The 205,746-nt window shown below is 47.1% G+C and overlaps 6 protein-coding genes across 20 annotated transcripts; 5 read left to right on the top strand and 1 right to left on the bottom strand.

The window, feature by feature from the left end:
• The first annotated feature begins 12,067 nt into the window (after positions 1–12,067).
• On the top strand, positions 12,068–86,982 carry Ppp3cc (protein phosphatase 3 catalytic subunit gamma). 5 transcript variants are annotated; one of them, XM_075950008.1, is made up of 15 exons: positions 12,069–12,354; positions 35,955–36,152; positions 36,726–36,850; positions 47,291–47,402; positions 54,316–54,461; positions 62,974–63,113; positions 67,211–67,288; positions 67,372–67,466; positions 71,218–71,343; positions 72,213–72,284; positions 79,953–79,979; positions 80,977–81,058; positions 81,597–81,694; positions 85,498–85,527; positions 86,595–86,982. In XM_075950008.1, exons 1-15 carry the CDS (start codon positions 12,306–12,308, stop codon positions 86,765–86,767), a joined length of 1,551 nt encoding a protein of 516 aa, XP_075806123.1. In that variant the 5' UTR covers positions 12,069–12,305; the 3' UTR covers positions 86,768–86,982. The 5 variants fall into 5 exon arrangements, with proteins under 5 accessions (XP_075806125.1, XP_075806123.1, XP_075806126.1 ...); XM_075950012.1 differs by lacking the exon at positions 12,069–12,354 and adding an exon at positions 12,388–12,515; XM_075950010.1 differs by lacking the exon at positions 85,498–85,527 and having other exon boundaries at positions 12,068–12,354.
• Positions 86,983–95,597: 8,615 nt separating this feature from the next.
• On the top strand, positions 95,598–122,421 carry Sorbs3 (sorbin and SH3 domain containing 3). Of its 6 annotated transcripts, none has more exons than XM_075948924.1 (21): positions 95,598–95,788; positions 99,971–100,121; positions 100,365–100,482; positions 101,992–102,185; positions 103,855–103,918; positions 106,905–106,943; positions 107,410–107,506; positions 109,355–109,445; positions 109,633–109,719; positions 109,821–109,874; positions 110,660–110,746; positions 111,199–111,260; positions 111,765–111,907; positions 112,130–112,182; positions 112,309–112,355; positions 112,524–112,638; positions 116,121–116,246; positions 118,306–118,614; positions 119,948–120,051; positions 120,275–120,381; positions 121,639–122,421. In XM_075948924.1, exons 1-21 carry the CDS (start codon positions 95,682–95,684, stop codon positions 121,698–121,700), a joined length of 2,217 nt encoding a protein of 738 aa, XP_075805039.1. In that variant the 5' UTR covers positions 95,598–95,681; the 3' UTR covers positions 121,701–122,421. The 6 variants fall into 6 exon arrangements, with proteins under 6 accessions (XP_075805039.1, XP_075805040.1, XP_075805041.1 ...); XM_075948925.1 differs by having other exon boundaries at positions 95,599–95,788; positions 99,974–100,121; XM_075948926.1 differs by lacking the exon at positions 95,598–95,788 and adding an exon at positions 97,140–97,610 and having other exon boundaries at positions 99,974–100,121.
• A 2,747-nt stretch (positions 122,422–125,168) lies between these two features.
• On the top strand, positions 125,169–138,180 carry Pdlim2 (PDZ and LIM domain 2). Of its 3 annotated transcripts, none has more exons than XM_075949617.1 (10): positions 125,169–125,285; positions 127,593–127,687; positions 128,406–128,557; positions 130,484–130,553; positions 130,656–130,807; positions 130,977–131,055; positions 134,372–134,454; positions 134,625–134,752; positions 136,256–136,373; positions 137,656–138,180. In XM_075949617.1, the coding sequence occupies exons 2-10, from the start codon at positions 127,595–127,597 to the stop codon at positions 137,831–137,833; spliced, it is 1,053 nt and encodes a 350-aa protein (XP_075805732.1). In that variant the 5' UTR covers positions 125,169–125,285; positions 127,593–127,594; the 3' UTR covers positions 137,834–138,180. The 3 variants fall into 3 exon arrangements, with proteins under 3 accessions (XP_075805732.1, XP_075805731.1, XP_075805733.1); XM_075949616.1 differs by lacking the exon at positions 125,169–125,285 and adding an exon at positions 126,073–126,228; XM_075949618.1 differs by lacking the exon at positions 125,169–125,285 and adding an exon at positions 126,388–126,406.
• A 4,142-nt stretch (positions 138,181–142,322) lies between these two features.
• Positions 142,323–147,241, top strand: C15H8orf58 (chromosome 15 C8orf58 homolog). Of its 2 annotated transcripts, none has more exons than XM_075949864.1 (7): positions 142,323–142,492; positions 143,890–144,338; positions 144,694–144,834; positions 144,966–145,062; positions 145,210–145,322; positions 145,538–145,641; positions 146,350–147,241. In XM_075949864.1, the coding sequence occupies exons 1-7, from the start codon at positions 142,444–142,446 to the stop codon at positions 146,456–146,458; spliced, it is 1,062 nt and encodes a 353-aa protein (XP_075805979.1). In that variant the 5' UTR covers positions 142,323–142,443; the 3' UTR covers positions 146,459–147,241. The 2 variants fall into 2 exon arrangements, with proteins under 2 accessions (XP_075805979.1, XP_075805978.1); XM_075949863.1 differs by having other exon boundaries at positions 142,337–142,492; positions 145,535–145,641.
• Positions 147,242–147,746: 505 nt separating this feature from the next.
• Ccar2 (cell cycle and apoptosis regulator 2) lies at positions 147,747–163,067 on the top strand. 2 transcript variants are annotated; one of them, XM_075949208.1, is made up of 21 exons: positions 147,747–147,978; positions 148,810–148,900; positions 149,092–149,183; positions 149,592–149,683; positions 149,891–150,005; positions 150,151–150,280; positions 150,462–150,558; positions 154,919–155,038; positions 157,446–157,668; positions 157,743–157,856; positions 158,173–158,336; positions 158,721–158,892; positions 159,103–159,330; positions 159,423–159,659; positions 160,266–160,410; positions 160,723–160,805; positions 161,122–161,268; positions 161,378–161,489; positions 161,575–161,763; positions 161,885–162,090; positions 162,302–163,067. In XM_075949208.1, exons 2-21 carry the CDS (start codon positions 148,843–148,845, stop codon positions 162,344–162,346), a joined length of 2,769 nt encoding a protein of 922 aa, XP_075805323.1. In that variant the 5' UTR covers positions 147,747–147,978; positions 148,810–148,842; the 3' UTR covers positions 162,347–163,067. The 2 variants fall into 2 exon arrangements, with proteins under 2 accessions (XP_075805323.1, XP_075805322.1); XM_075949207.1 differs by having other exon boundaries at positions 147,748–147,978; positions 159,103–159,334; positions 159,427–159,659.
• Positions 163,068–163,279: 212 nt separating this feature from the next.
• On the bottom strand, positions 163,280–200,178 carry Bin3 (bridging integrator 3). Of its 2 annotated transcripts, none has more exons than XM_075949212.1 (9): positions 200,079–200,178; positions 181,732–181,780; positions 176,363–176,403; positions 175,947–176,008; positions 172,149–172,285; positions 171,575–171,615; positions 166,613–166,754; positions 166,326–166,460; positions 163,280–164,031 (listed from the first exon to the last, which is right to left on the bottom strand). In XM_075949212.1, the coding sequence occupies exons 1-9, from the start codon at positions 200,084–200,086 to the stop codon at positions 163,885–163,887; spliced, it is 762 nt and encodes a 253-aa protein (XP_075805327.1). In that variant the 5' UTR covers positions 200,087–200,178; the 3' UTR covers positions 163,280–163,884. The 2 variants fall into 2 exon arrangements, with proteins under 2 accessions (XP_075805327.1, XP_075805329.1); XM_075949214.1 differs by lacking the exon at positions 200,079–200,178 and adding an exon at positions 199,863–199,961.
• Between the last annotated feature and the right edge of the window lie 5,568 nt (positions 200,179–205,746).

The following is a 205,746-nucleotide window of genomic DNA, read 5'->3' as shown; positions in this document are numbered from 1 at the left end:
ACCTTTAATCCCAGCACTCAGGAGGCAGAGGCAGGTGGATCTCTGTGTTCAAGGCCAGCCTGATCTACAGAGTGAGTTCCATGATAGCCAGGGCTGTTAGGTAAAGAAACACTGGAAACCCTCCCCTGCCAGTGTGTCCCCGCCCACCCCTCCCCCCAAAAAAAGATTCACTTTGGCCAAGTGTGTAGCTCAGGAACGAAGCACGTAGCTGTGGATGAGTCCTTGGGAAGAGGAAAGACTTTATAGAGTTTTGTCTAGAGCTCCACTTAATGTTGCTTTTTCTCTACCGTCATTGTGTGTATGTGTGTTTGAGTGAGCATGTTCATGCATTCCTGGGCGTGTGTGCTGGTGTTAGTTCTCTCCTACGGTGTGGTTTCTGGGGATTAAACTCTTCAGGCCTGATGACAAACAACCTTACCTACTGAGCCATCTTGACCCTTTTTAAAAAGCGAGGAGCTGTTTTTCTTGATAATTACTCTGTGTAGGTCAGGAGGCGGTGTTTAAATGCCACACTGCTCGGGTTTAGGATGAGACACCTCCGGGGGACTCGTATGCGGATGGTCACACAGATCTCATCATAGTTTGCTGAGGAATAAATCTTACAGTGTAAAGGGGCTGGAAAGATGGCTCAGCGGTTAAGAGCACTAGCTACTCTTCCAGAGGCCCTGGGTTCAGTTACCAGCAACCACATGACAGCTCACAAAGTCTAAATGCAGTTCCAGAGGATCTTACCCTACATCCTCACACAGATATACATGCAGGTATGCATGTATGCATCAATACACTCAAGAGTAAATAAATCGTTTTTTAAAATCTTACTGTGTGAATTGTCATGAGTTCTTAGCAGTATCCAGAGTATCTGAGGTGGCTCTGTAACGAGTGGAACCCTCTTTTTCCTGACACCTTAGGATTTTAGCCACAGCCTGTCCGAGGTTTGTTCTGGCCTGGTTGGGTTGCAGTAGCTGACCTTGCCTGAGGCAAAACCATATTTTTCTGAGCTTAGTATGGCTCTGCAAAACCACCCATCCTGGGACAACATCTACAAATCATATTGGTCTTTAATTTTTTTTCCTGCGTGTTTGGGTGTTTTGTCTACATTTACATGTTTGTCTCTTACATGCCCAGTGCCTGAGGGTCGACAGCATCAGATTCCCTGGGACCCTAGTCCGAAGGAAAGGTTGTGAGCCAGCATCTACCCCTTCTCTGGGACTCTTCCTCCAGATGCTCTTACCACTTTCCCTGGCTGGCTTTTTTTTTTCCTCTTTGCATCGCTCATTTCTAGGACTTGTGTTGTTGGTTGAAGTTAGCACACCAAACTCCTGGGTGGAGGCTTCAGTTGCTTTCTGATACATAAGCACCTACTATGCAGGAAGAATGAACGAGAGGACCAAATGATACATCTGTGAGTTCAGGGTTTTCTTTTTCTTTTCGGCAGCACGGTTGCGTTTCTGAGCGTGGTTTGGCTTTCTCCTCATCTGGCCCACGTTCATTTAGAAACATGCTTGAAAGAGGCAAGATTACAGCCTAGAAGACAATGTGTATGCACAGCAGTAAACAGGCTTTAAGATGATTAAAGCTGTCAGCGGAGACCTCTCTTTGTAATACTCTTAGCCAGCTAAGCCCCTTGGGGGAGGGGAGGAAATGCCCTAAAACTGGAAGTGTCTTCTAAAGTAATTAATTAGGCTTCTTCCTTCATTGCTGCTTTTCTAGTCAGTGATACTTCGATCTGATTTGAGGAAAATCCATTCTGAGAAATAGCAAAGATTCTCTATGAGGACACATTGGAAAAACAAAATACCTGTCTGTTTTAAAGAGCATGTGATCTAGCTTAGGCTACACTGCAGGCTGACCCGTACAATACCCATTGGAAGTCAATTTCTTCATTCTTCTGGAATACACTGAGTTACATGCAACCTGTGTCTTCTAGACACACACACATGTACACACGTATGTATGTATATGTGCCCGTGAGAGGACTCAAGGTAAAGAGCATGCCTCCACACCTGTTGACCTGAGCTAGGACCCTTGCACCCACATGATGGAAGGAGAGAAACAACCCCCCAACGTTATCCCCTGACCTCCACAAAAGTGCTGTGGCATATGTGAGTTGCCCCCACCCAAGTAAATAACAATTTGGGACATCCCGGCGAGGATCCTGGTTTGTTTTCCAGCATCCACGAGGTGGTTCTCAGCCATTTGTGATTCTGTTTTCAAAGACTCTGACCCCTTCTTCTGGATTTTGCAGGCACCAAGCACCAGGCCTATATGCACTGCACATGCATACAAGCAAGCAAGAACACTCCTGCATACAGATAAAATTTTAAGTAGTTTTAGAAGATTTTTATTTTAATTATGTGGAGGGGGTTTTGCACATGTGCATGCAGATGCTCTCGGAGGCCACAAGAGGGCATCATCCCCTGGAGCTGGAGTTGGTGGTGAGCTACTAGAAACTGAGGGTCCTTTTCAAGAGCAGAACACTCTCCGTCCCCTAGCCAATCTCGAAGTGTGTGTGTGTGTGTGTGTGTGAGAGAGAGAGAGAGAGAGAGAGAGAGAGAGAGAGAGAGAGAGAGAGAGAGAGAGAGAGAGAGTCTCCATGCCCTAGCCACCCCCAAAGAAATTGTGTGTTTGTGTGTATGTATGTGTTGTGTGTGTGTGTGTTTGTTTGTAAAAACAGCAGCAGTTGGGAAAGATGCAAAGGCCCTTACCAGAACTACCCGCCCTGTGTTTTCTTTCACATCAGAGCCTCCTCTCACCAATTGCCTTCTCCAGGTTCACTGGGCAGGAAGTGAGTTAACAGATTCTTCTGGTATAACGGCAATCTCTGACCTTGGCAGCAGGTAGGTGGCCAGGATGGTTGTCACATCAGTTACAGTTAAGGGGATAACTAGAAGTCTTCTGACCCTGGTAATCATAAGCCAAGAAGTACCTCTCTCCCTAGACTCTGGGGTTTACTTATGTGCGTGCGGTTTGCTTATAGATACTCCAGACACTGTGGTTTGGAACAAACTGGGTCCACCTGGGTTTTCACAAACGCATCAGGTCGTCTGCAGAAGTCATTGTAAATAAGGTATTTTCTCTTAAAATATGTATTTTTTCTGGTGGCATATGTAGTACAGGTTGTGATTCCAGCATTGCAGCATTTGGGAGGTGGAGGAGGAGGATCAGCAATTATGATAGGGACGTAGTGAGTTTGATTGGGGTGGGTGTCATTAATTATAGATGTTAATAGGGAAGAAAAAAATCTTTTTGATCATGTCTTCCCCCAAATTCTTTCAAGTGCCCTGCCACTGTCATTTTTTTATTAGTCTCTACTCTTTGTACAAAACAGTGGATTTCGTTGAAACACTTTGACACATGCGTGTAATGTGTGCTTTGATCATGTCTGTCCTCTCTGTTGCTCCCTGTACCTTAAGGTTCACAAACCAGATACTGGTGTCCTATACACAAGGCCCAAGGCACAGTGCATAACATAAGGCCGAGTAGCGTATGCTTCGGGGTTGGTTTTGGATGGCTGGATCTGGTCCCTCTTGTCCTGAAAATGAGTGAACAGTGAAGGACTGGGATTTAGATTTTTCTTTCCTAGGAATGATGATGGTTTAATTATTTGTTGTTTTTTTTTGTTTGTTTTGTATGTGTGTGTGTTGGGGGGGGTCATGAATCCCCGCACGAGTACAGAGGCCCAAAGAGAATATCACAGTCAACTTTATTTTCTTAAGATGGCCTCCATTATTGAACCTGGAGCCTGGAGCGGGGCTGGCAGCCCAATCCCAGTGACCCGCTCCTGCCCCCCCACACTCCTGAGTTATAGGCACATCTTGCAACCCTGGCTAGTTACTAGGGTGCTAGGGGTCCAAACTCGGATCCTCACACTGGGTATCAGGGAAGGGTCCAGTGAAGAGGACAGTTGACTTGAGTCGTAGCTCCGTGAAAGCCTAGGAGAAGGATGTCCCAGGCTGAAGGGCTAGTGAAGCAGGAAGTGGGACAGAGAGATGTACAAGAAGCCCACGCTGCCCTGACTGTAACAACCCCCAGAGGGAAGTCGATGTCAGAAGCGGGAGCTGCCATCTGAGACTTTGAAGCCAAAATGGCAAATCTGCTTTATGCTGTTAGAAATATCTGCAGAAGTAAAAATGGACTGCTGTGGGACTAGGCTGGCAGGCTACAGTACAGGAAGGAAAAGGGTCCTCTACGATTGGCTTTGTCAACTTGACATGAAGTCACCTGGGAGCAAAGACCCTCAGGTGAGTAATTGCCTCCATCAGGGTATATGGGCATTTCTGTGGGGCACTTTCTGATTGTTAACTCACTCAGTCCATGGGCAGTGCCATCTCTGGGCTTGTGGACCTGGCCTGTGTAAGGGTAGCTGAGCAAGTGTGGGGAGACAAGCCAGTAAGCAGCATTTCTCCGTGGTCTCTGCTTCAGTTTCTGCTTCCAAGTTCTGGCCTTGAGTTCTTGACTTGGCTAGTCTCAATGATGAGCTGTATCCTGTAAGCTCCTCCATACAGTGGCCGGCCTGGAACTCATTCTGTAGACCAGGCTGGGCTCCACCTCGCCGAAATCTGCCTCTCTCTGCCTCTGGAATGCTGGGATTAAAGATGTGTGCCACCGCACTTGGCTGCCCTAGTTCCTTTTGGTCAGTGTTTTATCTCAGCAACAGAAAGCAAACCTATACCTGGGTTTCTCCCAGGAAGACCAATAGATCACATGCTGCTAAGGATCTCACATAACCCCAGAAACAACAGCCAGGATGTCAACCTGAAAATATATGCTTACCAATTGGAAGAGCTTTCTTCGGTTTTTCATTTCTTAGAACCATCTAAATAGGTTTGGTTTCCTTCCTTCTTTCTCTTTTGTAAAGACAAGATTTCAGTATGTAACCCAGGCTGGCCTCAAGATCACTAATGTATCTGACTTCAGTCTCCCAAGTGCTGGAATTACTGGCATGGGCCATGCTCACTGGGCATTGTTGGCTGCCATCCAAGCTCCAGGTTCAATAATGGACCCCGTCTCAGAAAAATAAAGTAGATTATGATGTCCTCTTCTGGCTTCTGTACTCATGCAGGGGCTCGTGAGCCCTGCCCCCCACATATATACATATATGTGCACCACATATATACACCACATACACATTTTTCTAATTGCACACACATGCATGCGCGTGTGTGCACAATTCTTTGCTTTTCAAGACAGGTTTCTTCTTTGTGTAGCCTTGGCTGCCCTGGAACTCGCTCTATAGATCAGGCTGGCCTTGAACTCACAGAGATCTGCCTGTCTCTGCCTCCAGAGTACTGGGATTAAAGACGTGCACCATCACCATTGCCAAGAATATATATTTTAACATGACCTTGGGGCACGGGCTTATTATAATCCAAGTTACTTTAGGAGGTCGAGGCAGTTAGTGTTGAAAGTTTAAGGCCTGCTTGGGCTATGGCGTAGATTCAAAGCCAGCCCAGGAAATTAAGGAAGATCCTGCCTTAAAATAAAAAGTAAAATGGACGAGGGAGATGGATTAGAACAAAATGTAAAGATCCATGTTTACGAAGATACCTTAAAGAAACATCACTTTGTTTGCTGACTTCAAACAGTAATATTAGGGTTACAGAGACAGCTCAGTGGTTAGAGTGCTTACTGCTCTTTGCAGAGGATGGGAATTTGACTACCAGCTTACATCATTTTATAATTCCAGTTTCAAGGGACCTGACACCATCCTCGGGCCTTCTTGGGTACCAGGCACACACGGGGTTCAAATCCATAGATGTGGGGAAAGCACAAAATTAAACTTAAAAAAGAAACCATATTGTTCCTTGGGAATTTTTTTTAAAGAAAAGTTAAATAACAACACAAAGGACTAGGGAGAGGAGTCAGCCAGAGTACTTGCTGTGCACGCATGAAGGCCTAAATTCAAATCCCGAGATTGCTGGGACTTGCTGGTGGCCAGCATAGCTCCAGGTTCAGTTAGAGACTCCGGCCCAAAGGAATACAGTGCTGTCTTAGGGTTTCTATTGCTGTGAAGAGGCACCATGACCACAGCAACTCTCATAAAGAAAAGCATTTAATTGGAGCTGGCTTACAGTTTCAGAGGTTCAGTCCATTCTCGTCATGGCAGGAAGCATGACGGGAACGTAGGCAGACATGGTGCTGGAGAGGAGCTGAGAATTCTGCATCCAAATCTGCAGCAGCAGGAAGAGACTGACAGTGGCCAGGCTTGAGCATCTCAGATCTCAGAGTCTACCCCAAATCACAGTGCCTCCAACAACAGCTACTCCAACAAGGCCGTGTCTCCTAATAGTGCTGCTTCCTATGTGTCTATGGGGGCCGTTTTTATCCACACTGCCTCACGCGGAGAGGGTTAGGGAACGACACCCAAGGTCCTTTATAGCTTCTGTATATGCACCTGCATATGTGCACCTGCATATGTGCACCGGCACCCACACTTGTGTGCATATGCCACACAGTACAGAGTACTTTTCACACATATGTGTGCGTACGCCACACAGTACAGAGTACTTTTCACACATACGTGTGCCTACACCACACAGTACAGAGGACTTTTCACACAAACCAGAGGCTATGCACAACAAAATAGCTGTGAAGTGTAACACCCGATTTTGTGTTACACCCTCGGTACAGTTCGCGCGCCACTGTACCGAACACGAGTCAAGCAAGGGCCTGGAGATTGAAAAGAACACACAGAGAGACCAGGGTCATTGGAAAGGAGATCAGCCGAATGCCAGTTTATTCAGCATTGGGGAGTCCTTATCTACCTAACTGCAGCGCAAGGATCTCCGCCCAGGCAGCTGGGAAATTACCATATTAACAATGGAGTAAATGCTCTACAGCTAACCACCAGGCGGGGCAGGGAGAGCACAGAAACATACAGGAAGCTTAGTTAGCAGATCATAAACTGTCCCCGCGAATGCACTCCAGGAATAAGGGAGACTAGGGCCCTACAATGAAGCTCTTTTAGAAATGCTCATTTAGGGAATTGGAGAGATGGCTCAGTGGTTAAGAGCACTGACTGCTCTTTGCCTGGACCCAGGTTCAATTCACAGCACCCACCTGGCAGCTCACAACTGTCTGTAACTCTAGTTCCAGGAGATCTGATACCCTCACACAACACACAAATGCACATTTTTAAAAAATCGCCGGAAATGCTTGTTTTATTAGCTTCTACAGTGTTCCTCATTCTTTGGCCTGCACTTAGCTGAGATTCATGGCTCAGTTACGTGGAAACTGAGGCCAGGTTAGTTTTACAGGGCAGTGGGAACAGTGACTCCCTGTGCTTTGGTGAAATTGAAGGAGTTCATAATCATTTATTTCTTAGAGGGAGGTCATTAATTAAGATTCATACAGTGATTAGGGAGTTCCTACGGGAATTCTCCAAGTCTCACAAGCCCTGAGGTGGAAACCTAAACGTAAGGTAATTAATAGAAATCCAGAGAAACCTGAATCCCTTCTGGGTTTTGGAAATGAGGTTTCAATGTGCAGCTTGGTCTGCTCTCAGGCTCTTTGTCCCTCCTTTCTTTTAGTTCCTTCTTTATTTTTTAAGACAGAATTTAGTGTAGCCCAGGCTGGACTTCTCGACATGTACCTGGGGGTGGTCTTGAACTCCTTATCCTCCTGTCTCCTCCAAAGCTGTAGCATGCATACTCACTACACACAGCTCTGGCGTTGACCTCCTGACCTCCCTGCTTCAGCCTGTAGGGCAGTAGTTCCCAGTCTTCCTAATGCTTCACCCCTTAAATACAGCGCCTCATCTTGTGGCATAAAACTGCTCTGTTGCTACTTCTCAACTGTAATTCTGCTACGGTTATGAATCATAATGTAGGATATCTGATGCTCAACCCCTGTGGAAAGGTCATTTGGCTTCTAAGGGCTTCGACCCACAGGTTGAGAACCACTGCTCTAGGTGCTGGGACTGCAGGCAGGCATCACCACGAACAACTGCATGTTAATCTTGGTCATTTCAAATGTATTTGTCAGTTTTGTCCCAGGCGGAAAGTAGTTAAGAAAGAGACCCGGGTGGCTGGGAGCTCAATAAATCATCTACTTATTTGTCTGAGACAGGATCTCACTGTGCGGCTTAGGCTGTGCTAGAACTAGCAGTCTTCCTGTTTCCATGTGCTGGAAATAAAAACTCTTGCCTTGATTTGTTTTTGTTTTGTTGTGTGATTTGAGACAGAACTGTTCTTGAACTCATGGTGTGGCTGACACTGGCCTTAAACTCCTCCCTGTCTCGGTCATCTAGTGCTGGGATTATATTACAGTGTTTACAAGTGCTCTAGCACTGAGCTATGCCCTCAGCCCTCTTTTTACTTTTAGTTTTGAAGCATTGTCCCATTGGGTTGTCCAAGCTATCCTTTAACTACTCCGTAGCCCAAGCCAACTCTGAGCTTTCTAGTTTGCCGGAACTTCCCAAGTAGCTGGGATTTCAGGCCTGTACTACCAGGCTAGTCCCTGTAATGTTTTTGTTTTTGTTTTGTTTTGTTTTTAACTCTTTTGGCTCTTCGCTGGATGTCACCCAGCTTCAAAAAAAAAAAAATCACATGAAGGCGGTGGTGGCGCATGCCTTTAATCCTAGCACTCGGGAGGCAGAGGCAGGTGGATCTCTGTGAGTTCGAGGCCAGCCTGGTCTACAAGAGCTAGTTCCAGGACAGGCTCAAAAACCACAGAGAAACCCTGTCTCGAAAAACTAAAAAAAAAAATAATAATAATAAAAAATGAAGGCTTTCTTATAAATGCCAGGCCTTAGCTTCACCTGTTTCTAGCCAGCTTAATTTAAATTATCCCCGTCTACTTTTTGCCTCTGGGCTTTTACCTTTCTCTATTTCTGTATACCTTTCGTATACCTTTCTTTACTTCTTACTCCATGGCTTGCTGTGTAGCTGGGTGGCTGGCCCCTGGAATCCTCTTCTTTTCTCATTCCATGATTATTCTTTTTTTTTTTGGTTTTTCGAGACAGGGTTTCTCGGTGGTATTTGAGCCTGTCCTGGAACTAGCTCTTGTAGACCAGGCTGGTCTCGAACTCACAGAGATCCGCCTGCCTCTGCCTCCCGAGTGCTGGGATTAAAGGCGCGCGCCACCACCGCCCGGCTCCATGATTATTCTGTCCCCAGATTTCTCCTATTTATTTTCTCTTCTGGCTATGAACAGGTCTTTATTAGACCTCAGATGTTTTGGACAGGCAAAGTAACACAGCTTCACAGAGTTAAATACAGCATAAAAGAATCTTTGCATCATTAAAGAAATAGTCTACAGATTAAACAAATGTAACACATCTTAAGATAATATTCCATAACAGATCCCATTCTTACATTTTAGCACTTTACATATTTTTATTTTTCTTCTTCTTCTTTTGTGTGCATATGGTGTATGTGTGTGTGTGTATGGTGTAACAATGAATGTGTACTTGTGGGTGCCAAAGGAAGATATTTGATGTCTTTCTTTATCACTCCCCACTTTCTTGTCTCCCTCTGAACAGGAACTTGCCTGCCATTAGGGCTAGGCCAGCAGGTTGGTGAAGTCTCAGGATTTCCTGTCTCCACCCCTCAGTGTTGGAGTTATAGGGACATGTAGCATGCTCAGCTTTTGTATGTGGGGGCTAGAAATTTGAACTCAGGTCCTCATTCTTGCATAGCAAATTCTCTGAACCATTGAGGTATCTCCCCAACCCTTTATTTCATTGATTTGATTTTTGTTGTTGTTGTTGAGAGAAGCTCTCACCATGTAGCCTTGGCTGACCTAGAGTTTGCTGTGTAGATGAGCCTCACACTTCTGGCGATTCTTCTCTCCACCTCTCAAGTGCTGGGATTACAGCTGCACACGGTCGCGACTAAAAATATTATGAATCGTTTGGCCTTGGCCCTTTTCCACACTTGTCCTGTGGTGCAGCATTATGTTTTTTTTTAAAACAGGAAATTATTTATCCTGATAGATAATATGCAAATACATTCTTGTTTTATGCGTTCTAATTATGTTTGTCTTTTTCAAGTAGTCAAACATAGTAATCTTTTATTACTTTAATTACTTTTGTGTTTAGGAAATCCTTATCTGAAACCACTGAGTTGTTTGTGTGTGTGTGTGTGTGTGAATCAAATCTAGGATCGCCTGCATGGTAGACAACCACTGAACCACATCCTTAGTTCTATTGTTTGTTTTCAGGGCACTCTGGCTCCAACTCTGGTCTTGTTACACTAGTCAAAGGCTCTTTGCTACTTGAGAGTGGATCTCCCGGAGCCAAGGCTACCTTCAACCTTGCTAAGTATTCAGAATGACCTTGAACTCCTGGTCCTAGCCCGAGTGCTAAGACTACACAGGTGTGCACCACCACATCTGGTGGGACTGAGTTTATTTTGTTTTGTTTCTGTTTTTTGTTTTTTCCAGATAAGGTTTTTCTCTGGGTATCCCTGGCAGTCCTGCAACTCCTTCTGTAGATGAGGCTGGCCTCGAACTCACAGAGGTCCATCTGCTTCTGCCTCCCAAGTGCCAGGACTGCACCACCACTGCACCGCTAAGTTTATTTAGAGCTGGTCAATGCGCACATGTGGTTTTTTTTTTGTTTTGTTTTTTTTCGAGACAGGGTTTCTCTGTGGCTTTGGAGCCTGTCCTGGAACTAGCTCTGTAGACCAGGCTGGCCTCGAACTCACAGAGATCCACCTGCCTCTGCCTCCTGAGTGCTGGGATTAAAGGCGTGTGCCACCATCGCCCGGCTTCAATGCGCACATGGAAGAATGAGGTGTCAGCATCTACTGGCATTCATTAGGGCTAGACTCTACATGCAGGATAATTTCTTAATTTTATATAAATTCTTTTTTCTTTCATATACTTCATGTAATCACACCCTCCCGCCGGGTCTGATTCTAGTTCATATCTCCAGACCGCCTTTCCCTGTGTAAATCTGGGCTAGGGGAGACTTAGTCTTTACCTTCCAATCTCTTAGCAAGAAGCTGTCGGTAGAACTTTCTGCAATGGCTGGGCATGGTGGTAGATACCAGTAATCCTAGCACTTGGGAGGTGGAGGCAGGAGGACCAGTAGTTCAGGATTATTCTTGACTACATATCACGTTCCAGGACAACCTGAGGGACTCGGGACCTGTTTCAAATAACAAACCAAACAAAATCCCCCAAACAAACAAACAAAAACAAAACAACTTTATGCATGATGGGACTGTCCTATCACAGACAATAATGGAGCCAGCGCTTGAAGTGTGGCTAGTACACAGAGGAAACTGAACTACTTTAATTTACATAGCCACATGTGATTACTTATTGACCACTGTAGACCGCCCAACCTCTACTTCTGGCCTCCACCTGCGCTCTTATGGGCAAGCCCACTAGCACACACAAATGCAAACACATCACGCATCCACACACTCACACACATATGCACGCGCACACGATGGGGAGATGCGGTGTTAACTGTACCACGGTGGAATAAATGCGTCCAGACAGGCAGGTGACCAGTAAGGAAAGATCAGTCAATTCCCTTAATCAAGGAGGTTTGGACTAGCGTTCTAGAAGCCAGAGGCTGCTTTCTCTAGGAAATACAAACAGTCCCTCCCGTCCTTCCAAGGGCTGGACTGGAACTAGGATGGGCGTGAAGGTCTTTAGGATACTAAGTACAAGCTGCCTGTAACAAACATGAAGTTGACTTAGGGAATTTCAAGGTTCGGGGTGGTGGTTAATGGAAGAGAGTAATCTGAAGAGCGGCGTAGAATGGATAATTTCTTCTGGAGACAAAGTAGGTGGGGACCCAGTGGTAAGGAGGCAAGCATTCAGAGAAGACAGGACTGTCTCTGATGAGGCGACACAGGCTCGGTGCCTCCGAGAGTCAGGACGCCGGCCTGGTTCCAAGATCGCAGCTGCCCCAGGGGCTGGTTTGAGACGCTACGGGTCGGGGTGAGGATGGCCAGCAGCAGGCAAGGAGTATCTACCCATCGCAAGGCTGACTTAGGGCAGCGAGTTTCCTGCGCGGAAAGCCGAGAGGCGCGCGTGCGCAGGGCGGCGGCGGCGGCACGCGGGGCCGCCGGGAAGTTGTGAGCGCGGAGGCGCGCACGCGGGGGCCCCGGGCGCGCGCAGCCGCGGTCTCCCTAGTTGTGTCCGTCAGAAGCGGTCGCCGTCGCTCTCGACGCGGTCGTCCCCGCCGGGCGCCGCCTCAGAGAGGGAGCGGCGCTGCGGCCGCAGCCGTCCGAGGACGCCCCGTCTTCCGGGGCCCGGCACGGTGGCTGCCGGCCCGCTGAGCGCAGCCCGCTGGGGAGGAAGGCGGCGGCTCGCGTCGTGCGGGCCGCCGGAGCCGGGAGGAGACCATGTCCGGGAAGCGCCCTCAGATCTCCACGACCGAGCGCGTCATCAAAGGTGCCGAGCGCGCCGCGGGGAACGGCCCTCGCCGGGCGACGGCTCGGGGACTCGAGGAGCGGGGATGGAGGCAGCGGCGGGAGGCGCTGCAGGGCGCGGGGAGGACCGGGCGGCTGTCCGCCGGCGTCCTCGGTGACTGCTGGACGGGTACCTAGCGGGAGGTGGGTAGAGCGACCGCGCCCGCCATCCACTCCCAACAGCATCCAGGCGCTCTCTCCCGATTGCCTTTTTCCTCGTCTCCTGTCTAGAGACGGCTGTCTGGGGATGTGTGAGCAGGGAGTTCTCTTGACTCACCTCCAGTCGTGCCTTTTCTTAGGCTCAGCTCTCTCTTTGACAGCTCCTTGCCTAACCCTTACATTTTTTTTTGAGGGGTGTGGTGCGTAGAATGTGCACGTTTGGCCCACTCTCTCTAGATATCACAAGTCACCGCTTTTACTAAAAGAAACATAGTTGTGATAACAACACAAATCTTTTTAATGATGCTTAAAGGAGCTGACAGATTTCTTGACATGTGGGTCTTCTGTTTTCGCGTTGGCTGTAGGGACTTGGTGAATAATAACCTCTGATTGAGATGTCTACCATTATATCTTATTTTCATTGTTACTATGAGAAGAAAATATAAAAGTGTTGGTTTCTCAATCTTGCGGAGTTTTGTGGTGTAGTTTCTGCCCTTTACCCATGAGGACCTGTCAAACGTAACCACTGATATGCTTCTATTGTCCGACTGTAAGACCTCCCTCCTCCTCGCTTTGTATTTATAGTTGGTTCGAAAGCACTGTTTTCTAAGAAGGTAATATGCTTAGACCAGCTGTTTCTGGGCGAGGTGGGTTTCATCACAGTGGGAGAAAAACTATTAAGATACCTTCTTCCCCCGTTTCATTTTGATATTAGGAGAAAGGAAACTAAGATTAGTAACGATAATTTTTAAAGGGGGGGCGCTACTGAGTGCTCACAGAGAGAAGGGCAGTATTAATGTCATAAATGTTGGTTATCTGCCTTGCCGGACAGTACATATGTCACTTTTGAGACTTATGTCCTTAGAATTTGATGTCAGTAGGGAAAGTCAATTGTTCATATAATGGATGTTAGTCCTTTAACAACTAGTCCTGGAGTGCCCTGACCGTTTTAGTGTAAATCTTCATAGCATCTAACCCATGAAGGGGATATATGCCTCTTTTTATACACAGACATCACCTTACACAACCTTGTCTGACGGAATAAGGTCATCGTATGTACATCAACTTCTGAACTGTACTGTTCCTGTGGCCAGTGCAGTCGACTGTGTAAGGGTGTTGGCAGTTTCCTCCTGCATTAGAATGACTTCTCCCCACTCTGCCATTTTAGTGTTTCATCCGGTCTTTTCTTTCTAGCACTGCTCTCTGTCAAAATGTGCCTGCTTCTCAGCTGAAGTTGGCAAGGAAACCAGTTAAACCTGAATCCCATGTCAAGTCAGGATAAATGAGGCCTGAACAAGGCTTAGGGGCACCCTCAGACCTTCAAAGTCTAATCTCTTTTTGAACCAGTTATTTCCACCACAATGTATAAAGGACGCTTTAAAAGGACTCTTAAGCAGAAGTGGAATGAAAGGTAGTTAAAGTGCAGGTGCTGTTTATTGCTAGGTGTATTTACAGCTAAGTGAATGCCATCTTCGTAGTCTAGGATATGATACAAACCTGTTCTTTAGCAGAATTACAAATTACCACATGCTGTATACCTTCAAGACCTGTTTGTTTCCTTCTGTTGTCCAGCCAGGCAAACTCATGGTTACCCTCCTATTGCAGTTTTAAGTGCTGGGATTACAGGTGTAAACTTCATACCTAGTTTAAGCCTTTAAAAAAAAAAGACAGGGTCTCTCTATGTAGTTTTGGGTGTTCTGGATCTGTGGTGGTACACAACTTTAATACCAGCCCTCAGGAGGGAGAAGCAGGCAGATCTCTGTGATTTCTGGGACAGCCTGGTCTACAGAGTTAATTCCAGGACAGCCAGGGCTACACAGAGAAACCCTGTCTCAAAAAACCAAAATCTAATAAATAAAACAACTTTGGCATTAGCACTTGACCTCAGCAATGTTGGATTCTGGGTAACTTTTTTTCTCTTTTTTTCCTTTTCGTTTTCCGAGACACGGTTTCTTTGTGTTGCTTTGGAGCTTGTCCTGGAACTAGCTCTTGTAGACCAGGCTGGCCTCGAACTCACAGAGATCCACCTGCCTCTGCCACCTGAGTGCTGGGATTAAAGGTGTGCGCCACCACCGACCAGCTCTGGGTAACTCTTCTTTGGTTTTTCTGAAGTTTAAAATAGTTGAAGTTGCTTTTAACAAAATTGGGCATGAGGCCAAGCACGGTGATACCTGCCAGTAATCCCAGCACTGGGGAGGTGGAGGCAAGAGTATCAGGAGTTCAAGGTCTTTCTCAGCTACAAAGTGAGAGAGAGGCTAGTGTAGGTAGCTTGAGAGCCCATCTTAAAAAAAAGAAAGAAAGAAAGAGAGGGAGGAAAGAAGGAAAGAAAAGCAAGCCATGTGAACAGGAAAGGCCTACGTTGTTGGGCTCCAGGTCTGACCTGATTGATGCTCTTGTGCCTGGCCAGCTGGGCTGCACTTATTCACAGCTCCAAATCTGTGTCACAGGCGACACCACACCCGTTATTTTTGGTTGTGTTATTTCCTGTTAACTTTAAAGTCTGCTTAATTGTTCTGTGAGAGCAACTCTTGAAGAAGAGTGGGTGGGTGGGCGTGATTGTATTTTAAATGTCCTTTGAATGCGGCTCTCAGAAACCGGAAGAGGTAGAAAAACCTGCTTTGCTCTTGCTTCTGGCCTTATTTGGGGAGTTGCCTTTTGTGTGTGTGTACTAGTGGTTTTCTTGGTTAGTATCAGAAATAATGGTTTTCACTTTAGTATTTTATCCTTTGGTTGTAAGCCTTAGCCTTTAACAGAAGAGCCCTTTCTCCAGCCCAGCCTGTCATCATAACTTTATTTATTTATCTGTCTATTTATTGAGACAGGCTCTCACTGTAGAGCCATGACTGGAACTCACTATGTGGACAAGGCTGGCCTCTGCCTTCCAGGGTTTCAATCAAAGACATTTGATGTCACACCCAACTTTTTGCCTTTTTAGTGACACTTGTTTCTGATTAATAATCTCATTTATAGTCATTTTCTTGTCTAGCCTGCATCATATAAATGACAAAATGATTGTGGAAACTTAAGATAATATTGAGAAGCTTGAGAGCAGTTTCATAATCAATCCACCTGCCCCATGATCTTGCTATGGAGCCCTGCCTGGCCTTCAAATTGTTGAAGTCCCCCCACCTCGCCCTCCTAAGTGCTGTGACTGCAGGTGTGTGCCATTGTACCCCACTTTGTACTAGATCTCCAGCCATGTAACTGGTTAGGAGAGAATTCATTAGCAGTTGAGAAAGGCCAAGGTTAGGAAGCAGATGAAATTATAACAGAATTTATATAACAGAATTTTCTTGTAAAAAACAAATTGAAACAACCTTACCCTAGTCTGGAAACACCTGTTTCAAAATACAGAGCTTATATGAGTGGAATCCTGTCCATAAGGATGAAGAGGAGAACTGTCCAGTGTTTGGTGGCTGAGTTTTTCTGTGCTTTATTTTATATTTAAAAGCTCTTTGGATTTCACTAACTTATTAAGTGTTATTAGGTGCTATCTACAGTGTACCTTGTGTTCAGTTGTTTCTCTTCTTTGAAAGTCATATTTCTCTGAACCTCTGAAGCAGAAGCTGCAAACTGTGGTCTTTCTGCTGATATCTGGGGCAGAGATCTAGGAATTCAAATAACTGAGTTATGAAATTATTTCCATTTGACACTACCACCCCTCCAATTTTCAAGTTTCTTTTCTTATTTGGAGTTTTTTTTTTCTCTTGGTGTCTTCCTCATTTATGTCATGAGGTGTTTTTAAGTATTTTTTTTCTTTTAAATGTAGTCTGAACCGTGCTAATCATGAAATTTGGAAGGTGAAAAGAACAAACACTTCATGCTCAGAACAGCTTCTTTTAATATGCTTCTTCATTTCAATCTCTGGGGAATTTTGAATTAAAAAGAAAACAAATCACACATATTATTGGCTCCTTAAGTTTTCAGTGGGGTAGCACAATACCAATCCTGAAAACCATCATCTATGAATTTTCAAGGTAAATAAGACTTAGTATGCACTTGTACTTGCCAGCAGGGTTTGCTTTGTGCTTGCTTTGCAGCTGTAGTTACTAACTGCAAACTCTAAGACTCTTGAAGTTGTCGCTATTGAGAATCATACCTCTGCATAGAACTCGAAAGGACATTGTAGACATTTAATTCCTTTTTGAGCGGGGACAAGCTGCTCTCTTTAGCCTATGTTATTGGTTGTGACGTTTGATGGTACAGCTTTCTACAAAGCAACATTATTGCTTGTTTGTTTATTTTCAGCTCTGGAGATGGAGCCTTGAGTTTTGTACATGCTGGGCAAGCGCTGTGGCACTGAGCTATGTGCCCACTCTAATAACTTAGGATCACATGAAGTTTCTAAGTTACCAGATGAGTTAAGAGGGAAGTACTAAGGACTCAAAGTGACAGATAATTGAAGTCCTTTCTTAGGCCATATTTGGTAGTAGGAATAGAACACTTCCTTTAGGGTAACATTTTTGGAAAAAGTTTAATATTTAGATGCACAATCTGTAAGAGAATTATTCAGCTAATTGTGCCATTTGTAGTCATTTTGGGGCGTCTTTCTTTGGAACTACTTAATTGCAAATGACTAGTGGAAATGAACACATGGCTCACTGTCTCCTTCCTACCCTCATGGTACAGCCACTTGTAGAATATAATAGTTTCCAAGTTTCAGTGCTTGAAGAAACATCTGCAGTTCACCAAAGAGGAGAGAGAAGGCAGGTAAAGCAGAAGCCAGAGATAGAGGTGAGTGCAAGGGCAGCTGACTGACTCCAATAAGAAGCTGGAGAGGTGACTCAGCAGTTATGAGCACTTGTGGCTCTTATGGGGGATCCAGGCTTGGTTCCCAGCACCCACATGGTGGCTCACGATCATCTGTAACTCCGTTTCAGGGCACCTGCTTCTGATCTCTGTGGGCATCAGTCATGCACGTGGCACACATATATGCACACAGGCAAAACAATCATACACATAAAATAAAATTTTAAAAACTAAAAAACAAATTTAAGAAGGATAGCAAGGATATCTATAATAAAAATCTATAATAATAAAAATATTAAAATATCACATAAATGACATGCAGTGGTAATTTTTTTATTCTATTAGACTGCAGTGAAGGGCAAATGGTTGAGATAGATACTAAAACTGTTCATGAGTAGAGGAGAAAGGATTCTTTAAGCTTATTTCCTGTCCTGTTAGCACTCCACTTACCCAGTTAGTCACTGGCTTAAGTGACAAGCTCACAGTCATTGAAGCCACTCTCCTTTCATGGCAGAGCCAGTCCCAGGGATGAGATGAGCTGGACTTGTGGTTTCTGAGTAGCCTGCTTCCTCCCTCTCACCTCTTCCTACTCATTGAGTAGCCCTTTACACCAGCTGTTTAGACCTGTGACTAATGTAAAGATTCTTCTCAAGCCGGGGCTCTTTCCTGAGTACTTCCTGTCTGGAGGATTGGTTCTAAGTCGGTGAACAGTACCACCCTGCATGCTAAACCTCTACAACCTCTCTCTCCACTTCCTCTTCATTATCTCTCTTCTCCAACCTGTTAACCATTGCTTGTGGGTCCTGGGTGTTGTGCATCCGTGCAGAATTTGTTCTACAACTCGCCTCGCCCATTTATCTTTCAAGATTCAGCTGAGAGGACTTCTGATAAGTTTATCCTCTACTAGATGGATGTAAAGAAAAATGGCTTTAAGCCAGGTGGTGGCGGCGCACGCCTTTAATTACAGCACTCTGAAGACAGAGGCAGGAGGATCTCTCTGAGTTCAAGGCCAGTCTGGTCTATAGATCTAGTTCTAGGACAGCCAGGGCTACACAAGGAAACCCTGTCTCGAGAAACAAAAACAAGCAAGCAAAAATGACTTTAGATCATGACTTCAAAGTCATATTTACCTGTATTCAAATTCTTCCTTTTAGTAGGTGACTGCATGGCCATGGACAAACCGGCTGGGCAGTTTGCTTGTCTGGAAGAGGGATAATGAAGAACTTATAGGGTAATTGGAAAGATTAATAGACTCTCCAAAGTGCCGTGGCAGACGCACAGTTAAATATATATATATTTAGATGTTGCTTTTACCACCCCCATTGCCATCACCATTGCTGGCTGTTATTTGTTATTTCCTATGAATGCCACAAAAGTTTTAAAAAGATTTATTTCTTTTTATGTGTATGAGCATTTGTCTGCATGTATGTATGTGCACACCATGTGTGTCCAAAAGAGGGTGTGGGATCCCTTAGAACTGGAGTCACAAGCCGGGCGGTGGTGGTGCACGCCTTTAATCCCAGCACTCAGGAGGCAGAGGCAGGCGGATCTCTGTGAGTTCGAGGCCAGCCTGGTCTAGAAGAGCTAGTTCCAGGACAGGAACCAAAAAAAGCTACAGAGAAACCCTGTCTCGAAAAATCCAAAAAAAAAAAAAAAAAAAAAACTGGAGTCACAGATCACTGTGAGCCACTCACTGGGTACAGACAACTAAACCCAGGTCCTCATCGATAGCAACAAGTGCTCTTAACCACTGAGCTTTCTCCCTAGCCCCAGTTTACAAACACTGGGAGTGTTTTCATGCTGAATGTAGCACACTGTAGTTCAGTGGTAGACTGCTTGCTTAGTATGTATGTAACCCTGGGTCTGGTGTTCAGTACCACCACCATCACTCCCTCCCCATATTTTCACACTAATTGTATATCCTTAAAGCAGAATATGGTTGGGTCCCTAGGAAATGTTCTAGTGCAACTATAAGAATCTTAGTTCTGGATAACAGTGTAGGAAAGAGAATGTGCTCGGCTCACTACAGCCTGCTGATTTTGTTAGTTATTACTCCTTGCTGTAGATTTAAAATAGGAGCCAGCACTAACCTCAGAATTTAAAGAATGGTGTATTTGAAGAGCTTAATACAGTTCCCATTGTAGGTACCTAGGACCTAGCCAGGCGGTGGTGGCGCACGCCTTTAATCCCAGCACTTGGGAGGCAGAGGCAGGAGAATCTCTGTGAGTTTGAGGTCAGCCTGGTCTACAAGAGCTCCAAAGCTACAGGACAGGCTCCAAAGTTACAGAGAAACCCTGTCTTGAAACAGAAAAAAAAAAAAAAAGAAAAGAAAAAAAAGGAGCTAGAACTGACCTTAGAATTTAAAGAAGGGTGTATGTGAAGAGCTCAAGACAGTTCCCGTTGTGGGCACCTGGTAAATGCTGGCAGTTATTCTTTAAATTCATTTTGCCCTGGGGGTGCAGTTCATTGGTAGAGCTTGCTTAGCATATTTGAGGTCCCAGCACAGAGGTGGGTGATGATCATAAATCTTGATGAACTTTGACAGGAAAACTGTTCTATGGAAACTGGCATGTGAAATAACTTAAAATACTTAAGTACAAAAACGGTGAAATGTCCTTTTTTGTAGTATACATAGAATTTTGGAAATCTGTCTATTCATAAACAAGTATTGATGAACTCTTACTATGTTGAACACATATTTGGTTATATTTAGAAGCTTAAACACTGCTTGGAATGTACTCATGGAGTATAGCACTTATAGCTTCCACACAATGAAACACATTAGAACCGTGGAGCTGCCTATGACTAATGCCTGTGGAAAAGTGGATGACTAAGCTAGACCACATCTGGTGTGAAAGGTTTGCTCCCACACTCTGAAAATTAATAATCTTTTAAACTTGGATGATGATCAGTGGCTCAAAAGATAAGACTTAATTTGTATGTGAATGTGGATGGCTAGGCTTTGTTTAAAAGTAAAGTGGGGTGGGCTGGCATAATAAAGGTGGGGTTAGCCATACAAGGCTATTATAAAATTGTTAGTGACAACTTTGGCTGTCTTGGAACTTGTTCTGTAGACCAGGCTGGCCTCGAGCTCATGCCCTCCTCTGCCTTCTAAGTGCTGGGATTAAAGGCATGCACCACCACCAGGCTTTAGTTATTTATTTATTTGACTCAAGGTTTCTCTGTCTAGCCTGGTTTTCCCGGAACTTGCTCTGTAGACCAGGCTGGCCTCAAACTCTGAGATCTGCCTTCTGCCTCCCAAATACTGAGATTAAAGGTGTGGGCCACCACTGCCTGGTGTAAAGATATTATCATTATTACTACTATGTTGTTCTTGTTGTTGTATGTGGAGACTCATGTGTTTGTAAGGTCTATGTAGATGTGGTTTACATGCATGTGGAGGCCAGAGCATAATCTCTGGAATACTGAGAAAGAAATATCATCCTTCTTTGAAACAGTGTCTCTCTGTGGCCTGCCACTTCCCAGTTAGGCTAGACTGGCTTTGCCAGTGAGCCCTAGAGAGCTTCCCTAGTGCTGGGATTACCAGTCACACACAGGGGTTTACATGAATTCTGGGGATCAAACTGAGATTTTCAAAGCAAAACACTTTATTGACTGAGCTGCCCCCCCTCCCTCGACCCCCGTTGGGTATTTTGACCATCCTACACTGTTCTGGAAAAAATATGGTGTCACTATAGAGCTGTGGAAGCTGTGGACCAGAGGGTACAGAGTTTGAGATAGAGATGGGAGGGGTCTTTTGATGGGTGATTGCAGTAAATTAACAGTGTTACATCTGTGCATTTATTTGCTAGTGGTGGTGGGAGGGGGTGCACACAGGAAGGCCGGGACATGTTTTTGGAGATCAGAGGACACCTTGAAGAGTTTGGTTCTCTCTTACTGTAGGAATCCCTAGGATGGAACTCAGGGCTTCAGGCTTGGCAGCTCGAGCGTTGACTGCGGAGCATCTTGTCGACTCTTATCTTTGCCTTTTTGAAACAAGATCTTACTAGCAGTCTCAGGCTGGCCTTGACCTTGATATCCTCTTGCCTTCTGCCTCCTCTGCCTTTCAAGTGCTAGAGGTATATATAGGCATTCAGTTACAAAGATGGGGGATCACTCCCAGCAAGCCTAGTTCTCAGACGTGCAAACACCCTTGTTTAAATAACTACACCGCCTGTAACACTGTAACACTCAAACATGGCTTTCCTTTTTAAAGATTTATTTTTAAGAGAGAGAGAGAGAGAGGGAGGGAGGGAGGGAGGGAGGGAGGGAGGGAGAGAGAGAGAGAGAGAGAGAGAGAGAGAGAGAGAGAGAGAGCGCACGTGTGAGTGCAGGTGCCAGTGGATCCCTGGAGCTTTAATTTGTTGACGGTTGTAAGCTACTCAGTAGCTGGCCCTAGAACTTGGGTCCTCTGTAAGAGCAATATGCATTCTTAACCACTGAGCCATCTCTCTAGCCTCTCCTCTTATTTTTATTTCTTTTTGAGATACAGTCTCATTAAGTCTCCCAGGCTGGCCTCAAATTCATTATCTTCCTGTCTTAGCCTCCTAAGAAATAAATACTCCTCATGCCTTCTAGAAAAATGTTACTGTTTCTGTGGACTGTCACCGACTGATTAGCTCTCGGAGGGCCACTTCTAAGCTGTTCTTTGACAGTGAGTTCTGTGAGCATCAGAACAGAGGGAGTGGTCTCCAAGAACGCTTGTCAGGTCACTGAAGTCAGTCAATTCCTTGTTCAGTAAGTTATGTAAGAATCTAAAAAGAACATGTGATTTTCAGTATTTAAGCTAGCCCCCTAGTTCATGATTGGAAAGACAGGTGAGTAGATTAGGAGACAAGCATGCAAATGTAGGGCAGGTTTGCCGGCTTAAAATAGAAACGAAGCGGAGTTGTTTGTGGTGAACAGAGATAGCTATTTAGACATATCCTCCTGTCCCGTGAGGTACGAACATACGGTAATCTAAAAATAGCCACCTATAGGCCAGTAGCTTTTTAGATTTATCTTTCATATCTTAGATTACAGTGGTCATCTCCCGTGTGGCCTTTTGTCATTGATGCAGTCTAACTAGATTTTACTTTTATTTGCTTATACTGCTTACACTGTTTCTGTGTTAGGTATATATTATAGCCACTTAAGTTATGTCAAAAAGGTTGCAGAATTTTCTCAGTATACTTTAGTTTAAAAACTTAGTTTTAAATTTAATTTTCACTTTGATAATTATACATAAATGTTACAAGAAAATGTATAGAAGAACCCCTCACACCCCTCTACTAAGTCCGCCTTGGCCATAGTGTTAACTTTACACACCACCCCAGTCCTATATTCGAAACAACAGAGTGGCATTGGCGTAAATCCAGAGGTGGTTATTTTTTTATGATCCCCTGCTATTTGTGTGTGTGTGTGTGTATGTGTACATGTGCATGTGTGTGTGTTGTGTGTGTCTATGTATTCATTATATGCCTTGCTTACTCATGATCTTGCTTACAGATCACCACAATCAAGATGTGTAATGGGCTGGGAGCCTAGCTCAGTGGTAGATGACTTTCCTGGCATTTGCGTATGTAAAACAGTAAAATGCTATTTAACAATACCATCAACATAAAACTTATTATGTTATTTCTCCTTTATAGCGACACCAAAACTTCAGCTTTATAGTTTGAGTCTTTTGTAAGTCTGGTTTGATAAAGATTTTGCTTCTGAGTTGGAAGCACTGAAGTAATGTGACAGAAACTGACAGGTGGTTAAAAGCTGGGTTTCCTGTGGAGTTAGTAAAAACCATGATGAAAAACACAGGCACCTTGGCCCCATTCCAGAGAAGTCTTGAAAGCACTGGTTAGTCTAAAAATATAAGTTGCAAAAGGATGCATAATGTAGTACCATTTAGATAAAAAAGGTATTTGTGTAAAAATTCAAAATACATTAGTAACAACGTTATATACACATGAGAAGAATATACCACTTTAAGGTCCTATTTAACCTGTGGGGAGGAAGAAGGAGTAGAAGACTTATTGAGCTATATATTTATAGCATTGTGGGGTTTCTCTTCATTGAAATGAGGGCTGGAGAGATGGCTTAATGGTTAAGGACCCAGGTTCAATTCCCTGCACTTATATTGGGCAGTTTACAGTTGTCTATAACTCCAGCTCCAGGAAATCTGGTGCCTTTGAGGGGACTGCACTCATTTATACCTCTATATACATATAATTAAAAATAAAATTAAACCAGGACTACATAGAGAAATTACATCAAAATAAATAAATAAATAAAATGAATAATGAAACCAAAACTTTGAAATGGGTATGGAAAAGTTGAATATTTTATATTTTACAGTTGGTATGTGGCCTGGCGGTGGTGGTGCACGCCTTTAATCCCAGCACTTGGGAGGCCGAGGCAGGCGGATCTCTGTGAGTTCGAGACCAGCCTGGTCTACAAGAGCTAGTTCCAGGACAGGCTCCAAAGCTACAGAGAAACCCTGTCTCGAAAAAAACAAAAAAAACAAAACAAAAAAAAATACAGTTGGTATGTGGTATTTATATTTTTTGCTGTGCCACTTTATAACAAATTTTATTTTTAAAAGTAGTTTATTTTAAATACTCATATCGGGACTGGAGAGATGCCTCACTGGTTAAGCGTCCTGGCTGTTCTTACAGAGGACCCAGGTCTGATTCCTGGTACTGGCATGGTAGCTTACAGCCATTCATAGCTCCAGTTGCAGGGGATTGAACTCCCTCTTTGACCTTTGCAGGCACCAGGGACACCCATAGTACATATGCACACCTATAGGCAAAACACTCATATGTGTAAAAGAAAATAAAAAATTTTAAAATCTCCATATGTACAGTGTATTACATATGTGTCCAGAATTTTCTCTTTTCTCCCCTCTAGTGTATCTGTTTTTAACTTTTGTGTCAGAGTTGAAGGACATCTAAACAGATTTCCTTATAGTATAGTAAATGAACATGGTGCTGCCGAAAGTCAACGCTCCTGCAGCCATCAGCTCTCCCCCCTCACCATCCGTCCTAGTCTGCCCAATGGTGGCATTGACTGCTGTGCTGAGACGCACTCGGGTAGTCTTCTTTTCCCAGCTCACAGGCCGTGCTAGACTGCCGAGGGGTGGCATTGCCTCTGTGCTGAGGGGCTCTGTGTGGTCTTCTGCACGTGTGTGCTTCACATTTGTGGTTATGTCTTTTTGTTTTCAGGTAGCCTCTTGGTAGGGAACTTTGAACTTGCTACATAGGCCAGGTTAGCCTCAAACTTGAGATGATCCTTCTGCCTCTGCCTCCCAAGTGCTGAGATTATAGGCATGTTCTATCATACAGGTCATGGGCTTTTCTATTTTGTTTTATGTGAATTGTTTTATCTTAACTAGAATGTAAGGTTCTTCAGGGGAGACTCCTGTGTTAATTTATGTCACATGCTACCATGCAGTGAGATATAGATAAATGTGTATAACTACTGACATTAATGTAATTATTTCCCTAGTGTTTTTCCTTAGGATCTTAGATTTTACTTTAACAACCCTTCTAGCTCATTGTCTACCCGACTCCAGAACTTCACTTTTAACAAACATCATTATTACCCAGCATTCCTGGCTGGGGATAGAAACGTAGCTTTATGAGGTATTGAGTGTTTATGTTAGTAATATATCATCTTTCAGCCTTTAAAAGGATGACACTGGATGGCTGGAATTGAATTGTTAGTTTTTCCACCTGGTGTAAGAGATAGAATGTAATGTTTAAGCTTCATAAAGAAATGGAGTATGGGGACTGGAGGAATAGCTCAGCAGTTAAAAGCACTGGCTGCTCATTCAGAGGACCTGGGTTCAATTCCCAGCACCCACAACTGTCCGAAACTCCAGTTTCAGGGGGTCTGACATTCTCACACAGGTTCCATGTAATCAAAACACCAATGCACATAGTAAATAAACTATATATTAAAAATAAAAGAAACAGAGTGTGATCCCATGCACCATTCCCTTCCTAGCTCTTCTTAGTAAGGAATATGATGTTAGTTGGTGGCCAGTGGACTTATTTCCTCAAAGCTTGCTGCATTTTTTTGGTTTGTTTTGAGACAGTCTCACATAGCCCAGGGTAGCCCCAAACTAGCTTAGTAGCTGAGGCTCTTGAATTGATTCTTACCCCCCCACCTCCCTGGACTTACAAGGGTGTGCCACCATGCCTGATCAGATCTGTTGCTTTTAAATAAAATTGATGAGGTCAATAGTGTGAGTCTGGAAATAAATAGCAGAAGAATAAATGTCCCATTATTATAGCAAAGGGTTCATTGAGTTTGTGGCCTGTTTCACATACTGATGTCGACACCAGAAAGGTAAATGTAATGGTTTAATTATTTTTATCTTGGCTCTCTCTTAAACTAGAGCTTCAAGTTTCTTACAGTTTTTGTGTGTGTGTGTGTGTGTAACTCAGATATGAAGTATATTGGAAATAATTTAGTAATAGTTGAAGTTCTGAACTTTATTTTAGTTTCTGTAAAAATTGGATTGGATTCAGGTTTATGACATATAAGCCCTTCCCTGTTACTTTGCATCTTGCATTGAACTATTTGTCCTGTTTTGTATATATAGTTGTTGCTTACACTAGACCTTACTGATCTCTTAGGTTATTTTCATTCCAGCCCATGCCATAACGTAATGTAATAATTTATGTATTAGGGAGTAGGAAGCTGGAAGATGGCTCAGTGGATAAAGGATTGCTATGTAAACACGAGGACCAGAGATTGTTCCCAGCACTCCTGTAAAAGGCCAAGTGTGCTGGCTAGCACTTGTAATCCACTGGGACACATGCACACACCCAAGGAAGCCAGAAGAGGGCACTGGATCCCTTCAAGCAATTGTGAACCTCCCTGTATGGGTACTGGGAACCAAACTCTGGCCTTCTGAAAGTGTTCCTAACCACTGAGACATCTACATCTATCTCCCCAGCCCTATCCATTTACTTATTTTTTTGAGAAAGGGTCTTGATATTTAGTCCAGACTGGCCAAAAGCTTTCCTAATCATTCTGCCTTCTGCCTCAGCCCTCTCAGTGCTGGGATTACAGGTGTAAACCACGATTCCTTACTAGAAGGAGAGATTTGGGAAGTGATGGGAATGCTTTGTATAAAGATGTATACATGTGCAAAAATTATTATCAGACACATAGGTCCTTAAACAGCAAAAAATTATTTTGAAAAGTGTTTGTGGGGCTATACTATAAAATTAATGCAGATTTCATGCAGATAATTTACTTTGGTTAAAACAAGGCTGTGGGAATGATAGGCTACTGAGAAATTTAGCTGAAAGTCTGAAAGAAAAAGACAGCCCTCCTGTGGAGATAATATGTAGATTGCTTTAGAAAGGTAAGATGTGCTTTGAATATTGCCCAGGTTGAAGTTCTTTCTTTTAGAGGTATGTTTTAGGGAAACACTTATACTACATATAACAGGGTTCCAGCTAGCTTTAATATATGACTATATTTTTTGTCATCCATATTTAAAGACCTGTAAATTAGCCATATGTATGAAAAGTAGGCCAAAGATACCAAAGTCCTTATTGATTATTCAGAAGGGAGCAGGCTACACTGGTCACTTTTAGCTTGTTGACACATTGTTTCTTATTAACAAAGCCAACACTTTAGTATCTCACAGCAGCAAACTAAAGAGATGATGCCAGCTCTGAAAACCACAGGATTATGAATTGTTATTTGCACAAGAAAATTTGAGTAGCTTACTACTAAACTAAAGATGATATGTCTACAGCATAACTGACTATAAAACAATATGTTCAAGTAACAAATATAATAATGCATATACTAGTATATTAACAGTGGTCATTCTAATTGGTGGGATTTGAAGAGGTTTGTGGTATTTTTTGATGCTCCTTAATTAAAAAAATAGTTTTACATTTCTCTCTCTCTCTCTCTCTCTCTCTCTCTCTCTCTCTCTCTCTGTGTGTGTGTGTGTGTGTGTTTTGTGTGATACTAGGATCAGATTCAGGGATTTGTACATGCTAAGCAAGGGTTCTAATACTGAGCTGTATCTCCTGCTCAATATAAAATATCTGTGATTTTAAGAAATCTTTGGGAGCAGGAGAGACGGCTCAGCAGTTAAATCTCATACTGCTCGTGCATGTGTACACACACACACACACACACTATTATTGTTGTTATCATCATCATTATTTTTATTTATTTATTTATTAAGCATACAATGTACTGCTAGCAAGGAAGACACCAGGTCTCATTACAGATGGTTGTAAGCCACCATGTGGTTGCTGGGAATTGAACTCGGGACCAATTGAAGAGCAGTCAGTGCTCTTAACCACTGAACCATCTCTCCAGCCTCCATCATCATCATTATTACTATTTTGAGGTAGCACCTCTCTATATAGCCCTGGATATTCTGGAACTCACTCTGTAGACCAGGCTGACATCAAACTCAGAGACCCACATACCCATTTCCCAGTGCTGGGATTAAAGACTTGCACCACCACATAAAGCTTTGGTTTTACTTTTTGAGACAGACTCTCCCAATAGCCCTGAGCTTACCACATAGACCATGCCTGCTGGGTAGTATGCCCCAGGGATCCACCTGTCTCTGCCCTCCACCTTTTCAGTGTGGCATCTAAGAACTGGACTCGGGACCTTGTGCTTGAAAGGTACTGAGCATCTCACCAGACCTGCAGTTTGCTTCCAGTAAGTTACAGATCTCACGCTCTTTACCACCCGAATTACTTGATAATTGAAGCTTATAGAAACAGTGAATTTCCTGTCTTCTGACATCCAGCAGTGCTCTGATACAGCTAGATTGAATATTAGTAGCATTACTGTTGATTGATTCACTTACAATGGAATGAAATACGAGTCTAAAGTTATTTATTTTTTTGTCTTTTTTAAATTTATTATGTATACAGCATTCCTTCCATGTATGCTTGCATGCCAGAAGAGGGCACCAGATCTCATTACAGATAGTTGTGAACCTACATGTGGTTGCTGGGAATGAACTCGGTACCTCTGGAAGAGCAGTCAGTGCTCTTAACCTCTGAGCCATCTCTTCAGCCCTGTTTTTTGTCTTATTAATAACTATATTCTTATATAATTTTAAGAGGTATTTAGTAAAAATCTCATCAGTTGTGTTCTTAGAAGTGTAAACCCCACCACTGCAGAAAACCCGGAACATGGGGTGGTGAAAAACGAGCTTTATTCGGTTAGCTTATTGTAGAAAGTAATGCCATTCCCTGAAAGGTGGAGTCAGGAAGTCTGTAAAAGGTATAAAAGGAGTTGAAGTAAAGTTAGTAGTCTGGGCGGGGATGGTTAAAATCGGATTGGAGTGGTTTTGCCTTTAGTCTGCAAGAGCTCCCTTGAAGTTGCAGATGAGTTTGTGGACTAGGATCCTGAGTGTCTGGGGTGGTGGTCCTCAACCTGTGGGTCTCAGCCCTTTCACAGGGGTCACATAGCAGGTAACTGAATACCAAATATTTACATTGTGATTCATAACAGCAAAATTACAGTTGTGAAGTAGCAATGGAAGTAATTTTATGGTTGAGGGTTACCACAACATGAGGAACTGTATTAAAGGATAACAACATTAGGAAAGTTGAGAAGTTTGGGGGTCTGATGCTGAAGAACAGTGCTTGAGCTTGGGTGGCTTGCCCTACACAGTGGGATTTGCATTAGTTCAATTTGTCTGTTATGCAAGTCTTAGTATGTCCAGAGGATTTCAAGCAGCTTGTGGCTTCTCTTTTCTTTCTCTGTCTTTACTTCTGCTTTTTTTGTTTGTTTGTTTGTTTTTGTTTTTTTGAAACCGGGTTTCTCTGTAGCTTTGGAGCCTGTCCTGGAACTAGCTCTTGTAGACCAGGCTGGCCTCGAACTCACAGAGATCTGCCTGCCTCTGCCTCCTGAGTGCTGGGATTAAAGGTGTGTGCCACCACCGCCCAGCCCAGTCCATAATTTTTAAATTTTTATAATTTTAATTTGATTTGCATTGTTTACCTTTACAAATATCTGAATAAGTAACTATTCTGTATTTGGTGATGGCCATGGGTAAAGGTCTTGATAGTGCCGACAATAAAGGAAGGCGTGGGTGTCTATGCCGATCTAGAGTCGTGAACCACAGGGAAGAGAGCAAAAGAGACGAGACTGACAGTTTGCTTGCCCTGTTGTTTTTCTCTCAAAATCTTAAAAGGGGGGGGGGAGCAGATTTACTTTACATGTTTCAACAATCAGAAAGATCCAGAAGAAACTGAGTCTCTGTAAAAGGGAGGCACCCACCAGGTGAAAGGAGCAGGCACCCATCATGTGCTGCTGCTAGAACAGTAGCAGGTGTCGGGTTTTAGGTAGAACTAGTGTGCGTGTAAGCTAGGGAGTTGGGAGACATTGCAAGCTCCAGTGTTAGGTTGAATCTGGTTCCTGCAATTCCCTTTGAATTCATTTGTTTTCTCCTGGGACATGAAGGATCCACCCAGGGTCTTGTAATCTGTGATGCACATTTGGTTTGGTGTGCTTACTTTATCTGTTTTATGAGTCATTGTGTAGTACAAGTTGCAGTTTCTCTTTTAATTTAAAAAGGCAGCCAGTGTTAGTTTCTTGTGTATGTGTGGGGTTGGGGGAGCATCTCATGGTTGAGCATACTTAATGCGCAGCTGCAGGAATGTGCATCAGTCTGGCTCCACCTCTTGTAACAGAACACTGTTTGTAAACTGGGCATACTGGTAATCCCTGACTGTGCAGGCAGACAGGAGAGTCAAAGCAAGGTTGAAGCTAGCCTGGTCTGTGTATTGAGTATCAGACCTCCAAACTTATATTGTCATGAGACCGCTACTCAAAAAACAAACAAATACCAACCAACCTAACAAAATCAAACCCAAAAGTAAATATTCACAGTTATTTAAAGGCTATAAAAAGAAAATTTTAACCTCAAGGATTAGCTTTTGGGAGTAGGGCTAGGCAGTACTGGGGACTGAACTGGGGGCCTCATCTTCCTCTGAACCACAGCCACTGGCCTCAGGCTTTCACAGAGTTGGACCACATATCTGGAATCTGCTTTTCTTCCCCTTGAACCCAGGTGGGCTTGAGAATGCTGGGACAGTTTGAGTTGGGAATGGTGTGATGTGGCACATGAGGCTGTGGTGTGAAGCACACAGCTTCCTTCTGTTCCTTCTGGGTTGCTCTTTCTGGATGCTTGTCCTTGGAACGCTGTCACATGAAAGGCCATGCAGGTATTCTCATCAAAAACCCGGACTGAGCCTCAGCTGACAGGCATACTGGATGAGTGAGTGAGCAGCATTCAGAAGATTCTAGCTTTGGGATGACCAGTGTCAACTGAGACAGACAGGCAGTCAGTCCTGCTGTGTCTTCTGAATTCACAGTCCATAGTCTATGAGAGAATACGGGGCTATTGTTTTAAGTCACTGTATTTGGGAACATTTTGTTAGGTTACATTAAATAATTGATATTTGGCTTTTAAATACCCATCAAAGGGTAACAAATCAAAGATTTGGGGACAGAAATATACAAGGAGGTTAGCAGGGTGTGGTGGGCCAGGCCTAGAATCTCAAACTCTTAGGAGACTCAAACAGGATGGTCTAGAATTCAAGGCTGGCCTGGGCTACAGAGAGAGATGCTTTTCAAAAGGAGCAACGAAGCAAGGATGTTCATAGCAATGTAAATTTGTAACAATAAGTAAAAAAATTTTAAAATAGTCTATCCAACAGTAAGAAAATGTTTGGATAAATTATGATACACACTTTTCATAAAGAAAAATTTCTGTTTTCAAAAGAAAACTTTAATTTCTTTATAGTCAGTTTTGTCAAAACTATTTTCAAAATGGGTCAAAGTGGATACACACGTAAATAAAGATGATTAATAACAAAACAAAACTGGGGGTCTAGAGAAAGTAGCTCATCAGTAGAGGAAGGTCTAGCAGGGACAAGGCCTTGAACTGATCACCAGCATGGCCAGAATCCAAAATAAACAAGTAAGAAAGAGGAGGGCTCAAGGTGACCTGACACATACTAGCTGGAAAGTATTAACTAACAAGTTTATCAATACAGTCGTGCTTCAGCTCAGAGCTATCGGCATTAGTGTGTGTGTATGTGTGTGTGTGTGTGTGTGTGTGTGTGTGTGTGTTTAGTGGAAACTAATGAAGGAAATTGCCCTAATTATCTTATTTCAAAACCATGGTTTCATATTTCTTAAAGTCTTCCTCTTTAGACCAGTTTGATTTTTGAACAACTAAAGATCTGTGCAGATTGTCCAGAGCACATAGTATCAGAAGTGCCAGCCCTCTCCACTGTGTTCAGTCTAAGTGCTCTCTAGATCTATTTTCTCCATCCTGACTCTGGTTCTTTCTAACCTTTTAAATGTTGAAACTCAAATCCAGGGCCTCACACATGTTCCACCAAGCCCCGTGGACCAGTGTTGAGCTTCTTGAATCTGAACTACTTTGTATAGGAACTTAAAAGATTGGCTTTGCTAAAAAGCACCAACGCTTCATTGTAGGTGCACAGTTGATAATGAAAGCCAGAAAGTGCTGGCATCTCTGACTTCATTTGGTATGTCTCTTTTTGTTTTCTTAAACTTCAAGTCAGATTCCTGCTCAGCTCCGCACACTTAAAAACTGTTAATATAAAATTCATTATTAGTCTTAAATTTACCTAACCTCTCTGTAAAATACAAGAATGAAGACACGGGTGTCTAAGATACTTTTTTTTTAAATTTTAGAATTTTGTAGACAGATCACACTGATGACACTACCCCAGTAAGTGCTAAATGGGAGCAGTTGCCCCGTGAAGGGAACTGAAGCTGCTCTCTTATGTAAGAATGATCTCCTGATGAGAACTTTATTGCCCTCCTCAAGCAGTAAAGACCTCCTTGTAGCCCACAGAACCTTGCAGGATAGACCAAGATAATGACCAACCAGACCACCCTGATCAAGTTTGCCTGTGTTGTCAGCTGTGCAAACAGCGCCTCCTCATTTCTATAAGACCGCTTCCTAATGTGGCCATGGAACATGGCTCTGGTCTGCCTTTCATCACTGAGCTGTCTTCAGTTGACATCTGGAGACAGGTGGCCAGACCTACTCTGTTGTAAACCTTCAAGTCAGGGCCTTTGTCCTAAACTTCTGCAAAACTTTTGTATTTTATTTTTATTCAATATAGCCCCTTTACATTATTGTTGTTGTTATTATTTTATTTCCTATATTAGCCCACTGTTAACATAAAATCTATCTCTCATGTCAAAGGAAATAAGAGATAGTTGATTCTGAGTCAAATATGGTGGTCATGGTCCAGAAGTAAAGATCCAGATTGCTCCTGTGTGACTTTCCTCATTGCTGTGACTTAAGAAGGAAGGGTTCATTTCGGCTGCCAGTAGAGGATGCAGCGTGCCACGGCAGGAAGACGTGGCGGCAGGAGCTGGGGCAGAAGCGTGGCTGGCAGCTGCTCCCATTTTGTCCAGTTAGGAAGCAGAGGGAAAGCCGCTAGTGATAGAAGCTTTCTGCCCTCTGCTGTAAGCCTCGAGGTCTCCTCACTCTTGAAGTTTGCTTCACTGCAAAACCATCACTGTGTGGATGGCGCTGCTGTGTTCTTCTGGCAGCTCCAGCTGCAGTTTGGTTCCCTCCTGCAGCTGTCATAGATTCTGTGCCCTTTCGTGGCTGAACTGGGAAACACTTCTCTGGTTGTTTTTGAGGGGAGAACCCCTTCAGCTGCATTCTTAGTTCAGCCTCTTCTTTCAAAAGATTTTCTATTTTTCTAAGTCGGGCTATTGAGTATCTTTCCTGTTGTCCCAGTGCAAACTGTAAGGTTTCTCTTTAATGATGCTAATCTCTTACGGTAATTACAACTACTTTGTGTGCACCACCTTATCTGCAACTTTGAACATACTCCTTTGTAGCTAGAAGCTTTTTGTCCCACCTGGTCCCGCAGCCGCTTTTAAAAATAACCACTCTGAGGCTTAATATTAATTACAAACTGTTTATTAGCTCAGGCTTATTAGCTCTTACAACTAAATTAGCCAACTCATTTCTATTAATCTGCATGTCGCTATGTAGCCCATGTCTTACCAGTGGTGCTCTGGCATGTTGTTCCTTGGGCGACTGGATAGTGTCTCTCTGTCTTCACCCTTCTCCCTGTATCTCTGGATTTCCTACCTGACTCTATTCTGCCTGGCTATTGGCCAAATCAGCTTCTTTATTAACCAGTGGTAATAAAACATATTCAGCATACAGAAGGGCATCCCACATCACTCCTTCCTCAGCAGACAGCACATTTTTTTTCATGTTTCTTCTCTCACTGTAGATCTAAGAACAGTAAACAGTAGCCTGGATGTTAATTTGTCTTGGAATTTCCTCCACTAGAAAATTCTTAGCCTATTGCCTTTATTAAAAAAAGGTCTATGTGCACATGCATGCCTGGTGCCCTTGGAAGTCAAATGAAGGCATCAGATCCTCAGGAACTGGAGTTATAGATGGTTGTGAGACACCATGTGGGTGCTGGGAATTGAACTCAGGTTCTCTGCAAGAGCAGTAAGTGTTCTTAACCATTGAGCCATCTCTCCAGCTCTAGTATATTACCTTTTAATTCATCCTTACTCAAAGTTCTCAGGACACAGGAAGAAAGCAACCAGATTTTTTCCCCTCCAGAATGTATTGTGACCAGAAACTGTATCCTTCTCTATCCCAGTGCCGGTTCCTGCTTAAATCCTTGTTTCTCTCTGAGAACTCAAGAGGTGAGATATTAGTGACTACATTTCTATCAACACTCTGGTTTTCCACATTCCACATTAAAGCTCAGCATACAGCACTCTAGATCTCTGTAGCTCACAGCTCCAAACTCTTCTAAATTCCTCTTGCAAACCAGTTCTGAGGTCTAAAAACCCCACGGCCAAGTAATCATAGTTAACAACTCCACTTCTCAGTACCAATTTTCATATAGTCTTGGCTCTATAGAAAACAGAATCAGTAAAATGTGTGTGTGTGTATACACACACACAAAATATATATTATAAAAGGAGATTAGGTTGATTTACGTAATAGGTTCCTATTGGTCCCTATTTATGTAATAGGTCCCTCTTGATGTTGGCCATGTGTATGGTGGAGAGTCTGAGAACTCAGTAGCTGCTCAGTCCATGAAGCTAGATGCCTTAGTAGTACCAATGGAAGAGACAGTGCTGGGAAGCTGAGGAAGCTGGAATCTGATGGTGGCAGTAGCCAGGTGGGCAAGGCAGCTGCAGACTACCTTTTCCTTGGGCCGCTTTATCCTAACTTTCCTGCTGGAGAGTGCCACTGGCTTTGGAGGATGGGCTGTACCCCCTCAGTCTCTTCTGGAAGCACAGATATACTGAGAGGTCTGTCTTCTAAGTGATTTTAAGTCTTGCCAAATTGATAGAATCAACCTTTGTACTCTGAATAATGTGTTCACGTGGAAGAGGTATGTGGACTTTTTGGAGTTGGAAAAGAAAGTTGCAAAATCAAGGCATCGGGTTAGCAGGTTACAAGATTATAGCCAGGTGGTGGTGGCACATGCCTTTAATCCCAGCACTCAGGAGACAGAGGCAGACGGATCTCTGTGAGTTCGAGGCCAGCCTGGTCTACAAGAGCTAGTTCCAAGACAGGCTCCAAAGCTACAGAGAAACCCTGTGTTGAAAAACCAAAAAAAAAAAAAAAAAAAAAAAAAAAGATTATAGATCTGAGATGTTATCTGAATGAAATTCTTAGTTTTAGGGTTGGTGAAAGCTAGCAGACTGTCAAATTAATGCAGCCCAAAGGTTTTACCTGAGAGTTGAAAGTTATGTTAGGACAGACATTGGGAATGGGTACTAAATGGTTTCAGGGCCCTATATTACCCAGTTTGGCTTTGAACTCCCTTTGTATATGAGAATGACCTTGAACTTCTGATATGAGATTTCCCTCTGTATGCTTGAATACCATTAATAAATAAAGAAACTGCCTTGGCCTGTTGATAGGAAAGAACTTAGGTAGGCGGGGAAGAGGAAAATAAATGCTGGGAGGAAAAAGGGCAGAGCCAGGACAAGGCTATGGAGCTGCTGCCGGAGTCAGATGTGCCAAAACTGGGCTGGTAGGCCACGACCTCGTGGTGATATACAGATTAATAGAAATGGGTTAAATTAAGATGTAGGAGTTAGCCAATAAGAAGTTAGAGCTAATGAGCCAAGCAGTAATTTAATTAATACAGTTTCTGTGTGGTTATTTCAGGGCTAAGCTATCTGGGCGGCCGGGACAAACAAGTGGGCCCTACTGCAACAAACTTCTGTCCCAACTGCCTCACATTCCAGGTGATGGGATTACAAAGCCTGTTTTATGTAATATTGGGGGTCTGAACCCAGGGCTTTGTCTGTTCAAGGGAAACAACTCCACCAACTGAGCTACATCTTCAGTCATCTGCTTTATCAAAACCTATATTGTTGCATTCATTCATTTATTCACCCATTCATTTATTCAGTGTGTGTGTGTTGAAATAAATGTACAGACAGGATATGATTTGAACTGTGACTATTTTAAAATTAGAATTATCAATTCTGATATGTAGTATCTTGGAATTTTTTCACATTCTAATACTGTGAAGTAATAATTGCTTATTAGGTTTAGTTTATTTTTAAAAGTAGGTTTTTGATTGTTATCTGTGCCTTTAAATATTTAAAAAAAAATTTTTTTTGTCTTTTTAGCTGTCCCCTTTCCTCCAACCCAACGGCTAACTTTGAAGGAAGTATTTGAGAATGGGAAACCTAAAATGGATGTTTTGAAAAACCATTTGGTCAAAGAGGGCCGGGTAGAAGAGGAGGTGGCCTTAAAGATAATCAACGATGGGGCTGCCATCCTGAGGCAAGAGAAGACTATGATAGAAGTGGATGCTCCAGTCACAGGTATGAAGTGCACCTATATGGGGCCCTTAGATTTGCACTTATTCTGAGAAATGATTACAAAAAGCCAACTAAAATGAGTGTAATAAATATTTCTAGGAATTTTAAAAATAGTCTAGACATTGGTTAGAATGACTTTTGTTCCTTAACAACCAACATTAGAGGCTTAAGCTTGGTGGTTAAGAGAACATACTATTCTTGCAGAGGTCTAGATTTTCATTCCAAGTATCTGTTCTGTGGGTCATAGCCATTGTAACTCCAGCTATAGGGAGAATCCTCCACCTCTGGCCTCTGTGGACACCTGTACTCATGTACATACCCCCACACAGACAGATACATGCGCGCGCGCACACACACACACACACACACACACACACACACACACACACTTAAAAATAAATCTTTTTTTTTAAAAAGTACACTCTTAACTGTGTAATATTTAGCACGACTAACTAATTATACAGAAGTCTAGTCAAAAGCCAAAGTGATTAAATTAAAAGTTACATTTGATCCCTGTTGCTCTAATGTCGTTTTCCTGCTAATTTATTATTTTTACCTGTTGTCTTTCTTATGAAGTGTGTGGTGATATTCATGGACAATTCTTTGACCTGATGAAGTTGTTTGAAGTTGGGGGATCACCTAGTACTACTCGCTACCTCTTTCTGGGTGACTATGTGGACAGAGGCTATTTCAGTATAGAGGTAAGATTACCTTGGCTCTTCTTCCCCTATTGTACCACCTTCTTCTAAGATCTGCTTTCCATCCATCTGGAGAGCAGCTTAAGATGTGAACACTGCTAGAATTTATCCACTTTCTTACATTTGACATTTAACTAATAGAGAATTGTTTTATTTTTTAAAAAAATCTGTTCTTTTTTTTAACTTGCTAATTTTGAAAGTAAGTATTTGCTAAGTTTTCTACTTTGAAGATGCTGTCTGGGCTATATAGAAGGCACATACATAACTCTTCATGTTAAACAGTGTCTGGATTAGCTAACCTTAATTATAAGGCTGTAGTTGACTCTTAGGCTGTCTTCCTCTGAGAACTTGGCATCGGGAGTTCCTTACTGGAGTGATTTCTGGTCCTGTTGCACATGGCAGACAGTATGTTCTTTGGAAGGCAAAACATGAGGTGGAGCTAATAAAAACTGAATTCCTTTATATATTTAAGAAGTAAATGATGGGAACATGAGTAGAATTAAAAACAATTATATGCTTTTGTATGTAAACATAACATTATTTTAGGCCTTAATTCAAACACTTGAGTACCATGCAGTTATAGCACATTCATGTTTGATGTGTATCTGGGGTTTTTTTTTGTCATTGTTGTTGTTTTTGTTTTTTTGGTTTTGAGACAAGGTTTCTCTGTAGCTTTGGAGCCTGTCCTAGAACTAGCTCTTGTAGACCAGGCTGGTCTTGAACTCACAGAGATCCACCTGCCTCTGCCTCCCAAGTGCTGGGATTAAAGGCGTGCACCACTGCCGCCCGGCTTGATGTGTATCTGTGGCTTTACAAGTAAAGGATCCTTTTGAAGAAGTCTTCATAGTCAAGTTTGTAATACAGAAAGAACATGAGACCACAGATTGTATAGTGTTGTGGTGTCTTAGGCTGTGTGCTCTTCACAGTGTGAGAATTTGCTGCACTAGGTTGCTCCTGGTAGAGAAAAGTTCTTTTTCTCCTTCTTCTTCTCATAGCATTGGTCTTTTTTGTTGTTGTTGTTTTTAAATTCTGAGAGGTTTTATTAAGAAAACAAAATGAGGATAAACGAGCACGAAAGAACTTCATTGATAAAAGGATGTTAATGTTACGGAATCTAGAGTAAAGCTATTTCTAGGAAACTCTTTTAAAGTATTTGATTTATGACGTTTTACATTTTGGCAGCGATGTAACCTAGTTGCAGGAAGAACACAGTTACTCTAAATATACTGTACATGGACTCAGAGACCACCTGCACCTCTGCTCACTGTCAGCAGCTGCACAGGTATTGGCTTAAAACAGAGAAGGGTAGATATCAGATACTGAAGGTTTGTGTTATGCCATTATTTCACAAAATATAGGTAACAATCAACAAGTAAAGTCTATTTCTCATAAAATTGCATATGGTATTTGATATCTCAAGATTACAATGTTGCCATTCTAGGAGAGAGAAACAGAAACAATCCAAAGAAACCTTTATACTAAATTCAACACATTTGGTTCCAAAATGTTCATTTTCTTACAAAAGCAACTTTATTATTTAGAAAATAAGATATCATATATATATTCCTTTGTAGCATTGCATCTAATTTTATTTAAATCATTAACCTTATACATTTAAAAAAACAGTAATTTAAGTAAGAACTTGTTTGATTTTTCTTGTAATTTGCAGAGCCAGAATTCCTTTTTGTTTGTTTTTGTTCTTGTTTTGTTTTGTTTTTTTGAGACAGGGTTTTTCTGTATAGACTTGACCATCATAGAACTTGCTCTCTAGACCAAGCTGGCCTCCAACTGACAGAGATCCACCTGCCTCTGAGATCAAAGTTATCCTCAGCTACATAAATGAGTTTGATGCCAGCCTGGGTTGCATGAGCTTCTCTGTAAAGAAAAAAAAAATCCAAAAATTAAATGCAGAATCTCATTTGCTAATAGCATTTAGACTCAACATGTATTATTAGAATTCTGCCTCTGTCCTGGTGATGGTAATGCACACCTTTAATCCCAGCATAGCGTTGTTCTTAAATATAATTTGTCTGTCTTACCCCAGTGTTCGAAGAAGAGCCAGGTCTAAAGTCCCAGGAAGAATGAACAACAAAGTATTTTTATTTTACTCTTCAGTTAAATGGCAGTGTCAGGAGCTAGGGATGCAGTTCGGTGGCACAGTGCTTGCCTAGCGTCTCACTGCTGTGCCTTGTCCTGCTGCTCAGTGGCACTCACACCCGTCCTCTAACTAGGTCCTGGGATGAGTGGAGGTCATGCTTCTAGACTTTGTCCTTGAAAGCCTTCCTATTGCCAGCACATCATCTCAAAAGGGTGGGTGTTCAAAAGGCACACTGGGTTTTTCTTTATGGGTTTGTTAACATGAAATGATTTAAGAGACAGAAGGAAAGACTATAGAATGTTCTCAGTTATTCATTGTTTTACTTAATGAAATGCATTTTTGTTGTTGTTTTTGTTTTTATTTAAGCAGTGTTTCATGTGACTTAGACTCAAACTTGCTGTATAGCTGAGGATGACCTTGAACTTCTGACCCTTCTGTGTCGTGCTTCCTTGATATTTACATAGTGCTGAAGATGGAGCCCTGGACTTTGTGCATGCTAGGGAAATGCTCCACCAACTGAGCTACATCCCTATTCCCTGGAACAACGTATTAGACATAAAATATTGGGGCTGGGAAGATAGCTCAGTCGTTAAGAACACAGACTGCTTTTACAAAGGACCTGATTTCAGTTCCTAGCACCCACATCTGCTTGTGGATCACAACCATCTTTAACTCTTGCTCTAGGAAAGAGGAGATGTTTCTGGCATCTTTCAGCACCTGGTCTCATGCACACAGAACAGATAGATGCATAATTTGAAAAAATAAAATTTTAAATGTGACAAAATATTTTCTAATTATTTATTGTTATCACTTTTTTAAACTATAGTTTAAAAATAGGCTTTTAAAGCTTTAATTTATTTTTAAAATTTAGGTGCTGGGGATTAAACCCAGCATGAATTCTACCACTGAGCAACATCCCAGCCCTTGGGCTTTTGTTTTGTTTTAGAGGCAGGTGTCTTTATGTTACCCAAGTAGGATTTTTCTTTCTTCTGAGATGTGTTTTCTCTTTGTAGCCTTGGCTGTCCTAGAGCTTGCTGTATAAACAGGTTGGTGTTGAATTTCTGCTTCAGCCTCCCAAATAGCTGGAACTACAGGCGTATGCCCTCCTCTGGCTCTAATTCCTGGTTTTTAAATAGTTTCAATTCATTGATACAATTGCTAAATTACATTTTAAAATTCACAGTGAGCTTTGTGCCTATATGAAACATGATTAATAAAAACTCAGGGTCAGAAATTGGGGTTCAACCTGAAGATGCGAAAAGCAAAGCAGCCAGCCAGGCTTTTACCTCGACCTCAGTCTCAAATGGCCATTCTGCCTCCAGGGATCTCAGAATGAGACTGTATGTTGAGAGCTGTTTCCTCCCATTTTATAATCCTCTCTAGGGCTGGGATTAAAGGCATGCACCATCCAGTTTCTATGGCAACTAGTATGGCTACTGGAATTAAAGGTGTGTGTCACTGTGGCTGCTGGGATTAAAGGTTACCATATCCTGGTCTGTAAGGCTGGCCAGTGGGACTGTTTTACTCTGAGATCTTCAGGCAGTCTTTATTTATTAGGATACAATTGAAATACCACTACACCTATATGCCATTTTCAGGAAACTTTGTGTTACATGCTCTTCCTCTCCTTTATCAATAAGTTCCTGAGAACCAACTTCATAGCAGGCTGTAGAGATAAAATCAAGACTAAGATTCGGGTGGAGGATGTCACTCAGCACTAGAACACTAGCCTAGCATCCCCATCTTCACACAGAAAGAATAAGATTCATATTCTCTGGAGGATCTAGCAAAAGGCTCCCTTGTTGAGCGTGTCTTTCTGTAGAGCAGAAGTGTTCCTGTCATTAGAAGTAGTAATCTTCATATTAAGACCTTACCCAGAGGGCTAGTAAGGTGGCTTAGTGGGTAAAAGCATGTAATGTTTTTGTAGAGGACCCAAGTTTGACTCTCAACACACATATCAGGCAGTTCACAACTGCCTATAACTCCAACTCCAGGGGATCCAAATAACTCTTTGGACACCTGCCCTCATGTGCTTATACTTATACACCGGCATACACACATAATTAAAAATAATAGAAATGAATTTTAGGGAGCTCCTGATAGTCTCCTGATATATAATAGGCACCCGGTTGGGTGAATGAATGAATATTAACAAATTGTAGTTTGTGTTTGACATTATTTGATGGGTTTTTATATTGACTTTTTTATAATAACTTGAAAGTTTTAGGTACAGTGGTGACTAATTAAAAGGTGTTTTCCTTTTAAGATTCTATTTACTTGGATTTTACGTGTATAAATGTTGCCTGGCTTTAATTAAGTGCATGCCTGGTGCAAAGGATGTTAGAAGACAGCAGTCAGATCCTTGGAGCTGGAGTTCTAGGAGGATGTGAATCTCCATGTGTGGGTCCTGGAAACTAAACCCAGGTCCTCTAGAGGAGCAATAAATGGTCTTAACTGCTGAACCATCTCTCCAGCTACCACCCCTCCCAGTTTTTTGAGATAGCATCTTATATAGCCAAAGCCCCAAGCTTGTTATGTGTGTGTCTCCACCTCCCAAGTGCTGGGAGTATAAGCATAAACCACTATGTGACTTTTATTTTAGTGGCTAGAAAAATCACTTAGTGGTTCAGAGCTTGTACTGCCCTTGCAGAGGACCAGAGTTCTGTTCCCAGCACCCATGTCAGGTGGCTCACAAAGCCTGTAACCCAGCTCTAAAAATTCTGACCCCTTACATGCACATGTCATACCTCAATGCACATAAACTCGTGATTCAAAATGTTCTAATTTTTTATTTTATTTAAAAAAATTAATTTGTGTGCTTTTGTGCATGAGAGAGAGGGAGGGAGGTGTAGTAATATGGAGCGGTGGCGGGGCTGCGTCCCCAACACCCCAGCCGCCTGCCCGGCTAGCTTATGCCCCGAAATAATTACACAGACACTGTATTCTTTTAATCACTGCTTGGCCCTTAGCTCTAGCCCTTACTGGCTAATTCTGATATCCCAATCAACCCATCTCTAATAATCTGTGAGCACCGGTCTTACCGGGAAAGATTCTAGCCTAAGTCCATCCTGGGTCGGAGCTTCATAGCGTGCATCTTCCCTGGAGCAGGGATCATGGCGTCTCTGCTGAGGCGTCTGCTCCCGAGAGGAGAGCTGTGGAGTCTGACCTCACTTCCTCTTCCTCCCAGCGTTTTGTTCTGTTTACTCCTCCCACCTATCTCCTAACCAATGAGAGCCAAGCAGTTTCTTTTTATTTAACCAATGACCTTCCTCCATCAGGGAGGGAGCTTATGCTACTTGTATACAAGTGCCTATGGGGTGGAAGAGGGTTTCAGATTCCCCTGGAGACAGAGTTACAGGCAGTTTTGAGCTGCAAGATGAACTTGGGTTCTCTGAAGAGCGGTGTCTCTCAAGCCACTGTCTTTTTATTTTTTATTTTTCTTTTTACCTGGAGAGGAAATCCAGACCCTCATACACCACAGCTATCTACTGTACTACTGAGCTATTCCCTTACCCTCAACTTTTTGTGGTTGTTGTTATAATCTTTTATATGTATTTTCTAATATTGCAAGTCCTTTTTTAAGATTTTATTTATTTATGAGTATATGGGTATTTTACCTACATGTATGTGTACTATGTGTGTGTAAATGCCCACAGAAGCCAGAAGAGGGAGTCAGACCCCTGGGACTGGAGTTACAGATGGCTGTAAGCCACCATGGGGAGGCTGGGAACTGAATCTGGGTCCTCTGTAAGAGAATGGAGTGCTCTTAACTGCTGAGCCATCTTTCCAGTCCCTTGTATGCATTTTAAAAAAGAAATTAGACTATCATGAGTATTCCTTTTGTAGTCTTTTCCATTCAATTTCATGCTAAAAGCATTTTGTCATTAATTTTTCTACAAAGGCATATAATTAATGGCACAAATATAATTTATTTTTTAACATTCCTTTAGTATTGGATAAATAGGCTTATAGAAGGTTGCTTAGCACCTTTTCCTACTTCCTCCTTAGTAACAAAACCCCTTTTTTGCTCCAGAAACTAGAATTGGAATTGGAAGGAGAATTTCAGATTCAAGAAAGGAAGGCTTTTATCCCAGGCCGGGGAACAACTTCTGGTTGGTCTGAACTTGTTAAGGCATATCTATTTCCTGCCATCTGTAAGGGACAAGCAAAGGCCTCTTCTACCCACCATCATAGAGATAGCTTTCTGGCACTATTCTTGTTTCTGTTTGCTTGTCTGTTTTATGGACATCTTTCTTATATAAAAAGGCTCTGGAAAAGTTAAAACTTTGAGGTTTGTTTTACTTTGTTTGATGCAGAATTTCAGAAAGTCCAGACTGGCCTCGAATTCACTGTGAAGCCAAGGTGACTTTGAACTCCTGTTTCTTCTGTGTTTGCCTTCCCTGTGCTTTGGGTACAGGGTAAAGCTTTTGGACATCTATTCCACCCTATCATTTCAAATTTGGAGGTGTGTCCTGAGGCAGCCAATTCCTGACTGTGGTGACTGTGAGGTGGGACTAAGGGTGAAAAGCAGACCTCTGTGAGTCATAGACTGATGACAAGCAGGAGAGGGGCTGGTCTCTCTGTGACAGTGCTGAGACCATCACCACACATCTGTCCCTGTAGGCAGAGGTTGTTTGTTTGTTCTTGGCCAATCACACAGAAACTATATTATTTGCAATACTATTTGGCCAATAGCTTAAGCGTATTTCTAGCTAGCTCTTATATTGTAAACTAACCCATCTCCATTAATCTGTGCATCACCATGGGGTCGTGGCCTACTGGCAAAGTTTCAGTGGGCTCTGGCGGAGGCAACTGTCTCCTGTGGTGGCTATGTGGCTTCTCACTGACTCCACCTACTTTCTCTATAGCTTTTCCAGCCTGGCTATATTCTGGTTGAAAGCAGCTTCTTTTTTCATTAGCCAATAAAAGCAACACATATTCAGAAGGACTTCCCACACCATTTCCCCTTTTCTGTTTAAATAAAAAGGAAGGTTTTAACTTTAACAGTCTGTCCTCCCTTCTAGAATGTTAAATGGCTTTGTGGCTGTGTTCGTGTGTGTGTGTATGTGTGTGTGTGTGTGCACGTGTGTTTACATACATGCCTATAGAGGCCAAAGGACAACTTATAGGAATGAGTTCTTTCCACTTTGTGGATCCCAAGAATTGAACTCAGGTTGTTGGGCTAGGCAGCAAATTCCTTAACCCCCAGGTTTATCTCTCAGGCCCAGTTAATTAGATTTTGTATCATTGCACTGAAAGAGGTACAAGCTCATTTTCCATTTTGTTCTGTACATTGCTGAAGCTAGTGTCTTGTTGAATATATCTTTAATTTAAAAAATTACTATATGGGGGTGGGGTGTGTGCATGCTACCGTGCACTTGTAGAGGTCAGAGAACAACTTTGTGGAGTTTGTTATGTCCTTTCACCCTTATGTAAGTTCTCCAGATTGAACTCAGGTCACCAGACTTACACAGCAGGCTCTTTTACCCACTGGTCACCTCACTTTAATACATCTTTAATAGCACATCTGACTTTTCCTTAAATCAAATCCTTAAAAGTTAAGTTCTTGATTTTCTCTTGAGGTGCAGGAACATATTGTTTGTTTACTATCCATGAAGATAAAGTTGAATAAAAGGATAAAGGGAAATAGGAACAACTAATTTTTTGAATCAGTCAGGGCAAGACTTTCAGAAGCAGTAACCTTTGGGTAGAAACTGGAATGATCTTGAGAGCTGGTGTAGAGAAATGGGAAGTGTAACAAGGCTGGGGTGGTGAGAACAGGCATAGGGATGTGGGGATGTAGCGGGGAGGCAGGCAGAGGTTAGGTGCTGGCAGGGCGTTTAGGTTTGTTCTGAATGTGTTATGAAGCCACTGGGTTGTTATTTCAATTGCTCTTATTTTAATGTTTTGGGGGCTTTGTGAGGAGTAGCATAGCCATGTTTGTGTCTTAGAACAATTACTCTGTTATGTAGTGACTGACTGCTAGAGCCTAAGGACAGGCAGAGAGACCCCAGGTAGGAGTCATAATAGAGTTTGAGTCCTTGTGTCTGAAAAGCTTGAGACAGATATGTTTTCTATTGCAGAGGTTTTTGGGCATCAAAGCATTTGCATAGACTTTACCAGTGTAGCATCCTTCATCCAGAAGTAAAATCTGAAATGCTCCGGAGTCAGATCTTTTGGAGTATCATGTTGGCACTCAGAGAGTTTCAGATTTTGGAGTATTTCAGATTTTAGAATTTGATAATGTCTGTGATATGGATAAGAGATAGCAGTAATAGACAAAACAGTTTACACAGTTCTTTCTTGTTCTTTTTTTATAGTGTCATGGTGTTGCTTAGTGTGTGTATGTATATGTTATTGCCAGTATTTTGCTATGACAATGTTGTAGCATGTGTATATATTTTCATATTGGTGAAAGTACATGACTTAAAAATGGGTCAAGAGTTAAGTTAATAATGTAGTTTTGTCAGTTTTTGCTGTATTGTCTTTACTGTGTAATTTTTTTCTTTGTCTTTAGATCTATTTATTTTATGTATGTTAGTGTTGACCAGTATGTATATGTGTGCACCATGTACGTGCCTGGCATCCCAGAGGTCAGAAGAGGGTATCAGATGTTCTGGGACTGCATGGTTGTGAATCGCCACATGGGTGCTGGGAACTGAGCCCAGGGCCTCTGAAGAGCAATGAGTGCCTTTACTGCTGAGCCAGCTCTCCAGCCCCTGTGGACCTTCCTTTTCACATAGTGAAATGTGTTGTGTTTTCTCGCCTGTGGACCTCTCATTACAATCTCTTTCCTACAGCCATGCATCCTTCTAGAGCTTCTTTTCAATACTGATCACTTGTTCTCTTGTCACTTGTTGGGTGCTATGTAACATTAGAGCTGTTTTTATTCTTTTGAAATGGCATCCAACCCCAGAGACGTTTATTTAAAAGTGACCTTATTTTATTTTTCTGTTTTTATGAGACAAGATTGTATACTGTAGCACAGGCTAGCCTCCAATTGACGGCAGTCTTCCTCTTTAGTCTACTCAGTGCTGGGGTTGCCGTCATGGCTGCCATGCACAGCTTTCACCCAATGACTTGAGATGCCACTTTTACTGTAGATGTCTGTCCCATGAGCTTGGATCCGTTTCTGGACTGTGGTAAAATACTGCTGTATTGTGGCATATGGTAGGGCACAGTTTCTTTATTTTTAATGAACTTAGGTTTTATTATGTAACCAGGCTGATCTAGAACTCCTTATGTTGTCTGACCTAGCCTTGAATTCATGATCTTTTTGCCTGAGTACAAGTATGTGAGGTCTGTACTTCATGTCTGACTCAGAACATTGTTGTTTTTGTTTTTTTGAGACAATGTGGCACATAGCTTAAGTTGCTTCAATTTACTGTGTAGACAAGGTTGACCTTAACTACTGGTTCCTCACAGATTCTTCTGCTTCCACCTCTCAAGTTCTAGTATTATGGGTGTGGGGCATTATATTTTGTTTTTTATGGGTTCTGGGATTTGAACTTAGGACCTTGTGCATGCTAAGCAGATATTCTACCCTAGCCTTTTTGTTGCTGTTCTAAATGTAACTTTTAGTTTTATAATTTTTATTTTTTTGTTGTTTTTGTTTTTCGAGACAGGGTTTCTCTGTATTCCTGGCTGCCCTGGAACTTGCTCTATAGATCAGGCTGGCCTGGAACTCACAGAAATCCACCTGCATCTGCCTCCTGAGTGCTGGGATTAAAGGCGAGTGCCAAGGCATGTGCCACCAATGCCCGGCTTTGAATGAAATTTTTATACTATGTTACTCTATTTCATACTTTTATATAAAAGCTTGTTTATTTACATATTCAAATTTATATCCTATTTTGCTGAATTCTATTATTTATGCTGCTTTTATCATTGTTTTTTGTTTTTCTTCAGTTATACAATTATATCATCTGCACATAACGATACTTTACATTTTTCCTTACCCATTCTGAAGCCTTTACTTGATCTCATTTGTCTAATTATATTGCTAACACCTTTATTGTAATGTTGAAGAGTGACAGTTAATAATCTTGCCTTGTTCCTAGTCCTAGTTTTTTTTCCACTGTAAAATAGTGGTGCAGATTTTAGGACTCTGGTATGTATGTGGGTAGCTTTGCCCAGAGAGTTCTCAGTTAAATATTTGGGAGAGATTTTTTATGAAGGCTGCTTATTCTATCAACTTTAAGAGTAACTTTCAAAAGCTAGAAGATTGCATTTTTCAGTTTGGGACTTTCAGTGAGCTATACCATAGAGCACGTCATTTCAATTTAGTTAAATTGTCTTTATGTACTGTTGTGGTCATGAAGAACATTATCCTTTGTGTCTCCTAGTGTGTGCTGTATTTATGGAGTTTAAAGATTAACTATCCTAGAACATTGTTTCTGCTTCGAGGAAATCATGAATGCAGGCATCTCACAGAGTACTTCACCTTCAAACAGGAATGTAAGTATGCATCTTCAGGGACTGTTCAGTTGTTTCATGTGCTGCCATGCTCACTTAAGATCATACCTTCTAAATAAAAATAGTGAGTGAGGCTTGGTGTCTCTCGCCTGTAACTCAACACTCGGGAGGCTGAAGCAGTAGGACTACCCCAAGGTTGAAGCCAACTTGGGCTATAGAGTGAGACCTTGTTTAAAAGAAAACGAAGAAGAAAAATTGGGTGCTCCTACACTGTTATCAGAGAATGAGTTTATTCAACACCCACATGTCACTTTACCGTGTGTTCATACTGAGTTGCCAGTAGTGTCCTGTATTGGACATGGGGTGGTTATAATGGCAGCCTTCCTCCCAGGAGAGCCTGAAAGGAAAGGTCAGAGTTATTAAAGGAAATGGTAAGCCAGGTTTAGTGTTCATGTCTATAATCCCAGCACTCGAGAGGTGAAGGAAAGAGGATAAGGCATTCAGGGCAAGCCTTGGCTATGTGGTGAATTCAAGGTCAGTTTGGGCTCTCTCAACAACAACAGATTTGGTCAGACACTAAATTCTGTTGCAAATGCAGGATCTTCAGATCATTCCAGCCCCAGAAACTTTCTGAAATAAAGATACCATTAGACCATAATAACCAGGAACTTATCAACTTAGATTTACTCTTGGTAGGTATTTGAATTGGTGTCAAGTATTTAGACAGCAATTTCGCAATATTTGTGAAAATCGCAGATATACATTCCCTTTTCTCCGTATTTTGACTTGTCAGAATGTATCATGCAGACTGTATGTTAGTGAGCTCACACATATGTCTTGTCATATTTAGCAGGGCCAGATGTGCTGTTGGCTGAGAGAAGCCATTTGCTAACCGTGCACACTATGTGAAGAAGAAACTGGCACTAGTGTTTACTTCTGAAGTGCTGAGTCAGGTCTTATTTTAATATTTTTCTAGTACTGTTTGAATTATTTTTTGCCATCATTATGTACTATTTTTGTAATTTTTTTTCAAGTTGCTAATCTAAAAATTACTCAGTTGGGGACCTTTATTTGAAGGGCTTTTTAATTTCTTTGCTTTCTTAAAGATGTGATCTTGCTATGTAGTCCTTGATGGCCTCAAACTCCCTGTATAGACAGGCTATCTGTCAGTCTCTCGAGTAGATGTGTGCCTCCACTCCTGGCTCTTGAAGGCAAGGCTTTTATTGTTTTGTTTTGTTTTGTTTTGTTTTGTTTTGTTTTGTTTGTGTGTGTGTGTGTGTGTGTGTGTGTTTTAAGGCTGGGGTATACTTCAGTGGTAGAGTATGTGAAAGGCCCTAAGTTCAGTCCTCAGCACTGTAATTAAATATTTTTTAACATTGATTTTTTTTTTAAATTCTATGTATGTGCATGGGGTGAACTTGCCCTGGCTTATGTGGAGGCCCTTGAGTCGATGCTCTCCTTTCTGTGTGAGTCCCGAAGATTGAATCCAGGTGTGGGCTCAGCAACAGTGCTGTGTCCCCTAAGCCATCTCACTGGCTCATGAATAGGTTTTTGAAGCATTTCTAGTAACTCGGCTGTATGCAGTTGAATAAGAACGACTGTAGGGCCAGTGAGATGGCTGAGCACTTGCTCCTAAGCCTGATGACCGAGTTCAGTCCGCAGGAAACAGAGAATCGATTCCTTGAAAGTTGTCCTCTGACCTCCACATTTTGATATTATGTTTGTAGGTGCATGTGCATAGACAGTGTAAAAGAAATAAAAGAATGCTGTGCCAGTGTCTGAAAACTCTTCACTCTCTGTCCCCTTCATCTAACCTTTAAGATTTTGAAATACTTTGCAGTTTCTCTAAAACATTACTATTTTTGCCTAGAAAATTAAATATGTATAAAACAACCGGCAAAGGCCCTGGAATACACTTGATGGAAGTCAGCTGCTGGTACTTAGAATTAAGTGGGTGGCAAGAAAATTGCCTCTGTGGATGTCCTGTTCTGAGTGCTGTGGTGTTGTGGTTTTGACTTTGACAGAGAGTCCTCTACATTGCCCAGGCTAAGAACAGCAGTTCATTAGACCTAGGCTCAGGCTTTTTGTTTGGTTTGCTTTTTAAGGGACATCTACTGTAATTTCCCCACCTGTTTGCCCCTTTTAAGCTAAAGTTTTTGTTTGTTCTTTTTGTGGACTTTGGTGCTGGAGAGTGAAGTAGATTTCTTTTGTGATCAGCATAATTGGTTCCATAATTGGTTCTATTTTTAGAAGATAGAACAGTAGGTTCAGGAAATGCTTTAAGCATCTTATTTTGCCCGGCGTTTCTTACCTTGTGTCTCTATTTGTTTTCAGTGTGCTTCTAGCTATACTTCAGCCCAGTCACTTATTCTCCTGTATAGTACCTCCCGTTTCATTCTAATGCTGCATGCAAGATGCAAATAAATCTTGGAGCAAGCATACACACTAAAATAAAAATATAAATGTTATTCCTATATAAGGAAAGAGCATGTGTGTGTTTCCTGGGTGTTTACTGATAAGCCGATCTTGCCTATGGGCTACTGAGGCTTTTAGGATCAGAACCGTGTAATTAATGTTAAGTGACATCAGTTGCAGAGCGTGCAGCTGCAGGCTTGTTGCTTTTTTAAGGAATGTGGGCAGAAGCTTTTCTTGTCTCATATCAATATTTGCTTTTTTTTCTTTTTTTTTTGAAACAGTGCTATTTTTACTTTTAACTTTGAGGCAGAGTCTAAGTTCCCCAGATTGCCCTTGTATCTCCTAGCTAGTTGGGGTTACAGGCTGTGTCACTAGGCCTGCATCACACTCTTTCTTAGTTATAATGGGAGATTGAATTTTTGTTTTGTTTTGTTTTTGAGACAGGGTTTCTCTGTGTAGCCCTGACTGTCCTAGAACTCACTATGTAGACCAGGCTGGCCTCGAACTCACAGAAATCCACCTGCCTCTGGGATTAAAGGTGTGCACCACCACTGCTTGGCTGGGAGAGATGCTTTTTTTATTTGTTTTGCTTTGTTTGAGACAGGGTTTCTCTGTGTGGCCTTGGATGTCCTAGAACTAACTGTAGACCAGTTAGTTCAAAGCTGGCCTTGGCTCACAGAGGCCCGCCTGCTTCTGCCTCCTGAGTGTGCACCACCACTGCTCAGCTGGGAGACGTGGTTTTAAGATCGGGGCCTATTAGGCTACCCTGCTGGCCTCAAACTCTCAGTGCGCCTCTGCCTCATCCTCCTGAGAGTACAGGCATGTGTTATCATGCCTGGCTAACAGTTAATTTTGGGGGGGGGGGGATTTTTCGAGACAGGGTTTCTCCGTAGCTTTTTGGTTCCTGTCCTGGAACTAGCTCTTGTAGTCCAGGCTGGCCTCGAACTCACAGAGATCCACCTGGCTCTGACTCCGGAGTGCTGGGATTAAAGGTGTGTGCCACCACCGCCCGGCCCAGCAGTTAATTTTTATATACTGTCCTTTTATTGTTATGTACTTAGAAAGCAAGAAGCCTTGTGTATTGATCCCATCTCGTAGTTCTGGGTCCAGATTTCTCAAGCAGATTAGTCTGTTGTTTCATGAACTGTTTTGTTTTGTTTTGATTGCTTACTGACAAGTCCCAGAAATTCCTGTGCTTTCCTAATGAAAATAGTACTGTTATAACAGACTTTAAAAGAACAAATACTGTTTATTGCAACACTATTTTAGAGTAGCAGTTTGACCTGGTTAGATTATGGCATATCCATAGAGTCAAGTGCTGTGTAGTTTGTTTTCTTTTTAATTACTAAGCTGCTCTTATAGGAATGACAGAAGTTTACCTTACCCTCAGAATTTTTCAGCTAGGCTAGAAAATTCAATTGGCCTGGCATGGTGCAGACCTTTAATCCCAGCACAGGAGGCAGCGGCAAATCTCTAGTGGGGATGGGAGGGGACAGAGAGGAAAGACAGAGACGGGGAGAATCTTTAGTGAATGCAAATAAAAATTAAGGAAATAATGCTCGGTGGATAGACTTATAAGTAATGCTGACTCTCAAAACTCTTTCTAGAATTCTTTTAAGATTTTGTTTTACTACTGGCCATGGGTGATGCAGGCCTGTAATCCCAGCACTTAGGAGGTGAGTTAAGGTCAGTTTGGGCTATGAGAGCTTTTAATTACATATAAAATGTTGTTCTGTCCTGTTGCATTATTGGCAACAATGAAAACTTATTTAAATGTGGCCCTGCGGTTGTGATAGTTCTCCTTTATTTTAGACAAGTCTTAGCCTACAGTATAGACATTAATTTTTCATGAAAATAAAACTCTTGAGTCAGCTAATTTGACCTTCAGGAATAATAAATTTGGGTATTTAGATTCTGTTTAATTTAAACTTAAAAAGAATGGGTGGCAGATATCAGTAATCCCAGCACTCTGGAATCTGCTAGTTCTAGCCAGCCTGAGCTTCATGGCAAGACCTCATGTTGAAAGTTCACAGGCTGAGGAGGTAACCATTTGGTAGAGCACTTGCCTAGCATTCTCAAGGCCCTGGGTTCTAATTCCTGCACTGTGATTAGGAAGAGTTTGTGAGGATGTTTAACATGCTTGCAGTTCTGGGCACTGGGCCCAGTGCCCTCCCCTTTTATTTAATTGTGTTCATATTTATATCTGTATTTGTTTGTATATCTGTGTACCACATACATGCCTGGTGCTCTCAGAGGTCAGAAAAGGGTATCAGATGCCCTGGAACTGGAGTTTTAGATGGTTGTGAACCGCCTCATGGGTGCTGGGAACTGAGCCCAGGGCCTCTGAAGAGCAATGAGTGCCTTTACTGCTGAGCCAGCTCTCCAGCCCCTGTGGACCTTCCTTTTCACATAGTGAAATGTGTTGTGTTTTCTCGCCTGTGGACCTCTCATTACAATCTCTTTCCTACAGCCATGCATCCTTCTAGAGCTTCTTTTCAATACTGATCACTTGTTCTCTTGTCACTTGTTGGGTGCTATGTAACATTAGAGCTGTTTTTATTTATTTTTGAACGGCAGCTGACCCAGAGCTGTTTCATTAACCTGGGGTTACAGACAGCTGTGACAGTTGTGAGCTGACATGTGGGTGTGGAGGACTGAACTCTGGTTTTATGCCAGGTCATCCAGTGCTCTTAACAGCTGAACACCTCTCCAGCTGCCTTCCTCGGCTTTTAAGTGAACATAGAAATGGTATCTACTTCATAGAGATTCTATAAAGGTGGTCAGTTAACACTCACAGTTACAGCCATTGTGTGCCAGGCATGAATACACTTTACACGTGCACTTCAGTCCTTAAGCAGCATTATTGTAAGGATTATCACTTCCATTAGATAGTTGGGAAAACCATAGCACTTGAAATGAAGACATTTGTCCAAGGTTCTAAGCTAAAAGCTAACAGATCTGAGATCCAAACCGAAAGAGTTAGGTTACAGATAATTTATCTGACCACTGTGCTGGGTCAAGGCGTTTAGTTCACTGATGTGTGTGTGTGTGTGTGTGTGTGTGTGTGTGTGTGTGTGTGTATGTGTGTGTGTGTGTGTCACTATGTTTATGTATACACATTATATACCTATAGCTATGTATACATTCGATAAAATTAGGAAAATATGGCAAGATAGGGTTATAGATACTGTCTCTGGTCCAATATCTCAGGAGGAGAAAAAGGTAATGTATTGATTCTTATTTTACTCAGATATTAATGCACCATAAATTTCTGTTCACATAATTTGGATTTGGGGCTCCTGTTTTGATTTAAAAATGGCTTTCCCCAGATCTGGCATCTGTTTGGAAGTAAGCTAAGGACTTTTCCCAAGTCATTGCAAGGGTGAAAAGCAAGTTACCAGAACTAGATGGTGGTGTGCAGCCTGACATCCTGTGCCTTTTCAGTTCTTAACCTATACTCAAAGTTAGGACTTTTTTAATTAAAGGAATTTCTTTTGATGTTGGTAACAAAGGGAATCTGCCTTTGGGCTTTTAGGAGCATTTATTAAAGTTTTTTGTTTGCTTTTATTTTAAACAGATGTTATACTCACATCTGGATCTACTTTTGAAATATCAGTGTAAGGATGTAACTATAAGAAGGTACAAAATTAACCAGACGGTGATGGAACATGCTTTTAATCCCAGCACTCAGGAGGCAGAGGCAGGTGGATCTCTGAGTTAGAAGCCAGCTTGGTTTACAGAGGGAGTTCCATGACAACCGAGACTACACAGACAAACTGTCTCAAAACAGCAACAAAATAATAAATTAAAAAATACAAAATAGTTCAATAATTCAAACATTTTTACATAAACTAAGATAATAATAATTTACTTACACATCTCTAAAGTAATGATCAGAAAAGAAAGAGCTGGGGAAATGACTCAGTGGCTTAAAACTGTTGTTGCAGAGGACCCAGGTTCAGTTCCGAGCACCCACATAGCAGCTCACAATTCTCCTCAACTCCAGTTCCAGGGGATCTAGTGCCCTCTGCTGGTCTCCTGAGGCACCAGCATGTATTCAGTGCATATGTGTGGATACACACAGGAAAACCATTCATGCACATAAAAGTAATAAAGCTTTTAAGAAGAATAGAACAAAATGAGCAGAAAGGTTTCTGATACAGAAATAGTTCTCAGTTCTGTGGGGACAGTTCCACATGAGGAAGGACCTGGAACCACTCTATCCTAGAAGCCCATGGATCATAAAAACTTTACTGGCAGAATCTGAGGTTCCTAGAAGGACCCTCAGAGAAGCCCAAAGCCGTAGCCTCCCATCAGGAAATAAGATGCTGCCTAATAATTGACAGCTGGCAGCCAGCTGCACTTTCAGGTTCCCAGGGCTACAGAGCTAGAAAGTTAATCCAGAGACGCACTTTAGAAATGGAAGGAAGTTCTCATGGATGGAATCTTCAGACTTGCCTGGAACCAGTGGCTTCCCTTTCTGACTCAGGGTCTGTGGGTGTGATAAGGTTCATCCTTTGACTGTGTCCTCTTTCGGTAGGTCGGATTAAGTATTCAGAACTGGTGTACGAAGCGTGTATGAACACATTCGACTGTCTTCCTCTCGCTGCTCTCTTAAACCAGCAGTTTCTCTGTGTGCACGGAGGAATGTCACCTGAAATCACTTGTTTAGACGACATAAGGAAAGTAAGTAATTGTTCATTGTTTTCACAGGGGATGTTGTTACATTTCTGTTCTTTATCCCAGCCAGTTAATATATATATCATATATATCATATAATATAACTGAAATTAAAAGAAAATACAATCAAAAGTAGAAAAACAGAACTTACCCATGATCTTGTCACTGCTGCATAGCTCTTAGTAACACTTGAGATATGTAACACCCGATTTGGTGTTACAACCTCGGTACAGTTCGCGTGCCACTGTACCTAACGCGAGTTGGGCAAAGGCCTGGAGGTTGAAAAGAACACACAGAGAGACTAGGATCATTCGAAAGGAGATCAGCCGAATGCCCTGCAGCTAACCACCAGGCGGGGCAGGCATAGCACAGAAACACACAGGAAGCTTAGTTAGTTGATCATAAACTGTCCCTGTGAATGCACCACAGGAATAAGGGAGACCAGGGCCCTACAGGTCCCCCTTTTGTATAAATTATGACTAAGTCTGTCTTGGGTGGCATTGGACGTTAGGCAATACCCCTTACCTGTCATGGGAAGGCATCCAGGTCAAAACACATTTCCTGTCTTAGGTTGAGGCAGCCCCCCAAAAGCCTTTCCCGTCTTTGGCTCACTAGTCATCCATCACTGAGTTCAGCCAGATTTGTGCTGAAAGATTCTCTGGGGCAATAGCTAAGAGGACTTGCCACGTGGCAACATTGACCTGAGCTTGCCTTTGGCTCTGGCATCATAACCATGAAGATGATGCTCCAGCACATGTAAGCATCCCTTAAAGAGACTGTGCTTGCTCAATCCTTAATAATTCTGCCCAAATTGGAGCCCTTTAAGTAAGGTCTCAGCGCTGGTGAAAATAACCCTGGTATAGCTAACTAGAATAATTTTAAGAGCCAATTTGTAAATAGTACACCTCAGGGTCCGTGAATAACTGCAATAAGCTTATTACTGTAACATCTAGCAGTGGTCTTTAACCACAACTAAGAGCAAAATTAACTGTAATATTTATTTGTAAATTTAGCTCAATATGAATGCTACGGCATTTGCAACCTGCCCTGAGAAGGTATCCTTTGTGCTAGCAGGAAGCAACTGACTGACTAATGAAAAATCCAGCAGCTTTAGCTGCTGTGGCAGCAACAGCTGTGGCTGCCGATATCACGGGATGGGTAGATGGGTAGACGGGTAGAAGGGTAGAGGAACAATCCTTGGCACTCGGACCACCGCAGCCAGCTCCTCAGGAAACCAGCAACTCTTCAGTTGGCAAGCCAGAATCTCTTTCATCTCTCGGCTCTGTCCTGTCTTCAGGCTTCTGGACAGGAAAATCCACAGCACGCACCAGCTGCTCAGGTACCCATATTGGTTTGTCATCATCTTGCGGGAAAACACAAACAGTCCCTCTTCCCCACACCAGTACAGGATCTGGACCATGCCAGGTGCCATCTGATAGATTCTTCCATTTGACATGAGGCATCCCGGAAGAATCTGGCCGCCAATGCCTGTCAGCGGCGGTATGAGATTGAGCATCAACAGTCAAAAAATTTAAAATGTATAAAATAAAAGATAAATGATCTCTGGGGGTGGAACCATATTCCCCCTTTTTTGTTTTATGCAAATAGGCTTTGAGCGTACGATGCGCTCGCTCCACTATAGCTTGTCCTTGAGGATTATAAGGTATTCCAATTTTGTGAGAAATAGAAAACTCAGAGCAAAATTTAGCAAAGCCAGTGCTAGTATAGGCTGGTCCATTATCAGTCTTAACAGTTTTAGGAACTCCCATGTAGGCAAAAGCCTGGAGACAATGACTTTTAACATCTCGTAATCTTTCTCCTGTGTGAGCTTAGACAAAAATGAGATGAGAATATGTATCTACGGTTACGTGAACATATTGCATGCGCCCAAAAGAAGGAACATGGGTGACATCCATTTGCCATAAATGATTAGGCGCAAGCCCATGAGGATTAACTCCCAAATGGGGAACAATTAAAAGTTCTGTACACAGAGAGCACTTTTTAACAATATTAGTGGCTTGCTCTCGAGATATCTTAAAATGAAATCTTAAAGATCCAGCATTGAGATCAAAACGATTATAAGCTTTTTCTGTAGCTTCATAAGATTCCTGACTCATTACATAAATTTGACGAGTAAGCTGATCAGCCAAAGCGTTTCCCTCACTCAAAGGACCAGGGAGGTCAGTATGAGCCCGCAAATGCCCTGCGTAAATGGGTACAGATCGGGCCCAAAGCAAAGTTTAAATAGCCAATAACTGCATCTGGACTCGAGATACAGAGGCAATATAAGCTGCAGTTTCCAACGGTGCAAGAATTTTGCTTATATACTGACTGTCAGTAAAAAGGTTAAATGGAATATCAGCATATTTCTCTAGGGCCATCTGGACAGCAACCAATTCAGCCACCTGAGCAGAGTTAGTATTAACAGACTGAACATCAAAATCAGGAGGGGAGGCTACTACAGCTCTCCCGGTGGAGGATCCATCAGTAAACACATTTCGTGCCCCTGCCAGAGGCTGCAAAGAAATAATTTTAGGGAAACATACCGGATGATTTTTAAAGAAAGTGACTAACTTATCAGAAGGATAATGATTGTCTAACTTGCAGGGATTAGTGCATAAAAATAAAGTCCAATCTTCAGCAAAATTTTGCAACCAAGTTATTTCTGCCTGGGTATATGGTGTAATAACCTTATCAGGTAACATTCCAAAAGTTTGCAAACTAAGCTTATATCCTTTCTGAATAACACGTAGCACAGCTGATGGATATGAGATAACAATTTTTACAGGTGACACATGTTCATGCACCCACAGGATGGGTCCTTGCTGCCAAAAAACTCCAGTAGGACTATGCTTGGAGGGGAAAATTATCAACAGCAGTGGCTGACTATAGTCAATATAATTAATATGAGCAGAGGCAAGCTTTTCTTCAATTAAAGTAATACATTGCCTTGCTTGAGGTGTTAACTCACGAAAGGAGATTGGGTCTGGATTCTCCTGCAGAATGTCAAAAAGTGGTTTTAAGTCTCCAGTAGAGATTCCCAGACTGGGCCGGACCCAATTTAGGTCTCCAAGCAACTTTTGAAAATCAAAGTTTGTAGTTTATCTAGGCGAAGAGTAACTTTCTGCGGTTTTACTCCTGTCTGCAACAGCTGATGCCTCAAGTATTGATATGGAAACTGTTGTTGTACTTTTTCAAAAGCAATAACTAACCCAGCATGTGCTAGGCATTCTTGCAAGTCAGCAAAAGCCTCAAGGACTATTTCTGGGTCCTGTCCAGCTAATAGGATGTCATCCAAATAATGACTTAAATACAGTTGAGAATATTTATACCTTATAGGGGCACTAACCCGTTCCACAAACATTTGGCAAATTACAGAACTATTGGCCATACCCTGGGGCAATGTTACCCATTGGTAGCACTTGTATGGTTCTTTGAAATTTATAGACGGTACACTGAAAGCAAATTTATCAGAGTCTTTTGGATGCAAGGGAATGGTGAAAAAACAATCCTTCAGGTCAATAACTAAAAGATGATATCCTGAAGGAATACCCACAGGCTGAGGCAACCCAGGTTGAGTTGCCCCCATAATTTTCATGCAATCATTTACTGCTCTAAGATCTTGCAATAACCTCAATTTACCAGACTTTTTCTTAATAACAAAGATAGGGTTATTCCAGGGAGAAGTGGATGGCACTATGTGTCCTGCTTCTAGCTGTTCCTGGACTAGAGTACGAGCAGCCTGTAATTTCTCTTTACTCAGGGGCCATTGTTCTATCCAAACAGGTTTTTCAGTTTTCCATTTTATAGGAATGCTTTCTGGCTGCTCTGCAATGGCCCCTAGGAAAAATTTCCTAACCCTGCACTCTGTCCAGGTGACTGTTGTATTATTTTCTTGTCTGCTAAAATCTGCACATCTCCCTGCAGATTTTTGCCCAAACCCTGACCAGGACAAAGCCCTGCTTCGATAGCATACGCTGCACAGGTTCAGTGGTCAGAACTGCTCCCATAGCTTGCAAAACATCTCTTCCCCACAAATTAAGAGGAAGGTGTTCCAGGACAAATGGTTTAAAAATGCCCTTATGGGGCTGGAGAGATGGCTCAGAGGTTAAGAGCATTGCCTGCTCTTCCAAAGGTCCTGAGTTCAATTCCCAGCAACCACATGGTGGCTCACAGCCATCTGTAATGGGGTCTAGTGCCCTCCTCTGGCCTGCAGGTATACACACAGACAGAATATTGTATGCATAATAAATAAGTAAATAAATAAATATTTAAAAAAAATAAAAATGCCCTTATGGCCTTCTTCGTCCTCCCAATCTAAATATTGAGTACTGCACTCTGGAGAACTGGCCGTTCCTACTCCCTGCAAGGTTGTAGAGGCTGGCTGTAGAGGCCAAGCTGCAGGCCAGTGCTTTTTAGCAATCACTGAAGAATCAGCCCCTGTATCAGGAAGGCCTTGGAACCTTTTCCCATTGACTGTTAAAGTGAGTGTGGGGCGGTTCTCTAAACTAGAAACCCAAAAAGCTCCAGGGGATCCTGTGGAGCCAAATCCCTTGTCCCCTCGTTCTTGTTTAAAGAAAGGATTAGTAGAGCGAAACATGGGCAAAAGCACTGGTTGAGCTATTCTCGCTCCTTGAGGGATGACAAGGACTCCCGTACCAGCTTCAATCATAATTTTAATTTCTCCAGTATAATCACAGTCTATAATTCCTGGTAAAATTTTGATTCCCTTGAGCGCAGAACTACTTCTACCCAAAACTATACCTACTGAACCCTCTGGGATAGGTCCAAATACTCCAGTCCCCAAGGCCTGCACACCCATTTGTGGGGTCAATACTACTCGGGCAGAGGTACAGAGATCTAGTCCTGCACTTCCTGAGGTGCCTCCTACAAGGTTGTTGACAGTGAGGCATTTCTCTGAGGAATGAATCTGATGGGAGCAGCTGCTCCGCTCTTGGCCCCATACACTTATGTTTTGGGGGCCCCCGTTTTTTGACCTGGGGATAAGATTTCCTTGACTGCCCATCTTAGAGTGACAGTCGTTGGCCCAGTGAACTCCCTTTTGGCATTTTGGGCAAGTACCTGAATTTCCTCTAGGTTGATTAATTGCTCCTTTACCAGCAAGGCAGTTCCTTTTGAGGTGTCCTGACCTTCCGCATTGAATACAATTCCTAGGCCTAGCTCCACCTTGGCCTTCCTTAAGGGCAGAAACAATGACCTGGCCCATCACGTGGGTGCCATCAATGTCTCTGCATAATTGGATAAAGTCATTCAAATCTCCATCTCTATGGGGGCGTAAAACTTGCTGACAGAACTTGTTTGCATTTTTGAAGGCCAGGTGTTTAACGACTGGCAGAGCTGAATCCACATCCCCAAAAATGCGACTTCCCACCTGTAGAAGGTGGTCAATGAACTCAGAATAAGGTTCTGAAGATCCTTGAAGGATCTTAGAAAGCTGTTCTCATGATCCTTTGTTAGGTAAAGTTTTCCAAGCTTTAACGGCTGCTGCAGCTATCTGAGCATAAATTGCAGGATCTTAAGCAATCTGTGCTTCTAAGCTAGCATATTGTCCTTCACCAGTTAACATGTCAAGGTTATTCTGGGGGAAACCTGCTTCAGCATTTTTGCCTGCAGTCTTTTTGCAATTTTCCTGCATTTCACCTCTCCATAACAAGTAATCTCCCCCTGAAAGACAAGCCCTGCAAAGCTGCATCCAGTCACTGGGTATAAGGTTGAGTTCTGCAAAGGATTCCAATAAAGCTACAGTGAAAGGAGCATGAGCTCCATAGTCCACAACTGCTTTTTTTAACTGTTTAATATCCTTAAAGGCCAGAGGGTTATGTTGCCTGGCCCTCTGTCCCTGCTGATCAATCTTTTCCACAACAGGATAAATCTGCTTCTCTCCACTTAGATTATTTAACCTGTCCCGGATCTCTCGGATTTCTGCCTCTAAGTCCATAGGGGCAGAAGCAGTAGTGCAAGGATTATGCGGAGGGGTCTCATGGAGACATCTCCGTTTGCTTCCTTCCTTTCCTCTTTTTCTAACTTCTTTTTTATCAGTGTGATCTCCTTTTCTAAAATTTCTTCTTCTTCTTCTATATCCTTTCTATTACTTCCTGTTCCTAAAACTTCCTGTTCCTCAAAACTCTTAATAGAACTCACAGATTCTACTTCCTGAATCTCCTCAAGGGTTTTGTTTAAACTCTCTAATTGCTCTTTCACTTTAACATCATCACTGAGAAGAGCATCTCTGACCAAGCGCCATAGTGAAAATATCGCCATGGGGAATTCTTGTGGCCCTCGCTCTTTCAGTGCATTTTGAAGATCAGCCTTTACCTGCTCCCAATCAGTAATGTTAAAGCCCCCTGCATGTAGGAACCAGGGACTAAACTCTAAAACTGTCTTAATAATCTCTTGTGCTGTCTCAACTTTAATACCGGCGCCTTTATTTTCCAAAAGACCTAACAACTGGCCTGTTAACTGGCCCTTTAACACTGGAACAGAATAACTTGCACCCATAACTAATTCACCCTTGCCGCACAATTTCTTACCTGCTGGCCAGCCTTCCCGAGGGCGACCTCTCAGGGATCCCTACTTCCCGATCTCGCACATGGGTCTAGTTGCCGATGATCATCTCGCTGGGGCCTCCAATTGTAACACCCGATTTGGTGTTACAACCTCGGTACAGTTCGCGTGCCACTATACCTAACGCGAGTTGGGCAAAGGCCTGGAGGTTGAAAAGAACACACAGAGAGACCAGGGTCATTCGAAAGGAGATCAGCCGAATGCCCTGTAGCTAACCACCAGGCGGGGCAGGCATAGCACAGAAACACACAGGAAGCTTAGTTAGTTGATCATAAACTGTCCCTGGAATGCACCACAGGAATAAGGGAGACCAGGGCCCTACAGAGATATATGTATTTCTTACTTCTTTCTCTTTTTAAAATTATTTTTTTTTTTGAGACAAGATTTCTCAATGTAGCTGTGGCAGTCCTGGAACTTGCTCTATAGACCAGGCTGGCTTCCAACTCAGAGATCCACCTGCCTATGTCTCTGTGCTGGGATTAAAGGTGTGCGCCACCACCAGCTGCTCTTAAAATAATTGCCGGGCTGTGGTGGCGCACGCCTTTAATCCCAGCACTCGGGAGGCAGAGGCAGGCGGATCTCTGTGAGTTCGAGGCCAGCCTGGTCTACAAGAGCTAGTTCCAGGACAGGCACCAAAGCTACAGAGAAACCCTGTCTCGAAAAACCAAAAAAAAAAAAAAATTAAATCTTAATGACTAAAAATATACTATTTTTATAATTCTGAAACTTTAAAATTATTTGTATGTTTTAAACAGAATCTTTCTGTAAAGTCTTGAACCTAAGACAATTCTCCTGCCTCATCCACTAAAATGTTAGAATTATTCAACATATGCCACCATGCCTAGCTTGAAAACTTTAAATTATATTCCAGTGTTCAAGGAACACAAAAGTGTCCTTGACCATCCCTTAACCTTTAGTATTTAGTACATTGTGTTTGCAAAATGAGGAAATTTGAATAAGTGCTCTAAGCTCTGCCAGTTCTGAAATACATTGACTTTAACGTCTAAATGGTATGGGTTGGTTGCTCCATTTGATTTACACAGTGACTATTTCCAGGATTCTGTGTCTTTGTGACTGGGGGAAAGGAGCAGCCTTGTGTGCTTGCACTGTTGCTTGTGGCGCCTCCTCACACTCATACCCTCTCAGTTCTCACACAGAGACAAAGTCGATTGTGATAAAAAGCTCCCCTCTCACTCAGCAGAAGCCCTCTTCTTGACTCTCAGATGTTCCCGTCTGTTCAAAACCTAAGTACTGGGAGCTGGAGAGATGGCTCAGAGGTTAAGAGCATTGCCTGCTCTTCCAAAGGTCCTGAGTTCAATTCCCAGCAACCACATGGTGGCTCACAACCATCTGTAATGGGGTCTGGTGCCCTCTTCTGACCTGCAGACATACACACAGACGTAATATTGTATACATAATAAATAAATATTTAAAAAAAGCCTAAATACTTATATTCTTTGATTTTTGTGTGTTTGTTTTTAAGTTAAAGCAGCATTGACTAAAAATGGAAGTTAATAACAAATATTAAAATGTTGTCACTGCATAAAGTGGGAAGAATAAAAAGCCTGTGGTAAAGAAAACCTCTCCTTTGAAATAAAGTAAGCAGTGGAAGAATCACTGTCAAGCATTCCTAAACTGAAATTAAATTAGTCTCTAAGAGTTTGTGGCTGCCGATTTCACGTTTGAGTTGAGTGCCTGCTGCACTAGATTAGCACAGAAGGAGGTCTGTTCTACAGGATTCTCAGATGACAGAAACAGGACACTGCAAACCTTTATGACAGAGCACTCATTCTCCCAGGACTGTCCTTTGGGCTCACTGCCCCATCGTTAGTGCATTCCTTAGGTAGAGGGGACTTTTGACCTGTCTGCTTCCAGGAACCCTTTTGCTTTCCTGATGTTTTCCCCCCTCTTTTGGCTCTTGTGTGTCTTCTAGTTAGATAGGTTTACTGAGCCTCCTGCTTTTGGGCCGGTGTGTGACCTGCTCTGGTCTGACCCCTCAGAAGAGTATGGCAGTGAGAAGACCCTGGAGCATTATACCCACAACACTGTCCGCGGCTGCTCCTACTTCTTCAGGTAAGCCGGTCCTCGGAGGGGAGAGCGCTGAGACAATGGGTTCTGGCCGGTATGTGTGTATGTCTGTGGGTATATAGGCAGTTGTGAACCACCAATGTGGGTGCTCCAAACTGAACTTGGGTCTTCTGCAAGAGGAGTATACACAATCTATTTTATGAAATTAATATTTTAAAAAATATTTTTAAAAGTTTTTGTGTATAAGTGTTGTACCTGCATATCCATCTCTGGACCACCTGTGTGTCTGGGGCTCTCTGAGGTCTGATCCCTAGAACTGGAGTTGTGGAGCCAGCAGCCAAGTGGATGCTAAAACTGAATCTGGGTCCACTGAAGGAACAGAGAGTGTTCTCAACCACTGAATCATCTCTCCAGCCCTGATTTTATGAAATTAGCTTTTTTTTTTTTTGAGACAGGGTTTCTCTGTGTAGCCCTGGCTGTCCTGTAGCTTCAGGAGGCTGTGTAGCTTCAGGAGGGCGTGGTCCATCATACCATATTGGGATAGGAAGCAATCCACAAGGTCTCATCCTCTGTGAAAACAAAAGAAGAAACTCCTTTCCAAAGCATCATGTCCTTAGATCCGAATTTTAAAGTCAAAGTATTTTCAAAATATCTATGTTGGATTAGTTCAGCAGCATTAATAAACAAATATCTTTTAGCAGCTGTTGCTCCTTCCTCAGCATTCAAACAATTCAAAGAGAGCATAATAGCATACAGTATCAAGATTCTCTGTGTATTTTCCATCTTTGTGCGGCTTTATTTTAACCTTTAATCCCAGTGCTTGAGAGACAGAGACATACAGATCTCTGTGAGTTAGAGGCTAGACTGATCTACATAGTAAGTGCCACACCTACCAAGGACTACATAGAAAGACTCTGTAGATAACTTTACTTTTTCTACAGAGAGTGTGATTCTGAAGATCTGGGCCAAGGGATCCTATTATGTAGTGAGAAGCGCCCCAGCTTTTAGAATGTCTGGCGTAGATGAAAATAAAAAAATTAATAGGGCTGGGCTGTGGTGGTGCATGCCTTTAACCCCAGCACTTAGAAGGTAGAGGCAGGTGGATCTCTGTGAGTTCAAAGCTAGCCTGATCTACAAGAGCTAGTTCCAGGATAGCCTCCAAAAACTACAGAGAAACCTTGCCTCTCAAAAAAAAAAAAATGAATAGGACACTGTGATCTAAGCTTAGGACATTTCCTGGAAATTGGCTATTGTCCTAAAGCTCACATGGGAGCTTTTGGTGTGGTTTGCCAAGCAAAAAAATAAAAATAAATATAAAAAAAGAAAGGTTGAAATGTAAATTATTTTTAATTCCAGTGTTCTATCATGAAAAATAATGCAATTATTTTGTTCCCTAAAACATTTGCTGATTGGCTAAGATAATGCAATAACTAAATGAAGTAAGCATATACAAAAGAAGCCTTGATTTATTTGCCTTTAAACATTTTTGAAATAATATTTTTGTATTCTTCTCTGCCAACCTTTCTAGTGACTTATTTAGTGAAACAATTTAACTTTTCCTTCTTTTGACATTGCTTAAGAACTTAGCATCAAAAAAAAAAAAAAAAAGAACTTAGCATCATTGGGTAAATGTCATTTGGTACAGTTCCTGTGGTCACTTGCCAGCACCTCTTACAGTACCTAGGCCTTCCACCCCGAACCCTCTTTCTATAATCTGTCTTGGGGATTGCAGTGAATCCCCACTCACCTGAGATAACTGTTGCCCAGTCCGTCCTCACAGAGCTCTCAAGCTCTCATGAACATAAACTGCAGAACAACAGAACACGCTCTGACTTTTTCCCTGATCTTCATTTCTTTTGTTTTATGTGTATAAGTGGTTTTGCTCACATGTATGTTTATGTACCATGTCTGCCTGGTGTCTGTCCATGGAGGCCAGAAAAGGGCATCCGATCTCCTGGAACTGGAATTATGGAGGAAGGTGCTGAGAACCAAATCCAGGTCTTCGGCGAGTGCCGGAGGTGCTCTTGATGACTGAACTCCCCCTCCAGCCCTGTCCTGCATTCTGTTCCTATCTTTGTACTTTTGTCAGCTGTTCATTTCCGTGTTGGCAGTGGTACTCACGCACAGTGCCAAAGTGCTGTCCAGTGTTTGTGAGCACACATGGGGTAATGTAACTTACACAGAAAGTAGGTCTATACTGGATTTGCCAGGTGTGAGCTGTGTTACTGGCCATAAGTTAAATGTTAATGATTCCATAGCATATTTACATAAAATGTCCTTATACAGAAAGAATATCTGAAACACATAAGTGGTTGATGAAAATACTATGGCCAAAGGTTCCTAGAAATCTTTTTAGTTTTTCGAGACAGGGTTTTTCTGTGTAATAGTCCTAGAACTCGCTTTGTAGACCAGGCTGGCCTCAAACTCACTGAGATCCACCTGCCTCTGCCTCCCTAGTGCTGGAATTACAGGTGTGTGCCACCACCACCTGGCTAGCTCCTAGGAATCTTAAAGTACATTTAGCCTACAGGAACAATGCCTCATGGAATGACTCCTAGGTCTTAGGCTTTTCCAAAATTTTACAACCTTCTACCTCATCGCTAGGGCCTCCATAAAACCACTTCACAGTCTATGAATGGCTGACAGGCCATTGTTTCTATGACAGACAGGAGCAGGGACTTCTTGTTCTGCAATGGTGTGTAACGGGCGTAAATGAATGCAGACAGATTGTAAAAAATATATACAGCTTTAATGGGGAAATAGACTTACAGTACCACGGTTCTGCGGAGGGCACACTTGCCTGATTTATAAGTAAACATTCGCCCAAGGCGAACACGCCCTCTAAGGGGCTGGACTTATTCCTACAATGGTGAAAATGTTTATCCAAAAATTAAACTTTTTCCATTGAGGGAAAAGCGAAGTTGCCCCCTTTCTTTTTCAGACCATCCCAAGCTGGTCTCAAACTTACTATGTAGGAAAAGATGACCTTGAACTTGTGATTCTTTTGTCTCACTGGGATCATAAGTGTGTGTAGCATCCCTAGTATATAGTTCGGGGGTTAAATCCAGGACTTTGTGCATGCTAGGCAAGCACTGTCCCAATTCAAGAAACAAACTTTAAAAAAAATAAGTAATTAACATCTACACACTCAGGATAATTTTATATTCTCCAGTTCCTCCTATTTGTTATCCAGAAAAGTAAAAATAATAAGGCTGTTTTAGGATTATATGCAGATAGCATTAGAATATGGTATTCTAGGGCTGAAGAGATAACTCAGCAGTGAAGAGCACTGGCTGCTTTTTCAGAAGTCCTGAGTTCAATTCTCAGCAACCCCATGGAGGCTCATAACCATCTCTAGAGGGACCCCATGCCTTCTGCTGTTGTGCAGGCATACATGAAAGTAGAGCACTCATATACATAAAATACATAAATAAATAAATCTTTAGAAAAGAATATAGTGGTCTATAATATTAATATCTACTCCTAAAATAGACATGCATAGTATTATCTTAGTGTTGATATTACATATAAAGCTATAAGTAGATTCTTTTAAAAAAACTTCTCTAAAGGTTTGATGATTGAAGAAAGTCTGCACTCATTTTGTAGCATTTACTATATACAAACACATGCAGACATGCTGTTGTAGTATGTTTTTATATCAAAATACCAAGAAAAGTTTTGATTGTATCATTAGTGTTAAAATAAAATAGATTAAAGGATGGGTAAACTGTTTCTATTCTAAGGTATCCTCTTCAGGTTTGATAGTAATATGTATTATTGAAATAGAAATTATTGATTTCTGAACTTTTAATTAAAGTTCAGTGGTGGGGCTGGAGAGATGGCTCTGTGATTAAGAGCACTGACTCTTCTTCCAGAAGACCTGGGTTTAGTTCCCAGCACCCACATGTTGGCTCATAGTTGTAACTCTAGCTCCAGGGGATCTTCCCCCTGCCTTTGGCCTCTGCAGTTACCAGGTACACATACATACAATCAGGCAAAACTCTCATACATATAAAATAAATCTTGAAAAATTCAATAGTCTGTAGTATTTGTAATCTTAAAACAACTCTGAGATTGGGTTTTCCCTTTATTTCTATTAAAACCTAACTGCTGGAATTCTGTATTCTCATTTTCTTTTTCAGTTACCCTGCGGTTTGTGAATTTTTACAAAACAACAGTTTATTATCAATAATCAGAGCCCATGAAGCTCAGGATGCTGGGTAAGCTGCGCTAAAATTTTCACATATCCCCGCAGAGATTTTATTTTAGTGTGAAGATGCCTGAGCTCCCATGTCTTTTCCAGGTACCGAATGTACAGGAAGAGCCAAACAACGGGCTTTCCATCACTCATCACGATTTTCTCTGCCCCTAATTACCTCGATGTTTATAACAATAAAGGTAAAGAAGCCCAACAATATTTATATGTGAATTTGTTAGTAACTATGAGCTCTAGTTTAATTTTGTGTTTTATTTTTATTATTGTGTTCATTTACTTACTTTTATTTTTTGGTTCTATGGGTTGAACCCAAGACCTTGTGTTTTTGAAGCGCTCACTCTACCACTGGGTCATATCCTCAACATCTATTCTTAAGTACAAAATTTCAGTCAGATAAAAAGGTCTTGGGTAGAGGTGTGGCTCTGTGGTAAAGCATGTGTTTGGCTTTGGAAAGACCTTAGCATCGATCTCCTCATGCTTCAGTCTCCCAAGTGACAGGTCATAGGCATGCACTACCATATCTAGATGAAGAAGAGCTCTCTTATTTTTTTTTAAACAACCTTTTATACATACCAATCCCAGTTCCCCCCCCTCCCTTCTCCCACTCTCCCCACCTTTTCCACACTCCACCCCCCTCTCATTCACTCCTCAGAGAGGATAAGGCCTCCCATAGGGAGTCAACAAAGTCTGTTGAGGCAGGACCAAGGCCCTCTCCACTGTATCTAGGCTGAGTAAAGGTATCCTTCCATAGGGAATGGGCTCCAAAAAGCCAGTTGATGTAGTAGGGATAAATCCTGATCCCTCTTCCAGTGACTCCACAAAGTGCCCAAGCCAACAACTGTCACCCACATTCAGAGAGCTTAGTTCGGTCCTGTGCAGGTTCCCCAGCTGTCAGTCTAGAGTCAGTGAGCTCCTACTAGCTCGGGTCAGCTGTTTCTGTGGGTTTCCCCATCATGGTCTTGACCCCTTTGCTCACATTATCACTCCTTCCTCTCTTTGACTGAACTCTGGGAGCTCAGCCCAGTGCTTAGCTGTGGATCTCTGCATCTGTTTCCATCAGTTACTGGATGAGGTTCTATGATGACAAATAAGATAGTCATCAATCTGATTACAGGGGAAGGCCAGTTCAGGCACCCTCTCTACTATTGCTTAGATTCTTAGCTGGGATTATCCTTGTGGATTCCTGGGAATTTCCCTAGTGCCAAGTTTCTCGCTAACCCCATAATGACCTCCCTTTTTCAAGATAGCTCTTTCCTTGTTCTTGCTCTCTGTCCTTCCCCCAACTTGACCATCCCATTCCCTCATGTTCTCTTTCCCTCTCCCCTCCTTTCCCATCCCCCCACCATGCTCCCAATTTACTCAGGAGATCTTGTCTATTTCCCTTTCCCAGGGATCCATGTATGTCTCTCTTAGGGTCCTCCTTGTTCCCCAGCTTCTCTGGGATCGTGGACTATAGACTGGTATCCTTTGCTTTATGTCTAATATCTACTTATGAGTGAGTACATACCATGTTTGTCTTTCTGGGTCTGGGTAACTTCACTCAGGATGGTTTTTTTCTATTTTCATCCATTTGCCTGCAAATTTCAAGATGTCATTGTTTTTCTTTACTCCATTGTGTAAATGTACCACATTTGAAGAAGATATCTTATTGGAACAAAGGTCAATAAATTTAGAGTACAAACTACTGCTTGGCCTTCATCTCCTAAGAGATCTTTAGTGTATAAATACTGATTATAGTGGAAAACTGTAACATAACAGAGTCATGTTAGAACAGTTAGTGTAAGTTAATAATACTACCTCAAAATAGTTACCATTTGATGACACTTTATTTTGTTTGGTATTTTAAAATGGGGACTCGCTGTATGGCCCAGGGCAGCCTCAAACTCACCATCCTGCTTTGGCCTCCCCAGTACTGGGATTTAGACATTTATCATTATAACTGGCTCAACTCAACATTTGATGGTTTTTATCATTTATCATTTACCTGGCTCAACATTTGGTGTTTTTTGATTTTGTTGTAGTTGTTGTTGTTTTTTGTTTTGGTTTCTTTTCTTCGAGATAGGGTTTCTCTATGTAGCCCTGGCTGTCCTGGAACTCACTCTGTAGACTAGGCTGACCTCAAACTCAGAGATCTGCCTACCTCTGTCTCCCAAGTTCTGGGATTAAGGGTGTGAGCCACCACAGCCCGGCCTTCATATACCTTTTCCTCATAATTTCACCAATGAAAAGTGCTGTTCTAATTTGCATTTCTAATTAGCAGTAAGTTTAAAAATATTTTACATTTATTTATTACTTTTCATGTGAATATGTGTTCATGTGGAATTAGGAACTTTTAAAACTATAAAGAAGCCTTTCTCATTGCCCAGCTTTTTGGTTGGGTGTTGTCCCTTATCTGAGGCAGGAAGATGGTGGCTGCAAAGACAAAAAAGTCTCTAGCCAGGCGAAGGTGCTGCACATCTTTAATCCCAGCACTCAGGAGGCACAGGCAGGTGGATCTCTGTGAGTTCAAGGCCAACCTGTTCTACAGAATGAGTTCTAGGACAGCCAAGGCTTTATAGAGAAACTCTATATCGGAAAAACAAAACAAAACAACAACAAAAAAACAGACTCTGAAGATAGTCCGACAGGGCAAAATGAAATTGGTTATCCTCACCAACTGCCTAGAAAATCTGAAATAGAATACCATGCTTTGTTGGCTGAAACTGGTGCCCATCGCTACAGTGGCAATAACATTAAATTGGACACAGTATGTGGGAAATACTACAGAGTTTGCACATTGCCTATCATTAACCCAAGTGATTCTGATATTAGAAGCATGCCAGAACAGATTGGTTGAAAAGTAAACCTGGAAAGTTTTTCTTTAATAAAACTTTGCCAGAGCTGATTAAAAACAAAAACAAAACAAATGTACAGAAAATCAGCTTGGTACAGGTAGGCATGCACCTGTGTGACAGGGTACTGTTAAGTGTCCATAGACACCCTCAGAATTCTGAGGATAGAAGAAACTGGTTGTTTTGCTTTGTTGGGTTTTTTTATTGTTGTTTGTTTTGTTTGGTGTTTTTGATTTTTTCAAGACAGTATTTCTCTGTGTAATGGTCCTGACTGCCCTGGAACTCATTTTGTGGACCAGGCTGACCTTGAATTCACAGAAATTTGCCTACCTCTGCCTCCCTAGTGCTGTGATCAAAGGCATGCACTACCACCACCTGGCAGAAACTGCCAGGTTTTTTGTTTGTTTGTATTTGTTTTTTTGTTTTTGTTCTCAAGACAGAGTTTCTCTAACAGTCCTGGCTGTCCTGGCACTTGCTTTGTAAGACCAGGCTGGCCTCAGACTCACTGTGATCCATCTGCCTCTGCCTCCCATGTGTTGGGATTAAAGGCATGTGCCACCACTGCCTGACAAGAAACTGCTATTTTTAAAATTTACTGTGAGGAGAGATTTTACCCTTAAACATTAATTATAAGTTGTTCAAGGTTTATAATTTTATAGCCTCCCACTGTGAATTGATAAATTTCTGGAGGGTTTATAAGAGGGTTTGACAGTGGCTCATGACTAGCTAAACAAGTCTGTCTATTCAATGGGTGATATTTGCGCTTAGAGGTGATTACAGCTGTTTGGCCAGTAAATGGAAATTATGGGAAGTTTTTCTTTGTTGAACCTGAGGTTTATTTAATAGCTAATGTACAGCAAACACATTGTCTTCCATGTTTTGACCGTGTCAACTCCTCAGGTAACTTTATTCCTTGTGATAATCCCCACGAGAATGAACCCTGCACAATTCTTTAAACTTGTCAAGCTCTCCCGACCTTGTCCTGAATTTACAAATGGGAAATAAGTTATTGAAGTCTGTAACTAGCCCACAGCTGGGCAAAGCACAGTAGCTGCAACGGCGTGGTTCTCTGTGCCCAAGGGTCTTGTGTTTTACTTTTTAGCTGCAGTGTTGAAATACGAAAACAATGTCATGAACATCAGGCAGTTTAACTGTTCTCCACACCCCTACTGGCTTCCAAATTTCATGGATGTTTTCACATGGTCTTTGCCTTTCGTTGGAGAAAAAGGTAAGAGAATCCCAGTACGCATCTGAACACCGCCAGCTTTCTCCTGACCAGCCACGAGATATTTTACATTCCTGAAGTTTATCAGAAACGGGCGCTAATTTTGTTGTTTTCTACGAAGATTTTGTGTGGCGGGCAGAGGATAACTTGTGGAGTTGGTTCTCTCCTTTCACCTTTACATGAGTTTTAAGGATTGAACTTGGGTCACCAGGTTTGCGCAGGAACACCTTGATCCGCTGAGCTCTCAGAGAGATTTTTAAATGACATTAGTATTCTATTATGGTTTTCTTATCTGAAACACCAATTTAAAGCAACTGTCCTGTGCGATCAAGTTATTAAAGTAATATGGTCACTATTCTATTTTTTTATGAATTATCAGTGCTAAAGGGAATTAGACAGGATTTGTTGTCTTTGAGTTTTATGTGTATAGCTGTACAAGTGTACGGTACAAACATAACACCTAGTTACACAGTGAGCTGTATAGACATAAAACACAGTTACAGTGAGCTGTACAGACATAAAACAGTTACACAGTGAGCTATACAAACAAAACAAGTCTATTGGATATAGGCCTGTTGTAACTTCTTTGTAAAATGAGAAGAAATTTTTACTTGCATAACTGAGCCAAAGGTTCTGAACAGCCATCTAATAATGAAATCAAGTAATTCTGTGATAGAATTGTCAGATTTTCATCTAACCAAGACAAGTATGGACATAAGTTCTCTCGGAACCTAATGATCTACTTTTAATGCTCCTCACGTAGCTATTTATAATAGGATAAGTTGTTTCTCTCAGCATTTACTTAATGTATTTTTATTTATGTACCTTTGAAAAATATTAACTGTGTACAAATGCACTATCTTGTCATACAGTCACAGAGATGCTGGTCAATATTCTCAACATATGCTCTAACGATGAGCTGATCTCAGATGACGACGTAGAAGGTAAACTTCTTATTCAAACTAGAAACTAATGAGTTTTGATTGATTTATTTTGAAATTTTTTTGGTCTCACTAAAAAGAATCATGTTAATTGTAGAAAAAGTTTGATAACTGTAGGACTCACAGACAGGAAGAAAATAATCACTATTATTCTGCCACCCCAGAGGTCTGCTAATGTCTTTGTGTAAACTCTCTTTGTCTTTGCATAGATTTCTTTTTCCTTTTCATTTTTGTCACTTGCAAAAATGAGGTGACATGATGGTATCATGTCTTTATATCTATTTCTCATTTCCCTTTGGAGTTTAGTTTCTCCTAGTTACATAGTTGTTCATGTTATCATTCATTGTGCTAATCAATCACATGCTACTGGATATTAGTTTTTTTTTCCCCCTTCAACTTGAGCTTTTTAAATTGCTACAATTTTTTTACAGGCAGTGGTAGTGCATTCCTTTAGTCCCATCTCTCAGGAGGCAGAGGCAGGTGGATCTCTGTGAGTTCGAGACCAGCCTGGTCTTCAGATTGAGTTCCAGGATAACCAGGGCTACACAGAGAAATCCTGTCTCGGGGGGGAAGGGGGAAAGAATTCAAATTCTTATAGATAAATCATTACACGTTCTATGGACAGTCAGTCTTTGTTATATGTTTGATATGTGCCAAATACTGTTTATGCCTTGTTCTTAATAAATTAACTGTATTATAAGGAAGACAAACAAGAAATAAATATGATGCAGTTACTGATATTTGCTATGGAAGAAGTAATACAATATTAGTAAACCTGAGAGTAACATTTTCTTCTTTATAGGTTAAATGTCTAGAAACTGCATATGTATATCAGTTAGTATGTAAAGCTTAATCTGATACAGATAGCCTTTTAAAAGGCTATGTAAATTTGTATCTCTGTGATACATAGTTCTCATGCTTCCTCTAGTACTGTTTATTTTTCTTGTTTCAGTTTGTGTGTGCTTACACACGCACACACACACTCGCAGTGCCAACACTAGAACTCAGACATTGTGCAAACTAGGCAAGCATTTACCACTGAGTCGAATCCCTAGCCCTAGTTTTTAATTTGTTCTTTTTTGCCCCAACATATTTTTATTAACATTTATACTTTATGGTAACTAATAAACAATTCTCTTGTGTTTATTCCTCATGTTTTTTTTCTATTTTGTGATTATCAATTCATTTATTACTAGTTCTACTGGATTATATGCACGTTTTACTTCCCATATTGGTGTGTAAGATATCTTTGTCTGTGAATAGTAACATTGGTTATATGTGTAGCTAAGTGCTTTTTCCCCCATGATTTCTATCACTGTGGATTCATTTGTTACCTTTAGAAGAACTGTTTGAACTAATTTGTAGCCAGGTGCTTCTAGTGTGTTGTCAGTGGTTTGATCTGAAAGACAGGCTCTAACTTTTTTCTGAGGGTACAGGAGATATTGGAAATACAGTGTCACATAATCACAAACCTCCAAGTCACATTTTTTACAGACCTGTGCCAAGGCAATTCACTTACCTGTTATATAAAACATCGATGGTATAGAATGCATAGCGCCTGCTAGGAATCTAGAGCAACTGCCCAAACAGATTTTTATTAGATTCTTCATGGGGAATTGTGAACAGATAGGGTGTAGCTTGTGTGAGTTCCTTTTCTACATTGGAGATTGTTGAATGGAGCCAGACCTTTTGAGAAGATTTAAAAAGAAGAGCTTAAGTTAGGGACGATGAAATATGTAAAAAATTACTTGATTAAGTTGATATGCAAATCTAAGTAGAAATGGAAATGATTATAAACTTCTTGGACTGGTGAGGTGGCTTGCTGAGAAAGGCCGTTGCTGAAAGGCCTGATGACCTGAGTGCCATCCCCGGGATCCACATGGCAGAAGAGAACTGGTTCCCACAAGTTGCTTTCTGACCTCCGCACACCACTGCATAGTGTGCAGCTGGTGCTCTCTTCTCCCTAGGTGGGTTCTGGGGCTCTGACTCCGTCCAGCTTTGTGGGAAGAACCCTTACCCCCTGAACCCATCTCACTGTCTGAAAATTTGGATTTTAAATAAGCAATACAATCTAAGGATTTCTACTTCAGTCTTGCCTGTTAAGACAGCTGGAAAAGCTAGTTGTTTTTTGAAACGGCTTTTCTGTGTAGTCCTGGCCGTCCTGGAACTCTGTAGACCAGAGTGGCCTCAGACTCAAAGATCTACCTGCCTCTGCCTCCCAGGCGCTAGGATTAAAGTCATTTGCCACCACCATCTGGCTTGAATAGTCTTTAAATCCATATGAAAGCAGGCAAAAAAGTAAAGAATTACAAAATGAGAATAGAAAATACAGACAGTTGAACCAGTGTTTGAGACCATTTCTTTCTTGAAAACTCATGAATTTCAAAGGAGGAGGTAAAAAGTTTAAGAGCAATTTTTATAGTCTTGTGTAGCTAAGCTTAAAAAACTGGGTTTTATGACTTCCCAAGGAGGATGTACATGATCATAAGTTTCTACTCATTAGTTTGGACCTTGAAGGGTGTATCTGTGAGAGCAAGGATAAACTAGAAGGAAATATATTGTCTTTCTTCATCATTTCAGCTTTTGACATGAAGTCCAACCCCTGACAATATCCCTGGGATAGCAGCATGTCAGATATTAATAAGCAGTCTGTCAATACAGTATATGGCCATAATCGAAATAACCAAGCAAATAAGGAGATACAACAGCAGAATGAGGAAGAGGAAGGATTCCCCGAAACAGCTGGCAGTTTGGCTCAGTGGGCAAAAGGGATTGCTTCGTGAGCCTGTGGCCCTCGATTGGATCCTCAGAACCCACATAAAGAAAGGCAGGAGAGAACCGCTGCACGGAGCTGTCCTCTGCCTGTGTGTTCACACTGTGACACAACCTTCCCCAGCACACAGGCATGGGCAATAATAGTAACAGAAATAGGATCTTTTAAAACAAACTTCCAGGGGCTGGAGATGGTTCAGCAGTTAGAAGCACCCAGTGCCTACATGGTGACTCAACAACTTTCTGTTACCTCCTCATGGGCACAAGGCCTGCGAGTGGTGTACAAACATGAAGGCAAACTACCTATACACATAAATAAAATATTAAAAATACTAATTCTGGCCAAACCTGGAATTAAAGGCATATACCTTTAATTCTTCTACTCAGAGGAGGCAGAAGCAAATGAGTATGTGTGCATTCCAGGCCAGCCTGGGATACACAGTGAGGTCCTATCTCAAACTACACCAAAAGAATTTTCAGGAGCAGCAGAAATTAAAAATAGGCCTTCCAGATTATACAGACATTGGCTTCATCAGGTCAAACTTACAAACAAACAAACAAACAAACAAAAACAAACTTAAGATTGACTTGTCTTAGCCTCCTGAGCCCTGGGATTAAGGTGTGTACTACCATCCTTGGCTTGGTTTAAGTACTTAAAAGACCAGGTTGAAGATGTTGGTAGATAACTGAAAAGTGTAGCAGATTTGATAAAGTGTCAAATATGAAATTTATAAGACTGAAAAATAAGCTAACAAATTTGCAAATTTGATGGCTAAAGGTTTAAAGAATAGCATTGGGGCACTTGCTCTATAGATGTCAAGATTTACTGTAAAGCTACAGTGATTAAAATGATTAATTCAAGGGTAGATAAGCATTAAAACAGATTAGAGAATCCAGAATTAAACCTTGATTTTTATCAGAGGTGGTACTGTAGAATGTCTCTTTCTCTCTCTCTCTCTCTCTCTCTCTCTCTCTCTCTCTCTCTCTCTCTCTCTCTCTTCTGTTCTTTTTTTTTTTTTTTAAGACATGGTCTTACTGTGTAGCTCTGGCTGTCCTAGAACTCACTTTATAGATCAGGCTAGACTTGAACTCTGGATTAAAGGTGTGTACCAGCGATACCTGGCTAATAATGGTATTAAAATTAATACTTAGTGAACACCCACTTTTGAAAAAAAAATCTATGTGGAATTTATTTTGTATATCCAGAATACTTGTTTTTGTGGCTTTCTATTTCATTGAGATATGAAAGGTAGAGCAGGCTGAAGATGTGGCTCCAGGGTGGAGAACTTTCCTAACACCTGTGAGTTCCTGGGCTGCTATCTAGATTTGCTACCATCACAGCAACAAACTGATAAATAAGAACAATTGGTGATGAACGCCTCTCATCCCAGCACTCAGGACTGGGCCAGCCTGGCTTATGTAGTGAATTTCAGGTTAACCTGAGCTTCACAGAAAGACCGTTTTTTTGGTTTGGTTATTTTTTGTGTTTTGTTTTTCAAGACAGGGTTTCTCTGTGTAACAGTCCTGGCTGTCCTGGTACTCTCTTTGTAGACCAGGCTGGCCTTGAACTCACTAACATTTGCCTGCCTCTGCCTCCCAAGTGCTTGGATTAAAGGCATGTGCCACCATTGCTGCCCAGCGTCCCTTTCTTAACAAACAACAAAAGAAATGAAATGCAAAGCAATGAAATTTGTAGTATTTATAATATAGATAACCTTGAAATGAGAAAAATTCTTTAAATGGGATGCAAAAAAACACTAGCCATCCAGAAAACTATTAATAAATTGGATAAATTAAAAGCAAGAACTAGAACTGGAGAGATGGTTCAATGATTAAGAACACTAGCAGCTCTTATACCCACATGGTTGCAGCCACCACCAGATCTAATTCTGGTCCAGAGATCTTACGTGAGGCTCCCTCTGGCCTTTGAGGGCACTGTATACATGTGGTACACCTACATATCTGCAGGTAGCACTCATACACATAAAACAAAATATCTTTTAAAAATAAAATAAAGATAAATGCTTTTGTTTGTTCAAAGACTCTGTCAACATATGAAAAGGCAAGCTGCCCAGAAGGACAGGATATTTGCAGTAAGCCAACAAATGGCCCACTGACAAAAGACTAGATTACCACCAATTAAGATGATGGGGTATGAATAGGCACATCACAAAGAATTTCCAAATGGTTAGCAAAAAATATGAAAAGATACTCAGTCATGTTAGTAATCATAAAAATGCAAATTAAATCATGGCATATATCTTAGGGTTTCTGTAGCTGTGAAGAGACCATGACCATGGCAACTCTTATAAAGGAAAACATTTAATGGCATGGCATACAGTTTCAGAGGTTCAATCTATTGTGGTGGGACATGGTGGTGTACAGGAAGACAATGGTGCTGGAGAAGGAGCTGAGAGCACATCTTGCAGACAACTGGAAGTGATGTGAGATACTGGGCCTGGCTTAAGCATATGAGACCTCAAAGCCCGCCTCCACAGTGACATCCTTCCTCCAACAAGACCTCACCTACTCCACCTAAGCCATATTTCCCAATAGTGCCATTTCTTTTGGGGGCCATTTTCTTTCAAACCACCACAGATAATATTTCATACTTACCATATTGGCCAGAATTAAAGATGAGTCTTGTCTAGTGTTGGCCAGCACGTGTAGTAATTGGAATGTTCACACACAAAAGTATAATTCGGTAGATTCCACTTTAATAGAAGGTCTATTAAATTCCACTTTAATACACATGGTCTAGAACTGAGCATTCTTATATCCTAAGAAGAGACCAGAAATGTGCTTATGTGCAGCAAAGACAGGTGCACTGAAATACATACAAGAGCACCACATGCGGTTATGTTAGAACAACCCAAATGATCATTGCAGTACAGGTGGTAAATTGTGCCATAGTGGATAGGCATGGTGCCACATATCTTTAATCCCAACACTTGGGAGGCAGAGGCAGGCAGATCTCTTTTAGTTGGAGGCCAGCCTGGTCTACTTAGTTCTGGAACAGTCAGGGCTATGTAAAGAGACTGTTTCAAAAACAAAACAACAAAATTGTAGCATAGTGCTGCAGTGGAACCATATGTGATAATAACAATGGGCCACAGTGAATAAGTGAATGAGTCTTTTTATTCGTTTATTTATTTGTTTATTTATTATGTATACAATATTCTGTCTGTGTGTATGCCTGAAGGCCAGAAGAGGGCACCAGACCTCATTACAGATGGTTGTGAGCCACCATGTGGTTGCTGGGAATTGAACTCAGGACCTTTGGAAGAGCAGGCAATGCTCTTAACCTCTGAGCCATCTCTCCAGCCCCTAAGTGAATGAGTCTTACAAACATAATGTTGGATAAAATACGCCAATTGCCCCAATACTTAATTGTCCAGTTATGTGAAATCCCAAACCTGAAAACCACTGCCAGGCCTGAGGACCTTAGTTCAGTGCCTGGGGCCCACATAGTGGAAGAAAAGAAACAACTCCTGCAATTTGTCATCTGATCTCCTCTTGCTGAGTGTGCACACCAAGAGAAGATAAATAGAAGTTTCTAAAAAACAATAAAAACTATAGTGCATATAGATGCATTCCTACACAGTAAAACTTTCACAGAGCAGGAAGAAAAAAATCCCCATGAAAAGTGAAAGAGTGGTGTCATCTAGACAGGAGAGGCTGCAGGCGTCGGAGGTGCTGTGGGTTTTAGCAACATTGGTGACTGCCCTAAGTGATGAGTCTTACAGGCATGTGCTTCTTAACAAATCATATAGTGTAAAGTACAGAGAACTCACTGTGCTTCATAGTAAAAAACTGAAAAATTATATGCCTACAAAAAGGGGAAGATGGAACTTTTGGGAGCTGAGAAAACAAATTCATCGGAAGACAGTGGGGAAGGAGGCAAGTTAGAAAACATGTAACAGCACATGTATAAACATGCCTGGATGAGACCTGCTACTTCATGTGGTGGTAACTTAAAAAGCTAATTAGAAAAAACAAACAAAAACAAACCAAAGATCTTTTCCTGCTGTAAAGAAAGGTGCATCCACTGTTAAGGCTAGGAATGGAGCAAGGTAACAAGTTTTTCTTTAAATGCATTAGTGAATTCACGTAGTTTATTTGGAGGCACTAACGCCCTATTTAGTAATTAGGGGGTGCTGAATGTCAGTACCAGTTGCTAGAACTGAGAATAGAGGAGCAGGCAGGAACACTGAGCTCACCCAAGTGAAATAGGCAAGAACCTTTGAAAGAGCTGTTGATCCCCTTTGCTTCCTGTGACCTCTCCAAGTCTTGAGGCTGATCGCTAAAACTAAAGGAGTTCTGGAGCATAAATGACCCAACAAGAACTCGTTCCGTAACAGAGGCCCAGCATGCAATGCTCGGAGCTATCAGTTGCCTTCTCCCAGCTCTAAAAGCTTTTGATTCCCTCCCTGTCTTAATCGTGAGTGAATATCGAGGATCAGCAGGTCCCTAAGCAAAGTCTTTAGGAGACAGTAGCCATAGAGAGCAAGGTGGAACCCTGAAGGCTTACACCTATAAAAAGGAAAATGTCTCCTGAAAATGAGACGTGCTAGCCCGTCAAACAGCAGTGCAGTGTTCCTGCTAGATCTGCAAACTGTTCTGGCCGTTGTTTTTGTCCTTTGTGTTGTCCTACAAATAGTATCTTTGTGTTATTTTCGTGATGGGGGAGGTTGGATAATACTAGATGGGAACTGGTATGAACGGTTAAATTGTTAAGAAATGGAAGAAAGGACAGAAAAGGAGTCTGCATCAGCGCTCATGGAGCCTGCTCCTCTCCGTGCACTTCACTCCGATTTTCTTCTCTTCCATGTAACTCGCACCCTCCTCTCATGTGTCTGTCTCCATCTCCTTATTTCTTGGTGTCTCTTCTCTCTGAAGATCACTACATTTCAAGCTGTCCGAAAGGTATCCAATGGAAATGTGCCGTGAGCTAAATCCTTGCTGTCTGCTCTGCCGCCATTGATTGGCTAGTCGTTTTGAATTGGTAGTGGAGCAGTTTCACATGGCTTCCCACCCTCCCTCTCAGTAGGAACAGCTGGCTCCTGTGAACCAGTTGTTTGATCCAGCAGCATCGGGAGGTGGGAGAGAGGGAGGAAAGCCTGTGTTTCTCCATCTGACTTTTGGATGCCATCTCCTGGTGTTCGCCTGGATCTTACCTTTCATGTTTGGGCTATTTCCGAAATCTTAAGTAAGAAAAGGCCATACAGTCTTACCTTAACTTTTCAGTGTTGCTTTTTAAAATGCCTTACCCATCCTGGGAATCTGTGTGACACAGTCGTTGGCAGATCCCGAAGAAACAGATAATGACTGGTGTGATCGGTGGAGATGAGAGATGAAAGCGGCCCTCCTGAGTTCAGGACAGCTGCTCCCTTTGGCAGACCAGACCTGCATCCAAAGGTGGCACATAGCTTTCTCAAAAGAGACCGTGGCTTGTAGCGGCTTGTCATTGTGAGCTTTGTGTCTTTGTTTCATCAGTCACTGTGTTCAGCATTTCAGACCTACACAACTTTCTGCTCCCCCCATAGATGACTCGGTGTCTTTTTGTGGCCCCTTTATTCATTCTTCATTTCTTATCTTCTGGTGTGTTCCTCTTGTTCCTTGCAACTTCCTGGGATTTTTTGTTTTTTTTTTTTTCAAGACAGGGTTTCTCTGTGTAGCCCTGGCTGTTCTGGAACTCTCTTTGTCACAGAGATGGCCTGCCTCTGCCTCCCAAGTGCTGGAATTAAAGGCACGCCCCACCACCTCCAGGTTATTGTTTTTTTAAAAAAATTAGGCTTTGATTTTTTTTTTGTCGTTGTGGTTTCTCTTTAATTTAACTACAAAAGACACTCCATCCTGCATTTTAAAGAGCTGTCCTGTTAACCACATCCCTTTAACTCACTTGTTCTTTGTATTTTCTAAGGAAGCACTTCAGTTCGAAAAGAAGTCATCAAGAATAAAATCAGAGCCATTGGGAAAATGGCGCGGGTCTTTTCGGTTCTTCGGTAAGGTTCTGTCATTACACTGTGGGCTGAAGGCATTTGGAAAGTAGGTTAGAAGGTAGCTTTAGAGTGGTGTTTTTAAGGTTGCCGTCTGGTGCTAGAACTGCGAGTCCTCTGGTTGAGTGTAGTACTTCTGGTTGAGTGCAGGTTGAACCAAACTTCCATGGGAAAGTAACAGTGTTTAGAAACCATTCATTTGGTACTGGCATAGATGTAGAGGTTTGATGTGGATTTTAGAGCCAGATTCCCCATGTTCAAATTCTGGCTTTCCTTACCTATGTTGTCTTGGGTTTAATCTCTGGGTCTTAAGTTTCCTTGTCTATAAACTAGAGATTATAATAGGTCCTAGCTCAAGTGTTGTTAGCTGAGTCAAATGGGATAATATGTGGGAAACAGTGCCTGGCTGTTTCCATCTGAAGTGTTTGCAGAAACCCTGGGTCAGATGGAGGTCGGGGCCTGTCTTCATCTCTTCTTCAGATGTCACTGCCTGGCTGTGCTGAGGCTCCCTGGCATTAACCAGGGCTTCCATGTTCCTTCGCAGGGAGGAGAGTGAGAGTGTGCTAACCCTCAAGGGCCTCACTCCCACAGGTACACTCCCCTTGGGGGTCCTCTCTGGAGGAAAGCAGACCATTGACACTGGTGAGTATGAATGTGCCCCTTCCAAAAAGCCTGCCGCATTACCAGCCATCAGTGAACCTATGTAGAACCTGATGCTAGAGCAATGGATATTTATCTAAGGGAGGATGAATCTTGACCCTTATTTTTTTCTGTACACACACACACACACAAAATATTTCAGAGTAGTTGACCTTTAAATGCAAAAGTTAAAACAAACTCAGTTAAAAAAAAGTGTAGAGAATAGGCATTGTAGTAGGCAGAGTCTTTAATAAGAGACAGAAAGTACTGACCTTAAAAGAAAGTAAAGTTTATTAAAATTAAATTACGCTTATGAAAGTACATAAGAGAACAAAAAGGCACGCCATAAGAATATTTCTGCGTTATCTATGTCTGACAAAGGCCTTGTTTTAGGATAGACAAAAAATAATAAGAAAAAATAAATTTAAAATATAGCCCAATGATCTTTTCAGTTTATTTCACCAAAGAGGATTTCAAGATGGCCAGTAAACATCTATGAAGATGCCTAACATAGTTACTCATCTGGAAGATAAATGTAAAGTCTAGTGAAATATGACTATATACCCATAGGAATGACTGAAATTAAAAAATCGACAAGCTCAAGTGTCTCTGAAGAACTGGACTAGATATAGGCTAGTGGGCTTATAACTAGACTCAACCACTTTGACCAGCTGATTGCCAGTAAAGGAAAACATATTTGTACCCACAGTGTGAAACTCCATACCAAGAATATCCAAGAGGAATTAGCATGTGTGTCTATCAGAAAGGATACTACATAAGGATGTTTACTATGGTTTTTATCATGGTAGCTCCAAATCAGAAGCAGCTCCCCTACCTGTTGGTAGTGAGTAAGTTGTACTGTATTGATACGATGGGCTATTGCTCACCCACTAGTCCTGTTGCTTTAACTTCAGAGCAGAAGCTCTGTCCATCAGTAAACGAGTAATGAGCTCTGAAATTCAGAAGTCATCCTAAATTGATTAAAACACCGATTCACACCAGAAATGAAGAGGCACAAAATATATTGGAACCAAGTCCAAAAAGGTGTGAAGAAACATGTACATCACAAGTTAGCATATCTATAAAATTCTCTTACTGCCCTTAGTTTGCTGCCCTTGAAAGATTTGCTCTTCCAAGATCTAGCAAAAACCTAAAAAAAAAAAAAAGTAGATTAAAGCAACTTTGTGGATTAGTAAATTTTCAAAATTTTTCAAGTAAAGAAGCTATATAAACAAGTCTCTCTCTTTTTTACCCATATTACCCCAAAACCCCCTCGTCAGCGCTGTTCACAGAAAATCTCACATGACTAAGTAACAAATCAAAGAGGATAAGTGTCTTTAAAACCAACAAAACCCGGCACGTTTCTTTAGGAGTGGCCTTAGGTTGACCATGCTTCCTTCAGTGGATGACTTCACAGCCATGTTCACAAGCGGCAGCACTAAATAGATTCAGTGAGTTACAAAGGTGAGAGGAGGTGGATATGTACACTGTATGCGTAAAACTCCTGCAACCATTGGGTTGAGGGTGCATATTTTATGGGCCTGTGAGATGACCCAGTGAGTAATAAATGATGCTTACTGCCAAACTTGATAACCTGAGTTCAGTCTCACATGGTGGAAGGAGAGAACTGCCTCCTGCACTCTTTAACCCCCGTATGTGTGCTGTGGCATGCTCGTGAATGCACACTTTCTCTCTCTCTCTCTCTCTCTCTCTCTCTCTCTCTCTCTCTCTCTCTCTCTCTCTCCACACACACACACACACACACACACACACACACACACTAAATAAAAATGTAATTGGAACATTTAAGGGGCTGGAGAGATTGCTCAGCAGTTAAAAGCTGTTATTGCAGAGGACCCAGGTTTGATTCCCAGGAGAAACAATCATACCCATAAATAAAAATAAATCTAAAGCCAGATGGTGGCACATGCCTTTATCACAGCACTCGGAAGAAAGGGCAGGAGGGTCTCTGTGAATTCAAGGCCAGTTTAGTCTACATAGCTAGTTCCAGGACAGCTAGGGCTAGACAGATAAACTCTGTCTCGAAAAACAAACAAAAACCAAAATTTAAATACTGACTTGCACACTCTAAACAATTGAATTTTATTATGATATAGGAATTATATGTTAGGGGGCTGGAGAGATGGCTCAGTGGTTAAGAGCACGGCCTGCTCTTCCAAAGGTCCTGAGTTCAATTCCCAGCAACCACATGGTGGTTCACAACCACCTGTAATGAGATCTGGTGCCCGCTTCTGGCCTGCAGGCCAGGCAGACCACTGTATACTTAATAAATAAATAAATCTTAAAAAAAAAAAAAGGAATTGTATGTTAGTTAACAGTTTCATGATTTTTTTTTCTTACCACGTCCCTTGTTACAGACTGCTGTGCTAATAACCAATACAAAAGAACGGTCCTATGAGAACCCCAAAAATGTGATACTGGAGGCCTGTAGAGATGGCTCAACCACTAAGAGTACTTGTTATCCTTGCAGGGCACCTGGATTCAGTTCCCCGCACCCACACGATGGCTCACAATCATCCTTAACTCCATCCAGTTCTAGGGGATCTGACACCCTCTTCTGACCTCCATATATGCAGACAAAACTTTCATACATATGAAATAAACAAATCTAAAATACTTTTCTTTGAAATTTGATGCTGCTATGTACTACAGAAATTCAAACTCTAAATAGGCCAGCACGATTCATAGAATTTTAGACAAAGGTTTGGCTCCCACGTCCTCACGGCTGCCTGAGCAATGCCCTGCTCTGTGAGAAGCTGCTGTCACTTACTTATGTGGCTTATTGGGCCATCTGAGGTTAGGGAGGATGCATGTGGCAGTGCTTTTAACGGAGCCTTCCAGGGGCATCCCAAGCACTTGGGTTGCCAAGAGATGTAGGAGGGCAGGTAGCTTTGCAGCTCTCCCCCTTCTTGTAGTGACAGGTAAAGCCTCACAGTGGTCTGGCTCCCTCCCTAGGAAAATTGCTATTGGAGAGATAGAATCTTTCTTGCTGCACCCTAGACCTTTTTGTATATTTTACTATCTGATAGAGAATGGCAGGAGGAAGTTTCCTTGTTGGTGGTCATTTTTAAATTGCTTCCATTTCTGTCGCTGAGAGGGGGAAGATGGCTTTCTTAGTAATTGACCTGCTCTCCTACACAAGAACAGAAGCTATATGGAGTGTCAGTGTGAGCCTCTGCATAACTTCCATCTCAGATGGGTGTATGAATTTGAGTTCAAATCAGTGCCTAGTCATTTACCCCTAGACTGGAAGTAACATCTCATCTATAACCTATTTTTCTCCCTTTCCAAATGCCAGAGCTTTCCAAGGGGTACCATATTGCTGTTGTTTATTAAATGGTTAAGGACAGTTGGATTATACATCAGTCATTTGAAAACATTAAGAAGAAGGATTTTTAAATAGGACCCAATAGCAGCTCGCCTGATATGATCTGAGCAGTTATAAACCCAAACACAGTTGTGATGTTAAATTATCTGATTTGACAAGTCATTTTGATGTGTGATCACAAGACATAAACTAGCCAGCTGCTAGTTTCGAATGAAGAGAGCAGCAGTCCTGTGCCACCAGAAATGCTGGAAATGTTAGATCCTCCCCACCTCATGTGCACATCCTCCTTCAGCTCTTTGCAGTAATCCCCTAATTTCTTTTAACTCAGAACTGACTTCAGTTATGGGTGGGTGTGCTGCCCGGGGGACTCTGGGATGTCTGCTGGCAGCATTGCTGTTGGTTCACTCACTCTTTCTCTGTCTTCATTTTTCATGCCACTGCTCCTGCCTTCTTGCAGCCACAGTAGAAGCGGCAGAGGCACAGAAAGGTATGGTCATGTCACTTGTTGGAACGCCCCTGTGTCTATGCGCCAGTCGCAAAGCTTCATCAGCATTTCCAGACTCACTTGTATCTGCAGAACTGTGACAGAAAAGGAGGATGGCCCTCAGTGTGGCCACGTGTCTGCCTGTTTCTCAGATGACCTTCACACAGTTTATGTCCTTTCTAAATCTGTCAGTTTTGTGTAATGACAGAAGTCAAATGATTTAAGTAATTTTTTCTTCATTAAGAGAATTAGATAGGCATGCTTTGTTACCTAATGACTCAAAAGGCTAGCAGGCATGGAGGCAAAAATAGATAGAACTTAGATGCTTCATTTCTGAAGTTGACCGAACTGAAGTTGCATTCAGACTAAAGTATCTTTGTTTCTATGGAGACACATTTTAAGTAATACCATTGGAATTGATAAACCTGTATTATAGATTTAGTGATTTTATTAGATAAGGTGATTTCTTTGACAATTCAAAATTGAGTCAGGCTGGAATTATAGCTCAGTGGTAGAATGTTTGCTTAAGGTGTGTGAGGCCTGGGGTTCAATCCCCAATACCACAAGAAAAAAATTTCAAAGATGAATCAGATTGGCAGTGTCTAGAAGCTGTACTGATCTTATCCTATGTTCTGACTGTAAAGATAAAAAGCTGTTTTGAACAGATAGCTCTCTTGTCGCTTCTGGTGGTCAGGGTGATGCTTGTGCTTAAAGTAACCATTTGTGTGGTGTGCAGGGTTCCCCTGGTGTCGCCCTTTTCTAGAACTGAGCAGGTTTCTCTTAAGAAACTATTTCAAATGTGTGAAGGCTAATTAAGAGCTAATCTTTCTTATCAAGATTATTTTTGCCAGAATTTTTAATCTATGACGGTTTCTTTCTCTCTGTGAGCTATATGGAAGCAATGGTGGTGGACAAGGCTGATTTAATCACGTGTTGCTTGTCACCAGACATGTGCTCTGTGCCACCTTCCTGTGTGTTCCTAGGAGATAGCTGTGTGCTTAGAAACTTGATCTAAGCTGTTAACTTTGCCACCTCCCTGAGCACTTCCTCCCCCCCTTTTTTCTCTGCAGCCACCAGAGGATATCCACAGAAGATCCGGAGTTTTGAAGAAGCCCGAGGTCTAGACCGAATTAATGAGCGCATGCCACCCCGAAGAGAAGGTGGCCATCCTGATGGGCCAGTCAAGATGGTCCACTCACACGCTGCACGAAGGGGCGACCACAGAAAGAAAGCCCCGCAATGACTTGGAGCCCCGTGCAGCCCAGATGAGTTCCAACCCTGCGATCAAATCATATTTATTTATTATTGGAAATGAAACAGAAACAACTCAAACAACTTAAACTTGGAGGTGCATTTGTAATTCAGCCGCATTTATTCTGTAAGAAAGATGACCATTTTATAAATTCTTTTAATTTATGTTCAATATATATAAAAAGTACTTCTGTTTTGTTCCCTGCTCCCCTCGTGGATCTGATTGTCGTCAGTGAGTGTGTGTGTCTGTGTGTGTGTGTGTGTCTGTGTGTGTCTGTGTGTGTGTGTGTTGAAGCTTTGTTCTGTAAAGAAGACTGTCCCCTAATAAAAAGGGACTTGAAAGCCTCAACCCTGGGTTTCTGACTCAGGCTACTACTTATCCCTTCTCTTGTCTGGGGAGGGGATTTCTTTCATTGAAGACTTGTAATTTTACTAACTCCAACATGTCTTCTCATTCCCCTTTCTGTTTGATACCGTTGAAGAAAACCTTAGGTGGCAGTAGCTAAAACTGCTTCTGTTCTGAGGGAAACTTGAACTTCCAAGAGAATAACTTAATCTAATGATTTTTAAGATCCAGGTGGGACTGGCTTCTGTAATAATTTACTTTTGGACTCTTCAGTTCCATGAGTGTGGGGTTTTTGTTTGTTTGTTTGTGATACACAGGATTGAACCCATGCCTCACACATGGCATGAATGTCCTCTGCCGCTCAGCTGTGCCTCCACTCGTAGGCTCATTTTAATGGTTCTAATACAGTTCCTCCTAAACACTGAGGTGGCTAAGGCCGATGACTTGAGTTTGATCCTCAGGATCCACATGGTGGAAGGAGAGAGAGAACCAGCTCACAGAAGTGATCCTCTGACTGCCATACAAACACTGTGGAACACACATAAATAAAAAAATTAATAATACTGAGAGGTTTTCTTAGAATTGCTTAAAGTCCCCTTGGAAGTTTAAGGGAGATTTTCAAGGTTTCAATTGCTGCTAGATTCTTTAGCTTTTATTGTTTAATCCCAGATGAGTCCATCTGCAAAGGAAGTTGAGTATTTTCTGAAGGCCGGCAGGACATGCAACACTGAGACCTGGCCTTGCCCTCCTGTGTCGTCGCATCAGGCACGCGTCTGTTTCCCACTGGCAGTCTTCTAACAGGAACTTATTAGACGGTGCAGTGGGGTCCTTGTAAACCGACCTTGTTAGAGGGTCCAATGAGTGAGGCTTCTGGTCTAAAGTTAGTTAGAAAACTAGCCTCTAGTCACGGGGTCTTCATCCTTCAGGGGTCATTGGGCTGAACTCTGTGGAACCTTGGTTAGCATAATTTGGAATCCAAAATTAGGGACTCAGATATAATTACCCCTTAGGTTTTTATTTTTTTGACACAGAGTCTCACCATGTAGGCCTGGCTGGCCTGGAACCCACAGAACTCCGCCTGCCTCTGCCTTGTGATTGCTAGGATTAAAGGAATGCACCACCGCATTTGACTTTGATTTTAATTTCTGAGACAGGCTCTTATGTAGCTGAGGCTGCCCTTGACCTCCCAAGTGCAGGCATTACAGGTATACTCCACCACTCCTGACTAGCTTGTTGGGCATTTTTTCTTTAAACTTTTTAAAGAATGTCCTAACTTAGAAGATTTGGGACTGCTTGGACTTCACCTTTAGCTCCATCTGATCACAGGTACCATGTCACAGCACTCACTGGTGAGCTTTATGATGACTTGGATTCTGAGCCCCTTGGTCAAAGCTTGTAGAACTCTTTGATGTGATGTGGGAATCTGGCATTAAAGTAAGTATCTCAGACAATAATATAGTACATTGGGAGATTTGGGAAAAGCATAAAAACAACAGTAATTTTTGCTTTTTAAAAAAATTTTATTTTTATGAGGAAAATAAAAGGTTAGCTTGTTTATCTGAGGGATTTTTTGGACTTACTTTATTTTATGTGAATGAATGTTTTGCCTGAATATATGCATGCGTGCCATATGTGTGCCTGGTGCACAAAAAGTCAGAAGAGGATGCCCCAGGTTATCTGAAGCCTTGAACTAGAGTTACAGATGGTTGTGAGCCACCTTACGGGAGCTGGGATTGAACCCAGTACTCTGCCAGAGCAATAGGTGCTCTAAACCACTGAGCCATTGCTCCAGCCCCTATCTGTTTTTGTTTGTTCTTTTTTTTTAATACCTTTGCTAACATTTTGCTGTTTATTCATGACAGAGATCAAAGTGTTTTTGGGAGTTGTAGTGTTCCTGCATGGATTGCTTTGTTCATAAAAGAGAGCCCAGTGTGATGGCACAGGTTCACAGTCCCAGCACTGGGGATGTGGAGGCAGAAACACCAGTAAATTCAAGGTCATCCTTAGCTGCCTAATGCATTCCAAGGCCAAGGGACAGTGGGATGGCTCAGCAGGGAAAGGTCTTGTCTTTGAGTCTATGATGTCACTCAGATAACTGGAGCCCACTGGTGAAGAGACAACCAGCTTCTGCTAGTTGGCCTCTCAGCTCCATATGTGCTATTTCGTGCATATACAAAATAGGTAAATATAAAAATTTTAATAAAAAATGGTGGCTGGACAGCAGCTGGTAGTGGCACATGCATTTAATTCCAGCACTCAGGATCTCTCTGTGTTTTACTACGTCTTTCCCCTGTATTCTAAATATGCCCAAAACACTTCCCTCTTTTTCGGTTTTCACATTAGGTCCACAGGGATCTTCTTTTTCAGAAACTTCTCCCATTCAGAGAAATCACAGTAACCACTTCTTAAAGCAGTTCTCTAGGAATGGCAGAGCCCTCTGCAAACCTCTGAAGCACCGTTTTAAAGTGGATATTCCACACAGAAAGGGCTTTCTAGCTGTGGTTAAATATGCGCGTATGAAACTTCACACTTACCAAAGACTAAGTTTTAAATAGAAATTTAAAAATTTGTCTGACATAAAAGGAACATCCCTTTTCAATCTCTGTGTTCTGATAAAATCTGGATAATACATGTGTGTGCTTAGATGGTTTGTGTGTGCATAGATGGTTTGTGTGTATGTGTGCATAGATGGTGTGTGTGTGTGTGTGTGCATAGATGGTGTGTGTGTGCATAGATGGTCTGTGTGTGCATAGATGGTCTGTGTGTGCATAGATGGTCTGTGTGTGCATAGATGGTCTGTGTGTGCATAGATGGTCTGTGTGTGCATAGATGGTCTGTGTGTGCAGTGCTGGGGTTGCTAACTAGTGTGTTACAGTGTAAACAGCCTCCGTTTTCTTTGCAATCTCAAGGCAACAGATACCTCTTATGTCACTAGATATTAACCATCAAAGTATATATGACTTGTCACATGACGATGGGGTGCTTGATGTGGCTCCTTGCCTAGGAACAGAGATGTCAGACTGTCAGGGAATGCCAGCATTGCTCCCATCTACCACTTCCTCTCTTTCATTGCCTTTTCTCTTCTTTCAGAGTAGCTTGCTGTTCAGTGAAGCGAGTTTCCCTCGCTGGCAAACACTTCTTTTCTTACCCTGACAACTTAGGGATGATTTCCTGACACTTCAGAATGGGAATTAAAAACCCTCTTGTTTTGGTCAGTAGAAGATCAGTTGATGACATTAAGGAGCAGAGGTAGAATTTCTGAAAATGGAGTAGCTCTGAGACTTTTTCAGCCTTCGCATTATTCCTTAGTTACTTTTCTCTATGTGGCTTTCAAACACAAAGTGTGAGGCAGCTGGTGTATGTAAGAAAAATATCCTAAGTCATGTGAGATGCAGCTGGGCTTCCTGCTTATAGCCATTGTGCAAGACTTCTCTCCAGTCTTCAATTGAGGAAGCCCAAATCCCTTCCCTCTGCCTTATGTAAACCTTGCCGCTGATCTCCCAAGTATTGCCTATATCATATCTATAAATGCCTATAAAGTCCACACGCTAGAGAATTAAGTCTATGCTGGTCAATCTGAGTGACCACTCAGTTATCCTAGTTTAAGAAAATCCTGCCCCACACTGTGGTTCATAGTTTCCTTCATATTAGTGATCATCGGATCTTCTGCTCAATGTTTGTTTTGAAGATAATTTCCTAACCAGTAAACACTTGAGGTCGCATTCTAGAACCCCAGGATTTAACCTAGATGTTATGGTAACGGCAGAACCCAGGTTTCTTGCTTTCAGTTTTCCCTACTCAGGCAGAAAACAATTCCAGAGGAAAAGTGGGCGTCAAGCCCAGTGTTGGGTATGAGGCTCCAGTTTGCTAGATTGTTTGTGGATTTAGCCATGGGGTTTGACCTCATCTGACAGCCACCTCATCTTTCCTGTAGTCTGTTAGGCTGGTGTAAAGGGCAGCCAGGATGGGCCAGTGAGACACCAGCGAGGGAGCTGTGGGTCACACACAGGAATCCCTTTCAGTCCCTGCTATGGTCACAAGCTCATAGGACAGCCGTAAGAAAGAACAGACGTGTGTAGAGAAGAAAGCTGGTCAGCCAAAGGACAGGGACAATGCTCTCATCTTGGATGCCAGCAGTGAGCTGTGTTAACAATAGGGCTCTGTGCCATTGAGTCTGAGAGAGGGAACTACATGACATTGGGACTGGGAGCTGTCCTGCCTCTATCTAGCCAGCCAAAGTGAATGGGGTCAGTGTTAGCTGCTTTCATCTATGCAGTCACAAAGGTAAAGATGATACTGCGGGCATATTCCCTCCTGGGAGGCCTTGACCTCGCGCCTCAGCAACCGTGGCAAGACGTGCTAAATAACACCTTTCTTTGAGCCAGGGTTATGCATCGTCAACACTTTTATGCCAAGTCTAGGTGGTTTCAGATCAAGCAGCGAGGACGTGGACATGGACCATCCCTCTGTGCAGCTCTGAAGTAGAGCCAAGCACGCTGCCTACCTGTAAGTCCCTGCCACATTCCCCTCGAGCCTTTTCACCGTTTTCCAGGTCCCCCCTCCGTGTCCTTTTGGTTTGAGGGGGGCATATCAAAGTGAAGTGCACATGATTAGAAGCAGGCAACCAGAGATTGTGATTTGTGGTGGTAAAATGTGATTTGGATTGGGCACAGGATGAAGCAAGAGGATCACTGCAAATCTGAGGCTAGCCTGGTCTCACAGTGAATTCCAGGCTAGCCAGGGCTATATAATGAAAACCTGCATTGAGAACAAGAGAAAAAGAAAATGTGTTTTTGTCTGTCCCCAAACTTTTGTAAAGATGCCATCAGGAGCTCCTCGTTATTCCTTTCTCACAGCATTCTAATCCGTAGCTCTTCTTCCTAATAGGAGTTTCATCGACCTTCTCCTTGGTCGGTTCCTGGTCTTGCTGCCTAGGTGATGAGGTGGTCACACATGCTGATCTAGCTAGTGGCTCTCTGAATGATGGGCTATTTGCTTGTGCTTAGAGGTTACCCGCATTCTCTTGCTTTCTGTTATGTTAAAGACAGTTGTGGAAACGTTACTTATCAACAGGAGACATTAATAAGTCTTTGTGAATAATAAAAGTTTTGTAAGAACTTTCTTACTGTATATTGGAAGTCACTTTTAAGATTAAAAGAAGAAAATGCCCTTAAAATTGAAGAAAAACTTCATTGACTCCCTGTGTCTTTATTTCCTTGATTTCTTAGTAGAAGGATTTACTAAGTTTGGCTCTGACCCAGGTAATAACTCCAGAGGCAAGGGAAAGCCTGGTTTCTGATGTCTGGTCTGGTCTCTAACAACACCAATCAAGTCCTTTCCCAAGAAATGACCTCCCCTCCCCCAGCCACAGTTACTGCTCTGATGGCCTCTTCCGAGTTTCTACTTTTCCCCACATAAATCCCCTTCCCTTGCCTCTTGCCCCATCCTGGAATTATGCCCACAACTAACTTCTGCTCTAGTCCCTGATTCTTCTGTGACCTCTCCAGCAGAGGCCCCTCCTTGAAGTTTGAAAAAGAAAAATGATAACCCAGAAAACAGTCTTTACAAAGCACAAAAAATATGTTTTACAATAGTCATTTAATAAGTGTGCATATGATCTTAACCATAGACATGGGTGGATTCCAGCCTGGGAAAAGTCAGAGGCCAGAAAGAAGTTGATGGAGAGTTGTAATACCAAGCTTAGAAGGACCAGACCAGCCTTGGAATCCTCTGAAGAGAACATAGATCCCAAGGGGCTATGAATGCACAAGAGCGGATAAGCATCGCTGCACAGCTTGGGGCTGGAGATAGGGAAAGCCTGGGGCCCGGGAGAGGGACTTGGACGGATTATGACAACAGAGGTGGAAAGGCTAAATCTAGGTCTATTGGACCCAAATTGCAACATTGACATCAAATACAGCCACAGTGTGCAATTTTCAGACCAGAAAAATGAGCCCAGATTTTTAACTGCACAAGAGCCAAGTGGATATTTTATGTTGTTACCCCAGTGACTTCCTGAGCTAACAGTGGCTTTATCCCTTTGCTAAAGCTCCAGTGAGATGAGGTAATGTTTGCCCTTATTTGCAGAGTCGTGGGAAGCTGCTTAAGAGCCTAGGAAAGAAGGATGACACACTGAGTCACACTGACCCCTGCTAGATCAGAATCTAATCCCCACTTTGTGGTCTGCTATGGGTAGTAAGATGATTTCCTCCTCCTCCTCTTCCTCCTCCTCCTCCTCCTCCTCCTCCTCCTCCTCCTCCTCCTCCTCCTCCTCCTCCTCCTCTTCTTTCCTTCCTTCTTTCTTCCTTCTTCCTTCTCTTTTTAAAGATCACAACTCTTAAGATTGTCTTAAAAATCTGCTTATCAACAGTGGGTTGGTCACTTAGGGGTAAATTAAGTCTTAACGTTGATACAGTGAAGACAGTTCATCATAGAACTCTAGGAGGCAGGAAGACAGGTTAGCCTTTGTTTGGAGACCAGCACTCTACCTCATGGTACTCTCTGGCCAGCCAACCATCCCTCTGTCTCCCTTATCTCAGTTTACCTGAGCTGGAAAGGAAGGCTGAGGCAGACCTAATTTTCCAGCCCCTGGGTCTGTGCCCTTGTCTTTGGTCAAAATGACTTGGCTTGCGTTCCCTCTGACGTCATCATTTATATCCTCCTCTGTAGAGTCTGCTTTCTCGAGAGCTGGCAACTTGTTCTTTTCATCCTTTGTAAGAACTGAAGAAAGTCTGTCTAGCTCGGCCCTTCTCGGAGGCATCCTGCTTGCCCATAGCATTTGTTTGTTCGCCCATGAAAAGGAACACACGGTGGATGTTATGTCAGTCAGTGTCCAGGCCTCCTGCAGGACGGGCTGGATAAACTGGGCAAGGACTGCTTCTTTCCATAGCCTTTGGGGTTTAGATGTTGAGAACCATGCGGTGCCTATTATATGTGTGCTATGAAAATATTTGTGCAAGGCAGGCCTGAAATCCCGAGCCTCTGATTCCCTTGGCTTTTACATACCTGTCCTGACTGCAAGGCCTGACACTCACCATCCTTGACCTGCACTGTGGGTTTTTGTTCATTTGTTTTTTTTTCTTTCCCACTCAGAATTCCTTCACTTTGCCGTGACTGAATAAAAAACAAAACAAAACACAAACTTCCAAATAGGCCAGTGTGTAAGAGGGCCCTTGGAGTCCCAAAGTGGGTCACTTCACTTTCCTGCCTTGTTCGCCCCTGTTCCCATGAGTGGTTGGCATATGTGGGGCCATTGATAGAGTTCATTTGGCAGCACTGCAGGAGCTGGAGTCAGGAGATGGCCCCAGGGGTGAAACAGAGTCCCTGCCTGGGCTAGTATATCCATGGTGACTTGGCTCCTGTTCCTCGCGGTTGGGTTACCTGTGGTCCCCTCTAAAGCGGTCTGCATGTCCTTGGTTACTCCCATCTGGTCTGTAGAAAGAAGACACTCTTCTAGGAGCACAAATCCAAATGGCTGTGAAAGCCTACCTGAAGAATGGACTGCAGGTTGTCCCAGGGAAGGAGCTAGCAGATGCTTTTCTCTCTTACCTGGAGGACAGACAGAAACCTGCAGCAGAGATGTCAGGGTGACTCATCCAAATGGTAGACTCTCCTCAGCACTAATTGGTTGCCACTTGACTAATGGCGCTTTGAGTTGGTGGCAGAGGACCGAGTACTGGTGGGGGAGTTGCCTAGGCCAGAATTGGCTGCCTGGGGCTGGGTGGAGCTCCTGGTGACTGGAATCAGATAGCCAGGATAAACAGACCAGTTATGTAACTGTGTTTACTTGGGCTCAGGTAGCTGTGGAGGCACCAGCAATCCTTGACCCAAAGGCCATGCCAGAGGTGTACAGGCGACTGACTAATAGGGAGGGAGGTCCCTTTTAGAGCAGACGGCATGTAGGAGACTGGATGGCGTACTGACCAGAGCTGCACTCTCTGGGACAATGCTGCCTGGCTCTGTATGCCATGGGAAGCTGCCCGGCTGTGAGTCAGGCAGGCAGCAGCCCTGAGCTGAAGCTCGGGAGGAGGAGTCGGGGAAACCGGACACCTGGCACTTAGTGCAATCTCAGAACCTTGCTACATTTTTCTCTTTAATCTTCTTAAAAGAGAAGGAATTCTCCCTAAATATGGACAGAAAAGGGGATTATTCAAGTTTCCTTGGATTTCTCTAACCCACGGTCCTAGCAATCTTGCATCCTGTGTTTTGTGAGGCCAACCAAATACTTGCGAACACAGCGGGCTCCAGCCTGAGAGGTGCTCAGCCAGTCCGGGCCTGAGCGGCCAGGCAGAGCTGAGGCAGCTAAGCAAAAAGCTCAGCTCTCCAGTGGCCCCCCTCCTCCCCACATGCGTCCTCTGAGACTTGTTTACTAGATCCCCCATTCCCATAGAGATGGGACTGGTAGCCCGTCCTCAGCTCCTTGTCCATAGCTGTACCTTCTCTTGTGAGAAACAGGAAGCTGGAACCTTTGACAGCGCAGCGGCACCCTCTACATTAAATATTTATCTTGGAGCCCAGGTCAGAGCCCTAGAGCCTAAGAAGTTCGCTCCTGCTGAGGGGGATGGCCAAGATTCCTGGACTTGGAAGATCTTCAGCTCCGTTGTCTTTGGAGAACAAGGAAGAGAACGAAAGTGATGTGGCCCTTCTTAATTCCAGGGATCCTGACAGGTGGGAGAACGTGGAAGAGGGAAATGGGTAGGACTTGTAATCCCACAGGAGGAAGAGGCTGCTTCCCGGGGATGGATGGATAATTCTGCATACTGCAGCCTGACCTCAAAGAGGGTCCCAGAACTCCTCCACTCCTGAGGTCCCGCCTGTGGGTCTTGTAACCCACCTCACCCCTCTCCCTTCAGCCTTCTTAAAAAGACAGGCATATATTCTCTAAGGAGACCTCACAGGGCATCTCATTTAACCCCCCTGAACTGTGCTATACCTGCCTTTGTTAAAATACTTCACTACTGAGGACTGGAGCCCTGGTAGGAGGTTTACATCTGTGGGAGCCTGCCAAGCATCTTCCTTAGGGCTTGCACCCATGGGAGCCCTGGCACGTCCATCTCTTGAGCTGTTCCTGGGCCTAAGTTTCCAGGGGATCTTGTCTGAGGACAGCACAAACAGCTCTTTTCCCACAACTGGGGAAATGTGAAGCTAATAAGAGGCGAGGGTGCTAGGGTATTTAGGTGACGTGCTTGAAAAGCATTAAAACTCAGGGTGCTCCAAGCACCCATCAAACTGCAGTGGGTATCACTGACCATACCCAACACCGAGCTGAAGTGGATCAGAAACCATTTTTCCTGGTTGGTTTGTTGGGAACTTGGGTATCCCAGGAGTGAGTCACGGGCTAGAAGTACTCCAGGGTTTCCATTGTCAGCAAACATTTGCCATGGTGCTTGCCAGCCGAGAGACTGGAGGAGGAGGGGAGAAGGGAGGGCCAGAGAAGAAGGGACAGCCAGTGGGTGGTGTCCAGGGGATCCGCGTCAGCACCGCAGGAACAGCGGAAAAGCAGGATCAAAACAAAACGGTGAATGGGAACACCAAGACCCTCCTAACCTCATCCCCGCCCAAGGGACCCCACCCTTGTCCTCTTTAGTGCTGCTGCCCGTCCCGGGAACCGCTGATTCTCTTAGGACAATTTCCTCCTTAAACTTTACACGTGTGTGAGCATCCTCACGTTTGCCAGAACACGCACATTTGTTTGCAAACTCCTGGCCGCGAGCTTAGGCAGGCACAGACTCTCTCCCCCAAAGTGGGCGCTGCCTTCGCTCCAAGGCCACCCTGCTGTGGGACTCCCTTATCTCAGTCCCAGCCTGTCTGCCTCCGGTCCTGTCTCCTGCCTCTCCCAGGCTGAGGGCTGCGTATCTAATGCTGGCTCCACCCGGACTCTGGCACTATCACTCCTGCCCTCTGTCCTAGCTCTGCAGAACAGCTTGCTTCCCACACCCTGGAAATGTCGCTGGAAACTCTGAGTGGCCCCCCACCAGCCCGCCCGCCCTCTTCCGACGCCAGCTTTGCGGTGGGGGCCGGGGAAGGCATCTGGGAAACCCAGCGGGCTCCCCTGGGACCCTCGGTGGCCCCTCCCGGCGCCGCCTCCTGGCGGGCCCGGCCCCTTGGGCAAGGGGCCACAGCGTCCCCGTAGCGCGCGGCCGGACAGAGGGCACCCGCGGGAGCGGAGGGAGGGAGTAGCCAGCCCCTCCACTCCACCCCAGCACAACCCGGGCTCACAGTCCAGATCCGAGCTTCAAACTCCTCCCGCCGTACTCCTCTCAGGGTCCTGCCTCCTAGCTCGCCCCCTCGGCCTCCTTCTTCCTCGTTGAGCGCCCGGCCTGGCCTAGCGTCCTGACGGGTCACGAGGGCTGCGACCGCTGGCAGCTCGCACTTCTCCTTGCCCTCTTTCCCCGAGGGCGATCGCGCGGCTGCGCCAAGCAGGAGCCGGCTGGGATGCTCCTGCCCTCCTGGGCGGCCCCGAGTCCCCCCACCTGCTCGCCGGGGGAAGGTAGGTGCTGGAACGCCAAGGGGCAGGAAAGAGGCAAGACACAGCATGGGTTAGACAGGAGCGAAGGCATAGAGCCCCTCCCCCGGGTTCCCAACCTCTGAGGTTGTATGAAGTTCCATTACCCACAATCCAGAAAAGTGTGCTCGGAAAAAACCCTGACCCTGTCTGTGGGGAGCTGTAGTTTGATCAAACCTGGAAAAGCAGAGGGCAAGTCCCCCCACCATCAGGGCCTCACTCTGAGGTGGGAAGGAGTTTACCAAACTTAGAAGTACTTCATTCTTCCAGCTCTTTGGAGAGAGCTCCTCGGGTGCAGGGGCTGCCTGAATTCTGGGAGCTCACCATAGGTGTATGGACACCTGTTCTATGCTAGATGAACACCAATTCTCCTGGAGGCGTCTGTCTTTCTTAGGTTCTGCCTAATGTCTCCAGGCAGGCCTGCTGGGAGAAAGACCAGGACCACCTTCCGGCCCCGTCCTACCCCTGTGTACTCTTGGGAGTGCTTTTACGTGGAGTTGGGTGGGAACGGAGCAGATTGAGGTATCCCAGGGTCTATAGCTCCTGCAAACAGGTGGTGATGGGGGTTGAACCCTCTTCCCTGGAGAGGATGCTGGGTGGGGACACTAACATTAGGGAAGGAAGGCCTGTCAGCTGATGGGTACAGCTTCTGATGCTTAGTGCAACTTGGCCTCTAGCCAGCAGCCAAGCAGGGAGCGGGGTAGCTCTACACTAGTCTGCCCGGGCCTCTTTGGTCCTCAGTCCCGCCTTGCCTCACTTTCCCTGGGAGGAAGGCCCAGCGGCGGGGACTGGGGTGTGTTTGCATGTTTGGCTTTTGGTAAGTGCTCTAATTGGGTCCAGCTGGTGGGCTGCACCTCCTCCAGACTCAATCTCCCCTCCCCACAAACTCAGGGAGGGGTTGGCCGGGTCCCCAAAAGGCTGCTCAGATGTCAGAAGAAATCCCCACAAATGCAGACCAGAGAGGGTGCTATCCTAGCCTCATTTGAATTCATGCCAATGCCTGAGCTGGAATCGAGTTGAACGGCAAGGAACCACAGGCCTCTGTTGTCCCTCTTACCCCATGGTCCCCCACAACTTCTTATGCTATTCATATGACTGCTTGCCACACACGCTCCTGGGACCTTCTTTTCATCTTAACTCCCATGCTGCTCACATGATCCATCCTGCATTCCCACCCCCACCCCCAAGTCATATTCATAACACCGAATATATTCTGCCACACAAAGGACACCTCCTGAGGTGTCTGGTGTCCTTGCTGGGAGCCGCTACAAACTCCACAGGCACATGCAAGTCTAGTCCAAAAGTGGTTCAAGTTTATTCCACTAGTGCCCTGTCTAGCCGTGAAGAGGAAGAGGCACAGATTCTGCCCCACACCTCTCTGGGCATCAAAACTCTTTTGTGCCCTTGAACCATGACCTCTTTGTCCTCTTGTAGTCACTTTCGGGTCCCCCTTTGTATGCCTCCATCTCCCAGGTGCTCTGCGCTCCCTTATGCTGACCCCTTGAGTGAGGCCTTCTCAGGCATGATACTGTCAGCCAGGGAGGATGGGTATGGGTCCGGGTCCGGGTACTGGAGTGTTTGTCAGTGTGCAAGAGAGCAGCTTCCAGAACTCAGCACCACTCCCAGGGCGGGAGCAGGTTCTCTTGTTGTCGTCTGTGGCTTTGCTTTCCATCCACCTACCTCTGGCCCTGAGTGTTCTGGAGCCGTGATCTGCACAGGAGACCAGTAGATAGCCCACAGTCCCTTGATCCCCTGAGGACTGGCCGCCCTGCCTGGCAATGCTCCCATGCTCTCCTTGGCCCTGGTAGGGATGAGGGCACTGCTGGCTGCTTCCTGTGGTCAGCAGGTAGGAGGCCTCGATGTTGGCTGCCCTTGTGGCTATGAGCAAGCAGATGCTACCCAGGGCATGAGAGTGGCAGAAGAATGGAAACAAAGTCCTGCGTGCCCAGGTCCTCTTTGCTAACTGCCCTACTTCCCCTGGGCTTTCCCTCTAGGGGAGCTGGCTATCTTGACACACAGAGCCCCCAGAGGGGTGGTCAGCAGGCTGCAGGCCTGCTTCTGGCCAGCCTCCCTATCCTCCTCCTCGCCTAGCTTCCCCTCCCCCACTCCCACCCAGTGCTCCTGCCCGGGGCCTAACAAATAGTCCATTGTGCCTCTGCGAGTTCTCCATACTGGCAGCCTGCAGGCGGGTGCCCAAAGCTGCATGTTTCCTGGGACCTTGAGCTCCCACCCAGCCGGTCATAATCCCCTCCCACAACCTACCTTCCTCCCCCACCCGTGGGTTGAGTCAAGAGGGCCCAGGCAGTCCAGCTCAGCAAGGCTTTCTCTTCCTTCCTCCTTCCCAGCAGAGTACACACCACGAAGGAGCAGCTGGTACATCCTGAGTCCTCCAACCTTGACCCAAGCATGCAAGGCCTCCCTGCTGGGCTCAGTCTGGATGATTTCATTCCTGATCACCTGCGAGCCCATAAAGGCCCATCCTCCTGGGGGACGAGGGTGAGTGAACAGCCAAAAAAAAAAAGAAAAAGGGTACACTGGTGGGCCAGCAGTTGATGGGGACATTAGCAGGCCAGGTGAGAGAGCAGGGGACAGAAAGGGTCAGGAGGGAAGACAGTCTAAAGAAAGCTTCGTGGCTTCCCCCCAGGAGGCCAGACTGTTGCTATGCCCTGGCTGCTAACCCTTCCCACTCCAGTGGAACCTCTGGGCCCTGAGCTGGCTGCTCCTGGCCCCTCTCCACAGGTGCCTGTGATTCGGAATGGTGGCTCCAACACCCTTAATTTCCAGTTCCATGACCCTGCGCCCAGGACTGTGTGCAATGACTGTTCCCCACCCCGGAGAGATGGTCCCCAGCATCCAGGTGGGTCCGCTGGGGGAGATCTGCTCTAGGAACCTTATATGCAGGGTTATGGGGCAAATCCCCTATACCAGATGGAAGGGAATAGATCTTTCAAGGCCATGAGAAGTTCTCCCAGGGAACGGCGAATTCAGCTTAGGGTTCTCTATGTGATCACGCTTATCCTGAGACAGGAACCTTGAAAAGAGAACAGACTGACACAGCCCTTCCCTCCCTCTTGACAAGGGAAGGACGTGGCCTTAGGAGTCAAGGGAACTGTAAATGAGCCAGTGATTCAGATGGGAGGGTGAGACGTGCTGGCTCAAGAGTGGAGGATGCAGCTTTAGAGCCTGCCATCTGGGCACTAAGGTCTCTGAGCTCCTGGGGACTCCTCAGGACGATTCAGCCCTGAGAGAGATGGCACCCTTTACTGAGCATTCATTCTCCTGAGTCAGACACTGTGCAAAGGACCTCAGTTGTTTAACAAGTGATTGTTGACCACTTACAGCGGGGCATCACTGGACAGACCTCATGAGCCTCCCCTCATCTAATGCATCCACAGCCAAGCAAGGTCCGAGGTGGTTATGGGCATCTTCCCAGTGGGGATCCCGTCTCAGAGATGCCCGGAGTAGGAGCAGATGAGGTTGCACTGAGGTCCACACCCTTGGCCATCTGGCCCTGGAGCACTTACGCCATTAGACTGCGCTAATTAGAAATGAAACGTTCAGCAAGGGAGGGGCGGAGCTGGGGACACAGCGCAGAATGCATGCCGGGGGAATGGGTTTTGGACCCCTCTGAGGGTCTTTGTGCTGGATACAGTGACACAGACTCGAAGTCACTACATCTTTGCTGAAATTGCTCTTCGTTTATATAAGTGGAAACTGAGGCACCCTGAGGGTGATGGACAAGCCTCAACTTAAACGACCAGTAGGTGGCAGAATGGAGTCAGAATTTAGGTCTGAGTCCGTCCAATCCCATTTCCCCTACCAACCCTAGTGCAGTCCAGATTCCTTGTCTTGCCGCACCCTAGCTGGGATGTCCTCAGCATTTATTGCATGTCATGATTCCCAGCCGTCCTTCTGCAAAACGCTTACGACAGTCGTCCAGGAAAACAGAATGGGGGTGAAGATACATACAGACTGCTCCGAACAGAATCCTTTGAAAATTCATTTTATTATTTATTTATTTATTTATTTATTTATAGTTTTTTTCGAGACAGGGTTTCTCTGTAGCTTTGGAGCCTGTCCTGGCACTAGCTCTTGTAGACCAGGCTGGCCTCGAACTCATAGAGATCCGCCTGCCTCTGCCTCCCGAGTGCTGGGATTAAAGGCGTGTGCCACCACCGCCGGGCTTGAAAATTCATTTTAAAGAAGCAAATAAGCAGAAGCCTTAGGGCGCTGCTGGGCATGGGGAGGTTTGTGGAGTCCACATCACACAGCCAGATGAGGAAGGGTTGAAACGGAACTCACAGGGACAAACAAAGCCAGGCGTGGACCCCTGCCTTTCAGCTATGCCTATGTACACCTCTCACAGACCCAGCATGGTATCAGACCTGGCCAGGCCCTGGGAGCCGGCCCTCTGGAAGCCCCAAGCAACCTGCCTCCCAGCATGCCCAGAACTGGTCAGCCACATGGACCAAGGACAACAAGCGGCGGGACAAGCGCTGGGTGAAGTACGAGGGAATCGGGCCCGTGGATGAGAGCGGCATGCCCATTGCCCCCCGATCTGTGAGTCCAGGGCTGGGGGTCACAGATAGCGAGGGCCCAGAGACCCCCCTAAGTTCTATTTCTATGAGTAGAATAGGATTGAGGCATGAAGGCCGTGCCCACGCCTTATGTATCTGAGTCAGATGTTACATGGTTCAGATCTCAAAACTGGAAAGTTACAGCCCTAAGGGCTGAAACTAGCAGGGATGTTTCTTAGTTTTGTTCCCCAATGGCCTGGCATAGCACCCACAGAATGGCTGCCTATTTACTGGTGGAGTCCTGAGCGAGATTGCCTCATGCCATGGTGGGCAGGGAAGGATCCTGTATTCCACCAGGACTGCTGGGGCCCTGACCTTCTGTTGCCTTCATATCTTGGGGCCAAACAAATTTCCTCATAGTCACGCATTCTTCCTGTTTTGTAAGATCCAGATGCGGCGGGTTAGGAGAAATACCTTCTCCCCCTACAGTGTTACTTTTCTTTCCCCGTGAGGAAACATGATCATTGTCAAAGTGCTAGGAATAGAGACACAAGTCTGAGGAGATAGCTCAGCCAGTACAGGCTTGCCATACAAAAGGACCAGAATTCTAGCCCCTGGAACTAAAAGGAAAATTACATTAAAATTCAATTATTTAAAAGTTTAAATATTTTATTATTTATAATACTATTTATTATTATTAAAATTTTAAATTAAATCATTTTAATTAAAATTTAAAAATTAAAGTAAATTAAAACCAATTTTTTTAAAGGTAGGCATGGTAGCACATGCTTATCATTTCAGCATGATGCGCTGGGAAGGTAGAGACAGGAGGCTGTCTGGACCTCACTGGCCAGCCACTTTAGAGTACTTGATGAGTTCCAGGCCACTGAGAGAGACTATTTCAAAAAACAAAAAACAAAAAAAAAAAACCATAAAAACAAGTGGATATGGATCACCTGGTCATAGTGATGAACACCTTTAATCCTAGCACTCAGGAGGCAGAGGCACAAGGATCTCAGTGATCTGTGAGTTCAAGGCCAACCCAGTCTACATAATGAGTTCCAGGCCAGCCGAAGGCTACCTAGTGAAACATTGTCTCAAAAATAAAATAAAATAAAAGGACTGAAGGACTGAAGAGATGGCTCAGTGGCTAAGAACACTTACTTGTTCTTGCTGAGGACCAGGGTTTGATCCCTAGCACCCACACGGTAGTACACAACTGCCCATAACTCGGTTACAGAGGCTCCAACACTCTCTTTTGACCTCTGAGGATGCAAGTAAAACACACACATAAAAAAAAAAATCTTTAAAAAAATAAATAAATAAAAATAAATTAGGTAGAGAGCTGGTGAAATGGTTCAAGTAGATAAGGGCACTTGCCATCAGGGCCTCATTCCTGACGACCTCAGTCTGATCCCCAGACCCAGGTGACAGCAGGAGAGACCCTGTTCCTGTAAATTGTCCTCTGGCCTCCACATAGGGGTATGGCATGCGCACATCCCACCTCAATAATAAATGAAAGAAATATAAAAAATGTGGTGGCGCTCTCCTCTGGCCCCTCCATGCACGGGGGTATGCAGCTCTGTGAGGTACCCAGAGAAAGGTCTCATTAGTAAAGCTCTCATGACTATTCCTTGGGAAGCATGGGTGAGCAGGGAGGCCTGAAGACCGTGGGTGAGCAGGGAGGCCTGATTTTAATTTTCTGATCTCAGAGTGTTGACAGCCCCAGAGACTGGTATCGGAGAATGTTCCAGCAAATTCACCGGAAAATGCCAGGTTAGACATCCTCCCAGGGCCCAATAGACTCCCAACAGCATGGAGGTTGTGGGAGGGATGGAAAGGGGCTGTTTTGTTTTGTTTTGACTTATGAGATTCTTCTCTCTCCAAGCTCTAAGGTAAGTGGTCTTGAATATCCACCCCTCCCCCCTAAAAAGAAGTTGCTACCTGTAACCCCAGCAAGGAAGAGGCCCTGAGCTAAACCCGGAAAGGGTAGAAAGTGCCAGCAGAGGGCGCTCCAAAGGCCCACAGGGAAAAGCACACCTGGCCCATTCCTGCACTGGAGTGAGAGGGGGTTCACGTAGGAGACGCCATCAGAGTGATAGGGTCAGGTCTTGTGAGGCTTTGGGTTTTACCAGACAAGAAACCTGGAAGCCTGGGCAGTTCTGAGCCTCAGAGTGACAAGCTCTGACAATGGGGACTGGAAGGGTCACCCACACTGACAGACAAGGGGACCAGTCCCCCTGATTAGCAAGACCGGGAGGAAAAAGGTCAACATGGCATCTGCTTTGAGCCAGTCTACACCTAGAAGTGACCCAGACCAGGGCAGGGGCAGTGGGATGGGGTGGGGAATCCAGGGAATTTCAGGCATAGTCCTGGAATTCTGGGCAGGAAAGACCGTCCTCAAGGGTGAATTTAAACCCCGAGCACATGGCTTCCTTTTAATTTTTCAGACAGGGCCTTGTGTATTCCAGGCAGACCCCCAGGCTCACCGCATAGCTGAGGTTCGCCTAGAGCTCTCGGTCTTCCTGCCTCAGCGGTCACAGGAGTGTGCCCACCTTTGGTGCTGCCATTTTGTGTTTTTAGAGAAAGGGGAGTTTGCAGAGGGAGCAGGGTTAAGAGGTTTGGAGCTTGGTGTGATAGCACATGGCATTAGTCCCAGCACTCAGGAGACAGAGGCAGGAGGATCTCTGTGAGTTTGAAGACAGCCTGGTCTACACAGTGAGTTCCAGGACAGTCAGAGCTTACATAATGGGTCCTTGTCTTAGAAAAGAAAAAAAAAAAAACAATAGAGGCTTTTGGTTGTTTTTTTTTTTTTCTCTCACCACTATACAAACGAGGAGAGGCTTTTGGTTTTTAAGGCGTGTCACACTCTAGTGGAGTAGGCAGCGGAATGTCCAAGGCTAGTTCAAGGACAGGGTCTGAGCTGCACAGGAAATACCTGGGACTCTCAAAAGAGATGGTGAGTTCCAGTCCCCGAGGCATTCTTATTTATAGTTTAACTATAAATTAGGATTGTGGGAATAGATATCGCCATCCTTATCTTTTAGTATCCAAAGGAGATTGGTTCCCCTACTCCCCTACCCCTGCAAGAACAAGTCTTTTGTCTAAAGTGCCATATCCAACGCTATGTATGGATCTAGGACTCCATAGCGGTTCACTCAGGGAAGCTGGGCCAGGAAGGTTGTCATGAATTCTGGGCCAGCCTAGGCTATGGTATGAGGTCCCATCTCAAGGAAAAACGAAAAATGGGTTGTCAGTATGTAAAGACTTCCACGCCTGACAATCTTCAAAACCCACACAGTGGGAGGAGAGAACCGACCCTGCCCCTCTGCCCCTCACATACATGCCGTGGCATGCATGTGTGCACACATACACACAGAAATGTTTCTAAGAAAAAAACAAAATAAACAAGCAAAAAACCTGAAGGGACTAGAGAGATAGTTCAGCAGTTAAGTGGCTGCTCCTCTAGACGACCCAGGTTTAATTTCTAGAACCCACATGGCTGCTCACAGCTCTGTAACTCCAGTTTCGGGGGGCCTTGTACCCTCCTTTAGCCCCCATGGGGAACCAAACACACATGTGATTCACAGATATACATACAAATAGAATATAAAATAAAAATTAAAAACCAAGAAAATATAGATATAAGTATTCATATTTGCATCTACTTGCATATATATCCTTTCGTAGACCTCAAATTGCCTCTAGGTTACTTATACTTAATCCCAAGTAAATGCTGCATCAGTAGCTATGGGCACACTGTACTGTGTTGTTTAGGGAATGGTGACAAGAAATAAGGCCATGTGCAGCACAGATGTAATTATATTTTCAAAGAGGCCTGGTTGGATCCATGGAGGTAGAGCCTGTGGAAACAAGGCTGAATGTGTTTGAAAAGCCGTAGGACCAGCTAAGATCCCATAGAGAGATAGTCCTTAGGACTGAGCCTCCTAGGCATGTGGGTTCTGAGGAAAGTAGCCCAGAGCCTTGGAGGTACCTCCAGAGATGGAGAAGGAGAGACAAATAGTCTCCCTGCAGCCAGATGAGAGAGCGGAGTTTCAGAGGGAAAAGCTGTGGCAGATGCTGCCACCGAGTCAAGTTAGATGACTTTGGAGCTGACCCTAAGGCTGAGTGCCGTGGAGGTCTGGAGCCCTTGGTCAGAGTGGTTGATGCAGCAACGGTGAGCAACAGGTCTTCTGGGAAAGAGGAATGTGGACCAGAGATGTAGTATGGTTTCTTGAGGAAAAGCAGACAACCCAGCAGCAGAGGGAGGTCAAGACAGGCTCCTGAACAAAGTATTTGGGTTTTAGAACCTCTAGACGCCTCCCTCACCCCAACCCCTGAAAGCCCTGCACACTGGGAGGTGTGGTTCAGGGCGCAGTGAGAAGTGAGGTATTTGAGAAGGAGGTGCAGGTGGGGAAGGGAAACAAAGAGGAAGCCCAGCTTCCACAGCTGGCTTGGCCTGGACAAGCCTACAGAGGTCAGGAGAGGGTGTGTGGGGGAATAAATCAGGAGGGGCTAGAGGGTGTGGCTGCTGCCCAGTTGGCTCTCCCAGGCCCAAAGTCTGCCAGAGGCAGGCATTTCAAGCCCTCCCAAAGGCTGCCCTCCTAATTCCTTACCTCCCTCGGGACATTCTTCAGGCCCTGACTCAGCCCTCAGCCCCTGCTCTAGGCAGAAGGGAGGCTGGGAGCAGCTAGGCAGGCTGCGGGAGCGCCCTGTCCTCACTCTGAGTCCTATGGCTGACCCAATCCGTTCTGTTCTCCAGATCTACAGTTTGACTGGACCTTGGAAGACCCACCCAAAGGTGAGAGATATGGGTTTACTGGTCTGTGTCTGGTGAAGTGTGGCCTGAGCTTGGGGGCCTCCCAAGTGGTGTGGTTCTACACAAGAAGTTTATTTTTTTTTAATTTTTTAATACACTTTACATAACAACCACACAAGAAGATTTTAAGGGCCACTTCTGGGAACACTAACTCCCCTGGTAGGAGGTGACTAAGACGTCCTTGGCTGCCCAGAAAGCCCTTGTTTGCCATCTGCTGACCAGACTTCACTGGGCATCTTTTCTTACATGATTATCTTATGCGATTCTTCTGAATTATGAGAATCTGGGGATCCCACCTGCCCCAAAGCTCTTGGTCCAAAGCCCATGGACTAGCCAGGAGCCTCTCTCTGTTCCTGTGAGCCATAATCCAGGTGTTAGGATGGAGGTGGGTACCACCGCCTTAAATAATTACCCAATCTTAGTCCTTGTCTGTCTCCTTTCACTCCAGTGGTTTCCTCGCGTGCCTCTTCTGCAGACTCCAGGCATCCAGAACCCCAGCAAAGACCTGCTGCCTCCAGGCCTGGCACATCAGTGACTTCTAGCGGGTGAGCAACAGAGACTAGTGTCCCCTTGTGGCCAAAGCTGGCACAGCCTGGGAGCAGACAGGGAAGGGTCTATTCTTCCATTGGGTTCTACAGGGCCTTAGAAGGTCTCCACCTCTGTAGCTATTCTCACTCACAGGGGCCAAAGACATCCAGGAACAGGGCCACTCCTGTTGTGCACCAGGAACCAGAGACTGTGAGTGATGTGTGTGTCCAGGACACCGGGGCATGGAAGCTGTTAAGGGCAGCTTGGACATGTGACCTTCCACTTTAAAACCAGAGAGAACCGGTAACATGGATGAACCAGGTTCCCACTAGATTGTGACTGAGAGGTGCCCTGGGCTGAGTGCTCAGGTGCTGCAGGAACTCTGTTCCGCTTGGGCCCCTGGAGCTCTGCTCTGCAGTTAAGTGCACTAGCTGTGTGTGCCTTCGCGGGGTACAATTCAGTTCACTAGCATAGCCATCACTGACCTATGGCCTTTGTCATCAGTGAGGCAGTGACAGAAATCCAGATTGGACCCAGAGTTGAGGTCCAAGTCAGGCCACTGCCACTGTACCCATCTTGTGAGTGGGGACGGACGGTAGATTATCAGGACTGAGTGAGCCAGGGTCTGTTGGCAGTGTGGTTGGCATATAGCAAGTCTGCAAGCATTCGAACACACGGGTTCCCAACGATGAGCGCTTCCTTCTACTGCAAACAGCACATTCCATTCTCATGATCACCGTTTTATTATCGAAATGAGAACAGAGTCATAATTATAGGCGATGAATCCTCACCCTGTGCTCAGACATGCCATCATTTGATAAGCTCCATTCAGTTGTTCCAGGCATAGGTAACTTTCAGACTAAAAACATGGGATGTGAAAGCCAGCCAGAAAAGGAAGCCTAGAGGAGAGCCGAGGCAGCAGGACACTTCAATGATGGAGGTGACCACACAGGTTTTATCACTCAGTCCAAGCCACATAACCTGAGGCCCAGAGACCCAAAACAACTTGCCTGCCAGGTCTCCTGGGCAGAGATGCCCATAAGTTCTCCTTGGAGTTGTGTGTGGTCTTATATCCTGGGCTATGGTTTGTAGGCAGACTTTTCTGTCCCACCAGCCAGTTCTCCAATAACCACACAGAGACTTCTTATTAATTATAAATGCTTGGTCGATAGCTCAGGCTTGTTAATAACTAGTCTTACACTTTAGGGTAACCCATATTTCTTATCTACGCTCTGCCATGTGAGGTACCTCTTTTCAACGAGGCAAGTTCATCTTGCTTCTCTCCAAGTCTCCTCTTGACTCCTGAGACTCCTCCCTTCTTCCCAGCATTCTCTCTGCCCAGAAAATCCTGCCTTGCCATAGGGCTCCTCAGCTTTTTATTAACAATAAGAGCAACACACCTTCACGGTGTAGTGAAGGGTCATTCCACAGCAATGGTTTACAAGACCACTTGACTATGGCTGCTTGAAAGCCTGCTGCACTGGGTCACAGCACACCAAACACAAATACGGGATGCTTTTGCCCAAAGCTACAAGAGAGGTCCTGGCCGTGGAGCGATGTTTGCAAAGACCAGCAGCTGGACACCTAACACACATTCCTGCATGCCACTCCCATTTTACCAGTGTTGAGCCCGAGGCGCCATACAGCTTGCCAGAGTTACTAAGTCTCATAGATACTAGGGGACGAGGCTGGATTGAAATCCCTGACACTAATTCCGCAGGAAGGGGACAGGGTGGTCTCCTTTTGTGGGAATGGGGACAGTGGTAGAGGAGAGGGGGGGTGCAGCCCCTTCTCCTTTGGTTGTTTTCTCACCCACGCTTCAGTTTTCTAAGAGGAATCTGAAGTGGGATTTTCTCTTTCTTCAGAAGAAACTGGCACCACTCTGAAGAGCCATCTAGAAACACCTTTAACTATAATTTTGGATCATCCTCTTCGGGACTCCAACCCCCAAATCAGGTAGACTGTCCTGCTCACCAGCACCATTCCCAGCTGCGTGTTCTCCAGCCACACCCACCTGCTGGCAGATGATTCCCTGATTTCGGCGCATATACGTAGGAAGGGACCCTTGGGCAGATTGGGGAAGCCAAGGCCTGCCTTTAGACTGTAGGCCCAGCCCTAGTGATGGCTACTCACATCCATGCAGGTGCCCAGACGCCGAGAGAAAGTAGAGAGTGTCTGGACAGAAGACTCCTGGAACCAGTTTCTGCAAGAACTAGAAACTGGGCATAAGGTGAGAGAATTAGCAGGGTCCTCTAGGTCTGGACACACCCCACCGCTGGAGCCTGTTCCAAGTGAGGCCACCGTCTTAGATGTATCCTTCCCACCCTGCAGCCCAAGAAACCACTGGTGGATGACCCCGTTGAGAAACCTGCACAGCCCATTGAGGTGAGTGCTACCCGGGGGGAATGAAGGACAGACGGATGGATGCCAGTATCAGCAGTAAACAAGGATGACTCTGGGTACTGTGGTCTTAGCCACGGACAAAGGCCAGGGCCCCAAGGCTCTTAACTTGCCCTAGTCCCGTGCATTTTCATCTCTAGCCTTAGCACCAAGGACAGTGTCCGCATGCAGTAGGTGATTAGTAAACACGTATGTAGAGATCAGAGCAGGAAGAGACTAGTCAGTGTGAACTGGGGTTATCAGAGGTACTCGTGAACTGGAGCTGAGTTTGGCCAGGCGGAGAGACAGCTCCTCTAGAAAAGAGGCTGGTGTGTGTGTGTGTGTGTGTGTGTGTGTGTGTGTGGTGGGGTGTATACCCGAGTATGCACGCGCGCACGCATGAGTAAAATTCAGCGCTCACTGGAATGAGCAGTATGATGATGAATGGGTGGGTGTAGTGAAACCAGACCGTGGAAAGTCCATAGAAACCAATAGAAATTTGGCAAACCCTCAGGTTCTTAAACAAAACAAAACCACACACACCCCCACCCGCTTCCTCAAAATTAAAAAGGCCAGGAAAGGCTGAGGCACTCTTGACACCCTGGAGTCCTGGGTTGGGGACTAGTGACAGGAATGACGTGACACCTTTCCACTAGTCCTGAAGCAAGCCTATAGGCATGGAAACCTCTCCTGGTCTCCTCCCTGAGGCCTGACGGGGGACCAGCCTCTCACTTCTGACCTCTGACCAGCCTCCGACACAGTGCACTTCCCAAAAGAATCTTATCCCCCAGGTCCTGCTAGAAAGAGAATTGGCCAAGCTGAGTGCAGAGCTGGACAAGGACCTACGGGCCATCGAGACCCGCTTACCATCCCCCAAGGTACCAGCCTCCAGAGGACTTCAAGAGAAAGGCTTTAGCCATAGCAGCAGGGGACAGAGGGAAGCAGGCAAACCTAAAAACTGGCGACCTTGGGCAGACTTCAGCCTTGTCCGAGCTTCAAAACACTGGGCGTCAACTTTCTAAGTGACCCCTAGGAACCCTTCGCCAACTCAGATTCAGTCCATATTCCACCCCGCCTGGCCCCACCCCTAGCCGCAGCCCCAGGGACCCCAGGACCCGACCCGGCCCTGGCTTCCTGGGCCAGCCTCCTTCCTCCATGCCTCCTCCCAGCGTGAAGGCTCGCGGCCGCCTCTAGGACCCTGCGTCCCGCCCCTCCCCGGCCTCCTTCCCTCCCAAGCCGCGAACTTTTCCGGAGGAGGTGGCGGCACTGGCCTCAGCTGCCCTGGTCCCGGGGTCCCAGGCTCTGATCACGTCCGGTGTCCCCCGTGCAGAACTCGCAGGCGCCACGACGGTCCTTTGAGCAACCCGCCCCAGAGCAGCGGCCCTCGGCCCGGTGAGTGGCAGAGACGCAGGCAGGAGCAGAGGGTCTGTTCCCCACGGAGGGGACGTGGCGCCGGCGGGCGAGGGGGCGATGGCCCTGCCCACGGTGGGGGACGGGCGAAACTCAGAGGAGGGGCCTGAAAATCGGAAAAGTGGCCTAGGGGCATCCCAACCGCAACTCTGTTGGGACTTACCCACTCCTTGAGGGTCACCTGCCCCAAGCCAGGGACACCGGTAGTGGTGGCGGTGGTGGCAGGGAGTAGGACCGAGCCCCGACACTTCCCACGTTCCCTTGGGCGGTCACCTCCTCTCCTAACCCAAGGCCTCACCCTTCCCGGCCCTCTGCTGCACGGGAAGTAGGACATCCTGTTGAGAGTCCCAGACCTGGGAAGACGCCTTAGGAGGCAGAGGACAGGTTGGGGGTAGCGGGAGAGCCTGGGAGGTCAGTAATGTGTGAGGACTAGCCCTGAGGGATATGAAGTTCCAGACAGGTGACTCACTGCCTCTGTCCCTCCAGCACGGCCTCAGCCTGGAGGCCCAGGTCCCCGCATGCACCTTACTTCGGTTCTTCCCGACCCCTGAGCCCCCACAGAATGGCAGATGGAGGAGGAAGCCCCTTCCTGGGACGAAGAGATTTTGTCTACCCTTCCTCAGCCCGAGGTAAGACAAATTCTGTTTTTGTTGGCACTGAATGGAGGCCTACCTGCTCTGGGAGTTCTCTTACAAGCTCTGTGGTGCCCCAGGAAAGGGAGGGTGGGGGCCACGAGGGTCACAGAGTCCTTGCTCCCCTGTGCCTGACCTGGGTGGGGGGGAGCATAATCTATCCCAACCCGATCCCCCCCAGACATGACCTCCTCAAGCTGAGGTGGTGCTTCTCCACAGAGCCTAGTGCCTCTGAAAGGGGTAGCAGCCCTGCGAGGAAGGAGGAGAAGAAGGTAAGAGAGTCTCCCCCCCCCCCCCCCCCCCCCCCCCCCCCCCCGGGTCAGGGGTCAGGGAGTGTCTGGGCAGGACCCTGTCTGGCTGAGGTAACCCACTCTGTCCCATCCTCTCCCCTTTCCCAGAGGAAGGCTGCCCGGCTCAAGTTTGACTTCCAGGCCCAGTCCCCCAAGTAAGTGGCCTTCTCAGCCCTTCCTCTTCCAGCCTGGGCAGTCTGCATTGTGAGGGGGTAAGGAAGGGCTTTAGTGGGCAGAAGGCTGGAGGGGGGAGGGGTATACAGGGCAGAGTCTGAAGAAGAAAGACTCAGGAACTCGGTGCTGTACACGGCTCTCATCTGCAGGGAGCTGACGCTGCAGAAGGGTGACATTGTCTATATCCACAAAGAAGTGGACAAGAACTGGCTGGAGGGAGAGCACCATGGCCGGCTAGGCATCTTCCCAGCCAATTATGTGGAGGTGAGTGGGAGGGGTGGGAGAGGTGGACCGGGCAGGCTGGGAGGATCCATATGTTAGGAGAGGCTTGGACCCCAGACCCCAGGTTTCTTGCAAAACTTTGAGGAGTCCAGGCTGTCTCTCTTGAATGTCTGTGGCCTACACATCACCTGGTCCAGGACTCAGACTGTCTGCCAGCCCAGGAGAAGCTGAAGAGCCCCTTGCCCGCCCAGAAGCCACCGTCCCATAAGTACCTCGTATTTTAACTCTCAGAGCCCTGATCTCTGATTTCTATCCTGATGGCAACTAACCAGAATTGTGACAGTTCGCCTGTGAACGCGTCGCTTCTTTCTGGCATGTTACCTGTTCGTGCCTCATACTGCCCAGGGAGCCATAATCACCTCATTTTATAGACAGAGATTCTGTGTTAAGTAGAGAGTCATATTCTAAATGTAGGCTGGGACCTATAGGTTACTTTTAGTATCTGTGTCTTAAGTCGTATCAAACTAAGCCTCTGGTATAAAGTTGTCCATAATATTCCCATATATTTTAAAAATATTTATTTGGGGCTGGAGAGATGGCTCAGAGGTTAAGAGCATTGCCTGCTCTTCCAAAGGTCCTGAGTTCAATTCCCAGCAACCACATGGTGGCTCACAACCATCTGTAATGGGGTCCGGTGCCCTCTTCTGGCCTGCAGGCATACACACAGACAAAATATTGAATACATAATAAATAAATAAATATTTAAAAATATTTATTCTTGCACTCGGGAAGCAGAGGCAGGTGGATCTCTGTGAGTTCGAGGCCAGCCTGGGCTACAGAGTGAGTTTGAGGCCAGCCTGGGCTACAGAGTGAGTTTCAGCACAGTAGGACTGTTCAGAGAAACCCTACAGAGTGAGTTTCAGGACAGGCTCCAAAGCCACAGGGAAACCCTAGCTCTTGTAGTTCAGAGGCTGGCCTCGAACTCACAGAGATCCGCCTGCCTCTGCCTCCTGAGTGCTGGGATTAAAGGTGTGCACCACCACCGCCCGGCTCTGTGTCTGGCTTTTAGGTGGGTTCTGGGGATATAAACTGAGGTCATCAGGCAGGCTTCGGCTCTCAGTGAGCCACCTCCTTGGCCCCGTTCTTTCTTTGCTGTTAGTAATCTCTATAATGATTGTCCTTTTATTTTTGGTATTGTCATTGGATATTCTTTTATTCTGCCTACAGATTTATTTTCTCAGTCTTTTCAAATAGCTTACCTTTGATTTTTATCAGTTTTTCTCTATTATTTTTGTTTTCAATTTTATCTTTATTCTTTTGTCTTTTTACTTTTCTTGCTCAGTTTGTCAGAGTGAAAGAGTAGCCTTTCTTCTTTTTTCTCTTATCCTTTGACAAGCCTTGCACAGCAGCTCAGGCTGGCCTTGAACTCCCTAGGTAGCCCAGGCTGGCCTCAAATTCATGTTTCTCCTGACTCATGCTAGACTAGGTGATTGTTAATAATAGTATTTGATACCATAAATTTCCATCTAAACACTGTTTTAACTGCATCCCACAAATTCTAACTTTTTTGGTTTGGTTTTGTTTGAGTCAGTGTCTTACTATGTAGCTCTGGATGGTGTGGAACTCACTCTGTAGACCGGGCTGGTCTTGAACTCTCAGAGATCTGTCTGCCTCTGCTTCTCAAATGCTTGGGATCAAAGATGTATGCCACCAGGCCTGAACAAATCGTGATGATGATGATGATTTGTTGTTGTTGTTGTTGTTTAACTTACTGTCTTCTCATTTCCTCTGATACCTGGGTAGGCTATTGTAATTCAGGCCCTTGTTTTAGCAGGCATTACAGGTTCTACCTACCCACACATTAATCTCTCTGTTTTCACTGAAGTTTAACTCAATTTACACAGTCATCTGATAGTCTATCAGTCATCTACAGCTTAGTGAGAAATGGTCGATTAGCTTATTGATTTTTATGAATAGGATCAACCAAGATAGCATGGGGATTCAGAGCTCTGGTGGGGGCCGGAGGAGAAGAGGGACTAAGACTTGAACCAAGGGCCACTTGGTTCTGAGCAGTAAGAGATGGGACAAACTGAGCCAGGCTTATTGGCACATCCCTTTAATCCTAGCACTTGGGAGGCAGAGGCAGGTGGAACTCTGTGAGGCCATCCTGGTCTAGATAGTGAGTTCAAGAACATCTAAGAGCTGGGCAGTGATGGTGGCGTGTGCCTTTAATCACAGCACTTGGGAGGCAGAGGCAGACAGATCTCTGTGAGTTCGAGGTTAGCCTGGTCCACAGAGTTAGTGCCAGAACAGCTAGAGCTATTATACAGAGGAACCTTTTGAAAAAACCAAACCCCATCCCCAAAACAGAAATAGCTAAAGCTATATAGTGAGACTCTTCCTTGAGAAAACAAAACAAATAATAATAGTAATAATAATAAATAAATACATTTTCAGTTTTAGAACAAGGTACTCTGTAGCTCAGAACACTTTGAGAGTCTAGGAGTTAGATTGATGCCCTAGTAGACAGTCAGACTGGAAGAAGGGCCATGACTAGGCAATAATTGTGGTGAATTTCCAAGATGGCCGGCTTCTTCCTCATCCTCCTGGCTTGACACAAAAGCTTGGCAGCTTCAGACAAAGGCCTTATCAGCCCCTGTGTCCTTCCTAGAAGTCCCCCTGCTGATGGACTGGCCCAAAAAGTCCTTGTTTGATTAGGATGCCTGTGTTATGCGATAACTGGGCCAGTCCACCCTCCAGCAGACCAACCCTGAATCAGGGAATTCTGCCTGTGCTTGAGATTTCTCCGCCACTCCTGGTTGCACTTAAGGTTTCTCCTGCCTTTTAATTCTTTTACTGGCAGAGGAAACAGACGTGACCAAGACCCCTAGACAGTGGGTCTTAGTCACTCACTGTTCCAGTGCTGTGAAGAGACACCGTAACCAAGGCAACTTTTATGAAAGAAAGCACCAGGGTCTTGCTTACAGTTTTAGAGTCTTAGTTCATTATCACCATGGCAGGGAATATGGTGGTCTATGTGGTACTGGAGCAATAACAAGAAAGCTACATCCTGAACCACAGGCAGAGAGAGACAGAAAAAGAGAGAATATCCTGGCTTGGACTTTTGAAACCTCAAAGCCCATCCTCAGTGCCACACTTCCTCCTCCTCCAATGCCACACCATCTAGTCCTTCTAATCTTTTCAAATAGTGCCATTCCCTAGTGACAAATCATTCAGCTATATGAGCCCGTGGGGGCCGTTCTTCTTCAAACCTTCTTTGCTTGGGTGGCCCAGCGTAGGGCTGTAGTTGGACTGGCTTCTATCTTTGCATTCACCATCCTGGCCTGCCTGTCTCGCTGCACATCGCTGCACTGAAAAGTCTTCCCCCAGCAAGCCTTCTCGGAAGACAGAGCCTGCCTGTACTCCCACTGCCACCTCCCAGGCTGTCGGGGTCCATCTTCCAGGAGCGCAGGTGTGTGTCTGGTTAATATTGGGCCTAAGCTTTTCTCCCATCCTCCCTGCAGGTGCTGCCTGCAGATGAGATCCCCAAGCCCATCAAGTCACCCACATACCAGGTGCTGGAGTACGGAGACGCCGTGGCCCTGTACACCTTCAAGGGAGAGCTGGAGGTGGAACTGTCCTTCCGAAAGGTGCGCTCAGGCAGGGCGAGGTGGAGTGGGGCGGGGGAAACAAAGATGATGAAAGAGATGAACATTTCTTTTTTTAAATTAATTAATTAATTTTTTGGGTTTTTTTTTTTTTTAAGACAGTGTTTTTCTGTGTAGTCCTGGCTGTCCTGGACCAGGTTGGCTTCAAACTTATAGAGATCTGCCTGCCTCTGCCTCTTGAGTGCTAAGATTCAAAGTGTGCGCCACCATGGCCTGACTAAAATGAAATGGACATTTTTTTAAAATGTCAACTATACCCAGAATTTTGTTTTTTTCCCAATCTCTTGAATAGATTACTCTTAATTTTTTTTTTATTTTTTTTATTTTCGAGACAGGGTTTCTCTGTAGCTTTTGGTGCCTGTCCTGGAACTAGCTCTTATAGACTAGGCTGGCCTTGGACTCACAGAGATCCGCCTGCCTCTGCCTCCTGAGTGCTGGGATTAAAGGAGTATGCCACCACTTTTAATTTTAATTTTTACTTATTTTAAGACAGGTCTTGCTAAGTTGCCCAGGCTGGCCTTGAACTCACTCTATAGCCCAGATTTGCTCTGAACTCATTCTATAGCTCAGGTTATCCTTGAACTCACTTTATAGCCCAGGTTGGCCTTGAACTCACTCTATAGCTCAGGCTATCCTTGAACTCACTTTATAGCCAAGGCTAGTCTTGAACTCACTCTTTAGCCTAGGCAGACCTTGAACTTTTTTCCTATATGTATGTGTGGTTTGCCTGTATATATGTATGCATCATATGTGTGCAGTGCCCCTGCGGGCTAGAAGCAAACACCAAATCCCATGAAACAGTAGTAACAGATGGTTGTGAGCCACTGCGTGGGTGCTGGGAGTGGAATTTCAGTCCTCTGCAAGGACATCAGATATTCTTAACCACTGAGCACGTCTCCAGCCCCAAAACCTTGAACTTTTGATATTCTTGCCGCGGCCTCCCAAGGAGCTGGGATTATAGGCCTGTTTATTCCAGTTTTGAAAGAACATTATGAACAGTGTCTCACTCTGTTATCCAGGCTGACCTACCAGGATAGCCTGGAACTCACTATAGTCCTCCTGCCTCAGCTGCCCAAATACTAGTTACAGGTCTGAGCCAACATGTCTGACCCTAGCATTGTGTTTTTATTGACTGCAGGTTAGTTGACCATAAGGATCATAATCTACATTTTTAAAGGGATAGAAAGAAGTTTTCCGTGTAAAGGGTACTGTATCAAACATGAGGCCCCTTAAAGGTGCACATCCATTTGTGTGTGTGGCTTCTGGGATGTCACTGACAAGAGTGTATGTTTTGTGTTAGGTTATAGTGAAGAAAGTGGTACGTTTCTGTGAGATGAGGAACTGACCTTCCTCTGGTTGAATTGGGGGCAAAGCCTACAGATGCCCCTAGTGAATTCCTCCAAGGACAGACAGGGAAGGAGGTGGGCTGGGGGGGCTGGGCAGTGAGGGGTGGGGACACTGTCCTGAAAGTGGCCTGCTGAGATGGTGGCCGTTCTACTCCAACCTCCTGAGAATGCCTTCTGTCCTGGGAGAGGGTCACAGGACATGTGCGTCAGGGACAGGACTGAGTTGTGGTGGCATGCTAAGATCTGTCAGTGGCTTGGAGGCCACCCTTAATTCTGTGTCTCACAGCAACAACCATGGCTGGTTATCCCACTTAACCCATGAGGAAACCAAGCTCGGCAGGGCAGAACAGCTGTCTAAGGCCACATAGCTTGAACTTGACTTTGGGTTTGCACCTGTGTAATTAGCCACAGTCCCTCCAGCGACTGGAGGGAGGGATTGATAGTGTTGTGAACCTGCCAGGGGCAAGACCTGACCAAAGCCCAGCACTGCCTGCCACGGGAAGAGCTTAGCCTTCCATTTGTTCCTGACTCCTCCATTTTTAGCTGTGTGACCTTAGACAACCTGCTCACCCTTTCTGAGCCTGATCCCTCAAACACGTAAAGTGTCAGGCCTGAAGATGACCCAGGCAAACTACCCTCAGGTGTGTGCTACCCCAAGAACCCCGGCTGACACGAACTCCTCTCTAACCCCTCAGGGGGAGCACATCTGCCTGATCCGCAAGGTGAATGAACATTGGTACGAGGGGCGGATCACAGGCACGGGGCGCCAAGGCATCTTCCCTGCCAGCTACGTGCAGATAAACCGAGAACCCCGACTCCGGCTCTGCGATGATAGCCCCCAGCTCCCTACATCACCTCACCTAACAGCCACTTCTCGTCTAGCCTGTCACCCCAGCTCCCCCTCAATGCAAGTGGACCCCACAGACTTGGGAGGTCGGACCTCCCCTCGCCGCTCTGGCTTCCCCTTCCCCGTCACCCACCAGGAGCCCAGATCCCAAACCCAGGTAAGGTGGCCTGCTTCCTCACACCGCCTTCCTATCTTCTCACTGGTCCACACTGGTAATCCTTCCTGGGCAGTCTCCGGACAAGGACGCAGGGAGCTGGGCAGAACCTAGAATGGCTCCATCTTGATTTGGCCCTAATCCTCTTGAGGTTGTTCTACTATTTGGTCCTCCAGCTCAGAGAGGCATGGGTAGGATCTAGCACTGTGTGGAACCCCAGCCAACCAGGGTGACGAGCTAGGCCTCCTGAGCCTCCAAGATGCCATTTTTTTTTCTTTTTTTTTTGTCAAGTAGGGTTAGGTATCAGGGCTCTGGTATTTGCTTGTTGTGTGGCCCTCAAGCAAGTGGCTTATGCTCTCTGGGCTTGAGTTTCCTTCTAGAGGGAGTTCCCACTGCAGAAGATTAATGGGTAGGTCCGAGCAAAGGTGCTTGGCAGCCAGCCCTTCATTGTGCACTTGGCCCTGGGTCCACATGTTCACCCAGCACGCCTCTCTGAGCAGGTACAGCTGCTCCTGGCTCCTCCTTGGACCCATTTTGTCCTTGCTGCTGCTCACCCTGCCTGGGGCCCTGGGGCCACAGTCAAGTCCCTCTGAAGCGAGCTAGTCAGAGCCCACGTTTCTGGGCCTGGGAGTTTGATGAAACGGCATGGAGACTACTCATTAGGCTTTGTGGGACTCGTGACCTGCTGCGTCTCTGTAGTGATGAGGCAAGCAGGCCTGCTTTTCGTCCCGCCCAGCTCCCGCATGGCTAGCTTAGCCCCAGAAATAATAACACAGAAACTGTATTTATTTTTTTTATATTTATTTATTTATTATGTATACAATATTCTGTCTGTGTCTATGCCTAAAGGCCAGAAGAGGGCACCGGACCTCATTACAGATAGTTGTAAGCCACCATGTGGTTGCTGGGAATTGAACTCAGGCCTTTGGAAGAGCAGGCAATGCTCTTAACCTCTGAGCCATCTCTCCAGCCCCGAAACTGTATTTATTTAAACCACTGCCTGGCCCATTATCTCCAGCCCCTTATTGGCTAACTCTCACATATTGATTTAACCCATTTCTAATAATCTGTATTGTCACTTGACTGTGGCTTACCAGCATGAGTCTAACCACTGTCCGTCCCGGAGAGAAGAGCCATGGTGTCTTCCTGTCTCTGCTTTCTTCCTCCCACAATTCTGTTCTGTCTTCCCTGCCTACCTATTTTCTGACCTATCAGGCCAAGCAGTTTTCTTTATTAATTAACCAATGAAAGCAACAGATAGATAGAAGACCCTCCTATATCACTTCTCCCTCATGCCTCCTCTTTGTGGCCCTCCTTTCTTCCCACGAACCCCCAGGGTCTCAGCACTCCTGGACCAACCCTGTCCAATCCTCGAGGCACCAGCCGTCCCGTAGACCTGGGGGCCTCCTCCCCAAGCACCACAGAAATACACTGGACTCCGTGAGTACCAACTAAGGATGCTCGCCCCAGGTGGGAGTTGCTGGCAGACAGTAATGATCCCAGGCCCTTCACCTAAAGGTTAAGGAAACTCCTAAGCAAAGCTCGTCTTTGGGTGCTTAGGAGATGGGGAGAGGATACCTGGAGTGACAGCTCTTGGTAGAACTGCCAGCGGGTCTGGGAAGGAGCCCCAGGCTTCTGGCTGCCATGTTGCCGTCTCCCACAGGTACCGGGCTATGTACCAGTACAGGCCCCAGAACGAGGATGAGCTGGAACTTCGTGAGGGGGACCGTGTGGATGTCATGCAGCAATGTGACGATGGCTGGTTTGTGGGTGTGTAGCCTGTGGAGGGGAGGGCAGGCCAGAAAGAGGAACCTTAGGGTCTCCCTGAGGACTTGAGTGGTGGCGCCCAATCAGTTAAGATTCAGAGCCAACACCCCCACCTACCTTCTGTCCTGGCCCGGGAAAACTGTCTCAGTGTATGCTCAGTGATAGAGTCACATTTGGGACAGGACTCCTGACTTCCAGACCCTTGCTCTCCACATACCACGGCTTCCTCAAGCAGGTCTAGGATCCAGGGTCTCGTACCCTGCCCCTGCCTGCTCCCTACAACCTGGGAAACAATATAATTAATATCCCAGCCCTTCACTACTGGCCCAAGACATTGCACTTTAAGGACTAAGACCTGAAGCCTCACGTTGATCTTGTCTGGTGCCAGGTGACCTACCCACTAGACTCCCCAAAGTGGGCAAGCCTTGTATTCCCTTGGCTTCAAAGGGGAGGCCAGGGAGAGACGTGAATCTAGAAGCCCTGCCTCCCAACAAGCAGACTTCAGGGCCCAAAGGACCGAAGCTCTGCCTGGGCAGAGGTGTCATAGCAATAGACCCCTTGATGATATGGTCTCCTCCTTCTAATATGATTCTCCATGGCTCAATGCTAGCCACGCTTCTCACACCACAGAGGTTAGTCCCCTTGTGTCTCATTTTATCGTGCGCTTTTGCTGTTGAATTTCTTTTATACCACGAGTGAAGTTTGGTAGACTTGTATAGACAAGAAGGAAAGCACACCTTTCTGCAGTCGAAGCCACAATGCTCTGGTCTGGGCTGTCTGGTATAGTATTCAGTAGCCACATGTAGCCACTTAAGTATAGATTAGTTAAAGAGAACGAAAGGCCCAGGCCTCTTCCTACTATTGCATTCCCTCCATCACCCCAGGACGCTTGCCTCTCCTGGGATCTTAGCAAGCCAAGAAGTCTGGCTTACCATCCCAACTCTGCCCCTAGACAGAGAAGGTGCTTTACTAGATCAGTGGGTTCTGCTCCATAGAATGTCTGTGATTTGTCTTGCCGATTCCTGGTTTTCTCAAGGAAGTGTGGAGCTAGTGCTGTGTGCAAAGTTGTCTTCATTGGTTGGTTTACGGGTACGGCTTTGCTTATCTCAGCTTGTGCCGCTAGGGGGCAGGAATGAGGAGAGGAAAATCGAGTCCTTTCTGTGAGAGCGTGGTTCCACTTTCAGTTCCTCCACTTTCAGTTCCAGGTCCTGTCATTGGAGGGCGTGCCCTAACCCGCATAACCTGTCTTTCCTTTCTCAGGTGTCTCCCGGAGAACTCAGAAATTTGGGACATTCCCTGGAAATTATGTAGCCCCGGTGTGAGTGGTCTCCGTGGCAATTTGGAGCCAACGAGGACGGGGTGGGGGAGCATTAGCACTATGGGAGGGAGAGAGGCCCCCCACATCATCCTCCCCTCCAGGACCTGCGCTCCCAGCATCTGCAGCGAGACCCCAGCAATCTTCCCTCCAAGCCCCCTCGAAGTCCCCTGGACTGATTCCCACCCGCGCATCACAGGCATTCCTTTGACAGCACTCCCCTCACAATCCCTCAAATACAGACGTCTGCTCTGATGTGGAGACTGCCTACCGGCCTTATTGAGACCAGACCCCCAGGCCCCCAACCCCCCCAGCGTTTCCCCTAATGGGGACTGGCTCTTGCTTCACCCCCATGGGGTTCCTCTAATAAGGACCAGCCTCCTACCCTGTGGAGACCAAAGGCCTCCCACTTCTCACCAGCTTGCCCGCCACCACTTTACCTTCTGGCTTCCAGCTGGGCCTGGAAGCAAGGTGGGGAATACCTTGTCAGCTTTCAAGGCCCAGTGAGAGAGAGGCCTTGCCTCAAGACTTTCTCTTCCCAGAGGCAACTGACCCCCTGGGTAGGGCCTCCCACTTATACTCTGAGCCCCCCAACTAAGACCCACAACTGCCCTGACCTATCAGAAGATAGATTTCCAGGGAGACACGCTTGCTGCCCTAATTCCCAGCTCCTCCCCAGTATCTAGGTCCCCTCGGGAAGAGAATGTAAAATAAACATGGATACCAGAGACACATCTGCATCGTTTTCCTTTGAGTGGGTGTATGGGGTGTATGGGAGAACTCTGCCCATTTAGAACTGTGGGGTCTCTTTCTGTCATGGGTTGTGGCCCAAGGCAGGTGGGCCAACTGTAGTGGGAGGGAAGTTAATCACCGTTGTCTCCTGTCTCAGCAGAACGGAGCAGTATCTGAGGATCAAGTATCCGACCAGAGATGCTGAGAACTAATGTCAGTGGGGACAGGACAGGACCCAGTGGGAATGTTCAGAGCTGGGGATTGATAGGTGTTCCTGATTCTGGAGCTGTTACCACGCGGTTGCTGAACTTGGCGACATTTCTGTTTCACACTAATGTCCCCCACTAATGCTCCGTTTCCACACCAAACTCTCGTGTTTTTCTTCTCTGGGCTCAAGTTTTTGAGCATTCATTTTATGGCGGCTGGGAGTGGGTAGGGCAGAGGTAGCCAAAGCAACTCTCCTCACCCAAGGGCTTGGTGGCCTCTGGGGACATTAGCACATCCTGGGACCAGCCTTTCCTCCAGAAAAGGAAAACTCCATTCTCTTTGTTGTTGACTCAGAGTCTAACTATGACCCAGGTTGGCCTGGAACTGGAGATAAATCTGCTTCAGCCTCCACCACAGCCACCACGCCCACTGATGGGAAACTCCATTCTTAGGCTGTCGCTGACCGTTGAGCAGGCAGTAAGGTGCTACACCCATGTCACCCAACCTGAACACTACACCTATTAGACAGGAGAGGCACTCGTACAGTCAGAGGCCATGTCCTGGTTGGAGGGTGGAGTCGGCTCAACCTCATGGCATCCCATCTACCAAGTGCCCAGGCAGTCCCTGTTCAGAGGCCCCTGGAGGAGGACAGTCTCTTAGGGATGACTCTGAGGTGGCCTAGGGTTGGGATGCTTCTATGTGTTCTTCCTGGTACTCCTGTCCCCTTGGCCTGTCACTTAAGGTGTGAGTGGGTAGAGCTGGTGACTGACCCGAAGCAGTATGTCTGGTTTTGTCAGGGCGGGTGAAGCTGAGGTGTATAGAGCAGTGTCCTGGCCGTGGCTGGTCCCTTGAGCCTGGGTGTGGCTTGGACGCTGGCCAGGGTGGTTAAACAGCTGCTTGCAGAACGAGACCTGCGTGCCCTTATGCCCTCCATTCAGTCGCTGCACCCAGCGCTCATCTTGGTCTGGTTCCAGATCGGCAAGCCTAGAAATGACAACTCTCAAGGGCCCCGCTGGCCTGCTTTTGATCCCTCATCCTGGCTTGTTTTATGTCCCTTGGTGCCTTCATGAAACATTTCAGGGTTGAAACTTTGCCTGGGCAGAAACCAAGTCTCTTTGATGAGGCCCCGGGAATCTGTCTCCCAGCCACCAGGCACCACTTGAACACGTTGGCCTGGTGAAGAGAGCCGGAGGCTATTGGGCTGCACCCACCCATCGGACAGGTGAAGGATGTGACTTGCACCCAGTACCCAGAATCATTTAGAACAGGACAGGTCCTTTCTGAATGCCTTTGGTCAGCTGGCTTCTTGTGCGATTCGCGAATACTTCACCCAGAGTAGGGAGGCCCGCAGATGAACCTGTGTGTGTTTACAGAGCCTGTCTGAGGCACCCTTGAGGGTCCCTGAAGTCAGTACGGCACAGTATCTGGCACGCAGTGGGTGGCCAATAAAGGTTTGTTAATGAATGTCTTTTGAAGCATTGTTTGGATAAAATGAAGGGAATTCTTTTCTGTTGCCTCCTCTCCCTACCAAGTCCTTCAACTTTTATGCTTCGTAATCCTTGAACTTCTCCTCTGGGAAATCACCTGTACAGTAGCAGGGTAAGATGGAGAAATGGGGACTCCAGAGAGCTGTGGAATCTGCCTGTCCTGGTTTCCTTTTTCTGTTGCTGCGATGGAACACTGTCTTAGTCAGGGTGTCTAGCGCTTTGTTAGAACGTGACCGAAAGCAACTTGGCGAGAAAAGGGTTTATTTCAGCTCACAGTTCCACAACACAACACATCATCAAAGGGCCTCAAGGCAGGAACCCAAGCAGACTTAGCAGACGAACACTGCTTAACGGTTTGTTCTTTGGGGCTTGCACAGCCTGCATTACTTATACCTGTCAGGAACCCCTGCTCAGGTGTGGGACTGTTGACACAGGACGGGGCCCTCCTGCATCAGCCATCAAGAAAATGCCCCCACAGACATGCTCACGGGACAATCTGGGGAAGCAACTCCTCAGCTGGGGCTCCCTCTCTTACATAACTCTAGTTTATGTCAAGTAGACAAAAACAAAAACAAAAAAACTAAACAGATCACGGCCCAACAGCACACAGCTAAAGGCAGTTGTGGCACTTAAGGATAAGGCACTGGGATCCCAAGGCAGACCTTGCCCTGTCGGAGGCCTCCTGCTCCAGAGGTTTCCAGGGGGAGCTTGAAGGGAGGTTACATCCAGGTCTAGGGCCTCACCTTCAATCCCCATCACCAAAACAAACAAACAAACATAAAAGGCTTCCCGGCTAGCTGGGGAGGGAGAGCAGGTGCAGCAGAGAAATGGCCCCTTGGATTAGTCTGTGGTAGAGCCATTTACCTGCCCAAGACGTAGTTGTGGGAGGTGGGGCCAGGGAGGTGACTGGAGGCGAGCTGACTGAATGGGAAGTGCCGGGACCGTGAACCACACCAGCGCTCTGGAGGTGAGGAGGATGGTGAGGGTGGCAAGGGCAATCCTCTCGGGGAACTGGGGAACTCGGAGAGAATGACTCACACCTGAGGCAGGCAGGTTACAGCTGTGTCCACAGGTGTGTTCCTCGGTGTGCCAAGTTGTAAGAGCAACTGAAGAGGCGCAGGAGGCAGCTGCGTGGGCCCCGAACTCCCCAGGGCAAGGGTTGCGAGGTACAGCTCTGGGGGACCCTCTGGTCAGATGGCTCCTCCTTCCTGGGTCTGCACCTGCCCCTTTCACACCCCACCCCCCCACTGCTCCGTTGGGCCGAGCCCCGGAGCCTAGTAGAAGGGATGGGGCAGACAGGGTCCTTGGTGGTTGGAGCTGGCCCATGCCAGGCAGGATAGCTGGGAGGGGAGGTGCCTGGTGACCCTGCCAAGCGCTCTCTATCTCTGGGTCTGGGCATGCCTTCCTGCTCAGGGCAGGCTTGGCTTGCGGGGTATCTGAGGCTAAGTCACTGCGCTGGCAGCACAAAGCCATCAGTGGGGCGTCTGCCCGGGAACAGATAGGAGGGTGGAGGGATGGCTCAGGTTTGGAGTTTGTGAGTATCGGGCGGGCGGTAGCTGCTCCAACATCGGAGCTAGGAGAGGGCAGAGGAGTCGGGCGGACCACAGACAGGTCCATCATATCGGCGGTTGCCTAATAGAGCCCTAGATGCCGCGGTTCCCTTTCCTATTGTGGGGTGGTAAGAAGTCTCCGTAGTCTGCGCTTGGTGGGGAGGGTCTGTCATTTGAACCGCTCCCCTGTACTCAGGGACAGCACGGAGGATGCGGGCACCTCGGAAGGGTCTCACTCTAGAGGCGACTCAGGGAGTGTCTGCTGCCCCCCACGCCCACTCCCAGCTCCCCAGCAAGACACGGGCCAGGTGGCGGCGCCCAGGCTCTGCAGCGCAGAGGAGGCGGCTTCCCGGGCCAGGGGCGGCGGCAGGGGCGGCCCCGGGATCACATGGGCGGAGGCAGGTCCCGGAGCCCCGGGCGAGCTCTCCCTAGAGTCGGACAGACGGCTGCGGTGGAACGGCGGAGGCTCCTCGTCCTCACTCCCTCCGTTCTTCCCTCCCTCCTTCCCTTTCCCGGCGGTCCTGGCCGCTCAGCAGCGGGACAGGCGGGCGGCAGCCAGGTGAGCGCGCGCCCACCTGCACCCTCCACGAGCCACCGCCCTCGGGGAACTCCGCCTCGTCGGACCCTACCCTCGGCCCAAAGCCCCTCTTCCCTGAAGCTTCCTTTCGGCCTGGGTACCGAGTGGCTTGGACTCGCCTTTGACCCAGACACTCGTCCTCCAGTCCGGAGCCTCCGGGGTACTTTGGCCTTTGGTGGGAAGAAGGCTTGAGAACTGGTGCTGACGCGCTAGGCTAGGCAATTCCCGCAGCAGCATTCGCAGCCCTGGGTCCACTGGTCGGCTCAAAGGTCTGAGAATCTCAGGGCGTTTGCAGACTTTCAGCGATCAGCCTGAGGCACGGTGGCTGGGCCTGGGTAAAAGGGAAAGCCAGTTGCCTGAGGAAAAGACCGTGGAACTGCTGGTCTGGATAACCCCCTCTCATAGGCCTTGATGTTCTTGAGATATTGGACAGTACTTGCTGACTCCGTATCTCCCCAGGGACAGCCTCAGGATGGGTGCTGGGCTGGGTGGTGCCAAGCCTGGCATTGTAGCTTCCTGCCTGGCTTGACTCCTGGCTCCAGACCTAGAGGCTCAGGAAATCCTAGGAGGGCCTGATCCACAAGGACACTCCCTTGCGGGGCAGAGGGGGCTGTGGATGGGAAGCTTGTGGCCAAACTGGCAACATCATGAACTTGCCCTGCTGGCCAATACCAGGCTCAGTGTGGGTGTGCCTCCCTTGGCAGATGAGCCCTGGCCTCCTTGCTCAGGCTGTTCAGAGGGCAGCAGGCCCCCAGAGGAGGTAGCAAGCTTCCTCTTGCTCATCTGAACCCCTTGTCAGGGCTGGGCAGGTAGCCAAGTTGCCCCTTTGGAGTCCTTGGTCTGATACCCTTCAACCCCAGGCCTGGCTAACTTATTGCAATCTGGTGGGGCCCAAGGCTTGCTGTCTGTCTGTGTGGAAAGCTCAGAGTACACAGGGCAAGTAGGAAGTATCGCTGTGCTCTTAGTTTTGGGGACAGGAAACAAGCCCTTGAGGTAGCGAATGGGGGTGGGGCAGATAACTCCTACCACCTGCTAATTCCTTCCCACTATTCTCCACCGAGCACTTGCAGGAGAAAGCCTGGCAGTCTGCCAGTGGGCCTGCTACCTCTCCTAGGGGATCTGTTAGACCTAAGACCCTAGAAGGGGGAACTCAGAGTCAAGGCCTCCCAGGGTGGGGGGGGGAAGTGAAACTCTCCGGGGAGGGAGGGACTTAGTCACTTCCTCTACCCCCATCACCCAGGCCCAGGCCTTACTGGGTAATTCTGAGACCTGTCACTGTCTTCTCCCTTTTCTTTTGGGGTGTGTTGTGGGAGTAGATCCCACCTCCTGGTTCCTCTCTGTCCCAGGCATGGCACTGACTGTGGATGTGGTGGGGCCAGCACCCTGGGGCTTCCGCATCAGCGGAGGCCGAGATTTCCACACGCCCATCATCGTGACCAAGGTAAGGGCTGTCTTTAGGAGATAAGAAGCCAGCTTCCCCCTGAAAATGAGGGTCCTTCTTCCAATTTGTTCTGGAGCCTGAAGCTTGCTCTGGGCAATGTTGGCAGGGGCAGGAGGGGCGGGGGCCGGAGACAGTTATGTTCTGTTGTCATGGCTATGTAAAGTCTTTTTCGGGAAGGCCATCGAGACCCTGGGCCCTACAGTCTTGAAACTCACACCTGTTGGGCGGTCATGTGGGGGTGGTTACATAGGACAAGCTCCTCTGCAAGTTCTTGGTAGGCTGGGAGTTTCTTTTCTGCCCAGGCTCAGGCCCAGATCCTGACTGGAGAACATTCATAGCCAGGGTGGTATTTAATCAGCCACCTGCAAGGTATGATTTGCACGGGCAAGGTTCTCTGTCCAGAAGTATTCCCAAGCCTGGTTCCTCACATTCTGCCATCACATTCCTTAGGAGTTTGTGTTTAGATGCGTGTGTGTGTGTGTGGTGTGTGTGTTGGGGGAGTAGGGAAGCCACTCAAGCCTGTGAGGAATTAGCTGGCAAGCTGGCAGCCTGGGGAAAGAAAGAGGAAAAGGTGGTAGAAGCATAACCCTGCTTCCGCACTTCCTGGGCAGCAGCAGGAGGTCCCTTCGGCTCCAGCCTTCTCAAGTGTACCCCTATCCAGGGTGGGTACTGAATACCAAAGACTCACCAGCCAGCATCTGGCTCCTCACCCCTCTAGGTAACAGAGCGGGGCAAGGCCGAGGCGGCCGATCTCCGGCCTGGTGACATCATTGTAACCATCAACGGAGAGAGTACAGAGAGAATGCTCCACGCTGAGGCCCAGAGCAAAATCCGACAGAGTGCCTCCCCCCTGCGGCTGCAGCTGGACCGGTAGGCCTTCCACCTCCACTGGCTGGTCCTGCCACCTTTCCGCTCCTCCCTTGTCCATTGCCATCCTGGGCAGCCTCCCTCAACCTGGCCTAGAGGCCCAGTGGAGCCCCATCCCAGTCTTCCAAGCCTCTTTTGGCATCTGGGAAGTGCTCAGCTCTGGGCCTATGGTATGGAAAAGGAAGGTGTCCCAGTGACTACCTGGTGAAGGTGGGCGCCAGGCTGGGCATGCAGCCACAGGCGAGGTGGGGCAAGCTGGCACCAGCTACCTGGAAGCCCGGGTTTGACTGGTTCCCAGGAGTGTGAATGGCACAGGGTGTGGGTATGAAGTGGTTGAAGAGAGGAAACTTTGGGGTAAGGTGTACCCTAGGCCAAGTCTCCAGTACCCTTGTCTCTGAGAGGTGGCTTTTTTGTAGATTCAGGTGGAGATGGGAATTGGGGACTCACAACTCACAAGAGTTTATTGTCCCTTCCCATCACTGACTTGGGCTGTGCCATTGACCATGGGTCCCTGCACTGGGGAGGAGTGTTGGGGGGGGGGCAGCAGGCGGACAGGTGGCTACTCAGGATAGAACATCACAGTGAGTCACAGTTCAGGAATGCTGAGAGATTCCTTGGTCCAAAGGCCTTCTGGGCAGACCATGAAACGAGTTGGACATCTTCTGCTTTTCTTTCTGCCTCTGCCCCACTGCCCAGCTTTCTCTGGCCTCTGCACTACTTCTCACCCATGGGCCCTGCTAGTAGGGAATGCTCAAGAGGCAGGCTCCCACGATAATGGCCATGCCATTCTGTCCCTGAGTGTTTGCAAGAGGGAGACCTAAAGGAGGAGGGTGGAGGGGGCCTCCTGGCATCTGGGAATGGGACCAAAATCCACAGGAGGCTGCCATCAGGGGAAGATCTGCAGACAACATTGCTTGCTATTATATTAGGTCCTTCTTGGAGGAACCTGGCCATTGGGGATGTGGGCCTGGCCAGCAAGCCAAGGCTCAGAGTGTCTTCATTCTTTGGCCAGGAGCTCCCCTCCCCAATCCTCCTCCCTTCTCTCTTCAGGAAGCATTTAGAAGTTCTGAGGCAGACCCTCCCCTCAACCCGACCTTGTATGACAACCCCTGATTCCAGGAGACCAAGGCTCCTGCCGGCCAGCATTGCCAGAAGGGACCAGAGGCCCAGAAATGTAGTAGCGATGAGTGGGTCTTCCTTTCACCTTCACTTTAGATAGCCAGGGACCTCCCACTCTAGGCTCCTGCCAGTTCCACTTGGGTGGGTGGGGGGGCTCTCTGGCTAGCTGCTGTTGGTTGAACATTGGACGCCGAGCCTTGTTGTAGCCTCGGTCTCTAGGTCCTCCAGATGCCCGTCTAGAAGGGAAGAGAAGCCTGGTCCCACCCCTGGTTTTGCTGGGCGAGGAGTCTGGGAAAGGAATTCCAGTGACCTTCCCAAAGATATTCTGGCCATTAGTAGAGCGGCTGGTAGGGACAAGGCTATCGGTGAGGAGAAGGCTCTGGGTCAGCCCAAGATGGGCCTTGGGACTCGGGACAACCCATTTTCCTTCTGTGATTTTAATTTAAAAGATGAAGGGTTATTGATATGGAACTAGCCATCTTCCTCCAAATTGATCTCAAGCAGACGTTGTTCGGTGACTAGATGAAATGGATGGAAACAGGGACGTGGGTCACGGGAGGAACCTCTGATAAAAATGGATTTATGAAGCCTTCTGCTGAAACTGTCCTTTCTGTTATGGTGCTGAACCTGAGAGTGTTGCTGGTGGTGGTTGGTGGGAGTCATTTGTTCTGAATATAATGAAGTTAATAGTCCAATGTCCAAGTGTCCTGGATACTTGGCTGGTCTCGAGAACCAGGCCTAGGAACTGTGTTGAGGATGCGGATATCTAGGGCCCTGTGATAGACAGTCTCTCCCTCTCTTGTCCCTCAGGTCCCATCCTGCCTCTCCTGGGCAAACCAACGGGGATGGCTCCTTGGAAGTGCTGGCAGCTAGATTCCAGGTAAGCTGGGTGCTTCCAACCGTGAGCAACAGCACCCCCAAGTACCCTGAGGGGGAGCAGCCAGTAGGGTCATGCCAACTCTCTCTTGGCCCTTCTCCACAGGGCTCCCTGAGGACACACCATGACAGCCAGTCCTCCTGGAGATCTGCCTGTTTGAGCCCAGCCTCCCTCAGTCCCAGGCCAGGCAGCCCTTTCTCCACTCCACCCCCCACCAGTCCACTTGCTGCTTCTGGAGAGGATGTGATTGGCCGTAGGTGAGCTCAGTGACTGGGTACCATGGCCAAGGGTGCCACCAAGTCTAGGCCTGACCCCATCCGAGTCTCAGTTGCTATGTGTAGGGAACCCTGGACACCCCCTCTTCCTTCCTGGGGCGGGCTGTGTGGGTTCTGCACCCACAACATCCCCCCTCCTTTCCAATTTCAGTTTTCAGAGTCTGACACACACTTCAGGCCTCGCTGCTACTCACCACTTGTCCTACCCGAGCCACCCCACCAGCCGACAGGTGAGGCTTCCTGAGGGAAGATGTCTCCCATGCTACTGGCTGCCCCTGGTGCCTCTGGCACTAACAGCAGCTGGCAATACCTGAACAGCCTGTGGGACCATTCCCCTGTGACCGGTACATTACACTCCTGAGCTAGAGAGGCTGGCTAGCGCTGGGGTCACCACGCATTCCTCGCTCCTGTCGCTCTGGCCCCCTCCGTCGCATTGGCTTCCTCCCTTCTCGGTGTGTTTCTTTTGGGCTGTGGCTGAAATAGTTTTGCTGCTGTCGTTGGGATGAGTCCCACTCCGTGCTGGCTGCATCTCCGAAAGACATTCCTTCCAGTCATAAGCCCCCAGCTCCCACCCCAGCTCCTTGATCTCCTTCCACTCAGCCTAGAGAGCCTCTGAGGGGCTGTGGTTCTCTCATGCTGCCCTTGGCCAGATTTCTGTCTGCTCCTTCCTCTGCAGGACCCCTCCCCCATCCCGTTCCCAGCATCCCAGTCACCGCTGCTGACAGCTTAACCCCCAGGTGGTATTTCTCCTCCCCCAGGGCAGGGGCGGGGCAGTGAAATAGCGAGAAGGACAGACAACAGTCCTGGCCCTTAGCCGCTGGGGGCAGAGTGGCTGGGGACACGTCCGGCCTTTTGGGTGAAGGGGACGAGACCCAGCTGCTGGAATCTTACTTCTGGGTTGGTTCTGCATTCCGAAGAGCAGGGCCTTTGGGGATGGAAGGTTCTGCATTCCAAAGAGCAGGGTCTTTGGGGGTGGTAGGGGGGAGAGGACAAAGAGTGGGGGCAGTCTGGAGAAGGAAGGGGCAGGATTTGTGGTGATAGGCCATATGCTTACCCTAGGGCCAGCTGGGTGGGTGCTGTGGTCACAGAGCCATCTTTAAAGAATTTAAGATGTGGCTGTTGAGATAAGACAAACATGCCAAACAATTTTGAAACAATTAAGTATGGGACAGTGTGGGATTAATTACAAAAGCAGGAGGCATTCTGGAAGGGGAGAGAGAGAGAGAGAGAGAGAGAGAGAGAGAGAGAGAGAGAGAGAGAGAGAGAGAAGTAGGTTGGGTGGCCTGGGAAGGCTCCGTTAGGAATTTTGCTGGACTGGACAGTGGAGTAGAGAGGGACTGGGGGTAGAGTTTCGATCAGAGAGTGATAGATGGTGACCTGAAATCCTAGGAGAAGGGGAAACGGGTCCCAGCAAGACCGGGCTGGTTCTGAGCCAAGGTGGAAAGGAGCTTGGATTAGAGCTGGTTGAAGCTCCCCTTTCCTGCCCCTGGTTTCTTAGGGGCTGTTGGCTCAGCAGACCACAGGTGCTCAAGGGCATATCTCCCTGTAGCGTCCCACCTTGCCCAAACGGGAACGTAGCTTGGTGGTCTAGGAGTTGATTCTCAAGCCAGCATCAGCCCCTGGGAATTTCTATGGGAAAATGCAGATTCCCAGGAGACTTCTTATAAATGCAGAGCCCCAGGCCCCAGTCTGGACCTGCAGCAGAGTGGGAACTGGGGGTTCAGAACAGGAACTTGTGTTTTGACAAGATTGTCTGCTAAAAGAAGGCGCTGGGGGTGTCAGGTGGTAGGCAGGTCCTGGCTGGTCCCTTTGCTGCTGTGTTACCCAGAGCAGGACCCTCTTCCTCTCTGGTCCTCAGAGTCAGGCTAGATTGACCCTTAGAACCTCTCATTCTTCTCTCTTGACAAGCCAGCTGCTGCTTGTCAAGACCCCTCTGGGCCCTTAGGGATGCATTCATGGACAAAAACCGGAACTCCTCACCCCCCAGGCTGTGCTGATAGGTGCAGGAGTCATGGGGTCCACGCTTCCCTCCTGAGTCACACCGCATTTTAGTTTCTCAGAGACTCCAGAGGAAAGCAGCACATTCGGTCTGTTTAGATTCCCCCAGACTTCTCTCAGCTCTCAGCCCACCTCCCGTATTTACTGTGAACATTGCTGCATGCCCCGTAGTGCGTTCACTACAGGCGTATTCAAGAAGGGCTGATGATGAGAAAGTAGCTTGTTGAATTTGGAGAGGAAACATCCCTTCTGTGAACATAGGGTCCTCGGTTGTCTGGGAGAGACAGGTGAGGCAAGAGTGGTGGCTTTGGCTGCCCAGGAAGAGCTGTGGGACCCAGCCAGCAGTGATACTCCCATTTTGTCATGGACTCTTGACTGGGCTGAGGCTCGAGAGCTGGGATGCAGGATACCTCTAGAGTCATTCTGGAAGTTGCAGGTGAAAAACACACCTCTCCTCTTGCTAGGAATGAGAACTTGGCCCCAGAAGGAGCATAGGCGGGAAGGATCACCCCTCTTCCCCGAGGCTGTTCTCTCCGATGCAGGACACATGCTGGCCTGCTTGGAGATACAGCATTGCTCTTGAGACCCTGAAAACATTATCACAGACCTTCTTTAGCCCTGCAAAAACATCTAGGAGCTGGGCATAGAGTCCTGCCTCAGACCCACAGAAAGCTTGGGCCAGCCTCTGTGCCACAGAGTATGGTAGCAAAGGAACCCAAAAAGACTGGGGATATATTTCAGTTGGAAGAATACTTCAGGAACTCTACCCCAGGTTTCCCAGCCTGATTTGCTGCTAATGCCCTCTTCTCATACTCCTCCAGATCCCATTGAGGGGTCACACTCGAAAGAGCACCCTCAGGTGCAGGCTGGAAACAGGTTTCCAGGGTTGAAAGGTGAAATAGAAGTCTGGGTTTCAATGTCCCAAAGCAAATGCATGGATCAAGATTATTGCAGAATATGTAGCTGCTCACAATGCTTGGGAGGTGGCGGTAGGGGCAGGGCAGGCCCAGACCTGAAATGGTAGGAGGAGGGGGCAGCAGGTCGCATGGAGCCTACCCTGTTAGGAGAGCTGCGCGAAGGGCACTGAGAGCCTGCCCAGTCCCATCCTGGCTCCAGGAGGGCTTAACCCTTTACCCAGTTATGTTTCCGTGGTCTTGTTGCAAAATGATTGGCTTCCAGGCTTGCTTGCTTCTTCTCTGTTTCTTCTGTGGAATAGGAGGCTGGCCACATCTCTGCAGACAGGTAGCATGATCTAAGTGTGACAATGTATCTAAAGGGTGTCTGTGTGGAGTTCCCCATCTAATTGTCCTTGCTCGGCTCCTTGTGGGATCCCCAGGTGTAACAGGCATCTCTGCAACTGGGCGCTGACCTCTCTCCCCTTTGGGGATCCCATTCTCCCTGGGGCCTTCACTCTGAGGATAGGGACAGGGTACCTGACACCAGCGGGTCATTGGAGGCCAGGCGCCCCCTAGCGTTGGTCTTGGGAGCAGCATCTGGTAATGCACAGGGGGTTGGGCCTGACTCCTCCCCTCTGCTCTCTTCCCTCAGGCCGGCCACAGCAGCCCAAGCGACTCAGCAGTGAGGGTTCTGCCACATTCCCCAGGTCCTCGGTCCTCCAGCCCCAGGTTCAGGTACCAGTAGGTCCTGCAGAGTTGGGTGGGCTTCTGGAGGGTCTGGAGGGGACGGGTTTCCCTGAGAGGGATGGGAGTCTCCGCCTCTTCATCCTTCCATATTCCTCTGCACTGGGGTGTGTCCCAACACTCTGACACAGGGTCCTCATTCCTAGCTGTCGCTTCCACAGCACCTTCGATCTGGAAGAGGACTCAGAGGTGTTCAAGATGCTGCAGGAGAACCGCCAGGGACGAACCGCCCCGAGACAGTCCAGTTCCTTTCGGCTCTTGCAGGAAGCCTTGGAGGCTGAGGAAAGAGGTGAGGCCTCTTTGCTTTGGGATGAAGTAAGGCCCATGGACTCCCTGGAGTGAGACCAAACAGGCTAAGGAAGTAGTTTAAGGTCCCATAGCAGAAGTAGGGAATTAAGGGAGCAGATGTCAGGCCCCAGTTGCTTTAAAGAAGTTTATTTTCTGGTTGGGATGTACAAGGTACCGATAGAAAGTGGTGGGTTGTACCAGCTAGAGCCAGGACAAGGGAGTGAAAAAACAGGGACTCTAGGCTAGGTCTCCAGGCTTCTTGGAAGAAGAGGGATTTGATTTGGCCTTAAAACAGGATCCGAGATTCCAACAGCCTTAAGACAGTGGCCTGGCTGGGAGGACTATGGAATGTGGAGGCCAGCAACCAGAGAGCTTTGGGTTCAGAGAAAATGCCTTGGCCTGGCAGCATGGGAGAGCATCGAGCAGAGCAAGCTGCTGAGGCAAGGGCCCTGGGAGCCAGAACAAAGAACACTCTGCCACAAGCGATCATGCCAGGCAAGATAGCATTGTGAGCTGCACAATGCAGGCTCCTGCCAGCTGCCCGTTTACTCATTGCAAATACACTGATGTGTTTGTTTATCCAGTGGAGAGGATGTGTGGAGGCATAACCTGACTTCAACCCCCGAGGAGCTCCAGTTATTGGGGCTGTGGTCCTGGGAAGATCCTACAGGAGTGGATACCCAAGTGGACTATATACTGCCCTCTAGGAAATCAGGAACGATGCACTTTGTAGTAGCCCATAGGAGCACCTCTTGTCCACAGGGAGGATGGGGAGGATGAGTCTGGCAGGGCAGGGCTTAGAGCTTAGAACAGAATGGCCGGGCCAGTTCCTGGTAGCTGGTTCTGACTCTAACGCATAGTGCTCACACGGCTGTTTGCTGGAACATAGAGGGCTAAATAAGAAAGTTTTGGAAAAAATCCCACCAATCCTGACTCTAAGAGGCCACAGGGAGATGGTAGTCGTGGTGGTGGTGGTGGTGGGGAAAGAGTACAGACAGTCACTTCATGGGTGCCTCAGACTCTGTGCTGAGGCTTGGACAACAGCTGCCCAATGCCTCTGCTCTGTGCTTCGTCTCGGTGTTTTCGCTGGCTCAGATGCAATGATGCATATAAAAACCCTTTGAAAAGGCCGTACAAAGACACTGTGGTGTTGTTACGACCTAGGACGGTCTGTCTGTATCATCATGACTGGCTCACAGAGAACACCTTCTTGTTTATGTCACACACTCGGCACAGATGTTCCCAGGCTGTTTTAGAAGGACAGGGGTTCACACCCACCATCAACTTTTGCCAAGGGTCTGCCCCACTCACTTTCCTTCTTTACCGGTTTGCATACCCACTGGTACTTTAGAGATTCATGTGAAAGTTTGCCTTTTGCCACAAGTGTGGGAGTGTCCCGGGGAGGATCTGAAGAGCGTCATAAAATGCCATTAAGTACAGCCGGATATCTCTGCGGGTGGGACAAGCAGCTCTCATGCGTCTGTCTGTCTCCTGCCCTTCCCAGGTGGCACACCTGCCTTTGTGCCCAGCTCATTGAGTCCCCAGGCCTCCTTGCCCACCTCCAAGGCCTCGGCCACCCCACCCAAGCTCCACACCTGTGAGAAGTGCAATGTCAACATCTCGTGAGTTTTGGAGGGCTGGGTGATGAGCAAGCCTTGGGGAGCATGGGGCTTATAGGCAAAGCTGGGCTGTTAGTCTGGGACCATAGAGGGAACCATGGCCAAGTGGCCTCATGCTCAGAATGAATGCTTGGCTGCTTCCTGCCCACCCTCACTTTCTCCCCTCTCGCCAAAGAAATGAAGAATGTTACTGCTTTTGGTTTTTTCTACATATCCCCCCAAGCCTCTGGAGATCTGCCCCCGGATGAGGCTCATTCCTCCTTCTGGAGAAGTTCTCCCTTCCCTGCCCCTGGGTTCATTTCTCAGTGGGTGGCATTGTAATGTAGCCCTTCTCTTTGGTAAAGAGAGAGAGAGAGACAGAGAGAGAAAGAGAGACAGAGACAGAGAGAGACAGAGAGAAAGAGAGACAGACAGAGACAGAGAGAAAGAGAGACAGAGAGACAGAGAAAAGAAAAAGAAAAAAAAAAGAGAAATGCTGGTATTCCTCCAGCTATAAATGCCCAAACTGTGTCAAGGTGACTTACTTTGGACCATTCCTTGACTTTTCCTGGTAGAGCTTTCTCATCTGCAGGACAGGATAGCATCCTGCATTCTGAGGAAAGTGGGTGGAAAGCTGGGCTGTAGTGGTGGCGCTCCCAGGATCCTGCATCTCCATCCCTGCAGGACTTGGAAGAAAGCACAGAGCACACAGCTAGCCCCAGGGTATCCGTTCTGATTTCACTGCCTTGTAATGCTGACGTGTTATGAGTTCTGTATTCGGAGTCACTCTCTGAGAGCCACAGCTCAGGGGAGTTTGTCTGTCCATGAGACAGGGTCTGCCTCAAACTGTAGACTCTTGCCTACTTAATACTGTGATCACAGACATGCGCTAGCATGCCTAGCTCATATTCTTTTTAATTAAACATTATTTGATCATGTCTGCATGAATGTGGAAGGAACCCTGGCGTACATGTCAAGGTCAGAAGACAGTTTTCGGGAGTTGGTTCTCTCCTTCCACCACGGCTTACGGGATGACACTCAGGTCTCCAGGCGTCTGTGGCAAGGGTTTCCACCCGATGAGCCATCACTCTAGCTAGCCCCCCCCCTTTTTTTTTGTCGTTCTTGATTAGGGGGTAAAGTGAAATTCCTGAGGAAGGCTTGGGAGTCAAGTGCCTGAGGTATTTGTGTCTGAGGTTCTGACTGGCTGGGGAACAGGTTTCCTGGGAATGCTGACTTCATGCCAGGTCCTCCTAACTATCCCGCCTCTGTTCTGTGCCCCTGTTCTAATGGCTTTCCCTTTCTGCAGGAACCAGGCCGTGCGCATCCAGGAGGGGAGGTATCGACACCCTGGCTGCTACACTTGTGCGGACTGTGGGCTGAACCTGAAGATGCGCGGTCACTTCTGGGTGGGCGATGAGCTGTACTGTGAGAAGCATGCCCGCCAGCGCTACTCAGTGCCTGGCACTCTGAGCTCTCGGGCCTGAGTCTCAAGGTGCTCAGACAGGACCGACCACACTGAGAGCAAGCAGGGAGGGGTGATGGCGGGTGACGGCTCTTACAGGAACTTAAGGTTGTCCTTGCTGGGTGAAACCAAGGGCTGGGACTAGTCTCAGGCTGCAAGTGCTGAGGACAATTCCACTCTCTGGCCTGCCTCCTGCAGACCAGTTGCTGCACTGTAGCCTGAAATGGCCATTCGGTTGGACAGGTTTGTGTATAGGACTGGGCACAGATAGAAGTATCTAGAAGGGCAAGGTGGACCTGAGGTTAATGATATTCGTGGTGTAAAGTTTATTTTGACGTGTGAACTCGATATACATGTGGATAAAATGAAGTAGTGTCCTTTTTCCTTCTTTCCCTGTTCCTGAGAAGAAAGTCTTTGTTTATGGTTACCCGTTTATTTCCCCTTCCTACTCGCTATGCACCCCATTGCAGAGGCCTGCTCCTTTTTTCTTTTTTGTACCTTTGAGACAATATCCCAGATACCTCAGACTTATAGCTCTGCCTCCCAGCAGAACCGGATCCAGCTACAGTGTGTGCCCCACCTCATTCAGTGGGTTCCTTCTCTAAGTTGGGGGTATATGCTTTCTTAACTCTTCTCTCCCTCTCTCTCTCTCTCTCTCTCTCTCTCTCTCTCTCTCTCTCTCTCTCGCTCTCTCTCTCTCTCTCTCGCTCTCTCTCTCTCAAAGATGATTGCTTATTTTTGGAGGGAAGAGGTTTTGTAGGTTTCTTCTCTGAAGCTAGGAGAAACACAGGGGACCAGGAAGGACTGTCAAACACACCACAAACTCAGCTGTGGGCAGAGCTAGACTGGGACGTGATCGTTACTCAGTGTAGATGCTACCGGCCTCACTGACTACCAGTGTAAGGAGATGTGCAGGACAGGCAGGAAGGGGGACCCAGTGATGGTGTGCGGGTGGGTGGAGGAGCTTGATCCTTTAGGCTTCTTGCTCCATTGGGAACAGTGATTCATCGACCAAGGATAACCTTGAACCCGGGCTCTCCCAGGTGGCCTCGCTCAGAAAGGGCTGTGGCCTGAGACAGTCCAACAGAGTACTCATTCCAAGGTACTACCCACAATGCACCAAGAGCTGGGTCTTTGGACCAGGCTGGTCTGCTCACACCTGCACCTCTTCTGCTGGCTCTCCAGGTGTCGCTGGATGGCAGCATCCTTCACTGTGTATGGTGCATTTGAACAGAGAGGCGGTAGAGAGCAGTGGTCCTTAATTTTTGATCTGATCTACCAGCCACCCTTAGTTTTAATCTCAGAGGGCATTTCAGAACCTCTTCAGGTATTGCTGTGTGTTTCGGCCATGCCCGCTGTCAGCCTGGGGAGGGGAGGCATCTAAAGCTTTTTTTTTTTTAAAGGGGATCAAAGCTGGCTATGGAGGGTGGGGTCTTGACGGCGGTCTTTGCTATCTGTCTCTTTGGGAAAGGAATCTTGGCAGAAACAGTGTTGTTTTCTTAGACACCTGTGTATATAATTTATACCTTGATATAATCATCTCACCTTTTGCCTGGATGGCTGCCTGAGGATGAGCCTGTATTTTTATAGAAAAGATCAAGGTTGGCTGGCTGAGTGGGAGTCTGTCAGGCTCAGCCTCTCGTTAAAAAGGTGTAGCCTCTTTGGCGCCATCTAGTGTTCAGTGATTCCTCAGCAAGGAAACTGCTCACAGAATTAGAATTTGGATTTGGGCTTTGGCTCGGTGGGCAGGCGGAGGACTAAACGCTTTTTGACTTCACTGGAGACAATGTTGAAACAGCAATTATGGGCTGTTATCATAAAGTACAGTAACTGATAAGGTTGTCTCAGAACACACAAGGAGCTGCTGTGTATTCAAAGCCGTGGCCATCTGAAAAGGGACTGATACATATGTCGAGAGATGGGTGACTGCCAACAGGATGCTGGGCTGAGAGCAGTGGCTGCTGGGGGAATCTGTCCTAAGATCAGGAGAGTCTGAATACCAGGTGTGGTATGAACTTCACCCTGAGGCTTTGGGGACACTTGGAAAATGTTAAACGAGTCAAGTGACAGGTTGGGAAGGCTGAGTTGGGTTACAGATGTGGTTATATCTCCACCTGCAACAAACCAGTGTGGGCTAAAATGTGCCACAAGACATGAAGGAGGACCGGGGGCAGGCTTTGGTGTTCGCCCCTTCTCTCATCCTCACCCTAAGCCAGCTAGCGGCGAGTTTCCATCCTCTCTGACCCACACACCCCTTTGGCACAACTGTACTCCGTATTTCTTTCTGTATTTTAGAGAATAAGTTCAAAAAATGACAGATTCGTTAGGAGAGGGCCAAACATCTAATGAGCCTCTCTTCAAACAAAGCTGGGAGAGCAATCACAGTTCAAAGTCACACATTAGGATAATAATGGTTAAGACTCTAGGTCAGTGGTTCCCAACCTTCCTAATGCTGTGACCCTTTAATACAGTTCCTCATGTTGTGCTGACCCTCCCCAGCATAAAACTATTTGTTGTTACTTCATAACTGTAATTCTGCTACTGTTATGAATCATAATGAAAATATCCAATATGCAGGATATCTGCTATGCAACCCCTGTGAAAAGATCATGTGACCCGCAGAGGGGTTGCGACCCGCAGGTTGAGAGCCGCTGGGCCAGAGCATCCTGGATGTGCTAAGGATGTTTGAACTGTCTGAACTGCGGTCTCACGGCTCAGAGACAAGCATCACTGTCACCTGCTGTCTGAATGTGGGAAGGGGAGGGGGCCAGGAAAGGAACCGAACCAGAACTTGTCTTTGGGTCCTTGGCTTCACTTGTCCCATGTGAAGCTTAGGGCTGAGTTTTTCAGGAAGTCCGCTTCCTGAAATCGGGGTTTCCCCACCAGAGGCAGAAGGACCATGCTCAGATTCCCTCCGAGGGACATGATTTTCCAGGTGGGGGTGGCAGAGAAGAGACATAGACAGTGGCAGGTGTACACACGGATGTACAACACTTTGGGTAGTGAAGAACTGGCAGGATTCTGAGTTTGACAGGATGCTAGGTGCAGAAGTCTAGCTCACCACATCAGACCCAGTTTCCCTGAAGGCTGTGGCCGCTTAGACCTGGCCCAGTCTTGCACAAGGGGGTGGGGCCCTATCTGGGAGGGGAGTATCTGTTGGGGAGTGTACTTAGTGGGGTGTGTGTGGGTTCTTTGTGCTGAGCCGCCGCATTCCTGCTGGCTTGGCTTCCTGTTTCTAGATGCATTCCTGTCCTGGTCACCACGGAGACTGCTTGGAATCGGGCCTCACATTTTCCAAATTCAGGGCAAGATCAGACCAAGGGTCTCCCCCTCTTTACTTCCCCACAGTTTCACCTTGGAGGAGAAAGCCACCTGGCTTGGCAAACTCTTCTTGGACCTGGAGAAAGCAGGACTGCCTGGCCCAGCATCCGGTTTCCTACAATATATTTAAAGGACAGGGATGGGGGGTTGGGGTGGGGCAACCAGAAGCCCTGGGAACTCATGCTGCAGGAAAAGGGCTTGACCTAAACATCAAAGTCTGAAGATGGCAGAGAACTGCAACTCGGGCCCTCATCTCGAATGGTGGGTGCCTCAGTTTCCTGAGTTTATAGTACTGAACTTCGATTGTTGGTGGCTCTCTGATGAAGGAACCAGTGGAGAGCATTTGAGTATGCAGTCTAGGAAGACAGATGGAGAGGGGCCGGCACACTTCCCTGGGCTCTAGCTCTAATATCTCCTCCCTCCTCCCCAGCATCCTTATCTGCCTCTAGGGGATTTGAAGCCAGCTGAGATTTTCCAGTTTCGTTTTGGTTTCTGAGAAAGGCGGTGTTTCCCCACAAGCCCCCAGCATCATCTGGTCACCTGGTGGTTGACCATCAACTGCTGCCTGGGCTCCTTTTAGAATGGGGTTGGGGTGGAATGGGACCGGGTCAAGGGTGATGGCTGCTAGGGTCAGGGAAACATTTAAACTTCTGCTCAGCCTCCAGGCAGCTCCAGGCTGCTGGCTCACCTCTTGCCCACTCCCTGCAGACCCAGCCGCCACATCCTTGCAACTTTGTGGCAGCTCCCGTCTAAGACAGAAGCTTGGGCTGGATAGGGGGTTCATAAGTTGCTCAGGATACAGAGTGTCTCTGCTCTGTAGATTTTCCCATGGCGTAGAACCCTTCCCCCTTTCTGACAAGCTGAAGGACCTGCCCTCAAGTCACACAGCTGGGAGGCCGGATGCAGTCCTAGTCTGCCTTCTTCCCTCCGCCAGCGCTGTGGGGTTCCATTTCCTTCCGGACTGTTGTGCAGTGCAACTCCTGCACTAGCAGGTTCCCAGCTGCAGCAGGAACGCAGTAGGCAGGAGCAGCGGGGGCGGGGGGGGGGGTGCGGTGACCCCGTGCAGCCAGCCCTCTTGCATTCTGTGTAGGGAGTCCTGGGACAGAAGCTGCCGGGGTCAGCGCCCTCCACCTGCGCGCCGCGCCCCGCCCCAGCCTGCCCCGGCCCCGCCCCCTTCGGGGAGTGTCCCGGGGCCTCGCCCAAATGGGCTGGGAACGGCGGGCTGAGCTGCTTCGGCGCAAGTAGGGACTCGGGGACGCCCGGGGATCGCTTGGGTGCTGCAGCGGTTACTACGCCTAGCCGGAACGCACCATGCTGAGCCGGCGCCGCGTCTTTGCGGTGGAGCGACTTGGTAGCCGGGGTGAGTCGCGTTGCCTCCCACCTTGGGGTCGCCTCCGGTTCTCCGGTCCCTCGCGGGCGGCGCCCACCGGCCGCGCCCCCTCGCTTCCTTGCTTTGAAGGAGTTCAGTCCAGCCAGTGAATATGCTGGGGTCGCCTTGCACAGCGCCGATCCTCTGGGATTTGCAGGTTAATCACCTACTACCCGCATCCTACCGGTCCATGGGCTCCTTTCCCCCTAAATCCCTACCCGTGATTGGGTGCCTCCAATACCCTGGCCTCAGCCAACAGTCCTAGAAGCCCCTTGGCTACCAAAAACCCATTTCCCGGGGAAGGTTGCAGGGCATAGGCTTCCTGGTCCATTTCCTGAACCAGAGGAACGGGCTGGCATCCTCTTCCCGCCAAAGCAGCCCTAGCTTCTGCCCGATTCCAGTAGACCTCCCAGACCACAGTAGAGCCTGGCACAGAGAGGCTGATAAATGGACGCTAGCCATCAGAGTGTGGAGGCTCATGCCTATAACCTAGCGTTTGGGAGGCCAAGGCTGGAAGGATGTTGGAAGTTTCAGGGCAGTTTGGGCTACAGAGTGAAACACTTTCAGAAACAAAACAAAAGTCAGCTTCCTTGTTTTACTTAGTTTATATTTTTAAAGTTTTTTTTTTCTTAAAGAATTTGGGCTTTTATTTTGTGTGTTTTACCTGTGTGGTCTGGCCAGGGAGGTCCGAAGAGGGAACCAGATTTCTTGGAACTGGAGTTGTGAAGGTCCATGTGGGGGCATCCAGCACCCATCTTCTGAACAAACAGTGCTTTAAAATACTGAACCATCGAGCCAAACCCATTTCCCCCCTTTTGACAAAAATCTCCAAATGAGTATAGTTGCTGTCATTTTGTTATTTCTGTTCTGCAGGGTAGGGATGAAACCCAGTGCCTTGTGCATGCTTTGAAAGTTGTCGCTCTGACACATCCCAGCCCTAGCTGCTGTCGTTTTTATCACTGTCCCCACACACTCCAGGAGATACCTCATCCTGCTTCCTGGTGTGTCAAGGGCTCCAGACAGCACTATGTGGCCCCGACCTTCCCCTCGCTCTCTCTTCCTCCCACATCCAAAATTTCAGGTAGATCCTAGTTAAGGGTCTATTAAGCCATTCATATTGCGGATTGTCACAACTTGCAATGACTTTTTGCCTACTGCAAGCCCAAAGTGTGGGTTCCTGCCTGTTGACAACAATTGTTATAAAGAGAATCTCATCTAGACGTCTTCCAAGCAGGGGTAGAACCATATCCCAGTAGGGCTGTGGATGGCCTGTGTCCTTGCTCACCACTGGTACAGGACAGACCTCCTCAAGGGAATGCTGCCAACTGCTAGGAATGCTGGGGGCACTGAGGGCAGCCTGCCCAGCCTGATACTGACTCTCCTTACAGACGGGGCCTTGGAGGACCTAGCACAAGGCTGTGTGGTGCCAGGAGTTACCTGCACCTACAGACGGATACCAGATAAAACTCATGGATGTTCATTGGACTTCAAGGAAGGACAGATGCCACTTCTGAAACTGGCTTCCCAGGACTCAGGCATGGAGATGGTGGTTGGGGACAGTCCGTTGGCTACCTTGTCCGGACTTTCTCAAGATTCTCTGAACCTTGAACCTGTGGGAAGCTCTGAGCTGCCTTCTGCCCAGCTAGACCGGCTGCTGGCCCGACAGAAGCTGGAACAGGTGCTGGAGAGGTCTCGAGAGTTTCCCAGCTTGTCCCGTAGGCGCGGTTCCCTGCAGCTGATGAGCAAGCCTGTAGGTGGAGTGCCCATCTTTGCCGGGGAACTTGAATCCACTGAGGCAGACACTGAGCTAGAGGCTGGTCTGGAAGAAGCAAAGGTGGTGAGTAGTCATCTTGGCTGAAGACTGGGGTGGAGAAAGCCCTGCTGTGGGGTTTGTGGGGACCCTCCCCCATTTCCCCTGGAGCTCTCTCGGGGTGGGGCGTTCCTTGCCCCTAATTGATGGTTGTGTCACTGCTTCTTGCTTCACCCTGAACCCAGCGGTAGGTAGCCACCCCCACAGAGGAAGTAGACAGGAATGGGTGCCATGCTCAACTGGGCACCGAGGAAGCCAGCCAGGTGTGTCTTCCTCGGCTTGCCTGCTGTGTCGCATTTTGTTGGTTCAGCATAGCCTGGCTACCCAAGGATGGGAGTCTTGGATGGATTTGGAAATCTTCCTATCTTAACATGTCCTGCAGGTGGGTGATATGGAGTCTGGAGCATTGACCTGCCTTCCAGGGCAGGGTTTACGTTACCTGGAACATCTGTGCCTTGTGCTGGAGCAGATGGCGAGGCTCCAGCAGCTGTACCTGCAGCTGCAGACCCAGAGGCCCTCTAGGGTGAGTGATGGACAGGTACAGGTGGCTAGATCAGGCAGCAAGGGAGGCAGGGACTCCTGCAAGCATGAATACCTCCCGAACAGCCCCAGCTTTCTGACGAGTCTCTGATTGTCCTATCTCTCCCATCTCAGGATCCTGAGGAGGAAGAATTGGCTCTTTCATCTTCACATATTCCAGACAATAGGGTGCAAGGGCACAGAGAGCAGCTTAGCCAGACAAGGGACCCAGGTAAGGGGTAACTGTCTCTTCCTTTGCATTCTGCCTGCCTGTGCGCCTGCCCAGAGTCCCCATCAACAGACCCCCTGAACTATAGCTTAGCAGGATTGCTTCCTGTTTGTTTCTGGCCCCAGGTGATGTGTGGTTCTCTTTCTGAAGGTGCAGAGGCATCTGCACTCCCAGAGATGGGGGTGCTCATTGCCAACCCTCCCAGGCTGCCAGAGGCCTTGCTGGAATCAACTCACATCCTTCCATCCTCCCAGGGACACAAGGTAGTGATGGATATATGTGGGTATATTTGGTAGAATAGTACAGGGTGGAAGAGCATGGGCATATGTAAGTGCTCCCAAATCAGAATTTTAGGGAAATGACAGGATTCCTGTTTGGAGCAGGTGACTTGCTCTGGCAGTGAAGTCCCTGGGAGCGTCATTAGGGATATATAGTATTTAGATGTTTTGTATGATGACCCCTACTCTGTGTTCAGCAGGACCTCTCCCACTGGGACAAAGTCAAGGTCCTGCTCAATCGGATCCGCTGGAGGAGCCCTCGACTCCCTGAGCCTCCTGCCCCTCCTGATAGTTCTGGACCCAGGTGAGTCTTGTGACTGGTCCAGGTTAGGGCAGTGGGGGAGAGGCTGATGGGCCAGGATGTTGATATTGTTCTGTCCTGAGAGTTGTCATCTTAGTCCTTTGGGAATTTGTGAGACAAAGTGTTGGAGAAGCTGCTCCAAAGAGCAAAATCAGTTAAGATGCCCCATCTGTTGGTAATAAGTCTAGATGAGGTTAGGGGCAGTGGCTTTTCTTTTTTAAAAAATTTTTCCTTTTCTTTTATTATTATTATTATTTATTTATTTATTAAAGATTTCTGTCTCTTCCCCGCCACTGCCTCCCGCATCCCTCCCCCTCCCCCAATCAACTCCCAGTCTCTCATCAGCCCGAAGAACAGACCAGGTTCCCTGCCCTGTGGGGAGTCCAAGGATCTTCCACCTCCTTCCAGGTCTAGTAAGGTGAACGACAGTGGCTTTTCTAAAGCCACAATAAGATTATTTGGCACATTTTTATCTTCACCTGCCAAGCCCTTACTTCTTAACACTGAAATTTAGGGGATGGTGAGGTAGGCAGAAAGGTAAATTATTTCACTGCAAGTGAAACCTGTCATGTTTGGAGGCCTGTTCTTTAGGGAGAAGCATCACTTTAACAGTCCTATCTCCTCCTCGGAAAGGGAACAAGGCTTTGCAGCTCTGGTTTCTTTCTTCTGCTCTAACTTCTTCTTTGCTTTTTTTTTTTTTTTTTTTTGCAGGATGGAGTTCAGGAACCTCTCTGAAAGGACTCAGTACCACTCCCACCGGAAGGCCTTTATCCCAACATTGGTGATTAAGAAGCCACGAGCAAAAAACCTTTCTGTATGATCTCTTGGTGTGCCTGGTGACCTTAAGTGGAGGGGATTTGCCATGAAGTCCCTCACCTTTTGGTTTACTGCTGTGTCTCTGTACTGCCAAGAAAAGCTATTTGTGCTTGCTCCTTTTCAAGGTGACGGCAGAGTCCGCCTCTAAGCAGCATGGCCAAGGAGCCCTGGTTTCCCTGTGAGAGCCTCAAGTGCAGTTCTGGCCATCTTCCAGGGTTCTTACTCCTTGTCAGAAATCTCTGCTCTCAGAGAATGTGAATGGACTTATTTATCAGGTGCTCCCGGAGCGTATTTAGTATGGTGCTGTGCCAGCATGTTGCAGATGTATGTTTAGGCCATCTTTGTTGGACTGTTGACTGCCTGGATTCAATCATCTGGTGGAATCACGCATCCAAAGGGTTGGTGCTTTGGGTGTAACTGTGGAAGGACGGGCACTGATCTTCATTCTACAACGGACGGTTACCGATGTGGATTTATAATTTCTTCCTCATATCTGAGACGGCAGACCTGGGACAGAGAACAACACTGCCTTGGGTAACTTTGTATTGAGTCATGACCCTGGAGCACAGCCTGTGAAGACTGAATGACCAGTGGGGGTGGTGGTGGTGATCAAGCACAATGTGAAGAATAGCAATTTCAAGGTCAATTCTAAGTTGCTGTGTTCTATCCTGGAGTTTAGACCATGGCAATGTCTCCTAATTTGTGAGCCACAGCTTCCTACTTGGGATGATGCCTGCCTTACCTACCTCATAAGCTTGTTAGGAGGATAAAGTGACATTAAACTCTCTCAATGTGTGCTGTGACTGTTAAATGCATAGGGAAGGGTGTACTGTTAGAGGAAGACAGAAGTGGAATGGGAGGGAGGTCAGAGGTTAAGAGAGGGTGGCCAGATTTCTGGCAAGTGTTTGGGTAAAGTAATTTCATTGAGATATAGTACGTTTCATATTTGAGAATTTGGACACGGATTTCTGTTATGGTTACCCCTTGCTGGTGGTGCTGTCAACAGAAGGGCAGGGATAGGGATGGGGGTCACTGGCTTAAGTCAGGCAGAAGAATGCCTGCTGGAAATAGCCCCTGAGTAGGCCTGCTCCTCTTCCAGTCAGTGGAGGCGCTGCTTCTTTTGCTGTAGTTTTGGGGGTTGGTAGAGCACAGCAGGTGTGTAAGTAATCCTTCCTTGTATTTGACGGAGGGGTCTAGTTCCAGTCGCCTTGGAACCAGGAACCAATGCTCCGAAGCCTACTTTCCTAATGGGACACTTGAGCGAGGACACCACTGAGCTCGGCTTCCGAATGCATTATCAGATCTGGGAAGGCGCACTTCCGTTCCACAGTTGGAGCGGGATGGCAGACTGGCGTGGGGGAAGGGAGAGGTCGATGGAGAAGAGGGAGGTACCATATCCGGGAGAGTGGCAGCTTCCGACCAGTGGTCGCTCTTCCGGAGAGGCGTTTCCGGTGGTGGTGGCAGCAGCGACTGCGGTGGTTCCGGGTGTCTTTGTCCCCCTGGTGTCGTGGCCCTGGCCCGCAGGTGGGTTGGGGGCCTCCCGCCGCGCCTCTGCCTCTCCGTCTCTCCCGGGTGGCGAGGCTGCAGGGGTCTGATCAGCGAAGATGTGCCAGCCGGGCGGAAAGAGCCGAGCCCCCCTCCGGACTGCAAGCTCCGTCTCCCTGGCAACGGCCTCGGCCCTGGGGGCGGGCGGGAGGAGGCGAAACCTCCGCTGTGGTTCTCCCACGGTGGCCTCTCTGGAAGGCTCCGCGCTGGCCGGAGCGAGGGTCTGGACCTAGGAGGAGGGAGCGGCTTGCAGGCCGCTTGGCTAGGGCCGGCTGGACAGCTCCCTTCCCAACAGCCGGTCCGAGAGAGGACGACGGGCGGGCTTCCGGGAGAGGGTCCGCATCACCTCCCTGCTACTTGCACCTCCATTTTTTTTCCGGGCCCTGCGTGGAGTGTTTTGGCGGATGTTTTTGAATGAATGAATGAATGTCATCGGAGCTCTTCCAGCCCCTCACTCCGCCAGCCACTCTAAGGGTGCCAGTGGCTAGTGAAACGAGTGCTAAGTTGTTGGGAGACCTGGGTGTGAGTCCTGCTCTGTCACTACCTGTTTTGTGGCTTTGGGCAAGTCTCCTGATCTCAAAGCTCCAGTTTCCTTCCCTGTAAACCAGCATGTCACTAGCCCCCACCGTTAGGTTATAGTCAGATCAAACTGGAGTAACGTAGTTATCCATTTCATTTCCTCTACATTCTCCATTCCTCCATTTTAGGACCCACCTCCTCATCTTAAAAACTTTACTTCATTAAGATTTCCCAGGTAATAGGTGGAAGCTTTCCATTTGAGCTATTAATGTCTTTCTTTTTCGATTGAAGGTTTCCCAAGACCTTGAAAGGACAGCATTCCCAATGTCCCAGTTTAAGCGCCAGAGGATCAACCCACTTCCAGGGGGACGAAACTTCTCAGGTGCTTACCTTCCTTACCTGGCTGCACTCTGGACTCAGTTCCCAAAAATATTGGTTCTTGGGTGTTTCCCTGAGTGTCTGAGGAATTGGTTGGAGCCACTTTGACCTCTGGGTTTACAGGATCCTCTGGCTGTCTCTAGTGTTTAGGGTGGGCGAGTGCAGTTTCTGGAGCTTGCTTCTCTTTCCCCATAGGCGCGGCTTCAACATCTCTTTTGGGTCCTCCTCCTGGTTTGCTTACTCCTCCTGTGGCCACAGACCTGTCCCAAAATGCTAGGCACCTTCAGGTATGTTGGGTGCCCTTTCTAGTGAGTTTCTCTTTGAGGGCTATCCTGGTATGTTTGGGTATCTGGTGTGTGTTCTCTCTTGTGTTATAGTTATCAGCATCCCTGGTTTTTGTTTTTTTCCTGGTTGTGGGCCAGGGCCGGGGAACTCAGACACCTTTTAGACTGGGGAGTTTTTAGTATCTGCCAGAGATCTTCTGGTACCTTTTAGGATTAAAGAACTGAAAATCCTAGAAGCATGAACACGAAGAATTAGTTTCTCCCCTCTTCATAGATAGGCTGTGTTTGCTGTGAAGTTTTGTGTGATCACATGAGCCGGGGCTCTGGTGGCTAGAGGAGAGGCCCTCGTGGCAGAGCATGGTCTTGTTCAGGTGGCTTCCTTTGCTTTTGACCTCCTGTCTTCTCTTGCAGGGTGGGGAGAAGCAACGGGTCTTCACTGGCATTGTTACCAGCTTGCATGATTACTTTGGGGTGGTAGACGAAGAAGTCTTTTTTCAGCTAAGGTAGGTTTGAGGCTCCTCTCTTCTGGGGAAGAGATGGTTCTTGAGTTCAGTTCCGTCTCCATGCTGGTGGGCCCGCTCTTTAACGCCATTGCTTTGCTAATTTACTGCAAGGTGAGAAATCTCGATAGGAAGAGCATTGAGGGGGGCAGTCAGGGTAGCTCGTCCCAGGGCCCACCTGATGAGGTCCCCTTGTTTGTGCACTGGCAGTGTGGTGAAGGGTCGGCTCCCCCAGCTGGGTGAGAAGGTGCTGGTGAAGGCTGCATATAACCCAGGCCAGGCCGTGCCCTGGAATGCCGTCAAGGTGCAGACACTCTCCAACCAGGTATTTATCTCCCCTTAGCACATGCACCGAAAAGGGGAGGGCGAGAAGAAGACCTGTGCCCTGACTTTTGTTGAGGGGTGGGATGGCTGTCTTTCCGTGGTATCAATGCTGGGGTCCTCTGAACTTTGTGGTTGTTTTCCCTCAGCCCCTACTGAAGTCTCCAGCACCCCCACTTCTGCATGTGGCAGCTCTGGGCCAGAAGCAAGGGATCCTGGGAGCTCAGCCACAGTTGATCTTTCAGCCTCACCGAATTCCCCCACTTTTCCCTCAGAAGCGTGAGTACTGGTGGCATGCATGTTGGGGTGTGACTGTATGGGGTACTTTTGAGGAAAGGACTTGTTACTTTAATATAGATGCTTTCGGAACAGAAGGGGTTACTTTGGGACCCAGGAAGAGGAGGAGGAAGCTCGACGGGCTTTTAGGGCTTTTAAGTCACCAGCCATTCCCTTTCTTCAGCCCTGAGTCTCTTCCAGACATCCCACACACTTCACCTGAGCCACCTGAACAGGTTTCCTGCCCGGGGTCCTCATGGCAGACTGGACCAGAGCCGCAGGTGAGAGGATAAACGGGTGGGGCAGAGGCTCCATTTCATTCCTCTAGGAGCCATGGTCCACCTTTGACAACTGTTGACACTAACACTTTTTTCTGTGGATAGACACAGCTTGATAGTCCCTTGTCTTTGAAAGGCAGATACATTGAGGCATATATACACATGCAACAGCTTTATATACTACCTCAGCAAAGTTGAGACTCAATACGTGAGATTCATATTCCAAAATGTCACACTGAGAGTTTTCGTTGTTTTGTTTTGCTTGCCGGCCTAGTGATGGGATTATTGGGGTGTTTGCCCACACCTACCCAGCTGAGATACTTTATTTTGAAACAGGTCTTCTGTAGCTTGGCTGGCCTTGAACTCAGTATATAGCTAAGGATGACCTTGAAGTCCTGATTCTCTTCTACCTCCCACAGGCTGGGTTTTCAGGTGTGCACCACCTAGGTTGCTTATGCATTCATTCCTTTTTCAGTATGGTTTTGAGATACTTTGTGTGTGTGTTTTCTATGAATTTGTATAGAGGTGTGTCCAGGTGTTTGTGGAGCTAGGAGGTTGTTGGTGAGTTTACTCTATTGGTTATTGTTTGTGTTAGAGACTGTCTCACTGGAGCTCACGATTTTGGCTAGGTTGACTGTCCAGCAAGGCCTAGAGATCCTCCTGTCTGCCCCTTCCGGTGCTGGAATTACAACTGTGTCATTACATCTCCTCAGCGCCAGATACTTCAAAAAGTTTCCTTTTGTTTCTAGTATTTAACACAGAGATATAAGACTTGTTACAAGAATTGTTACAAGAAAACAGTAACATTAAAAAAGGAATGTTGCAGAATGTTTTAGCTCCTAATTTAAATGGCTTCTGTGAAGTATATTTTGTATAACAGTGTTACAATACACAAGCAGCAGTATATTCAAAAGTTCAGGCTTTGTCCTGTACACATAGCTTTCTTGGCCCTCTTGTAGAGCAAGCGTGGTTGATTCAGGCTCTTGAGACTTCCTGTGGTCCTTTATCATCTGCACATTTTGCGAGTTTCCAGGAGCGTAGTCAGTGTATCTTAAGTTCACACCTCCTGTGTGTTCACTGTTCTTGAGAGGTTTTGCTCAGCCTTTTGTTTTTGTTGTTGTTTTTTGAGACATGGTTTATCTTTGTAACATTTCTGACTGTCCTGGAATTCACTTCGTAGACTAGGCTTGCTATGAACTCACAGTGATCCATCTGCCTCTGTCTCCCAAGTGCTGGGATTAAAGGCATGGGCTACTACCACCTAGAATTTGACTATATATTTTTGATCTCTTACCATTCTGCCCCCACAAGATCAATGTAGAAAATTCCCTTGTGCTGTGATTTTCTTTGAAATAAGGTGGTACAGGAAGAGTACCACCTTGACTCTCACATGCCAGTAAGAGCTGAAAAGCAGTCTAGTGGCAAACACTTGGAATAAGCATGGCATAACTCTGAGGAAAGCTGAGGGGAGGTGATGTAGCCAGTCCCCATTGTAGAAGCCAGCCTTTGTTCTCTGGGGAAGGCTGCTGTGGACCTAGATTTGTCTAGGGTTGGCCTCCACATCGTCTCCATTACTGAAACCCTTTGTTCCCCTCTCCTCCTAGATGTGGCTTGCACCTACTCTGTTCATCTAGTGCATCATCCCGGTCTCCAGTTTGCAAGGCCCATCCCCTTTGCCATTCTGAGAGCCTGCGAAAGCCTTTAGTACAGAACTGTAGTGTGTACTTTGAAGGTTTATGTGATCTGGTTAGGAACCAATGACTGTGGCCTTGCTGCTTTCAGTGTAAATTCTGGATGTGTGCTGGTGATTGTATTTGACTGCCAGGCCCTGGTGCAAACCTGCAGTGCATTATCTTGGCCAAGGCGCTTCTGGGTTACAGCGTTTGGAGAAGGAGACATCATCCTGAGAAGGGGCTTTACCGCCTGTCAGAGTGAGAATGTGTAGCGGGAATCAGTCACTGAGGGAAACTGCCAGTTTATAAAGGATCTTATCATATGGGTGGTTTGCCCAGAGGCTCAGCTTTATGTTAAACTCCCAACTCTAGGATGCAGGGAATAACGTTGCCATTGCTCTTGTGAGCAGCTCAGGGCTTTATTTAGGCCTGGATTCTGCAGCTTCCACTGCTAACGTGTTTCCTGCTGACTCTGGGGTCACAGATGGTTAGGAGTACAAGGCCAGCCCAAGTGACTTAAGACCTTGTCTCGAAACAAAAGAGGAGAAACTAGTAACACTGAAAGGTGCAGTTCTAGCCTTCTTTGAAGCCTTTCTATTGTTGGCAGGAAGTACTAAAGAGTTTGGAAAGTAATTTTTGCCTGGGAAAACGGTTCCTGTTTCACCTTCCCTGTGACCCTTCTAGTTTCTTTCTGCACACAAGTGCATGGTCTGTGACTGTCGTCTCAGAGGTCAAGGTATTTGTATGTGTTTAGCTGTTTTCCCAGACTGTAGCACCATCTTCTTTAAAAGTTTATTTTTCACATTTCTCACATATCTAAAATACACTTTGATTTCCTCCTCCATAGCCTCTCAGCTCCCCACCCTGAACCCTTTCTTCCCGGCTACTTATATTTTTTTTCTTTTCTTTTTTTTTAGTCTAAATTTCTTCTGACAGTTTCAGGCATGCATACAATGTATCTCAATCACACTACTCCAGTCTTCCCCTCCTCCCGTCTCCCTAACATTACCCTTCTTGCCTTCATTTTTTTTTTTAACCCAGAGTTTGGGTGTGGGGCCATCCACTAGAGCTTAGGCAACCTACTGGGGAACTTCACCCCACAGAAAAATAACTCCTTCTGTCCTGATTCGACTTTTATCACTTTTTTTTGGCTTCCACATTACCTACAGTTGCTTCCATGACTCTGGGTGGGGTACATGACCTGAGCAAGTGCAGCTTACCAGTGCCTACACCACCGAAAACAGGACCTTGAAGTGTCATCTTGGTGACTGCCTTAGTGATTGGATTTTTATTGTAGCCACTAAATTGTCTGTGGGGATGCATGTACTCATTACATGGGTCAGTATTTTTGCATTATACTGCACCCTCCCTTCCCCAACTTTCCTGGGATAGTTTTTCAAGGATGGAGTTACTGGAGCAAAAGGTGGTCCCCCCCCCCATTTTATCCAATTAAAAATACTTATTTTTATTATTTAAGAAAAACTAGAGTTTGGTGTGGTGGTGCATGCTTTTAATTCCAGCACTTGGGAGGCAGAGGCAAGTAGATCTCTGTGAGTTTGAAGCCAGCCTGATCTACAAAGTAAGATCCTGGACAGCCAGGGCTTTATAGGGAAGCTCTGTGTTGAAAAACCAAAAATAAAATAAAAGTTATTTTAAGGCAGATGTGGTGGTGTACACCTTCATTCCCAACACCTGGGTGGCAGAGGCTAGAGATTGGTGGCAATGAGTTTGAGACTTGCTAGGGCTATATAGAACGTTTGAGACCAGCCTGAACTACAGAGTTCAGTGTGGAACTGTCTTAAAAAAATCCTAAAACGTGGGTTGGAGAGATGTCTCAGCAGGGAAACCCACCTGCCACCAAACCTGATGGCCTGAGTTTGATCCCTGGGACCCAAATAGTTGAAGGAAAGAACCAATTTTCAAATGTGCATTGTGGCATGCTGGTGTGTGCTCGTGCATAAAACACAGGGAGAATCCTAAATGCAGAGCCTTCAGGCTGCCCAGCAGGTGAAGAAAGGTTCTAGAGTATGTCCCGAGCCCCACTATTTTAACTTTAAAGATTTTTTTTCCATTTATTTACTTATTTTGAATATATATATGTGGAGATCAGACAACTTGCAGAGAGGGTCTTTCCTCCTACCATGGGGATTCTGGGATCAAACTTAGGTCACCAGGCTCTTTGATAAGTGCTTTTACCTGCTGAAGCTTCTCGTTGGCTTGCCTTTTATTATTTTAAAGCTGTTCTTTTTTTTTTGTTTTAATTGTAGCCTTTTTGTGTCTATTCTAATGTCTTTAATAATCTGTCACATATGTGCTAGGATAGCTTCTTGTATGTGCGTGTGGTGCTGGACTTGAACCCAGGGCCTCCACAGGTTAAGCAAGTGTCCTCCCACTGAGCTATATACTATTTTCTTCTTTCTGTCTTTCTTTCTCTCTCTCTTTTTTCTTGAGGCAGGGTTTCCCTATAGCTTTTGAGCCTGTCCTGGAACTCGCTCTGTAGACCAGGCTGGTCTCCAACTCACGGAGATCCACCTGCCTCTGCCTCCTGAGTGCTGGAATTAAAGGTGTGTGCCACCACCACCTGGCTTTTATTCATTTAATGCTGAGGATTCAGGTATTTTCCAGTTCTTTATGTATGAAGACATGTATAACAATATGTTTCTTATTTCTGGGGATGGCTCTACCTCCAGTGATGACTATGACTCGAAGAAACGCAAACAGCGGGCTGGTGGAGAGCCTTGGGGTGCTAAGAAACCTCGGCATGACCTGCCTCCTTACCGGCTTCATCTCAGTCCTTATACTGTGGACAGGTGAGTGACGACCAGGAAAGGACTTAGACTTGCCTTGCAAAAGCAATGGTTTCTACCGTAAATGGGATATGGCCTATTAGGGCGCAAGAGGGTATTTTGTGTCACCTGGCGGCCTGTGGGATCCTGCTGCATGTGGCTTGCTGCTCTACTTTTCACGTTACATCTTCGAGTAGTTCTGTGTTAGTATGTACTAGTCAGTCTTGTTCATGTGTGTGCTCACTTTTGTTCATGTGTGTGGGGGTGTGTAATCATGTTTGGGTGCATAGGTGGAAGCCAGAGGACCACCTCAGATATTCCTCAGGTGCTATCTAGCTTTTTGTTTTGGACACAGGGTCCCTTACTGGTTTGGGACTTGGCTGGCAGGCTCCGTCGCTCAGGAGCTGCCTGTTTGCCCTCTTCAGCACTGACACTGCAGATGCAAGCACCATGCCAACATTTTTTTTTCTTTTTGAATTACAGGTGTATGACCTGGCCTGATTTTCAACTTTGATAGCTATCACGAATTCTTTTTCAGAGGCTGTATCCACTTACATTGTCACCAATAGGGCACAAAGTCCTTGTTTCCTGTACCCTTGCCAACACTGTTTTCCTTTACCTTTTCTTTCTTTCTCTTTCTCTTTCTCTTTCTCTCTCTCTCTCTCTCTCTCTCTCTCTCTCTCTCTCTTTTTTTTTTTTTTTTTTGTTTGTTTTTGGAGACAGGGCTTCTCTGTTTAACAGCCCTAGCTATCCTGGAACTCACTCTGTAGACCAGGCTGGCCTCCAACTCACAGAGATCCACCTGCCTCTACCTCTCATGTGCTGGGATTAAAATCATGTGCCACCACTGCCTGGCTTCTTGTTTTTGAGGACAGGGTTTCTCTGTGTAGCCCTGGCTGTCCTGGAACTAGCTCTTTATAGAGGAGGCTGACCTCAAACTCACAGGGCTCTCCCTGCCTCTGCCTCCCGAGTGCTGGGACTAAAGGTGTGCGCCACTACCGACCGGCTTTGATTTGCATTTCTAATTACCAGTGAGTCGGACACTCTTTAAAACAAAATGTTTTCATTTATTACTTTTTGTTTGTGTGTGTTCATTTGTGTGGGCTCCTGTGTGGAAGTCAGAGGGGCAACTTTCAGGAGCTGGTGCATTCTTTCTACCATGTGGGGTTTAGGGACTGAACTCAGGTGGCAGATTTTGTGTCTTTCCCTGCCCAGCCGTCTTGCAGGACCCTCTTCATGTGACGCTCTTATGTTGCATGTGGTTATTTTTCTGGGAAGGATTTGTCGTGTCAGGTCTCACAGTTTTCTCCTGGGCAGCTGAGCTCTGTTACTGATTAGAGACTTGTCTATTTAGACCATGACCATGCGTGGGCCTGGAGAGATGGCTCAGTGGTTAAGGGTCCATACTCCTCTGCCAGAGGACATGAGCTTAGTTCCCAGCATCCACATGAGGCAGCTCACACCCGTCTGTACCTCCAGCACTAGGAGAATCTGCTGCCTCTGGCTTCTGTGGGAGCCTGCACAAAGGTGCATGTTCCCGTATACAGATACACATAAAGGAAGAAAGAGATGGGCTGGAGAGATGGCTCAGTGGTTAAGAGCATTGCCTGCTCTTCCAAAGGTCCTGAGTTCAATTCCCAGCAACCACATGGTGGCTCACAACCATCTGTAAAGAGGTTTGGTGCCCTCTTCTGGCCTTCAGGCATACAGACAGAATATTGTATACATAATAAATAAATAAATAATTTTAAAAAAAGGAAAGAGATCATCACCATCTCTGTATCATGCATTGGGATTTTTTTTTCTTCTTTTCCCAGTTTGACTTCTTCGCTATAGGGAATTTATGAGTCAAGTGGTCATACAGGATCCATCTTTACCACTTGGGAGATGCCTTATTTGTGTCCTTATTCCTCAAACTGAGTAAAATGCTGTAGTCTTTTGCAGTTTTGTTCTTTCGCTCGTTCATTCATTCATCATTCATTCAGTGTCAATGTATGATGGGGTGGCACACATGCCTGCCAGTGTACACATGTGAGCCAGAGGACAACTTTGTGAAGTTGGTTCTCTCCTTCCACCTTTCCATGGGCTTTGAGGATGAACGGGCTTGCACAGCAAATGCCTTTAATCACTGTAAGCCATCCTGCTGGCCCTGCAGTTTTTTAAAATTAAAAAAAACAAAAACATTAGTTTTATGAGTGTTTTGCCTACATGTATGTAAGTGTTCCACATGTGTGCTTGGTGCTCATGGAAGTCAGAAGAGGGTGTCAGATCCTCCGGAATTGGAGTTACAGACAGTTGTGAGCTTCCATGTAGGTTCTGGGAGCCAAACCCAGATCCTCTGTAAGAACAGCACATGTTCCTTAACCTCTGAGCTGCTCTCTTTAACACTCAGAGTGTTTGCTCAGTGGATTCCCTTTCTGTCTTCCTGCAGTCCTGTGTGTGACTTCCTAGAACTCCAGCGACGTTACCGCAGCCTCCTGGTCCCCTCGGATTTTCTTTCCGTTCACTTGAGTTGGCTGTCAGCCTTCCCTCTGAGCCAGCCCTTTTCCCTCCACCACCCAAGTCGGATTCAGGTCTCTTCAGAGAAGGAGGCAGCTCCAGACACTGGTGCTGAGCCCAGCCCTGCAGACAGTGACCCCACTTACAGTTCCAAGGTCAGTTGCCTGGGCTCCTGTGACCATGCCCTTGCTGGGACAGAACGTGGCTGAGCACCCTGTCCTCTTCATAGGTGCTGCTGCTCTCCTCCCCGGGCCTGGAGGAGTTCTATCGCTGCTGCATGCTGTTTGTGGATGACATGGCTGAGCCAAGGGAGACGCCGGAGCACCCTTTGAAGCAGCTAAAGGTAAGAGTGCCTTATAGGGAGGCAAGGTGTTCTGGTCGGTCGGTCTGCCACATTTTCAGCAGCTTGGCTCCTGAGCAGTAACACAGAAACTCAGTGTTTGAGAGCTGAAGGGCCCCTCACGTTTACAGCAGGACAGTGTAGTTCAGAGATGCCCCCTCTGAAGAGGAGTCAGGTGGCTGGTTTGGGTGAATGGCTGTAGAGCCCCACCTCAGGTGGTGGCCTTTACCCCTCACTGCCTCAGTTCCTCATGGGCAGTAGCATTGCCTCACACATGGGAGCCACAGGCCATGTTTCGTTATCCCCAATCTCTCTGCAGTTTTTGCTGGGCCGGAAAGAAGACGAGGCAGTGCTGGTTGGGGGTGAGTGGTCTCCTTCCCTGGATGGCCTCGACCCCCAGGCAGACCCGCAGGTGCTGGTGCGCACAGCCATCCGCTGTGCACAAGCCCAGACTGGCATTGACCTGAGCACCTGCACCAAGTGGTGAGTGGCCTTCCCCGTGTGGCCAGCTCGCTGTGGGGTGTCAGGAGTCTGGCTTCTGGGTTCTTTCCTGCCACAGCTCACATCTGCCCACTCCTAACTGCTTAGAGGTGACTGAGAACCCATGCCTGAGAGCGGTGGCAGCTGACCCCCAGGCCACGCGCAATACTCGCGAATGCCCCAGTGCTCCTCTGTGCTGTTTGTTTACTGTGTCTCCCTGTTGCCTAACCACTGTGGCTTTGGTGTGTGGCTTTCTGTTTGTGCTCACGGCTTGGCGTGCAGCATGTGCGCATGGAATGCTGACTGGAAACAGGGTACTTGTCTGTGAGTAGGACACCCATGATTATGTCACAGTTGGGGACTTCCTTTTTCTTTGGCTCTGAACAGGTGGCGATTTGCCGAGTTTCAGTATTTACAGCCAGGGCCGCCCCGGCGTTTACACACAGTAGTGGTATACCTGCCAGACGTGTGGACCATCATGCCCACTTTGGAGGAGTGGGAGGCACTGTGCCAGCAGAAAGCCACAGAGACAGCGCCCCAACCCCAGGAGGCATTAGGGGTAAGGCTGGGCCTTAGGGAAATACAGGGAAGCTGGGCATGGTGGCACAAGCTGTAAAGCACTGGGAAGCAGAGGCAGGAAGATCCAGAGTTCAAAGTTGTTCTCAACTTCATAGTGAATTTGAGGTTAACCTAGGCTATATGAGCCCCTATCTCAAAAGTAGGTACCCTGACCTTAGGGCCCAGAAGGTCACCTGAGCTATTGTCATAGGAAGCAGAGTCTACCGAACAGGCCCCTGATGCGTTGGAGCAAGCAGACAGTTCTAAACAGAACGCGGAGACTTCGGAGGCCACCACACAGCAAGATGTGGACACTGACCTCCCAGAGGCCCCTCCGCCTCCTCTAGAACCTGCTGTGACGGCACGCCCTGGCTGTGTCAACCTGTCTCTCTACGGGATTGTGGAGGAGCGGAGGCTGAAAGAAAGGATCTCTTTCGAGGCAAGTGCAGGAGAGGCCACGAGTATGAAGATGGGATAACGGTGTCTTCGTCCTCTTGCCTGATGCCATGGTCCCTGCACCTCTTCCGACAGGTAGTGGTGCTGGCTGAGCTGTTTGTAGAGATGCTGCAGAGGGATTTTGGCTATAGGATTTATAAGACGCTGCTGAGCCTTCCAGAAAAAGTTGTATCTCCCCCTGAACCTGAGAAGGAGGAGGCAGCCAAGGAGGATGTGGTCAAGGAGGAGGAGGCTGTCAAAGAGGAGGAGGCGAAGGTGTCCAAGGATGAGGTACAGAATGAGGGCACAGCCGCCGAGTCAGACAACACACTGGTGAGTACTGTTCTCAGCCCTGGGTGGCCTGACGTTCACACAGAATGCTTATGATTCGAGTCCCTCATGTGGGTCAGGCATTGTTCTGGGCACTTTGTGTGTCCAGTTGCATCGTTTCTCTATGTTACCCATTCTTTGAAAGCTGGGGATGGGCAGAGGCCCAGGAAGGTGAAACCCTGCATGTGGCCATATAGCTAGGAAGTGGTGTATACTCAGAGTGTGGGACATAGCCAAGCAGAGGGAGGGAAGGGTGACTGATAAGCCATGGCAGCATAGAACTGCCAGTCAGACTGCTTAAGAGTTGGGATTGCCTGATGGTTTATAAGTGGACAAACTGGTCTTCAACCATTTCTAAAATGTAGCTTGGCTTCTTGTCCAAATATTGTCATATACACATAATTGCTTCCAGAACTAAGAGTGACTTCTGAGAACTACCCCAGGGGTCTAGATGTGCCGCTGTGATCTGAATCCGGGTATTATTAAATACCCGTGAGCACATGGTGGACCACACAGTGCCCCGCACACAGCTGATGTCTGAGTGTCAGCAACTGTTGTTAGCGTCACAAGAGTCCTGCACCTCCTCACCACCTTGGTCTGCTTCTTTAGAAGGAGGACGGCCTTCTGCCCAAACGGCCCTCTTCAGGGGGAGAAGAGGAGGAGAAGCCCAGGGGCGAGGCAGCTGAGGACCTCTGTGAGATGGCTTTGGACCCAGACCTGCTGCTTCTCCGGGATGATGGAGAGGAGGAGTTTGGTGTGTCTGGGAGTAGTGGCTCTCTGGGGCTGGCTGTGGTAGTTTTCCTCTTAGGCAGTGGTTCTCAACCTTCCTAATGCTGTGGTTCCTCATGTTGTGGTGACCCCCAACTATAAAATTATTTTCATTACTACTTCATAACTAATTTTGCTACTGTTATGAATCATAAATATCCGTGTTTCCAATGGTCTTAGGCGACCCCTGTGAAAGCGTCATTGGTTCCCAGAGGGGTTGTGACCCCAGGTTGAGAATCACTGTCTTAGGTGTGTGCACCACCATCCTTGCCACATGTTGAGCTTCGGGTTTCTGTAGCAGGAGCAAAGCTGGAGGAAACGGAGGTTCGCTCGGTGGCCTCAAACCAGTCTGAGATGGAATACTCCTCTCTTCAGGACATGGTGAGACCCTATCTCCTTTTGTGCCTTGTGGTGGGAAGTTTGGCCCTTCCTGGGTGAGGTATGCCCACCAGTGACCTCTTCCCTAGACAAGAGACCAACTGTGGGTCCTGACTCACGGAGAATCCTTCACTCTCCCTGGAAGGGTGGATCAGAGAGAGATCTGATTAGGGACCACAGCATGTTCTTCTGGGAATGTGCCCATAGAAGCCTGGAGCCCCAGCCTGAGTCCCCAGTTATGGCTGTGACAGGCTGAATGCACTGTGTCCTTTAGCCTTGAGAACTGTCTGTAAAGCCCATTTCTCTGCTTTCTTTGCAGCCTAAGGAGCTGGATCCCTCAGCCGTGCTTCCCCTGGACTGCCTTCTGGCTTTTGTGTTTTTTGATGCCAACTGGTGTGGCTACTTGCACCGGCGAGACCTGGAGCGGGTCCTCCTCACACTGGGAATCCGGCTCAGTGCTGAGCAGGTAGTTTCTGTCCCCGCTGTCCTTCTGGAGGTCCTTTCCAGAGCTCTTGCTTCCTTCTGCTCCCCTGAGGCAGGTGTGTGGCCAGCAGGTGTCCTGTTGTTTTCTGTAGGCTAAGCAGCTGGTCAGTCGGGTGGCGACACAGAACATCTGCCAGTACCGGAGTCTTCAGTACAGCCGTGCCGAGGTGCTGGACGACGGGCTTCCAGAAGAGGTGCTCTTTGGTAGGTCTTGAGCTCTGTGGTCTAAGGGAGTGGGGCTTCCACGGTGGGCTACTCTCTTCTCCTAAGACCACGTATGTTTCTCTAGGAAACCTGGATCTACTGCCCCCTTCAGGGAAGAGCACAAAGCCAGGTGCTGCCCCCACAGAGCACAAAGGCCTGGTGCCTCACAACGGTAGCCTCATCAATGTGGGGAGCCTGTTACAGCGTGCAGAGCAGCAAGACAGCGGCCGCCTTTACCTGGAGAACAAGATTCACACACTGGAACTGAAGCTTGGTGAGTGCAGGACAGATGTCACAGGGACTAAGGGGACACCACTCCGGAGACCTGGGGCTTCGGTTTCATATGCCAATTGACTAAACAGAGCCTTTCTGCTATGTCCTCACCGATCTTTCAGAGGAGAGCCATAACCGTTTCTCAGCCACCGAAGTGACAAATAAGACGCTAGCAGCAGAGATGCAGGAGTTGCGGACCCGGCTAGTGGAGGCGGAGGAGACAGCCCGGACGGCGGAACGACAGAAGAACCAGCTTCAGCGGCAGCTGCAGGACTTCCGTAGGCGCCTGACCCCACTGCACCTGGAGATGCAGCGGATGGTTGAAAAGGTAGGATGGGTGAAGGGTGGCCATAGTTTCTTTTGGTGCAGAGCAGAGCTAGGCTCTGTGTGTGTGGAGAGGCTTGGGATGCTGGTCCTTGCCATGCTGGTCCTCTGTTCACTGGGATCTTAGACTCCTGCCTGCTCCCAGTGCTCTGTATGCTAGCGGCAGGACACAGGGAGAAGCCTCATCCTCACCAGTGTTCCGTGTGCTCACACAGGCTGACAGCTGGGTAGAGAAGGAGGAGCCAGCACCTAGCAACTGAGTGGCTGTCTAGTGAGGTCTACAACGGAGCCTGATGACATTAGAGCCTTTTTGGTACCAGAAAGCAGCTGGAGCAGGGCCTGGGAGTCGCAGCAGAGGTGGCTGAGTTCTGTGCTCAGCCTCTGCAGGGGTGATCAAGCTATCAGAATGGGGTTTGTGCTACGTGGATGGATGTTCCAGCTACAACTAAATACAACATCTTTTGCACCCCTAGAATGTCATTCTGCCCTCAACCTTGGAATTTCTCCCAGGGCCCTTGTAGTCTTGTGCTTTCTCCTGTCCTCGTCCACTTTAGAGCAAGACAGGAGAAAAAGGCTTTTCCAGCCTGGAATAAGGTTTGATGCCAATGAATGGAAGGAACGGGTGTAGAACTGGCACAGCCAAAAAGTGTACCTTCCTCTAGAGGGCACGAGTCCCGTAGGCTCCGGTGTCCGTTAGGTGATGGAGCCCATGCGAGGAAACACTTGGAGTTGGGTCAAGGTTGCCAACAGAACACTGTGTTCCAGCCACCTCCCAACTTGCCAGAAGAACCAGCACTTCTTTCTCTAGCTCTTGTGTTCAGAATGTGGTATTGGCTCTGGCCCAGCCCTCTTCCGTTTCCCATAATTCTTGCCTCTTTCCATAATCCGTGGTTTCAGTTTGACTTTGTATATAAAGTTGTTTGTTTGTTGGTTTTTTTTTTTGGCTTTTTGTTTTTTAAATAAACCAAAGTCAAAAACAAACCAAGGTGTCCTTGTAGCGCTCCTCTTTTTCCAAGTGCCAGTGCTCTCTCTGCTTGCCAATCCTCAGTTCTCTCCAGAAGGCCCCAGAAGGATCTAGAAGGCAGGCAGGCAGTGAGCTGCCACAGGTTGTGATTGAGTGAAGGCCCCCTGCCAAGTTGGCATGCTCTGGCAAAGTTGTGGCGACCCCCACAGCACTGGCTACAGCACACACTAACATTTTACTGGGAAACTACTTGAAAATAAAATTCCAGCAACACAGGTGAGACATAAGCCTTGCTCTGAGGCCTGTGAATGAACGTGTGATATTCGGTAGAGCGGAGAGCTAGAGACAAAGCCTGTGTACTAGGGGCTTGTCCTTAGCTGGCTCTGCAGGAGACCAGCTCTGGCCATGTTGGCATGAGGGGCCCACCACAGCAGAATGACCAGAGTTCTGCTCCCCATGGCACCATGTCTTACCCAACAGTCTGAAGAGTCACGAAGGAAAGGGTAGTGGGTTCCCTAGAGCAGGTCCTCTGGAGGTAGTCAGAGCTACGGTCCCCAAGTTCACAGGAAGCCCAGACTCTTCTAAAGGCTGAAGCTCCTGCTGGCCAGACACTATAGCACACTCTGGACGGTTCTGGAAGTAAAAAGGCCCCTGGGGTTTTTCTACATTGCTTATTAGTGTTGGGCAGAGGGAAACAGCAGCCTGCAAGGCTCCCAGTTTCAGGCTCCAGGAAATGGAGGACTGGCAAGGTAGAATAGTGGCCACCTGTCTCCAACTGGCAGGCCACTGGGAGGTCCACGGATCCATGCCTGCTAAGAGCAAAGGCTATAGGACTCAGTCATCAGCCACGATGGAGAGGGCTCGGAGCTCACTGAGTTTGGCCTCGTTTTCCCGCTCTCGCTGCTCATCTGAGTGGCCTGGCTGGTCAAGCTGCTGGGTGAGGTCTCCAAAGATCTTCTGCATTTCTGAGTAGTACACAACCTGGGGAGGAGGCAAGAGTTCCAGAAACTGGACTTTGGTTCTACGCAGCACCCATTCAGTGAAGCAGCCAAGAGGTACAAGCAGGGCCGGGTTTGGGGTCTATGGGTTGCTTCTTGATGAAGGGGGTGGGGATGGGGGGTTCCTGTCTTGTTCCTTCACTGCCCCCCCCCCCCCCAGATCTCACCCTATCACCTGGCAGCCTAGGGATGGGTGAACCACAGCTGAGGCTTTTTCTACTGCATAGAAAGGGAATCCGTAGTTCCTTGAGGGATGGGGTTGTGAAGGAAGTGCTACCCTTTGAACCCCTGGCTCTCCAAAACAGCTAATATAGAGAGGGGATTGTGCATTTGAGGGTGGCCGAGGGCAGGCTTGGGTTTACTGTTTTCCTAAGCTAGCAGGAGTTGGGGGCTTCTGGTCATGGAAAAAGAACAAGGCAGACATTGGTTCCCCAAGCCTTGAGAGTTGGTTCTAAAAGTCAAGTCAAGGGAGGCGACAGCTTCCCAGATTCCACCATTTCCCATTTTCGCTCATTATCGCATCCAGGGTAAGCTGCTTAGCTGGAAAGCACCAGTGATGTGGCTTGAGTGACAGGGTGGGAAGCTGGAGAAGGTCCAGGAGGGGGAAGAGTTTCTCCAGATGGTAGGTGATGACTTCTACAGAGGTCAAAGGTCATTTCTGCCTCAGTTTCCACTTTTTGACATGACAGTGCACACTCATCAAAGCGTTCACACTCTATTCTTCAAGCGCCTCAACTTTGAGACAGACTGTCTCCAGGATTCTCCTTCCATCCAAGAAACTGGAAGGTGGTGACCGGGAGGGTGGCTGTGCAGCAAAGGCCAGTGGGATGTGATGTCCTAGGAAATCTCCCCAGAAGCCAGAGCTGGGTTCCACTGGGCCAAGTGTTGGGGTCCCCAATTCCTTGCCTGGGCCATGCTGCCTGGTGAGTCAGCGGGATGCTCACTTCTCTAGTGACTAATAGCAGCAGCCGGGTGAGGAGGATGCTGGCACAGAGGAGGTGGTAAACAACCCTGGATACCCTGCTGCTTGGTTACAGGGTATCCCACTGCCTGGGCACCCTGCGACTTCCTCTAAGGATCTGGGCTGGGGTGGTGGACACAGGTCACTGGAAGCAGAAGCAGGTGTCATAGCAAAAGAGGGCAGGCCAGCAGCTCCCCTCTAAAGCTACAAAGGGGGCAGCAGCTGGAAGGTGGCCCTTGCCTGCAGGGACAACAGTAGAACACCCTCCTCCTGAGTATCTCAGTCTCACTCCCGAGAGAGCACCAGACTGAAAACATGGGCATTAGCAAGTCTAGGCTCCAGTGTGCACCTTGCCTGGGCTTCTTGATATATTCTGGCCCATGCCTTTGGATGGGAAATGTGGATCAGGCTTTCTTTACTCAGGGCGCTTGTGACTAAGGAAGCAACGAGGAAATGAGGTTGTCCACTGGAGGGCACCAGAGGCCCAGGTAAAACAAATAGGGCAGGCAGAGCTTGGGGACAGGAAACCTTTAGCTTGGGGACCAGTTAGTGCTGGGATCCTGAGATGGAAGCCAGCACCTGTGATCAGTTGCAGGGTGTCGGTGTGGAGAAGACCTGCTCCTGGCTTCAGTACCACTGCCTCTCCCACCTCACCAGTGGGAAGAACAATCCTAGTTAAAATTTGCCTGAAGATGAATGGGGAAGAGAGGGCAGGAGCTGCATACCCTCCCATTTGGGCCCCCCACCCCGGTGGTAGGAGACACTGGGGTGTGTTTCTGGCCTGTGTCCAGCTCTCTGGCTACCACGTCCATACCAACCTGCACTCCACTGTCTTTCCACTAGGGGGAGCATTACACCTAGAGGCCAGCATCTCAGAGTTGGTCCAGGACTCCTCCTTAGGAAGCTCAGTTAGGGCTCCTGTAGGTCTCCTGCTAATGGAAGTCTCCTATTGGGTCCTCGGGCATTCATTCTACTGGCCTCCCAACCACCTCTACAAAAGACCTGCCCAGTTAAAATGGTGGATAAAGATGCAGTCTGGGGTCTTGCTGCTTGAATGTAGGAGGAAGAACTCAAGGGGCAAAGGGTTAAACGAAAAGGAACCCTGTCCATCACAGGGCTGGAATCAAGTGGAATGGAGGATGCCCAAGAGAAGCTCCTGCATGACATCAGTGCTGGGCACCAGGGCCGGCTGGGGCACTACATGAATTCTCAAGAGTGCCTGGGGCAGGAAGATGCTGCTGTCTGCAGAACATAGCTATATCAATGGGAACTGGGCTCTGACAAAGACTATTCCCCAAGGGGGAGCCTCGCCTCACCTGTGCCCGGATCAGGGACTCAAAGCTGGGCTGGAAGTAGTCAAGTCGGCTGCCGTAGAACCGTGGCATCTCATCCAGGAGCTGTTTGTTCTTGGCCTCGAAGTCTTCCCGCACAGGCCGCAGCTCTTCTCGGGCCTGGGGAACAAGACCCTGGTGTCAGGGCTGTCGCTGAAGGGGGCAGGGTGTGGGAACAGCGAGGGTCCTGGGTCTGCGGGTCCCCATGTGAGGACCTCCGGGCAATTGTTCTGTTTACCTTGCTGCTCCCCTCCTTCCCCCTCCCGCTGTACCTGGTGGAGCTTGGCCAGCACTGGGCCAGTCTTCTCCTTTTCCTCGTACTTCTCCACCTTGGCCTGCAGCCTCCGGTAGTCCTGCAAGGCCTGCTCCCGCCGTTTCACTGCCATGTTGAGGCTTGGGAATACGCTGCCAAACCTGTTGGGCACAGCCGGGTTGGAACAGGCTTGTCGTGTGTATGTGTGGTTCTGACAGTCACCCCTTACTCAGAAACATGTATGACACACCTGCTATGTGCCAGACCCAACAGGCTCTGAAGCTGTGGGACTTGTGCTGGCAGGATGAGATGGGGGCAGCAGACAGTACTGAGTGCGCTCCCTAGACTGCAGGGGGGGCTGGGAACAAGAGTGCTCCTTGCCATGTTGCTGTCGCCCTACATACCCTGAGCCCCATCACAGAGAATGGCGGGGATGATACTCCTGAATACACTAAAAAACAAAACAAAACACACCAGCAGGGGAAGTCAAGGCCGCAATCAGGTGGTGATGATCCAGAAAGGACCAGAAGTTTCTGAGTTTGCCAGCACCTTTCCTACTGCACCACAGTGCCACTGACAGGTGACAACAAATGACAGCCTGTGGAGAAACACAAACGCTATGGCTCTCCCACAAAAAGCCGGGAAAAAGGAGTGTGGGATGACCACTCAGAAGACTGGCCATTCAGAGGCTGTATGTTAAAGTTGGTATCTGACTGTAACTATCATCACCAGGGCCACCTTTCGGGGCCCAGACAAGAGTAAACATTCTTTTTGACACAGATGAAGGACGGAGGTGAGGCGACCTTGTAAGCAGGTCTCCCGGAAGTGAGAAAATGGGGTATGCAAAGCCTTAAGGGGCTGTGGCTGACCTTGGCACTGTACAAGGCTTCCCTACCACACCATGAGGTGCCTACTGTGTCAGCCAGGAGCTCTGACAGCCTGGTATGGTATGGAAAAGCAACCAAGTTATTCAATGCCTTTGGTCACTCAGGTGGAGAGACACAGTTGGTGACCTGGGACCAGAAGAGTCAGCTTATCCAGGAAGAGCCCAGAGAGGGTGACAAGGCAAACAGGAGTCAGGGGGATGGGGATCTTCTCACTGGGACCCCAGGCAGTGGCTGAGGCAACCAGAGCTGAGAGAACACCTGGATTCTTAGGGTAGGCTTCGACCTGCAGGAGGCCCTATTCCCAACCTCATGAATTCAGTACCTAAAGCCTCAACAAGTCAGGGATACACAGACGAGAATATTGACTACTGTTAGAGAATAGAGAATATGACCCAGCCAGGCATCAGGGTGCCCCAAGCAAGCAGCAGATTCCAGGAGCAGATCAGGGTGACACAAAGGGCTTCCTCTCAAAGGCCACTGAAACCAGTTCCTGTGCTTAACCTTCAAAGTGGGCTCATGGCTTTCCTGAAGACGCTAGTGGGCCAAGGCCATCAGGATTTCTCTGAGACCGCAGTCATAGGGCCTGAATAGTAAATAAGATGTGATGAGGTGCTCTAACAGGTAGAAGATGTGAACCCATGGGGCTCTGCACGTATGGGGACCAGGCACCACCAGGTCACACTGGGAGGAGCCAAGCACATTGCCTATGTCAAGGCAGCTGTGCCTGGCCATTCAGCTGCTCTGGAGCCCCCTCTCCCTTCCTGGGCAGCTGGGCAGTGTGCGGCTCAAGGGAACAGGTGCCCGGGCCTGAGAACTACCACCCTGCCCCTCCCTCTATCCCAAGAGAACAAAGGGCCCCAGTAGCCTGCTCCTGTTGTCAGGAACAGCCTGCTGCTTGGGTGGCCCCAGGGCTAGGGGTCAGAGACAGGGTAAGAATGAGACACAGGCAGGAGGCGGAGGTGGAGTACTTTTTCCTGCCCAGGTCTCAGGATCTCTTTGCTCACTGGAACTCACCTCTCAGGAGGGCAGGTGGGCATCACAAGAAACAAAGGCACTGTGTGAAGGACAGCCTGCAGGTGTGAAATGGCCTTGGTGCAATGCTGGCTGGGTATGCAGCCCTGGGTACATGCCAGTCTCAGCACAGCTTGGATATTAGCCCACGATCCTAGTCCTTTTCCATGGTTGTCATCTTCAAGACCAAGTCCCACCTCCTGAGAGTATTAATTCTAATACTTGATGACCTGGCCAGCTCATGAAGGACACAGGTCAAAGTGCTGAGCTGGGAGACCAAGGCTAGCACAGCCCAGGGGTTATAGGGATGTGTGGTGTCTAGACAGCACTACTAAATAGCATGCACTCCTTCTCAGAAGCCCACAGGCGTCAAGACCACCACCCTCTGCAGGTGCCACTCGTCCTGCTGGCCTAGCAGAGGCTCCTGACTCTTTGGGGACTCGCGTGTCTCCCTCAGATCTGTCTCCTACAGCAGTACTTCTCAGTCAGGCTAAGAGCTGATTGAGACCTGAGCTTGGTTAGCAGCTCAGGCTACTGGAGATGAGTCCCTAACAAAGGGGAATCTAGCTGTGGACCTAGGACTGGGAGTCCGTGAGACAAGGGACAGGACTCACGCTCTCTTCACCTGAGGGGCTATTGACGTCACTCACAGGAAGAGTGCCTACTTTCCAGCCTTGGACAGATCCCGCCAGTTACCTGACAGCAGGGTCCAGTCTAGATGTGAGCTAACTAGGGTGCAGAAGGTGAAGACAGGCGTGGGCTGGTCCCTTGCTGGACCTTCCCCAGATACGCTCTTGGACCTCACAGGGTTCCTGCTGATCTCCTGGCCACCACGACACATGGGCCCGGCTCTCGAGGCACAAAGCTTACATTTCTACAGGTCTGCTTCAAATACACACGGCGGAGACGTCAGAGCCTCTGCTGCTCTCAGCTGCCCCTTGATAAATTAGGGGTAAGAGACGGGCCATATTCTGCTCCTTGGCCCCATTCAAATCCTACACCCTCAAGCACACTTAGTTCACTGAACCCTGCTTCTAGGTACCGACTTTACCACACCAAGGAACTGGACAAATTTCTGCCAGTGGGGTTGCTGGGACACTGCCCCTGCTCAATATAGCAGCACGCACACCTGGGCTCACTTGCCTGAGTTCCCAGTCTGTAAGTACCAAGGACAGATGCACATTGATCTTCAAAGATGGAGTTCAGCCTAGGAGGTACCCATTTCTTGCCTGGCATAGGGTTCAACACCAAGCTTGCTCCCCAGGGAGGTAAAGCGTGGGGTGAGGAGAGAGTGGTGAGGGAAAGAGGCCGGCTGGGAGGTGGGCTGGGAGCAGCCGGCCTGGTGGGGAATGCCTGCCATTCCTCATCTGTGCCCACACAGCCGGGATCTTCCGCCCACCAGGAAAGGGAAATTGAAAGCATCCCCATCCGACATGTGAACAACCCAGGGGCTGGGGGATTAGAGCCCGAGCCCCCTTTGCGGGAGATGCTGGGGGCGACAGGGTGGCCATGATCTTCATTAGAGGACAGGAAAGCTGCAGTTTCCTGTTTCCGGTGCTGGGGTCCCTGGGAGCTTCTCTCCTGGCACAAGGATGCAAGCGGGGAGGAGGTAACAGGCAGTGGTGGTTTCTGTGGTCATGGGGGATTGTATGTTGGCTGTGGGCTGCAGAAGCCAGCCAGGCCCGAGACTCACACAGAGGTCAGCGGATCCATGGCGGAGATGGTGGCCGCCCCCTCTGCCACGCCCCCACCTTCCTGGCAGGTGGTGGGCTGCGAGCTTGGTGGGAAGCAGCCGGGGTTTCTCTCTACTTGGCTGCAGAAGCCAGAGATCCGATTTCAATGCCGCCTCGTTGGTTGTGAAATCGAGAAGGTAGTCACCCCCCTAGTTCTCTGAGCTGGCAGTCCTGCCAAACTCTGCCAACTCTGGGTGCCTGTGGCTGCCTCTGGGCCCCCTGTATCTCCAGCACAGCAGACTTCTCTGTGCACAAGAGCGCACCCCTCTGAGAGCCTTCCATTCAGCTCTGAATCTATCTTGGGCACCAGATCAAATGAACAGCTCCTTCTGCACTCAGGCCCCATACAGAACCTGTGGTTGGGGATGAACTCTAACTAAGAGGCAGGGAGGGGTTCGAGAGCCCAAGCTGATGGGGCTGGGGTGGTGGGCATGGGCCAGGCTTGGCCTCACGGCATCTGCAGGTCCCGCGTTGGGAAGAGGCACTGACGAGGCTAGGGAGGCTGTTCCTAATCCCACTCCCAGACGTGAACAGGGAAGAATAGCACTCCTCAACACCCAGACTGTAGGATCAAAAACGATTCTCTTCATCTTCCTCCAGCTTGATCCTGGCCTAATGATAATGAAGCAGAGGCGCACTGCCTCGCCCTGGCAAGGCGACTGCCGGGACCACCGCAGAAGAGGTAATAAAGTACAGCTGCAGCACGGAGCGGGAGCCTTTCTAGGTCAGAGCAGGCTGGGAGAGGCCAGGAGAGAGGAAGCACTCAGGAGCTTCAAGGCAAGGCTCGGGCCAGCCTCCTCCCCTGGGGACCCACAGGACAAGCCTGTCTGATCCTTGACCAGGGCCTGCAGGACCAAAGACGGAGTCACTCTCCCAGGTCACGAGTGAGGGGACCTTCCCAAGCAGGATGTGATCAGGCCGCCACTGCTGTGCCCTTCCCCATGTGCAGCCACCCCCACGCTTCCAAAGTAGAGTGCTGTAGGCAGCTGCATCCCAGGCCGGCTGTGAGATGAAAGGCCTTGCTCATGTCTGCTGAGTGCTGGCCAGGAGCTCTGCTCGCTGCAATCAGCCAGAGGCAAAGGGGAAGGGGCCAAAAGACCACCAGGGCAGCGTCTGGCACCATGGACATGAGCGGCTCTGTCCCCTACAGATGGACTAGGCAGTGCTGGTGCTTGGCAGCAACCAGGAGCCTCGAACACGGGACACGATGTATGGCTGGTGTCCCTGCTGTTCCTTGTCATGGGAAGCTGGGGACATGCTGCTAGAAATGCTCCTTGGTCCCCAAGTGGCTAGCTGGTCTGCTTTTCCCACAAGTGCCTGGGGCCCATTTCCTTGGATAACCTTACTTACTTTTTCAGGGGTTCAATCACTGTCTTTTGGATCTGGTTCACCTGCCAAAAGAAGAATTAAACAGCATCCAAACTGAGAGCTCTAGACTCTTCTGAAGGAGAAGGCCCCAGCTTCCCCAGAAGCCAGAGTCCTGAGAGCTGGGCAAGAGGGGATCCGGGTGAGACAGGCAATACAGTATCCATATTCTGCAGCCAGAGGAGAGGGAGAGGCCAACCAGGGACCCCGAGGGCCACACCTAGGGCTGGGTCTGGTCTCAGGCCAGGCTTTTCCTGTCAGTGCTACTGGGCCAGGTTTGTAACAGCTTTGCTCAGTGTGGAGGGATGGGCGGGCAAAGCTGTCCTGCAGAGTGTGGCTGCTGTAGGCACCTCGTGGCTTCATTGTGGCCTCGGTGACATGCCTCACAGGAGACATGGGCAACTGAACAGCCTGGTTTGGGAAGAGCTGGGCTTGGGGAACATCAGGCCTTAGGAGGCTGAAACCCCAGCACCACTTACAAGCTATGATGGGCACTGTATCTATGTAGGCCCGAGGGGAAGGGGGCAAGCACTGGCTACTGGCAACAAGACCTGCTTACCTTCTCCTGGTTGAAGGCGTCCATCCGTTTCATAGCTGTGTCTAGGGCTGTCACCATGTTCAGAAACTCCTGGTCCTGCTCGCACAGGGGGTTGGAGAGTAGGTCCAGGGAGATCTTCACAGCAGATTTGGACATAGCTGTTAAGGAGGTTAAAAGATCTGTGAGTTCCCAGAGGGCCAAATTTCATGATCTCCTTAGTGTTCCTTGACCTCCTCTGGCCTAGGGGTCTGACCTGAGCACCTCTGCCTATGCCATGGCTACCAGAACGTTGAGGTTCCAAAAAGCTATGTGACATGCTCCGTGGTGCTTACCACAACTCCTAGCCACGAAGAAAAACTCCTAGGTTGTTCTAGGACCAACCAAGTGTGGGTGGGAAGCTGTACAACACATTTCTGCTCTAAAGATGCTAAGTCAATAATCGCAGAATACAAGAACCCATATTGTAGGTGGGTTGCCCGCCTGGACTGTCTCATGTACCCCTCTGCACCCCAGAGCTAGTCCACTTATCCAGACTGGACAGAGGGTGAAAGCTTGAAGTGCTGTGGGCTTTCCAGAAGTCCCAGGCAGCACCGAGGAGGATGGAGACTCGATGTTAAATTTGAGGCTCTTGATCTAGGGCTCATTTTTAACTTTCCATTATTTATACATGAAATTATAGAGGGATAGGCAGAGGGCCTAGAGAAGGACCAGGCTGGCTCAACACTGTCCACACCAGTTTCTAACATATCTGACTGAGTATTGGAGTGGAAGACAAATCTGGCATGTGACCTTGGCCAAAAGGCTGAGGAGTAACAGATGAGTGTCCTGTTACTGTTGTTCTAAATTGTACTGTGTACTGCCTCCAGGCTGGCCTCACTATGAAGCCCCAGATGGGCAGTGATCTTCTGCCTCGGCCTCCTAAGAGGTGGGATTAAAAGCATGCACTACCATCCTTGGCTGGAATTTATTTTACTATTACTTGAGTGTCACAGCACTTAAGCTGCTATTGATTTTAAGGCATGCAGTAACTGTAGGAACCATTAAGAAAGAAAAAGAAGGGGGCCTGATCTTGACTTGCCCTGTAGTCAGACTGATGAATATCTTAAATATCACTATAGAACCTTCATCCAGCAACTGATGGAAACAGAGGCAGAGACTCACATCGGAACACTGGACTGAGCTCCCAAAGTCTAGTTGAAGAGTGGGAGGAGTGGATAATAGACTCTGTAGTCAAGGTCTCTTCCTTGCAGACTCCTGATGTCTACTTGGTTGTGATGTCTCACTATGGAAACAAAATCCTTGCTCCATTTCTACTCTGACCCCTCAGTGGTGTGGGAAGCTGGTGCCAGCGGCTCCCTTGCTGGAAGGTGGTGGCAAGTGATGTGATGGCCCTCCGTGAAAGTCAGACCCGCTCCCGAGCCTGGCCCTGGCTCAGGAATGACAGAAGTAAGGTGGGAGTCACGTTCAGACTAGCCCACAGCCTTGGGGTTGACAGAGAAGCTTGAGGGCACAGACCAAGAAGGCGGGCGGTTCTGCCAGGGCTTTGGCAATAGCAGCGGCTCCCTAGGAAGACATTTCTCTCTCAGATCAGAAGCTGTTCAGTGTGTCTATTGAAGGAATAAAGAAGGTGTAAGTAACCAGCCGAGTCCTAGTACCTGGCAAAAATGGGGCAACCCCAAGGCTTTGGGCCTATCAAGGGTTTCCTTTTCTACTGCATGCCAAGTGGGACAATGGTAGGTTCTCAACCCACCCCGAGCTGTCCACCATCCTGTGATCTTTCAGATGGCATCTGGATACCACTGTGTTACCTGAATCTGGATTCTACTCTTGGGGCAGACAGTCAGACACTAAGATAGGTCTGGTTACTGCAGTGAGCACCCCTCCCCCATTAGTGCGTCCTAGCTTAGAGCAGTCAGAAAACAAGCCAGCCAGAAACAGGCAGGTGGGCTGGTGAGATGGCTCAGCAATTAAGAGCACTTGCTGTTCTTCCAGAGAACCCAAGTGCAGCTTCTAGTACCCACAAAGGGTCTCAGGATTGCCTGTAACTCCAGCTCCAGGCAATCTGAAACTCATACCCACATGAACGAACACACACACACACACACACACACACACACACACACACACACACACACAAAGTAAATAAAAGAATAAAAGGTTTAAAAACAAAACCAAAAAACTCTGCCTCAGGTGACTGACAAAACAATTTCCATTTTTAAAGGACAGACACCAGGTGGTGGTGGTGCACATCTTTAATCCCAGCACTTGGGAGGCAGAGGCAGGATCTCTGTGAATTCCCGGACAGCTTGGTCTGCAGAGCAAGTACCAGGATAGCCAGGCTACACAGAGAAATCCTGTCTCAAAAAAATAAAACAAAACAAAACAAAACAAAACAAAACAAAACAAAAGATGGACATTTCACCCGCCCTGTCAGTCTTAGTTAAGAAGATGTACTGTAGGTGGATTTCCTCTGTGGCTGTTCAAACACTCGGTGACTACCACAAGACACCATTACACCATGTGGCTGAACGAACCAGGTGGGCCTTCAGTTCTTCTTCTGCCTCTGGGTCAGTGAGCACAACCACTCGGGTTAGGCCACCTCAGGGCCTTTGCTGCAGTGTTCTCCCAGGCACAGAGAGTACTCCCTTATTCTTTCAGGTACAGGGATACCTCCCGAGAGAGGCTTCCCTGCTCATCCCACCTAAGGCAGCACCGGTTACTCCCCACCCCTTTACAGTCCTTCATTGCATGGGCCATTGCATGGTGCTAGAATGCACGGTTACTGATTTCTTGCATGCCTTCTCTCCTAGGGTGGAGGTTCCTGTCTTGACTCTGGTGAATCCCTAGCACTGAGACATGTGCCTGGAGCAAGATGCTTCTCCACCAGGATTTGTCAAGTGGGAGACGGTGGGTTGTTCTGGTCAAACCTGTCTCTCTGAAGTCCCTACTGTAAAGTGACATGCGCACATCCCTCTCTTTGGAATCTGGAGAAGCCTTGCTGCAGCTACTTCTGCTATTGCTGCTGCTGGCAGTACCACTGCTCTTAATAGAAGCATGCTGGTGACTATGCTGCTCTCAGGGCTTTACACCAAACATACAGCTTCACCATCACAGCAAGCCACAGGGCTGAGGACCAGCGATGTGGGTATTTCCCAGACAAGGCACAGTGAGGTTAGGGGCAGTGTTGGGTTAGAGACCATCAGGCTGGTGCTTGGTGGGGACAGTAAGGGATATGTTCTCTGTCACTAGTGACACAGCCTCTTGATGTTCTCTGACCCAAAATGCCTTAGTCACTGGGGCCTCGGGGCCTAGTTTTTCCTGAACAAGTTTCTTTGGCCAAGAGTTTCCCTAGTCCTGACCATTTGCTAGCACCTGCTGGCCCTCACTAGAGGCCTTTCTGTGCCCTCTGTAATGACAGAATGGTCCTGAAGTTTCCCTGGCTCAGCTTGCTGACTCATCTGCTCAGCTGGATAGCACCTTCAGCTGCTGTTGCCATGGGAGAGGCAAGCTGCCCACTTCTGCCACAAAGGCCGTGCTGCCCTCTCTCTCTGGCCCTGACACTGAGGCAGGGAAGGGACTTGCCGTAGAGACTTTTGCTGGCTATAATACCATCCTAACAGGACCCGGGAGCATCTGTCCCCACGGAGTGGCAGGACCCTATGGGACGTGGCGATCTGATCAGAGAGAATGGCTTCTCTCAGGCCTCTTCTTAGGTTCAGTGCATGTTGTTTTCTGAGCAGGCGACTTCTGAGTCAGCCCTGAGGATCTGAGGAAACGGGCATCCATCTGCCTCAGCAGACACAGGGAGGGGCCGCTTACCCAGGTCGGCATCGGTGCTTTTCTTCATGTCCTTCTGCAGGCGCTTGGTTTGCTCTTCCAGCCTGAAAGGCAAGGAGCAGGTGGGCCCCTAGCCTCACAGCACTAGGGCCCCCCACTTCTCTGCCTCAGGTAAGCCTAGCAGGGAGAGAAGACGCTCTCTGTGCCACACCCCCCACAGATCGCCATGCCACCTGAGGCTCTGCATGAGGCCAATCACCCAGCGCCTATGCGCTAATGACCTTCCTATAGCCAGTCTCTGTTGGCGCTGTCTTCGGTCTCTAGTTGTAAATGGACAAAGGGCCCAGAGGCTCCCTGGCTGAGCCTGACTTGGCCAGGAGGAGGCAGGGCAGGTAGCCCTGGCATGAAGCACAAGCCCAGCAATCTCCCATCTCACCCTTCTGGAGTTTGACACTTACTGCTGCAGCTTCCCATACTCCCGTTCAAAGTCTCTCTCCACCTGTAGGGAAAGAGCGAGCTCAATCAATGGGGCAATGACAACACGGTGGAAAACATCACCCCGCTTACTGAAACTCGCTCCACGCCCTCCCCCAAGCCTGCAGCAACAGCGCTGTCCAGTCCCGACACGCTCTAGCCCATCATTAACAACAGTGTCCCTGTGTTCCCAAACTAATGAAGTGTTTGACTTAGGGAGAAGGCCTCTCCTCCCAGAGGGGCCAACCAGGCTAGCTGGCAAGTCTCAAAGGATTGAGCCTTGGCTCTGTCACCCCAGGGTGGGGTTCTGTTAGTGCCCTTTCCTCATCCCAACTCTGATGGCAGTCAAGGGAATCTGACATGACGAGACCCCACCTAGGGGTCAGCAGGGCACCAAGGAAGAGGTGAGCGAGTCAAGTTGCAGGGTTCATGTATTAGCTGTGAGGTCCCTTCTCAGCCACAGCTTTCTCATAGACCTGACCAATCTGCTGTTGGGCCTTGGCTACACTGAAAAGGATCTTGTAGCTGGCTGGTGGTGGCGCACACCTTTAATTCCAGCACTTGGGAGGCAGAGGCAGGTGGATCTCAGTGAGTTTGAGGCCAGCCTGGTCTACCAAGCGAGTTCCAGGGCAGCCAGGACTGTTACAAAGAGAAACCCTGTCTCAAACAAACACTCCTCCCCTAATTTATTATCACTATCATTATTGTGTTTATGATGCATATGTAAGGGCAGGCAGAGTGTATCCATGGAGGTCAGAGGACAACTTTTAAGAACTGGTTCTCTTTCCACTGTGGGTTCTGGTGGGAAGAGGCTTTCAAGCTTACACAGCAAGTGCGTTTACCTACAGAGCTATCACGCTGGCCTGCGCTTTAGGTGCGAACAGTGACTTAACTGTGGCTTTTGAAAGTGAACTCTGTAGATGACAATGCCATGTCCTAAGATCAAAGGCTGGACCAGCGGAGTCATTTCCCCAGCACGTGGTGCAGGACGGCAGTGGAGAGGAATGAACTCTGAAGTCAATAGCATCTGGTATCTGAGCAGAGTGGTTTCACTTGGTCATTGCTCTAGGCTCAGTGGCTCACTTGTTTGGGGGAAGGTAATACATGGGTGGGTGGGTGCCCAGCCCACACTGGTGATTGCAGAATGCAACATCCACGTTCTTCTCTTGCTTGCTGGGCATGAGAGGGTTAACAAAAGCCTAGAGATGCAGATAGGAATACAGAGAGCAGCAGCCAAAAGTACTTGGGGAATGGCACCAGGTGAGGCTAAGCATGGCACCTCATGCTACAGAGTACCACATAACTGGCACTTCATAGCCTTTACAGCCCAGAGGATGTGGCTGCTGAGCGTCTTATTTTTCTTCCTATTAGTGTTGACTTCCCAAAGTATAGAATGAAAACTAAGTATTTATTGGCAATAACCAAACTCTTCTGGAGACATACCCAGGCACTTGCTCTCCTGGGGTGGTGGGGCTGAGCTCCTGAGCGGCTGCCTTTGGCTTCCAGCCTTCTCTTTTGCAATGCTTGGGAGTGCTGATGTGTGTGGGATGTCAGAGAGCACCTGGTCTGCCTGGCTGGGGACTGCTTGGACTTGTACAGAGGGGCCTTCGAGCTCCCAGCCAGGTGGGATTGTTCAGGGGGAGCAGAAGCTCACAGTCTCTGGAAGACAGAAGCTGGCTGGGGTGGCCATACGCTCTTTCTGATTGATGTCACTCAAGGTCATCTCAGAGGAACTCGGAAGCACCACCTCTCCTGCTTCCAGGAGCCACGGTGCAGTTCATGGGTCCCTCATCTTTCTCCCCAGAAGACAACCACTTGGGGTAGGACCAGAATTCCAGGCCCTCAGATTATGGCTGATGGAATAAAGGGACACATCGGAGTTACATTCCAAGGTGCATGTCTTCTGAGGGAAAGAGCCAAGTGGAAAAGATCTGAATGTTTTTGAATGCTTGATGCCTTTGCCAAAAGGCAACTGGAGGCCAGTCAACAATGCAAGTGTAAACACATGTGCACGGACTGTCAGGGGATCGGGCAGGGCCGGGCTGCTGAAGGATAGCCTAGGGAGAATCAAGCCCCACATGATGCTCCCTACATTCTCCCGGGCCCAGGGTGCAAGGGCAATGCCTAGGCTAGCCTGCCCAGCAGGAGCTCGGCACTTGCTTAGTGATTGAACAAGCTGAGTTCCTTCCAAACTCAAATTCCTGGTAAAGGGGAAAAGGAGGCCGCAGGCGGGGCTGTGGCTCTGATGCCAGGGCTAAGGCGTGTCAGGTCAAAGTGAGGCAGGGAAAGCATCCTGAGAGCCATGCAAGGATGTTATGGGTGGACGGCACCTCCCCTTCAGTATGCTCCAGGGCTAAGGGGGATTAGAGGGGCTGAAGTCTGAAATCTTCCTCGTTGCAGGGGTTCAGAGTGGCTACTTGTCCTTGCCCTGGTTTTGCAATGCACCTACTCGCTAGGAACCTTGTCTCTCTTGTGTTTTCCTACGTGCACAAGATCTAAAAGAGCTCCCCTGTCCGTGTGTGTGTGTGTTTGTTGTATGTCTGTATATGGTGTGTAGGTATATATATGTGTGGTGGTATGTATGTGGTGTGTGTGTGTGGTTTCTTTCTTTCTTTTTTTTTTTTTTTGGTTTTTTGAGACAGGGTTTCTCTGTGGCTTTGGTGCCTGTCCCGGAACTAGCTCTTGTAGACCAGGCTGGCCTTGAACTCCCAGAGATCCGCCTGCCTCTGCCTCCCGAGTGCTGGGATTAAAGGCGTGCACCACCACCACCCTGTATGTGTGGTTTCTGTGGTGACTGTGTATGTATGTGTGCTGTGAGTGTATATGTATGTGTATGGTGTGTATGTGTGTGTGTATCTGTATGTGATATGTGTTTCTGTGTTTATGTTCTTTCTCTATGCTAAGAAACTCTGAGGCTCCAGAGGAGACTAACAGAAGTTGGATTAGGAGGTAGGAATTGTGGTCCTTGTCATAGTGTCAATGGTCAGTCGCTGCAGAGAACATGTCATTCCTGCCACAGTCTCAACAATCATGGAATGCACGCTGGTAACCTGAACACAGGCAAGCAGTGAGAGCCAAGACAATGTTTTCTTTGTGGCTGGCAGCTGGGTACCCCGAGCCAGTAACCTCCTGAAACTCCCTGAAGATAATATGAACATTTCTTCCCATGACAGGGCTGCTATGACTTCCAATAACCTGGGCGGTCACATCTGTTCCTACCCCAGAGTGCGTCACCAGCATCCAGGGACAGCTGCCAGAGATTTGGAGACATCTGCATAGCCCAGGCCTGTGCTCGGAGTGGAGAGGTGAGCAAGAACTGATCCAGAGAGGGCAGGGTCTCGCTACCTATACTTAAGCACCCTGGGAGCTGAGGGGAATAGGCTGGGTGGAGGAAAACGCCTTAGCTTTCATTGTTGGTGAAGGATCACAGGCCTAATCCACAACTTCACTGCACCTGGGAGTGGAACTGCTGGGTCCTTGATGGCTTTGGAGGAAGCCAGCTGTCAGCGAGGGCTCCTTACAGACCAGGCACTGCACTAAGTACCTTATATGCACTGGCTTATGTGAGACTCTTCCTATACTGGGGGTACCCTTACCTTACACAAGAGAAAGCTAAGGCTTGAAGAGAGTAAGGTGTGTGCCAAAACCCACAGATAACACAGAGGCAGAGCCAGGTAGTAATCCAGGGAATCAGTCTCTAACCTGGCTCCTTAACCTGGATACTTGCTCGATTTGGGGGAGGGGACACCACAGACTAAAGGACGACAAGTCCCTGGCAAGGACATAGACAGCATAGGGAAGGGACAAGGGAAGCTATCAGGGGGGTGTCTGTTCTTCCCTGGGAATCTTTGCTATTCCTTAAAGTAAGGGCTCTAGGATCCCCTATCATGATGGACTGAAATCCCTGGAACCACAAACCAAAATAAATAATTCCCATCTTTAGCCCCTCCCCCAGGAGCCAAGGCTTTCCACCAACAGACTCTGGCAGGGAGCTGGAAAGTGCTCTGTAGCCCATCCTGCTCTGGGGATCAAAGCCCCATCAAGGAAAGATGAAAGTCGTGGTGGAGGGAGGGATTTCTGTCTTCTTGTTTGCATGGGCGAACAAAGTAGGAAAAAAAGACCCTTTTCAAAACCACTTCTCCTCTGGATCTGCTGAGATTACTCTCTGGAGGCTCATAGCCACACCCTCCCCTGCCTGCAGCCCAGCATTTGCACACCCAGACTTTCTGGGTCTTAGCTGAGAGGCTCCACAGATGGTCAGTCACGGAGGCGACACCGAGTCTGCTACAAGCAGCCTTTTTTATGAGGCAGAGGGCGACTCTTTTAAGTTGAGCCCTGCTCCTTTCTGTGACCCATCTCTGGACTTCCTGAAGATAGAGGCACTGGTCAGATGAGTTGGACTTCCTGCCAAACCAAAGTGGGATCGTTCCTCTAGCTCTAGTGGTGGAGCCGAGGAGAGAAGGCGGGAGGCCAAGAGGATGGCAGGAGCTCAGAGGATGGGCACAGGGGCCTCTACTGGGAAGGGAGTCCTGGACCTTGAGTTGTCATGACACAGTATGGCTTCACTCATGTTAAAAACCAAGGTCTTGGGTGCTGGAGAGATGGCTCAAGGGTTAAGAGCATAGCACTTCCAGAGGATCCAGGTTCAATTCCCAGCACCCGCATGGCAGCTCACAACTCCAGGGGAACCTGACACCCTTACACAAACACCCATAAAATAAATAAATCTTAAAAAGCAAAACAAAACCAAAACCCCTCAAGGCCTCTCTTGTGTGTGAGGGGCTGAAGAAGCTACTCTGGTCGGATGGGGCTGCACAGTGGGAGCAGCACAAAGCATAGATGGAGGAGGGACCAGAGCCACAGCCCCGAATGTTAACTGCAGCTTTCCAGGAGGGGACTTTTCAGATCTAATGGTGTCTCTACCACTCAACCGAAAAACCAGACAGTGTGGCCAGGTGAGGTCCATGGGCTTCTAGTGCTAACATTCCAGGATCTCCTCTCCCGTGTTAGACATAAAACAGGGATAAACATCATGGGCTCAGAGGTGGGTAGGCGTTACTATTGCACAGAGTGACTGGATCATGGCAGCTATACCACTCTGTGCAAACAAAAAGATGTGGACTACCTGGAGAAGCTGCCGTGTCTTTTAATGTAGTCGAGGTGGCCAGAAAGAAAGGCCTTAGGCACTATCATGGTCTGTATACTTGGAGAGCAGTGTATGCTCCAGGGCTCTCCTGGGACTAGGACTGCTCAGATGTAGAACAACCAACAGGACCAAGACAGAGAAAAACCCAGAGGTTGAGGTGATGTGAGGCACAACCGAGACTCAGGGCACAAGAACTGCATTACTCACGGTTTTGGGAATGATCTGTTTCTTGGGCTGCCCGATCTTAAATGGAATCCTGTAAGAGGGAGAGACAGAGGGTGTTGTGAGACACAGGTAAGGCGGGGCAGCAGGAGCAGATACACAGAGGGGATTAATGCTTGCTCCCCCAGTCCTCATGGGGCATGTGAGCCAATAGCATCCACTTTGGTTCTAGGATAGACCATGCTCCATGCTCTTGGTCACTCCTGCCTGCTGAGATGGTCATTCCTCTTAGTGGTCTGTCACTTAAACACACTGGAAAAGTGGGGGAAAGAAGACACTTTGCGGCTCTGCAAACCTTGCCCTGAGGAACCGCTAAGAGAGAAACGCAGCTCCCTATAGCGGCTATCATTCTTGAAAACATGCCCTTAAGAAAAGCCCACAGACATCCCTCATCTTCTGGAAGAGGCCCTCAGCTTCCCACAGGTGCTATAGTGTATCTGGTAGGGTTTCTGGGGCTGCTAAGGAGAGAGGACAAATTAAATAACATTTCTATTAAAAAAAAGAGACAGGATGAAATGTGGCGGGCTTGGTGAAGCATCTGCCCAAGCCTGCTTGGGACTTGCTAAGAAGCGTGTTTACCACGTTTCCAGGTTAATTTGGAAGAAGCTGGGGCTAACACAAGGGAGATCATGGGGCTGGGGCTCAGAAGGGGGGCCGCAGCCCAGCTTCCAGCTACTCCAGCAGGCTGCTCTAAGCCACTAGCCACTGCCCTGGTGCCCTTTCTTGCTCTCAAGAGTGAGTGGATTGACAGAGGCAACGGAGAGATTTCTTCCAGGTCCTGACAACATGGACCCTGTTAGTCCACATTGGCGGCCAGGTGAGAAAATCAACACGGTTCGTGCCAGTGGTGACAGAGAGGGGAATGCGTTTCCCCTACCTGTCCTGACCCTAGGTCGGAAGTGTACCTAGGGGCCTGCTCTGGGAAGAAGCCCCAAAGACAGCCTCTCAATACTCTCCTCTCGGCTTCTGGGCTGACGATGCCAAGGCTGTTCTAACCAACCCTTAGGCTCCATTCCCATCCTTCCTTTAGTCATTCTACCGCGCCCGCCTCCACCTGGCCCAAGTTGACCAACACTGCTGCTAACCCCAACGGTATAATTAACCACCGATAATAACCCCCAGACAGCGATCTGGCTGAGGGGATGGGCTGGCCTGAGTCACGGTGGTTTAAATTTAATTTCTGGAGGACATCCTGTTTATTGTTAACCCAGCCCCATAATTTGGGAGAGTTAACCCTTTGGGGTCTGGCGGAAAGCAAAGTGTCTTGGGCTGTGTCATCATCAGATGGGAAAAGGTTTGCTGTGGGACTGACGAGAGGTGGGGTTGGGGGGAGAAACTGTCGTTTCAGTTTCTCAGACCTAAAGAGGAAAAGGGGGAGCTGGGTTTTCTGTCCCAGCCCCCACCACTTTCCCTAAGACTGAGAAGTGGAGTTGAGGGCTGATGAACATGTACTCTCGAGGACCACTTTGGAGGCTGCACACACTTGGGTTCTGTGGGAAAAAAGCTGCAATGGGACAAGGATAACAGGAAGGAGACCCAGTCTCTGCCCCTCTGGTTCTGCCACTGAGCCAATCAGTCTCTCTGAAACCCAGCTTCCTCTACGAGGAAACCGGCCTGACTAGCTGGCCCTCTTGCTTACCTACAAGGGACCTACACCCCAAGAATGTGGGGAGTGGGCTGAGGATCCTGAAGAGCCCTCAGAATGGCCCCAGAATCTGGAACGACAGACCACAGCCCAAGGGAGCTAGAGTTGGTGGCTGTCGCCTGCAGGGTCATGGCCTCTGCAGCCCTCACCTTAGCATCCCAGGCCTTGTAGAGCAGCGTGACATCAGAAAAGAGGTTTCCCCACTTTAACCCTCTCATGCTGCAGGAAGGAAACAGATTTTAAAAAGATTCGGTGTTGGGCCCAGAGTCACTGTGTTGCTTCCCTGGGCCCCTGCTTCTCGCTGCCATTCACGGTTCAGTGTTTTGCTCCTGAACTGTTCTAGGTCTGAGTCTATGGGATCAGCTGGGGCTGATGGCCAAGAGCCTACAAATGCAGGAGAGCCTGTATGAAGCCGAGTGTGTTAGCACAAGGGGGGACGATGGATCCGCAGACAGAGTCAGGTCTCCACTGCAGTTACTGATGGTCAGGCAGCATTTCATCAGACTCCCTGCACTACTGTTCAGCCCGCTAGCTCCAAAGACACGTCCACCTGTTACAACATCTTTTAAGTAAAATATACATTTTATTCTAGATTTCCAGAAAAACTGTGAAGTAACATAATTACTCTGCCCCTGCCCTGTCTGCCGTATGAACATCTTATATTGGTATGGTACATTGGTCATGATTAATGGACCTGGAATGACATTAAAATCTGTGCTTTAGTCAGTTACTTTAGTTTCTGCTCAACACCCTTTCCAGAACTCGGATCCCACGCAGGCTACCACACTGCGTTTCCTCCTTAGCGGCCTCCTGGTGTGACGATGTCTAGACTTCCCTTGGCTTTGATGACCCCCCCCTCTTAAGGGGCATCGGTAGGGCATTTTATAGCTAAAATGCTCCCCACCCCTTGGATTTGGGGGGCTGGAGAGATGGCTCAGTGGATTGAGAATACTGGTTGCTCTTTCAGAGGACCCGAGTTCAGTTCCCATCACCCACATGGGGTGGCTTACAGCCACTGACAACTCTAGCTCTAGGGGACCAGATGCCTTCCTCCGGCCCTGGCAGGCACCCCCACACATGTGGCACACATCCATACATTCACATAACATAAATAAAAATAAATGTTTAAAAAAGGAGAGAGTCATTCTTGTTACATCTCCCCACAGACACACTGCAGACAAGAGACAGCCCTGCTGCCCCCGACTGAGCCACAGGCTGAGGAAGTCAGGGCTTCAAAGGCTCTCCCTCTGTGGTTCCCCCTCCCCCTACTTCTTTCCACCAGGGAGCCACTGTTTATTTTACTATCTATTCATATCGGCCTGGACTCACGGCTATTTTATACTCGGGGTCATAATCCAATACTGCCTTATTTTGCTACTAAGAACTGCTCTGGTCTGACCACTGACAGACAGCTTTGCAGTTGGTTCCTGTGACCCTCTGACATATTCCCATCAGTGTGTGAGCACATGTCTGAGTTATGTGGTGCTTCCTCCAGGACACCCTGGCTCAGCTTTCCTGCTCTAGGTCCAGTTTGGGGGAGAAACTTCCATTCCATTGTGCCTGATAATGTGACCTTTTCTTTTCTATGGAGTCCACACAGGGCTGTTTCTCAGTTTCTCTGATTATTTCCTGTCCCAAACTGGGAAATTATGTTGTCAGGACCACTTGGATCATATGGGGAAACGGGCACACAGCAACACTACCCAAGCAGAGCCACCCCGCCGCCCAGCTTACCACAAGGAGCGCTTAAGTCTACAGCTGTGCTTAGAAAGCTCTCATTGAAAATTCAAGGAAAGGGTGAGATAGAAGGGAAGAAGATGCCCTGCCTTAAAGATGACCAGTGTTTCAGTGGTGTTAACTATATATGTTTTTACAAGAGCTGGAAGGAAAACAGCTGAGGCAAATCGCAAGTGCTGGCAGCCTCAGTTCTGGGTGTGAGAATGTGGCTACTGTTTTCTTCTTTTCACTTGCTGTAATTCTTCAAATAAGCCAAAGGGAGGGGGGCAGGGAAAGCAACCAAACAAAAAAACCCTAAAACTCTTCAGTTTTTTTTCTTAACTACAAAAATAGCATCTGATTAGTGTAGGAAACTTGGAAGACATGGGAAGTACAAATGATAGAGAAACCTGAATGCACACACACCACAAAGACAAAAATAAGCAGTGGAGGTGAATTACAACACGGGCATGCATCTGCACACATATATAGACCTATATATACACACACACGCATATATGCCATGTAGTACTTCCTTTAGCTGTATATATGTACATATGCTTAAGTCAACATGGTTTTTAATCTAATCCTTAAAAGTCTTTAAAATAGTAGACAAAGTAATGGGTTTCATTACCGCATCTTCACGCATTTGCAACAGAACACTTTGGCCTCATTTGCCCGTCTCCCACTAGGTGAGGTCCTCTCTCATCTAGTCTTTGCTTCAGCTTTTGTGGATCCCAGCACTCCATCTACGCTTCCCACTTCCCTTAAGATCTTTTCCTTTCGTGATCCCTTCTCTAATTTTGTGATACATGCACACACACACCCTTTCAAATCTAGCTTCTGCATGAGGAAAAACACACATGGGATTTGCCTTTTGGAGACTGGCTTGTTTTGTTTAACATAATGACTTCCAGTTGCAATCAATCTCTCTCTCTCTCTCTCTCTCTCTCTCTCTCTCTCTCTCTCTCTCTCTTTTTGGCTTACAAATGTCATGCTTTCATTTTTCTTTATGGTTGCAAAAAATTCCTTTGTGCATGTCCCCCATCTTCATTATCCACTTATTTGTTGCCAGAATCATAGGCTGGACGCATCCCCTGGTTTCGTGACCAGCACGGCTATTAACACGGAGCAGGTGTCACTTTGGCACACTGCTCCAGGAGGGCGACAGCTGGCTCGCACGGCAGTTCTATATTCCTCCTTTGAGGGATCTCAGTACTGATTTCCACAGCGGAGGGACCAGTTTACACTCCCATCAGCAGCGGATAAGGCTCCCCTCCCCCATGCTTTCACCAGCACTTATTACTATTATTCATTCTCTTGGAAGATGCCAATATAGTTCCACCATCAGTTTTTATTTTTTGAAATGTTACACATTTATTGATTGTGTATGTGTGCACATGTGTGTGCTAGGGTACATGTGTGGAGGTCGGAGGACAACTGTGTGTGTCCCAGGGATTGATCTCAGGTTGTCAGGTGTAGGAGGAAAGGGCCTCTGCCTGCTGAGCCACGTCAGTGGCGCACACTGCTTCTCTACTTTCCCAGTGTGACCCTCTTGCCTCACCCACTGGGGCTGGATTACAGGCAAGTGGCACATACCTGGCCATAATTTCTTTTTGAACTTCAAAGGCATTACTTTTTTATCTTCCAACATCCCAGTGTGAAGTCTCCATGAAGGCTGAAGCCACCCTGGTTTCTACCCCCTTTTAAGTGGTCCATTTCTCATTTTCATTTCCAAAGGATGGCAGGTTTGCCTTGGTTCCATCACAGCACCTCCTGGGTGCGTTCTCGTCCACTGTGCTGCTTCTCACTGCAGTTTCAGTCTGGCACTAACACACACTTGATGGCGTGGACTCCCTCCGCGTTGTTTACTTCCGCCCCTGCAGTCTTGCACTGATCCATCGATCCATCCTTCTTGTCTCTGATTTCTCTGCTTACACCATTTTTTAAATTCTCTCTCTCTTTCTCTCTTGGTTTTGGTTTGAGACAGGGTTTCTCTGTGTAACAGCCCTGGCTGCCCTGGAACTCGCTTTGTAGACCAAGCTAGCCTTGAACTCACAGAGATTTCTCTTCCTCTGTCCCGAGTGCTGGGAATAAAGGCGTGGTATGGCTTAATTTTATCTTCTAATACTTGTGGAAAGTTGTTTGCGTTTCTGCTATCAGGTTTTCCTAAAATTCCATGACTTTAACCCCAATGAGACAATTTTAATTTAGTGCACTTTGAAAAGGAAATTCAGTAGTTAATAACAACAACTTTAGAAGCTCTCACCACCACCTCAGCGCACTGCAGGCTGAGGCCGAGGCCCGGTTTCTGTTTCTGTACCATTTACTTGACTAGTGCATCTTCAGAGCTTGACCTTTTGCGATGTCCTTTGTGCTGTTGATTCCCAGCTGGCTCCTCTCTGGGCAACGTCAATGACAGCTTAAAGTCCCTCCTCCCTTTCCCGTCTCTTTGGAGGTCTTTCTAGTCTTTATGTATTGGCTTAAAATGTCTTCCTTGGATGTCTCACATATATGACTTGGGAACAAAAGAAAACTCTGAGGCACACAGCACGTTGGTTGATCCAGTAGAACCTTCCTAACGCTGAGACCCGTTAACACAGTTCCTCTTCATACGGTGGTGACACCAACCAACCATAAACTATTTCATTGCTACTTCATAGCTGTAATTCTATTGCTGTTATGAATCGTAATGTAAGTATCTGGTATGTAGGATATGAATTGTAATTAAATATCTGATAGCAAGAATAACCTTACAGCTTGATATGTCTCTGTATTTTCATTCCTACAGTCCTGGCTGCATGGTCTTTGTCTTTTCACAGGAGAGTCAGCATCATTTTCCCAAAGGACAAAGAGAATTCGCTTTTTTCTCAGTTAGAGTTGATTGAAATTTGCTTTCTACTACTCCCAATGTAGGAAGAAATCATGTTTCCCTGCTAACTGGTGATGCATAAATATAAATTTTAAGACTGATGGAAAATTTAGGAAAACCTCATGTTTCTTTTATAAATAGACTAAGTGTTCAGGGCACAGTTCAAGATTTCTTGTACAATGATTAATCTCAATGCTCTCTGAGTTAGTGACAGCAACCATTTGTCACTGATGTCCTTGCAGGTGACATATCATGAGTTTTGTTATCTTTGTTGTGTCTTTCACATTAAATACACTAGAAATCCCTGTCTTATCAATGTATTCATGTGAATTGCTCCTGTTCATTAAGCAGATTCTCAAACAATTACCATTAATATTTAAAATTGATTTTGTCTCCTTACTGATGACTATTTTTGTGTATAAACTGAAAATACTTTGTTTTATTGTTTGATTTCCATTGATGTAACTGCTCACCTATCACTTGTGTTTGATTCATTTTTAAATCCAATTCCCCCCCCAATTTTTGTAATGCTGGGAATTAAACCCAAGCTTGTCAGGCAAGCATTCTATCAGTGAGCTATAATCCTCAGTTTCTCCTTTAATTTAAAAATAAATTTAAAGGTGATTTCAAAGGTACTTTTTGTATACTTCTAAGTCAGAGCCAGTCATTTCTCATTTGTTTTATTAAAAATGTCTCAAACACTTTATAAATGGTGGGTAAAACACTATAATCTCAACTCATCTCCCAGCCCCACCCTAAGGAAGGCACAGGCTGTGTCAAAGCTGAGTGACATCAGTGGAATAATAGTAATAAACAAAGCGACAAGTCAGAAGCGTGAACAACAATAACAGTTAATTATGGTAGAAATGCTTTCAGTTTAGAAAACCAGGACCATGTGACCACAAGGCTAGGGCTCCTTCTAAAGGGGCTGGACACTGTTCATGCAAGTGAGGGTTCCTGAAGCGAGGTTTTGTTAGTTTTCCAGAGTAAATTCACCTATACATCCCCTAGTGTGGAGCTCTCTGTCAGAGGTGGATCCTTCATCCTTCTGCTAGGACAGAGTAAAGCTCAAGGAAGGAGGGAGATGGCTGGGCTCTCCACTTCATCCAGTCCTGGCATGGAGTCCCTGAGTCCGGCCTCACTCCACTCTTAGAGGGACTTGTACATGGTGCAATGCATCTTATTCCTCTGCAAACACTGTCTTTTTAGCTCAGCTGTTTGTTGGGAAGACAGATCTTTGTGTTGTCTTGTGAAAATACCAACTGGACACAAATGCAAAGGTCTATTCTGCACCCTCCATTTCACTCCATTAGTCTATCTGCCTGTACCACCCCATCTGACTTACTGCAGCTTTGGAGTAAGCTTTACGGCTGGGAAATGAGAGCCTTCCAACTTTGCTCTTCTTAAGGTTATTTTGATTATTCTGTGTCTCCTTTCTTTCCAGATGAATTTTAGTGGTTTATTTTTCACTCTTAAATCTTGTATCCATTTAGAATTTATTTTAAGTGTGTGACTAGACAGTTGCTTTAACAGGAATTAAAATGTATCTTTCTCACAAAGCTGGGCGTGCTGGCACACAGTTTAATCTATAATCCCAGAGATAAAGACAGGCGATCCCTGGGGCTTGCTGGCTAACTAGCTCAAACTACCTGGAGTTCTAGGCCAGTGAGATCCTACCTCAAAAGACAAGGCACACAGCACCTGGAGGCTTGCCCTGATACACACTCGCAAACATGTACGATATAGTCTTTTTTTTTTTGGCATGTGTTGGTATAATTTTTATTTCAGATAGTTCCCACACCAGCCTGGAACTCATTCTATAGCACAAGCTGACATTAAATTCACAGCAGTCCTCCTGCTTCAGCCTCCTAAGTGCTGGGATTATAGGAATGCACCTCCATGCATGACTTAGAAAGTATCTTTGAAAAAATCATGTATTGGTGTTAAATATTTCTGCTGTTCCATAGCACAGGCTAATAACATGGGCTTAACTATTTAGGGTTGCAAAAAACTCTTAACATCAAGTAAAATGAATTCCTTATCATTGCATGTCTTTCTCAGGTAATATTTAGAGCTATTTTTGTTTTATTAGTCAAGATGAATCATCTGCTATGTCCTCTCTCCATACTAAAACCCTATAAATATATTTAATATCATTAGAGATGTATCACACTCATAGGACTTTAAGTGTGTGAAGAACCCGCATCCATAGACACATAAGTTTACACTTAGGGCAGCAATATTCCCATCTGCTCATTCGAGTCTTTTTACTGTGCCCTTAGTCTTACAGCTCAATTCTTTGTTTCTTTTCCTTTCCTCCCTTTTTCTCTCCCTCCTCCACCCCTCTCTTTCTTTCTTAAACAGGGCTTCTACATTTATTTTGCTGGCTATTTAAAGAGCCCAAGGTAATATTTAAATGTGAAACATTTAGCTCTTTATGTCTTAGGTATGTTTCATGGAGGTTAATCCCGCTCCCCCATCCCCATGAGATGTTTTTTTTTTTCCCCACTCTGTCTTGCTGGGTAATTTACCCTACAACCACTCACCATACCTACAGTTATCCTATATAGCCTAAGAAATTCAACTGTGGAAGGGAAACTCACTAGGTTTTCCAAATATGTACAGGAAAATAATGATCAAATGTTCCTTTTCCTTACCAATACTTATACCTGCTTCTTGTCTAGTTACTGTGTTGGCTAGAAGTGGTCTTTTGTTGTTGCCGTAAGAATAAGATGGATTTGCACTTGATCTTCCACTATGCGACATGAAGGGAGCCACTGATTTCAGACACAAAGCCCGCAGAGGAAGGAAACAGCTGTCTGCTGCTAGATTACTAGAAGACACAGAGATTGCATTTTTGGCAGACCAATGTCTTGGCAGCATGCATCTGGGTGAGCAGTTTACTCTCCTATGACGTATCACTGGGATGAAATGAGCAAATATGTTTCCTAATATTGAACCACCCTGTCATTCTGAAGTGTTCGCCTGATAAAGAGCACAGGCTAGTCAACCACTACGCCTCTGTATTTTGCTTTCTGATTATGATACACAGCTCATCAAGGACACGGACTGAATGCTTTCCTTCTCTGCGATCCTGGCAGGTATGGTCTTAGGCATAGCGCAACATTCTCAGCCTTTGGCTGAACATTAAATGTATCATTACTAAAGGGCTACCTTTTGTGAAAAGTGCGATGCTAGGTTCTGGGAACAAATAAGGAAAACCCATGCCATGACCTCATAGAGCGTTTATTTCATGAATGAGTAAAAGGAATTCAACTGTCCCAAGCTTGGGTCCTGCAAAATACTACACTGTGACTTAGGGGTCCTAAAAACATAAACCACCACCTCCCCCACCACATGCACTCGTAGACAGGGTATATAAAGAACAGAAAAGGTAACGGCTTCCAATCTTATGTGTGATCAAAACTAAACAGACAAGGAATGCCACTAGCTAGCTACAGATCAGAGCTGGCCTTTGACCTCTGAAGCAAAGCCCGGAGAAGTTATCAAAGCTTGAGTCAAGAATATAACTAACTTTTATTTATGTGTATGAGTCTTATGCCTGCATGCAGGCATGTATACCACATGCCTGCAGAAGCCAGAAGAGGCTGTCAGATACCTGGAAGTAGAGTTACAGATTGTGGTTAGGCACTATTTAAGTGCTGGGAATTGAACTTGGGTCTCTGCAAGAGCAGCAACTGCTCTTAACCACTGAGCCACCTCGCTAGTCCCCAAGGCAAGGCATTCTAAAGAGCTTTTGAGGATACTACAAAGGGAGAGGAGTCTCCTGGGTTATTGGATATAACCCCATTGTGCCCAGAAATGGCTAGAAACCGGGGGCAGATGGGATACTCCCTGGCACTGGTATGGGGCATACTCCTAGTGGACAGTGGAAGATGACAGGGAGGGAACAAGAGAAAGAAACTGCAGTCCAGCTATATTTCACCAGACTCTCTGCCTCCCCAAGCTGTGGCAGAGTCAGGCTAGGCGGAACAGCTGCTCTAGGGGGTGGCAGCATGCATGAGTGACAGCTAGGAGGGGCTGGGTCACAGGCCGCTGGTCCTCCAGGACAAGGAGGCCAAGGGGGCAAGCAGTAGCCCAGAGAGAAAGTAAGGCCTGCTCCCCAGAGAATCTCTGTGTTCTGGGAGAAATCAAGAAGTCTGTGGTTCTCTCTGGAATGGGAGTCACTCCTCAGCTCTGCTGGCCACTCTATAAACACAGGCTCCAGGGGCCAGGGGAAGGGATATTTTGGTCTCACTAACAAAATGGAGAAAACAGTCCTCAACCTCTAACACGCCTCACCTCAGAAAGAAAGAAAACAAAAACAAAACAAAACCCATGTTTACAGAGGGAAAGGACTCACAATAAAGAAAAGTCAACAGGATGTTCTCCAAAGCTACAAATATACTTCTTTCAAACAGTAAATATGTCTATTAGCAGCATGATGCCAGTTGGCTAATTCTGTCTCGGTGGAACCTTCCAAACAGGGTCCTGCTCTTGTGTAACATCTATTTACAAACGGTTCTTCTGCTTTCTCCATTTGCTAGGTTTCTCAATCTTTTGTTTCCTCACCCGCCTCTGCTGCAGGGGCAGAGACAACAGGCCGGCCCAGATGGTGGCTGCGTGGGGATCCCCGGGTCACCCCAGCACATCACTCAATTCCTGCCTTCTTGGGAGCATCCCCTGTGCTCAGCATATGCAGCGGCAGGTAGTTCAAACCTCTGTGAGCTCTCTTGGCTTCGGCTGGCTTTCCAAGATTTGCTGCTAGTAAATGGGAAGCTAGGCCTGGGGGTGGGAAGAACCCCCAGAACGATTCAGGCTCCCCCGTTCTGTACCTTTTGATATGTCCAGCTGGGCAAGAGACACACAGACACCCGGAGCTGGGGTGGGGGTGAGAAGAAAGGAAAGCTGAGCAAGAGTAGGCGGTGGTTGATAGTGGCTGGAAACCCTGGCTCCCCAGGGAGTGGTCTGGGCCTGAGTCACTGTCTCAGTAAGAGAGGAAGGTGGGCGTGAGGCAGCAGCTTCTCTGGGGCCCTGGCCCTGCCCCCATCCTTCATAGACTGTCTTTGGAGTCCTGCCTGCTCTGGTTTGAGGCCCACAAGGCCACCACCAACTTAACATTCAGCAAAGTAGAGGACCAGGGCCTGGGTCAGGGCCAGGCAGAGCTTACCACATCATGTGGCCCTGTTGGAACAGGTGTTCAATGGATCTCTCTTTTCTAGTTGCTATGCTGAAGGCCAGAGAAAGGTCAGCCTGAGAAAGAGCAGGACAGACTCCCTCAGAGGGTAGCAACCTGGGCTAAAATTCTCCACCTCAGTGCCCATGACCACAGCCTCCTGCCCTTGACGTGCTTGGCATGAATTAGCTACATCCCAGATGAGAGAAGGTGGAACAGGACCCCCGACCTGTTATTTGTTTGAAGAGGGCGTGTGCACAGTTAAAAATAGAGTCCATGACTTTGTGGCTTGGCTGACTTGTAAGTGGGACCAGGACAATCAAGCGGCTCAGCTGTGATCCCTCCTTCCCGCTGCTCCCCACTCTGCCCTCTGAAGCGGAGACAGAATGCATTACATGGTGTCAGGTCATGTGAACGAAGGTGCCACCTAGTTAAAGCGAGCATTTATTAAGCACCTGCTATGGCCAGATTCTAGAGACTTCTGAAAAAGTGACTCCCATGAAGCGCTCAACTCCTGGGCCTCACAGGGGCAGCACAGGAGGAGGGCTGGTGTCAGGATGCTGGGGTTCAAGTCCTGGCTGTGCCGGTCAGCTGTGACATTCACACAAGTTATCTCAACTTCCTCGGTTTCCTGACCTACAAAACAGGGCAAGTATCTACTTATCCTACAAGGCCGCTGAGGGAGCCGAGTGAGTTCAGTGCTTGAAACGGCTCCTGACAGGAGTCACTGGTGTGGAGAGATCTGCTGTGACGCTGGTGGCAAGCCACTGTGATGAAGACCAAACTGAGGCCTAGAGGGAGGGCTGCACAAAGCGACAGAAATAAAAATACCCGAGGCAGGGGTCAGAAAACTCGAAATTGTGTGTTGTTCTTGAGGCAAGCAGCGATCCTACAGTACACTGTACCACAAGCGGGGCTAAGCTATCCCTCGGCTTATAACCCGGCAGGGGGATTTCTCCCTAAACAGCGCGAGGATTTGTGCTAGTGGTTCAGAGGCTGTCATGTGCTTAAAGGCCAAGAAAATAGAAGACAGAAGATTCAAGGTGTCTGGTAACAATTATCTAAGAAACTTCTAGTGTTTGACAGACAGGCCATCATCTTTTCTCATTCTCGGCAAGACATGAGGGTAGGAAATGCCAGGTGCCCAACTGTACAGAAGCCGCTGGAGCCCCCAATGAGCCTGCCTTACTGCTTTCCTTTTTGATACTCCAGAATAATCACCATTCTGAGTCCAGGATTTCTTATCTTCTTCCCCACATTTTCACTACATGTGTCCAGAAGCAAAGCCTAGTCTCATTTTCTTGGTCTAAACCTTATGTAAGCAGCAAATGTCACTGAGACGCCAGCTTTTACACTCTCGGAAGCAGTATACTCCGGGACTCAGCCATGCTCATATACAGACCTAGGCCTCACTCTCCAGCTCTAGCCCAGGCTGGCCTCAAACTCACGATGCTCTTGCCTCAGCATTCCAAGTGCTGGGATTATGTGTGTGTGCCACTATGCCTGGCTACTTGGCTCACGGAACATGCCACTTCACTATGTCCAAATATTACAGTTGCTGGACCTCTACAGTGACAAAGCTGGCTTCGGGTAGGTGTTTCATCTGGGGTCCAGGCTGTGCCAGAGTCCAGTTTACCCCTCCAGCCCCCAACACCCCCGTGAGTTCCCACTACTCCTCACCCTCAGACACTTTTTGCCCCTCCGGTGGCTCCCTTTCCTGGAAGGCGACAAGCGATGGGTAGATATTCTTTACAGCCGCCCCTCTGCAGTTCTCCTCTCTTCCCCTCCCTTCCTCTCTCTCCCTCCTTCCTCTGTCTCTGTCTTTCTTCTGGTACTGGGGATTGAACCTAAAGCCTTTGGCATGCTAAGCAATAGCTCTACCACTGACTTACATCCTCACAGCCCCCCCCCCACTTTAAAATGTTTATTTTTAGTCAAGGTCTTATAACCAAGCAAAACCGGCCACATAAACACCTGTATTTAGGTTGCTGAAGTTACAGTGCTGGTTTGTAATCTGATTATTTGTGACCATGTGCTTGCACTGTTGTCTTTCAAACTGGAGTCCGTGTAAAATACCTACCCACTTTCTTTTTGGGCACTGGGTTTCTAATCCAGGGCACATAGATCAGTTTAAACTGTGACACATTGTTACACGCATGCACGCGTGCACACACACACACTCACACACTATATCTCTATCTATCTATCTATATATATTGATTGATTTATAAAAAGTAGTCACAGAATCAATGAAGATAAATCATTCTTTAAAATATGAAAGAGAAAATAACAGAAGATGCTGAAATATATACCATGTGAAACTTTTATTGCATATGAATGTGCACGTATGTATGTGCAGTGTGTGTGTGCGTGTGAGAGAGAGACAGAGAGAAAAAGAGAAAGAGAGAGAGGGAGAGAGAGAGAGGTGTCAAAGATATTTCTAGGCCGCAGGACATGCTCAGGTGCTTAAGATGCCTTGCAAGTGTGAGGACTGAGCTCAAATCCCAGCAGACATGTAAAATGCCAAGTAAGGTGGCCAGTGCTTGGAATCCAGTGCAATGGAGAGAGGTGGAGGTGGAACCCTGGGGCTTGCTGGAAAAAAAAAAACCAAGGTGGGGGCACCTGAGGAACAACATACAAGAGTGCTCTCTGGTTAGCACACACACACACACACACACACACACACACGCACGCACGCACGCACGCGCGCGCGCGCACGCGCACACGCACACACACATACACAGACACACACACACACACACACACACGGGGGTTGTATTTCTAACTGTAAATTGTGATAAAACCATTGGGAAGATATCACACAAGAAGGAAGGCTTTCATGACTTCACTCTTGTTCCTTTCTGAGCTACCCTGCAGGCCAAAGCCACAATAATGTAAATCACAGCTTTTGCTAGCCTACCTCCCTGCTTAAAAGCCTTCAATTTTCCAAAGGCCAGGCTCAATTTCAGTTCCTCAGCAGGGCAATGACAGGAGTACAAAAAGTGACTCCAAATTAGAGTGCCAATTCCCACCAGGGACACCTCTGTTCAACCACTCCTTAGTGTGTCGGCTTTCCTACTGACCATCCCTACCAAACACTCGCATGCGCTCTCGCCAATCACCTTTCCCACACTCTTCACCTGGATCTCTCCCTCAGGTCCCCATGGAAACAGTAGGCACTTTCTAGGTCAAAGTTCAATTAAAATCTGCTTGGAGGGCTGGAGAGTTGGCTCAGTATTAAAGAGCACTGGCTGTTCTTCCAGAGGACCCGGGTTCAATTCCCAGCACCCACATGGCAGCTCACGACTGTAACTCCTGTTCCAGGGGATCCAACACCCTCGCATAGACACAGACGCAGGCAAAAACACCAATGTTCATAAAATACAAATAAACTAATTAAATCTGCTTGGAATGCTTCTTGACATCATCCTGACATGTGCTCTCTAGTACTTTCCAGGCACTTATTAAAGGAAGGTGTTGACTCGGACAGCCTCCAATGTCCCTCAGCATCCAGCACCTCTGGATACCGTCAGCGTTTACCAGCATTTAGTCAGCACAGATCGGCTGAGTACCACCTGTGTGCATCACACTATACAGCTCCATAAACCCATCAGAACCTAAAAGGGCCTCAAGAGGAGAAGGCCTTTACTGACACCTAACCTCCCAGACACTCTGGCTGTGGAATATCACTTGTTCACCTTCCAAACGCACTGTGGGCTGGGTCTGAGGAACAGCAACATCTAAGGGAAGGTGAATGAGAATCAGCAGCCTGATGCCCTATCTGCAAACAGTATTCACGCTTACCGGCAGACACCAACAGCAGAGGAGCTTCTGGGATTATCTACTTCCTCGTGTTACAGAGGGAGAATCAAGTCCTGGAAAGGCTGACCCGCCACCCTGTGAGCAGCGAAACCTGGACTTGAACACAGCACTCGACTTCCTAGTGCAACGTACCTCTACACTTTCAATTTCCTTCTTTCTCAAATGACTAGCCACCTTCAGCAACGCTCCCCTCTCATCACGGAAACCTCAGATTATCGAGGTATGTGGCTCCAGAGAAAGCTACGATTCCTGGAGCCAGCTTCATTAAAGTCACTATTCTTGTTTGTTTTGGATACAGGGTCTCACTGTGTAGCCCTGACTGGCCTGGAACTCACACTGTAGACCAGATGGCCTTGAACTCACAATGATCCACTTGCCTCTCCTTCCCTAGTGCTTGAATTAAAGGCATGTGCCAACCACGCCTGGCAACCACTCTTAACTGTACTTAATTTTCGCTATCCATCATATTGAACACACTTAGCAGAAACTGGTGGAGTAGGGGTGAGGAAGAAATAGGGGGCGTTTGATTTGGGGCCAACAAGTGAATTAATGCTCTGAAGGGCAAATATCCAATGCTTTCTTTCTACTAGGACAGATCACTGGAAATAAGCCTTGCTGGAAGGCTAATAGGTGGGTGGGTGGCAGTGCAGGTACTCACTAAATAAACAGGGGGCCAGCAGGCTGCCTGCACAGAGGAAGCAGAAAACAAAAGCCTCTTACTCTTCATGCAAAGTCCACAGTGTGCAAAGGGCATCAATATTAGACATTTCTCACCGTGACATTTTGAAAGTACAGCCTAGTCCAGAACAATGGATACCCTTTGGGCACCACGGGCCATGATAGCCTTAGGCCTTATTTAACGATGCTTGGCACAGTCAATGTACTTGGTGAACTTGACCTTGGGCATCAGCCTCCCATGAAGGCTCTACGTCACTCTGGTCTCTTCCCCTAGTGAAAATTCCGATCTCAGATGAATGGAGAGATTCATTCTGGGAGCAGGAAAACCACGCTAGGAGTGAATCAGAAGGACCCAACCCTCGTTCCTTTGCCAGCCATTGAGCTAGGAACTGAGTGCGATTGTGTGCCCAGGCGCTGGTGTTGGTCCCCTCTCTGGGAGACAGGGTCAGGGTCCACGCAAGAGATGACGTAGAAGCCCTCTACACAGGAAGAGACAAGAATCTCAGCGTCCAGGGACAAAGCCACCCTTTTGGTTATGATCCTCAATCCGAGGAGGTACTAAGATGCGCCTGCACTGTAAATTAGCTAGTGAAAAGCTCAGTTCCTGCTAGTTATTGCCAGTTTCAATTCTCTCCAACCTGATGGGCTTCAGGAAATGGGATGCTAGCTTTTCAGAAACAGAAACATTCTGAAAGACAAATGAGAGCAGCTTGTGTCAGCTCATCCAGAAAATCCATACCACTAGTGGTCTCTGCTTACTCTCTTCCCAATCAGCGAAGAGAAAAAAAATTACATTTTTTAAAAAAGTATAAATGCCAGACTAAACAAATAAACAAACAAAAAGCACATGTACTTTCTGCTTTCTACATCAGAAAAAAAAAATTAAGCGAGAGAGATTCAAAGATTCAAGGTGCACAAAACGAGATCACTTCTACCGTCACAAGGCTGGGGGACTCAGACTGAGGCTTCAAACAATTAATTCCTTTAGGAAAGGGGCTTGCAGAAGTGCCCCCTACCCTGTCAGTAGCCAAGTGATACAAGATGGGAAAGTTAGCTTTTTTGGGGGTTCCAGGCCTCTGTTGGGCTTCTTGGAACAAGAGGTTGAGGGAAAATGAACAGCTCCTGCAGGGGCTTATTAGAGAGTCGCAGGGGCTGTCCCGTCATGGCTTCTTCACCCGCTTGACATTTGAGTCGCAGGGGCTGTCCCGTCATGGCTTCTTCACCCGCTTGACATTTGTCCACAAATTAATCTCAGTCTGAGAAGCAGGTGGAGGAAGGGGCAGAAATGGCTTACACTGTACATTAGAGAGCTCTCCTTGACATTGAGTGACAAGAGCTGCTTGTGGCCGAAGCTTGGTCTCCACTGGTGGTCAAGCGTGAAAGCCTTCCCAGAGGGTGACAGGCTAATTTCATTCATTGATAGCTGGTTACCATGCACTTATTTTGCATAACAGGCTGGGCTCTGAGCAGGTAAGGCCCCCTACATTAATGGTCCTTGGGCTCCGATTCATCTCGTACTTCTCTGGGAGCCAATTTATTCATACACATTCATTATAAGCAGTTGGAGTTTGTGAGACGGGGGATTGTGGACACACAGGCTCTTGGGTCTAATGGTAAAGTCTTTGACAAGGACAGCCTTTAAAGAAGGTAGAAAATACATAGCTTTTTTTCCCCTGTGACTATAAAAATAATCCAGAGTAATAAATAAATAAGACTTTTGGAAAAAATGAGGACCTTCCACCATAAGCTAGCCACGAACATTAGAAAGTCTCCACCGTGAGCTCATCACTTGCAGCAGTGATGCTCTAGTTCCGGGGCTCCTTGGTTTTATGATCCCCATAGTGTTTAAGCGAATTATGTTTATTTTAGAGAGCGGGCAGTAGGTCACACCTCTGGAAAGATTCGAATCGTCCAGACACACTTTAAAAGGGTGTGTGTGGTGTGATTTTGGTCCCTTCCATGTGAGAATCGATTTTTAAATTCCTAAAAATAATTTTGTCTTTTAAGGACCGTTAGGGTGGTATTATTTCATCTGTCTGAAAGCAGATGGATTTTTGATCAGAGAACTGTGCTTAGACTCCCTCAGTGAGGGACTCAGCTGGGGGGCGGGGAGGAGGAAGAGGCGGTGGGGAGATGCCCCCGGGAGCGAAGGAAGACACTAACTCCACCTCAATGGATATTTGAGAGAAGAGGGAAGAGCTCCTTACACCAAGGAGCTGGAAGGAGACGAGTTGGGAGAGAAAGCAGGCAACAGGATCAGACGCGGGGGTCCCAGGCCAGGGGATCCACCAGCCTGCCTTCCCGGGAGTCCGGCCGAGAGATGGAGCCTCCGGGAGGGCAACCGAGGAGGTTCCCGGAACCGCTAAGGAGCCGGGCTGTTGGGTCGCTCCTGGCTCCAGCCGACGCCGCTCGGCCTCACTCACCAGCTCATGGTCCCAAACCCACGCCTGCTGCCGGGGTCCTCTGCAGAAACTCGGTTCTCGAGGATCACTTCCGGATTCGATCAGTCTCCAGGAAGTGATGTGGGACCCGCCTCCTCTGCCCGGAAGAGGCGGGAAGGGGGCGGGCCTACGCGTTAACACTTCGCTTGCTGTTTGAGGCGGAGTTTCTTTTGCAGACTACGGTTCTGAGTCGGGTTGTGGGGCTGTCTACGTAGAGCCCTTCCCGAGCTAGTCACGGCAGTTTCTCTGTCTGATGCTTGGTTTCTGACCCCGAGACACAAGCAACAACTGTCGTGGGGAAGCAGCTAGAGGAGACGCAGTAGACAAGAAGCTTGCGTTTGCTCTAAACTCTTTGGTATCTATAAAATAGTGCATGTCTCACACGCATCACCTGTAACAACAAGCAGGTTCCCCTCCCCCTCTCAAGATGATTCAGGTCTCAAATGGTAGCAGAGTAGGTGCTTTTCAGGGTACAATAGTCTGAAGCTATTCGATGAGAGAGGACGCAGAGAGCACCGGTGTGATGACATGTACCTATAATCACAACACCCTGGAGGTTGAGGTAGAAAGGGGTCATGAGTTTGAGGCTAGTCTAGGCTACGCAGCAAATGCAAGGCCCATCTGGGCTTCATAATCAATACTTGTCTCAAGATAAAATAATACTCCAAAACCCATAAAACAAAACAACAAAAGAGGAGGGGGTATGGAGAACTCCGCAACAATATTAGGAAAGATCCCAAGTTCTAGTCATTCATTTAACAATAATGTGCCAGGTATGAGGCTAACCTGAGGGATACAGCCTTGCAAAAGGAGTATTGACCTTGTCCCTTTGCCCTTTCAGAGCTATGGTCTTTCGGAAAGAGGTAACAAGAAAGGAGGAAGGGGGAGGAGGAGAGGGGAGAAGAAAGAGGACGAGGAGGTGGAGAAAGAGGATGAGGAGGAGAAGGAGGAGGAGGAGGAGGAGGAGGAGGAGGAGGAGAAGGAGAAGGAGAAGAAGAAGAAGAAGAAGAAGAAGAAGAAGAAGAAGAAGAAGAAGAAGAAGAAGAAGAGGAGGAGGAGGAGGAGCTAGAATATAGAACAAGGTGCTGGGCAGCCCGTTAGGGGGCCCTGGAGCTGTACATGGGATTGTAGAAGAATAAGAGCTAGGCAAACAGCTGAGTTGTCTTTGGCACCAGTGTTCAGAACCTCAGCGTATCACAAACTGCCTAGACTTCTGAACTGAACTGTGTTTCTTTGCCCAAGTTCCTGTTTTACAAGCGAGAAAGGCAAGTAGTGAGATCCTACCTCCTGGTTTTCTCTCTAGGAATTCTCTTTCTTCAGATGGACCTTAATGGTGGTAGGCAGGACCTGGGGAGCAGCTAAGCCCCTGTGACCTAGAGCATAAGGTATATACAATGTGTCCCAAATTCCTAGGGCACAGAACCTCAGGGTAAGAGGAACAGGGATGGTTCTTAGTTTAGTTTAAAAAGGCTCCAATGGTAGCAGAGTAGGTGTCTTTCAGTGGGAGGTGGGCCCCCAAATCATCACGTAGATTAGCTCCATCACCACGCCTTTTTTTTCCCCCCAGGAAATGAGCAAGCATAAGCACAGGAGCGTCTTAGTGAAGACCCAGAATCCTTGAAGCACAGCTCGGGCAGAGAGATTGGGTGGGGCGGGTTTTGGTCCTTACTGCTTTTTGTACAGGGAAGATGAACGGAAGGGGGTAGAACATCTTTATGAGTCTCTAGATGTTCCAGCACCTACAGATGGTTCTGCCCCATTTCCTCCCTTCCCCACACTCAGCCTCCCTCAGACATTGCCCATAGTGATAGATATTTTCAAAAGTTTTAGCCTAGGCCACTGCTGCCCACCAAGGGAAGTCCGTTTGGGGGTTGTGAGGTGGAGTAGCAGACACATTTGCAGGATAAGAATGGATGAGCTCTGGATTAAGAGTCAGAAGAATTTGAGGGCTCCAGCACGGCCCATTTCACAGAAGTCACATCAATTCCCTGGTCATTGGCCCCTCATCTATAGGAGGGTTGGAGGGATAACACTGCCGAAGTCTCCCTCGGTCAGTCCCCAAGGTCACTGTTACATTGATTCGAGAGCAGTGTTCTCAACCTTCCTTATACTGTGTCCCTTTAAAACAGTTCCTTATGTTGTGGTGACCCCCAACCATAAAGTTATTTTAGTTGCTACTTCATAACTGCAATTTGTTATGAATTATAATGTAAATATCTGACACATAGGGTATACGACCCCTATGAATGGATCGTTTGACCTCTGCCCCAGAAGGGGTCATGACCCACAGGTTGAGAACCACCGTTCTCGAAGAAGCCCGTGGGAAATATGACAGAGGAAACAGGACCCGAACAGAGAGACTAGCCCAGAGAAAGGAGAGGGTCTGAGCAATCATTGATGTCTGAGAATGGAGCTAAATATGAATCTTCTGGGAGAAAAGGATTCAGCCCGTGGTCTAACTGGGGCTGTTTGTTTACCACCCACCCAGGACTTTTAACATAATCAGCAAAACCTTCAAGGTTACTGGGAGAAGGCTTCCCAGGGTCTGTCTGGAAAGTGTCTGGAAGTCTCTGAGCTGGACCTGGCCTTCTTTCCTCTCAGCATTAGGGCTGAGGGTGGACAATCAGATCTCTTCCTGTTCTGTCCATCTTGAAGTTCCCTCTGTGGGCTTCCCAGGTAGCTGCGCGCAGGAATGTGTGCATACATCTCACTGTGGAGGAAAGCCTGGCCTGCAGGATTAGAACCTATGCCTTCCCTTTCTCTAACCAAAGGACAGTTCAATACGGGTTGATCCTACCTCTTCCAAGGAGTGGGAAGGAGCAGAGGGGGTTTGTGAGTTGAAGCGGAGAGTGGAGGTACTTCAGAGAGAGGTTATGCCCCTGATTGCGAGCCTTGTAAATATTGCTTCTTCCCCAGATGTCAGGTGGCATGGGTCTATTTCACGAACAAAGCTATAGAAGAACTGATTTATAGCTCCCTGGAGTCTTTAACTCAGAATATACAAATGCTGTCTATGGGTCCCTGTCTCAGGACATGGTACATCCTGCTTTGTCCCAGCCCTTTTCCATATGAAGTTTATGGCTGGGCCAACTCTTTTACTATGCTAGCCTCAAGGAGGTCCCAGAAGCAGACCAAAACCCAGGCTGGCAACACTCTCCCATCTTTGCACGTGCCTACGAGGGTTCACCGGATCGGAGTTTCCTGAGAAGCCAAAAGTCAATGACATGGGATGACAAGCCAGAGTGGCAGAAGATGAGGACATCAGGGCAAGAATTTGTGGAGGATGGGAAGTCCACATGGACTCCTTAAAGGTCAGGGTGAAGTGTCCTCTCTGAAGCTAGGCTGCAAGCACTAATCAGGATTAGGAACACCTGCTGGGTCTTGGCTCTGCCTCCAAGTGGCTTGAGAGTTACTTTTCTTCCCATGGGCTTCATCTTCCTCGACAGTGCTTTGCTGTTCATTTGTAGAGAGCAACCTATTATCTCGGCAACAGCCAAGGGTATTGGACCCAATGTGAGGGGTCCAGACTAAATCAAGGCTGGCAAATGGGTGTCATTCCACATGTCAGTTTAGACTGCCTATTATTAGCTGTCTAGAATGCTTGTGAAGACATTCTGTGATCAACTAGTAATGCCTGCCATGAATGAGCAAAGCGGGTAAGATGGTATGTGTGCTGTCTTATTTTGTTATGTTGACAGTTACTGTGCATGCTATGCCATGTGCTATCCTAGGCAACTACCATTTAATCCTTACAACAACCCTAAAAGGTAGGTGGCACTATCACTGTTGTCATTTTTTTATGTCATTCATACAGGTAAGCATAGCCATGGAGTGACGAAGAAAAAGACTCCAACCTGGACAACCCTAGCTCTGCTTCCACCCATTTACCGCTTGAGTATATCACCTCTCCTCAGTGACCCCCCCCCCCCAAGTTCCTGCCACCTCCGACTGTCTTTAGCTCTGTCAAGGTACAGTGGGGTCTCAAGCCAGCATATGGGCTAGAAGGAGCACCAATTTGGAAGGGCCAGCACGTGACCAGGCCCTTACAGAGAACACTTTACTATGTATGCTTCCTGCCCTTTGGAAAGCTGCCACCAGCAGATGGCAGCACCTGGCAGGGTGAGAGCAAAGGGCATCTCCTGACTCAGCCTGGAAGACCTTCAGGGGGCCCCTAACCCAGGTGTCCAGGAGAGTTGGGACAAACAAGGGTGTGGAGGAAGCTTAGCCAAGGGCCCCAAGGAGGAGGGCCCTGGATCTTAGATCTGCAGGGAGCCGCCAGAGCACATGCTTCGGTTATGCCCAACAGTAGGAGCCTCTCAGCTTGCATTTCATGGTGCTTGCTGTGCGCTCACCCACCCCCCCACCCTTTCCTCCACTCTGGAAGAATGACTAACTTTAAGGACTAAAAAAAAAAATGTTTTGATTACACTGCCTTTTCACCAACTGGGAGCATTAGTCACCCAGGACTGCTGCAGATAACGGGGGAAGGCAAGCAGCGTCCCCCTCCTCCCCCTCCTTCTCCAATTAGCTCACAGGCCCAGGGAAGAGATGAGTGAGTGAGTGAGAGCGAGAGAGAGCGAGAGCGAGGGAGAGAGAGAGAGAGAGAGAGAGAGAGAGAGAGAGAGAACCAGGATGCAAAACAATCCCCTTTGGATGATGCACTGCCCAGGCGTTGGGGTGTGAGGTGCTAGATGAGAGCTGGGGAGACCCCTGAGGTAGGGCCCAACCCAGGGCGGCAGGTGCTCACTGGAGGCAACTAGAAGAAGACATTAAGCCATGGCCAGCTGACCCTGGGTGGCCTATTTCCCCAGGTAGGTCCTGAGTAGACTGGGAAGGGGAAATGGAGGTAACCCACTAAAAACATGGCTCCTGAGGTGGGGATCCTAATGTGAATGCTGTTAAGGCCACACATAGTGAGACTAACAACTGTCCCTGGGTGGTGGCCCTGAGGAATTTGGAATTTGGAGTTCACTGTCGGGTAGTACCAACACCCACATTCTATTCTCTGTGTCAAAAGCCTCCCTTCTCTGTTCCCAAGGAGCACGATCTGCTGTATCGGGCTAGCCCTACCTGAATGTTGTTTCTGTCGCTACCTTGGTGCTAGGAAGCTAGAGGGATAGTGTCTTCTCCTGCTCTGGCCTATTGGTCCGGGGAAGTATCTTGGGCTTTGTGGGGAGGGCCTGTTGTCAGTGCTGGGCTGACTCCCGGGATTCTGGCCTCTCAGCATAGATTTGTAGCCCATCCCACCCATTCTGAAGAGAAGTTGTTCTGAGTGGCCTTTCGCGCAGCAGAGCTGTGGATACTTGTGTGAAGAATTTCAAGTACTGGAATACACATCGTTTTAAATGCTAATATACTGAAAAAGGCCGAAACAGGACCTCAGTTCAATTCCTCCCAGGAGCAGGGTTTCAGTTAGACCTCATTGCTAATACAGATTTTTTTTGCATATTTCACATCCACAAATGTTAGGGACTCACTTTTTGGGGTGAATAGGGTTGAGAGAGATAAGAAGCAGCTTTTCCAAGAGCAGTGGTTCTCAACCTTCCTAATGCTGTGACCCTTTAACACAGTTCCTCATGTTGTGGTGACCCCAACCATTAAATTCCTTCATTGCTACTTCATAACTGTAACTTTGCTACTGTTATGAATT

The sequence above is a fragment of the Microtus pennsylvanicus genome, chromosome 15, assembly GCF_037038515.1.
Source record: "Microtus pennsylvanicus isolate mMicPen1 chromosome 15, mMicPen1.hap1, whole genome shotgun sequence".
NCBI classification, from domain to species: domain Eukaryota; kingdom Metazoa; phylum Chordata; class Mammalia; order Rodentia; family Cricetidae; genus Microtus; species Microtus pennsylvanicus.
Note: the sequence above shows the minus strand (reverse complement) of the source record. Positions and strands in the feature narration are given on the sequence as shown.

Bases quoted from the DNA above. Each gene is read 5' to 3' on its own strand.
- Ppp3cc (XM_075950008.1), top strand. From the start codon at position 12,306: ATGTCCGGGAAGCGCCCTCAGATCTCCACGACCGAGCGCGTCATCAAA. The intron at 36,153-36,725 runs GTATGAAGTGCA...TTTCTTATGAAG, and splicing joins AGTGGATGCTCCAGTCACAG to TGTGTGGTGATATTCATGGA. The intron at 54,462-62,973 runs GTAAGTAATTGT...TGTGTCTTCTAG, and splicing joins GTTTAGACGACATAAGGAAA to TTAGATAGGTTTACTGAGCC.
- Sorbs3 (XM_075948924.1), top strand. From the start codon at position 95,682: ATGGCCAAGATTCCTGGACTTGGAAGATCTTCAGCTCCGTTGTCTTTG. The intron at 106,944-107,409 runs GTGAGAGATATG...CTTTCACTCCAG, and splicing joins CTTGGAAGACCCACCCAAAG to TGGTTTCCTCGCGTGCCTCT. The intron at 107,507-109,354 runs GTGAGCAACAGA...CTCTTTCTTCAG, and splicing joins ACATCAGTGACTTCTAGCGG to AAGAAACTGGCACCACTCTG.
- Pdlim2 (XM_075949617.1), top strand. From the start codon at position 127,595: ATGGCACTGACTGTGGATGTGGTGGGGCCAGCACCCTGGGGCTTCCGC. The intron at 134,753-136,255 runs GTGAGGCCTCTT...TGCCCTTCCCAG, and splicing joins CTTGGAGGCTGAGGAAAGAG to GTGGCACACCTGCCTTTGTG. The intron at 136,374-137,655 runs GTGAGTTTTGGA...CCCTTTCTGCAG, and splicing joins AAGTGCAATGTCAACATCTC to GAACCAGGCCGTGCGCATCC.
- C15H8orf58 (XM_075949863.1), top strand. From the start codon at position 142,444: ATGCTGAGCCGGCGCCGCGTCTTTGCGGTGGAGCGACTTGGTAGCCGG. The intron at 144,835-144,965 runs GTGAGTGATGGA...CTCCCATCTCAG, and splicing joins AGACCCAGAGGCCCTCTAGG to GATCCTGAGGAGGAAGAATT. The intron at 145,642-146,349 runs GTGAGTCTTGTG...TTTTTTTTGCAG, and splicing joins CCTGATAGTTCTGGACCCAG to GATGGAGTTCAGGAACCTCT.
- Ccar2 (XM_075949208.1), top strand. From the start codon at position 148,843: ATGTCCCAGTTTAAGCGCCAGAGGATCAACCCACTTCCAGGGGGACGA. The intron at 155,039-157,445 runs GTGAGTGACGAC...GTCTTCCTGCAG, and splicing joins AGTCCTTATACTGTGGACAG to TCCTGTGTGTGACTTCCTAG. The intron at 157,857-158,172 runs GTAAGAGTGCCT...ATCTCTCTGCAG, and splicing joins ACCCTTTGAAGCAGCTAAAG to TTTTTGCTGGGCCGGAAAGA.
- Bin3 (XM_075949212.1), bottom strand. The intron at 176,404-181,731 runs GTGAGTAATGCA...CTTTCCCTACAG, and splicing joins AACAGATCATTCCCAAAACC to GTGGAGAGAGACTTTGAACG. The intron at 164,032-166,325 runs GTGAGGCGAGGC...CCTCCTCCCCAG, and splicing joins AGTCCCTGATCCGGGCACAG to GTTGTGTACTACTCAGAAAT.